The following is a 232,201-nucleotide window of genomic DNA, read 5'->3' on the forward strand; positions in this document are numbered from 1 at the left end:
CCAGGCCCGGCAGCCCCAGGAGAGAGTCCTCAGACCAGCGGAGCCGACCTCCCATATCCCAGGGGCATCTGGCCGTTCTGTGCCATCTCACACCACAGGGAGCCTCCGGATGGCTACGGCAGCATCAGTGAGACAAGGTCTCTCGCTCCCTGCTTCACAGGTGACACGTTCTCAGTCCCCCTCTTCCTAGAGAAGGTTCAGTTTGGCAGAAACCCATGTGCCCCAGACAAGTTGCCCCCCACATACCTCCTCCCTTCTGGGCAGTTTCCTGGGACTCTTCATTTTCCAGGCGTTTCCTCTTTTGTTGCCGTTCCATCGTACCAACTAGAAGTCTCCCTTAGAAGATGCCTCAAGAGACGTCCAACTCCTCCTCTCCCCTACAGGTTGGCCCTTGTTGGCTCTTGGGCAATCCGTTGAAATGATTCAATACAAATAAAAATAGTCAAGTCTCCTAAATGGCTGAAAAACTTGTACCACTTAGTCAACCAGCAGTACTGCCTAGTGCTCACCAGGGCTGTTAAGTTTCCAAGGTTGCCAGGAGCACAGTAGGATTCTGTGACCTCAATGATGACATCAGAGCATTCTGTGGACCTAGGTTCAGCACAGTCTCTGCAATAGCACAGGCCCCGTTTTCAAGAACAATTCCTTTTTCCCAGCCGAACCTTTCCCGTGAAAGGGAAAGGTTCATACCATATCCATCATAAATTGTATCATACCATATCTATTATAAAATGAACATTTTGATTGGAGATCTTTTAATTTCTTTTATATAGAGATTTAATATGAATATTTTAAATGGTCTCCAGTTTCCCTGTGGATTATTGACATTTTAAACTCTGCACTTCAATTTTCCCTCAATCCCTGTAATTTTGTCACGGTTATTTCTGTACTTAAAGAGGAGTAACAATATAATTGATTTCTTCATTTTTTTCCCATCTCTTTCCAAGGTACTGAATTTGATTGTGTCTTACGAATGAGTGAAAAATGCTAGTCCTTGAGTCAGGATATTGGCCCCTTTACCAAGTAACTTAACCTGTCTGGGCTTCAGCTTCTGTATGTGCGATGAAGAGGCTTGGACTAGTTGACTTTTCAAATGCTGTGTTTCTTTGATTCACTCTCACTTACTGATCTGCTACTTAAGAAGAGGGTCTCTTCTCATAAAGCGAGAACAGTCGTTTTCTAATCCTTGGGTTGGGTGGAGTTTAAGTGGTCGTACTCAGTTTGTTAGTTATATTTACTTTTACGTATGCTTAGCTCTAAATAATTTATATGGCTCTTGTGACTATTTTTAGATCTTCTTTTTTTCTTATTTTCCTTTACAGTTTCTAATTTGTTATCGCCAGTGTAGAGGAGCCTGATTGATTTTTAAAATGTATTGATCTTGTATGTGTCTGCCTTGTTGAACCGTCTTATTAGCTCCTGCTAGTTTATCTGTGGGTTCTTTTGGGTTTCCTAGATAAATGAGCATATTAAATGTAAATAATGTGTTCTTTGGGTAAAGTTTATTTTCTTGCATATCTATATATAAAAGCAATATGTTGAATTGATTTAAATATTTAAATACTTACATACCTGTTATCACAATCTAACCTTCTTTATCTTCTCTTATTTTCTTTCAATCAATATTATGTTTTCAGGATTTGTCCACGTGAATCCATATAGATCTAGGTCTTTGATTTTTGACTGTTTGATATTATTTCATCACACGCGTATAGCATCATTTATTTTCCTTTCAAGCATTATTGGACAATTGGATTGTTTCCCTCCCTTCTCTAGAACAAACAACGTTTCCTAGAATATCCCTGAAGATGTCTGACAGTCGAGAAGGGCCAGGCTGCCCGAAGGCTTCCTACTTGCCTTTAGCCACCTTCCAACAGGCCATCTCCAGCCAGCAATTTGAAGCATAGCTGAAATGAAAAGTCCCCCAAATGTGGAGATGTTAGGAGCTTCCTACAAGGTGGGAGGTTCATGATAGGCATCCTGCTGGGATCCCAGGGGAGTCTGAGCTGGCCTGAAGCTCATCTTCCTCCTCCACCTCTCAAGAGAAATGTGGAGGAAAGAAGACTTCAAAAACTGTGAGTAGGCAGAGGGAGAGAGATTGTGGGCCGAAGCTGTAACTGAGGTCTTGGCGTGGGCTGTGAGGACACAGAGCCTCTAGAGAGCCAGGCTCTGCCTTCTGAGCACTTCTCCCCTAAGGCTGCTCATAATTCAGGTGGTACCAGCCATATAGAGCCGACTTGGCCCACACTGTCACAGAAATCCTTATCAGAATCTCTTCCTCTTCCTACACTCTTGTGTCTGTTACTTGGTTATTGCCTTTGGTGCTCCACTGATGTGAACCACAGTCGCTAGGGGATGGAGAACACTAGTGACCCATCTTGCTCTGTGGCCTCAGTCCACAGCTTGAGGGTAAGGGAAGAGGCCAAATGAAGGTCAAGAAGGAAAGATGGCATTTGAAGAGAAGACCTGAGTTAAGGGTGTCTTCTCAAGGCTTGATGAATGAAATGTAGCTCCAGTACCTGAAGTCCTGCTTGTTCTCAAGGCTGACCACGGGGCTGGGTGCACTCAGTGAAGGAACCGTATACACTTAGTATTTCCTTGCTTGCTCACACTTGCCCTCGTCTGATACACACTCTGCAAGACTGATCTTCCCCTGAAACAACTTTCCACCTGCCACTGTCATCTCGTGAACATTTGCTTCCCCTTCCTAGTGTCCCCCTAAAATGCCATTGCAGCCAATTCATAATTTGATAATCATGCTTCTTACCATAGTCTCAGCAACTTCTGATAAATTTTATTCTCTTTATTCCATAGTCTTCACACATCAATAATCTTCCTTAACTTCCTAGCTGCAGGTTAACCCATTCGGAATCATTTCTTTTTCTTTCTCTTCTTTGGCAAATCCTTTCTATCTTTTAAGGTCTTTTTCTTGTCTCTCTACCATCCTGCCTTCCTGAACTTCTTTTTTTTCCATTTAAGTAACCTTTCAATCTCCTTCCCCAATTTCCTCATAAACATTGAGAGCTTATTCCTCACACGTTACACAGCGGTTTATGAATGGCCAGGCATAATGGACTCAGAATGAGTTGGCACCCCCGAGGTACCTGTCTTGCTGGGGAGCCACAGGTGAAGGGCTGGCTGCTGGACACATGTTTGCATGGCGTCAGGCTGAGTGGCCTCAGGGTGTTTGCTCTGCACTTGTGTGTGTTTCTCGCTAGTTCATTTCCTCGCCAGCCACCTGTGACCTCCCTCCATCCAGCCCAGGGAATCCTTCTCATCACAGGGGTAGGATGTTTGTCTCGTTTTCCATCACATCCTTTCCCCAAAGTTTGGTTGTGAGTTGTTCCCATTCCAAAGACCTTTCCTCTTTGAAGAGAAAAGAGAAAATCTTTTCTCTCCTTTTCTCTCACTTTACTTCTGCTCTATTATCTCCTCCGTCCAGAATGGCCCCCTGACTCACATGGGTGTAGATCCGAAGATGGCAAGAAATGCCAGCAATTCTGAAGTAATAATACGGATGTATCAGGAGAACTTGAAAACCTTTATCCCGCCACATTCAAAAAAATTGCACTTCCAGTGTATTCAGAGTCTCAGTGTAGAAACACAAATGATGTAGAAATTGAATGACACTCAAGTTTTTCTTTCCTCCTTTCCTGATTTATACTAATCCTCAAAGTTAACATGATGAACTATTTATTATGTAAACTTTCAGACATTTTCTACACATGCACACTTTTCTTTTTTTCACATAAGGGTGTGAACTAGGTCACTTTCAACATGCTGTGATTCTGTGATTCACTGTCTCCCACCGAGTCATCCACTGATGAAGTAATCTGTTTCATGGAGAAATATGTCCAATAGCTAATAGCCAATGTCTGTGGAGTGCTTACTCTGTGTCGGTTTCTTGTAACTACTTTACAGATCTTTTGTACAACGTATCCTTGGACCAGGTACAATTATAACCCCCAAGTGACAGATAAGTGTAGATAAGTAGAAATAAATACAGTGGCCAAGTGACTTGCCCAAGACACTGGGAAGGGCTTCCAGTGGAGCCTGAACCTCGACATGCATCAGTAGGTCCACACAGGAGAGAAACCATATAAGTGTGGGGAGTGTGGGAAGCACTTCAGTCAGGCCTCAAGTCTTCACCTTCATCAGAGCATCCACACTGGAGAGAAGCCGTACAGATGTGATGTGTGTGGTAAAGTCTTCTGTCGGTCTTCCCAGCTTCAGTATCACAGGCGAGTTCATACAGGGGAGAAACCTTACCAGTGTGAGACGTGTGGTGAAAGCTTCAGTTGGCGCTCCAGTCTTATAAGTCATCACAAAATGCAGCCTGGGGATACATTTTATGAAAGCAGCGAGAGTGGTAAGAACATCAAGGAACTGTCAGAGGAAAGAAGTTCTACAAAATGATGTTTTCAAAAAACTCACGTGCAACGTGAATTCTTGCAAGCGTCAGGTCTCATAGGAGAGAAAGTATTTTAAATTAGTTGGTGTTGAAGCAGTAGCTAAACAGATCCTAGTGTTCAGCAGACCACACAGCAGAGATGCCTTCTGAGTGGTGCAGTAAGGGCTGCATTCAGAACTTTGACATTTATCAGATGTCACTTAGGAGATAGCACTTAGAAAGGAAAAGAGTTTGGTCTGGGCTTTAACAAAAGTGTAAGGATGAGCTAGTCAAAATTGATGTCCATGAGAATGTGCGCTCCATGAGGGCAGGGACTTGGCTGCTGAATCTACACAACCTTATCATTGACTAGTGCTTTTAGGTGTGCTCAGTACTTGTGTTTTAAATAAACCAAAAGGGGGAAATGTATAATATATGAAAGTTGTATCCAGATGGGGAAACCTGCAAAATAAAATTAATTCAGGACACGAACTTTTGTTGAAATACTGAAAACCACTGCAGAAAACCAATCTGCAATATATTTTTTTAAAATTTATTTTTGGCTGCGTTGGGTCTTTATTGCTGCACGCAGGCTTTCTCTAGTTGCAGTGAGTGGGGGCTACTCTTCATTGTAGTGTGTGGGCTTCTCATTGCAGTGGCTTCTCTTTGTGGAGCACGGGCTCTAGGTGTGCAGGCTTCAGTAGTTGTGGCACGTGGCTGAGTTGCTGTGCAGCATGTGGGATCTTCCTGGACCAGGGCTCAAACCCGTGTCCCCTGCATTGGCAGGCAGATTCTTAACCGCTACGCCACCAGGGAAGGGAAGCCCCCCAGTCTTCAATATTAATATGCTATTAGCCTATCGCAACTGGCTCCTTGCCTCCCGCAGCCTCTGTTCTCAAGTTGGGTGGTTATTTGAGACCCCGTCTAGTTTTCCAAGGACTGTGTTCAGTAGAAATTGAACTATCTTGTGATTTTTTTTTTCTGATGGTACAGAGTGAAAAAACATGATTAACTTTGCAACAACAGTAACTGCATAGTATACAATTGATTTTTTGTCTGTCAATATTAAGGCAGGGTTTACTGTAACACTTTGAAAGTGTCACAAAAATTGTTTGTCCCTAGAAAAAAAAATTTTTAGTTGACCTTGAACTTACTGATTTCTAATTCTCTGCATTTTCATCCAGACTTTGAAATGTTTGCCTTCTAATTATTGTAGCATTTCTTCTAAACTTCTCAGGTAGGGGCTATGCCATATTCTTCCCCCACATCCATGAGGCAAATACCCAGAAAACTTGTAGGAATTTGATAAAATTATCCAATGTATTATTGAGACAAGACTGACACTTATGTGCTTTTCCCTATTGGTTGCAGTAAAGCATGGTTTCAGGAAAGGAGTATATATATCAGAATATATTAGATCTCTTTGATTTAGAAATCATATAATTGGAAGTTATTGATTATGAGATTAAAATACCAAAAAGATGAACACCACATCAATGATGTCACTAAATTTTTTAATGGAAATTAGTGTACAGCTGTAAGAATTTGAGTTTTGATAGATTCCTATATTAATCTGAAGCCAGTAAAATGATGACAGGGACTTCCCTGGTGGTACAGTGGCTAAGAATTTGCCTGCCAATGCAGGGGACACGGGTTTGAGCCCTGGTCCAGGAAGATCCCACATGCTGTGGAGCAACTAAGCCCGTGTGCCACAACTACTGAGGCTGTGTGCCACAACTACTGAAGCCTACGTGCTTAGAGCCTGTGCTCCACAACAGGAGAAGCGACTGCAATGAGAAGCCCGTGCACCGCAACGAAGAGTAGCCCACACCCACTGCAACTAGAGAAAGCCGGCACGCAGCAACGAAGACCCAATGCAGCCAAAGATAAATAAATTAAATAAATAAATTTATTTTAAAAATGTATGACATATCATAATCGCAGGAGATACACAATATGGGCTTTGAGAGGTCACAGATTGTAGCCTTCATAGTATAATCAACCATAAATCTTTGTTAGTGTTTGTGTATGTGTGCATGTGCACACATGTATGTGTACATGCATAAGATCATGTGTAAAGGGATACTCTTCCAGAGTGGTTTTCCTAGGCAAGGAGCATTTTGTGATATTTTTCCATTTTATAACTTCATGTTATATTTTTTTCATTGAATAGTGGATATTGCCAAAGCAGGAAATTATTTTAATAGAATTTGAAAAAGTATTAAATAATTACCCCTTGCTGTTAAGACCTCATATGATTGTTCTATATTGTCATAAGGCATATAAGATCAAAATTATGGTATGAACTCTGGAAGCCAATTTCAAAAACAAAACAGTTCTCAGATTATTTTGCGTACACAGAAAAATTCATGAGTTTCAACAATTGAAGCTTTATTATTTATGCTGTGCTTTAACTACAGATCCATAATAGGGAGGGGGAAAATCCTGGAGCTAGAAACAAAAGTGGATATACCTACATTGTGGAGGTTTAAAAAAAAAAAGTTTCTCTTGTTGAAAAGATGCACATGAGGAGAGAACTGAGCATAATAGCAGAGGACCCTCTGGATGTGGAACCAGTAAGGACAAAGCAGGTTTGGATGGCATTCCATATGCAGACCAATGGTGGTATTTTTAATATAGTTGGTTAAAGGGCTTTATTTAGCAAGTTACAGTTGACCCTTGAACAATATGGGTTTGAACTGGGCAGGTCCACTTATATGCAGGGTTTTTTTTAATAGTAATTACTACAGTACTACATGATCTGTGGTTGGTTGAACCCATGGTTGCAGAATTGCAGATACAGAGGAACCACGGATATGGAAGTCTGACCATAAGTTATTTATACAGATCTGTCTATCCATCCATCCATCCGTCCACCCATCTGGAGAGAGAGAGAGGGAGTGAGTGCACGTGCTAGGTATTTACAGAAGTAGATATGGAAGTGTGAGGATATACAAACACACACGTGTATGTGATGTATATAAGCACGTAGATCCACGTTTCTATTTCAGGGCTGGAGCAAGGAAAGCGTAGAATGATCCTGGAGAAAATTTACTGTGCCAGAAAGTAGGAAAGAGTGGTGGGACGTGTAAAAAGATCCAGCTTGAAGAGACTCACACTGGGTAAATCTGAGCAATTTGACCATAAAATAAATAATTATCATACAGAATATGAATAAAAAAAGAGGAAGGGAGGGAAGGAAGGGCTCTCATAATAGAATGCCAAACCATAAGTATATAGAAGGAATGATGTAATGTAAAAATCATTATTTACAACCATCATAGTAATGATAGGTTCTGGCAAGAGTAATCAATGAATTATAAAACTACTGGTTGAAAGTTTACAAGGAGCAGGATGCTACAAAACCCAAAATATCTCTCCACAAAGTATTAATCACAACAAGAAATACAGTAGGTATAAATTTGGTGAACACTACCTTAGCCAAGAGATGAACATTATCAATAACAGAACAAACGAACGTTTTAGATCTCTGGGGTATGATATCCTGAGAAGGACGCAACGGTTGCTTCAGTATTATTACTGACAGAAATAAACAACCAGATCTTATCACAAGGAAGCATCCACGTTGAGAGTCTCCTGTTTCACAGTTATGACCACAGGGAGCATAACTGGCCAAAGGTCCCAGCTGCTGCTCTTAAATCCATCACCACGTTTGCCTGGAGGCCGGCCTTGCCCCTGATTGCTCCTAGTCAGCACAGCAGGGATCCTAAGGCAGGCCATTTCTTGGAGACCAGGATTCCTCTGTCCAGTGACCTTTTTTCAAGGACTCTGACAGCCTTGAAGGATTTTACGTAGATTACAAGGCAGTCTCGGATGATTTACCAAATCTTTCTTCCAAATCTTCACTCAGGGTCAGACTTGCACTATGAGCTGATAGTTCTGCCAGCCTTCCAGAGCTCCCTGCCATTTTCTCTCCGATGTTTTCCCTAATGAAAGATTTGTTCATTAAAGTCTTTCTCAGCACTTTGCCGTCTAGTTCTTGGAGGACCAGGACAAACCCCAAGCCCTAGAAGCATCCCTTTTTGGCTCTTTCTAGTAACCTTCCTTTCCATATGGTAGCCACTAATTTGTAATGGTGTAGATTCACTTAGCCTATTTTGTACTTGATATAAATGGAGTCGTGTAACAGGTGCTATTTTGTGTTGGCTTCATTTGCTCCACAGTATATCCATGACATTTATCCATATTGTTGGGAGTGGATACCTTTGATTCATTTTCATTGGTGGATATTATTGCAGTGTGTAAACATATCAAAATCTACTTATTAACCCCATTATTGGTGGGTATTGGGTACTTCCCCATTCTTGGCTATCACAGTTAGTGGTGATGTGAGCAATCTAGAATGTGCCTTGTGCACTTGTTTGAGGGATATTTCTATGGGTGGAACCAAAGGGTTATAGGGTATATGTTCAACTTTGGTAGATACAGTTGACCCTTGAAGAATGCATGGGCATGAGGGATGCATCTGAGTCTTTTATTCCATAGATGTTTTTAAAATATCTCTCACTTTTGGCCCAAGAGTGCTGCGTTTGGATTTACAGTGTTTCTTAACTTTAAAATAGTCCATGGGGCTTCCCTGGTGGCGCAGTGGTTGAGGGTCCGCCTGCCGATGCAGGGGACACGGGTTCGTGCCCCAGTCCGGGAGGATCCCACATGCCGCGGAGCGGCTGGGCCCGTGAGCCATGGCCGCTGGGCCTGTGCGTCCGGAGCCTGTGCTCCGCAACGGGAGAGGCCACAACAGTGAGAGGCCCACATACCGCAAAAAAAAAAAAAATAAATAAATAGTCCAATTTTTCAATTTTTTCTTTCACAGTTGGTGATTTTTTTTGGTCTTAAGAAATTCTTCCTACTCCAAGGCAAAAAGGCTGTTATCTTACGTTTCTTTCCTAAAGCATCATTGTTTACTTTTCAAATTTAAGTCTGCAGATCTTCTGGAATTTATATTTTTATATCTTATGCAGTAATGATTAATATTTTTCCCATATGGATATCCAGCTGACTGAGAACCAATAGTTGAGCCTTGGACAACATGGGTTTAAACTACACAAGTGCACTTATACGAGGATTTTTTTTAATAGTAAATACTGCACTACTACACGATCCAAGGTTGGTTCAATCCTCAGATGCAGAATTGCCGATTATGGAGAAACCATGTACGTACAGAGGACTGGCTCTAAGTTATACTTGGATTTTCAACTTAGCAGCGGGTTGGCACCCCTAACCCCCTTGAACCCTAGTTCAAGGATCAACTGTATTAACAAGAGTTCTTTCCCCTCTCTGCTGCAGTGTTTTCTTTTCTTTCTTTTTTCTTTTGGCCATGCTGCGTGGCTTGCAGGATCTCAGTTCCCTGACCAGGGATTGAACCAGGGTCACCACAGTGAAAGCGCCAAATCCTTACCACTAGACCACCAGGGAACTCCCTGCAGTGTTTTCTTTTTACACGTTGTTATAATGTCTGTTTCAACATGGATTTTGATGTCTATTATCTTGTCTATCCTTGAGCAAACACCAGACTATCTTATATTGTAGATTTATAGTAAGATTTAATGTGACTAATATCTTTCTTTTCATTCTTCTTTCAGATTGTCCCAGCTCTTCTTTTATTTTTTATTTTTATGTTTTTTTAGATGTTGGGAGTAGGAGTTTATTTATTTATTTTTGCTGTGTTGGGTCTTCGTTTCTGTGCGAGGGCTTTCTTTAGTTGTGGCAAGCGGGGGCCACTCTTCAGCGTGGTGCGTGGGCCTCACTGTCACGGCCTCTTGTTGGGGAGCGCAGGCTCCAGACGCGCAGGCTCAGTATGTGGCTCACGGGCCTAGTTGCTCCGTGGCATGTGGGATCTTCCCAGACCAGGGCTCAATCCCGTGTCCCCTGCATTAGCAGGCAGATTCTCAACCACTGCGCCACCAGGGAAGCCCCCAGCTCTTCTTGTAGCTCTTTGCTTTCCCACATAATATTTGTAAACATCTCATCAATTTCCAAGGGAAAAAATGCTGATGTTTTTATTGGGGTTTGATTGAGCCTATAGATCATTTTGAGGATTACTGATATCTTTGTAATATTGAATCTTCAAGCCATGAATATCACTATTTTTAAGAATTTCTCTTGGAGAAAAATAAAAGTGGATCCCATGTAATAAAATGTACATAAATAGACTCCAAAATATTTAAAGGACCTACATGTGAAAGATAAGTCTAGAAAGTTAATTTTTAAAAGGTAGAAATATATTTTTTCACCTGAGGAGTTTCAGAAGCACAGATATTAAGAAATTATTGGTTTATTATCTTATAATTAAAGATTTCTATTCCATGAAGAACACAATAGAAAAATTTTAGAAACACGTGCCCAATTAGGAAAGGATACTTGTGATTGGTAAAACTGAAAAGGTATTAATAATCAGAATATGTAATAGAAATGAGGAAGAAAAAGATAGCATCCACATTAGAAAATGGGACAAAAGTTTTAAGTAGACATTTATAGATGAAGCTACCAAGCATTTGAAAAAAAGATCAAACTTATTAGAAATCAGAGAAATTTAACTAAAACAAGATACTACTATACATTTAATACACTAGCAAAACGGTGATGAGTCGTCCAAATGAAGGTAAGTGGTTGCACAAAAACCTGACGTGCAACTCTTTGGTAATCTGGACTGGTGTAGCCATTCAGGAAGTCAATCTGGCTATATTATTAAAGTATACCCATTTGCTATGAAATAATTTCACTCGGGTATGTACTCCAAAGAAATTCTCAGATACGTCTATAAACAAATGTAAGAAGATGTTTATTTTATTATCATTGGCATGGCAGTTGGAAGAGTACAGGTAAAATGTGGGTGCAGAAAATGGAACTCTATGAAACAAATTAGATGGATGGGTGAATGTTTTTTTTGTTTGTTTGTTTTTCTGCGGTACGTGGGCCTCTCACTGTTGTGGCCTCTCCCGCTGCGGAGCACAGGCTCTGGACGTGCAGGCTCAGCAGCCATGGCTCACGGGCCCAGCCGCTCCACGGCATGTGGGATTTTCCCAGACTGGGGCATGAACCCGCGTCCCCTGCATCGGCAGGCAGACTCTCAACCACTGTGCCACCAGGGAAGCCCGGATGGGTGAATCTTAAAAATATACTCCTGAATGAAGGAAATAAACACCAGAATGATTTTTTTTTTTTTTTTTAAGAAGATGTTGGGGGTAGGAGTTTTCATCAATTAATCAATTCATTTTTGCTGCGCTGCGCCTTCATCTCTGCGCGAGGGCCCTCTCCAGCCGTGGCAAGCGGGGGCCACTCTTCATCGCGGCGCGCGGGCCTCGCACTATCGCGGCCTCTTGTTGCGGAGCACAGGCTCCAGACGCGCAGGCTCAGTAGTCGTGGCTCACGGGCCCAGCCGCTCCGCGGCACGCGGGATCCTCCCAGACCAGGGCTCGAACCCGTGTCCCCCGCATCAGCAGGCAGACTCCCAACCACTGCGCCACCAGGGAAGCCCCCAGAATGAATTTTATGACACAATATTATTTATATAAATTGAAAATATACACAAGTGCACATTTTGCACAAGAACACACCCAAAAGAAAACACATCAAACAAATTAGAATGGTAGCTTACGGGGTAGAGAAGGGAGTGGAGGGTGCCATAGGGAACAGGAGGTGAATAAATAAAACTTAATCATATTACCGTATTTCATCATGCTATATCCAAGATTTCACTTTACTTGTAGTGGAAAGAAATCCTGTGTGCTATGTTGGCTTAAGTCAGAAATAGTTCTTGGAGGATATTTTCCTGAAAGAATTTGGAACAAATTTTTGAAAAAATCTTTGTTTATACTATGGATGATCTTTTTTTGTTTGTTTTGTTTGTTTCTTTAATTTCTGTTTTGTGGGTGTGTGTGGGATCTACTTTATTTTGTATTTCATTAATCTGATCTTATATTTTTCCATCTGCCTTCTTCAGTTTTATTATTCATTTATTAACTTCCTGAAATGGATGTTTTCTGAATCAATTTTCAACTTCCTCTCTACTTTATTTTTTTTGTTTTGTTTTTGTTTTCCTTGCTGTACGCGGGCCTCTCACTGTTGTGGCCTCTCCCGTTGCGGAGCACAGGCTCCGGACGCGCAGGCTCAGCGGCCATGGCTCACGGGCCCAGCCGCTCCGCGGCATGTGGGATCTTCCCGGACCGGGGCACGAACCCGTGTCCCCTGCATCGGCAGGCGGACTCTCAACCACTAGCGCCACCAGGGAAGCCCCCCTTTCTACTTTAATATATGCTTTTAAGGCTCAACATTTCCCTCTATGTATGTGTTCCAATCTCCAGATCCAATTACGAATTTGAATGTTTTTCTTCATGGTTCTGTCAATTTTTGCTTTATAAAGTATCAGCTGAAGTTATTAGTTTCTGATAATTTGAAACTTTTATGACTGTGAAGTGTCCCTCCGTATGTCAAGTAATGCTTTTTTCTTCCCCTTAAAGTTCACTTGGTCAAATAGTAATGTCACAGATTTTATAATTACAGAAATAACTTGAGACCTAGGATGTTGATGTCTGTCTCTAGAAAGGATTTTCCCTTGCTTTTGCACGGGTTGTAAGATGCTAACAAAACACGTTCACCTTTACACAATTTCAGGGAATGAGGTGTTTTGGCGTTTGGCTTCAGTCCCTGCCAAAGAAAGCCCAGTTTCCTTCTCCCCTTATTCCAATGGTGAAACTCTTTGGGGTTTACCAGGAAGCCTTCGTGGCTGGTAATGCTTTTCTGTGGCTTAGCCTCTTGAAGACGTCCAAGATTCTACTGAGTTTGTACGCCTTTCAATGAACAGAATCTACACTCTTCTGAGGCCTACACAGTAGAACGGCAAGACTGCCTGAGACCTTCTCAGGGATTCCGGAAAGTGAAAACCAGCGTGAAAACATGTAGTCCAGAGCTCGTGCCGGTAGACACCCCCGCACCCACCCTTGCATTCTGGGACATGTAGTCCAGAGCTCGTAAACTCGTGTAGTCCCATATACTGCAGCTACAGTAAGGCCTCGCTGTAAAGGTTTACCCGCGGAATTCTGGGAAATGTGGTGCAGGAGTTCCGGGTTAGTCTCAGGCACTTCCGCCCCAGGAGGACACGTAGCAGCCATGTTTTGCTTGCTGACGGTGTTTCAGGTCCGCTCTTCACGACCCATTCAAGCTTCCCCGACATGCGCCTGGGGCCAACCTTTGCAGACCTTTCATTTGGAGAGAAAGAGGAGGAGCGGCTAAAAGCGGAGGTTTGAGGGCTTGGAGTGGTGATGTATGTCCCGCGGGCGGAGCTTCTTTGCGTTTGGTAACGTACCCGGGATGGGGTGGGCTCAGGTCGTGCCTCCTGGGGTTTGAGGGTCTCCCCGGTTTTCTTCACCCCTAACCTGACCCCGTCCCCCACCTATGAGCTAGCCCTACCGCTTCATACGGCGTCACACTGGGTGAGTTGCTTAACTCCTCTGTGCCTCCGTTGCTGTTCGGTAAAAGGGGGGAAAAAGGAATGCCTTGTTATTATAGTGTTGTGAGAAGAAACGAGATAGCACAAGTAAAAGGTCTACAACTGCCTGATACATTGTTGGTATTAATACTACGCTAATTCGGGAGGCACCCATTTCGCAGCGGGATTCTGTGAGCCCAGGAAGCTGAATTGTCCTGGACTCCTGGCCTGTTTTGGAAGGAGAGGACTTCTAGCTGGTACGGGGGCGGAAGCGGGTGCGGTATGAATTAGTGGGGATGGAAACACAGCCCTGGTATTTCACAGTCTCCTTTCCTTCCCCAGCCCTGGCATCTCAAAAAGCACTGCACGGAGGAAGAGGCAACAGAGCCCCACGTGAGTAGGACTTGGCATTCTTCTACTTAAGGTATTCCTATAAATTGTAGAACGTATGGGACATGGGTAACGATGATAACTGAGCCTTGGTCACTAATTTCCATTCTAAAAGCTTTGTGCAAATGAACACATTTCCATCAGGCAGTGGCTCTGTGAATTGGTACTGCTGTTTTCTCTACTTTAAGGATGAGGAGCTGGGGGCAGGGAACACAACCCTGTTGGCCCATCCTCACCCAGATGGTAGGAGGCAGAGCTGGGGTTGGGACCCAGGCAGTTTGAGTCCAGCACCTGAGTTTGCTAATCCCTTTGGTATATTCTCTTTGAGCATAGGGTACTGGCTAGAATCGTATCATGAAAGTAGGTTGGGACTTAATTGTGGGGACCTTGAGAGCAAGGTTTAGGCTATTTTATGAGTTTTTAAGATAGTTTTCTCAACTGGGTCATTTATTTTATTTCAAATAATATGTATATCATAGAAGTAGCATAATCATGGAAAAATGCAGATATATACATAAAGAAAAATTTTAATTATCTATAACTTTAGGATGTAAAGATAACAGTTGTTAATGTTTTAGTGCCTTTTTGTCTGGTTGCTCTTTGTGTATGTTTCTGTGTAGTGGAGGCTGTTTTTTGTGGGACTGATGTTACACTGCAGTGCTACTCAAATTGTGGTCCACAAACCAGCGGCATTGGCATCACTTGGATAGAAATGCCCAGCCTTGAGCCCCATTCGAGACCTTCTGATTTATAATTTCTGCGTAGGGGGCCCAGGAGGCTGCACTCCAACAAGATCCCGCAGTAATTCACATGCACGTGAAAATTCGAGAAGCTCAAGAGAGGGTCTTTTCTGGAAACTGAGGCTGAGGAAATTGACCCTGCTGGATGTCACAGATAAAACTGAGCTAGATTCACCAAAGCCCTACTTAGTCCAATGATTTTATTCCCCCACTAATTATTGTCAACTGTCAGGGCCCCTTTCAGAATCCTGAATTGAGCAGAAGACAGCTAGCAAGTGTAGAGTCAAAATGGAGGTCGTTAGAAGTTGTGAAGATATATCTCTCCCAAGCTTTGGGGAGTGGAATCATTGCCATCTTTTGTACTAGATCGAACCCGGGCCCCCTGCATTGGGAATGTGGAGTCTTATCCACTGCACCACCAGGGAAGTCTCCCATTTATTTCTTAAACTTTCCTATATTTATAATGATATAGTTACAATTCAGATTCCTGTCTTTTTTCATTTGAATTAGGTATGGACTGTTAAACTATTTTTTATTGTTGTTGCAGAATCCTGGCTTTTATTAGGTCTCTTTACCTCTGTGCATAATTGTCAAAAGGGTACTTCCTGTTTAAAAAGAAAGTTAACGTATTTTTATACCTTTTGTAAAAAGTTGTCCATGTCAATTTAAATATTATTGTTGCAGTCACAAAATCTTTAGGAAGACAAGCAGAGATTTTCAGAAGTCTAAAGACTCTCACGTAACAGGGCAACAACGTATGACCTCCACATGTCTGACAGTCTTCTGTTGGTAGAAATCACATCTCTAAGGATAATTTCTAACCAAAATATCATCTGCTTTACTGCAGTTGCTAAGAAATAAGAAACCCTGACAGTGGTGTTCTCAGAGCCTCCTACCTTAGGACGATCTCACGAGGTGGATGCCCGTGTTCTCCCCCACTGGCAGAGGACAGAACTGAGGCGAAGAGATGTGAATAATTTGCCCAGGGTGACACTGCTAGTGAATGGCGTAGCCTGATCACAGCCCATGCTTATTGACTCCAAGACCTACTCTGACTTACATGGTCTCTGTTTACACCATACCCAGAATAAGAATGACCCCTGTGGAAGCTGCAGGCACACTGTGAGGGGGCCACTGTGTATGGCTGGGCAGGTCATTCCTCACACAGCCACTGAGGGGGTTCACGGGGGCATCTGGTATCTGCGTGGGGCTCTGCTCATCAAGCATAATCAGCTGTAGCCACCCCGAGGACTGGGAGCCTTGGTAATTCACAATGAGCACCACGTGGGTTAGTGACTTCTTTTTCTTTAAACCAGTTTCCATTGACTTCTTCTTTCCCTGTCTGTCTTGCTAGGACTCTGCACTTCCCCAGAAGGAGAGGGAAAATGAGCACATTCCAGGTGAGTAGAGCTTGCCTTTCTTGCTGTTAAAAACGCCATTTTTGTACTCAGATTGGACACAGGTTTTCCTCTTTTTTTTTCTTTTTCTTTTTTTTTTTTGATTGGAGTATAGTTGATTTACAATGTATTAATTTCAGGTGTACAGCAAAGTGATTCAGTTATACATATATATACATATATTTTCAGATTCTTTTCCCTCATAGGTTATTACAAAATATTGGGTATAGTTCCATATGGGTTTTCTCTTTCAAGGAGAGTCTAAGCATATGAGGACCTGAGTGTGCCATGTGTGCTTTTTTAAAAATTCCTGTTAAATTTAATTGGTTTCGGTTTTAATTTTTGTTTTATTTCATCATTTTTTTATTTTACAAGTAAAAGAAAAATTAAGGGAAATGAAGGACATCTTCCAGTCTACTGCTTACCTGCTTACAAATTAGCTGCTTTTATATTTCTGTAATCTCTTCATCATATGTATTCATGGATGTGTATTTGTATTTATAACATAGATACAGTTTTAAATTGTTTTTTTCATTTAATACTAGCTAACATTCACTTTTAATTGCTTTATCATGTTCCTGCAAACTTATGCACCTATTTTTGTTTTCTCCCCCCGGTATGCGGGCCTCTCACTGTTGTGGCCTCTCCCGTTGCGGAGCACAGGCTCCGGACGCGCAGGCTCAGCGGCCATGGCTCACGGGCCCAGCCGCTCCGCGGCATGTGGGATCTTCCCGGACCGGGGCACGAACCCGTGTCCCCTGCATCGGCAGGTGGACTCTCAACCACTGTGCCACCAGGGGAGCCCTGCACCTATTTTTTAAACTGTTCTTTATTCACAGACATTTAGTTTAAAGACTTCTCCTGTTTTAGGAGCACTACAGTGACAGTGTTCCTGATTTAACCTTTTTCTCAAAATATCTGTTCTGAAGAATATTGCCCCTTTTTGCCCTTAACATAGTAGGTTTAGGTATTCAGAATTTAAGAGGTATGTTTTATATGTGGTGCCTTGGATGTTTTTTGGTAGAATATCCAAATACGGCAGAGCACAGCAGGATCAAACGGCTGCTTCACGCAGAAAAAATAATGTATTGTTAGAAGTTTTCTCACGACCAGAGTTAGATTCAGTCTTCCCCATGCTTGAGTCAGACCCTTTGTGTATTTTATTTACTGGTTTGTTTCTTTTTCCGTCTTATATTTTTTTCTAATCAGAGTAATACATGACCTTAGTTTAAAAAGTCCAGTGGTACTTAAAGCACTTGTCACTGCATAGACAGCTCAGAACAATTGTATAAAGAGGTGCTTGGTTTCATTTTTGTTTTAAATATAAAGAATAGGGGTTGTGAAAAAAGGAGGAACCAACTCAGACTCACCCAGAAAACCAAGGGTCTGGAGTCAGAGTATTGCATTCAAGCGAAAGACAGAAACGGGGAAAGAGAGAGTTTTCATTCAGAGACCTGGCATGGCCTTTTGGTTAATTTCCACCTATAACACTCCTTCTCAGCTGGTTCCCACCTCAATGAGAAAGCAAGTGCCATCAAATACTGCCAGGACTAAATTGGTAACTGTTTCTGGGGCACTTGGCAATAATAATTAAACAGTGAAAGCTTTTTAGTTCAGGATCCAGTGGTTAGAATTCTAGGGAGTTTACTTATGAGTTGTCTGAGAGCCCCAGGTAAATACACAAAGCTTTCTCTTTCATAGCTGCACGTCCGGTGAGGCTGAGGAAAGTCAGTGTGTGGCATTGGCAGGATGGAAGGAGGGGGTGCTGGGAAGTCTGCACACCTCACAGGAGCCGGAGCAACTTCCCATCCTCCTCGTCTCCTCGGGGCTGCCCCTCTTCCACTGGCCACTGGGTATAAGATTGAGGTGGTGTTGTTTGTCGTAGGAGGCGGTGACCTTCAAGGACGTGGCCGTGGCCTCCACAGAGGAGGAGCTGGGGCTGCTGGACTCGGCCCAGAGGAAGCTGTGCCAGGATGTGATGGTGGAAAACTTCCGGAACCTGGTCTCAGTGGGTGAGGACAGCCTTTCTCTGCGCGTGTCTTTGTGCCCCGGTGTTTCAAGGCTTTGGGCCTCTTGAGGTGGTTCCCTGAGTTTGGGGACCAGACTTTTGCAATTCCTGTGGGACACGAGAGGATGTCTCTGGTCTTTCTAAACAGTGTGTTTCAGGTCCTTTTAAATTATTTTGTAAAAGAACTGTAAATCGACAGTATCTTGCTGTACCTCGTGTGTTCTTTTTCAGATTTCCCTCCCTGCCATTAGTGGATTATAATGCCAATTTATTGAGCCCTACGTGTGATTTTTTAATGAAATAAAATAGTATAGAAAATATCAGAGTTTCTTAGGAAGAGTACAACACATTGCAGCAGAAACTCTGGGCGATGGCGTGAGTGGTGTGAGAGCCAGTGGGAACAGATTTCATGAAAAGAGACATTGGTTAGATATAGGTCATTCAAGCTTCGTTTTAGTAATGTATACTTTTCTACCTGTGTATCTAGGTTGTGAAATAAATGCTGTTTCTTCAGTGGGTCGTGATACAAAGTTTGAAAAACACAGCTTTCAATACCTTGAATATGCAGTTGGAACTCAAATTTCTAGTAAACTTTCGCTCTAGCCCGTTCATGTTAACTTGTGACTTTGCATGTTCTCATTCTTCAAACGAGATACAAAACATACAGAAAGAGAAGAGAGGCTTTGGTTGATGAATTCAGCAACCCAGATAGAAATTTAGGTGAGAACCAAGCAGTCGTGAGTTCCTGTGGTTGGCTCTCGATCTGTTTTGCTTCTCACCAGCCCTGTGCTGTCCATCACCTGGTCCCAGTTGGAAATCTCTTTCCAGGATTATTGCATAGTCTTTGTACTGGTCACCTGTTGCCACCCTTCTCCTCCCACAGTTTGTTCTTTAGGTGGCAAAGTGATCTTTTGTAACTTTAAGTCAGGTTATGTTCTTGTTTCAAAATTCTCTTGTGGCTTCTTTTACTTAGAATACAAACCACTTAAAGTGGCTTCTAGAGCCTTCTGTGGGCTGCTGTTCGTTCTCCACCACCTCCCTGAATACGTCACCTCTCCTCCCTCTTACCCTATCTTTTCCAGACCTGCAAAGGATGCTTCTGCCACAGAGCCTTTTCCTTGTCCTTCTCTCTGCCTGGAATACTCTTTCACCTGTAATCTTTTAGGCCTCTACTTCTTTCAGTCAGTCACCTTAAAGATGAGGGGGTGGCTGTCCTCTGACCACCCTATGGAAAATACAGTCCTCTCTTTCTTACTCTCTCTGCCCTGCCTTGTTTTGTCTCTAAGCGTTTCACTCGTGTACATTTTGTTCACCTGTTTCTCACCTCTTTCTTCCACTGGAGGGTAATCCAGGAGTGCAGGAGGAATTCGGTCTGTTATATGTTTATTGCTCACTAGCCTCAGTGCTTAGCATAGTCTTGGTACATGACAGGAACTCTTAAATATTTCTTGAATAAACGAATGAGTTAATGGATAGAGAAATTAGCCTTCCATGAAAATAGCTAGTAGGCGGTGAACAAATCCGAGTGAATAAGGGATATTGCTAAATGTTTTTTTGTCTTCAAATGAATTCCTAGCCTAATTCTAACTTCTCAGGTGCCCATGATGTGTGTATGTGTGTGTTTGCCTTTCTGTACAAGTTGGCCCTCGTCAACTTGCACAAAAAATATGTATAGAACCTGTAATTATAACCAAACTGAGTAAAATGCTTTCCCTGTGACTTTCCTTGAGCTCTTAGTAGCAGAGCAAATTCATTTGGGGAGGAAATACTGTTTTGAATGAGGATTCTTATGTCTACTTCTTAGGTAACCCTCCCATAGAAGGAAAGAAATTTCTATTTCCTTATCCCTTATACCAGGGGAGAACAGGTCTCAGAAAACAGCCAGCTGGTGAGTTAGCCTTTCCCTTAAAAGATTTGCCCCGCTGCGTCCGATTTGCCTCCTCCAAAGCCCACCTCACTAATAAGAAATCGATCTTTGTTAGCTCTACAAACATTTTGTGTGTGTGTGTGTGCATTTGTATGTATCTTGTAGAAGGCATTTTAGATAATGTCACCTTGAGTGCTTTGATCATTCTTTAATAGTTTCTAGTCTGTTTCTTCTCAATACTTATCACAGGCTATGGAATTTATTCCCAGCTCACTCATAAACCCCATTCTTCACTTTGGAACTCATTCTTGTTAAAGACCAATGTACCTGTGTCCAAAAATTTTCCATGCTGTTTTTAAAGAGACAGCATTCTTCCCTAGCCTCTAAATTTTGACTCCTGCTTGGCAGGGGGAGAGGAGGAACATATTAGGCAGCACAAATGCCTCAGAAGGATCCAGTGCACAGGTCTTCATGCTTTTTTTTAACCCCACTGATTCTTAGCACCTTTTTTAAAATTAATTAATTTTTGGTTGCGTTGGGTCTTCGTTGCTGCATATGGGCTTTTCTCTAGTTGTGGTGAGTGGGAGCAGCTCTTCGTTGCGGTGCGCAGGCTTCTCATTGCAGTGGCTTCTCTTGTTTCAGAGCACGGTCTCTAGGAACGCGGGCTTCAGTAGTTGTGGCACGTGGGCTCAGTAGTTGTGGCTCACGGGCTTAGTTGCTCTGCGGCATGTGGGATCTTTCCGGACCAGGGCTCGAACCTGTGTCCCCTGCACTGGCAGGCAGATTATTAACCACTGTGAGGCAGCTACACCCTTGTTCACTTGTACCTGCATGTAGTATATTTTCATGCCCCTTTCCTCTTTGTCTGGGTGCAGGTCGTTCTTACAGGGTGAAGAGGGTGAGGAGGAGACACAGTGTGATGGGGGAGCAGTCTCCCCTTTTTCCTGAACCTGGGCTACGGGTGCTGTAGGCTGGGCAGTGTCTCGATGTGATCTCCGGATTCCTGAAAAAGGAAATTAAAACCATAATAACATGCATGGGCCATGCCGGAAGCTGAGGGAGCAGGTGTGGTAGACGAGAGAGGGACATTTGCATGACGTAGCTATGTCGTGAGCTTGGTGTCTGTTGGCCGTAGGACGGAGCGGTGTATCTGGTGTCATCTGTGGGCTTTTCATGTGCGTGTGGGGGGATACTGGAGCGGTGTCTGTATACAGGGTTGTGGAGTATGGTGGTGAGGGCTGTGGTATGTGAGGGATGCGGCTGGATGCGTGTACGACGAGCAGTGTGAGTTTGGGAATATCGGTGGTGCATTACTTGTGGAATGGGGCTGTGGTGCTTGGGGTTTCTGTGTGCACTGAGAAGGGCTGTGCCTGGAGGGCGGATGTATGTGTGAGCTGTGTGGACCTGAGCTGGAGGGTGCTGCTCTCAGGCTGGAGGTCTATGATGCAGAACTCTGTCCTTCTCTGGAAGCAAAGGCAAAGACAAAGCCTACATTTTCCTCTGAAGATGCTTAATCTGGTCCCTCTTCCCTCCACCTCAAGCCCAGACCTTTCCGGCCCCTGCTCCTTGACTTCCCCACCATGGTAGTACCGGTATTCACACCGCCCCCCGCCAGACTCAGCTGGCATCCACTCCCTCGTAACAGCTCAGCCATCCTGCCCAGGCTCCTCCACAGAGCCCTCATCACCTCTGATGATCCTGGATTTCCTCTCAGCCTCCCTGGGATCTGTGTGCCTCCTGCCTCACAGCCAAGCAACCCCTCACCTGAGGAGCCCCACGCCCTTACCAGTGTAGATGAGCTTGCGTGGAGTAGAAGTACAGAAGAAGTATGTAGAGGCAGAGAAGACCTCCCCTGCCCCTGGGCTGCAGCCTTTGGCCACCACAGTGGATCCAAGCTGAGGGGGATCCTCTTGTGACTTGGAGATTCCTGAGGGAGGAATGAAAGGCTCAGGGTGGGTTCATCAGTCCTCTGTCCACAAATATTTACTGAGTGTGTGACACGTGTCAGGTGCAGTGAATACACACAGTTGAGAGTGTGGTTCCCAGTGGATACTCCAGGATTTAATTCCAATCAATACTTATTCTCTCCCTGTCTAGTTGGTAATGTAGGCCTCGGTGGTGACTGTGAGTATGTGGGAAGAGTGAGTGATGTGTATCAGTTAAGTCTGTGGTAAGTGTGGGGTTGGTGTGGGGAGCACAGTGCAGATGTGTCTATCTGTGTCTGTGGCCTTTGTGTGCATGGTTTCTGTTCACAAGTCAGGAATTCTGGGACATGTAACTTTTCCTCATTACATGGTGTGGCTTGTATTTATGGTGTGTGTTCATTCATTGATTCACCAAGATTCAGTAAGCAGCTACTTCTGTGTATCCGGCACTCTTCCATTGTTGTAGTCTCTGGTAACGCTGCGCATTCTAGTAGGGGAAGACACACACTAAACAAAACTACAATAAATAAATAATACATCAGCTGGTGCTAAGTATATAAGGGTTGCGAGACTTAGCGAAGAAAAATACAGGGCACCCAGTTAAATTTCAGTTTCAGATAAACCCAGAATAATTTTCCAGTGTAAGTATTCCCATGCAGTATTTGGTCTTACTTAGTTTTAGTGTAAGTATGGCCCATACAATATTTGGGACATACTGATACTGAAAAATTACTTGTTGTTTATCTGGAATTCAAATTGAACTGGCTAGCCCATATTTTATCTGGCAACCCTGACATGGGTTAGTGAGACTGTGGTTTACTGTGGTTTGTACAGAGCGGGTCTGGCATTACTCAAGAATGTGTTACAAGTGTGGTGTGTATGACACGTGACTGGTTCTTATAGAGGTATTTAGAGATGGCTGAAGATAGCTGTGTTTGTGTGAGAGTTGAGGAGATACATATATATATAGTGTGTGTGTGTGTGTGTGTGTGTGTGTGTGTGTGATATATATATATATAGTGTGTGTGTCTATGTACATATCTCATCTCCAGCGTTTGGTGTTGGAGGAGAGGATTGTGATACAGGTGGGTTGTATGAGAACGTAGTACAGGAGGGATGCGTGTATATACCTCCATGTGCTGTGTGTGGTTTAATAAGGAAGTTATATGTGGGGTGTGTGATATTTTTGCTGTATCAGAGTGTCCATGGGTGTATGAGTTACTGTCTCATAAAACACCCCTACCAAGAGTTCTGTATACACTCTTACGTACGCCGAGTGTCAGCCAGGTCCAGGCAGGGTGACAAGAACTGTACCACGCAGACTTTATATCTGGTAAGCACTCTCCCCCCATTCATCCCGCTCTTCTCTGCACTACCACACACACACACACACACACACACACACTCACACACACACACACTCACACACACACACTCACAAACCACCCCACACACAGGAACATAGCGAAAAATATTCTGAATGGTCAGGGGCAGTCATTGCCTTCCCCAGCCTGTCCCAGCCACTGCCTGAAAATCTGCCTGCTGTCTAGAGCTCCATTCCCAGGGCCCATCCTACAGTCTCCAGGGCCCTGGGCCTGGTAGGAGCTACTGGGCTCTAATCTGGGGCAGAGACCTCTAGCTGGAGCTCTGGGGTGACCACCCCTCTCCCAGGGCAAGCTACTCGCCTACATTTAATGCACGCAGGCACCACGTGGCCCGTGGCTCTCAGAGCTCCCCGCAGGACCCTGAGGACATTTCTCACCCCCGCCCACGCTGTCTCAGTCTCTGGAAAACCCTTCCCTTCCCTCGATCTCCTTTGGGAGATTCTTCCTGTTGAAGGAATAAAACCTCCTTGCTTTCAATATGACACCATCCCTAGACAAACAATCTTCTTTCGAACTGCATTCCACTTGTCAAGATCCTTTTCAACAGGGCCTTCAACTCATGGGGCTTCTCTTTCCAGTTTGGTGAAAGAGACCATGCAACTCATGGGTCTCTCTCAGCATCCTTGCATCCTTCACATCCCCCACCTCATGACCCCAGGGAAAGATCCAAGAGAATAAGAGAGAAATCGGGGACTGAGAAAAGCTGCACCTCTAGGTCTGTGCAAGCAGGATGCAGCCTGCCGTGAGTCCGACAAAGCTCCAGGCCCGGCTGCCCCAGGAGAGAGTCCTCAGACCAGCGGAGCTGACCTCCCATCTCCCAGGGGGCATCTGGCCGTTCTGTGCCGTCTCACACCACAGGGAGCCTCCGGATGGCTACGGCAGCATCAGTGAGACAAGGTCTCTCGCTCCCTGCTTCACAGGTGACACGTTCTCAGTCCCCTGCTTCCTAGAGAAGGTTCAGTTTGGCAGAAACCCATGTGCCCCAGACAAGTTGCCCCCCACATACCTCCTCCCTTCTGGGCAGTTTCCTGGGACTCTTCATTTTCCAGACGTTTCCTCTTTTGTCGCCGTTCCATCGTACCAACTAGAAGTCTCCCTTAGAAGATGCCTCAAGAGACGTCCAACTCCTCCTCTTCCCTACAGGTTGGCCCTTGTTGGCTCTTGGGCAATCCGTTGAAATGATTCAATGCAAATAAAAATAGTCAAGTCTCCTAAATGGCTGAAAAACTTGTACCACTTAGTGAACCAGCAGTACTGCCTAGTGCTCACCAGGGCTGTTACGTTTGCAAGGTTGCCAGGCGCACAGCCCAATTCTGTGACCTCAATGATGACATCAGAGCATTCGGTGGACCTAGGTTGAGCACAGTGTCTGCAATAGCACAGGCCCCATTTTCAAGAACAATTCCTGTTTCCCAGCCGAACCTTTCCCGTGAAAGGGAAAGGTTCATACCATATCTATTATAAATTGTATCATACCATATCTATTATAAAATGAACATTTTGATTGGAGATCTTTTAATGTCTTTTATATAGAGATTTAATATGAATATTTTAAATGGTCTCCAGTTTCCCTGTGGATTATTGACATTTTAAACTCTGCACTTCAGTTTTCCCTCAATACGTGTAACTTTGTCACGGCTATTTCTGTACTTAAAGATGAGGAACTATGTAATTGATTTCTTCATTTTTTTCCCATCTCTTTCCAAGGTACTGAATTTGATTGTATCTTACGAATTAGTGAAAAATGCTAGTCCTTGAGGCAGGACATTGGGCCCTTTACCAAGTAACTCAACCTGTCTGGGCTTCAGCTTCTGTATGTGCGAGCAAGAGGCTTGGCCTAGCTGACTTTTCAAATGCTGTGTTTCTTTGATTCACTCTCACTTACTGATCTGCTCCTTAAGAAGAGGGTCTGTTCTCATAAAGTAACAACAGTCTTTTCCTAACCTTGGGTTGGGCGGAGTTTAACTGTTCGTACTCAGTTTGTTAGTTATATTTACTTCTACGTATGCTTAGCTCTAACTAATTTATATGGCTCTTGTGACTATTTTTAGATCTTCTTTTTTTCTTATTTTCTTTTACAGTTTCTAATTTGTTATCGCCAGTGTAGAGGAGCCTGATTGATTTTTAAAATGCATTGATCTTGTATGTGTCTGCCTTGTTGAACCGTCTTACTAGTTCCTGCTAGTTTATCTGTGGGTGCTTTTGGGTCTCCTAGATAAATGAGCATATTAAATGTAAATAATGTGCTCTTTGGGTAAAGTTTATTTTCTTACATCTCTATATATAGAAGCAATATGTTGAATTGATTTAAATATTTAAATACTTACATACCTGTTATCACAATCTAACGTTCTTGATCTTATTTTCTTTCAATCAATATTATGTTTTCAGGATTTATCCACGTGAATCCATATAGATCTAGGTCTTTGATTTTTGACTGTTCGATATTATTTCATCACATGCGTATAGCATCATTTATTTTCCATTCAAGCATTATTGGACAATTGGATTGTTTCCCTCCCTTCTCTAGAACAAACAACGTTTCCTAGAATATCCCTGAAGATGTCTGACAGTCGAGAAGGGCCAGGCTGCCCGAAGATTCCTACTTGCTTTTAGCGACCTTCCAACTTGCCATCTCCAGCCAGCAATTTGAAGCACAGATGAAATGAAACCTCCCCCAAGTGTGGAGATCTTAGGAGCTTCCTAGAAGGTGGGAGGTTCATGATAGGCATCCTGCTGGGATCCCAGGGGAGTCTGAGCTGGCCTGAACCTCATCTTCCTCCCCCACCTCTCAAGAGAAATGTGGAGGAAAGAAGACTTCAAAACCTGTGAGTAGGCAGAGGGAGAGAGATTGGGGGCCGAAGCTGCAACTGAGGTCTTGGAGTGGGCTGTGAGGACGCAGAGCCTCTAGAGAGCCAGGCTCTGCCTTCTGAGCACTTCTCCCCTAAGGCTGCTCATCATTCAGGTGATAGCAGACATATATAGCCGACTCGGCCCACACTGTCACAGAAAGCCTTATCAGAATCTCTTCTTCTTACACTCTTGTGTCTGTTACTTGGTTATTGCCTTCGGTACTCCACTGATGTTCACAGTTGCTAGGGGATGGAGGACACTAGTGACCCATCTTGCTCTGTGGCCTCAGTCCACAGCTTGAGGGTAAGGGAAGAGGCCAAATGAAGGTCAAGAAGGAAAGATGGCGTTTGAAGAGAAGACCTGAGTTAAGGGTGTCTTCTCAAGGCTTGATGAATGAAATGTAGCTCCAGTACCTGAAGTCCTGCTTGTTCTCAAGGCTGACCACGGGGCTGGGTGCACTCAGTGAAGGAACCGTATACACTTAGTATTTCCTTGCTTGCTCACACTTGCCCTCGTCTGATACACACTCTGCAAGACTGATCTTCCCCTGAAACAACTTTCCACCTGCCACTGTCATCTCGTGAACATTTGCTTCCCCTTCCTAGTGTCCCCCTAGAATGCCATTGCCGCCAATTCATAATTTGATAATCATGCTTCTTACCATAGTCTCAGCAACTTCTGATAAATTTTATTCACTTTATTCCATAGTCTTCACACATCAGTAATCTTCCTTAACTTCCTAGCTGCAGGTTAACCCATTCGGAATCATTTCTTTTTCTTTCTCTTCTTTGGCAAATCCTTTCTATCTTTTAAGGTCTTTTTCTTGTCTCTCTACCATCCTGCCTTCCTGAACTTCTTTTTTTTTTCCGTTTAAGTAACCTTTCAATCTCCTTCCCCAACTTCCTCATAAACATTGAGATTTTATTCCTCACACGTTAGACAGCCGTTTATGAGTGGCCAGGCATAATGGACTCAGAATGAGTTGGCACCCCCGAGGTACCTGTCTTGCTGGGGAGCCACAGGTGAAGGGCTGGCTGCTGGACACATGTTTGCATGGAGTCAGGCTGAGTGGCCTCGGGGTGTTTGCTCTGCACTTGTGTGTGTTTCTCCCTAGTTGGTTTCCTTGTCCAGCCACCTGTGACCTCCCTCCATCCAGCCCAGGGAATCCTTCTCATCACAGGGGTAGGATGTTTGTCTCGTTTTCATCACATCCTTTCCCCAAAGTTTGGTTGTGAGTTGCTCCCATTCCAAAGACCTTTCCTCTTTGAAGAGAAGAGAGAAAATCTTTTCTCTTCTTTTCTCTCACTTCACTTCTGCTCTAGTATCTCCTCCGTCCAGAATGGCCCCCTGACTCAAATGGGTGTCGATCCGAAGATGGCAAGAAATGCCAGCAATTCTGAAATAATAATACGGATGTATCAGGAACACTTGAAAACCTTTATCCCGCCACATTCAAAAAAATTGCACTTCCAGTGTATTCAGAGTCTCAGTGTAGAAACACAAATGATGTAGAAATTGAATGACACTCAAGTTTTCCTTTCCTCCTTTCCTGATGTATTCTAATCCTCCAAGTTAACATGATTAACTATTTGTTATGTAACCTTTCAGACATTTTCTACACATCCACACTTTTCTTTTTCTCACATAAGATTGTGAACTAGGTCACTTTCAACATGCTGTGATTCTGTGTTTCACTGTCTCCCACCGAGTCATCCACAGATGAAGTAATCTGTTTCATGGAGAAATATGTCCAATAGCTAATAGCCAATGTCTGTGGAGCGCTTACTCTGTGTCGGTTTCTTGTAACTACTTTACAGATCTTTTGTACAGCGTACCCATGGACCAGGTACAATTATAACCCCCAAGTGACAGATAAGTGCAGATAAGTACAAATAAATACAGAGGCCAAGTGACTTGCCCAAGACACTGGAGCAAATCAAAATCCATGCCTCTGTAATCATTTTGCTCTATTGCCTCTGTCTGGGAGGCTCGATGATTTGGCAAGTAAAACCTTAAATACCATGTTCCATTTTTATATCTCTGACACAAGCGTGGGGCTGTGATACGGGGTAACTAACGTGACTACTTTTGAAAACCCTTATGCACCTGGATGAAAGTAAGCCAGGGACTGCAAGCTCTAGATTTAAGGTTTCCTAGCAACTTTTAAAAAGAGCTTCTTGAATGCAATTTATGTAATGTCAAGTCTAGGATGTAGTCCAGATAGTAACAGAAAAATGGAGATAGGTAGAAAAATAGTTAAAGTTGACAAGTATTGGGAGTGTAGTATTTTGGGGGCCAGCATGTAGACCACAGGAAAACTTGCTGTTTCCATCCCAAAGGGAAGAGCCCTACGTTGCATCTGCCAAGGTCCCTGGGGCAGCAAGTGTGCTCACTGCTTAGTAAAGAAGCATCTTCAGTTTGATAGAATCATATGGGAGCCTTACATTTGGTTAGCAGTTCTACATTCTTGATGTAATGATATTTTCAGGGTGTGGGAGGATATCAAGCTCTGAAAATACCCTTGGAGAGATTTGCTTATTAAGTTTGGCTTTTTCAATCTCCCTACTACTTCTTTACTAAACACCAGGCGGTTTCCTTAACTTTTCAGAACCATGTTGTTTTTCCCTTGTCTAATGAGCTTTGAAATACTTTTGGATGAGCTATTAAGTTTGGGAAAAAATAAACATCTCTTTAAAACAAGGAAGATAATAACAATGACACGTAGAAAAAGCTCTAAAACAGAGAATATCCTCCATTCTGGCCAATGACTGGGGGTGGAAGGTTCGTGCTCGCTGTCCAGGACGTAGAAGTAAAAGCTGAGGAGGCGCTGAGGCGTCTCCTGGATCTCTATAAGCCTCCATCATTTCTGCTGAGTAGGGCTGACAGATAAAATATAGGCTGTTTAGTTAAATATGAATGTCAGAAAAACAACGCGTACATTTTGAAGATAAGTATGCCCCAAATAGTACATAGGATCTACTTATACTAAAAGTGATGACTTATTATTCATGTGAAGTTCAAGTTTAACTGGGTATCCTGTATTTTTATTTAGTAAATCTGACAGCCCTACTGATGATCCACAATGGAGGCAGTTCAGGAGTGGTACATGCTGGCTCTCGGACAGTCAGGAATTGCTTCAGCAGATCCAGGTACCGTATGAAATTCTTTCTGGATGTAGCTCAGAAGCCATGGCCAGCCCTTGACTGCAAGTACTGCCTCGGGTTTCCCTGAGGTGGGGTAAACCTTCCTCTTAATGGCCTTTTGGTAAGTCTGGAAGACCATATCCAAGGGGAGCCCCAAAGTCAGTTTCATCCTCACAACCATGTTTCCAATTCCTGGAATTGGCTGCATGTGACTCACAAGAGATGAGGAGGTTTGTGAAAATTGGGAGTGTCATAGCTTGAACCCTTTGTAGGTAAAGTTTTGATGTTCTGAGAGTTTTAACAGGAGCAATGTGAAAGACTCCAGGTCCCCGGGTAGATAGAAATAATCCTGTTCTACTTCTGTGTATGGGACAAGTCTCTAATAGTTCAGAGAGCAAGTATCTGGTCTTAGAAAGAGTGATCCAAGCTTGGATGTTTCTGGTGACAAGGCAAGGTCGTGAGTTTGAAGTTCACCTTTTATGGTTGAGGAGACAATGAAGTTGTCAGAAGGGCAATCGTGGAGGAGACGTTGGCTTCATCCATTGTGCAGGCTTGTATATGTGGTTCTATGTAGATTGTGTTTCAGAGGTGGAGCTTGTTTACAATTATGAACATTCTCTGACGTGCTTTTTGGACCTTCATTCCCAGAGCGAGAGTAGTGCCAAGGTTCTAGAAATGCCCTGGATATTCTGAGCTGTCAATGGCCTTTCCCAGGTACTGTTCCCTTGGTGCCGCTCCTTGAAATGTGCAAAGGCATTATCATCTGTTTTGTGGCCGGTCCTAGCATTGTGAAAGGAAGCTGCTGCACTTGGCTCAGAGGATTTAGGATGTGGTTGGAGTAGATGGGCCAAATTTAGGTAACTGGTGTTACTATAGACAAGGAGAACAAATTATTGGAAGTGGAGTTGTCTGGGATGGGAATGATGTTGCAATTTCACAAATGCTCCAGGACCAAGGAAGACAACCAGAAGTACTGGGATTGTTTTAGGTTGCAGGTAAGAGACGGAGGGATGGACTAGAGATTGAGCTCGTACAGCTGGTCAGTGTGTTGTTCATTCGTTCATTCATTCATTCATTCATTCATTCATCCAACACGTATTTACTGAGTTACTATCATGTGTCAGTTAGTCTGTTAGGTTTTGTGATACGATAGTGAAGAAAACAACTTCTCAGTCTTTAAGGAGTGTATAGTTCAGTCAGAGAGACTGGTAAAGAAACAGGTAATTACAACATCGGAAATAAGTCATTTGATAGAGGAAGTAGGTGTTTGTGGGTGTAAACAGGAGGGTAAATTTAACTAAGTCCAGTGGTGGAGGTAGGGAATGGGAGACCCAGAGGGACTTCTTGAACGAAGTGATAGTGGAGATCAGCAGGGTGAGTAGCAATTTTCCAGGACCTTCCCAGGCAAAGATGGAAGGAAGAAAGAAAGTTTCAGGCAGAGGGACCACTCTGTACAGAATCCATAAGATAAAGAGAATATTGTATGTTCTTCAGCATGGCTGGGGCATGAACTCTGAGAAAGGGGGTTGATAGGAGATATGGCTGGAAAGAGAGCCATGGCTCTGTCATTTAGACTTTGTTCTGTAAGCAATGGGGATTCACTGAAGGTGAAGGCAGAGGAGTGACTCCATCAGACTGTGTCCTAGAAAAGTCACTTAGGTGACTGTGTATAGGGTGGGTTTAACTGAGCATGAGCGTGGACAGTAAGCTCAAATTTTTCTGTGTGGGACCAGTGTCACACATGGGACTATGTAGGGCACCAGATTCAGTGGGGCAATGAATGTTTTTTGGTTTTCTCCCCCTTTTTTATATGAGGCTAGGCAGATGATGCCATGCCTTCGTTCCATTAAGAGCAATGTGAAACCAGTGAAATCTCCTAAGATTCTTCAAGGCAGATTTTTCTTTGTATTATTTTAAATTCCCTCAAGACCTGAAAGGGCCATTGCTGTAGAAAAGGGGTCTGGTACATGTAACACCTGGATGGAAATAACAGCTCATGGGAAAACATGGAATTTGAGGAATTCTGGGGCAGGATGCTGGAAGTAGATGACCGCAAAAGGCCTTTCCAAGTCACAGCCTTATAGCTCCTGGTCCTCTTTACCTTCTCCTCTTCCTGACCCCAACCTCATGAGGATGACAGTGTACTCTAGAGACCTTTGATCAAATCCTGCCCACAACAGTCTGTGGTTTGAAAGTTACAAAATTCCCTGAGAATTGGTAAGCTGTCTATCTTCCTCATTAGTCATTTAGTACCATTTATAATTTCCAAACAGCTACTGTTTATAGAGCCCTTGCTTTCCATTTCTGAGTGTGTTTTATCATTATTCTTTTTGATCCTGGAAATGTCATCTTTAACAAACCACCAATTAACCATGAAATGTCACTGCAGCAAAACATCAGTATTCTCCATGGGGTTTGTTGTACTTGGATTTGACCTTCATTGTTCATTCTTGGACTGTCTTCCTAGTTTGCGGCTTATTTGGATTCGCATTTCTTCTTTCTGTTGATTACTTGAAAGCTTTGGTGTAGAAACTAAGCTGGTAAAATAACATAGAAGGCTTTCCCCCTATGATAGTCCCTTTCTTTTGATGCCAGTAATTAAAAGTGTGCTGTGATAGCGTTAGAGGACTTAAAGTTTGAAGGTTTTAAGAATGACTTGGAGACGCAGGAGTGAAAAGGGACTAATACAAGTGAGTATGAATTATTATTTTGCTCAAAATACTATTTAAAAGAGATTAGAATTTAGGTTTATTGAAGAAAATGGTTATATTTGAGCTATTTGAAGCTCTAACAGTCAGATATTCTTTGAAAATCTATTTTAAAGTTCTAACTGGTGATCGTAGAATAAAATTGCCACTTGATGGAATGTGGGATGTGAAGAGGTGAAAGAAAAGTCAGACTGGAATGATGCTACAAAAAAAGAAACTTCCCACCATGACCAGGCAGAGCGAATGGAAATCAGGTGGGAAAGGACATAGAAGCAGAGATGGTTTTGTGATTCCTGGAGCCTGCAGCTCTTTGAAAGTGCTACCCACCATGGGGCAGGTGCAGAGCACCAAATGAGAGCCTCTCGTAAAAGTCCACGCGGCAGAGATGGCAGGGGCACCAGGTGGGAAGTCTCTCCATGTTTGGTACACAGGCTGGAATTTCCAAGATACGAAGACACAGGTCTTTCTCTGAAAGGGGCGGACTGTGGCGTTTTTTAGATAGAATTTCCAGAGCTAATGACATACTCAAGCTAAAGAAAATATATCTGTCCATCTAGGGACACTGAAAACAGTGGGAGGCAGAAAGAGAAAATATTTTGGCAACTGAGAGACCTGGGCTGGTGTCTGTTACTTCAGTAAATTACTTAATGCCTCTGAGTCCAGCTTCCTCCTCTATAAACTGGTGATGTACTAATAAGATTGTTGTGGGCATTAAATGAGATCATGGACGTTGGGCCATTGGTACAGTACCTGGCACATAAGAACTGTTTAATAAATGGAAACCAGCACTCATTATTCAAATGATAAGAATAGTGCATCTCAGGCTCTTGTTGAGAGAGGTTTCTTATTATCTATTCTAATTGCTAAGATGACTTGTGAAGCCCTCTGAATTTGCATTTGCCAGTTGCCTGCTATTGGCAATTTGTTCAATGTCCCTCCTATATTTCTTAGACCCTACCATTTTGTGCATGTGGCAAACTTTCAATTGCCATTATTGGGCACTTTCCAGCCCAGGAACTTCTGAAGCTGTTGAAGTCTGCTCTGCCTGTGTAGATGGCAGGAAGGAAGTGAGGGGAATTAATAGCTTCCCAGCAGCAGTCCTCAACCAAGGACTGATGGGAGTGGGTATCTAAATGCCCCAGCTCCCTGGCCCTTCAAGTTGGAAGCTTGTGTTTCCCAGAGTCTCTCTGTGGATTACCTCCACTTTTCCACACTATTACCTGGCTATAACACAGTATTTAATGCTTGCCTTCTCTTCCCTATCTCACTTTCCTATTGGCGTTTCTTCCATTTCTCATATTAACTATTTGAACTGGAATGTTTATGACTGGGTTTGATTCTGGGAGAACCCATAGGAAGTCATTTTCTTGAGAGAAAACAGTTGTCAAGTTGCCTTCTATGAAAAGATATTAAATAATAGAAAAACTTAAGCTTTCTTCATGGTCGCTTCATTTTCCCCTATGCACATTAATTGGCTACAGTATTGTTTAAATAATGATATAACATAGAAGTGATACAAAAAGCCAGAGGACACTGCTGATTTGAGAATATTTGTTTTCATGTTAAGCATCTAAGACACATCAGTTATGTGAAATGAAAACATGATGACCCAAAACCTATGGGATGCAGCAACTGCAGTTCTAAGAGGGAAGTTTATAGCAATACAATCCTACCTCAAGAAACAGGAAAAATCTCAAATAAACAACCTAACCTTACACCTAAAGCAATTAGAGAAAGAAAAACAAAAAAGACCCAAAGTTAGCAAAAGGAAAGAAATCATTAAGATCACATCAGAAATAAACAAAAAAGAAATGAAGGAAACAGTAGCAAAGATCAATAAAACTAAAAGCTGGTTCTTTGAGAAGAGAAGCCAAATTGATAAACCATTAGTCAGACTCATCAGGAAAAAAAGGGAGAAGATGCAAATCAACAGTTAGAAATGAAGGAGGAGAAGTAACAACTGACACTGCAGAAATACAAAGGATCATGAGAGATGACTACAAGCAACTCTATGCCAATAAAATGGACAACCTGGAAGAAATGGACAAATTATTAGAAAAGCATAACCTTCCGAGACCGAACCAGGAAGGAATAGAAAATATAAACAGACCAATCACAAGTGCTGAAATTGAGACTGTGATTAAAAAGCTTCCAAGAAACAAAAGCCCAGGACCAGATGGCTTCACAGGCAACTTCTATCAAACATTTAGAGAAGAGCTAACACGTCTCCTTCTCAAACTCTTCCAAAATGTAGCAGAAGGAGCAACACTCCCAAACTCATTCTACAAGGCCACCATCACCCTGATACCAAAGCCAGACAAATATGTCACATTGATAGAAAACTACAGGCCAATATCATTGATGAACAGAGATGAAAAAATCCTCAACAAAATACTAGCAAACAGAATCCAGCAGCACATTAAAAGGATCATACACCACGATCAAGTGGGGTTTATCCCAGGATGCAAGGATTCTTGAATATATGCAAATCAATCAATGTGATAAACCATATTAACAAATTGAAGGAGTAAAACAATATGATCATCTCAATAGATGCAGAAAAAGCTTTTGACAAAATTCAACACCCATTTGTGATAAAAAGCATCCAGAAACTAGGCATAGAGGGAACTTACCTCAATATAATAAAGGCCATGTATGACAAACCCATAGCTAACATCGTTCTCAATGGTGAAAAACTGAAACCCTTTCCTCTAAGATCAGGAACAAGACAAGGTTGTCCACTCTCACCACTATTATTCAACATAGTTTTGGAAGTTTTAGCCGCAGCAATCAGAGGAGAAAAAGAAATAAAAGGAATCCAAATTGGAAAAGAAGAAGTAAAGCTGTCACTGTTTGCAGATGGCATGATACTTTACATAGAGAATCCTAAAGATGCTACCAGAAAACTACCAGAGCTAATCAATGAATTTGGTAAAGTAGCAGGATACAAAATGCGCAGAAACCTCTTGCATTCCTGTACACTAATGATGAAAAATCTGAAAGAGAAATGAAGGAAACACTCCCATTTACCATGGCAACAAAAAGAATAAAATACCTAGGAATAAACCTACCTAAGGAGACAAAAGACCTGTATGCAGAAAAGTGTAAGACACTGATGAAAGAAATGAAAGATGATTCAAATAGATGGAGAGGAATACCATGTTCTTGGATTGGAAGAATCAACATTGTGAAAATGACTCTACGACCCAAAGCAATCTACAGATTCAGTGCAATTCCCATCAAACTAGCAATGGCATTTTTCACAGAAGTAGAACAAAAATTTTCACAATTTGTACGGAAACACAAAAGACCCTGAATAGCCAAAGCAATGTTGAGAAAGAAAAACGAGCTGGAGGAATCAGGCTCCCAGACTTCATACTATACTACAAAGCTACAGTAATCAAGACAGTATGGTACTGGCACAAAAACAGAAATACAGATCAGTGGAACAGGACAGAAAGCCCGGAGATAAAGCCACGCACATATGGTCACCTTATTTTTGATAAAGGAGGCAAGAATACACAATGGAAAAAAGAGAGCCTCTTCTATAAGTGGTGCTGAGAAACTGGACAGCTACATGTTAAAGAATGAAATTAGAACACTCCCTAACACCATACGAAAAAGAAAGTCAAAATGGATTAATGACCTAAATATACAGCCAGACACTATAAAACTCTTCAAGGAAAACATAGGCAGAACAGTCTATGACATAAATCACAGCAAGATCCTTTTTGACCCACGTCCTAGAGAAATGGAAATAAAAATAAACAAATGGGACCTAATGAAACGTAAAAGCTTTTGCACATCAAAAGAAAACCTAAACAAGATGAAAAGACCACCCTCAGAATGGGAGAAAATATTTGCAAACGAAGCAACTGACAAAGGCTCAATCTCCAAAATTCACAAACATCTCCTGCAACTCAATATCAAAAAAACAAAGAACCCAATCCAAAAATGGGCAGAAGGCCTAAATAGACATTTCTCCAAAGAAGATACAGAGATTGCCAACAAACAGATGAAAGAATGCGCAACATCACTAATCATTAGAGAAATGCAAATCAAAGCTACAATGAGGTATCACCTCACACCAGTCAGAATGGCCATCATCAAAAAATCTACAAACCGTAAATGCTGCAGAGGCTGTGGAGAAAAGGGAAGCCTCTTGCACTGTTGTTGGGAATGTAACTTGATACAGCCACTATGGAGGTCAGTATGGAGGTTCCTTAAAAAAGTAAAAATAGAGCTACCATACAACTCAGCAATCCCACTACTGGGCATATACCCTGAGAAAACCATAATTCAAAAAGAGTCATGTGCCACAATGTTCATTGCAGCTCTATTTACAACAGCCAGGGTATGGAAGCAACCTATGTGTCCATCGATAGATGAGTGGATAAAGAAATGTGGCACATATATACAATGGAACATTACTCAGCCATAAAAAGGAACAAAATTGAGTTATTTGTAGTGAGGTGAATGGAGCTAGAGACTGCTATACAGAGTGAAGTAAGTCAGAAAGAGAAAAATAAATACCCTATGCTAACACGTATATATGGTATCTAAAAAAAAAAAAAAAGGTTCTGAAGAACCTAGGGGCAGGATAGGAATAAAGACACAGATGTAGAGAATGGACTTGAGGACACGGGGAGGGGGAAGGGTAAGCTGGGATGAAGTGAGAGAGTGGCATGTATATATACACTACCAAATGTGAAATGGATAGCTAGTGGGAAGCAGCCGCATAGCACAGGGAGATCAGCTCGGTGCTTTGTGACCACCTAGAGGGGTGGGATAGGGAGGGTGGGAGGGAGGCGCAAGAGGGAGGGGATATGGTGATATATGTATATATATATATATGATATATATAGCTGATTCACTTTTTAATAAAGCATGAACTAACACACCATTTTAAAGCAAGTATAACCCAATAAAGATGTTAGAAAAGAAAAGAAAAGAACAGAACAGATTGAATCTGACCAGAGCCCATGTGTAATCACAGCTCGGCATTTAACAACTGCTTTAATTCCTTATCATAAATATACAAGCAGGCCAGAGGCATCCAATATTTATAATAAATATCAGTGACATGATAGTATCATCATGAGACCTCTGTGTATTCCTTCTGATTCAGATGAAACCCAAATTTTCTGTCTCCCCACAAAACTTACTTTTTCTATTTTCATGCATTGACTGCATAATTGATTTTGGAGAGCTGTTCCATCTGTGTTTTGAGTTGGGCTGAAGTAAGCAGTCTCCCTCTCAGTGGGTATGCCTACTCATAACTCGGACAAAATACAGCATGGAATACACATTGGATGTTTTGGTTTTATCTATCAGGTTGATTTACAAATGATGCCAGCGGTTGTATCGTCAAAATAGCAGCTTTCAAACTTTTTCCCCCCCAGTGATTGATTCCTTTTACAAATATAATTTTCTCTAGAACTCCAAAGTATAAACTATATTATGAAAATACTGATTTGACAGGCAGGTAGCTGAAAATGGTAATGGACTGCTGTGTGCTCTCAGGACACTCTGCAGTTATTATTTACCCAGAAACCCATGGGAGGTATAGTAAGAAATCCCATTTCAAAATTGCATCACCAACAATGCCTAACTACTGCTTGTACTTTTTTTTTTAATTTTTATATTTTGCGGTACGCGGGCCTCTCACTGCTGTGGCCTCTCCCTTTGCGGAGCACAGGCTCCGGACGCGCAGGCTCAGCGGCCATGGCTCACGGGCCTAGCCGCTCTGCGGCATGTGGGATCTTCCCGGACCGGGGCACAAACGCGCATCCCCTGCATCGGCAGGCGGACTCTCAACCACTGCGCCACCAGGGAAGCCCTTGTATTTCTTATCATAAGCATCAAAGTCAGGGAAGAAGCACACAAAACTTCTAATACGTACTAAAAGATTTATAACTAAGTAATATTAAAACATTATCTGTTAGAAATCAGTTCTTGAGTAATTGACTATTATGTGATAAGACTGGGTTCCAGGCAGATGAGTCTGAATTTTACATGGTATAGAAATTGGAGGGGCATGTTATTGTAGAAGTGGGTTACTGATATGGGAAAACGGAATTCTCTTATTATATAAATCTTAGAGAAGGGACAGTTTACCGTGATAAACTTAAATGATATGTACTTAGCCAATTGTACCAATAGGCCAGTCTGTGCGATGTTCAAGGAACATGGATTTTCCATTCTCTGAGGTCCTATCCAGTTGCATGAAACCCAGAATGGTGTCTCATCTAACCCTTTATGATCCTGAAAACTGTTTGTCACCCTGAAAATCCAGCATGATTCCCCAACATGATTGCAAAATCTGCCATTAATCAAGCAGCCCTTGTAACCTGGCTCTAGCAGTTTCTCACTATACCACTAGCACCATCTTGCCTCATTGCCCAAAGGTTGCATGATAAGACTAGGTACTGCACATGCCCAATATGGACTGGTTTAGCATGTAGGCTTTGACAAAGGCTTTCACAGACATGAGGACTTGATTACACATCTTTAGAAATGAGAGCAAACCAGGTACTGCTGTTTTAAAAAAATGACCAGGGTCAATCTACACACTTACTAATAAATAACATATTTAAAGTAAGGTCATTTATATACACAAATTTGGTAGGAGTCTTACACTGAGATTTGCAGACAAGAATGAGTTAACCAGACATGCCTTGCAAGGGGGTTCACCAAAATGTGTTAAAACCTAATATATATCACTTGTGAGTCAGTGACTCCTAGAATATTCCCACAGTGTTAAAATATACATTAAAAATAAAAAATTTGGACTAAATTATTTGTATGTAACACCTGAAACAACTATGCAGAATTTTAGGGCTTCTAGAAACATAGCTTAAAAATAAATCCTAAAATGAGGTCCCTGGCTTGGAGAATTTGGATTATTGCCATTTTACCAATGGAGAAAAAGCAAACAAATCAAAAAATGACTTAGGCATGATTACATAGTAACTCAATGGCAGGCCTGAAGAGTGGAACTCAGGGTTTCTGTGCTGAAATCCAGGAATCCAATGAGCTAAACTTCCAGTAAGTAGAGTATAGCACTGAAGTTCCAGACGACAGCTATATCATTGAGTTTGGTGTAAAATAAAATTCATTTCATTCAAGTGAGAACTGTTAGTTGCTCAAAAATAATATTGGGATATAACTTCCTATCACTTTGACTTTGCTCCTAATCCATGTCTGATGGCTTGGTAATGATAAAAAATCAAAATGTAAAGTTATGTGCAGGAATACTCATTAGACTTGGAGGACCGAACCAGTAATGGGAAGGAATTGTAGGCTACTGTCTTAGGCTGTGAAGTCATTCATAATAAGTTTCTTATTAGCTTTTGGGCCACCATGTTGTACTGAATATCAAGCGTTAATCAACTCAGCTTGTAGACTGTAAAGTGTCTATAGGAAACAGAGTGTCATTTGATTTTCCCTAAAGTGATGCTGAAGCACATTGGCAATAGATGAACATTTTAAAGGACCATCATTTAAAGAAATGCTTTTCCTCAAAGAGTGAAAATCAGAACAACCTATTCTAGCCTTAAAGTTCGGATGGCTCTTTGTTTGCATCCAACTTCATTCTGATGGGAAATTTTGGACAGTCCCCTTCCCTCATTGTGGAGAGTCAGGGGGAGCTCAGATAAGGTGCTTGCCTTGAAAATGCATGATGAAGTTTGTGTAGTGAAGGAAGATGTAGGGGTGAGTATTCACTAAAGGCATTTAGTTTTCTCACTCAGAAGATAAGTTCAGATTTTCCCAAAAGGTAGGAAAAGATCTAGAAATGGAAGACAAAGCTGAGAGTAGAAGTAGGACAATGTGAGATCAGGTGGGCATGGAGCATGGAAGGATCTCTTTTTCTCTTTGTTGATTTTCAACTGGTTTATTGGCTTTATTGGTGTGTTAGTTTTGGAGAGAAGGTGTGAACGTAGGCTTTGTGTATGTACAATCTTCTCGTTTCCTTTTACTGAGAATCTCTGGTACAGGGTGGGATTAGGATCAGTGAGAGTGGGTATGAGTCAGCAAAGGAACAGATCTCAAGAAATAGTTCAATTGAAGAATTTTAATAGCGAACTAATAATTTCATAAGAAGATAGGGCATGTTTCAGCCCACAAAGGGAATATTTTATTGAAAAATACACTCTCTCCATAGTATGTGCTTGTACCCACTGGGGTAATTCTGGGAGTTAGATAATGCTTTGAAGTTAGTTGGGTGGTTTGAAGGTTTCTACCGCTCTGTTCCTGAAAAGGTGTTTTTCATCTTTCTTTTTGATAATAATGCTTACAGGCTTTGTAGAGTAGATACAATGATGCAGAATAAACTCAATAGATAGAACAAATAGGTAGCTAAAATACCTCTCAATGGAAGGGGACCAAATGCATTGTGAATAACCAAGTGTTCATTTTATTCCAAGGAGGGGGTTGGGTAAATGACCCTGGTTCTATGCCAGATGTTGTTTAACAACTGGAGCTAGTGGCGATGGAGTCTTGCTGTGTCACTTCAGAAAGGACGTGTTGACTACCATTGTCAGTCTATCTGGTGGCAGTCTTTGTCGTCACTCGCCACAGCCGAGAAGGCAGGCGTCTCACACAAAGTTGTTGAGTTGACAGATGTTTCTTGCGTGGAAGCTCCGAGTTAGCTACCTTTGTGGAGTTTCCTATCCAGCTCAAGCTGGGACTACAGGAACCATTCAGCAAATGAACACTGACTCTACCAGCTGTTCCATCTACAGTACACGGAGGCTTTTCAGCTTGTCTGAAGCCTGGTACAATTGGTCTGCACAGGTGCTGCAGGTGGAAAGGTATTAGACTTTCATTAACGCTGGCATTTCACTAGAGGCATTCAAGCCTCCCAGAGCTGGAAAGGGTTGCACTCTTAAACGTTAGGATTCAAAGGACATTCAGATCTTAAGGAGAGAAGCAGGGACATGTAGGCAATGGCCCTCTTTGTTTATAATGTCTCCTTGGTTTCTGAACTCATTCAGTGTTTTGTCCTCCCCTGCCGCTCTGGATGCTGCCGTGCCAGATTCATTAACTGATTAACCCCCCTTTTCATTTTCATGTGAAATGATTCTAACGTTTAAGTAATGAACCCTGGTCTCACTGGTGTGCTGCTGACCTTGGGCTTGTTTTGAATTTGCTAGCTGGCTGCAGTTTACTCTTCAAGCCTTGCCTAAAGTTATCATTCTGTGATGAGATATGAAGAAAATCGGTTAGAAATGGTCCAAAAGACTGAACCAATACAGGAATGGAAGAGAGGGAAGTAGGATAACTGCATCTTGGTGGGACATGGCATGTCTGAAGTGAGTGGGAAAGGGAGACGAATATGGAAATTCTTTAGCCCTTGCAGTAGAGACTGGGGGTAGAGGGATAGCTTTAAGTTCCCTTTAGTTTATTTAAGAAATGATTTTATCCTCACATCTGAATGGTCTGAGTACAAATCCAAGTTAATTACAGTGGAACCCGTTGGACTCCTGATGTTATGGTGGGAGTCCTATACCTGCTTTATGAGTTGGCTGCATAAGATGGGTCTTTGATTCTATTCTGTGTTTCTGTTAGAAAGGATGTTAGGATAGTGACGTATCTTAAGGGTATCAGTGCATTGTGCTGTGATACTCCTTCTTTTCTTTCCTTCTCTCCCCACCTTCTTCCTTCTCCTCAGAACATATAGAAGCCCGAAATTTCCTAACCTCTTTTTACCTTCAATTTTTAAAACATTGACCATGTCCCTGGCTCTGTGCCAGGTAATGTTGATTCATTACCCCATTTAATATCCTCAGCAAGCAGCAGAAGTAAGCATTATCAGCACCATGTTACAGACAGAAAATTGAGGCTCAGAGAGGTAACGACACTAATGTCAGGTCATGTAACTAATAAGTGATAAGGCTGAGATTCAGATCCGTACCTCAGTACAAAAGCCGCCTTTCCCCCACATGACTGATGTGCATTGACTTTCAATCTGTGTTTTCTTTAAAAAACTTTGGAGAGAGACCAAGTCCTTGACTTGGGTTAGAAAGGAGTTTCATAGACCTGAATCTCAAAACGCTTAAATTACTGAAATAACAAACAGTAAGAAGTCCAGACCTTCCCCACATTTGGAATCGTTGTTCTTCCCATAGTCTTGTGTCTGTTTCATCAAATATGAGTTGATTATGTTTCAATAAAAAAGGCCACTGAAACATAAAGCTGGGTGATTTAAAATCATCTTTCGAGGCTTGACAGTCAGTGAATGTTTTATTCTCCTCTGTTGCTATGTCACAAGGACAAACGTAGATCTGATTATAAAATGCAATTGTATTCCTCTCCGTATTCTACACAGAAAGTGTTATTAAGCCGTGGTGACCTTTACTCACAAGAAACGTGGTTGGCGAGTCACAGAAAGTGTGAGCAGTTGCTCCCCCATGAAGCCCTGCTCCTGTGAATGGAGAGATGTCTTTTGGGTAAAATGTAGCCACCTAGGAGGATTTAGGAAGGTTGAATACTGAGAAGTAAAGTGATGTGGGTCTTATGGATGGTTGTTGTGAAGTAGATCATTTGTCTAAATCCCAAACCCTGAAATGGCTATCTCTATGAAATGGAACATAGCTTTTATGATATGAATATTCAGTGACCTGACATCAATAAAAAGAGGAATAAAAAGAAGAAAAGCACATAGGTCAATTACATTTTTTCCACCCGGAGAGGTCTTTGCCGCTGAAGCTTGGCATGCCTCTGGACGCAGAGCATCCTTCTGGTGTGTGCTTCAGGCATTGCGCGCAGGTGTCTGGTTCCCATTGTGCTGCCAGTGGGCTGGGGGGCCACTTGCTGATGGAGCTCATTGGCAGCTCTTTGTGTATCTTCCTGCTGTTCTTACCTCCCACAAAGCATCATGTCTTTATCTTCTTCCTTCACTGCCTACCTCAGGCACAGCAGGGGCTTGGATCCTCTAGCACTTGAGAGCTTTGCCTCTGCTCTTAAATCTTGCCAAAAGCTTAATTGACACGTTTTCTTGAAAATTCTTTTTTACGTTATAACTAAATCTTTTGGAACTTTTTCCAGGTTCCTTTGTTGGAGTTTTCTCTTACTTGCTGTGAATTTGCTCTTAGTTCTCAATTCGTGGAAGTATCAAATTTGGTCTGTTTTTTATTCATGGTTAATTTTACGTTATTCATTATCCATTGATATTTTAACTCCTTTAAGCATATTTAATGGTGGTACACGTCATGCCAAACATGTCCGAGTTTCTCAGATCCATCTGAAGCAGAGAGGATGAAAAAAAAATCAGCATCTTCACTTTTCCAGAGGAAGGGGGGCCAGACCTTCTAATATTGTAAAATGTGTGAAATCATTGCTGTCTCCAACCGCAAGATTGTTTCAGCATCCATGAGGCAATTTTATGTGTTTTTGGAATGAGATCCTTTAGTTTCTCTCTGTATTACATTTAGTGTCTGATAAACAATCCCTACTGTCTACACTTTTGTCCTGTTAGTAGTCTAAAGACTTCATTCTCACAAACTGTACCAGTTGACTTTTATCTCCCCTGTTATAATAAGTAGTTTGATGTCTGTTATAAGTAGCCTTGCCAGTAATGTTCGAGAATCATCAGGTTCACTAAAATCCCTTTGGGCTGAAATGTTTTCAGTATTCCTGCTCACCTCATTGTGTTCAACCAGCCCTTCTAAGCTTTCTTTAATGTTTCCATTGATTTCCTTCCTAAGTCACAGTCCCTATGACCAGTCCTGCCATTGCAGGTGCACTCAGAGTTCACCCTGGTGGATCACAGGTTCTCATGTCTATCAAATGAAGTGGGATGATATTGTAAAGAAGAAATACGTTAAGTCCGTATGGCTGGCATCTCATGAAACTCACTTGGCCTGTGGGCTAACGTGCTTTCATGATTTTATAGTCTTTGTTTTTAAAAAATGTTTGAAAACATTGTGGTAAAATATACATAACATGTAATTTACCATTTTAACCATTTTATAAAAAGGTATACACTTCAGTGGCATTCACACTGTTGTGCAACCATCGCTACTATCCACTTCGAGGACTTTTTTCATCTCGTAAGATGGGAACCCGGTACTCATTAAACAATAACTCCTCTTTCCTCCCTTCCCCCAGCCCCTGGCAACTATCATTCTACTTTCTGTCTCTATGAATTTGACTATTCTAGGTATCGTATATAGGTGAGGTAATATACAGTATTTGTCCTTTTGTGACTGGCTTATTTCACTTCACATACTATCTTCAAGGTTCATCCATGTTGTAGCATGTGTCAGAATTTCTTTCCTTTTTAAGGTTGCATAATATTTCACTCTAGGTGTATACCACATTTTCTTTATCCATGCATGCGTTGATGCACAATTGGGTTGTTTCCTCCGTTTGGCTATTGTGAATACTACTGCTATGAATGTGGGTGGGCAAATATCTTTTCACATCCTTGCTTTCAATTCTTTTGGGTATATATCCAAAAGTGGAATTGTTGGGTCAGATAGTAATCCTATTTTTAATTTTTTGAGGAACTGCCATACTACTTTCCACAGTGTTGCACTGTTTTATATTCCCACCAGCAGCGCACAAGAGTTCCGATTTCTCCGCATCTTCACCAATAGTTATTTTCTGTTTTTTTGATAATAACCATTCTGACGAATGGGAAGTGGTGTCTCACTGTGGTTTTGATTTGTATTTCCCTAATATTAGAGATGTAAAGCCATCTCTTCATGCGCTTATTAGATATTTGTATATTTTCTTTGAAGAAATTCCTATTCAAGTCCTTTGCCCATTTTTAAATTGAGTTGTTTGTTTGTTTTGTTGTTGAGTTGTAGGAGTTCTGTTTGTATTCTTGATATTAACCCTTTGTCAGACATATAATTTGCACATATTTTGTTTCATTCCAAGAGCTGCCTTTTCACTTTGTTGACAGTACAAAAGTTGGATGCATAAAAGTTTTAAATTTTGATATAGTCCAATTTACCCATTTTTTTCTTTGGCTGCTTCTGCAGCCTTTGTCTTTTTAGATTCAATCCTTTATAGTGTTTTTATCTTGAAAGAATAATCTTGGTTATTTTACTCTTTCCTCAAGATTCATGTTATAGACCTTTACTTAACCTCACTGCTAAGCATGCTTTTCACTCTCACAGACACTAAAATCTAGCCTGGAGTGTTGCTCCACGCGGAAGGTGAGTGGGCAGGCTGCAAGGGACCTTACATCCCTATGCTTTTACTTAGGCTTTCTCTAGGTTGAAGTTATGTTATAAACAATAATGTATGATTTGGTTTGCTGGATAGCCTCAGAATTCCACTTTCTTTTCCATCCATGTATTCACTGTTCATTGGTGCTTGTATTTTCTATTTGTGCAGTTACTTTTCTATTAGTGTTATCTGAAAAATTAATGAGTATTCTAGATACCCTCATCTAGGTCAGGGTTTTTTTAACTTCTTTCTTTAAAGCACTTGAACCCCTTTTCTAACAAAAGCTTAAGTAGAAGCTCAGTACAGTGGGTAGGAGCAGTGGTTACTCAGGAGCAGGGAATGAAGATGTTCAGCTCACTGCTTTCCCTCCTCCAGCCCTTGAACCTTTCCCTTTGAACCTGGATGGAGGCTCTGTGGAGCCGAGTTTGCTCAGGACAGAAAAGCCTGTTGATAAGGCAGGAGATGAATTACAGTCATTCACTTCCCACTTCTCCAGTCCTACTTACATCAAAGCAATTCAACTTTTGTATGGTAAATGTATTTAGGAATCCATGTACTATTCAGCTTAAACTACAGGGTTCTCTCAAACTGGAAATCAAATAAACAAACATCCCCCCCCCCCTCAAAAGAACCAGGTTTCTCTGCCTGAAATTGTTGTTCAGAAACCTCCAATCGACTTTACTGACCAAAACGATAACCCACACATGCCAAGGACTTGTAACCATGATACATGATACACTTCTTGGGACACCCCATTGTGCATAGTGACCCATTTTATTGATGAGTACTTCACATAGGAAGATTCAAAAGCCAGAGGAGAGTCCCCTGGTAAGGAGGCCACCTACTGAGACACAGGAAACTTAATTTTGATCCACAGACATTTTAAACTAGAAAGGAACTTGGAGATTGGCAGTCCAAGAGGCAGCAAGAGTGGTGTGTTTGGTTTGCACAGAATTTAAAAAATTAGTTGCCAGCATTAAAGAAAAAACCAGCAGTGTTTATATAAACATTACAAATAAAGATAAAAATCTTGATTTTAGCCTCCCTTGGAAAAATCATAACATGTGACACTAGGCCCATGGTCCTGTATGGCACTGATGAATTACAGGAGGCCTTTAAAAACTCCCAGTGTCGGGCTTCCCTGGTGGCACAGTGGTTGAGAGTCCGCCTGCTGATGCAGGGGACACGGGTTCGTGCCCCGGTCCGGGAAGATCCCACAAGCCGCGGAGCGCCTGGGCCCGTGAGCCATGGCCGCTGAGCCTGCGCCTCCGGAGCCTGTGCTCCGCAACGGGAGAGGCCACAACAGCGAGAGGCCCGCGTACCGCAAAAAGAAATTAAAAAAAATAAAATAAATCCCAGTGTCCAGTCCGCATCCCAGACAAATTAAATGATATTCTCTGTGGTTAGCACTCAGACGTCAGTATATATTTAAAAAGTTGTACTAAAAACACATGACAGTGATTATCATCTAAGTCATTTTAAGCGTACAGTTTAGCGTTTTAAGTGTATTCACATTGTGGTGCCACAGACTTCTAGAACTTTTTCATCTTGCAGAACTGAAACTCGATACCCATTAAACACTAATTCCCCCACCCTCCTTCTTCCAGCCCTTCCTTGGCAACCACTTTTCTACTTTCTGTTTCTATGATTTTGAGTACTTTACATACTTCATATGAGAGGAATCATACAGTATTTGTCCTTTTGTGACTGGCTTATTTTGCTTAGCATCATGTCCTCAAGATTCATCCATGTTGTAGCATTTGACAGGATTCCCTTCTTTTTTTTTTAAGGCTGTATAATATTTCATTGTTTGTATGTCCATTCATCTGTGAAGGAATATTTTGTTTGCTTCCACCTCCTGACTATTGTGAATAATGTTGCAGAGTGTGCAGATTTATTTCTGAGATCCTGCTTTGAATTATTTTGCATATAAACCCAGAAGTGGGATTGCTGGATCATATGGTCATTTTATTTTTAATTTTTTGAGGAACTTCTGTACTATTTTCTATAGTGGCTGCACCATTTCTCATTCCCAGCAAGAGGGCACAGGGTTCTAACCTCTCCATGTCCTCTCCAACACTTGTTATTTCTGTTCTTTTGACAGTGGCCATCCCAATGGGTGTGAGATAATGTCTCATTGTGGCCTTGATTTGCATTTCTCTTAAGTTTAGTGATGTTGAGCATCTTTTCATATGCTTGTTGGCCATTTGTATATCTTCACTGGAGACTTGTCTATTCAAGTTCTTTGCACTTAAAAAATCAGTTATTTGTGGGTTTTTTTTGTTGAGTTGTGGAAGTTCCTCAGATATTTTGGATATTAATCCCCTATTAGATATAAGATTTTCAAATATTTTTCCCATTCCAATGGGTTGCCTTGTCATTCTGTTGATTGTTTCCTTACCTGCATGGAAGTTTTAAAATTTGATGTAGTCCTATTTGTCTACTTTTGCATTGTTGTATGTGCTTTTAGTATCATATCCCAGAAATTATTGCCAAATGTAATGTCCTAAAATTTTTACCCTATGCTTGCTTCTAGGAGTTTTATAGTTTTGGTCCTGTAATTCTTTCTTTCTTTTTTTTGTTTTTTTTTTTGTGGTACGCGGCCCTCTCGTTGTTGTGGCCTGTCCTGTTGCGGAGCACAGGCTCCGCACGTGCGGGCTCAGCGGCCATGGCTCACGGGCCTAGCCGCTCCATGGCATGTGGGATCGTCCCGGACCAGGGGAACGAACCCATGTCCCCTGCATCGGCAGGTGGACTCTCAACCACTGCGCCACCAGGGAACCCCTGTACTTAGTTCTTTAATTTATTCTTTTGCAAGTAGATATCCAGTTTTCCAATATCATTTGTTTAAGAGATTGTGTTTTCCCCATTGTGTATTTTTGGCACCTTTGTCAAAAATCGTTTGGCCATATAAGCAAGGGTTAATTTCTAGGCTCTCTACTCTGTTAAATTGGTCTAAATGTTTTTCTACAAGTACCATACCACTGTGATTGCTGTTGCTTTGTACTGTGTTTTGAAATCAGGAAGTGTGAGGCTTCTAACTTTGTTCTTTTACAAGATTGTTATGGCTACTTGAGGCTCCATGAAAATCATAAGATATTTTTCTGCTACTGGGATTTTGATAGGAATTGCATTCAATTTGTAGATTTCTTTGGGTAGCATGGCCATTTTAACGATATTCCAATCCTTGAGCATGGGATGTCTTTCCATTTATATACAAATACAGTCTTCCTTGATATGTTTAAGCAGTGTTTTGTAGTTTTCAATGTACAAGTCTTTCACCTTCTTGGCTAAGTTTATTCCTAAGCATTTTCTCCTTCTTGATGCTGCTGTAAATGAGATTATTTTCTTAATTCTCTTTCAGATTGATCATTGTTAATGTATAAAAATGCAACTGCATTGTGTTTGTTAATTTTGTATTCTGCAACTTTGCTAAAATTATTTCTTGGGTTCAGCAGGTTTGTGTGTGTGTGTGTGTAATCTTTAGGAATTTTTGTGTCTAATATGTCATCTGTAAACAGAGATCATTTTACTTCTTCCTTTCAAATTTGGATGCCTTTTATTTTATTTTTTTGTGTGTCTGATTTCTCTGGCTAGGACATTTAGTACTATGTTGAATAGTAGTGATGAGAGTGGGTATCTTTTCCGTCTTCCTGGTCTTAGAGGAAAAGCTTTAAGTCTTTCACTGCAGAGTATGATGTTAGCTGTCGGTTTTTCATATATGGCTTTTATTATGTTGAAGTACTTTCCTTCTATTAATAGTTCACTGTGTTTTTATCAGGAAAGGGTATTAAACTTTTGTCAAATGTTTTTTCTACATCAGTTGATATAATCACGTGGTTTTGTCTTTCCTTCTGGTTTTTTTTTTTTTGCCATAATCTTTTTTTTGTTTGTTTGCCATAATCTCTTTGTTATCAACAAGTGACTAGGTCCAGACCACACTCAAAGGGAGTAGATTACAGAAGGGTAATCAATCATTTTTGAAAGCTGGCTACCAGACAATACTAGTATAAATCTAGATACAGATGCTCTTCTTATAAAAGTATTAGATTCCAAGAAACTGCTTCTTCAGCCCATTTGTCTTGAAGATGAAAGGAATAAAAGAGATGTAAGCTTTCAGTCCTGACTTGTACTTACACCAATGAGACCAGGTTATTCCCACATGAAGTCTTTGCTGAAATAAATTCTATCAGGCATTCTCCACCAAAATAGGCTGGTTTCAACTATAGTGAAGATCTGTCAAGGCAAGAAACCTTTTCTGTTCAGTAAATGCTGAAGAGAATTTTTTAGCAGCTGGAGCAACCTCACTTGACCCATTGTCATTCATTTTGATGCCATGATGATTCCATAAGGGCTTGAATCCCTGGGACCATTAGTGGCTCATCACCGAAATTTTATCAGGAACACTTTCCACCATGCTTAGCCTCTAAGCTTTCAAATTGCCAGCCTTCTGTGTGAGTCTTAAAGTAGAAGGTATCTTGCAATGCTGCTCATTTCTTGGCCATACAGTCAGAAGTTTGTCCATGTCAACTTCATCATTAGCCTTTTCTGTTCAGTTCCCTTCACTTAGGCACAGTTTTCCTTGTTTATATGATTCATTCTTTTTTTATCCCTCCCGGCCGCCAGCTCTCTTGAGCTCGCTCTCGCCGGGCACGGTCTCGAGCGCGCACGCCGGGCGGCGACAGCCAGTGACCGCGCGCGCAGCGTGCGCGGTGACATCAGTGCGCTGGCGGCGGCGGCGGCGGCGGCGCCGCCGCTGTTTGTTCTGCTCCCCCGCAACCGAGGAGCCGAAGCGGTGGCTGCGGCAGCGGCGGCTGCCGGCAGTGCCCGCGGGCAAGCGGGGCCTGTGAGCGCGGCGGAGCGGCGGGCGGGCCCCGGCGCCGCGCAGGCAGCCCGAAGAGGAGGGGGCGGCGGCGGCCGGCGGCCGGCGGCCGGCGGGGGCGGCGTGCGGCCTAGCGTCTCAGGTGAGGACCGGTGCCCTTCGGGGCGGCGGACGGCGCGGGGCAGCCGGCGGAGCTCCGCGGCGCGGCCCGCGTAACCTGCATTGCGTAATGGGGGCCGGTGCGCCAGCACCTACGCCATCGGCGCGGCGCGGGGGCGGGGAGGCCGGGGCGACGCGGGCTCGGGCCTGCGAGCCTCCCGCGTCCCCGCGCCGTTCGCGCCGGGCCAGGGCCGCCTGCGCCGTTGGCGGCAGGGCGGCTCGTGGGCGCCCCGCCGTTGGCGCCGCAGCCCCCCGGCTCCGGCAGGGCTGCAGGGCAGGGGCGCGGGCGGGGGGCGCCTTTCCTTCTGTTAATTTGCTGTATTACAATGATTGATTTTCATACGTTTAATCATCACTGCATGTCATTTGGGCATGGTGTATAGTACTTTTAATGTGCTGTAAAATTCAGTTCTCAAACTTTTTGGGGTTGTGAATCCCATTGAGAATCTATGAAAGACATAGACTCTCTCTCGGGTAAATGAATTTCAGCACATAGAATATTTTAGAAATAACTTTGAAGGCTTCGTAGAGTGCCCGGAAGTTCTTCTTGGGGTCCTCTAAGGACAACTAACCTTTGTTGTCTGATTACCGTGCTAAGAACTATGTGATGCATGTTACCTGAGTCATCTCAATTAATTCCAGCAATGACCTGATGAGACAGGTTCTATGTTATCCTCATTCTATAAGATGAGGAAATGGAGGAAGTAAGCAGAGGAGCTGAGATGAAAACCTAGACAGTCTGGTGCCAGAGCTGGAGACCCATGGAGTTCAGTTTGAGACCCCTTGGTTTGGAGAATTTGATTTGATTCTAGGCTGAATTCTAATCTGAAGGAGCATCAAGAGTATTGGACAATTATGGGGGTTCTGAGTCACCAAGGGACTCAACGGTGTGATCCATAGATCAGCAGCTTTTGACATCACCTGAGTGCTTGTTACAAATGCAAGCACTCAGTTAACACCCCAGAACTCTAGAGTTTTAACAAGATCCTTCAGGAGATTTGTGTGCACATTAAAGTTTGAGAAGCATTGGCTTAGGCCCTGTGGCATTAACAATTTTGACACCCTCTGAGACCATTTCGAACTTAAAATTAAATTTTTGTTAGCTTTGGGTGATGTTGCTTATTGGTTCCTGGTGAACTGACTGATAGTGATGGTTGTGGGGAAGGTGATATTGGGAGAGGTGGAGTCAGCCCTAAGTGAGTGTGTGTGACAGCAACATACTTGCACCCAGTATGTCCCCCTTCTCCGAGGTCACTGTAAGATCTCTTTCGAATATTCTTTTAAAATGATAGCATTCTAGAATTGAGAAACAAATGGATGAAAGTGCCATTCTCACTTGTTAGCTGCATGCCTTCCAGCAGCACAGGCTGATTCTGGGTAGTACTAGGCTATGGAGAGCCATCAAAGCTTCAAAAGGAAAAGCTTTCATCTCTCGTGAATATTTCCTGCCAGGCACCATTGCTGTGGTAGGTCTTTAAGGACCAGTGGGGGTGTGTCACTCCTGGGGAGCAGGTGTCCTCTGAGCTGATGGCCTGCGGCCCCCTCCTGATACCCTTACTCTATGACCCGATTTCTGACCTCCAATGTTGGCTATTGTCTTAGAGCCCTGCTCAGCTTTGGCGTCAGTGCCTCCCTTGGAATCAATTGCCTCTTGGATTGTTACCATCTTCAGTTGGATTCTGCAAGTAATCCCTTTCTTGTTTTTGAACTATAATAAGTTGAACTTCCTATGGCTAAGTGATGGCATATCCCTAAGCCAGAGCTTTTACCAAGCAGTAGTTCTTACACTCAGATCTCTCCTCATGTGGGACCTTCTTTGTCATCGAGAGCAGTCATTATGATTAATTCAGAGGATCACAGGAAAGGACTTGTTTTTAACCCTTTCAGGTACATTCTGGAATGTAGGAACATCCTGTAGAATAGTGAGGTTAAATGAGTACAATGTCCTCACAGACAGGCTTTTTTGATGAGAACTCGAGTCCAGCAAAGAGTTTGTAGTTAATTTAATAGGTTCTGGGATAGAGATTGGACTTTTGTGATGATGAGTGAAGAGATGATTATTTGGATACTAGGAGAGCTGTGTGTGCTTTTCTTTCTCTGAGCATGGAGCGTGAAATCTATTTAGAGGTGTAACCATGAGCCCCAAATGAGAAGTCTCTTAAAACAAGAAAAACAAAAGGCACTGCTAATCATCGTGATTCCTGTACCAAGAGTGCTCTGTGAAAGTGGTGCTAAGAATTCCCCTTTACAAGCATCGTATGTCATTAGATTTTAAAGTTCAGTACAACTTCTTCAACTGATACAGCTGGAGGACACACTGTTTCGGAATGTTTAATATGGGGTTCTATATTTGAGTTAACTAGACGGGGAACACAGAGAGAAAATTGAAATTATAGACATTGATGTGATTACCACTGAAGTATATTGATATTTGGCATGGAAATATCCCCTAAAATGCAAGGAAATACACATCCTGGACATTAGACAAACACAGATACCATTGAATATGTGGGTCCTGAGAATTTTGCTTTTCCTTTAATTACTCATTTGAAACAAGTGATGACTGAAAGAGTAAGCAATATGTCGTCAGCTCTTCAGCTGGGGGAATATTTCAGTGTGAGATGCGGATCCGTTAAGGTCTTTTGATGTGTAGATTAATTTTTTTTATTAATTAACCATTGTGCAGAAGTCAGAGCAAATGGCTGTTTTCCACAGGAATAGAGGAACCAGTGCAAACCTTGGAAATGTCAATGTGCCAACCACCTTGAAAAGGTGGTTCAATGGAAGGTCTTTTTTAAAAGAAATTTCGGTATAGTTGATGTACAATATTATATAAGTTATGATGTAGTGTTTCACGATTTTTAAAGGTTATACTCATTTACAGTGATCATAAAATATTGGCTGTATCAATGGGAGATCCTAAATTGCAAGTTTACTTACGGTGCCTGGGAATGTTTCTTCATTGGGAAATACCTAATATAATTAAACTAAATTAAATTAATTCATACTCGGCTTAGTTCCAAAGAAGAGTCACGCTGTTACAGATGTTGCTTTCCTAAAACTTAGGATAATTCAAGGTTGCCTAAGGAGACAAAGTGCATCAGTTGTGGAATCATCTATGTGTCATCTGCTGATGTTTCACTAGTGATCATTGAATCATTCAGAATTCTATAAGCAATATTCTTCCACCAGGGTAAAGAAGTCCGCACTGCAGTTCACTGTTTCTTGGCAGTTGTGCAAAATGCAATCGGAGAAGTTGTCAGGGACCTTAATTAAAGCTCCCTGAGTGAATCTTTTGCATATGCAAATTATCCTCACTGGAGAAGCCTCTGTTTACATACTGAAGGGTCTGACAAATACTGATTGCAACTGTCCGTGTATTTTGGGGTGTTTGTCTCAAGTACCACAAACACGTTTATTCTGGTGATATTCTGAAGGGAATGGTATGAAAATAAACTCTCTAGTGTTTCACAAGCTGATGTGTCAGCAGCCTTGAAATTGAGAAAAATGAGCTTTGAAAGGAAGAAATGGGTGAAGTTGGAGCAGGTGATTGGGGACCAGGAACAAGGGAAAGATAAAACATCAGTGAGTCACAGTGGTGGAAGGGCACTGACATTTTAATGGAAGAGAGTCCAAGAAAAAAGGAAATTAGAGAAACAAAGATAAATGAACAGAGAAGAAGTATTTGTCAATTTTTTCATCAGGATTTAAACTTTTTAAAAAGTATTTTTCTTTCCTTTTTGCGTTAATGTTTATAAGCACTTGTTGATGCAACTGGCACTGTACTAGATGCTTTATTTTCAATTTTATTATTACAACCCTGTGAGGAGGCTAATAGTGTTTAAATGTGTTTAATAATGATGAAATGTGTGAGCCCTAGAGTTTGATCGTCTGGAGTTGGAATACCTGAGGTGTCACCTATTGGCTCTATGATCTTGGGCGTAGTAAGCTTTTTGTACCCCAGTTTCTTCATCTGCAAAATAGTGGCAATAATGATAATATATAATAATAATAATTATTAATAATAGAATACCAACATTATCATATTGTTATGATATACTATATAATTATATATTATTATGAATCTAATCTCTTAATATTACTATATTAGTAATACTATTATTATTATTAATATTATTATTACTAGATCTCGCTTTCCGGGCGGCTGGGACGCAGGTGGGCCTGGCGGGTCCGCGCGGCCTCGGGGCCGGAACCCGGGGTCCCCGCCCACCCCAGCGTCCGCCGCGCGCCCGCCGCGCGCCGAGCCCCACGCCCCACGCTTCCGTCCTGGGTCGCGGTGGCCGGAGGCGCATCCGGGTCCGCGGGACAGGCGGGCGCCGAGGTCGCTTGTGTTGGGGGGTAGTGGTGCGGCGAGGATCCGGCGCCTCCGCGGAGCATGGCGGGTCAGGGGCTGGGGGGCGCCGCGCCTTGCTATGCCCTCCGCACTTTCCCGGCTCTGAAGCCTCGAGAACACGGCCAGGCAGCGGTAGTTTAATGGGGAGTTTGCCTGCTGGGAACTAGGGGCCTGCTGGGGTCTCAGTTCTTGTCTGGCCCCGAACACGAGGTTGCCAAGCGTGTGACGGCAGCAGGTAGGAGTGAGCCGCTGGTGCAGTGATGAGCAGGGAAGGAAGGACACTGGCTGTTGGCCTGTGAACCTAGGCAAGAATGACCAGCCAACACAATCCAGACCAAGGTCCGTGGGCCCAGCTCGGTCCTGTGCGGCTGGTCAGTGGAATAGACCTGCAGGTGTGGCTCTTGTCACTCTAGGGCTGGCTTCAGGACAGATGAGGCCAGGGAACCGTCCTGGATTCTCCAGGAGGGTGCTCTGGAGTGGAGCCGGGGGGGTGTGCCCAGCTCAGCACGGTGGCCACGCACGTCCAGTCTGCCGGCAAGGGCAGTGGGGAGCCGGGGGAAGTCATGGCCTTGGGAGTCTCCTCCTGCTGTAAAAGAACCCGCAGGCGTATAAAATAACTTTTATGTGGAATGTTGGTGGGTTGAAAAGCAGTTCTGTGTGCTTTTCCCCCTTAGTGTGGATCAGCAGTGCTGAGGCAGCAGGCGTCATACAGAAGTGTGAGCAGAGAGCGTCTGGAATCCCCGAGCTCCAGGGAAACTAGAGGTGACAGCCAGCCTAGTGAAGAGGACAGGAGCTGGGGGCGGTGGCGCTGGCAGCAGCCCAGCAGGCACCCCTCGTCTCAGGGCCCTAGTCCTGGATCCAGCCGGGTGGTCAGGGGAGCTGCAAGGTCTTCTGGGTGAGCAGAGCCCACAGTCCTGAGCTGTACTTCGCTGTGTTTGCGTCGTCTCCCCCCATCCAAGGGGAGAAATCTAGATGAGGTTTAAGAATCAGTGCTTTAAGAATGTGGATCTCATAGGTGAAACCTCGGAACACATGTTTTCAGCAGAAGGTGTAAAAGTGAATGGAAGGATTCAATGCCTTTTCCAGGAGAGTGTCTCCATGTGGGCAGAATTAGAGAAAAATGGGTCTTGAATTAAAAAATATATATATATATGTGTGTATATATATATATATATATATATATATATATATATATCTCATAAGGTTACGGTGAGGATTAGAAGCTTAATATATGCAAAGAGTGTACACATGGAAGCACTCAATAATGACTGGCCATTGTTATCATCATTTATATTAATATTCCAGTTAAGTGGATGAGCATCAGAAAAATCAAGTCACATTCTTAAGGTACACCAGTTAGTTTCAATGGTAGTACCGGTATTCACACCGCCCCCCCCCAGACTCAGCTGGCATCCACTCCCGCGTAACAGCTCAGCCATCCTGCCCAGGCTCCTCCACAGAGCCCTCATCACCTCTGATGACCCTGGGTTTCCTCTCAGCCTCCCTGGGATCTGTGTGCCTCCTGCCTCACAGCCAAGCAACCCCTCACCTGAGGAGCCCCGCGCCCTTACCAGCGTAGATGAGCTTGCGCGGAGAAGAAGCACAGGAGAAGTATGTAGAGGCAGAGGAGACCTCCCCTGCCCCTGGGCTGCAGCCTTGGGCCACCACAGTGGATCCAAGCTGAGGGGGATCCTCTTGTGACTTGGAGATTGCTGAGGGAGGAATGAAAGGCTCAGGGTGGGTTCATCAGTCCTCTCTGTCCACAAATATTTACCGAGTGTCTGGCACGTGTCAGGTGCAGTGAATACACACAGTTGAGATGGGGTTCCCAGTGGATACTCCAGTGTTTAATTCAAATCAGTACTTACTCTGTCACTGTCTTGTTGGTAATGTAGGCCTCGGTGGTGACTGTGAGTATGTGGGAAGAGTGAGTGATGTGTATCAGTTAAGTCTGTGGTAAGTGTGGGGTTGGCATGGGGAGCACGGTGGAGATGTGTCTTATCTGTGTCTGTGGCCTTTGTGTGCATGGTTTCTGTTCACAAGTCGGGAATTCTGGGACATGTAACTTTTCCTCATTACATGGTGTGGCTTGTATTTATGGTGTGTGTTCATTCATTGATTGAGCAAGATTCAGTAAGCAGCTACTTCTGTGTATCCGGCACTCTTCCATTGTTGTAGTCTCTGGTAACGCTGCGCATTCTAGTAGGGGAAGACACACACTAAACAAAACTACAATAAATATATGATACCTGAGCTGGTGGCAAGTATATAAGGGTTGCCAGACTTAGCGAAGAAAAATACAGGGCACCCAGTTAAATTTCAGTTTCAGATAAACCCAGAATAATTTTTTAGTGTAAGTATTCCCATGCAGTATTTGGTCTTACTTTTAGTGTAAGTATGGCCCGTACAATATTTGGGACATACTGATACTGAAAAATTACTTGTTGTTTATCTGGAATTCAAATTGAACTGGATAGCCCATATTTTATCTGGCAACCCTGACATGGGTTAGTGAGACTGTGGTTTACTGTGGTTTGTACAAAGCGGGTCTGGCATTACTCAAGAATGTGTTACAAGTGTGGTGTGTATGACACGTGACTGGTTCTTATAGAGGTATTTAGCGATGGCTGAAGTTAGCTGTGTTTGTGCGAGAGTTGAGGAGATACATATATATATAGTGTGTGTGTGTGTGTGTGTGTGTGTCCTATATATATAGTGTGTGTGTCTATATACATATCTCATCTCCAGCGTTTGGTGTTGGAGGAGAGGATTGTGATACAGGTGGGTTGTATGAGAACGTAGTACAGGAGGGATGCGTGTATATACCTCCATGTGCTGTGTGTGGTTTAATACGGAAGTTATATGTGGGGTGTGTGATACTTTTGCTGTATCAGAGTGTCCATGGGTGTATGAGTTACTGTCTCATAAAACACCCCTACCAAGAGTTCTCTATACACTCTTACATACACCGAGTGTCAGCCAGGTCCAGGCAGGGTGTCAAGAACTGTACCACGCAGAGTTTATATCTGATAAGCACTCTACCCCCATTCATCCTGCTCTTCTCAGCACTACCCCCTCCGCCCACCCCACCCCCCCACAGGAACATAGAGAAAAATATTCTGAATGGTCAGGGGCAGTCATTGCCTTCCCTAGCCTGTCCCAGCCACTGCCTGAAAATCTGCCTGCTGTCTAGAGCTCCATTCCCAGGGCCCATCCTACAGTCTCCAGGGCCCTGGGCCTGGTAGGAGCTACTGGGCTCTAATCTGGGGCAGAGACCTCTAGCTGGAGCTCTGGGGTGACCACCCCCTCCCAGGGCAAGGTACTCGCCTACATTTAATGCACGCAGGCACCACGTGGCCCGTGACTCTCAGAGCTCCCCGCAGGACCCTGAGGACATTTCTCACCCTCGCCCACGCGGTCTCAGTCTCTGGAAAGCCCTTCCCTTCCCTCGGTCTCCTTTGGGAGATTCTTCCTGTTGAAGGAATAAAACCTCCTTGCTTTCAATATGACACCATCCCTAGGCAAACAATCGTCTTTCGAAGTGCATTCCACTTGTCAAGATATTTTTCAACAGGGCCTTCAGCTCATGGGGCTTCTCTTTCCAGTTGGTAAAAGAGGCCAAGCAACTCATGGGTCTCTCTCAGCATCCTTGCATCCTTCACATCCCCCACCTCATGACCCCAGGGAAAGATCCAAGAGAATAAGAGAGAAATCGGGGACTGAGAAAAGCTGCACCTCTAGGTCTGTGCAAGCAGGATGCAGCCTGCTGTGAGTCCGACAAAGCTCCAGGCCCGGCAGCCCCAGGAGAGAGTCCTCAGACCAGCGGAGCTGACCTCCCATCTCCCAGGGGGCATCTGGCCGTTCTGTGCCGTCTCACACCACAGGGAGCCTCCGGATGGCTACGGCAGCATCAGTGAGACAAGGTCTCTCGCTCCCTGCTTCACAGGTGACACGTTCTCAGTCCCCCTCTTCCTAGAGAAGGTTCAGTTTGGCAGAAACCCATGTGCCCCAGACAAGTTGCCCCCCACATACCTCCTCCCTTCTGGGCAGTTTCCTGGGACTCTTCATTTTCCAGGCGTTTCCTCTTTTGTTGCCGTTCCATCGTACCAACTAGAAGTCTCCCTTAGAAGATGCCTCAAGAGACGTCCAACTCCTCCTCTCCCCTACAGGTTGGCCCTTGTTGGCTCTTGGGCAATCCGTTGAAATGATTCAATACAAATAAAAATAGTCAAGTCTCCTAAATGGCTGAAAAACTTGTACCACTTAGTGAACCAGCAGTGCTGCCTAGTGCTCACCAGGGCTGTTAAGTTTCCAAGGTTGCCAGGCGCACAGCAGGATTCTGTGACCTCAATGATGACATCAGAGCATTCTGTGGACCTAGGTTCAGCACAGTCTCTGCAATAGCACAGGCCCCGTTTTCAAGAACAATTCCTTTTTCCCAGCCGAACCTTTCCCGTGAAAGGGAAAGGTTCATACCATATCCATTATAAATTGTATCATACCGTATCTATTATAAAATGAACATTTTGATTGGAGATCTTTTAATGTCTTTTATATAGAGATTTAATATGAATATTTTAAATGGTCTCCAGTTTCCCTGTGGATTATTGACATTTTAAACTCTGCACTTCAGTTTTCCCTCAATCCCTGTAATTTTGTCACGGTTATTTCTGTACTTAAAGAGGAGTAACAATATAATTGATTTCTTCATTTTTTTCCCATCTCTTTCCAAGGTACTGGATTTGATTGTGTCTTACGAATGAGTGAAAAATGCTAGTCCTTGAGTCAGGACATTGGGCCCTTTACCAAGTAACTCAACCTGTCTGGGCTTCAGCTTCTGTATGTGCGAGCAAGAGGCTTGGCCTAGCTGACTTTTCAAATGCTGTGTTTCTTTGATTCACTCTCACGTACTGATCTGCTACTTAAGAAGAGGGTCTCTTCTCATAAAGTGAGAACAGTCGTTTTCTAATCCTTGGGTTGGGTGGAGTTTTTAGTGGTCGTACTCAGTTTGTTAGTTATATTTACTTTTACGTATGCTTAGCTCTAAATTTAATTTATATGGCTCTTGTGACTATTTTTAGATCTTCTTTTTTTCTTATTTTCTTTTACAGTTTCTAATTTGTTATCGCCAGTGTAGAGGAGCCTGATTGATTTTTAAAATGTATTGATCTTGTATGTGTGTGCTTTGTTGAACCGTCTTCTTCGTTCCTGCTAGTTTATCTGTGGGTTCTTTTGGGTCTCCTAGATAAATGAGCATATTAAATGTAAATAATGTGTTCTTTAGATAAAGTTTATTTTCTTGCATCTCTCTATATAAAAGCAATATGTTGAATTGATTTAAATATTTAAATACTTACATACCTGTTATCACAATCTAACCTTCTTTATCTTCTCTTATTTTCTTCCAATCAATATTATGTTTTCAAGATTTATCCACGTGAATCCATATAGATCTAGGTCTTTGATTTTTGACCGTTTGGTATTATTTCATCACATGCGTATAGCATCATTTATTTTCCATTCAAGCATTATTGGACAATTGGATTGTTTCCCTCCCTTCTCTAGAACAAACAACGTTTCCTAGAATATCCCTGAAGATGTCTGACAGTCGAGAAGGGCCAGGCTGCCCGAAGGATTGCTACTTGCTTTTAGCCACGTTCCAACAGGCCATCTCCAGCCAGCAATTTGAAGCACAGCTGAAATGAAAACTCCCCCAAATGTGGAGGTCGTAGGAGCTTCCTAGAATGTGGGAGGTTCATGATAGGCATCCTGCTGGGATCCCAGGGGAGTCTGAGCTGGCCTGAACCTCATCTTCCTCCTCCACCTCTCAAGAGAAATGTGGAGGAAAGAAGACTTCAAAACCTGTGAGTAGGCAGAGGGAGAGAGATTGGGGGCCGAAGCTGCAACTGAGGTCTTGGAGTGGGCTGTGAGGACGCAGAGCCTCTAGAGAGCCAGGCTCTGCCTTCTGAGCACTTCTCCCCTAAGGCTGCTCGTCATTCAGGTGATACCAGCCATATAGAGCCGACTCGGCCCACACTGTCACAGAAAGCCTTATCAGAATCTCTTCTTCTTCATACACTCTTGTGTCTGTTACTTGGTTATTGCCTTTGGTGCTCCACTGATGTGAAGCACAGTCGCCAGGGGATGGAGGACACTAGTGACCCATCTTGCTCTGTGGCCTCAGTCCACAGCTTGAGGGTAAGGGAAGAGGCCAAATGAAGGTCAAGAAGGAAAGATGGCGTTTGAAGAGAAGACCTGAGTTAAGGGTGTCTTCTCAAGGCTTGATGAATGAAATGTAGCTCCAGTACCTGAAGTCCTGCTTGTTCTCAAGGCTGACCACGGGGCTGGGTGGGCTGGGTGCACTCAGTGAAGGAACCGTATACACTTAGTATTTCCTTGCTTGCTCACACTTGCCCTCGTCTGATACACACTCTGCAAGACTGATCTTCCCCTGAAACAACTTTCCACCTGCCACTGTCATCTCGTGAACATTTGCTTCCCCTTCCTAGTGTCCCCCTAGAATGCCATTGCCGCCAATTCATAATTTGATAATCATGCTTCTTACCATAGTCTCAGCAACTTCTGATAAATTTTATTCACTTTATTCCATAGTCTTCACACATCAGTAATCTTCCTTAACTTCCTAGCTGCAGGTTAACCCATTCGGAATCATTTCTTTTTCTTTCTCTTCTTTGGCAAATCCCTTCTATCTTTTAAGGTCTTTTTCTTGTCTCTCTACCATCCTGCCTTCCTGAACTTCTTTTTTTTCCGTTTAAGTAACCTTTCAATCTCCTTCCCCAATTTCCTCATAAACATTGAGAGTTTATTCCTCACACGTTAGAGAGCGGTTTATGAATGGCCACGCATAATGGACTCAGAATGAGTTGGCACCCCCGAGGTACCTGTCTTGCTGGGGAGCCACAGGTGGAGGGCTGGCTGCTGGACACATGTTTGCATGGAGTCAGGCTGAGTGGCCTCAGGGTGTTTGCTCTGCACTTGTGTGTGTTTCTCCCTAGTTGGTTTCCTTGTCCAGCCACCTGTGACCTCCCTCCATCCAGCCCAGGGAATCCTTCTCATCACAGGGGTAGGACGTTTGTCTCGTTTTCCATCACATCCTTTCCCCAAAGTTTGGTTGTGAGTTGCTCCCATTCCAAAGACCTTTCCTCTTTGAAGAGAAGAGAGAAAATCTTTTCTCTCCTTTTCTCTCACTTCACTTCTGCTCTAGTATCTCCTCCGTCCAGAATGGCCCCCTGACTCAAATGGGTGTAGATCCGAAGATGGCAAGAAATGCCAGCAATTCTGAAGTAATAATACGGATGTATCAGGAACACTTGAAAACCTTTATCCCGCCACATTCAAAAAAATTGCACTTCCAGTGTATTCAGAGTCTCAGTGTAGAAACACAAATGATGTAGAAATTGAATGACACTCAAGTTTTTCTATCCTCCTTTCCTGATTTATTCTAATCCTCCAAGTTAACATGATTAACTATCTGTTATGTAACCTTTCAGACATTTTCTACACATGCACACTTTTCTTTTTCTCACATAAGAGTGTGAACTAGGTCACTTTCAACATGCTGTGATACTGTGATTCACTGTCTCCCACCGAGTCATCCACTGATAAAGTAATCTGTTTCATGGAGAAATATGTCCAATAGCTAATAGCCAATGTCTGTGGAGTGCTTGCTCTGTGTCGGTTTCTTGTAACTACTTTACAGATCTTTTGTACAAGGTACCCATGGACCAGGTACAATTATAACCCCCAAGTGACAGATAAGTGCAGATAAGTACAAATAAATACAGAGGCCAAGTGACTTGCCCAAGACACTGGAGCAAATCAAAATCCATGCCTCTGTAATCATTTTGCTCTATTGCCTCTGTCTGGGAGGCTTGATGATTTGGCAAGTAAAACCTTAAATATCATGTTCCATTTTTATATCTCTGACACAAGCGTGGGGCTGTGATACGGGGTAACTAACCTGACTACTTTTGAAAACCCTTATGCACCTGGATGAAAGTAAGCCAGGGACTGCAAGCTCTAGATTTAAGGTTTCCTAGCAACTTTTAAAAAGAGCTTCTTGAATGCAATTTATGTAATGTCAAGTCTAGGATGTAGTCCAGATAGTAACAGAAAAATGGAGATATGTAGAAAAATAGTTCAAGTTGACAAGTATTGGGAGTGTAGTAGTTTTGGGGCCAGCATGTAGACCACAGGAGAACTTGCTGTTTCCATCCCAAAGGGAAGAGCCCTACGTTGCAACTGCCAAGGTCCCTGGGGCAGCAAGTGTGTTCACTGCTTAGTAAAGAAGCATCCTCAGTTTGATAGAATCATATGGGAGCCTTACATTTGGTTAGCCGTTCTACATTCTTGATGTAATGATATTTTCAGGGTGTGGGAGGGTATCAAGCTCTGAAAATACCCTTGGAGAGATTTGCTTATTAAGTTTGGCTTTTTCAATCTCCCTACTACTTCTTTACTAAGCACCAGGAGGTTTCCTTCACTTTTCAGAACCATGTTGTTTTTCCCTTGTCTAATGAACTTTGAAATACTTTTGGATGAGCTATTAAATTTGGGAAAAAATAAACATCTCTTTAAAACAAGGAAGATAATAACAATGACACGTAGAAAGAGCTCTAAAACAGAGAATATCCTCCATTATGGCTAATGACTGGGGGTGGAAAGTTCGTGCTCGCTGTCCAGGATGTAGAAATAAAAGCTGAGGAGGCGCTGAGGCATCTCCTGCATCTCTATAAGCCTCCATCATTTCTGATGAGTAGGGTTGACAGATAAAATATAGGCTGTTTAGTTAAATATGAATGTCAGAAAAACAACGAGTACATTTTGAAGATAAGTATGCCCCAAATAGTACATAGGATCTACTTATACTAAAAATAATGACTTATTATTCATGTGAAGTTCAAGTTTAACTGGGTATCCTGCATTTTTATTTAGTAAATCTGACAGCCCTACTGATGATCCACAATGGAGGCAGTTGAGGAGCGGTACATGCTGGCTCTCGGACAGTCAGGAATGGCTTCAGCAGATCCAGGTACAGTATGAAATTCTTTTTGGAGGTAGCTCAGAAGCCATGGCCAGCCCTTGACTGCAAGTACTGCCTCGGGTTTCCCTGAGGTGGGGTAAACCGTCCTCTTAATGGCCTTTTGGTAAGTCTGGAAGACCATATCCAAGGGGAGCCCCAAAGTCAGTTTCATCCTCACAACCATGTTTCCAATTCCTGGAATTGGCTGCATGTGACTCACAAGAGATAAGGAGGTTTGTGAAAATTGGGAGTGTCATAGCTTGAACCCTTTGTAGGTAAAGTTTTGGTGTTCTGAGAGTTTTAACAGGAGCAATGTGAAAGACTCCAGGTCCCCGGGTAGATAGAAATAATCCTGTTCTACTTCTGTGTATGGGACAAGTCTGTAGTAGCTCACAGAGCAAATATCTGGTCTTAGAAAGACTGATCCAAGCTTGGATGTTTCTGGTGACAAGGCAAGGTCGTGAGTTTGAAGTTCACCTTTTATGGTTGAGGAGACAATGAAGTTGTCAGAAGGGCAATCGTGGAGGAGACGTTGGCTTCATCCATTGTGCAGGCTTGTATATGTGGTTCTATGTAGATTGTGTTTCAAAGGTGGAGCTTGTTTACAATTACGAACACTCTCTGACGTGCTTTTTGGACCTTCATTCCCAGAGCAAGAGCAGTGCCGAGGCCCTAGAAATGCCATGGATACTCTGAGCTGTCAGTGGCATTTCCCAGGTACTGTTCCCTTGGTGCTGCTCCTTGAAATGTCCAAAGGGATTATCATCTGTTTTGTGGCCGGTCCTAGCATTGTGAAAGGAAGCTGCTGCACCGGGCTCAGAGGATTTCGGCTGTGGTGGGAGGAGGAGGAGGAGTACTACGACTATAAATTGTATCACACCATATCTATTACATCTTGAGAGTGGGCTTGGGGGGTTATGAAGGGGGACTTTTATTGTACTTTTATACATTGTCCCCTTGAAAATAATTCAATTTTTAAAAATTAGTTAATTTATTTTGGGCTGCATTGGGTCTTTGTTGCTGCTAGCGGGCGTTTTCTAGTTGCAGTGAGCGGGGGCTACTCTTGGCTGTGGTGCACGGGCTTCTCATTGCAGTGGCTTCTCTTGTTTGCGGAGCACGGGCCCTAGGCATGCAGGCTTCCGTAGTTGTGGCACGTGGGCTCAGTAGTTGTGACACACGGGCTCTAGAGCGCAGGCTCAGTAGTTGTGGCGCACGGGCTTAGTTACTCCGTGGCACGTGGGATCTTCCCAGAACAGGGCTCGAACCCATGTCCCCTGCATTCGCAGGCATATTCATAACCACCGCGCCAGCAGGGAAGCCCAATGATTCAGTTTTTTATAAAGAGAATATTCCTAATATTCTTCCAAAAGTTTAAAAATACATAGTTGGATAACACTATGAAAAATTAACTGACACTTTTTTTATTATTTCTCTTTGCTCCCTGGATTTTTTTCCCCCTCCAGTCAGCTAGGCACTCTGAGTTCACTGCATTAGGAAGGTAAAGACTCAGCAGAAATGAGGGAGAAAAAAAGAAAATCCTCAGCTTTGGAATGTTCAAAACAGAGGCCACAGTAGAACAGGTGAGAATTCTGTGCACAAAAAATAAATCTCGTCTCAAATGTAACAAAGTATTCTTTGCACTGGGAGGCAGGAGAGGGAGGGAGGGAAGGACTGAAGGAGAGAGATCAGTGTGGCCAGGGACATGGAGACTGTGCTTGAGGACGATAGGCCCAGGAAGAGAATCAGAATCTGGGGAAGATTCAGCCTGCACGCGATCATTGCCTCCAGCCAGCACCCTCATCTCAGACCTCGGGAAATTCAGAGAGAGAGTGGGAGTAGGTCAGGAGGGCCACGGGCATAGTCTGTGTGGCAGGGGTTGTGGCCATTCCCTATTTGTGAGGAGTCCCCAGCAATTTGCAGGCCTCTTCTAGAAAATGCTGGCGGACGTCTCTAGTGCTTATGTGAAAGCTTGTTCACAAACCTTGAAAGATACAGATGTAGATGACAGATTAGATAGAAAAATGTAATTAACTAAAACCTCCAGGAAAGGTTTGGAAAATGCCCTTTATTGCATAGGATGTTCATATTGTCATATGATGTTAGACTGAGTGCCGGTCCCTTCATCCTCCTTCAGACCACGGCGTTCTGTCTGCTACTATCCCGAGGGTCCTTTCTTCTCCCTGGAAGGGATAAAACAAATGAGGTAGAACAGGAAGAGACAAGAAGCACTCCAAGCTCTGCTGGTCAGGGTTACCCTCCAGCGTTGCCTTAATGCTCAGAGCCACACATACCACAGTGAGCTTGGCTCCAGATCAACTACCACGCAACGAAGGTTCTGGAACACTTCCATATCTCGGGGAACCTCATTTCCACGTGACTCTCTTTCATATTCCCCTTTGTCACAGAAGGCTAGGTACAGTGGTCCAGGTGAGATCTCAGCTCAGGCCCAAGGCTCTCAGACCTCAAAGTTCCGGTCCTGCAAGGGCCCCTGTCCTCTCTTCAGACCACTCCTGGCTCTCTCTGCCGACAAGGAGCTGCTGGTGGTACGTCCTCTAAGAGTTGAGGCCCATCGTGCAGACCCTGAGAAAATTCCTAGGAAAAGGCTCCACCTTCTTGTCGAAGTCAACAGAGCTCAATTCCTTTGGAAGTGCTGGGTGTGTCCCAAGTTGATGCAACTGCAGAGCCATTAGGTAAACCAGCACATGTGTGCGGCCCCTTCCCTTAGACTCCTCTGGGCCCTCGTGACATAGGCTCAGAAGAGTGCCAGCCTCAAGCCTTACCTCTTCCAAGGCCACACCGTCTCCAGGATCTTCTGTCCCATGAATCTCAGTTGCTGTGTGGAACTCAAAAGAGAGAAAAGACCCTGCCTCCGGGGTCTCTTCGGGCTGGGGCCTTCTAGCTTCTCTTCCTCGTCCTCGTCGTCCTGCTCGTCCTGCTCGTCCTGCTCGTCCTCCTCGTCCTCCTCGTCCTCAGAGGTGGTCTCGGATTCCACATTGCCCTCCTCCTCAGGGGTGCTCTCGAATTCCACATTGCCCATCCACTGGGCGATGTTGAGATGAAAGACACGGCAGCTGAAGCCCTCCAGGATGCCGGACTTCACGTGCTGCTGGAGGATCTCCAAGGTGGGCAAGACCCGGCAGCAGGCCATGCACCTGAAGCCGGTCTCCATGGTCACCATCCAGTCCGGTGTCTTGGCCCTGGGTGTCTCCTGGACGGCAGGTGGCCCTGATGGGCTGCCTGGCTCTGCCCTTTCCTCATACTCTTTCTCCTCCCCAGTGGGCTCACTGTCAGACAGGAGGCTTTCGGTGGACACATCAGAGGGGTAAGTGCCTACTGTGCACGCATCCTCAGGAAGGGTCACTTCTTCTATCGTCAGCTGCTTTTCAGGCAACTCCAAGGGTTTCTTTGTCTTCCAGGAGACAGCTACACCCTTGTTCACTTGTACCTGCATGTAGTATATTTTCATGCCCCTTTCCTCTTTGTCTGGGTGCAGATCGTTCTTACAGGGTGAAGAGGGTGAGGAGGAGACACAGTGTGATGGGGGAGCAGTCTCCCCTGTTTCCTGAACCTGGGCTAGGGGTGCTTTAGGCTGGGCAGTTTCTCGATGTGATCTCCGGATTCCTGAAAAAGGAAATTAAAAACATCATAACATGCATGGGCCGTGCCAGAAGCTGAGGGAGCAGGTGTGGTAGATGAGAGAGGGACATTTGCATGACGTAGCTATGTCGTGAGCTTGGTGTCTGTTGGCCGTAGGACGGAGCGGTGTATCTGGTGTCATCTGTGGGCTTTTCATGTGCGTGTGGGGGGTTACTGGAGCGGTGTCTGTATACAGGGGTGTGCAGTATGGTGGTGAGGGCTGTGGTAACTGAGAGATGCGGGTGGATGCGTGTACGACGAGGAGTGTGAGTTTGGGAATATCGGTGGTGCATTACTTGTGGAATGGGGCTGTGGTGCTTGGGGTTTCTGTGTGCACTGAGAAGGTATGTGCCTGGAGGGCGGATGTATGTGTGAGCTGTGTGGACCTGAGCTGGATGGTGCTGCTCTCAGGCTGGAGATCTATGATGTAGAACTCTGTCCTTCTCTGGAAGCAAAGGCAAAGACAAAGCCTACATTTTCCTCTGAAGATGCTTAATCTGGTCCCTCTTCCCTCCACCTCAAGCCCAGACCTTTCCGGCCCCTGCTCCTTGACTTCCCCACCATGGTAGTACCAGGATTCACACACCCCCGCCCCAGACTCAGCTGGGATCCACGCCCTCGTAACAGCTCAGCCATCCTGCCCAGGCTCCTCCACAGAGCCCTCATCACCTCTGATGACCCTGGGTTTCCTCTCAGCCTCCCTGGGATCTGTGTGCCTCCTGCCTCACAGCCAAACACCCCCTCACCTGAGGAGCCCCGCGCCCTTACCAGCGTAGATGAGCTTGCGCGGAGAAGAAGCACAGGAGAAGTATGTAGAGGCAGAGGAGACCTCCCCTGCCCCTGGGCTGCAGCCTTGGGCCACCACAGTGGATCCAAGCTGAGGGGGATCCTCTTGTGACTTGGAGATTGCTGAGGGAGGAATGAAAGGCTCAGGGTGGGTTCATCAGTCCTCTCTGTCCACAAATATTTACCGAGTGTCTGGCACGTGTCAGGTGCAGTGAATACACACAGTTGAGATGGGGTTCCCAGTGGATACTCCAGTATTTAATTCAAATCAGTACTTACTCTGTCACTGTCTTGTTGGTAATGTAGGCCTCGGTGGTGACTGTGAGTATGTGGGAAGAGTGAGTGATGTGTATCAGTTAAGTCTGTGGTAAGTGTGGGGTTGGCATGGGGAGCACGGTGGAGATGTGTCTTATCTGTGTCTGTGGCCTTTGTGTGCATGGTTTCTGTTCACAAGTCGGGAATTCTGGGACATGTAACTTTTCCTCATTACATGGTGTGGCTTGTATTTATGGTGTGTGTTCATTCATTGATTGAGCAAGATTCAGTAAGCAGCTACTTCTGTGTATCCGGCACTCTTCCATTGTTGTAGTCTCTGGTAACGCTGCGCATTCTAGTAGGGGAAGACACACACTAAACAAAACTACAATAAATATATGATACCTGAGCTGGTGGCAAGTATATAAGGGTTGCCAGACTTAGCGAAGAAAAATACAGGGCACCCAGTTAAATTTCAGTTTCAGATAAACCCAGAATAATTTTCCAGTGTAAGTATTCCCATGCAGTATTTGGTCTTACTTTTAGTGTAAGTATGGCCCGTACAATATTTGGGACATACTGATACTGAAAAATTACTTGTTGTTTATCTGGAATTCAAATTGAACTGGATAGCCCATATTTTATCTGGCAACCCTGACATGGGTTAGTGAGACTGTGGTTTACTGTGGTTTGTACAAAGCGGGTCTGGCATTACTCAAGAATGTGTTACAAGTGTGGTGTGTATGACACGTGACTGGTTCTTATAGAGGTATTTAGCGATGGCTGAAGTTAGCTGTGTTTGTGCGAGAGTTGAGGAGATACATATATATATAGTGTGTGTGTGTGTGTGTGTGTGTGTCCTATATATATAGTGTGTGTGTCTATATACATATCTCATCTCCAGCGTTTGGTGTTGGAGGAGAGGATTGTGATACAGGTGGGTTGTATGAGAACGTAGTACAGGAGGGATGCGTGTATATACCTCCATGTGCTGTGTGTGGTTTAATACGGAAGTTATATGTGGGGTGTGTGATACTTTTGCTGTATCAGAGTGTCCATGGGTGTATGAGTTACTGTCTCATAAAACACCCCTACCAAGAGTTCTCTATACACTCTTACATACACCGAGTGTCAGCCAGGTCCAGGCAGGGTGTCAAGAACTGTACCACGCAGAGTTTATATCTGATAAGCACTCTACCCCCATTCATCCTGCTCTTCTCAGCACTACCCCCTCCGCCCACCCCACCCCCCCACAGGAACATAGAGAAAAATGTTCTGAATGGTCAGGGGCAGTCATTGCCTTCCCTAGCCTGTCCCAGCCACTGCCTGAAAATCTGCCTGCTGTCTAGAGCTCCATTCCCAGGGCCCATCCTACAGTCTCCAGGGCCCTGGGCCTGGTAGGAGCTACTGGGCTCTAATCTGGGGCAGAGACCTCTAGCTGGAGCTCTGGGGTGACCACCCCCTCCCAGGGCAAGGTACTCGCCTACATTTAATGCACGCAGGCACCACGTGGCCCGTGACTCTCAGAGCTCCCCGCAGGACCCTGAGGACATTTCTCACCCTCGCCCACGCGGTCTCAGTCTCTGGAAAGCCCTTCCCTTCCCTCGGTCTCCTTTGGGAGATTCTTCCTGTTGAAGGAATAAAACCTCCTTGCTTTCAATATGACACCATCCCTAGGCAAACAATCGTCTTTCGAAGTGCATTCCACTTGTCAAGATATTTTTCAACAGGGCCTTCAGCTCATGGGGCTTCTCTTTCCAGTTGGTAAAAGAGGCCAAGCAACTCATGGGTCTCTCTCAGCATCCTTGCATCCTTCACATCCCCCACCTCATGACCCCAGGGAAAGATCCAAGAGAATAAGAGAGAAATCGGGGACTGAGAAAAGCTGCACCTCTAGGTCTGTGCAAGCAGGATGCAGCCTGCTGTGAGTCCGACAAAGCTCCAGGCCCGGCAGCCCCAGGAGAGAGTCCTCAGACCAGCGGAGCTGACCTCCCATCTCCCAGGGGGCATCTGGCCGTTCTGTGCCGTCTCACACCACAGGGAGCCTCCGGATGGCTACGGCAGCATCAGTGAGACAAGGTCTCTCGCTCCCTGCTTCACAGGTGACACGTTCTCAGTCCCCCTCTTCCTAGAGAAGGTTCAGTTTGGCAGAAACCCATGTGCCCCAGACAAGTTGCCCCCCACATACCTCCTCCCTTCTGGGCAGTTTCCTGGGACTCTTCATTTTCCAGGCGTTTCCTCTTTTGTTGCCGTTCCATCGTACCAACTAGAAGTCTCCCTTAGAAGATGCCTCAAGAGACGTCCAACTCCTCCTCTCCCCTACAGGTTGGCCCTTGTTGGCTCTTGGGCAATCCGTTGAAATGATTCAATACAAATAAAAATAGTCAAGTCTCCTAAATGGCTGAAAAACTTGTACCACTTAGTGAACCAGCAGTGCTGCCTAGTGCTCACCAGGGCTGTTAAGTTTCCAAGGTTGCCAGGCGCACAGCAGGATTCTGTGACCTCAATGATGACATCAGAGCATTCTGTGGACCTAGGTTCAGCACAGTCTCTGCAATAGCACAGGCCCCGTTTTCAAGAACAATTCCTTTTTCCCAGCCGAACCTTTCCCGTGAAAGGGAAAGGTTCATACCATATCCATTATAAATTGTATCATACCGTATCTATTATAAAATGAACATTTTGATTGGAGATCTTTTAATGTCTTTTATATAGAGATTTAATATGAATATTTTAAATGGTCTCCAGTTTCCCTGTGGATTATTGACATTTTAAACTCTGCACTTCAGTTTTCCCTCAATCCCTGTAATTTTGTCACGGTTATTTCTGTACTTAAAGAGGAGTAACAATATAATTGATTTCTTCATTTTTTTCCCATCTCTTTCCAAGGTACTGGATTTGATTGTGTCTTACGAATGAGTGAAAAATGCTAGTCCTTGAGTCAGGACATTGGGCCCTTTACCAAGTAACTCAACCTGTCTGGGCTTCAGCTTCTGTATGTGCGAGCAAGAGGCTTGGCCTAGCTGACTTTTCAAATGCTGTGTTTCTTTGATTCACTCTCACGTACTGATCTGCTACTTAAGAAGAGGGTCTCTTCTCATAAAGTGAGAACAGTCGTTTTCTAATCCTTGGGTTGGGTGGAGTTTTTAGTGGTCGTACTCAGTTTGTTAGTTATATTTACTTTTACGTATGCTTAGCTCTAAATTTAATTTATATGGCTCTTGTGACTATTTTTAGATCTTCTTTTTTTCTTATTTTCTTTTACAGTTTCTAATTTGTTATCGCCAGTGTAGAGGAGCCTGATTGATTTTTAAAATGTATTGATCTTGTATGTGTGTGCTTTGTTGAACCGTCTTCTTCGTTCCTGCTAGTTTATCTGTGGGTTCTTTTGGGTCTCCTAGATAAATGAGCATATTAAATGTAAATAATGTGTTCTTTAGATAAAGTTTATTTTCTTGCATCTCTCTATATAAAAGCAATATGTTGAATTGATTTAAATATTTAAATACTTACATACCTGTTATCACAATCTAACCTTCTTTATCTTCTCTTATTTTCTTCCAATCAATATTATGTTTTCAAGATTTATCCACGTGAATCCATATAGATCTAGGTCTTTGATTTTTGACCGTTTGGTATTATTTCATCACATGCGTATAGCATCATTTATTTTCCATTCAAGCATTATTGGACAATTGGATTGTTTCCCTCCCTTCTCTAGAACAAACAACGTTTCCTAGAATATCCCTGAAGATGTCTGACAGTCGAGAAGGGCCAGGCTGCCCGAAGGATTGCTACTTGCTTTTAGCCACGTTCCAACAGGCCATCTCCAGCCAGCAATTTGAAGCACAGCTGAAATGAAAACTCCCCCAAATGTGGAGGTCGTAGGAGCTTCCTAGAATGTGGGAGGTTCATGATAGGCATCCTGCTGGGATCCCAGGGGAGTCTGAGCTGGCCTGAACCTCATCTTCCTCCTCCACCTCTCAAGAGAAATGTGGAGGAAAGAAGACTTCAAAACCTGTGAGTAGGCAGAGGGAGAGAGATTGGGGGCCGAAGCTGCAACTGAGGTCTTGGAGTGGGCTGTGAGGACGCAGAGCCTCTAGAGAGCCAGGCTCTGCCTTCTGAGCACTTCTCCCCTAAGGCTGCTCGTCATTCAGGTGATACCAGCCATATAGAGCCGACTCGGCCCACACTGTCACAGAAAGCCTTATCAGAATCTCTTCTTCTTCATACACTCTTGTGTCTGTTACTTGGTTATTGCCTTTGGTGCTCCACTGATGTGAAGCACAGTCGCCAGGGGATGGAGGACACTAGTGACCCATCTTGCTCTGTGGCCTCAGTCCACAGCTTGAGGGTAAGGGAAGAGGCCAAATGAAGGTCAAGAAGGAAAGATGGCGTTTGAAGAGAAGACCTGAGTTAAGGGTGTCTTCTCAAGGCTTGATGAATGAAATGTAGCTCCAGTACCTGAAGTCCTGCTTGTTCTCAAGGCTGACCACGGGGCTGGGTGGGCTGGGTGCACTCAGTGAAGGAACCGTATACACTTAGTATTTCCTTGCTTGCTCACACTTGCCCTCGTCTGATACACACTCTGCAAGACTGATCTTCCCCTGAAACAACTTTCCACCTGCCACTGTCATCTCGTGAACATTTGCTTCCCCTTCCTAGTGTCCCCCTAGAATGCCATTGCCGCCAATTCATAATTTGATAATCATGCTTCTTACCATAGTCTCAGCAACTTCTGATAAATTTTATTCACTTTATTCCATAGTCTTCACACATCAGTAATCTTCCTTAACTTCCTAGCTGCAGGTTAACCCATTCGGAATCATTTCTTTTTCTTTCTCTTCTTTGGCAAATCCCTTCTATCTTTTAAGGTCTTTTTCTTGTCTCTCTACCATCCTGCCTTCCTGAACTTCTTTTTTTTCCGTTTAAGTAACCTTTCAATCTCCTTCCCCAATTTCCTCATAAACATTGAGAGTTTATTCCTCACACGTTAGAGAGCGGTTTATGAATGGCCACGCATAATGGACTCAGAATGAGTTGGCACCCCCGAGGTACCTGTCTTGCTGGGGAGCCACAGGTGGAGGGCTGGCTGCTGGACACATGTTTGCATGGAGTCAGGCTGAGTGGCCTCAGGGTGTTTGCTCTGCACTTGTGTGTGTTTCTCCCTAGTTGGTTTCCTTGTCCAGCCACCTGTGACCTCCCTCCATCCAGCCCAGGGAATCCTTCTCATCACAGGGGTAGGACGTTTGTCTCGTTTTCCATCACATCCTTTCCCCAAAGTTTGGTTGTGAGTTGCTCCCATTCCAAAGACCTTTCCTCTTTGAAGAGAAGAGAGAAAATCTTTTCTCTCCTTTTCTCTCACTTCACTTCTGCTCTAGTATCTCCTCCGTCCAGAATGGCCCCCTGACTCAAATGGGTGTAGATCCGAAGATGGCAAGAAATGCCAGCAATTCTGAAGTAATAATACGGATGTATCAGGAACACTTGAAAACCTTTATCCCGCCACATTCAAAAAAATTGCACTTCCAGTGTATTCAGAGTCTCAGTGTAGAAACACAAATGATGTAGAAATTGAATGACACTCAAGTTTTTCTATCCTCCTTTCCTGATTTATTCTAATCCTCCAAGTTAACATGATTAACTATCTGTTATGTAACCTTTCAGACATTTTCTACACATGCACACTTTTCTTTTTCTCACATAAGAGTGTGAACTAGGTCACTTTCAACATGCTGTGATACTGTGATTCACTGTCTCCCACCGAGTCATCCACTGATAAAGTAATCTGTTTCATGGAGAAATATGTCCAATAGCTAATAGCCAATGTCTGTGGAGTGCTTGCTCTGTGTCGGTTTCTTGTAACTACTTTACAGATCTTTTGTACAAGGTACCCATGGACCAGGTACAATTATAACCCCCAAGTGACAGATAAGTGCAGATAAGTACAAATAAATACAGAGGCCAAGTGACTTGCCCAAGACACTGGAGCAAATCAAAATCCATGCCTCTGTAATCATTTTGCTCTATTGCCTCTGTCTGGGAGGCTTGATGATTTGGCAAGTAAAACCTTAAATATCATGTTCCATTTTTATATCTCTGACACAAGCGTGGGGCTGTGATACGGGGTAACTAACCTGACTACTTTTGAAAACCCTTATGCACCTGGATGAAAGTAAGCCAGGGACTGCAAGCTCTAGATTTAAGGTTTCCTAGCAACTTTTAAAAAGAGCTTCTTGAATGCAATTTATGTAATGTCAAGTCTAGGATGTAGTCCAGATAGTAACAGAAAAATGGAGATATGTAGAAAAATAGTTCAAGTTGACAAGTATTGGGAGTGTAGTAGTTTTGGGGCCAGCATGTAGACCACAGGAGAACTTGCTGTTTCCATCCCAAAGGGAAGAGCCCTACGTTGCAACTGCCAAGGTCCCTGGGGCAGCAAGTGTGTTCACTGCTTAGTAAAGAAGCATCCTCAGTTTGATAGAATCATATGGGAGCCTTACATTTGGTTAGCCGTTCTACATTCTTGATGTAATGATATTTTCAGGGTGTGGGAGGGTATCAAGCTCTGAAAATACCCTTGGAGAGATTTGCTTATTAAGTTTGGCTTTTTCAATCTCCCTACTACTTCTTTACTAAGCACCAGGAGGTTTCCTTCACTTTTCAGAACCATGTTGTTTTTCCCTTGTCTAATGAACTTTGAAATACTTTTGGATGAGCTATTAAATTTGGGAAAAAATAAACATCTCTTTAAAACAAGGAAGATAATAACAATGACACGTAGAAAGAGCTCTAAAACAGAGAATATCCTCCATTATGGCTAATGACTGGGGGTGGAAAGTTCGTGCTCGCTGTCCAGGATGTAGAAATAAAAGCTGAGGAGGCGCTGAGGCATCTCCTGCATCTCTATAAGCCTCCATCATTTCTGATGAGTAGGGTTGACAGATAAAATATAGGCTGTTTAGTTAAATATGAATGTCAGAAAAACAACGAGTACATTTTGAAGATAAGTATGCCCCAAATAGTACATAGGATCTACTTATACTAAAAATAATGACTTATTATTCATGTGAAGTTCAAGTTTAACTGGGTATCCTGCATTTTTATTTAGTAAATCTGACAGCCCTACTGATGATCCACAATGGAGGCAGTTGAGGAGCGGTACATGCTGGCTCTCGGACAGTCAGGAATGGCTTCAGCAGATCCAGGTACAGTATGAAATTCTTTTTGGAGGTAGCTCAGAAGCCATGGCCAGCCCTTGACTGCAAGTACTGCCTCGGGTTTCCCTGAGGTGGGGTAAACCGTCCTCTTAATGGCCTTTTGGTAAGTCTGGAAGACCATATCCAAGGGGAGCCCCAAAGTCAGTTTCATCCTCACAACCATGTTTCCAATTCCTGGAATTGGCTGCATGTGACTCACAAGAGATAAGGAGGTTTGTGAAAATTGGGAGTGTCATAGCTTGAACCCTTTGTAGGTAAAGTTTTGGTGTTCTGAGAGTTTTAACAGGAGCAATGTGAAAGACTCCAGGTCCCCGGGTAGATAGAAATAATCCTGTTCTACTTCTGTGTATGGGACAAGTCTGTAGTAGCTCACAGAGCAAATATCTGGTCTTAGAAAGACTGATCCAAGCTTGGATGTTTCTGGTGACAAGGCAAGGTCGTGAGTTTGAAGTTCACCTTTTATGGTTGAGGAGACAATGAAGTTGTCAGAAGGGCAATCGTGGAGGAGACGTTGGCTTCATCCATTGTGCAGGCTTGTATATGTGGTTCTATGTAGATTGTGTTTCAAAGGTGGAGCTTGTTTACAATTACGAACACTCTCTGACGTGCTTTTTGGACCTTCATTCCCAGAGCAAGAGCAGTGCCGAGGCCCTAGAAATGCCATGGATACTCTGAGCTGTCAGTGGCATTTCCCAGGTACTGTTCCCTTGGTGCTGCTCCTTGAAATGTCCAAAGGGATTATCATCTGTTTTGTGGCCGGTCCTAGCATTGTGAAAGGAAGCTGCTGCACCGGGCTCAGAGGATTTCGGCTGTGGTGGGAGGAGGAGGAGGAGTACTACGACTATAAATTGTATCACACCATATCTATTACATCTTGAGAGTGGGCTTGGGGGGTTATGAAGGGGGACTTTTATTGTACTTTTATACATTGTCCCCTTGAAAATAATTCAATTTTTAAAAATTAGTTAATTTATTTTGGGCTGCATTGGGTCTTTGTTGCTGCTAGCGGGCGTTTTCTAGTTGCAGTGAGCGGGGGCTACTCTTGGCTGTGGTGCACGGGCTTCTCATTGCAGTGGCTTCTCTTGTTTGCGGAGCACGGGCCCTAGGCATGCAGGCTTCCGTAGTTGTGGCACGTGGGCTCAGTAGTTGTGACACACGGGCTCTAGAGCGCAGGCTCAGTAGTTGTGGCGCACGGGCTTAGTTACTCCGTGGCACGTGGGATCTTCCCAGAACAGGGCTCGAACCCATGTCCCCTGCATTCGCAGGCATATTCATAACCACCGCGCCAGCAGGGAAGCCCAATGATTCAGTTTTTTATAAAGAGAATATTCCTAATATTCTTCCAAAAGTTTAAAAATACATAGTTGGATAACACTATGAAAAATTAACTGACACTTTTTTTATTATTTCTCTTTGCTCCCTGGATTTTTTTCCCCCTCCAGTCAGCTAGGCACTCTGAGTTCACTGCATTAGGAAGGTAAAGACTCAGCAGAAATGAGGGAGAAAAAAAGAAAATCCTCAGCTTTGGAATGTTCAAAACAGAGGCCACAGTAGAACAGGTGAGAATTCTGTGCACAAAAAATAAATCTCGTCTCAAATGTAACAAAGTATTCTTTGCACTGGGAGGCAGGAGAGGGAGGGAGGGAAGGACTGAAGGAGAGAGATCAGTGTGGCCAGGGACATGGAGACTGTGCTTGAGGACGATAGGCCCAGGAAGAGAATCAGAATCTGGGGAAGATTCAGCCTGCACGCGATCATTGCCTCCAGCCAGCACCCTCATCTCAGACCTCGGGAAATTCAGAGAGAGAGTGGGAGTAGGTCAGGAGGGCCACGGGCATAGTCTGTGTGGCAGGGGTTGTGGCCATTCCCTATTTGTGAGGAGTCCCCAGCAATTTGCAGGCCTCTTCTAGAAAATGCTGGCGGACGTCTCTAGTGCTTATGTGAAAGCTTGTTCACAAACCTTGAAAGATACAGATGTAGATGACAGATTAGATAGAAAAATGTAATTAACTAAAACCTCCAGGAAAGGTTTGGAAAATGCCCTTTATTGCATAGGATGTTCATATTGTCATATGATGTTAGACTGAGTGCCGGTCCCTTCATCCTCCTTCAGACCACGGCGTTCTGTCTGCTACTATCCCGAGGGTCCTTTCTTCTCCCTGGAAGGGATAAAACAAATGAGGTAGAACAGGAAGAGACAAGAAGCACTCCAAGCTCTGCTGGTCAGGGTTACCCTCCAGCGTTGCCTTAATGCTCAGAGCCACACATACCACAGTGAGCTTGGCTCCAGATCAACTACCACGCAACGAAGGTTCTGGAACACTTCCATATCTCGGGGAACCTCATTTCCACGTGACTCTCTTTCATATTCCCCTTTGTCACAGAAGGCTAGGTACAGTGGTCCAGGTGAGATCTCAGCTCAGGCCCAAGGCTCTCAGACCTCAAAGTTCCGGTCCTGCAAGGGCCCCTGTCCTCTCTTCAGACCACTCCTGGCTCTCTCTGCCGACAAGGAGCTGCTGGTGGTACGTCCTCTAAGAGTTGAGGCCCATCGTGCAGACCCTGAGAAAATTCCTAGGAAAAGGCTCCACCTTCTTGTCGAAGTCAACAGAGCTCAATTCCTTTGGAAGTGCTGGGTGTGTCCCAAGTTGATGCAACTGCAGAGCCATTAGGTAAACCAGCACATGTGTGCGGCCCCTTCCCTTAGACTCCTCTGGGCCCTCGTGACATAGGCTCAGAAGAGTGCCAGCCTCAAGCCTTACCTCTTCCAAGGCCACACCGTCTCCAGGATCTTCTGTCCCATGAATCTCAGTTGCTGTGTGGAACTCAAAAGAGAGAAAAGACCCTGCCTCCGGGGTCTCTTCGGGCTGGGGCCTTCTAGCTTCTCTTCCTCGTCCTCGTCGTCCTGCTCGTCCTGCTCGTCCTGCTCGTCCTCCTCGTCCTCCTCGTCCTCCTCGTCCTCAGAGGTGGTCTCGGATTCCACATTGCCCTCCTCCTCAGGGGTGCTCTCGAATTCCACATTGCCCATCCACTGGGCGATGTTGAGATGAAAGACACGGCAGCTGAAGCCCTCCAGGACGCCGAACTTCACGTGCTGCTGGAGGATCTCCAAGGTGGGCAAGACCCGGCAGCAGGCCATGCACCTGAAGCCGGTCTCCATGGTCACCATCCAGTCCGGTGTCTTGGCCCTGGGTGTCTCCTGGACGGCAGGTGGCCCTGATGGGCTGCCTGGCTCTGCCCTTTCCTCATACTCTTTCTCCTCCCCAGTGGGCTCACTGTCAGACAGGAGGCTTTCGGTGGACACATCAGAGGGGTAAGTGCCTACTGTGCACGCATCCTCAGGAAGGGTCACTTCTTCTATCGTCAGCTGCTTTTCAGGCAACTCCAAGGGTTTCTTTGTCTTCCAGGAGACAGCTACACCCTTGTTCACTTGTACCTGCATGTAGTATATTTTCATGCCCCTTTCCTCTTTGTCTGGGTGCAGATCGTTCTTACAGGGTGAAGAGGGTGAGGAGGAGACACAGTGTGATGGGGGAGCAGTCTCCCCTGTTTCCTGAACCTGGGCTAGGGGTGCTTTAGGCTGGGCAGTTTCTCGATGTGATCTCCGGATTCCTGAAAAAGGAAATTAAAAACATCATAACATGCATGGGCCGTGCCAGAAGCTGAGGGAGCAGGTGTGGTAGACGAGAGAGGGACATTTGCATGACGTAGCTATGTCGTGAGCTTGGTGTCTGTTGGCCGTAGGACGGAGCGGTGTATCTGGTGTCATCTGTGGGCTTTTCATGTGCGTGTGGGGGGTTACTGGAGCGGTGTCTGTATACAGGGGTGTGCAGTATGGTGGTGAGGGCTGTGGTAACTGAGAGATGCGGGTGGATGCGTGTACGACGAGGAGTGTGAGTTTGGGAATATCGGTGGTGCATTACTTGTGGAATGGGGCTGTGGTGCTTGGGGTTTCTGTGTGCACTGAGAAGGTATGTGCCTGGAGGGCGGATGTATGTGTGAGCTGTGTGGACCTGAGCTGGATGGTGCTGCTCTCAGGCTGGAGATCTATGATGTAGAACTCTGTCCTTCTCTGGAAGCAAAGGCAAAGACAAAGCCTACATTTTCCTCTGAAGATGCTTAATCTGGTCCCTCTTCCCTCCACCTCAAGCCCAGACCTTTCCGGCCCCTGCTCCTTGACTTCCCCACCATGGTAGTACCAGGATTCACACACCCCCGCCCCAGACTCAGCTGGGATCCACGCCCTCGTAACAGCTCAGCCATCCTGCCCAGGCTCCTCCACAGAGCCCTCATCACCTCTGATGACCCTGGGTTTCCTCTCAGCCTCCCTGGGATCTGTGTGCCTCCTGCCTCACAGCCAAACACCCCCTCACCTGAGGAGCCCCGCGCCCTTACCAGCGTAGATGAGCTTGCGCGGAGAAGAAGCACAGGAGAAGTATGTAGAGGCAGAGGAGACCTCCCCTGCCCCTGGGCTGCAGCCTTGGGCCACCACAGTGGATCCAAGCTGAGGGGGATCCTCTTGTGACTTGGAGATTGCTGAGGGAGGAATGAAAGGCTCAGGGTGGGTTCATCAGTCCTCTCTGTCCACAAATATTTACCGAGTGTCTGGCACGTGTCAGGTGCAGTGAATACACACAGTTGAGATGGGGTTCCCAGTGGATACTCCAGTATTTAATTCAAATCAGTACTTACTCTGTCACTGTCTTGTTGGTAATGTAGGCCTCGGTGGTGACTGTGAGTATGTGGGAAGAGTGAGTGATGTGTATCAGTTAAGTCTGTGGTAAGTGTGGGGTTGGCATGGGGAGCACGGTGGAGATGTGTCTTATCTGTGTCTGTGGCCTTTGTGTGCATGGTTTCTGTTCACAAGTCGGGAATTCTGGGACATGTAACTTTTCCTCATTACATGGTGTGGCTTGTATTTATGGTGTGTGTTCATTCATTGATTGAGCAAGATTCAGTAAGCAGCTACTTCTGTGTATCCGGCACTCTTCCATTGTTGTAGTCTCTGGTAACGCTGCGCATTCTAGTAGGGGAAGACACACACTAAACAAAACTACAATAAATATATGATACCTGAGCTGGTGGCAAGTATATAAGGGTTGCCAGACTTAGCGAAGAAAAATACAGGGCACCCAGTTAAATTTCAGTTTCAGATAAACCCAGAATAATTTTCCAGTGTAAGTATTCCCATGCAGTATTTGGTCTTACTTTTAGTGTAAGTATGGCCCGTACAATATTTGGGACATACTGATACTGAAAAATTACTTGTTGTTTATCTGGAATTCAAATTGAACTGGCTAGCCCATATTTTATCTGGCAACCCTGACATGGGTTAGTGAGACTGTGGTTTACTGTGGTTTGTACAAAGCGGGTCTGGCATTACTCAAGAATGTGTTACAAGTGTGGTGTGTATGACACGTGACTGGTTCTTATAGAGGTATTTAGCGATGGCTGAAGTTAGCTGTGTTTGTGCGAGAGTTGAGGAGATACATATATATATAGTGTGTGTGTGTGTGTGTGTGTGTGTCCTATATATATAGTGTGTGTGTCTATATACATATCTCATCTCCAGCGTTTGGTGTTGGAGGAGAGGATTGTGATACAGGTGGGTTGTATGAGAACGTAGTACAGGAGGGATGCGTGTATATACCTCCATGTGCTGTGTGTGGTTTAATACGGAAGTTATATGTGGGGTGTGTGATACTTTTGCTGTATCAGAGTGTCCATGGGTGTATGAGTTACTGTCTCATAAAACACCCCTACCAAGAGTTCTCTATACACTCTTACATACACCGAGTGTCAGCCAGGTCCAGGCAGGGTGTCAAGAACTGTACCACGCAGAGTTTATATCTGATAAGCACTCTACCCCCATTCATCCTGCTCTTCTCAGCACTACCCCCTCCGCCCACCCCCCCCCCCCACAGGAACATAGAGAAAAATGTTCTGAATGGTCAGGGGCAGTCATTGCCTTCCCTAGCCTGTCCCAGCCACTGCCTGAAAATCTGCCTGCTGTCTAGAGCTCCATTCCCAGGGCCCATCCTACAGTCTCCAGGGCCCTGGGCCTGGTAGGAGCTACTGGGCTCTAATCTGGGGCAGAGACCTCTAGCTGGAGCTCTGGGGTGACCACCCCCTCCCAGGGCAAGGTACTCGCCTACATTTAATGCACGCAGGCACCACGTGGCCCGTGACTCTCAGAGCTCCCCGCAGGACCCTGAGGACATTTCTCACCCTCGCCCACGCGGTCTCAGTCTCTGGAAAGCCCTTCCCTTCCCTCGGTCTCCTTTGGGAGATTCTTCCTGTTGAAGGAATAAAACCTCCTTGCTTTCAATATGACACCATCCCTAGGCAAACAATCGTCTTTCGAAGTGCATTCCACTTGTCAAGATATTTTTCAACAGGGCCTTCAGCTCATGGGGCTTCTCTTTCCAGTTGGTAAAAGAGGCCAAGCAACTCATGGGTCTCTCTCAGCATCCTTGCATCCTTCACATCCCCCACCTCATGACCCCAGGGAAAGATCCAAGAGAATAAGAGAGAAATCGGGGACTGAGAAAAGCTGCACCTCTAGGTCTGTGCAAGCAGGATGCAGCCTGCTGTGAGTCCGACAAAGCTCCAGGCCCGGCAGCCCCAGGAGAGAGTCCTCAGACCAGCGGAGCTGACCTCCCATCTCCCAGGGGGCATCTGGCCGTTCTGTGCCGTCTCACACCACAGGGAGCCTCCGGATGGCTACGGCAGCATCAGTGAGACAAGGTCTCTCGCTCCCTGCTTCACAGGTGACACGTTCTCAGTCCCCCTCTTCCTAGAGAAGGTTCAGTTTGGCAGAAACCCATGTGCCCCAGACAAGTTGCCCCCCACATACCTCCTCCCTTCTGGGCAGTTTCCTGGGACTCTTCATTTTCCAGGCGTTTCCTCTTTTGTTGCCGTTCCATCGTACCAACTAGAAGTCTCCCTTAGAAGATGCCTCAAGAGACGTCCAACTCCTCCTCTCCCCTACAGGTTGGCCCTTGTTGGCTCTTGGGCAATCCGTTGAAATGATTCAATACAAATAAAAATAGTCAAGTCTCCTAAATGGCTGAAAAACTTGTACCACTTAGTGAACCAGCAGTGCTGCCTAGTGCTCACCAGGGCTGTTAAGTTTCCAAGGTTGCCAGGCGCACAGCAGGATTCTGTGACCTCAATGATGACATCAGAGCATTCTGTGGACCTAGGTTCAGCACAGTCTCTGCAATAGCACAGGCCCCGTTTTCAAGAACAATTCCTTTTTCCCAGCCGAACCTTTCCCGTGAAAGGGAAAGGTTCATACCATATCCATTATAAATTGTATCATACCGTATCTATTATAAAATGAACATTTTGATTGGAGATCTTTTAATGTCTTTTATATAGAGATTTAATATGAATATTTTAAATGGTCTCCAGTTTCCCTGTGGATTATTGACATTTTAAACTCTGCACTTCAGTTTTCCCTCAATCCCTGTAATTTTGTCACGGTTATTTCTGTACTTAAAGAGGAGTAACAATATAATTGATTTCTTCATTTTTTTCCCATCTCTTTCCAAGGTACTGGATTTGATTGTGTCTTACGAATGAGTGAAAAATGCTAGTCCTTGAGTCAGGACATTGGGCCCTTTACCAAGTAACTCAACCTGTCTGGGCTTCAGCTTCTGTATGTGCGAGCAAGAGGCTTGGCCTAGCTGACTTTTCAAATGCTGTGTTTCTTTGATTCACTCTCACGTACTGATCTGCTACTTAAGAAGAGGGTCTCTTCTCATAAAGTGAGAACAGTCGTTTTCTAATCCTTGGGTTGGGTGGAGTTTTTAGTGGTCGTACTCAGTTTGTTAGTTATATTTACTTTTACGTATGCTTAGCTCTAAATTTAATTTATATGGCTCTTGTGACTATTTTTAGATCTTCTTTTTTTCTTATTTTCTTTTACAGTTTCTAATTTGTTATCGCCAGTGTAGAGGAGCCTGATTGATTTTTAAAATGTATTGATCTTGTATGTGTGTGCTTTGTTGAACCGTCTTCTTCGTTCCTGCTAGTTTATCTGTGGGTTCTTTTGGGTCTCCTAGATAAATGAGCATATTAAATGTAAATAATGTGTTCTTTAGATAAAGTTTATTTTCTTGCATCTCTCTATATAAAAGCAATATGTTGAATTGATTTAAATATTTAAATACTTACATACCTGTTATCACAATCTAACCTTCTTTATCTTCTCTTATTTTCTTCCAATCAATATTATGTTTTCAAGATTTATCCACGTGAATCCATATAGATCTAGGTCTTTGATTTTTGACCGTTTGGTATTATTTCATCACATGCGTATAGCATCATTTATTTTCCATTCAAGCATTATTGGACAATTGGATTGTTTCCCTCCCTTCTCTAGAACAAACAACGTTTCCTAGAATATCCCTGAAGATGTCTGACAGTCGAGAAGGGCCAGGCTGCCCGAAGGATTGCTACTTGCTTTTAGCCACGTTCCAACAGGCCATCTCCAGCCAGCAATTTGAAGCACAGCTGAAATGAAAACTCCCCCAAATGTGGAGGTCGTAGGAGCTTCCTAGAATGTGGGAGGTTCATGATAGGCATCCTGCTGGGATCCCAGGGGAGTCTGAGCTGGCCTGAACCTCATCTTCCTCCTCCACCTCTCAAGAGAAATGTGGAGGAAAGAAGACTTCAAAACCTGTGAGTAGGCAGAGGGAGAGAGATTGGGGGCCGAAGCTGCAACTGAGGTCTTGGAGTGGGCTGTGAGGACGCAGAGCCTCTAGAGAGCCAGGCTCTGCCTTCTGAGCACTTCTCCCCTAAGGCTGCTCGTCATTCAGGTGATACCAGCCATATAGAGCCGACTCGGCCCACACTGTCACAGAAAGCCTTATCAGAATCTCTTCTTCTTCATACACTCTTGTGTCTGTTACTTGGTTATTGCCTTTGGTGCTCCACTGATGTGAACCACAGTCGCCAGGGGATGGAGGACACTAGTGACCCATCTTGCTCTGTGGCCTCAGTCCACAGCTTGAGGGTAAGGGAAGAGGCCAAATGAAGGTCAAGAAGGAAAGATGGCGTTTGAAGAGAAGACCTGAGTTAAGGGTGTCTTCTCAAGGCTTGATGAATGAAATGTAGCTCCAGTACCTGAAGTCCTGCTTGTTCTCAAGGCTGACCACGGGGCTGGGTGGGCTGGGTGCACTCAGTGAAGGAACCGTATACACTTAGTATTTCCTTGCTTGCTCACACTTGCCCTCGTCTGATACACACTCTGCAAGACTGATCTTCCCCTGAAACAACTTTCCACCTGCCACTGTCATCTCGTGAACATTTGCTTCCCCTTCCTAGTGTCCCCCTAGAATGCCATTGCCGCCAATTCATAATTTGATAATCATGCTTCTTACCATAGTCTCAGCAACTTCTGATAAATTTTATTCACTTTATTCCATAGTCTTCACACATCAGTAATCTTCCTTAACTTCCTAGCTGCAGGTTAACCCATTCGGAATCATTTCTTTTTCTTTCTCTTCTTTGGCAAATCCCTTCTATCTTTTAAGGTCTTTTTCTTGTCTCTCTACCATCCTGCCTTCCTGAACTTCTTTTTTTTCCGTTTAAGTAACCTTTCAATCTCCTTCCCCAATTTCCTCATAAACATTGAGAGTTTATTCCTCACACGTTAGAGAGCGGTTTATGAATGGCCACGCATAATGGACTCAGAATGAGTTGGCACCCCCGAGGTACCTGTCTTGCTGGGGAGCCACAGGTGGAGGGCTGGCTGCTGGACACATGTTTGCATGGAGTCAGGCTGAGTGGCCTCAGGGTGTTTGCTCTGCACTTGTGTGTGTTTCTCCCTAGTTGGTTTCCTTGTCCAGCCACCTGTGACCTCCCTCCATCCAGCCCAGGGAATCCTTCTCATCACAGGGGTAGGACGTTTGTCTCGTTTTCCATCACATCCTTTCCCCAAAGTTTGGTTGTGAGTTGCTCCCATTCCAAAGACCTTTCCTCTTTGAAGAGAAGAGAGAAAATCTTTTCTCTCCTTTTCTCTCACTTCACTTCTGCTCTAGTATCTCCTCCGTCCAGAATGGCCCCCTGACTCAAATGGGTGTAGATCCGAAGATGGCAAGAAATGCCAGCAATTCTGAAGTAATAATACGGATGTATCAGGAACACTTGAAAACCTTTATCCCGCCACATTCAAAAAAATTGCACTTCCAGTGTATTCAGAGTCTCAGTGTAGAAACACAAATGATGTAGAAATTGAATGACACTCAAGTTTTTCTATCCTCCTTTCCTGATTTATTCTAATCCTCCAAGTTAACATGATTAACTATCTGTTATGTAACCTTTCAGACATTTTCTACACATGCACACTTTTCTTTTTCTCACATAAGAGTGTGAACTAGGTCACTTTCAACATGCTGTGATACTGTGATTCACTGTCTCCCACCGAGTCATCCACTGATAAAGTAATCTGTTTCATGGAGAAATATGTCCAATAGCTAATAGCCAATGTCTGTGGAGTGCTTGCTCTGTGTCGGTTTCTTGTAACTACTTTACAGATCTTTTGTACAAGGTACCCATGGACCAGGTACAATTATAACCCCCAAGTGACAGATAAGTGCAGATAAGTACAAATAAATACAGAGGCCAAGTGACTTGCCCAAGACACTGGAGCAAATCAAAATCCATGCCTCTGTAATCATTTTGCTCTATTGCCTCTGTCTGGGAGGCTTGATGATTTGGCAAGTAAAACCTTAAATATCATGTTCCATTTTTATATCTCTGACACAAGCGTGGGGCTGTGATACGGGGTAACTAACCTGACTACTTTTGAAAACCCTTATGCACCTGGATGAAAGTAAGCCAGGGACTGCAAGCTCTAGATTTAAGGTTTCCTAGCAACTTTTAAAAAGAGCTTCTTGAATGCAATTTATGTAATGTCAAGTCTAGGATGTAGTCCAGATAGTAACAGAAAAATGGAGATATGTAGAAAAATAGTTCAAGTTGACAAGTATTGGGAGTGTAGTAGTTTTGGGGCCAGCATGTAGACCACAGGAGAACTTGCTGTTTCCATCCCAAAGGGAAGAGCCCTACGTTGCAACTGCCAAGGTCCCTGGGGCAGCAAGTGTGTTCACTGCTTAGTAAAGAAGCATCCTCAGTTTGATAGAATCATATGGGAGCCTTACATTTGGTTAGCCGTTCTACATTCTTGATGTAATGATATTTTCAGGGTGTGGGAGGGTATCAAGCTCTGAAAATACCCTTGGAGAGATTTGCTTATTAAGTTTGGCTTTTTCAATCTCCCTACTACTTCTTTACTAAGCACCAGGAGGTTTCCTTCACTTTTCAGAACCATGTTGTTTTTCCCTTGTCTAATGAACTTTGAAATACTTTTGGATGAGCTATTAAATTTGGGAAAAAATAAACATCTCTTTAAAACAAGGAAGATAATAACAATGACACGTAGAAAGAGCTCTAAAACAGAGAATATCCTCCATTATGGCTAATGACTGGGGGTGGAAAGTTCGTGCTCGCTGTCCAGGATGTAGAAATAAAAGCTGAGGAGGCGCTGAGGCATCTCCTGCATCTCTATAAGCCTCCATCATTTCTGATGAGTAGGGTTGACAGATAAAATATAGGCTGTTTAGTTAAATATGAATGTCAGAAAAACAACGAGTACATTTTGAAGATAAGTATGCCCCAAATAGTACATAGGATCTACTTATACTAAAAATAATGACTTATTATTCATGTGAAGTTCAAGTTTAACTGGGTATCCTGCATTTTTATTTAGTAAATCTGACAGCCCTACTGATGATCCACAATGGAGGCAGTTGAGGAGCGGTACATGCTGGCTCTCGGACAGTCAGGAATGGCTTCAGCAGATCCAGGTACAGTATGAAATTCTTTTTGGAGGTAGCTCAGAAGCCATGGCCAGCCCTTGACTGCAAGTACTGCCTCGGGTTTCCCTGAGGTGGGGTAAACCGTCCTCTTAATGGCCTTTTGGTAAGTCTGGAAGACCATATCCAAGGGGAGCCCCAAAGTCAGTTTCATCCTCACAACCATGTTTCCAATTCCTGGAATTGGCTGCATGTGACTCACAAGAGATAAGGAGGTTTGTGAAAATTGGGAGTGTCATAGCTTGAACCCTTTGTAGGTAAAGTTTTGGTGTTCTGAGAGTTTTAACAGGAGCAATGTGAAAGACTCCAGGTCCCCGGGTAGATAGAAATAATCCTGTTCTACTTCTGTGTATGGGACAAGTCTGTAGTAGCTCACAGAGCAAATATCTGGTCTTAGAAAGACTGATCCAAGCTTGGATGTTTCTGGTGACAAGGCAAGGTCGTGAGTTTGAAGTTCACCTTTTATGGTTGAGGAGACAATGAAGTTGTCAGAAGGGCAATCGTGGAGGAGACGTTGGCTTCATCCATTGTGCAGGCTTGTATATGTGGTTCTATGTAGATTGTGTTTCAAAGGTGGAGCTTGTTTACAATTACGAACACTCTCTGACGTGCTTTTTGGACCTTCATTCCCAGAGCAAGAGCAGTGCCGAGGCCCTAGAAATGCCATGGATACTCTGAGCTGTCAGTGGCATTTCCCAGGTACTGTTCCCTTGGTGCTGCTCCTTGAAATGTCCAAAGGGATTATCATCTGTTTTGTGGCCGGTCCTAGCATTGTGAAAGGAAGCTGCTGCACCGGGCTCAGAGGATTTCGGCTGTGGTGGGAGGAGGAGGAGGAGTACTACGACTATAAATTGTATCACACCATATCTATTACATCTTGAGAGTGGGCTTGGGGGGTTATGAAGGGGGACTTTTATTGTACTTTTATACATTGTCCCCTTGAAAATAATTCAATTTTTAAAAATTAGTTAATTTATTTTGGGCTGCATTGGGTCTTTGTTGCTGCTAGCGGGCGTTTTCTAGTTGCAGTGAGCGGGGGCTACTCTTGGCTGTGGTGCACGGGCTTCTCATTGCAGTGGCTTCTCTTGTTTGCGGAGCACGGGCCCTAGGCATGCAGGCTTCCGTAGTTGTGGCACGTGGGCTCAGTAGTTGTGACACACGGGCTCTAGAGCGCAGGCTCAGTAGTTGTGGCGCACGGGCTTAGTTACTCCGTGGCACGTGGGATCTTCCCAGAACAGGGCTCGAACCCATGTCCCCTGCATTCGCAGGCATATTCATAACCACCGCGCCAGCAGGGAAGCCCAATGATTCAGTTTTTTATAAAGAGAATATTCCTAATATTCTTCCAAAAGTTTAAAAATACATAGTTGGATAACACTATGAAAAATTAACTGACACTTTTTTTATTATTTCTCTTTGCTCCCTGGATTTTTTTCCCCCTCCAGTCAGCTAGGCACTCTGAGTTCACTGCATTAGGAAGGTAAAGACTCAGCAGAAATGAGGGAGAAAAAAAGAAAATCCTCAGCTTTGGAATGTTCAAAACAGAGGCCACAGTAGAACAGGTGAGAATTCTGTGCACAAAAAATAAATCTCGTCTCAAATGTAACAAAGTATTCTTTGCACTGGGAGGCAGGAGAGGGAGGGAGGGAAGGACTGAAGGAGAGAGATCAGTGTGGCCAGGGACATGGAGACTGTGCTTGAGGACGATAGGCCCAGGAAGAGAATCAGAATCTGGGGAAGATTCAGCCTGCACGCGATCATTGCCTCCAGCCAGCACCCTCATCTCAGACCTCGGGAAATTCAGAGAGAGAGTGGGAGTAGGTCAGGAGGGCCACGGGCATAGTCTGTGTGGCAGGGGTTGTGGCCATTCCCTATTTGTGAGGAGTCCCCAGCAATTTGCAGGCCTCTTCTAGAAAATGCTGGCGGACGTCTCTAGTGCTTATGTGAAAGCTTGTTCACAAACCTTGAAAGATACAGATGTAGATGACAGATTAGATAGAAAAATGTAATTAACTAAAACCTCCAGGAAAGGTTTGGAAAATGCCCTTTATTGCATAGGATGTTCATATTGTCATATGATGTTAGACTGAGTGCCGGTCCCTTCATCCTCCTTCAGACCACGGCGTTCTGTCTGCTACTATCCCGAGGGTCCTTTCTTCTCCCTGGAAGGGATAAAACAAATGAGGTAGAACAGGAAGAGACAAGAAGCACTCCAAGCTCTGCTGGTCAGGGTTACCCTCCAGCGTTGCCTTAATGCTCAGAGCCACACATACCACAGTGAGCTTGGCTCCAGATCAACTACCACGCAACGAAGGTTCTGGAACACTTCCATATCTCGGGGAACCTCATTTCCACGTGACTCTCTTTCATATTCCCCTTTGTCACAGAAGGCTAGGTACAGTGGTCCAGGTGAGATCTCAGCTCAGGCCCAAGGCTCTCAGACCTCAAAGTTCCGGTCCTGCAAGGGCCCCTGTCCTCTCTTCAGACCACTCCTGGCTCTCTCTGCCGACAAGGAGCTGCTGGTGGTACGTCCTCTAAGAGTTGAGGCCCATCGTGCAGACCCTGAGAAAATTCCTAGGAAAAGGCTCCACCTTCTTGTCGAAGTCAACAGAGCTCAATTCCTTTGGAAGTGCTGGGTGTGTCCCAAGTTGATGCAACTGCAGAGCCATTAGGTAAACCAGCACATGTGTGCGGCCCCTTCCCTTAGACTCCTCTGGGCCCTCGTGACATAGGCTCAGAAGAGTGCCAGCCTCAAGCCTTACCTCTTCCAAGGCCACACCGTCTCCAGGATCTTCTGTCCCATGAATCTCAGTTGCTGTGTGGAACTCAAAAGAGAGAAAAGACCCTGCCTCCGGGGTCTCTTCGGGCTGGGGCCTTCTAGCTTCTCTTCCTCGTCCTCGTCGTCCTGCTCGTCCTGCTCGTCCTGCTCGTCCTCCTCGTCCTCCTCGTCCTCCTCGTCCTCAGAGGTGGTCTCGGATTCCACATTGCCCTCCTCCTCAGGGGTGCTCTCGAATTCCACATTGCCCATCCACTGGGCGATGTTGAGATGAAAGACACGGCAGCTGAAGCCCTCCAGGACGCCGAACTTCACGTGCTGCTGGAGGATCTCCAAGGTGGGCAAGACCCGGCAGCAGGCCATGCACCTGAAGCCGGTCTCCATGGTCACCATCCAGTCCGGTGTCTTGGCCCTGGGTGTCTCCTGGACGGCAGGTGGCCCTGATGGGCTGCCTGGCTCTGCCCTTTCCTCATACTCTTTCTCCTCCCCAGTGGGCTCACTGTCAGACAGGAGGCTTTCGGTGGACACATCAGAGGGGTAAGTGCCTACTGTGCACGCATCCTCAGGAAGGGTCACTTCTTCTATCGTCAGCTGCTTTTCAGGCAACTCCAAGGGTTTCTTTGTCTTCCAGGAGACAGCTACACCCTTGTTCACTTGTACCTGCATGTAGTATATTTTCATGCCCCTTTCCTCTTTGTCTGGGTGCAGATCGTTCTTACAGGGTGAAGAGGGTGAGGAGGAGACACAGTGTGATGGGGGAGCAGTCTCCCCTGTTTCCTGAACCTGGGCTAGGGGTGCTTTAGGCTGGGCAGTTTCTCGATGTGATCTCCGGATTCCTGAAAAAGGAAATTAAAAACATCATAACATGCATGGGCCGTGCCAGAAGCTGAGGGAGCAGGTGTGGTAGACGAGAGAGGGACATTTGCATGACGTAGCTATGTCGTGAGCTTGGTGTCTGTTGGCCGTAGGACGGAGCGGTGTATCTGGTGTCATCTGTGGGCTTTTCATGTGCGTGTGGGGGGTTACTGGAGCGGTGTCTGTATACAGGGGTGTGCAGTATGGTGGTGAGGGCTGTGGTAACTGAGAGATGCGGGTGGATGCGTGTACGACGAGGAGTGTGAGTTTGGGAATATCGGTGGTGCATTACTTGTGGAATGGGGCTGTGGTGCTTGGGGTTTCTGTGTGCACTGAGAAGGTATGTGCCTGGAGGGCGGATGTATGTGTGAGCTGTGTGGACCTGAGCTGGATGGTGCTGCTCTCAGGCTGGAGATCTATGATGTAGAACTCTGTCCTTCTCTGGAAGCCAAGGCAAAGACAAAGCCTACATTTTCCTCTGAAGATGCTTAATCTGGTCCCTCTTCCCTCCACCTCAAGCCCAGACCTTTCCGGCCCCTGCTCCTTGACTTCCCCACCATGGTAGTACCAGGATTCACACCCCCCCGCCCCAGACTCAGCTGGGATCCACGCCCTCGTAACAGCTCAGCCATCCTGCCCAGGCTCCTCCACAGAGCCCTCATCACCTCTGATGACCCTGGGTTTCCTCTCAGCCTCCCTGGGATCTGTGTGCCTCCTGCCTCACAGCCAAACACCCCCTCACCTGAGGAGCCCCGCGCCCTTACCAGCGTAGATGAGCTTGCGCGGAGAAGAAGCACAGGAGAAGTATGTAGAGGCAGAGGAGACCTCCCCTGCCCCTGGGCTGCAGCCTTGGGCCACCACAGTGGATCCAAGCTGAGGGGGATCCTCTTGTGACTTGGAGATTGCTGAGGGAGGAATGAAAGGCTCAGGGTGGGTTCATCAGTCCTCTCTGTCCACAAATATTTACCGAGTGTCTGGCACGTGTCAGGTGCAGTGAATACACACAGTTGAGATGGGGTTCCCAGTGGATACTCCAGTATTTAATTCAAATCAGTACTTACTCTGTCACTGTCTTGTTGGTAATGTAGGCCTCGGTGGTGACTGTGAGTATGTGGGAAGAGTGAGTGATGTGTATCAGTTAAGTCTGTGGTAAGTGTGGGGTTGGCATGGGGAGCACGGTGGAGATGTGTCTTATCTGTGTCTGTGGCCTTTGTGTGCATGGTTTCTGTTCACAAGTCGGGAATTCTGGGACATGTAACTTTTCCTCATTACATGGTGTGGCTTGTATTTATGGTGTGTGTTCATTCATTGATTCAGCAAGATTCAGTAAGCAGCTACTTCTGTGTATCCGGCACTCTTCCATTGTTGTAGTCTCTGGTAACGCTGCGCATTCTAGTAGGGGAAGACACACACTAAACAAAACTACAATAAATATATGATACCTGAGCTGGTGGCAAGTATATAAGGGTTGCCAGACTTAGCGAAGAAAAATACAGGGCACCCAGTTAAATTTCAGTTTCAGATAAACCCAGAATAATTTTCCAGTGTAAGTATTCCCATGCAGTATTTGGTCTTACTTTTAGTGTAAGTATGGCCCGTACAATATTTGGGACATACTGATACTGAAAAATTACTTGTTGTTTATCTGGAATTCAAATTGAACTGGATAGCCCATATTTTATCTGGCAACCCTGACATGGGTTAGTGAGACTGTGGTTTACTGTGGTTTGTACAAAGCGGGTCTGGCATTACTCAAGAATGTGTTACAAGTGTGGTGTGTATGACACGTGACTGGTTCTTATAGAGGTATTTAGCGATGGCTGAAGTTAGCTGTGTTTGTGCGAGAGTTGAGGAGATACATATATATATAGTGTGTGTGTGTGTGTGTGTCCTATATATATAGTGTGTGTGTCTATATACATATCTCATCTCCAGCGTTTGGTGTTGGAGGAGAGGATTGTGATACAGGTGGGTTGTATGAGAACGTAGTACAGGAGGGATGCGTGTATATACCTCCATGTGCTGTGTGTGGTTTAATACGGAAGTTATATGTGGGGTGTGTGATACTTTTGCTGTATCAGAGTGTCCATGGGTGTATGAGTTACTGTCTCATAAAACACCCCTACCAAGAGTTCTCTATACACTCTTACATACACCGAGTGTCAGCCAGGTCCAGGCAGGGTGTCAAGAACTGTACCACGCAGAGTTTATATCTGATAAGCACTCTACCCCCATTCATCCTGCTCTTCTCAGCACTACCCCCTCCGCCCACCCCCCCACCCCCCACAGGAACATAGAGAAAAATATTCTGAATGGTCAGGGGCAGTCATTGCCTTCCCTAGCCTGTCCCAGCCACTGCCTGAAAATCTGCCTGCTGTCTAGAGCTCCATTCCCAGGGCCCATCCTACAGTCTCCAGGGCCCTGGGCCTGGTAGGAGCTACTGGGCTCTAATCTGGGGCAGAGACCTCTAGCTGGAGCTCTGGGGTGACCACCCCCTCCCAGGGCAAGGTACTCGCCTACATTTAATGCACGCAGGCACCACGTGGCCCGTGACTCTCAGAGCTCCCCGCAGGACCCTGAGGACATTTCTCACCCTCGCCCACGCGGTCTCAGTCTCTGGAAAGCCCTTCCCTTCCCTCGGTCTCCTTTGGGAGATTCTTCCTGTTGAAGGAATAAAACCTCCTTGCTTTCAATATGACACCATCCCTAGGCAAACAATCGTCTTTCGAAGTGCATTCCACTTGTCAAGATATTTTTCAACAGGGCCTTCAGCTCATGGGGCTTCTCTTTCCAGTTGGTAAAAGAGGCCAAGCAACTCATGGGTCTCTCTCAGCATCCTTGCATCCTTCACATCCCCCACCTCATGACCCCAGGGAAAGATCCAAGAGAATAAGAGAGAAATCGGGGACTGAGAAAAGCTGCACCTCTAGGTCTGTGCAAGCAGGATGCAGCCTGCTGTGAGTCCGACAAAGCTCCAGGCCCGGCAGCCCCAGGAGAGAGTCCTCAGACCAGCGGAGCTGACCTCCCATCTCCCAGGGGGCATCTGGCCGTTCTGTGCCGTCTCACACCACAGGGAGCCTCCGGATGGCTACGGCAGCATCAGTGAGACAAGGTCTCTCGCTCCCTGCTTCACAGGTGACACGTTCTCAGTCCCCCTCTTCCTAGAGAAGGTTCAGTTTGGCAGAAACCCATGTGCCCCAGACAAGTTGCCCCCCACATACCTCCTCCCTTCTGGGCAGTTTCCTGGGACTCTTCATTTTCCAGGCGTTTCCTCTTTTGTTGCCGTTCCATCGTACCAACTAGAAGTCTCCCTTAGAAGATGCCTCAAGAGACGTCCAACTCCTCCTCTCCCCTACAGGTTGGCCCTTGTTGGCTCTTGGGCAATCCGTTGAAATGATTCAATACAAATAAAAATAGTCAAGTCTCCTAAATGGCTGAAAAACTTGTACCACTTAGTGAACCAGCAGTGCTGCCTAGTGCTCACCAGGGCTGTTAAGTTTCCAAGGTTGCCAGGCGCACAGCAGGATTCTGTGACCTCAATGATGACATCAGAGCATTCTGTGGACCTAGGTTCAGCACAGTCTCTGCAATAGCACAGGCCCCGTTTTCAAGAACAATTCCTTTTTCCCAGCCGAACCTTTCCCGTGAAAGGGAAAGGTTCATACCATATCCATTATAAATTGTATCATACCGTATCTATTATAAAATGAACATTTTGATTGGAGATCTTTTAATGTCTTTTATATAGAGATTTAATATGAATATTTTAAATGGTCTCCAGTTTCCCTGTGGATTATTGACATTTTAAACTCTGCACTTCAGTTTTCCCTCAATCCCTGTAATTTTGTCACGGTTATTTCTGTACTTAAAGAGGAGTAACAATATAATTGATTTCTTCATTTTTTTCCCATCTCTTTCCAAGGTACTGGATTTGATTGTGTCTTACGAATGAGTGAAAAATGCTAGTCCTTGAGTCAGGACATTGGGCCCTTTACCAAGTAACTCAACCTGTCTGGGCTTCAGCTTCTGTATGTGCGAGCAAGAGGCTTGGCCTAGCTGACTTTTCAAATGCTGTGTTTCTTTGATTCACTCTCACTTACTGATCTGCTACTTAAGAAGAGGGTCTCTTCTCATAAAGTGAGAACAGTCGTTTTCTAATCCTTGGGTTGGGTGGAGTTTTTAGTGGTCGTACTCAGTTTGTTAGTTATATTTACTTTTACGTATGCTTAGCTCTAAATTTAATTTATATGGCTCTTGTGACTATTTTTAGATCTTCTTTTTTTCTTATTTTCTTTTACAGTTTCTAATTTGTTATCGCCAGTGTAGAGGAGCCTGATTGATTTTTAAAATGTATTGATCTTGTATGTGTGTGCTTTGTTGAACCGTCTTCTTCGTTCCTGCTAGTTTATCTGTGGGTTCTTTTGGGTCTCCTAGATAAATGAGCATATTAAATGTAAATAATGTGTTCTTTAGATAAAGTTTATTTTCTTGCATCTCTCTATATAAAAGCAATATGTTGAATTGATTTAAATATTTAAATACTTACATACCTGTTATCACAATCTAACCTTCTTTATCTTCTCTTATTTTCTTCCAATCAATATTATGTTTTCAAGATTTATCCACGTGAATCCATATAGATCTAGGTCTTTGATTTTTGACCGTTTGGTATTATTTCATCACATGCGTATAGCATCATTTATTTTCCATTCAAGCATTATTGGACAATTGGATTGTTTCCCTCCCTTCTCTAGAACAAACAACGTTTCCTAGAATATCCCTGAAGATGTCTGACAGTCGAGAAGGGCCAGGCTGCCCGAAGGATTGCTACTTGCTTTTAGCCACGTTCCAACAGGCCATCTCCAGCCAGCAATTTGAAGCACAGCTGAAATGAAAACTCCCCCAAATGTGGAGGTCGTAGGAGCTTCCTAGAATGTGGGAGGTTCATGATAGGCATCCTGCTGGGATCCCAGGGGAGTCTGAGCTGGCCTGAACCTCATCTTCCTCCTCCACCTCTCAAGAGAAATGTGGAGGAAAGAAGACTTCAAAACCTGTGAGTAGGCAGAGGGAGAGAGATTGGGGGCCGAAGCTGCAACTGAGGTCTTGGAGTGGGCTGTGAGGACGCAGAGCCTCTAGAGAGCCAGGCTCTGCCTTCTGAGCACTTCTCCCCTAAGGCTGCTCGTCATTCAGGTGATACCAGCCATATAGAGCCGACTCGGCCCACACTGTCACAGAAAGCCTTATCAGAATCTCTTCTTCTTCATACACTCTTGTGTCTGTTACTTGGTTATTGCCTTTGGTGCTCCACTGATGTGAAGCACAGTCGCCAGGGGATGGAGGACACTAGTGACCCATCTTGCTCTGTGGCCTCAGTCCACAGCTTGAGGGTAAGGGAAGAGGCCAAATGAAGGTCAAGAAGGAAAGATGGCGTTTGAAGAGAAGACCTGAGTTAAGGGTGTCTTCTCAAGGCTTGATGAATGAAATGTAGCTCCAGTACCTGAAGTCCTGCTTGTTCTCAAGGCTGACCACGGGGCTGGGTGGGCTGGGTGCACTCAGTGAAGGAACCGTATACACTTAGTATTTCCTTGCTTGCTCACACTTGCCCTCGTCTGATACACACTCTGCAAGACTGATCTTCCCCTGAAACAACTTTCCACCTGCCACTGTCATCTCGTGAACATTTGCTTCCCCTTCCTAGTGTCCCCCTAGAATGCCATTGCCGCCAATTCATAATTTGATAATCATGCTTCTTACCATAGTCTCAGCAACTTCTGATAAATTTTATTCACTTTATTCCATAGTCTTCACACATCAGTAATCTTCCTTAACTTCCTAGCTGCAGGTTAACCCATTCGGAATCATTTCTTTTTCTTTCTCTTCTTTGGCAAATCCCTTCTATCTTTTAAGGTCTTTTTCTTGTCTCTCTACCATCCTGCCTTCCTGAACTTCTTTTTTTTCCGTTTAAGTAACCTTTCAATCTCCTTCCCCAATTTCCTCATAAACATTGAGAGTTTATTCCTCACACGTTAGAGAGCGGTTTATGAATGGCCACGCATAATGGACTCAGAATGAGTTGGCACCCCCGAGGTACCTGTCTTGCTGGGGAGCCACAGGTGGAGGGCTGGCTGCTGGACACATGTTTGCATGGAGTCAGGCTGAGTGGCCTCAGGGTGTTTGCTCTGCACTTGTGTGTGTTTCTCCCTAGTTGGTTTCCTTGTCCAGCCACCTGTGACCTCCCTCCATCCAGCCCAGGGAATCCTTCTCATCACAGGGGTAGGACGTTTGTCTCGTTTTCCATCACATCCTTTCCCCAAAGTTTGGTTGTGAGTTGCTCCCATTCCAAAGACCTTTCCTCTTTGAAGAGAAGAGAGAAAATCTTTTCTCTCCTTTTCTCTCACTTCACTTCTGCTCTAGTATCTCCTCCGTCCAGAATGGCCCCCTGACTCAAATGGGTGTAGATCCGAAGATGGCAAGAAATGCCAGCAATTCTGAAGTAATAATACGGATGTATCAGGAACACTTGAAAACCTTTATCCCGCCACATTCAAAAAAATTGCACTTCCAGTGTATTCAGAGTCTCAGTGTAGAAACACAAATGATGTAGAAATTGAATGACACTCAAGTTTTTCTATCCTCCTTTCCTGATTTATTCTAATCCTCCAAGTTAACATGATTAACTATCTGTTATGTAACCTTTCAGACATTTTCTACACATGCACACTTTTCTTTTTCTCACATAAGAGTGTGAACTAGGTCACTTTCAACATGCTGTGATACTGTGATTCACTGTCTCCCACCGAGTCATCCACTGATAAAGTAATCTGTTTCATGGAGAAATATGTCCAATAGCTAATAGCCAATGTCTGTGGAGTGCTTGCTCTGTGTCGGTTTCTTGTAACTACTTTACAGATCTTTTGTACAAGGTACCCATGGACCAGGTACAATTATAACCCCCAAGTGACAGATAAGTGCAGATAAGTACAAATAAATACAGAGGCCAAGTGACTTGCCCAAGACACTGGAGCAAATCAAAATCCATGCCTCTGTAATCATTTTGCTCTATTGCCTCTGTCTGGGAGGCTTGATGATTTGGCAAGTAAAACCTTAAATATCATGTTCCATTTTTATATCTCTGACACAAGCGTGGGGCTGTGATACGGGGTAACTAACCTGACTACTTTTGAAAACCCTTATGCACCTGGATGAAAGTAAGCCAGGGACTGCAAGCTCTAGATTTAAGGTTTCCTAGCAACTTTTAAAAAGAGCTTCTTGAATGCAATTTATGTAATGTCAAGTCTAGGATGTAGTCCAGATAGTAACAGAAAAATGGAGATATGTAGAAAAATAGTTCAAGTTGACAAGTATTGGGAGTGTAGTAGTTTTGGGGCCAGCATGTAGACCACAGGAGAACTTGCTGTTTCCATCCCAAAGGGAAGAGCCCTACGTTGCAACTGCCAAGGTCCCTGGGGCAGCAAGTGTGTTCACTGCTTAGTAAAGAAGCATCCTCAGTTTGATAGAATCATATGGGAGCCTTACATTTGGTTAGCCGTTCTACATTCTTGATGTAATGATATTTTCAGGGTGTGGGAGGGTATCAAGCTCTGAAAATACCCTTGGAGAGATTTGCTTATTAAGTTTGGCTTTTTCAATCTCCCTACTACTTCTTTACTAAGCACCAGGAGGTTTCCTTCACTTTTCAGAACCATGTTGTTTTTCCCTTGTCTAATGAACTTTGAAATACTTTTGGATGAGCTATTAAATTTGGGAAAAAATAAACATCTCTTTAAAACAAGGAAGATAATAACAATGACACGTAGAAAAAGCTCTAAAACAGAGAATATCCTCCATTATGGCTAATGACTGGGGGTGGAAAGTTCGTGCTCGCTGTCCAGGATGTAGAAATAAAAGCTGAGGAGGCGCTGAGGCATCTCCTGGATCTCTATAAGCCTCCATCATTTCTGATGAGTAGGGTTGACAGATAAAATATAGGCTGTTTAGTTAAATATGAATGTCAGAAAAACAACGAGTACATTTTGAAGATAAGTATGCCCCAAATAGTACATAGGATCTACTTATACTAAAAATAATGACTTATTATTCATGTGAAGTTCAAGTTTAACTGGGTATCCTGCATTTTTATTTAGTAAATCTGACAGCCCTACTGATGATCCACAATGGAGGCAGTTGAGGAGCGGTACATGCTGGCTCTCGGACAGTCAGGAATGGCTTCAGCAGATCCAGGTACAGTATGAAATTCTTTTTGGAGGTAGCTCAGAAGCCATGGCCAGCCCTTGACTGCAAGTACTGCCTCGGGTTTCCCTGAGGTGGGGTAAACCGTCCTCTTAATGGCCTTTTGGTAAGTCTGGAAGACCATATCCAAGGGGAGCCCCAAAGTCAGTTTCATCCTCACAACCATGTTTCCAATTCCTGGAATTGGCTGCATGTGACTCACAAGAGATAAGGAGGTTTGTGAAAATTGGGAGTGTCATAGCTTGAACCCTTTGTAGGTAAAGTTTTGGTGTTCTGAGAGTTTTAACAGGAGCAATGTGAAAGACTCCAGGTCCCCGGGTAGATAGAAATAATCCTGTTCTACTTCTGTGTATGGGACAAGTCTGTAGTAGCTCACAGAGCAAATATCTGGTCTTAGAAAGACTGATCCAAGCTTGGATGTTTCTGGTGACAAGGCAAGGTCGTGAGTTTGAAGTTCACCTTTTATGGTTGAGGAGACAATGAAGTTGTCAGAAGGGCAATCGTGGAGGAGACGTTGGCTTCATCCATTGTGCAGGCTTGTATATGTGGTTCTATGTAGATTGTGTTTCAAAGGTGGAGCTTGTTTACAATTACGAACACTCTCTGACGTGCTTTTTGGACCTTCATTCCCAGAGCAAGAGCAGTGCCGAGGCCCTAGAAATGCCATGGATACTCTGAGCTGTCAGTGGCATTTCCCAGGTACTGTTCCCTTGGTGCTGCTCCTTGAAATGTCCAAAGGGATTATCATCTGTTTTGTGGCCGGTCCTAGCATTGTGAAAGGAAGCTGCTGCACCGGGCTCAGAGGATTTCGGCTGTGGTGGGAGGAGGAGGAGGAGTACTACGACTATAAATTGTATCACACCATATCTATTACATCTTGAGAGTGGGCTTGGGGGGTTATGAAGGGGGACTTTTATTGTACTTTTATACATTGTCCCCTTGAAAATAATTCAATTTTTAAAAATTAGTTAATTTATTTTGGGCTGCATTGGGTCTTTGTTGCTGCTAGCGGGCGTTTTCTAGTTGCAGTGAGCGGGGGCTACTCTTGGCTGTGGTGCACGGGCTTCTCATTGCAGTGGCTTCTCTTGTTTGCGGAGCACGGGCCCTAGGCATGCAGGCTTCCGTAGTTGTGGCACGTGGGCTCAGTAGTTGTGACACACGGGCTCTAGAGCGCAGGCTCAGTAGTTGTGGCGCACGGGCTTAGTTACTCCGTGGCACGTGGGATCTTCCCAGAACAGGGCTCGAACCCATGTCCCCTGCATTCGCAGGCATATTCATAACCACCGCGCCAGCAGGGAAGCCCAATGATTCAGTTTTTTATAAAGAGAATATTCCTAATATTCTTCCAAAAGTTTAAAAATACATAGTTGGATAACACTATGAAAAATTAACTGACACTTTTTTTATTATTTCTCTTTGCTCCCTGGATTTTTTTCCCCCTCCAGTCAGCTAGGCACTCTGAGTTCACTGCATTAGGAAGGTAAAGACTCAGCAGAAATGAGGGAGAAAAAAAGAAAATCCTCAGCTTTGGAATGTTCAAAACAGAGGCCACAGTAGAACAGGTGAGAATTCTGTGCACAAAAAATAAATCTCGTCTCAAATGTAACAAAGTATTCTTTGCACTGGGAGGCAGGAGAGGGAGGGAGGGAAGGACTGAAGGAGAGAGATCAGTGTGGCCAGGGACATGGAGACTGTGCTTGAGGACGATAGGCCCAGGAAGAGAATCAGAATCTGGGGAAGATTCAGCCTGCACGCGATCATTGCCTCCAGCCAGCACCCTCATCTCAGACCTCGGGAAATTCAGAGAGAGAGTGGGAGTAGGTCAGGAGGGCCACGGGCATAGTCTGTGTGGCAGGGGTTGTGGCCATTCCCTATTTGTGAGGAGTCCCCAGCAATTTGCAGGCCTCTTCTAGAAAATGCTGGCGGACGTCTCTAGTGCTTATGTGAAAGCTTGTTCACAAACCTTGAAAGATACAGATGTAGATGACAGATTAGATAGAAAAATGTAATTAACTAAAACCTCCAGGAAAGGTTTGGAAAATGCCCTTTATTGCATAGGATGTTCATATTGTCATATGATGTTAGACTGAGTGCCGGTCCCTTCATCCTCCTTCAGACCACGGCGTTCTGTCTGCTACTATCCCGAGGGTCCTTTCTTCTCCCTGGAAGGGATAAAACAAATGAGGTAGAACAGGAAGAGACAAGGAGCACTCCAAGCTCTGCTGGTCAGGGTTACCCTCCAGCGTTGCCTTAATGCTCAGAGCCACACATACCACAGTGAGCTTGGCTCCAGATCAACTACCACGCAACGAAGGTTCTGGAACACTTCCATATCTCGGGGAACCTCATTTCCACGTGACTCTCTTTCATATTCCCCTTTGTCACAGAAGGCTAGGTACAGTGGTCCAGGTGAGATCTCAGCTCAGGCCCAAGGCTCTCAGACCTCAAAGTTCCGGTCCTGCAAGGGCCCCTGTCCTCTCTTCAGACCACTCCTGGCTCTCTCTGCCGACAAGGAGCTGCTGGTGGTACGTCCTCTAAGAGTTGAGGCCCATCGTGCAGACCCTGAGAAAATTCCTAGGAAAAGGCTCCACCTTCTTGTCGAAGTCAACAGAGCTCAATTCCTTTGGAAGTGCTGGGTGTGTCCCAAGTTGATGCAACTGCAGAGCCATTAGGTAAACCAGCACATGTGTGCGGCCCCTTCCCTTAGACTCCTCTGGGCCCTCGTGACATAGGCTCAGAAGAGTGCCAGCCTCAAGCCTTACCTCTTCCAAGGCCACACCGTCTCCAGGATCTTCTGTCCCATGAATCTCAGTTGCTGTGTGGAACTCAAAAGAGAGAAAAGACCCTGCCTCCGGGGTCTCTTCGGGCTGGGGCCTTCTAGCTTCTCTTCCTCGTCCTCGTCGTCCTGCTCGTCCTGCTCGTCCTGCTCGTCCTCCTCGTCCTCCTCGTCCTCAGAGGTGGTCTCGGATTCCACATTGCCCTCCTCCTCAGGGGTGCTCTCGAATTCCACATTGCCCATCCACTGGGCGATGTTGAGATGAAAGACACGGCAGCTGAAGCCCTCCAGGACGCCGAACTTCACGTGCTGCTGGAGGATCTCCAAGGTGGGCAAGACCCGGCAGCAGGCCATGCACCTGAAGCCGGTCTCCATGGTCACCATCCAGTCCGGTGTCTTGGCCCTGGGTGTCTCCTGGACGGCAGGTGGCCCTGATGGGCTGCCTGGCTCTGCCCTTTCCTCATACTCTTTCTCCTCCCCAGTGGGCTCACTGTCAGACAGGAGGCTTTCGGTGGACACATCAGAGGGGTAAGTGCCTACTGTGCACGCATCCTCAGGAAGGGTCACTTCTTCTATCGTCAGCTGCTTTTCAGGCAACTCCAAGGGTTTCTTTGTCTTCCAGGAGACAGCTACACCCTTGTTCACTTGTACCTGCATGTAGTATATTTTCATGCCCCTTTCCTCTTTGTCTGGGTGCAGATCGTTCTTACAGGGTGAAGAGGGTGAGGAGGAGACACAGTGTGATGGGGGAGCAGTCTCCCCTGTTTCCTGAACCTGGGCTAGGGGTGCTTTAGGCTGGGCAGTTTCTCGATGTGATCTCCGGATTCCTGAAAAAGGAAATTAAAAACATCATAACATGCATGGGCCGTGCCAGAAGCTGAGGGAGCAGGTGTGGTAGACGAGAGAGGGACATTTGCATGACGTAGCTATGTCGTGAGCTTGGTGTCTGTTGGCCGTAGGACGGAGCGGTGTATCTGGTGTCATCTGTGGGCTTTTCATGTGCGTGTGGGGGGTTACTGGAGCGGTGTCTGTATACAGGGGTGTGCAGTATGGTGGTGAGGGCTGTGGTAACTGAGAGATGCGGGTGGATGCGTGTACGACGAGGAGTGTGAGTTTGGGAATATCGGTGGTGCATTACTTGTGGAATGGGGCTGTGGTGCTTGGGGTTTCTGTGTGCACTGAGAAGGTATGTGCCTGGAGGGCGGATGTATGTGTGAGCTGTGTGGACCTGAGCTGGATGGTGCTGCTCTCAGGCTGGAGATCTATGATGTAGAACTCTGTCCTTCTCTGGAAGCAAAGGCAAAGACAAAGCCTACATTTTCCTCTGAAGATGCTTAATCTGGTCCCTCTTCCCTCCACCTCAAGCCCAGACCTTTCCGGCCCCTGCTCCTTGACTTCCCCACCATGGTAGTACCAGGATTCACACACCCCCGCCCCAGACTCAGCTGGGATCCACGCCCTCGTAACAGCTCAGCCATCCTGCCCAGGCTCCTCCACAGAGCCCTCATCACCTCTGATGACCCTGGGTTTCCTCTCAGCCTCCCTGGGATCTGTGTGCCTCCTGCCTCACAGCCAAACACCCCCTCACCTGAGGAGCCCCGCGCCCTTACCAGCGTAGATGAGCTTGCGCGGAGAAGAAGCACAGGAGAAGTATGTAGAGGCAGAGGAGACCTCCCCTGCCCCTGGGCTGCAGCCTTGGGCCACCACAGTGGATCCAAGCTGAGGGGGATCCTCTTGTGACTTGGAGATTGCTGAGGGAGGAATGAAAGGCTCAGGGTGGGTTCATCAGTCCTCTCTGTCCACAAATATTTACCGAGTGTCTGGCACGTGTCAGGTGCAGTGAATACACACAGTTGAGATGGGGTTCCCAGTGGATACTCCAGTATTTAATTCAAATCAGTACTTACTCTGTCACTGTCTTGTTGGTAATGTAGGCCTCGGTGGTGACTGTGAGTATGTGGGAAGAGTGAGTGATGTGTATCAGTTAAGTCTGTGGTAAGTGTGGGGTTGGCATGGGGAGCACGGTGGAGATGTGTCTTATCTGTGTCTGTGGCCTTTGTGTGCATGGTTTCTGTTCACAAGTCGGGAATTCTGGGACATGTAACTTTTCCTCATTACATGGTGTGGCTTGTATTTATGGTGTGTGTTCATTCATTGATTGAGCAAGATTCAGTAAGCAGCTACTTCTGTGTATCCGGCACTCTTCCATTGTTGTAGTCTCTGGTAACGCTGCGCATTCTAGTAGGGGAAGACACACACTAAACAAAACTACAATAAATATATGATACCTGAGCTGGTGGCAAGTATATAAGGGTTGCCAGACTTAGCGAAGAAAAATACAGGGCACCCAGTTAAATTTCAGTTTCAGATAAACCCAGAATAATTTTCCAGTGTAAGTATTCCCATGCAGTATTTGGTCTTACTTTTAGTGTAAGTATGGCCCGTACAATATTTGGGACATACTGATACTGAAAAATTACTTGTTGTTTATCTGGAATTCAAATTGAACTGGCTAGCCCATATTTTATCTGGCAACCCTGACATGGGTTAGTGAGACTGTGGTTTACTGTGGTTTGTACAAAGCGGGTCTGGCATTACTCAAGAATGTGTTACAAGTGTGGTGTGTATGACACGTGACTGGTTCTTATAGAGGTATTTAGCGATGGCTGAAGTTAGCTGTGTTTGTGCGAGAGTTGAGGAGATACATATATATATAGTGTGTGTGTGTGTGTGTGTGTCCTATATATATAGTGTGTGTGTCTATATACATATCTCATCTCCAGCGTTTGGTGTTGGAGGAGAGGATTGTGATACAGGTGGGTTGTATGAGAACGTAGTACAGGAGGGATGCGTGTATATACCTCCATGTGCTGTGTGTGGTTTAATACGGAAGTTATATGTGGGGTGTGTGATACTTTTGCTGTATCAGAGTGTCCATGGGTGTATGAGTTACTGTCTCATAAAACACCCCTACCAAGAGTTCTCTATACACTCTTACATACACCGAGTGTCAGCCAGGTCCAGGCAGGGTGTCAAGAACTGTACCACGCAGAGTTTATATCTGATAAGCACTCTACCCCCATTCATCCTGCTCTTCTCAGCACTACCCCCTCCGCCCACCCCCCCCCCCCACAGGAACATAGAGAAAAATGTTCTGAATGGTCAGGGGCAGTCATTGCCTTCCCTAGCCTGTCCCAGCCACTGCCTGAAAATCTGCCTGCTGTCTAGAGCTCCATTCCCAGGGCCCATCCTACAGTCTCCAGGGCCCTGGGCCTGGTAGGAGCTACTGGGCTCTAATCTGGGGCAGAGACCTCTAGCTGGAGCTCTGGGGTGACCACCCCCTCCCAGGGCAAGGTACTCGCCTACATTTAATGCACGCAGGCACCACGTGGCCCGTGACTCTCAGAGCTCCCCGCAGGACCCTGAGGACATTTCTCACCCTCGCCCACGCGGTCTCAGTCTCTGGAAAGCCCTTCCCTTCCCTCGGTCTCCTTTGGGAGATTCTTCCTGTTGAAGGAATAAAACCTCCTTGCTTTCAATATGACACCATCCCTAGGCAAACAATCGTCTTTCGAAGTGCATTCCACTTGTCAAGATATTTTTCAACAGGGCCTTCAGCTCATGGGGCTTCTCTTTCCAGTTGGTAAAAGAGGCCAAGCAACTCATGGGTCTCTCTCAGCATCCTTGCATCCTTCACATCCCCCACCTCATGACCCCAGGGAAAGATCCAAGAGAATAAGAGAGAAATCGGGGACTGAGAAAAGCTGCACCTCTAGGTCTGTGCAAGCAGGATGCAGCCTGCTGTGAGTCCGACAAAGCTCCAGGCCCGGCAGCCCCAGGAGAGAGTCCTCAGACCAGCGGAGCTGACCTCCCATCTCCCAGGGGGCATCTGGCCGTTCTGTGCCGTCTCACACCACAGGGAGCCTCCGGATGGCTACGGCAGCATCAGTGAGACAAGGTCTCTCGCTCCCTGCTTCACAGGTGACACGTTCTCAGTCCCCCTCTTCCTAGAGAAGGTTCAGTTTGGCAGAAACCCATGTGCCCCAGACAAGTTGCCCCCCACATACCTCCTCCCTTCTGGGCAGTTTCCTGGGACTCTTCATTTTCCAGGCGTTTCCTCTTTTGTTGCCGTTCCATCGTACCAACTAGAAGTCTCCCTTAGAAGATGCCTCAAGAGACGTCCAACTCCTCCTCTCCCCTACAGGTTGGCCCTTGTTGGCTCTTGGGCAATCCGTTGAAATGATTCAATACAAATAAAAATAGTCAAGTCTCCTAAATGGCTGAAAAACTTGTACCACTTAGTGAACCAGCAGTGCTGCCTAGTGCTCACCAGGGCTGTTAAGTTTCCAAGGTTGCCAGGCGCACAGCAGGATTCTGTGACCTCAATGATGACATCAGAGCATTCTGTGGACCTAGGTTCAGCACAGTCTCTGCAATAGCACAGGCCCCGTTTTCAAGAACAATTCCTTTTTCCCAGCCGAACCTTTCCCGTGAAAGGGAAAGGTTCATACCATATCCATTATAAATTGTATCATACCGTATCTATTATAAAATGAACATTTTGATTGGAGATCTTTTAATGTCTTTTATATAGAGATTTAATATGAATATTTTAAATGGTCTCCAGTTTCCCTGTGGATTATTGACATTTTAAACTCTGCACTTCAGTTTTCCCTCAATCCCTGTAATTTTGTCACGGTTATTTCTGTACTTAAAGAGGAGTAACAATATAATTGATTTCTTCATTTTTTTCCCATCTCTTTCCAAGGTACTGGATTTGATTGTGTCTTACGAATGAGTGAAAAATGCTAGTCCTTGAGTCAGGACATTGGGCCCTTTACCAAGTAACTCAACCTGTCTGGGCTTCAGCTTCTGTATGTGCGAGCAAGAGGCTTGGCCTAGCTGACTTTTCAAATGCTGTGTTTCTTTGATTCACTCTCACGTACTGATCTGCTACTTAAGAAGAGGGTCTCTTCTCATAAAGTGAGAACAGTCGTTTTCTAATCCTTGGGTTGGGTGGAGTTTTTAGTGGTCGTACTCAGTTTGTTAGTTATATTTACTTTTACGTATGCTTAGCTCTAAATTTAATTTATATGGCTCTTGTGACTATTTTTAGATCTTCTTTTTTTCTTATTTTCTTTTACAGTTTCTAATTTGTTATCGCCAGTGTAGAGGAGCCTGATTGATTTTTAAAATGTATTGATCTTGTATGTGTGTGCTTTGTTGAACCGTCTTCTTCGTTCCTGCTAGTTTATCTGTGGGTTCTTTTGGGTCTCCTAGATAAATGAGCATATTAAATGTAAATAATGTGTTCTTTAGATAAAGTTTATTTTCTTGCATCTCTCTATATAAAAGCAATATGTTGAATTGATTTAAATATTTAAATACTTACATACCTGTTATCACAATCTAACCTTCTTTATCTTCTCTTATTTTCTTCCAATCAATATTATGTTTTCAAGATTTATCCACGTGAATCCATATAGATCTAGGTCTTTGATTTTTGACCGTTTGGTATTATTTCATCACATGCGTATAGCATCATTTATTTTCCATTCAAGCATTATTGGACAATTGGATTGTTTCCCTCCCTTCTCTAGAACAAACAACGTTTCCTAGAATATCCCTGAAGATGTCTGACAGTCGAGAAGGGCCAGGCTGCCCGAAGGATTGCTACTTGCTTTTAGCCACGTTCCAACAGGCCATCTCCAGCCAGCAATTTGAAGCACAGCTGAAATGAAAACTCCCCCAAATGTGGAGGTCGTAGGAGCTTCCTAGAATGTGGGAGGTTCATGATAGGCATCCTGCTGGGATCCCAGGGGAGTCTGAGCTGGCCTGAACCTCATCTTCCTCCTCCACCTCTCAAGAGAAATGTGGAGGAAAGAAGACTTCAAAACCTGTGAGTAGGCAGAGGGAGAGAGATTGGGGGCCGAAGCTGCAACTGAGGTCTTGGAGTGGGCTGTGAGGACGCAGAGCCTCTAGAGAGCCAGGCTCTGCCTTCTGAGCACTTCTCCCCTAAGGCTGCTCGTCATTCAGGTGATACCAGCCATATAGAGCCGACTCGGCCCACACTGTCACAGAAAGCCTTATCAGAATCTCTTCTTCTTCATACACTCTTGTGTCTGTTACTTGGTTATTGCCTTTGGTGCTCCACTGATGTGAACCACAGTCGCCAGGGGATGGAGGACACTAGTGACCCATCTTGCTCTGTGGCCTCAGTCCACAGCTTGAGGGTAAGGGAAGAGGCCAAATGAAGGTCAAGAAGGAAAGATGGCGTTTGAAGAGAAGACCTGAGTTAAGGGTGTCTTCTCAAGGCTTGATGAATGAAATGTAGCTCCAGTACCTGAAGTCCTGCTTGTTCTCAAGGCTGACCACGGGGCTGGGTGGGCTGGGTGCACTCAGTGAAGGAACCGTATACACTTAGTATTTCCTTGCTTGCTCACACTTGCCCTCGTCTGATACACACTCTGCAAGACTGATCTTCCCCTGAAACAACTTTCCACCTGCCACTGTCATCTCGTGAACATTTGCTTCCCCTTCCTAGTGTCCCCCTAGAATGCCATTGCCGCCAATTCATAATTTGATAATCATGCTTCTTACCATAGTCTCAGCAACTTCTGATAAATTTTATTCACTTTATTCCATAGTCTTCACACATCAGTAATCTTCCTTAACTTCCTAGCTGCAGGTTAACCCATTCGGAATCATTTCTTTTTCTTTCTCTTCTTTGGCAAATCCCTTCTATCTTTTAAGGTCTTTTTCTTGTCTCTCTACCATCCTGCCTTCCTGAACTTCTTTTTTTTCCGTTTAAGTAACCTTTCAATCTCCTTCCCCAATTTCCTCATAAACATTGAGAGTTTATTCCTCACACGTTAGAGAGCGGTTTATGAATGGCCACGCATAATGGACTCAGAATGAGTTGGCACCCCCGAGGTACCTGTCTTGCTGGGGAGCCACAGGTGGAGGGCTGGCTGCTGGACACATGTTTGCATGGAGTCAGGCTGAGTGGCCTCAGGGTGTTTGCTCTGCACTTGTGTGTGTTTCTCCCTAGTTGGTTTCCTTGTCCAGCCACCTGTGACCTCCCTCCATCCAGCCCAGGGAATCCTTCTCATCACAGGGGTAGGACGTTTGTCTCGTTTTCCATCACATCCTTTCCCCAAAGTTTGGTTGTGAGTTGCTCCCATTCCAAAGACCTTTCCTCTTTGAAGAGAAGAGAGAAAATCTTTTCTCTCCTTTCCTCTCACTTCACTTCTGCTCTAGTATCTCCTCCGTCCAGAATGGCCCCCTGACTCAAATGGGTGTAGATCCGAAGATGGCAAGAAATGCCAGCAATTCTGAAGTAATAATACGGATGTATCAGGAACACTTGAAAACCTTTATCCCGCCACATTCAAAAAAATTGCACTTCCAGTGTATTCAGAGTCTCAGTGTAGAAACACAAATGATGTAGAAATTGAATGACACTCAAGTTTTTCTATCCTCCTTTCCTGATTTATTCTAATCCTCCAAGTTAACATGATTAACTATCTGTTATGTAACCTTTCAGACATTTTCTACACATGCACACTTTTCTTTTTCTCACATAAGAGTGTGAACTAGGTCACTTTCAACATGCTGTGATACTGTGATTCACTGTCTCCCACCGAGTCATCCACTGATAAAGTAATCTGTTTCATGGAGAAATATGTCCAATAGCTAATAGCCAATGTCTGTGGAGTGCTTGCTCTGTGTCGGTTTCTTGTAACTACTTTACAGATCTTTTGTACAAGGTACCCATGGACCAGGTACAATTATAACCCCCAAGTGACAGATAAGTGCAGATAAGTACAAATAAATACAGAGGCCAAGTGACTTGCCCAAGACACTGGAGCAAATCAAAATCCATGCCTCTGTAATCATTTTGCTCTATTGCCTCTGTCTGGGAGGCTTGATGATTTGGCAAGTAAAACCTTAAATATCATGTTCCATTTTTATATCTCTGACACAAGCGTGGGGCTGTGATACGGGGTAACTAACCTGACTACTTTTGAAAACCCTTATGCACCTGGATGAAAGTAAGCCAGGGACTGCAAGCTCTAGATTTAAGGTTTCCTAGCAACTTTTAAAAAGAGCTTCTTGAATGCAATTTATGTAATGTCAAGTCTAGGATGTAGTCCAGATAGTAACAGAAAAATGGAGATATGTAGAAAAATAGTTCAAGTTGACAAGTATTGGGAGTGTAGTAGTTTTGGGGCCAGCATGTAGACCACAGGAGAACTTGCTGTTTCCATCCCAAAGGGAAGAGCCCTACGTTGCAACTGCCAAGGTCCCTGGGGCAGCAAGTGTGTTCACTGCTTAGTAAAGAAGCATCCTCAGTTTGATAGAATCATATGGGAGCCTTACATTTGGTTAGCCGTTCTACATTCTTGATGTAATGATATTTTCAGGGTGTGGGAGGGTATCAAGCTCTGAAAATACCCTTGGAGAGATTTGCTTATTAAGTTTGGCTTTTTCAATCTCCCTACTACTTCTTTACTAAGCACCAGGAGGTTTCCTTCACTTTTCAGAACCATGTTGTTTTTCCCTTGTCTAATGAACTTTGAAATACTTTTGGATGAGCTATTAAATTTGGGAAAAAATAAACATCTCTTTAAAACAAGGAAGATAATAACAATGACACGTAGAAAGAGCTCTAAAACAGAGAATATCCTCCATTATGGCTAATGACTGGGGGTGGAAAGTTCGTGCTCGCTGTCCAGGATGTAGAAATAAAAGCTGAGGAGGCGCTGAGGCATCTCCTGCATCTCTATAAGCCTCCATCATTTCTGATGAGTAGGGTTGACAGATAAAATATAGGCTGTTTAGTTAAATATGAATGTCAGAAAAACAACGAGTACATTTTGAAGATAAGTATGCCCCAAATAGTACATAGGATCTACTTATACTAAAAATAATGACTTATTATTCATGTGAAGTTCAAGTTTAACTGGGTATCCTGCATTTTTATTTAGTAAATCTGACAGCCCTACTGATGATCCACAATGGAGGCAGTTGAGGAGCGGTACATGCTGGCTCTCGGACAGTCAGGAATGGCTTCAGCAGATCCAGGTACAGTATGAAATTCTTTTTGGAGGTAGCTCAGAAGCCATGGCCAGCCCTTGACTGCAAGTACTGCCTCGGGTTTCCCTGAGGTGGGGTAAACCGTCCTCTTAATGGCCTTTTGGTAAGTCTGGAAGACCATATCCAAGGGGAGCCCCAAAGTCAGTTTCATCCTCACAACCATGTTTCCAATTCCTGGAATTGGCTGCATGTGACTCACAAGAGATAAGGAGGTTTGTGAAAATTGGGAGTGTCATAGCTTGAACCCTTTGTAGGTAAAGTTTTGGTGTTCTGAGAGTTTTAACAGGAGCAATGTGAAAGACTCCAGGTCCCCGGGTAGATAGAAATAATCCTGTTCTACTTCTGTGTATGGGACAAGTCTGTAGTAGCTCACAGAGCAAATATCTGGTCTTAGAAAGACTGATCCAAGCTTGGATGTTTCTGGTGACAAGGCAAGGTCGTGAGTTTGAAGTTCACCTTTTATGGTTGAGGAGACAATGAAGTTGTCAGAAGGGCAATCGTGGAGGAGACGTTGGCTTCATCCATTGTGCAGGCTTGTATATGTGGTTCTATGTAGATTGTGTTTCAAAGGTGGAGCTTGTTTACAATTACGAACACTCTCTGACGTGCTTTTTGGACCTTCATTCCCAGAGCAAGAGCAGTGCCGAGGCCCTAGAAATGCCATGGATACTCTGAGCTGTCAGTGGCATTTCCCAGGTACTGTTCCCTTGGTGCTGCTCCTTGAAATGTCCAAAGGGATTATCATCTGTTTTGTGGCCGGTCCTAGCATTGTGAAAGGAAGCTGCTGCACCGGGCTCAGAGGATTTCGGCTGTGGTGGGAGGAGGAGGAGGAGTACTACGACTATAAATTGTATCACACCATATCTATTACATCTTGAGAGTGGGCTTGGGGGGTTATGAAGGGGGACTTTTATTGTACTTTTATACATTGTCCCCTTGAAAATAATTCAATTTTTAAAAATTAGTTAATTTATTTTGGGCTGCATTGGGTCTTTGTTGCTGCTAGCGGGCGTTTTCTAGTTGCAGTGAGCGGGGGCTACTCTTGGCTGTGGTGCACGGGCTTCTCATTGCAGTGGCTTCTCTTGTTTGCGGAGCACGGGCCCTAGGCATGCAGGCTTCCGTAGTTGTGGCACGTGGGCTCAGTAGTTGTGACACACGGGCTCTAGAGCGCAGGCTCAGTAGTTGTGGCGCACGGGCTTAGTTACTCCGTGGCACGTGGGATCTTCCCAGAACAGGGCTCGAACCCATGTCCCCTGCATTCGCAGGCATATTCATAACCACCGCGCCAGCAGGGAAGCCCAATGATTCAGTTTTTTATAAAGAGAATATTCCTAATATTCTTCCAAAAGTTTAAAAATACATAGTTGGATAACACTATGAAAAATTAACTGACACTTTTTTTATTATTTCTCTTTGCTCCCTGGATTTTTTTCCCCCTCCAGTCAGCTAGGCACTCTGAGTTCACTGCATTAGGAAGGTAAAGACTCAGCAGAAATGAGGGAGAAAAAAAGAAAATCCTCAGCTTTGGAATGTTCAAAACAGAGGCCACAGTAGAACAGGTGAGAATTCTGTGCACAAAAAATAAATCTCGTCTCAAATGTAACAAAGTATTCTTTGCACTGGGAGGCAGGAGAGGGAGGGAGGGAAGGACTGAAGGAGAGAGATCAGTGTGGCCAGGGACATGGAGACTGTGCTTGAGGACGATAGGCCCAGGAAGAGAATCAGAATCTGGGGAAGATTCAGCCTGCACGCGATCATTGCCTCCAGCCAGCACCCTCATCTCAGACCTCGGGAAATTCAGAGAGAGAGTGGGAGTAGGTCAGGAGGGCCACGGGCATAGTCTGTGTGGCAGGGGTTGTGGCCATTCCCTATTTGTGAGGAGTCCCCAGCAATTTGCAGGCCTCTTCTAGAAAATGCTGGCGGACGTCTCTAGTGCTTATGTGAAAGCTTGTTCACAAACCTTGAAAGATACAGATGTAGATGACAGATTAGATAGAAAAATGTAATTAACTAAAACCTCCAGGAAAGGTTTGGAAAATGCCCTTTATTGCATAGGATGTTCATATTGTCATATGATGTTAGACTGAGTGCCGGTCCCTTCATCCTCCTTCAGACCACGGCGTTCTGTCTGCTACTATCCCGAGGGTCCTTTCTTCTCCCTGGAAGGGATAAAACAAATGAGGTAGAACAGGAAGAGACAAGGAGCACTCCAAGCTCTGCTGGTCAGGGTTACCCTCCAGCGTTGCCTTAATGCTCAGAGCCACACATACCACAGTGAGCTTGGCTCCAGATCAACTACCACGCAACGAAGGTTCTGGAACACTTCCATATCTCGGGGAACCTCATTTCCACGTGACTCTCTTTCATATTCCCCTTTGTCACAGAAGGCTAGGTACAGTGGTCCAGGTGAGATCTCAGCTCAGGCCCAAGGCTCTCAGACCTCAAAGTTCCGGTCCTGCAAGGGCCCCTGTCCTCTCTTCAGACCACTCCTGGCTCTCTCTGCCGACAAGGAGCTGCTGGTGGTACGTCCTCTAAGAGTTGAGGCCCATCGTGCAGACCCTGAGAAAATTCCTAGGAAAAGGCTCCACCTTCTTGTCGAAGTCAACAGAGCTCAATTCCTTTGGAAGTGCTGGGTGTGTCCCAAGTTGATGCAACTGCAGAGCCATTAGGTAAACCAGCACATGTGTGCGGCCCCTTCCCTTAGACTCCTCTGGGCCCTCGTGACATAGGCTCAGAAGAGTGCCAGCCTCAAGCCTTACCTCTTCCAAGGCCACACCGTCTCCAGGATCTTCTGTCCCATGAATCTCAGTTGCTGTGTGGAACTCAAAAGAGAGAAAAGACCCTGCCTCCGGGGTCTCTTCGGGCTGGGGCCTTCTAGCTTCTCTTCCTCGTCCTCGTCGTCCTGCTCGTCCTGCTCGTCCTGCTCGTCCTCCTCGTCCTCCTCGTCCTCCTCGTCCTCAGAGGTGGTCTCGGATTCCACATTGCCCTCCTCCTCAGGGGTGCTCTCGAATTCCACATTGCCCATCCACTGGGCGATGTTGAGATGAAAGACACGGCAGCTGAAGCCCTCCAGGATGCCGAACTTCACGTGCTGCTGGAGGATCTCCAAGGTGGGCAAGACCCGGCAGCAGGCCATGCACCTGAAGCCGGTCTCCATGGTCACCATCCAGTCCGGTGTCTTGGCCCTGGGTGTCTCCTGGACGGCAGGTGGCCCTGATGGGCTGCCTGGCTCTGCCCTTTCCTCATACTCTTTCTCCTCCCCAGTGGGCTCACTGTCAGACAGGAGGCTTTCGGTGGACACATCAGAGGGGTAAGTGCCTACTGTGCACGCATCCTCAGGAAGGGTCACTTCTTCTATCGTCAGCTGCTTTTCAGGCAACTCCAAGGGTTTCTTTGTCTTCCAGGAGACAGCTACACCCTTGTTCACTTGTACCTGCATGTAGTATATTTTCATGCCCCTTTCCTCTTTGTCTGGGTGCAGATCGTTCTTACAGGGTGAAGAGGGTGAGGAGGAGACACAGTGTGATGGGGGAGCAGTCTCCCCTGTTTCCTGAACCTGGGCTAGGGGTGCTTTAGGCTGGGCAGTTTCTCGATGTGATCTCCGGATTCCTGAAAAAGGAAATTAAAAACATCATAACATGCATGGGCCGTGCCAGAAGCTGAGGGAGCAGGTGTGGTAGACGAGAGAGGGACATTTGCATGACGTAGCTATGTCGTGAGCTTGGTGTCTGTTGGCCGTAGGACGGAGCGGTGTATCTGGTGTCATCTGTGGGCTTTTCATGTGCGTGTGGGGGGTTACTGGAGCGGTGTCTGTATACAGGGGTGTGCAGTATGGTGGTGAGGGCTGTGGTAACTGAGAGATGCGGGTGGATGCGTGTACGACGAGGAGTGTGAGTTTGGGAATATCGGTGGTGCATTACTTGTGGAATGGGGCTGTGGTGCTTGGGGTTTCTGTGTGCACTGAGAAGGTATGTGCCTGGAGGGCGGATGTATGTGTGAGCTGTGTGGACCTGAGCTGGATGGTGCTGCTCTCAGGCTGGAGATCTATGATGTAGAACTCTGTCCTTCTCTGGAAGCCAAGGCAAAGACAAAGCCTACATTTTCCTCTGAAGATGCTTAATCTGGTCCCTCTTCCCTCCACCTCAAGCCCAGACCTTTCCGGCCCCTGCTCCTTGACTTCCCCACCATGGTAGTACCAGGATTCACACACCCCCGCCCCAGACTCAGCTGGGATCCACGCCCTCGTAACAGCTCAGCCATCCTGCCCAGGCTCCTCCACAGAGCCCTCATCACCTCTGATGACCCTGGGTTTCCTCTCAGCCTCCCTGGGATCTGTGTGCCTCCTGCCTCACAGCCAAACACCCCCTCACCTGAGGAGCCCCGCGCCCTTACCAGCGTAGATGAGCTTGCGCGGAGAAGAAGCACAGGAGAAGTATGTAGAGGCAGAGGAGACCTCCCCTGCCCCTGGGCTGCGCCTTGGGCCACCACAGTGGATCCAAGCTGAGGGGGATCCTCTTGTGACTTGGAGATTGCTGAGGGAGGAATGAAAGGCTCAGGGTGGGTTCATCAGTCCTCTCTGTCCACAAATATTTACCGAGTGTCTGGCACGTGTCAGGTGCAGTGAATACACACAGTTGAGATGGGGTTCCCAGTGGATACTCCAGTATTTAATTCAAATCAGTACTTACTCTGTCACTGTCTTGTTGGTAATGTAGGCCTCGGTGGTGACTGTGAGTATGTGGGAAGAGTGAGTGATGTGTATCAGTTAAGTCTGTGGTAAGTGTGGGGTTGGCATGGGGAGCACGGTGGAGATGTGTCTTATCTGTGTCTGTGGCCTTTGTGTGCATGGTTTCTGTTCACAAGTCGGGAATTCTGGGACATGTAACTTTTCCTCATTACATGGTGTGGCTTGTATTTATGGTGTGTGTTCATTCATTGATTGAGCAAGATTCAGTAAGCAGCTACTTCTGTGTATCCGGCACTCTTCCATTGTTGTAGTCTCTGGTAACGCTGCGCATTCTAGTAGGGGAAGACACACACTAAACAAAACTACAATAAATATATGATACCTGAGCTGGTGGCAAGTATATAAGGGTTGCCAGACTTAGCGAAGAAAAATACAGGGCACCCAGTTAAATTTCAGTTTCAGATAAACCCAGAATAATTTTCCAGTGTAAGTATTCCCATGCAGTATTTGGTCTTACTTTTAGTGTAAGTATGGCCCGTACAATATTTGGGACATACTGATACTGAAAAATTACTTGTTGTTTATCTGGAATTCAAATTGAACTGGCTAGCCCATATTTTATCTGGCAACCCTGACATGGGTTAGTGAGACTGTGGTTTACTGTGGTTTGTACAAAGCGGGTCTGGCATTACTCAAGAATGTGTTACAAGTGTGGTGTGTATGACACGTGACTGGTTCTTATAGAGGTATTTAGCGATGGCTGAAGTTAGCTGTGTTTGTGCGAGAGTTGAGGAGATACATATATATATAGTGTGTGTGTGTGTGTGTGTGTCCTATATATATAGTGTGTGTGTCTATATACATATCTCATCTCCAGCGTTTGGTGTTGGAGGAGAGGATTGTGATACAGGTGGGTTGTATGAGAACGTAGTACAGGAGGGATGCGTGTATATACCTCCATGTGCTGTGTGTGGTTTAATACGGAAGTTATATGTGGGGTGTGTGATACTTTTGCTGTATCAGAGTGTCCATGGGTGTATGAGTTACTGTCTCATAAAACACCCCTACCAAGAGTTCTCTATACACTCTTACATACACCGAGTGTCAGCCAGGTCCAGGCAGGGTGTCAAGAACTGTACCACGCAGAGTTTATATCTGATAAGCACTCTACCCCCATTCATCCTGCTCTTCTCAGCACTACCCCCTCCGCCCACCCCCCCCCCACAGGAACATAGAGAAAAATATTCTGAATGGTCAGGGACAGTCATTGCCTTCCCTAGCCTGTCCCAGCCACTGCCTGAAAATCTGCCTGCTGTCTAGAGCTCCATTCCCAGGGCCCATCCTACAGTCTCCAGGGCCCTGGGCCTGGTAGGAGCTACTGGGCTCTAATCTGGGGCAGAGACCTCTAGCTGGAGCTCTGGGGTGACCACCCCCTCCCAGGGCAAGGTACTCGCCTACATTTAATGCACGCAGGCACCACGTGGCCCGTGACTCTCAGAGCTCCCCGCAGGACCCTGAGGACATTTCTCACCCTCGCCCACGCGGTCTCAGTCTCTGGAAAGCCCTTCCCTTCCCTCGGTCTCCTTTGGGAGATTCTTCCTGTTGAAGGAATAAAACCTCCTTGCTTTCAATATGACACCATCCCTAGGCAAACAATCGTCTTTCGAAGTGCATTCCACTTGTCAAGATATTTTTCAACAGGGCCTTCAGCTCATGGGGCTTCTCTTTCCAGTTGGTAAAAGAGGCCAAGCAACTCATGGGTCTCTCTCAGCATCCTTGCATCCTTCACATCCCCCACCTCATGACCCCAGGGAAAGATCCAAGAGAATAAGAGAGAAATCGGGGACTGAGAAAAGCTGCACCTCTAGGTCTGTGCAAGCAGGATGCAGCCTGCTGTGAGTCCGACAAAGCTCCAGGCCCGGCAGCCCCAGGAGAGAGTCCTCAGACCAGCGGAGCTGACCTCCCATCTCCCAGGGGGCATCTGGCCGTTCTGTGCCGTCTCACACCACAGGGAGCCTCCGGATGGCTACGGCAGCATCAGTGAGACAAGGTCTCTCGCTCCCTGCTTCACAGGTGACACGTTCTCAGTCCCCCTCTTCCTAGAGAAGGTTCAGTTTGGCAGAAACCCATGTGCCCCAGACAAGTTGCCCCCCACATACCTCCTCCCTTCTGGGCAGTTTCCTGGGACTCTTCATTTTCCAGGCGTTTCCTCTTTTGTTGCCGTTCCATCGTACCAACTAGAAGTCTCCCTTAGAAGATGCCTCAAGAGACGTCCAACTCCTCCTCTCCCCTACAGGTTGGCCCTTGTTGGCTCTTGGGCAATCCGTTGAAATGATTCAATACAAATAAAAATAGTCAAGTCTCCTAAATGGCTGAAAAACTTGTACCACTTAGTGAACCAGCAGTGCTGCCTAGTGCTCACCAGGGCTGTTAAGTTTCCAAGGTTGCCAGGCGCACAGCAGGATTCTGTGACCTCAATGATGACATCAGAGCATTCTGTGGACCTAGGTTCAGCACAGTCTCTGCAATAGCACAGGCCCCGTTTTCAAGAACAATTCCTTTTTCCCAGCCGAACCTTTCCCGTGAAAGGGAAAGGTTCATACCATATCCATTATAAATTGTATCATACCGTATCTATTATAAAATGAACATTTTGATTGGAGATCTTTTAATGTCTTTTATATAGAGATTTAATATGAATATTTTAAATGGTCTCCAGTTTCCCTGTGGATTATTGACATTTTAAACTCTGCACTTCAGTTTTCCCTCAATCCCTGTAATTTTGTCACGGTTATTTCTGTACTTAAAGAGGAGTAACAATATAATTGATTTCTTCATTTTTTTCCCATCTCTTTCCAAGGTACTGGATTTGATTGTGTCTTACGAATGAGTGAAAAATGCTAGTCCTTGAGTCAGGACATTGGGCCCTTTACCAAGTAACTCAACCTGTCTGGGCTTCAGCTTCTGTATGTGCGAGCAAGAGGCTTGGCCTAGCTGACTTTTCAAATGCTGTGTTTCTTTGATTCACTCTCACGTACTGATCTGCTACTTAAGAAGAGGGTCTCTTCTCATAAAGTGAGAACAGTCGTTTTCTAATCCTTGGGTTGGGTGGAGTTTTTAGTGGTCGTACTCAGTTTGTTAGTTATATTTACTTTTACGTATGCTTAGCTCTAAATTTAATTTATATGGCTCTTGTGACTATTTTTAGATCTTCTTTTTTTCTTATTTTCTTTTACAGTTTCTAATTTGTTATCGCCAGTGTAGAGGAGCCTGATTGATTTTTAAAATGTATTGATCTTGTATGTGTGTGCTTTGTTGAACCGTCTTCTTCGTTCCTGCTAGTTTATCTGTGGGTTCTTTTGGGTCTCCTAGATAAATGAGCATATTAAATGTAAATAATGTGTTCTTTAGATAAAGTTTATTTTCTTGCATCTCTCTATATAAAAGCAATATGTTGAATTGATTTAAATATTTAAATACTTACATACCTGTTATCACAATCTAACCTTCTTTATCTTCTCTTATTTTCTTCCAATCAATATTATGTTTTCAAGATTTATCCACGTGAATCCATATAGATCTAGGTCTTTGATTTTTGACCGTTTGGTATTATTTCATCACATGCGTATAGCATCATTTATTTTCCATTCAAGCATTATTGGACAATTGGATTGTTTCCCTCCCTTCTCTAGAACAAACAACGTTTCCTAGAATATCCCTGAAGATGTCTGACAGTCGAGAAGGGCCAGGCTGCCCGAAGGATTGCTACTTGCTTTTAGCCACGTTCCAACAGGCCATCTCCAGCCAGCAATTTGAAGCACAGCTGAAATGAAAACTCCCCCAAATGTGGAGGTCGTAGGAGCTTCCTAGAATGTGGGAGGTTCATGATAGGCATCCTGCTGGGATCCCAGGGGAGTCTGAGCTGGCCTGAACCTCATCTTCCTCCTCCACCTCTCAAGAGAAATGTGGAGGAAAGAAGACTTCAAAACCTGTGAGTAGGCAGAGGGAGAGAGATTGGGGGCCGAAGCTGCAACTGAGGTCTTGGAGTGGGCTGTGAGGACGCAGAGCCTCTAGAGAGCCAGGCTCTGCCTTCTGAGCACTTCTCCCCTAAGGCTGCTCGTCATTCAGGTGATACCAGCCATATAGAGCCGACTCGGCCCACACTGTCACAGAAAGCCTTATCAGAATCTCTTCTTCTTCATACACTCTTGTGTCTGTTACTTGGTTATTGCCTTTGGTGCTCCACTGATGTGAACCACAGTCGCCAGGGGATGGAGGACACTAGTGACCCATCTTGCTCTGTGGCCTCAGTCCACAGCTTGAGGGTAAGGGAAGAGGCCAAATGAAGGTCAAGAAGGAAAGATGGCGTTTGAAGAGAAGACCTGAGTTAAGGGTGTCTTCTCAAGGCTTGATGAATGAAATGTAGCTCCAGTACCTGAAGTCCTGCTTGTTCTCAAGGCTGACCACGGGGCTGGGTGGGCTGGGTGCACTCAGTGAAGGAACCGTATACACTTAGTATTTCCTTGCTTGCTCACACTTGCCCTCGTCTGATACACACTCTGCAAGACTGATCTTCCCCTGAAACAACTTTCCACCTGCCACTGTCATCTCGTGAACATTTGCTTCCCCTTCCTAGTGTCCCCCTAGAATGCCATTGCCGCCAATTCATAATTTGATAATCATGCTTCTTACCATAGTCTCAGCAACTTCTGATAAATTTTATTCACTTTATTCCATAGTCTTCACACATCAGTAATCTTCCTTAACTTCCTAGCTGCAGGTTAACCCATTCGGAATCATTTCTTTTTCTTTCTCTTCTTTGGCAAATCCCTTCTATCTTTTAAGGTCTTTTTCTTGTCTCTCTACCATCCTGCCTTCCTGAACTTCTTTTTTTTCCGTTTAAGTAACCTTTCAATCTCCTTCCCCAATTTCCTCATAAACATTGAGAGTTTATTCCTCACACGTTAGAGAGCGGTTTATGAATGGCCACGCATAATGGACTCAGAATGAGTTGGCACCCCCGAGGTACCTGTCTTGCTGGGGAGCCACAGGTGGAGGGCTGGCTGCTGGACACATGTTTGCATGGAGTCAGGCTGAGTGGCCTCAGGGTGTTTGCTCTGCACTTGTGTGTGTTTCTCCCTAGTTGGTTTCCTTGTCCAGCCACCTGTGACCTCCCTCCATCCAGCCCAGGGAATCCTTCTCATCACAGGGGTAGGACGTTTGTCTCGTTTTCCATCACATCCTTTCCCCAAAGTTTGGTTGTGAGTTGCTCCCATTCCAAAGACCTTTCCTCTTTGAAGAGAAGAGAGAAAATCTTTTCTCTCCTTTTCTCTCACTTCACTTCTGCTCTAGTATCTCCTCCGTCCAGAATGGCCCCCTGACTCAAATGGGTGTAGATCCGAAGATGGCAAGAAATGCCAGCAATTCTGAAGTAATAATACGGATGTATCAGGAACACTTGAAAACCTTTATCCCGCCACATTCAAAAAAATTGCACTTCCAGTGTATTCAGAGTCTCAGTGTAGAAACACAAATGATGTAGAAATTGAATGACACTCAAGTTTTTCTATCCTCCTTTCCTGATTTATTCTAATCCTCCAAGTTAACATGATTAACTATCTGTTATGTAACCTTTCAGACATTTTCTACACATGCACACTTTTCTTTTTCTCACATAAGAGTGTGAACTAGGTCACTTTCAACATGCTGTGATACTGTGATTCACTGTCTCCCACCGAGTCATCCACTGATAAAGTAATCTGTTTCATGGAGAAATATGTCCAATAGCTAATAGCCAATGTCTGTGGAGTGCTTGCTCTGTGTCGGTTTCTTGTAACTACTTTACAGATCTTTTGTACAAGGTACCCATGGACCAGGTACAATTATAACCCCCAAGTGACAGATAAGTGCAGATAAGTACAAATAAATACAGAGGCCAAGTGACTTGCCCAAGACACTGGAGCAAATCAAAATCCATGCCTCTGTAATCATTTTGCTCTATTGCCTCTGTCTGGGAGGCTTGATGATTTGGCAAGTAAAACCTTAAATATCATGTTCCATTTTTATATCTCTGACACAAGCGTGGGGCTGTGATACGGGGTAACTAACCTGACTACTTTTGAAAACCCTTATGCACCTGGATGAAAGTAAGCCAGGGACTGCAAGCTCTAGATTTAAGGTTTCCTAGCAACTTTTAAAAAGAGCTTCTTGAATGCAATTTATGTAATGTCAAGTCTAGGATGTAGTCCAGATAGTAACAGAAAAATGGAGATATGTAGAAAAATAGTTCAAGTTGACAAGTATTGGGAGTGTAGTAGTTTTGGGGCCAGCATGTAGACCACAGGAGAACTTGCTGTTTCCATCCCAAAGGGAAGAGCCCTACGTTGCAACTGCCAAGGTCCCTGGGGCAGCAAGTGTGTTCACTGCTTAGTAAAGAAGCATCCTCAGTTTGATAGAATCATATGGGAGCCTTACATTTGGTTAGCCGTTCTACATTCTTGATGTAATGATATTTTCAGGGTGTGGGAGGGTATCAAGCTCTGAAAATACCCTTGGAGAGATTTGCTTATTAAGTTTGGCTTTTTCAATCTCCCTACTACTTCTTTACTAAGCACCAGGAGGTTTCCTTCACTTTTCAGAACCATGTTGTTTTTCCCTTGTCTAATGAACTTTGAAATACTTTTGGATGAGCTATTAAATTTGGGAAAAAATAAACATCTCTTTAAAACAAGGAAGATAATAACAATGACACGTAGAAAAAGCTCTAAAACAGAGAATATCCTCCATTATGGCTAATGACTGGGGGTGGAAAGTTCGTGCTCGCTGTCCAGGATGTAGAAATAAAAGCTGAGGAGGCGCTGAGGCATCTCCTGGATCTCTATAAGCCTCCATCATTTCTGATGAGTAGGGTTGACAGATAAAATATAGGCTGTTTAGTTAAATATGAATGTCAGAAAAACAACGAGTACATTTTGAAGATAAGTATGCCCCAAATAGTACATAGGATCTACTTATACTAAAAATAATGACTTATTATTCATGTGAAGTTCAAGTTTAACTGGGTATCCTGCATTTTTATTTAGTAAATCTGACAGCCCTACTGATGATCCACAATGGAGGCAGTTGAGGAGCGGTACATGCTGGCTCTCGGACAGTCAGGAATGGCTTCAGCAGATCCAGGTACAGTATGAAATTCTTTTTGGAGGTAGCTCAGAAGCCATGGCCAGCCCTTGACTGCAAGTACTGCCTCGGGTTTCCCTGAGGTGGGGTAAACCGTCCTCTTAATGGCCTTTTGGTAAGTCTGGAAGACCATATCCAAGGGGAGCCCCAAAGTCAGTTTCATCCTCACAACCATGTTTCCAATTCCTGGAATTGGCTGCATGTGACTCACAAGAGATAAGGAGGTTTGTGAAAATTGGGAGTGTCATAGCTTGAACCCTTTGTAGGTAAAGTTTTGGTGTTCTGAGAGTTTTAACAGGAGCAATGTGAAAGACTCCAGGTCCCCGGGTAGATAGAAATAATCCTGTTCTACTTCTGTGTATGGGACAAGTCTGTAGTAGCTCACAGAGCAAATATCTGGTCTTAGAAAGACTGATCCAAGCTTGGATGTTTCTGGTGACAAGGCAAGGTCGTGAGTTTGAAGTTCACCTTTTATGGTTGAGGAGACAATGAAGTTGTCAGAAGGGCAATCGTGGAGGAGACGTTGGCTTCATCCATTGTGCAGGCTTGTATATGTGGTTCTATGTAGATTGTGTTTCAAAGGTGGAGCTTGTTTACAATTACGAACACTCTCTGACGTGCTTTTTGGACCTTCATTCCCAGAGCAAGAGCAGTGCCGAGGCCCTAGAAATGCCATGGATACTCTGAGCTGTCAGTGGCATTTCCCAGGTACTGTTCCCTTGGTGCTGCTCCTTGAAATGTCCAAAGGGATTATCATCTGTTTTGTGGCCGGTCCTAGCATTGTGAAAGGAAGCTGCTGCACCGGGCTCAGAGGATTTCGGCTGTGGTGGGAGGAGGAGGAGGAGTACTACGACTATAAATTGTATCACACCATATCTATTACATCTTGAGAGTGGGCTTGGGGGGTTATGAAGGGGGACTTTTATTGTACTTTTATACATTGTCCCCTTGAAAATAATTCAATTTTTAAAAATTAGTTAATTTATTTTGGGCTGCATTGGGTCTTTGTTGCTGCTAGCGGGCGTTTTCTAGTTGCAGTGAGCGGGGGCTACTCTTGGCTGTGGTGCACGGGCTTCTCATTGCAGTGGCTTCTCTTGTTTGCGGAGCACGGGCCCTAGGCATGCAGGCTTCCGTAGTTGTGGCACGTGGGCTCAGTAGTTGTGACACACGGGCTCTAGAGCGCAGGCTCAGTAGTTGTGGCGCACGGGCTTAGTTACTCCGTGGCACGTGGGATCTTCCCAGAACAGGGCTCGAACCCATGTCCCCTGCATTCGCAGGCATATTCATAACCACCGCGCCAGCAGGGAAGCCCAATGATTCAGTTTTTTATAAAGAGAATATTCCTAATATTCTTCCAAAAGTTTAAAAATACATAGTTGGATAACACTATGAAAAATTAACTGACACTTTTTTTATTATTTCTCTTTGCTCCCTGGATTTTTTTCCCCCTCCAGTCAGCTAGGCACTCTGAGTTCACTGCATTAGGAAGGTAAAGACTCAGCAGAAATGAGGGAGAAAAAAAGAAAATGCTCAGCTTTGGAATGTTCAAAACAGAGGCCACAGTAGAACAGGTGAGAATTCTGTGCACAAAAAATAAATCTCGTCTCAAATGTAACAAAGTATTCTTTGCACTGGGAGGCAGGAGAGGGAGGGAGGGAAGGACTGAAGGAGAGAGATCAGTGTGGCCAGGGACATGGAGACTGTGCTTGAGGACGATAGGCCCAGGAAGAGAATCAGAATCTGGGGAAGATTCAGCCTGCACGCGATCATTGCCTCCAGCCAGCACCCTCATCTCAGACCTCGGGAAATTCAGAGAGAGAGTGGGAGTAGGTCAGGAGGGCCACGGGCATAGTCTGTGTGGCAGGGGTTGTGGCCATTCCCTATTTGTGAGGAGTCCCCAGCAATTTGCAGGCCTCTTCTAGAAAATGCTGGCGGACGTCTCTAGTGCTTATGTGAAAGCTTGTTCACAAACCTTGAAAGATACAGATGTAGATGACAGATTAGATAGAAAAATGTAATTAACTAAAACCTCCAGGAAAGGTTTGGAAAATGCCCTTTATTGCATAGGATGTTCATATTGTCATATGATGTTAGACTGAGTGCCGGTCCCTTCATCCTCCTTCAGACCACGGCGTTCTGTCTGCTACTATCCCGAGGGTCCTTTCTTCTCCCTGGAAGGGATAAAACAAATGAGGTAGAACAGGAAGAGACAAGGAGCACTCCAAGCTCTGCTGGTCAGGGTTACCCTCCAGCGTTGCCTTAATGCTCAGAGCCACACATACCACAGTGAGCTTGGCTCCAGATCAACTACCACGCAACGAAGGTTCTGGAACACTTCCATATCTCGGGGAACCTCATTTCCACGTGACTCTCTTTCATATTCCCCTTTGTCACAGAAGGCTAGGTACAGTGGTCCAGGTGAGATCTCAGCTCAGGCCCAAGGCTCTCAGACCTCAAAGTTCCGGTCCTGCAAGGGCCCCTGTCCTCTCTTCAGACCACTCCTGGCTCTCTCTGCCGACAAGGAGCTGCTGGTGGTACGTCCTCTAAGAGTTGAGGCCCATCGTGCAGACCCTGAGAAAATTCCTAGGAAAAGGCTCCACCTTCTTGTCGAAGTCAACAGAGCTCAATTCCTTTGGAAGTGCTGGGTGTGTCCCAAGTTGATGCAACTGCAGAGCCATTAGGTAAACCAGCACATGTGTGCGGCCCCTTCCCTTAGACTCCTCTGGGCCCTCGTGACATAGGCTCAGAAGAGTGCCAGCCTCAAGCCTTACCTCTTCCAAGGCCACACCGTCTCCAGGATCTTCTGTCCCATGAATCTCAGTTGCTGTGTGGAACTCAAAAGAGAGAAAAGACCCTGCCTCCGGGGTCTCTTCGGGCTGGGGCCTTCTAGCTTCTCTTCCTCGTCCTCGTCGTCCTGCTCGTCCTGCTCGTCCTGCTCGTCCTCCTCGTCCTCCTCGTCCTCAGAGGTGGTCTCGGATTCCACATTGCCCTCCTCCTCAGGGGTGCTCTCGAATTCCACATTGCCCATCCACTGGGCGATGTTGAGATGAAAGACACGGCAGCTGAAGCCCTCCAGGATGCCGAACTTCACGTGCTGCTGGAGGATCTCCAAGGTGGGCAAGACCCGGCAGCAGGCCATGCACCTGAAGCCGGTCTCCATGGTCACCATCCAGTCCGGTGTCTTGGCCCTGGGTGTCTCCTGGACGGCAGGTGGCCCTGATGGGCTGCCTGGCTCTGCCCTTTCCTCATACTCTTTCTCCTCCCCAGTGGGCTCACTGTCAGACAGGAGGCTTTCGGTGGACACATCAGAGGGGTAAGTGCCTACTGTGCACGCATCCTCAGGAAGGGTCACTTCTTCTATCGTCAGCTGCTTTTCAGGCAACTCCAAGGGTTTCTTTGTCTTCCAGGAGACAGCTACACCCTTGTTCACTTGTACCTGCATGTAGTATATTTTCATGCCCCTTTCCTCTTTGTCTGGGTGCAGATCGTTCTTACAGGGTGAAGAGGGTGAGGAGGAGACACAGTGTGATGGGGGAGCAGTCTCCCCTGTTTCCTGAACCTGGGCTAGGGGTGCTTTAGGCTGGGCAGTTTCTCGATGTGATCTCCGGATTCCTGAAAAAGGAAATTAAAAACATCATAACATGCATGGGCCGTGCCAGAAGCTGAGGGAGCAGGTGTGGTAGACGAGAGAGGGACATTTGCATGACGTAGCTATGTCGTGAGCTTGGTGTCTGTTGGCCGTAGGACGGAGCGGTGTATCTGGTGTCATCTGTGGGCTTTTCATGTGCGTGTGGGGGGTTACTGGAGCGGTGTCTGTATACAGGGGTGTGCAGTATGGTGGTGAGGGCTGTGGTAACTGAGAGATGCGGGTGGATGCGTGTACGACGAGGAGTGTGAGTTTGGGAATATCGGTGGTGCATTACTTGTGGAATGGGGCTGTGGTGCTTGGGGTTTCTGTGTGCACTGAGAAGGTATGTGCCTGGAGGGCGGATGTATGTGTGAGCTGTGTGGACCTGAGCTGGATGGTGCTGCTCTCAGGCTGGAGATCTATGATGTAGAACTCTGTCCTTCTCTGGAAGCAAAGGCAAAGACAAAGCCTACATTTTCCTCTGAAGATGCTTAATCTGGTCCCTCTTCCCTCCACCTCAAGCCCAGACCTTTCCGGCCCCTGCTCCTTGACTTCCCCACCATGGTAGTACCAGGATTCACACACCCCCGCCCCAGACTCAGCTGGGATCCACGCCCTCGTAACAGCTCAGCCATCCTGCCCAGGCTCCTCCACAGAGCCCTCATCACCTCTGATGACCCTGGGTTTCCTCTCAGCCTCCCTGGGATCTGTGTGCCTCCTGCCTCACAGCCAAACACCCCCTCACCTGAGGAGCCCCGCGCCCTTACCAGCGTAGATGAGCTTGCGCGGAGAAGAAGCACAGGAGAAGTATGTAGAGGCAGAGGAGACCTCCCCTGCCCCTGGGCTGCAGCCTTGGGCCACCACAGTGGATCCAAGCTGAGGGGGATCCTCTTGTGACTTGGAGATTGCTGAGGGAGGAATGAAAGGCTCAGGGTGGGTTCATCAGTCCTCTCTGTCCACAAATATTTACCGAGTGTCTGGCACGTGTCAGGTGCAGTGAATACACACAGTTGAGATGGGGTTCCCAGTGGATACTCCAGTATTTAATTCAAATCAGTACTTACTCTGTCACTGTCTTGTTGGTAATGTAGGCCTCGGTGGTGACTGTGAGTATGTGGGAAGAGTGAGTGATGTGTATCAGTTAAGTCTGTGGTAAGTGTGGGGTTGGCATGGGGAGCACGGTGGAGATGTGTCTTATCTGTGTCTGTGGCCTTTGTGTGCATGGTTTCTGTTCACAAGTCGGGAATTCTGGGACATGTAACTTTTCCTCATTACATGGTGTGGCTTGTATTTATGGTGTGTGTTCATTCATTGATTGAGCAAGATTCAGTAAGCAGCTACTTCTGTGTATCCGGCACTCTTCCATTGTTGTAGTCTCTGGTAACGCTGCGCATTCTAGTAGGGGAAGACACACACTAAACAAAACTACAATAAATATATGATACCTGAGCTGGTGGCAAGTATATAAGGGTTGCCAGACTTAGCGAAGAAAAATACAGGGCACCCAGTTAAATTTCAGTTTCAGATAAACCCAGAATAATTTTCCAGTGTAAGTATTCCCATGCAGTATTTGGTCTTACTTTTAGTGTAAGTATGGCCCGTACAATATTTGGGACATACTGATACTGAAAAATTACTTGTTGTTTATCTGGAATTCAAATTGAACTGGATAGCCCATATTTTATCTGGCAACCCTGACATGGGTTAGTGAGACTGTGGTTTACTGTGGTTTGTACAAAGCGGGTCTGGCATTACTCAAGAATGTGTTACAAGTGTGGTGTGTATGACACGTGACTGGTTCTTATAGAGGTATTTAGCGATGGCTGAAGTTAGCTGTGTTTGTGCGAGAGTTGAGGAGATACATATATATATAGTGTGTGTGTGTGTGTGTGTGTCCTATATATATAGTGTGTGTGTCTATATACATATCTCATCTCCAGCGTTTGGTGTTGGAGGAGAGGATTGTGATACAGGTGGGTTGTATGAGAACGTAGTACAGGAGGGATGCGTGTATATACCTCCATGTGCTGTGTGTGGTTTAATACGGAAGTTATATGTGGGGTGTGTGATACTTTTGCTGTATCAGAGTGTCCATGGGTGTATGAGTTACTGTCTCATAAAACACCCCTACCAAGAGTTCTCTATACACTCTTACATACACCGAGTGTCAGCCAGGTCCAGGCAGGGTGTCAAGAACTGTACCACGCAGAGTTTATATCTGATAAGCACTCTACCCCCATTCATCCTGCTCTTCTCAGCACTACCCCCTCCGCCCACCCCCCCACCCCCCACAGGAACATAGAGAAAAATATTCTGAATGGTCAGGGGCAGTCATTGCCTTCCCTAGCCTGTCCCAGCCACTGCCTGAAAATCTGCCTGCTGTCTAGAGCTCCATTCCCAGGGCCCATCCTACAGTCTCCAGGGCCCTGGGCCTGGTAGGAGCTACTGGGCTCTAATCTGGGGCAGAGACCTCTAGCTGGAGCTCTGGGGTGACCACCCCCTCCCAGGGCAAGGTACTCGCCTACATTTAATGCACGCAGGCACCACGTGGCCCGTGACTCTCAGAGCTCCCCGCAGGACCCTGAGGACATTTCTCACCCTCGCCCACGCGGTCTCAGTCTCTGGAAAGCCCTTCCCTTCCCTCGGTCTCCTTTGGGAGATTCTTCCTGTTGAAGGAATAAAACCTCCTTGCTTTCAATATGACACCATCCCTAGGCAAACAATCGTCTTTCGAAGTGCATTCCACTTGTCAAGATATTTTTCAACAGGGCCTTCAGCTCATGGGGCTTCTCTTTCCAGTTGGTAAAAGAGGCCAAGCAACTCATGGGTCTCTCTCAGCATCCTTGCATCCTTCACATCCCCCACCTCATGACCCCAGGGAAAGATCCAAGAGAATAAGAGAGAAATCGGGGACTGAGAAAAGCTGCACCTCTAGGTCTGTGCAAGCAGGATGCAGCCTGCTGTGAGTCCGACAAAGCTCCAGGCCCGGCAGCCCCAGGAGAGAGTCCTCAGACCAGCGGAGCTGACCTCCCATCTCCCAGGGGGCATCTGGCCGTTCTGTGCCGTCTCACACCACAGGGAGCCTCCGGATGGCTACGGCAGCATCAGTGAGACAAGGTCTCTCGCTCCCTGCTTCACAGGTGACACGTTCTCAGTCCCCCTCTTCCTAGAGAAGGTTCAGTTTGGCAGAAACCCATGTGCCCCAGACAAGTTGCCCCCCACATACCTCCTCCCTTCTGGGCAGTTTCCTGGGACTCTTCATTTTCCAGGCGTTTCCTCTTTTGTTGCCGTTCCATCGTACCAACTAGAAGTCTCCCTTAGAAGATGCCTCAAGAGACGTCCAACTCCTCCTCTCCCCTACAGGTTGGCCCTTGTTGGCTCTTGGGCAATCCGTTGAAATGATTCAATACAAATAAAAATAGTCAAGTCTCCTAAATGGCTGAAAAACTTGTACCACTTAGTGAACCAGCAGTGCTGCCTAGTGCTCACCAGGGCTGTTAAGTTTCCAAGGTTGCCAGGCGCACAGCAGGATTCTGTGACCTCAATGATGACATCAGAGCATTCTGTGGACCTAGGTTCAGCACAGTCTCTGCAATAGCACAGGCCCCGTTTTCAAGAACAATTCCTTTTTCCCAGCCGAACCTTTCCCGTGAAAGGGAAAGGTTCATACCATATCCATTATAAATTGTATCATACCGTATCTATTATAAAATGAACATTTTGATTGGAGATCTTTTAATGTCTTTTATATAGAGATTTAATATGAATATTTTAAATGGTCTCCAGTTTCCCTGTGGATTATTGACATTTTAAACTCTGCACTTCAGTTTTCCCTCAATCCCTGTAATTTTGTCACGGTTATTTCTGTACTTAAAGAGGAGTAACAATATAATTGATTTCTTCATTTTTTTCCCATCTCTTTCCAAGGTACTGGATTTGATTGTGTCTTACGAATGAGTGAAAAATGCTAGTCCTTGAGTCAGGACATTGGGCCCTTTACCAAGTAACTCAACCTGTCTGGGCTTCAGCTTCTGTATGTGCGAGCAAGAGGCTTGGCCTAGCTGACTTTTCAAATGCTGTGTTTCTTTGATTCACTCTCACGTACTGATCTGCTACTTAAGAAGAGGGTCTCTTCTCATAAAGTGAGAACAGTCGTTTTCTAATCCTTGGGTTGGGTGGAGTTTTTAGTGGTCGTACTCAGTTTGTTAGTTATATTTACTTTTACGTATGCTTAGCTCTAAATTTAATTTATATGGCTCTTGTGACTATTTTTAGATCTTCTTTTTTTCTTATTTTCTTTTACAGTTTCTAATTTGTTATCGCCAGTGTAGAGGAGCCTGATTGATTTTTAAAATGTATTGATCTTGTATGTGTGTGCTTTGTTGAACCGTCTTCTTCGTTCCTGCTAGTTTATCTGTGGGTTCTTTTGGGTCTCCTAGATAAATGAGCATATTAAATGTAAATAATGTGTTCTTTAGATAAAGTTTATTTTCTTGCATCTCTCTATATAAAAGCAATATGTTGAATTGATTTAAATATTTAAATACTTACATACCTGTTATCACAATCTAACCTTCTTTATCTTCTCTTATTTTCTTCCAATCAATATTATGTTTTCAAGATTTATCCACGTGAATCCATATAGATCTAGGTCTTTGATTTTTGACCGTTTGGTATTATTTCATCACATGCGTATAGCATCATTTATTTTCCATTCAAGCATTATTGGACAATTGGATTGTTTCCCTCCCTTCTCTAGAACAAACAACGTTTCCTAGAATATCCCTGAAGATGTCTGACAGTCGAGAAGGGCCAGGCTGCCCGAAGGATTGCTACTTGCTTTTAGCCACGTTCCAACAGGCCATCTCCAGCCAGCAATTTGAAGCACAGCTGAAATGAAAACTCCCCCAAATGTGGAGGTCGTAGGAGCTTCCTAGAATGTGGGAGGTTCATGATAGGCATCCTGCTGGGATCCCAGGGGAGTCTGAGCTGGCCTGAACCTCATCTTCCTCCTCCACCTCTCAAGAGAAATGTGGAGGAAAGAAGACTTCAAAACCTGTGAGTAGGCAGAGGGAGAGAGATTGGGGGCCGAAGCTGCAACTGAGGTCTTGGAGTGGGCTGTGAGGACGCAGAGCCTCTAGAGAGCCAGGCTCTGCCTTCTGAGCACTTCTCCCCTAAGGCTGCTCGTCATTCAGGTGATACCAGCCATATAGAGCCGACTCGGCCCACACTGTCACAGAAAGCCTTATCAGAATCTCTTCTTCTTCATACACTCTTGTGTCTGTTACTTGGTTATTGCCTTTGGTGCTCCACTGATGTGAACCACAGTCGCCAGGGGATGGAGGACACTAGTGACCCATCTTGCTCTGTGGCCTCAGTCCACAGCTTGAGGGTAAGGGAAGAGGCCAAATGAAGGTCAAGAAGGAAAGATGGCGTTTGAAGAGAAGACCTGAGTTAAGGGTGTCTTCTCAAGGCTTGATGAATGAAATGTAGCTCCAGTACCTGAAGTCCTGCTTGTTCTCAAGGCTGACCACGGGGCTGGGTGGGCTGGGTGCACTCAGTGAAGGAACCGTATACACTTAGTATTTCCTTGCTTGCTCACACTTGCCCTCGTCTGATACACACTCTGCAAGACTGATCTTCCCCTGAAACAACTTTCCACCTGCCACTGTCATCTCGTGAACATTTGCTTCCCCTTCCTAGTGTCCCCCTAGAATGCCATTGCCGCCAATTCATAATTTGATAATCATGCTTCTTACCATAGTCTCAGCAACTTCTGATAAATTTTATTCACTTTATTCCATAGTCTTCACACATCAGTAATCTTCCTTAACTTCCTAGCTGCAGGTTAACCCATTCGGAATCATTTCTTTTTCTTTCTCTTCTTTGGCAAATCCCTTCTATCTTTTAAGGTCTTTTTCTTGTCTCTCTACCATCCTGCCTTCCTGAACTTCTTTTTTTTCCGTTTAAGTAACCTTTCAATCTCCTTCCCCAATTTCCTCATAAACATTGAGAGTTTATTCCTCACACGTTAGAGAGCGGTTTATGAATGGCCACGCATAATGGACTCAGAATGAGTTGGCACCCCCGAGGTACCTGTCTTGCTGGGGAGCCACAGGTGGAGGGCTGGCTGCTGGACACATGTTTGCATGGAGTCAGGCTGAGTGGCCTCAGGGTGTTTGCTCTGCACTTGTGTGTGTTTCTCCCTAGTTGGTTTCCTTGTCCAGCCACCTGTGACCTCCCTCCATCCAGCCCAGGGAATCCTTCTCATCACAGGGGTAGGACGTTTGTCTCGTTTTCCATCACATCCTTTCCCCAAAGTTTGGTTGTGAGTTGCTCCCATTCCAAAGACCTTTCCTCTTTGAAGAGAAGAGAGAAAATCTTTTCTCTCCTTTTCTCTCACTTCACTTCTGCTCTAGTATCTCCTCCGTCCAGAATGGCCCCCTGACTCAAATGGGTGTAGATCCGAAGATGGCAAGAAATGCCAGCAATTCTGAAGTAATAATACGGATGTATCAGGAACACTTGAAAACCTTTATCCCGCCACATTCAAAAAAATTGCACTTCCAGTGTATTCAGAGTCTCAGTGTAGAAACACAAATGATGTAGAAATTGAATGACACTCAAGTTTTTCTATCCTCCTTTCCTGATTTATTCTAATCCTCCAAGTTAACATGATTAACTATCTGTTATGTAACCTTTCAGACATTTTCTACACATGCACACTTTTCTTTTTCTCACATAAGAGTGTGAACTAGGTCACTTTCAACATGCTGTGATACTGTGATTCACTGTCTCCCACCGAGTCATCCACTGATAAAGTAATCTGTTTCATGGAGAAATATGTCCAATAGCTAATAGCCAATGTCTGTGGAGTGCTTGCTCTGTGTCGGTTTCTTGTAACTACTTTACAGATCTTTTGTACAAGGTACCCATGGACCAGGTACAATTATAACCCCCAAGTGACAGATAAGTGCAGATAAGTACAAATAAATACAGAGGCCAAGTGACTTGCCCAAGACACTGGAGCAAATCAAAATCCATGCCTCTGTAATCATTTTGCTCTATTGCCTCTGTCTGGGAGGCTTGATGATTTGGCAAGTAAAACCTTAAATATCATGTTCCATTTTTATATCTCTGACACAAGCGTGGGGCTGTGATACGGGGTAACTAACCTGACTACTTTTGAAAACCCTTATGCACCTGGATGAAAGTAAGCCAGGGACTGCAAGCTCTAGATTTAAGGTTTCCTAGCAACTTTTAAAAAGAGCTTCTTGAATGCAATTTATGTAATGTCAAGTCTAGGATGTAGTCCAGATAGTAACAGAAAAATGGAGATATGTAGAAAAATAGTTCAAGTTGACAAGTATTGGGAGTGTAGTAGTTTTGGGGCCAGCATGTAGACCACAGGAGAACTTGCTGTTTCCATCCCAAAGGGAAGAGCCCTACGTTGCAACTGCCAAGGTCCCTGGGGCAGCAAGTGTGTTCACTGCTTAGTAAAGAAGCATCCTCAGTTTGATAGAATCATATGGGAGCCTTACATTTGGTTAGCCGTTCTACATTCTTGATGTAATGATATTTTCAGGGTGTGGGAGGGTATCAAGCTCTGAAAATACCCTTGGAGAGATTTGCTTATTAAGTTTGGCTTTTTCAATCTCCCTACTACTTCTTTACTAAGCACCAGGAGGTTTCCTTCACTTTTCAGAACCATGTTGTTTTTCCCTTGTCTAATGAACTTTGAAATACTTTTGGATGAGCTATTAAATTTGGGAAAAAATAAACATCTCTTTAAAACAAGGAAGATAATAACAATGACACGTAGAAAAAGCTCTAAAACAGAGAATATCCTCCATTATGGCTAATGACTGGGGGTGGAAAGTTCGTGCTCGCTGTCCAGGATGTAGAAATAAAAGCTGAGGAGGCGCTGAGGCATCTCCTGGATCTCTATAAGCCTCCATCATTTCTGATGAGTAGGGTTGACAGATAAAATATAGGCTGTTTAGTTAAATATGAATGTCAGAAAAACAACGAGTACATTTTGAAGATAAGTATGCCCCAAATAGTACATAGGATCTACTTATACTAAAAATAATGACTTATTATTCATGTGAAGTTCAAGTTTAACTGGGTATCCTGCATTTTTATTTAGTAAATCTGACAGCCCTACTGATGATCCACAATGGAGGCAGTTGAGGAGCGGTACATGCTGGCTCTCGGACAGTCAGGAATGGCTTCAGCAGATCCAGGTACAGTATGAAATGCTTTTTGGAGGTAGCTCAGAAGCCATGGCCAGCCCTTGACTGCAAGTACTGCCTCGGGTTTCCCTGAGGTGGGGTAAACCGTCCTCTTAATGGCCTTTTGGTAAGTCTGGAAGACCATATCCAAGGGGAGCCCCAAAGTCAGTTTCATCCTCACAACCATGTTTCCAATTCCTGGAATTGGCTGCATGTGACTCACAAGAGATAAGGAGGTTTGTGAAAATTGGGAGTGTCATAGCTTGAACCCTTTGTAGGTAAAGTTTTGGTGTTCTGAGAGTTTTAACAGGAGCAATGTGAAAGACTCCAGGTCCCCGGGTAGATAGAAATAATCCTGTTCTACTTCTGTGTATGGGACAAGTCTGTAGTAGCTCACAGAGCAAATATCTGGTCTTAGAAAGACTGATCCAAGCTTGGATGTTTCTGGTGACAAGGCAAGGTCGTGAGTTTGAAGTTCACCTTTTATGGTTGAGGAGACAATGAAGTTGTCAGAAGGGCAATCGTGGAGGAGACGTTGGCTTCATCCATTGTGCAGGCTTGTATATGTGGTTCTATGTAGATTGTGTTTCAAAGGTGGAGCTTGTTTACAATTACGAACACTCTCTGACGTGCTTTTTGGACCTTCATTCCCAGAGCAAGAGCAGTGCCGAGGCCCTAGAAATGCCATGGATACTCTGAGCTGTCAGTGGCATTTCCCAGGTACTGTTCCCTTGGTGCTGCTCCTTGAAATGTCCAAAGGGATTATCATCTGTTTTGTGGCCGGTCCTAGCATTGTGAAAGGAAGCTGCTGCACCGGGCTCAGAGGATTTCGGCTGTGGTGGGAGGAGGAGGAGGAGTACTACGACTATAAATTGTATCACACCATATCTATTACATCTTGAGAGTGGGCTTGGGGGGTTATGAAGGGGGACTTTTATTGTACTTTTATACATTGTCCCCTTGAAAATAATTCAATTTTTAAAAATTAGTTAATTTATTTTGGGCTGCATTGGGTCTTTGTTGCTGCTAGCGGGCGTTTTCTAGTTGCAGTGAGCGGGGGCTACTCTTGGCTGTGGTGCACGGGCTTCTCATTGCAGTGGCTTCTCTTGTTTGCGGAGCACGGGCCCTAGGCATGCAGGCTTCCGTAGTTGTGGCACGTGGGCTCAGTAGTTGTGACACACGGGCTCTAGAGCGCAGGCTCAGTAGTTGTGGCGCACGGGCTTAGTTACTCCGTGGCACGTGGGATCTTCCCAGAACAGGGCTCGAACCCATGTCCCCTGCATTCGCAGGCATATTCATAACCACCGCGCCAGCAGGGAAGCCCAATGATTCAGTTTTTTATAAAGAGAATATTCCTAATATTCTTCCAAAAGTTTAAAAATACATAGTTGGATAACACTATGAAAAATTAACTGACACTTTTTTTATTATTTCTCTTTGCTCCCTGGATTTTTTTCCCCCTCCAGTCAGCTAGGCACTCTGAGTTCACTGCATTAGGAAGGTAAAGACTCAGCAGAAATGAGGGAGAAAAAAAGAAAATCCTCAGCTTTGGAATGTTCAAAACAGAGGCCACAGTAGAACAGGTGAGAATTCTGTGCACAAAAAATAAATCTCGTCTCAAATGTAACAAAGTATTCTTTGCACTGGGAGGCAGGAGAGGGAGGGAGGGAAGGACTGAAGGAGAGAGATCAGTGTGGCCAGGGACATGGAGACTGTGCTTGAGGACGATAGGCCCAGGAAGAGAATCAGAATCTGGGGAAGATTCAGCCTGCACGCGATCATTGCCTCCAGCCAGCACCCTCATCTCAGACCTCGGGAAATTCAGAGAGAGAGTGGGAGTAGGTCAGGAGGGCCACGGGCATAGTCTGTGTGGCAGGGGTTGTGGCCATTCCCTATTTGTGAGGAGTCCCCAGCAATTTGCAGGCCTCTTCTAGAAAATGCTGGCGGACGTCTCTAGTGCTTATGTGAAAGCTTGTTCACAAACCTTGAAAGATACAGATGTAGATGACAGATTAGATAGAAAAATGTAATTAACTAAAACCTCCAGGAAAGGTTTGGAAAATGCCCTTTATTGCATAGGATGTTCATATTGTCATATGATGTTAGACTGAGTGCCGGTCCCTTCATCCTCCTTCAGACCACGGCGTTCTGTCTGCTACTATCCCGAGGGTCCTTTCTTCTCCCTGGAAGGGATAAAACAAATGAGGTAGAACAGGAAGAGACAAGGAGCACTCCAAGCTCTGCTGGTCAGGGTTACCCTCCAGCGTTGCCTTAATGCTCAGAGCCACACATACCACAGTGAGCTTGGCTCCAGATCAACTACCACGCAACGAAGGTTCTGGAACACTTCCATATCTCGGGGAACCTCATTTCCACGTGACTCTCTTTCATATTCCCCTTTGTCACAGAAGGCTAGGTACAGTGGTCCAGGTGAGATCTCAGCTCAGGCCCAAGGCTCTCAGACCTCAAAGTTCCGGTCCTGCAAGGGCCCCTGTCCTCTCTTCAGACCACTCCTGGCTCTCTCTGCCGACAAGGAGCTGCTGGTGGTACGTCCTCTAAGAGTTGAGGCCCATCGTGCAGACCCTGAGAAAATTCCTAGGAAAAGGCTCCACCTTCTTGTCGAAGTCAACAGAGCTCAATTCCTTTGGAAGTGCTGGGTGTGTCCCAAGTTGATGCAACTGCAGAGCCATTAGGTAAACCAGCACATGTGTGCGGCCCCTTCCCTTAGACTCCTCTGGGCCCTCGTGACATAGGCTCAGAAGAGTGCCAGCCTCAAGCCTTACCTCTTCCAAGGCCACACCGTCTCCAGGATCTTCTGTCCCATGAATCTCAGTTGCTGTGTGGAACTCAAAAGAGAGAAAAGACCCTGCCTCCGGGGTCTCTTCGGGCTGGGGCCTTCTAGCTTCTCTTCCTCGTCCTCGTCGTCCTGCTCGTCCTGCTCGTCCTGCTCGTCCTCCTCGTCCTCCTCGTCCTCAGAGGTGGTCTCGGATTCCACATTGCCCTCCTCCTCAGGGGTGCTCTCGAATTCCACATTGCCCATCCACTGGGCGATGTTGAGATGAAAGACACGGCAGCTGAAGCCCTCCAGGACGCCGAACTTCACGTGCTGCTGGAGGATCTCCAAGGTGGGCAAGACCCGGCAGCAGGCCATGCACCTGAAGCCGGTCTCCATGGTCACCATCCAGTCCGGTGTCTTGGCCCTGGGTGTCTCCTGGACGGCAGGTGGCCCTGATGGGCTGCCTGGCTCTGCCCTTTCCTCATACTCTTTCTCCTCCCCAGTGGGCTCACTGTCAGACAGGAGGCTTTCGGTGGACACATCAGAGGGGTAAGTGCCTACTGTGCACGCATCCTCAGGAAGGGTCACTTCTTCTATCGTCAGCTGCTTTTCAGGCAACTCCAAGGGTTTCTTTGTCTTCCAGGAGACAGCTACACCCTTGTTCACTTGTACCTGCATGTAGTATATTTTCATGCCCCTTTCCTCTTTGTCTGGGTGCAGATCGTTCTTACAGGGTGAAGAGGGTGAGGAGGAGACACAGTGTGATGGGGGAGCAGTCTCCCCTGTTTCCTGAACCTGGGCTAGGGGTGCTTTAGGCTGGGCAGTTTCTCGATGTGATCTCCGGATTCCTGAAAAAGGAAATTAAAAACATCATAACATGCATGGGCCGTGCCAGAAGCTGAGGGAGCAGGTGTGGTAGACGAGAGAGGGACATTTGCATGACGTAGCTATGTCGTGAGCTTGGTGTCTGTTGGCCGTAGGACGGAGCGGTGTATCTGGTGTCATCTGTGGGCTTTTCATGTGCGTGTGGGGGGTTACTGGAGCGGTGTCTGTATACAGGGGTGTGCAGTATGGTGGTGAGGGCTGTGGTAACTGAGAGATGCGGGTGGATGCGTGTACGACGAGGAGTGTGAGTTTGGGAATATCGGTGGTGCATTACTTGTGGAATGGGGCTGTGGTGCTTGGGGTTTCTGTGTGCACTGAGAAGGTATGTGCCTGGAGGGCGGATGTATGTGTGAGCTGTGTGGACCTGAGCTGGATGGTGCTGCTCTCAGGCTGGAGATCTATGATGTAGAACTCTGTCCTTCTCTGGAAGCAAAGGCAAAGACAAAGCCTACATTTTCCTCTGAAGATGCTTAATCTGGTCCCTCTTCCCTCCACCTCAAGCCCAGACCTTTCCGGCCCCTGCTCCTTGACTTCCCCACCATGGTAGTACCAGGATTCACACACCCCCGCCCCAGACTCAGCTGGGATCCACGCCCTCGTAACAGCTCAGCCATCCTGCCCAGGCTCCTCCACAGAGCCCTCATCACCTCTGATGACCCTGGGTTTCCTCTCAGCCTCCCTGGGATCTGTGTGCCTCCTGCCTCACAGCCAAACACCCCCTCACCTGAGGAGCCCCGCGCCCTTACCAGCGTAGATGAGCTTGCGCGGAGAAGAAGCACAGGAGAAGTATGTAGAGGCAGAGGAGACCTCCCCTGCCCCTGGGCTGCAGCCTTGGGCCACCACAGTGGATCCAAGCTGAGGGGGATCCTCTTGTGACTTGGAGATTGCTGAGGGAGGAATGAAAGGCTCAGGGTGGGTTCATCAGTCCTCTCTGTCCACAAATATTTACCGAGTGTCTGGCACGTGTCAGGTGCAGTGAATACACACAGTTGAGATGGGGTTCCCAGTGGATACTCCAGTATTTAATTCAAATCAGTACTTACTCTGTCACTGTCTTGTTGGTAATGTAGGCCTCGGTGGTGACTGTGAGTATGTGGGAAGAGTGAGTGATGTGTATCAGTTAAGTCTGTGGTAAGTGTGGGGTTGGCATGGGGAGCACGGTGGAGATGTGTCTTATCTGTGTCTGTGGCCTTTGTGTGCATGGTTTCTGTTCACAAGTCGGGAATTCTGGGACATGTAACTTTTCCTCATTACATGGTGTGGCTTGTATTTATGGTGTGTGTTCATTCATTGATTGAGCAAGATTCAGTAAGCAGCTACTTCTGTGTATCCGGCACTCTTCCATTGTTGTAGTCTCTGGTAACGCTGCGCATTCTAGTAGGGGAAGACACACACTAAACAAAACTACAATAAATATATGATACCTGAGCTGGTGGCAAGTATATAAGGGTTGCCAGACTTAGCGAAGAAAAATACAGGGCACCCAGTTAAATTTCAGTTTCAGATAAACCCAGAATAATTTTCCAGTGTAAGTATTCCCATGCAGTATTTGGTCTTACTTTTAGTGTAAGTATGGCCCGTACAATATTTGGGACATACTGATACTGAAAAATTACTTGTTGTTTATCTGGAATTCAAATTGAACTGGCTAGCCCATATTTTATCTGGCAACCCTGACATGGGTTAGTGAGACTGTGGTTTACTGTGGTTTGTACAAAGCGGGTCTGGCATTACTCAAGAATGTGTTACAAGTGTGGTGTGTATGACACGTGACTGGTTCTTATAGAGGTATTTAGCGATGGCTGAAGTTAGCTGTGTTTGTGCGAGAGTTGAGGAGATACATATATATATAGTGTGTGTGTGTGTGTGTGTGTCCTATATATATAGTGTGTGTGTCTATATACATATCTCATCTCCAGCGTTTGGTGTTGGAGGAGAGGATTGTGATACAGGTGGGTTGTATGAGAACGTAGTACAGGAGGGATGCGTGTATATACCTCCATGTGCTGTGTGTGGTTTAATACGGAAGTTATATGTGGGGTGTGTGATACTTTTGCTGTATCAGAGTGTCCATGGGTGTATGAGTTACTGTCTCATAAAACACCCCTACCAAGAGTTCTCTATACACTCTTACATACACCGAGTGTCAGCCAGGTCCAGGCAGGGTGTCAAGAACTGTACCACGCAGAGTTTATATCTGATAAGCACTCTACCCCCATTCATCCTGCTCTTCTCAGCACTACCCCCTCCGCCCACCCCCCCCCCCACAGGAACATAGAGAAAAATATTCTGAATGGTCAGGGACAGTCATTGCCTTCCCTAGCCTGTCCCAGCCACTGCCTGAAAATCTGCCTGCTGTCTAGAGCTCCATTCCCAGGGCCCATCCTACAGTCTCCAGGGCCCTGGGCCTGGTAGGAGCTACTGGGCTCTAATCTGGGGCAGAGACCTCTAGCTGGAGCTCTGGGGTGACCACCCCCTCCCAGGGCAAGGTACTCGCCTACATTTAATGCACGCAGGCACCACGTGGCCCGTGACTCTCAGAGCTCCCCGCAGGACCCTGAGGACATTTCTCACCCTCGCCCACGCGGTCTCAGTCTCTGGAAAGCCCTTCCCTTCCCTCGGTCTCCTTTGGGAGATTCTTCCTGTTGAAGGAATAAAACCTCCTTGCTTTCAATATGACACCATCCCTAGGCAAACAATCGTCTTTCGAAGTGCATTCCACTTGTCAAGATATTTTTCAACAGGGCCTTCAGCTCATGGGGCTTCTCTTTCCAGTTGGTAAAAGAGGCCAAGCAACTCATGGGTCTCTCTCAGCATCCTTGCATCCTTCACATCCCCCACCTCATGACCCCAGGGAAAGATCCAAGAGAATAAGAGAGAAATCGGGGACTGAGAAAAGCTGCACCTCTAGGTCTGTGCAAGCAGGATGCAGCCTGCTGTGAGTCCGACAAAGCTCCAGGCCCGGCAGCCCCAGGAGAGAGTCCTCAGACCAGCGGAGCTGACCTCCCATCTCCCAGGGGGCATCTGGCCGTTCTGTGCCGTCTCACACCACAGGGAGCCTCCGGATGGCTACGGCAGCATCAGTGAGACAAGGTCTCTCGCTCCCTGCTTCACAGGTGACACGTTCTCAGTCCCCCTCTTCCTAGAGAAGGTTCAGTTTGGCAGAAACCCCTGTGCCCCAGACAAGTTGCCCCCCACATACCTCCTCCCTTCTGGGCAGTTTCCTGGGACTCTTCATTTTCCAGGCGTTTCCTCTTTTGTTGCCGTTCCATCGTACCAACTAGAAGTCTCCCTTAGAAGATGCCTCAAGAGACGTCCAACTCCTCCTCTCCCCTACAGGTTGGCCCTTGTTGGCTCTTGGGCAATCCGTTGAAATGATTCAATACAAATAAAAATAGTCAAGTCTCCTAAATGGCTGAAAAACTTGTACCACTTAGTGAACCAGCAGTGCTGCCTAGTGCTCACCAGGGCTGTTAAGTTTCCAAGGTTGCCAGGCGCACAGCAGGATTCTGTGACCTCAATGATGACATCAGAGCATTCTGTGGACCTAGGTTCAGCACAGTCTCTGCAATAGCACAGGCCCCGTTTTCAAGAACAATTCCTTTTTCCCAGCCGAACCTTTCCCGTGAAAGGGAAAGGTTCATACCATATCCATTATAAATTGTATCATACCGTATCTATTATAAAATGAACATTTTGATTGGAGATCTTTTAATGTCTTTTATATAGAGATTTAATATGAATATTTTAAATGGTCTCCAGTTTCCCTGTGGATTATTGACATTTTAAACTCTGCACTTCAGTTTTCCCTCAATCCCTGTAATTTTGTCACGGTTATTTCTGTACTTAAAGAGGAGTAACAATATAATTGATTTCTTCATTTTTTTCCCATCTCTTTCCAAGGTACTGGATTTGATTGTGTCTTACGAATGAGTGAAAAATGCTAGTCCTTGAGTCAGGACATTGGGCCCTTTACCAAGTAACTCAACCTGTCTGGGCTTCAGCTTCTGTATGTGCGAGCAAGAGGCTTGGCCTAGCTGACTTTTCAAATGCTGTGTTTCTTTGATTCACTCTCACGTACTGATCTGCTACTTAAGAAGAGGGTCTCTTCTCATAAAGTGAGAACAGTCGTTTTCTAATCCTTGGGTTGGGTGGAGTTTTTAGTGGTCGTACTCAGTTTGTTAGTTATATTTACTTTTACGTATGCTTAGCTCTAAATTTAATTTATATGGCTCTTGTGACTATTTTTAGATCTTCTTTTTTTCTTATTTTCTTTTACAGTTTCTAATTTGTTATCGCCAGTGTAGAGGAGCCTGATTGATTTTTAAAATGTATTGATCTTGTATGTGTGTGCTTTGTTGAACCGTCTTCTTCGTTCCTGCTAGTTTATCTGTGGGTTCTTTTGGGTCTCCTAGATAAATGAGCATATTAAATGTAAATAATGTGTTCTTTAGATAAAGTTTATTTTCTTGCATCTCTCTATATAAAAGCAATATGTTGAATTGATTTAAATATTTAAATACTTACATACCTGTTATCACAATCTAACCTTCTTTATCTTCTCTTATTTTCTTCCAATCAATATTATGTTTTCAAGATTTATCCACGTGAATCCATATAGATCTAGGTCTTTGATTTTTGACCGTTTGGTATTATTTCATCACATGCGTATAGCATCATTTATTTTCCATTCAAGCATTATTGGACAATTGGATTGTTTCCCTCCCTTCTCTAGAACAAACAACGTTTCCTAGAATATCCCTGAAGATGTCTGACAGTCGAGAAGGGCCAGGCTGCCCGAAGGATTGCTACTTGCTTTTAGCCACGTTCCAACAGGCCATCTCCAGCCAGCAATTTGAAGCACAGCTGAAATGAAAACTCCCCCAAATGTGGAGGTCGTAGGAGCTTCCTAGAATGTGGGAGGTTCATGATAGGCATCCTGCTGGGATCCCAGGGGAGTCTGAGCTGGCCTGAACCTCATCTTCCTCCTCCACCTCTCAAGAGAAATGTGGAGGAAAGAAGACTTCAAAACCTGTGAGTAGGCAGAGGGAGAGAGATTGGGGGCCGAAGCTGCAACTGAGGTCTTGGAGTGGGCTGTGAGGACGCAGAGCCTCTAGAGAGCCAGGCTCTGCCTTCTGAGCACTTCTCCCCTAAGGCTGCTCGTCATTCAGGTGATACCAGCCATATAGAGCCGACTCGGCCCACACTGTCACAGAAAGCCTTATCAGAATCTCTTCTTCTTCATACACTCTTGTGTCTGTTACTTGGTTATTGCCTTTGGTGCTCCACTGATGTGAACCACAGTCGCCAGGGGATGGAGGACACTAGTGACCCATCTTGCTCTGTGGCCTCAGTCCACAGCTTGAGGGTAAGGGAAGAGGCCAAATGAAGGTCAAGAAGGAAAGATGGCGTTTGAAGAGAAGACCTGAGTTAAGGGTGTCTTCTCAAGGCTTGATGAATGAAATGTAGCTCCAGTACCTGAAGTCCTGCTTGTTCTCAAGGCTGACCACGGGGCTGGGTGGGCTGGGTGCACTCAGTGAAGGAACCGTATACACTTAGTATTTCCTTGCTTGCTCACACTTGCCCTCGTCTGATACACACTCTGCAAGACTGATCTTCCCCTGAAACAACTTTCCACCTGCCACTGTCATCTCGTGAACATTTGCTTCCCCTTCCTAGTGTCCCCCTAGAATGCCATTGCCGCCAATTCATAATTTGATAATCATGCTTCTTACCATAGTCTCAGCAACTTCTGATAAATTTTATTCACTTTATTCCATAGTCTTCACACATCAGTAATCTTCCTTAACTTCCTAGCTGCAGGTTAACCCATTCGGAATCATTTCTTTTTCTTTCTCTTCTTTGGCAAATCCCTTCTATCTTTTAAGGTCTTTTTCTTGTCTCTCTACCATCCTGCCTTCCTGAACTTCTTTTTTTTCCGTTTAAGTAACCTTTCAATCTCCTTCCCCAATTTCCTCATAAACATTGAGAGTTTATTCCTCACACGTTAGAGAGCGGTTTATGAATGGCCACGCATAATGGACTCAGAATGAGTTGGCACCCCCGAGGTACCTGTCTTGCTGGGGAGCCACAGGTGGAGGGCTGGCTGCTGGACACATGTTTGCATGGAGTCAGGCTGAGTGGCCTCAGGGTGTTTGCTCTGCACTTGTGTGTGTTTCTCCCTAGTTGGTTTCCTTGTCCAGCCACCTGTGACCTCCCTCCATCCAGCCCAGGGAATCCTTCTCATCACAGGGGTAGGACGTTTGTCTCGTTTTCCATCACATCCTTTCCCCAAAGTTTGGTTGTGAGTTGCTCCCATTCCAAAGACCTTTCCTCTTTGAAGAGAAGAGAGAAAATCTTTTCTCTCCTTTCCTCTCACTTCACTTCTGCTCTAGTATCTCCTCCGTCCAGAATGGCCCCCTGACTCAAATGGGTGTAGATCCGAAGATGGCAAGAAATGCCAGCAATTCTGAAGTAATAATACGGATGTATCAGGAACACTTGAAAACCTTTATCCCGCCACATTCAAAAAAATTGCACTTCCAGTGTATTCAGAGTCTCAGTGTAGAAACACAAATGATGTAGAAATTGAATGACACTCAAGTTTTTCTATCCTCCTTTCCTGATTTATTCTAATCCTCCAAGTTAACATGATTAACTATCTGTTATGTAACCTTTCAGACATTTTCTACACATGCACACTTTTCTTTTTCTCACATAAGAGTGTGAACTAGGTCACTTTCAACATGCTGTGATACTGTGATTCACTGTCTCCCACCGAGTCATCCACTGATAAAGTAATCTGTTTCATGGAGAAATATGTCCAATAGCTAATAGCCAATGTCTGTGGAGTGCTTGCTCTGTGTCGGTTTCTTGTAACTACTTTACAGATCTTTTGTACAAGGTACCCATGGACCAGGTACAATTATAACCCCCAAGTGACAGATAAGTGCAGATAAGTACAAATAAATACAGAGGCCAAGTGACTTGCCCAAGACACTGGAGCAAATCAAAATCCATGCCTCTGTAATCATTTTGCTCTATTGCCTCTGTCTGGGAGGCTTGATGATTTGGCAAGTAAAACCTTAAATATCATGTTCCATTTTTATATCTCTGACACAAGCGTGGGGCTGTGATACGGGGTAACTAACCTGACTACTTTTGAAAACCCTTATGCACCTGGATGAAAGTAAGCCAGGGACTGCAAGCTCTAGATTTAAGGTTTCCTAGCAACTTTTAAAAAGAGCTTCTTGAATGCAATTTATGTAATGTCAAGTCTAGGATGTAGTCCAGATAGTAACAGAAAAATGGAGATATGTAGAAAAATAGTTCAAGTTGACAAGTATTGGGAGTGTAGTAGTTTTGGGGCCAGCATGTAGACCACAGGAGAACTTGCTGTTTCCATCCCAAAGGGAAGAGCCCTACGTTGCAACTGCCAAGGTCCCTGGGGCAGCAAGTGTGTTCACTGCTTAGTAAAGAAGCATCCTCAGTTTGATAGAATCATATGGGAGCCTTACATTTGGTTAGCCGTTCTACATTCTTGATGTAATGATATTTTCAGGGTGTGGGAGGGTATCAAGCTCTGAAAATACCCTTGGAGAGATTTGCTTATTAAGTTTGGCTTTTTCAATCTCCCTACTACTTCTTTACTAAGCACCAGGAGGTTTCCTTCACTTTTCAGAACCATGTTGTTTTTCCCTTGTCTAATGAACTTTGAAATACTTTTGGATGAGCTATTAAATTTGGGAAAAAATAAACATCTCTTTAAAACAAGGAAGATAATAACAATGACACGTAGAAAGAGCTCTAAAACAGAGAATATCCTCCATTATGGCTAATGACTGGGGGTGGAAAGTTCGTGCTCGCTGTCCAGGATGTAGAAATAAAAGCTGAGGAGGCGCTGAGGCATCTCCTGGATCTCTATAAGCCTCCATCATTTCTGATGAGTAGGGTTGACAGATAAAATATAGGCTGTTTAGTTAAATATGAATGTCAGAAAAACAACGAGTACATTTTGAAGATAAGTATGCCCCAAATAGTACATAGGATCTACTTATACTAAAAATAATGACTTATTATTCATGTGAAGTTCAAGTTTAACTGGGTATCCTGCATTTTTATTTAGTAAATCTGACAGCCCTACTGATGATCCACAATGGAGGCAGTTGAGGAGCGGTACATGCTGGCTCTCGGACAGTCAGGAATGGCTTCAGCAGATCCAGGTACAGTATGAAATTCTTTTTGGAGGTAGCTCAGAAGCCATGGCCAGCCCTTGACTGCAAGTACTGCCTCGGGTTTCCCTGAGGTGGGGTAAACCGTCCTCTTAATGGCCTTTTGGTAAGTCTGGAAGACCATATCCAAGGGGAGCCCCAAAGTCAGTTTCATCCTCACAACCATGTTTCCAATTCCTGGAATTGGCTGCATGTGACTCACAAGAGATAAGGAGGTTTGTGAAAATTGGGAGTGTCATAGCTTGAACCCTTTGTAGGTAAAGTTTTGGTGTTCTGAGAGTTTTAACAGGAGCAATGTGAAAGACTCCAGGTCCCCGGGTAGATAGAAATAATCCTGTTCTACTTCTGTGTATGGGACAAGTCTGTAGTAGCTCACAGAGCAAATATCTGGTCTTAGAAAGACTGATCCAAGCTTGGATGTTTCTGGTGACAAGGCAAGGTCGTGAGTTTGAAGTTCACCTTTTATGGTTGAGGAGACAATGAAGTTGTCAGAAGGGCAATCGTGGAGGAGACGTTGGCTTCATCCATTGTGCAGGCTTGTATATGTGGTTCTATGTAGATTGTGTTTCAAAGGTGGAGCTTGTTTACAATTACGAACACTCTCTGACGTGCTTTTTGGACCTTCATTCCCAGAGCAAGAGCAGTGCCGAGGCCCTAGAAATGCCATGGATACTCTGAGCTGTCAGTGGCATTTCCCAGGTACTGTTCCCTTGGTGCTGCTCCTTGAAATGTCCAAAGGGATTATCATCTGTTTTGTGGCCGGTCCTAGCATTGTGAAAGGAAGCTGCTGCACCGGGCTCAGAGGATTTCGGCTGTGGTGGGAGGAGGAGGAGGAGTACTACGACTATAAATTGTATCACACCATATCTATTACATCTTGAGAGTGGGCTTGGGGGGTTATGAAGGGGGACTTTTATTGTACTTTTATACATTGTCCCCTTGAAAATAATTCAATTTTTAAAAATTAGTTAATTTATTTTGGGCTGCATTGGGTCTTTGTTGCTGCTAGCGGGCGTTTTCTAGTTGCAGTGAGCGGGGGCTACTCTTGGCTGTGGTGCACGGGCTTCTCATTGCAGTGGCTTCTCTTGTTTGCGGAGCACGGGCCCTAGGCATGCAGGCTTCCGTAGTTGTGGCACGTGGGCTCAGTAGTTGTGACACACGGGCTCTAGAGCGCAGGCTCAGTAGTTGTGGCGCACGGGCTTAGTTACTCCGTGGCACGTGGGATCTTCCCAGAACAGGGCTCGAACCCATGTCCCCTGCATTCGCAGGCATATTCATAACCACCGCGCCAGCAGGGAAGCCCAATGATTCAGTTTTTTATAAAGAGAATATTCCTAATATTCTTCCAAAAGTTTAAAAATACATAGTTGGATAACACTATGAAAAATTAACTGACACTTTTTTTATTATTTCTCTTTGCTCCCTGGATTTTTTTCCCCCTCCAGTCAGCTAGGCACTCTGAGTTCACTGCATTAGGAAGGTAAAGACTCAGCAGAAATGAGGGAGAAAAAAAGAAAATGCTCAGCTTTGGAATGTTCAAAACAGAGGCCACAGTAGAACAGGTGAGAATTCTGTGCACAAAAAATAAATCTCGTCTCAAATGTAACAAAGTATTCTTTGCACTGGGAGGCAGGAGAGGGAGGGAGGGAAGGACTGAAGGAGAGAGATCAGTGTGGCCAGGGACATGGAGACTGTGCTTGAGGACGATAGGCCCAGGAAGAGAATCAGAATCTGGGGAAGATTCAGCCTGCACGCGATCATTGCCTCCAGCCAGCACCCTCATCTCAGACCTCGGGAAATTCAGAGAGAGAGTGGGAGTAGGTCAGGAGGGCCACGGGCATAGTCTGTGTGGCAGGGGTTGTGGCCATTCCCTATTTGTGAGGAGTCCCCAGCAATTTGCAGGCCTCTTCTAGAAAATGCTGGCGGACGTCTCTAGTGCTTATGTGAAAGCTTGTTCACAAACCTTGAAAGATACAGATGTAGATGACAGATTAGATAGAAAAATGTAATTAACTAAAACCTCCAGGAAAGGTTTGGAAAATGCCCTTTATTGCATAGGATGTTCATATTGTCATATGATGTTAGACTGAGTGCCGGTCCCTTCATCCTCCTTCAGACCACGGCGTTCTGTCTGCTACTATCCCGAGGGTCCTTTCTTCTCCCTGGAAGGGATAAAACAAATGAGGTAGAACAGGAAGAGACAAGGAGCACTCCAAGCTCTGCTGGTCAGGGTTACCCTCCAGCGTTGCCTTAATGCTCAGAGCCACACATACCACAGTGAGCTTGGCTCCAGATCAACTACCACGCAACGAAGGTTCTGGAACACTTCCATATCTCGGGGAACCTCATTTCCACGTGACTCTCTTTCATATTCCCCTTTGTCACAGAAGGCTAGGTACAGTGGTCCAGGTGAGATCTCAGCTCAGGCCCAAGGCTCTCAGACCTCAAAGTTCCGGTCCTGCAAGGGCCCCTGTCCTCTCTTCAGACCACTCCTGGCTCTCTCTGCCGACAAGGAGCTGCTGGTGGTACGTCCTCTAAGAGTTGAGGCCCATCGTGCAGACCCTGAGAAAATTCCTAGGAAAAGGCTCCACCTTCTTGTCGAAGTCAACAGAGCTCAATTCCTTTGGAAGTGCTGGGTGTGTCCCAAGTTGATGCAACTGCAGAGCCATTAGGTAAACCAGCACATGTGTGCGGCCCCTTCCCTTAGACTCCTCTGGGCCCTCGTGACATAGGCTCAGAAGAGTGCCAGCCTCAAGCCTTACCTCTTCCAAGGCCACACCGTCTCCAGGATCTTCTGTCCCATGAATCTCAGTTGCTGTGTGGAACTCAAAAGAGAGAAAAGACCCTGCCTCCGGGGTCTCTTCGGGCTGGGGCCTTCTAGCTTCTCTTCCTCGTCCTCGTCGTCCTGCTCGTCCTGCTCGTCCTGCTCGTCCTCCTCGTCCTCCTCGTCCTCCTCGTCCTCAGAGGTGGTCTCGGATTCCACATTGCCCTCCTCCTCAGGGGTGCTCTCGAATTCCACATTGCCCATCCACTGGGCGATGTTGAGATGAAAGACACGGCAGCTGAAGCCCTCCAGGACGCCGAACTTCACGTGCTGCTGGAGGATCTCCAAGGTGGGCAAGACCCGGCAGCAGGCCATGCACCTGAAGCCGGTCTCCATGGTCACCATCCAGTCCGGTGTCTTGGCCCTGGGTGTCTCCTGGACGGCAGGTGGCCCTGATGGGCTGCCTGGCTCTGCCCTTTCCTCATACTCTTTCTCCTCCCCAGTGGGCTCACTGTCAGACAGGAGGCTTTCGGTGGACACATCAGAGGGGTAAGTGCCTACTGTGCACGCATCCTCAGGAAGGGTCACTTCTTCTATCGTCAGCTGCTTTTCAGGCAACTCCAAGGGTTTCTTTGTCTTCCAGGAGACAGCTACACCCTTGTTCACTTGTACCTGCATGTAGTATATTTTCATGCCCCTTTCCTCTTTGTCTGGGTGCAGATCGTTCTTACAGGGTGAAGAGGGTGAGGAGGAGACACAGTGTGATGGGGGAGCAGTCTCCCCTGTTTCCTGAACCTGGGCTAGGGGTGCTTTAGGCTGGGCAGTTTCTCGATGTGATCTCCGGATTCCTGAAAAAGGAAATTAAAAACATCATAACATGCATGGGCCGTGCCAGAAGCTGAGGGAGCAGGTGTGGTAGACGAGAGAGGGACATTTGCATGACGTAGCTATGTCGTGAGCTTGGTGTCTGTTGGCCGTAGGACGGAGCGGTGTATCTGGTGTCATCTGTGGGCTTTTCATGTGCGTGTGGGGGGTTACTGGAGCGGTGTCTGTATACAGGGGTGTGCAGTATGGTGGTGAGGGCTGTGGTAACTGAGAGATGCGGGTGGATGCGTGTACGACGAGGAGTGTGAGTTTGGGAATATCGGTGGTGCATTACTTGTGGAATGGGGCTGTGGTGCTTGGGGTTTCTGTGTGCACTGAGAAGGTATGTGCCTGGAGGGCGGATGTATGTGTGAGCTGTGTGGACCTGAGCTGGATGGTGCTGCTCTCAGGCTGGAGATCTATGATGTAGAACTCTGTCCTTCTCTGGAAGCCAAGGCAAAGACAAAGCCTACATTTTCCTCTGAAGATGCTTAATCTGGTCCCTCTTCCCTCCACCTCAAGCCCAGACCTTTCCGGCCCCTGCTCCTTGACTTCCCCACCATGGTAGTACCAGGATTCACACCCCCCCGCCCCAGACTCAGCTGGGATCCACGCCCTCGTAACAGCTCAGCCATCCTGCCCAGGCTCCTCCACAGAGCCCTCATCACCTCTGATGACCCTGGGTTTCCTCTCAGCCTCCCTGGGATCTGTGTGCCTCCTGCCTCACAGCCAAACACCCCCTCACCTGAGGAGCCCCGCGCCCTTACCAGCGTAGATGAGCTTGCGCGGAGAAGAAGCACAGGAGAAGTATGTAGAGGCAGAGGAGACCTCCCCTGCCCCTGGGCTGCAGCCTTGGGCCACCACAGTGGATCCAAGCTGAGGGGGATCCTCTTGTGACTTGGAGATTGCTGAGGGAGGAATGAAAGGCTCAGGGTGGGTTCATCAGTCCTCTCTGTCCACAAATATTTACCGAGTGTCTGGCACGTGTCAGGTGCAGTGAATACACACAGTTGAGATGGGGTTCCCAGTGGATACTCCAGTATTTAATTCAAATCAGTACTTACTCTGTCACTGTCTTGTTGGTAATGTAGGCCTCGGTGGTGACTGTGAGTATGTGGGAAGAGTGAGTGATGTGTATCAGTTAAGTCTGTGGTAAGTGTGGGGTTGGCATGGGGAGCACGGTGGAGATGTGTCTTATCTGTGTCTGTGGCCTTTGTGTGCATGGTTTCTGTTCACAAGTCGGGAATTCTGGGACATGTAACTTTTCCTCATTACATGGTGTGGCTTGTATTTATGGTGTGTGTTCATTCATTGATTCAGCAAGATTCAGTAAGCAGCTACTTCTGTGTATCCGGCACTCTTCCATTGTTGTAGTCTCTGGTAACGCTGCGCATTCTAGTAGGGGAAGACACACACTAAACAAAACTACAATAAATATATGATACCTGAGCTGGTGGCAAGTATATAAGGGTTGCCAGACTTAGCGAAGAAAAATACAGGGCACCCAGTTAAATTTCAGTTTCAGATAAACCCAGAATAATTTTCCAGTGTAAGTATTCCCATGCAGTATTTGGTCTTACTTTTAGTGTAAGTATGGCCCGTACAATATTGGGGACATACTGATACTGAAAAATTACTTGTTGTTTATCTGGAATTCAAATTGAACTGGATAGCCCATATTTTATCTGGCAACCCTGACATGGGTTAGTGAGACTGTGGTTTACTGTGGTTTGTACAAAGCGGGTCTGGCATTACTCAAGAATGTGTTACAAGTGTGGTGTGTATGACACGTGACTGGTTCTTATAGAGGTATTTAGCGATGGCTGAAGTTAGCTGTGTTTGTGCGAGAGTTGAGGAGATACATATATATATAGTGTGTGTGTGTGTGTGTGTGTGTGTCCTATATATATAGTGTGTGTGTCTATATACATATCTCATCTCCAGCGTTTGGTGTTGGAGGAGAGGATTGTGATACAGGTGGGTTGTATGAGAACGTAGTACAGGAGGGATGCGTGTATATACCTCCATGTGCTGTGTGTGGTTTAATACGGAAGTTATATGTGGGGTGTGTGATACTTTTGCTGTATCAGAGTGTCCATGGGTGTATGAGTTACTGTCTCATAAAACACCCCTACCAAGAGTTCTCTATACACTCTTACATACACCGAGTGTCAGCCAGGTCCAGGCAGGGTGTCAAGAACTGTACCACGCAGAGTTTATATCTGATAAGCACTCTACCCCCATTCATCCTGCTCTTCTCAGCACTACCCCCTCCGCCCACCCCCCCACCCCCCACAGGAACATAGAGAAAAATATTCTGAATGGTCAGGGGCAGTCATTGCCTTCCCTAGCCTGTCCCAGCCACTGCCTGAAAATCTGCCTGCTGTCTAGAGCTCCATTCCCAGGGCCCATCCTACAGTCTCCAGGGCCCTGGGCCTGGTAGGAGCTACTGGGCTCTAATCTGGGGCAGAGACCTCTAGCTGGAGCTCTGGGGTGACCACCCCCTCCCAGGGCAAGGTACTCGCCTACACCTACATTTAATGCACGCAGGCACCACGTGGCCCGTGGCTCTCAGAGCTCCCCGCAGGACCCTGAGGACATTTCTCACCCTCGCCCACGCGGTCTCAGTCTCTGGAAAGCCCTTCCCTTCCCTCGGTCTCCTTTGGGAGATTCTTCCTGTTGAAGGAATAAAACCTCCTTGCTTTCAATATGACACCATCCCTAGGCAAACAATCGTCTTTCGAAGTGCATTCCACTTGTCAAGATATTTTTCAACAGGGCCTTCAGCTCATGGGGCTTCTCTTTCCAGTTGGTAAAAGAGGCCAAGCAACTCATGGGTCTCTCTCAGCATCCTTGCATCCTTCACATCCCCCACCTCATGACCCCAGGGAAAGATCCAAGAGAATAAGAGAGAAATCGGGGACTGAGAAAAGCTGCACCTCTAGGTCTGTGCAAGCAGGATGCAGCCTGCTGTGAGTCCGACAAAGCTCCAGGCCCGGCAGCCCCAGGAGAGAGTCCTCAGACCAGCGGAGCTGACCTCCCATCTCCCAGGGGGCATCTGGCCGTTCTGTGCCGTCTCACACCACAGGGAGCCTCCGGATGGCTACGGCAGCATCAGTGAGACAAGGTCTCTCGCTCCCTGCTTCACAGGTGACACGTTCTCAGTCCCCCTCTTCCTAGAGAAGGTTCAGTTTGGCAGAAACCCATGTGCCCCAGACAAGTTGCCCCCCACATACCTCCTCCCTTCTGGGCAGTTTCCTGGGACTCTTCATTTTCCAGGCGTTTCCTCTTTTGTTGCCGTTCCATCGTACCAACTAGAAGTCTCCCTTAGAAGATGCCTCAAGAGACGTCCAACTCCTCCTCTCCCCTACAGGTTGGCCCTTGTTGGCTCTTGGGCAATCCGTTGAAATGATTCAATACAAATAAAAATAGTCAAGTCTCCTAAATGGCTGAAAAACTTGTACCACTTAGTGAACCAGCAGTGCTGCCTAGTGCTCACCAGGGCTGTTAAGTTTCCAAGGTTGCCAGGCGCACAGCAGGATTCTGTGACCTCAATGATGACATCAGAGCATTCTGTGGACCTAGGTTCAGCACAGTCTCTGCAATAGCACAGGCCCCGTTTTCAAGAACAATTCCTTTTTCCCAGCCGAACCTTTCCCGTGAAAGGGAAAGGTTCATACCATATCCATTATAAATTGTATCATACCGTATCTATTATAAAATGAACATTTTGATTGGAGATCTTTTAATGTCTTTTATATAGAGATTTAATATGAATATTTTAAATGGTCTCCAGTTTCCCTGTGGATTATTGACATTTTAAACTCTGCACTTCAGTTTTCCCTCAATCCCTGTAATTTTGTCACGGTTATTTCTGTACTTAAAGAGGAGTAACAATATAATTGATTTCTTCATTTTTTTCCCATCTCTTTCCAAGGTACTGGATTTGATTGTGTCTTACGAATGAGTGAAAAATGCTAGTCCTTGAGTCAGGACATTGGGCCCTTTACCAAGTAACTCAACCTGTCTGGGCTTCAGCTTCTGTATGTGCGAGCAAGAGGCTTGGCCTAGCTGACTTTTCAAATGCTGTGTTTCTTTGATTCACTCTCACGTACTGATCTGCTACTTAAGAAGAGGGTCTCTTCTCATAAAGTGAGAACAGTCGTTTTCTAATCCTTGGGTTGGGTGGAGTTTTTAGTGGTCGTACTCAGTTTGTTAGTTATATTTACTTTTACGTATGCTTAGCTCTAAATTTAATTTATATGGCTCTTGTGACTATTTTTAGATCTTCTTTTTTTCTTATTTTCTTTTACAGTTTCTAATTTGTTATCGCCAGTGTAGAGGAGCCTGATTGATTTTTAAAATGTATTGATCTTGTATGTGTGTGCTTTGTTGAACCGTCTTCTTCGTTCCTGCTAGTTTATCTGTGGGTTCTTTTGGGTCTCCTAGATAAATGAGCATATTAAATGTAAATAATGTGTTCTTTAGATAAAGTTTATTTTCTTGCATCTCTCTATATAAAAGCAATATGTTGAATTGATTTAAATATTTAAATACTTACATACCTGTTATCACAATCTAACCTTCTTTATCTTCTCTTATTTTCTTCCAATCAATATTATGTTTTCAAGATTTATCCACGTGAATCCATATAGATCTAGGTCTTTGATTTTTGACCGTTTGGTATTATTTCATCACATGCGTATAGCATCATTTATTTTCCATTCAAGCATTATTGGACAATTGGATTGTTTCCCTCCCTTCTCTAGAACAAACAACGTTTCCTAGAATATCCCTGAAGATGTCTGACAGTCGAGAAGGGCCAGGCTGCCCGAAGGATTGCTACTTGCTTTTAGCCACGTTCCAACAGGCCATCTCCAGCCAGCAATTTGAAGCACAGCTGAAATGAAAACTCCCCCAAATGTGGAGGTCGTAGGAGCTTCCTAGAATGTGGGAGGTTCATGATAGGCATCCTGCTGGGATCCCAGGGGAGTCTGAGCTGGCCTGAACCTCATCTTCCTCCTCCACCTCTCAAGAGAAATGTGGAGGAAAGAAGACTTCAAAACCTGTGAGTAGGCAGAGGGAGAGAGATTGGGGGCCGAAGCTGCAACTGAGGTCTTGGAGTGGGCTGTGAGGACGCAGAGCCTCTAGAGAGCCAGGCTCTGCCTTCTGAGCACTTCTCCCCTAAGGCTGCTCGTCATTCAGGTGATACCAGCCATATAGAGCCGACTCGGCCCACACTGTCACAGAAAGCCTTATCAGAATCTCTTCTTCTTCATACACTCTTGTGTCTGTTACTTGGTTATTGCCTTTGGTGCTCCACTGATGTGAACCACAGTCGCCAGGGGATGGAGGACACTAGTGACCCATCTTGCTCTGTGGCCTCAGTCCACAGCTTGAGGGTAAGGGAAGAGGCCAAATGAAGGTCAAGAAGGAAAGATGGCGTTTGAAGAGAAGACCTGAGTTAAGGGTGTCTTCTCAAGGCTTGATGAATGAAATGTAGCTCCAGTACCTGAAGTCCTGCTTGTTCTCAAGGCTGACCACGGGGCTGGGTGGGCTGGGTGCACTCAGTGAAGGAACCGTATACACTTAGTATTTCCTTGCTTGCTCACACTTGCCCTCGTCTGATACACACTCTGCAAGACTGATCTTCCCCTGAAACAACTTTCCACCTGCCACTGTCATCTCGTGAACATTTGCTTCCCCTTCCTAGTGTCCCCCTAGAATGCCATTGCCGCCAATTCATAATTTGATAATCATGCTTCTTACCATAGTCTCAGCAACTTCTGATAAATTTTATTCACTTTATTCCATAGTCTTCACACATCAGTAATCTTCCTTAACTTCCTAGCTGCAGGTTAACCCATTCGGAATCATTTCTTTTTCTTTCTCTTCTTTGGCAAATCCCTTCTATCTTTTAAGGTCTTTTTCTTGTCTCCCTACCATCCTGCCTTCCTGAACTTCTTTTTTTTCCGTTTAAGTAACCTTTCAATCTCCTTCCCCAATTTCCTCATAAACATTGAGAGTTTATTCCTCACACGTTAGAGAGCGGTTTATGAATGGCCACGCATAATGGACTCAGAATGAGTTGGCACCCCCGAGGTACCTGTCTTGCTGGGGAGCCACAGGTGGAGGGCTGGCTGCTGGACACATGTTTGCATGGAGTCAGGCTGAGTGGCCTCAGGGTGTTTGCTCTGCACTTGTGTGTGTTTCTCCCTAGTTGGTTTCCTTGTCCAGCCACCTGTGACCTCCCTCCATCCAGCCCAGGGAATCCTTCTCATCACAGGGGTAGGACGTTTGTCTCGTTTTCCATCACATCCTTTCCCCAAAGTTTGGTTGTGAGTTGCTCCCATTCCAAAGACCTTTCCTCTTTGAAGAGAAGAGAGAAAATCTTTTCTCTCCTTTCCTCTCACTTCACTTCTGCTCTAGTATCTCCTCCGTCCAGAATGGCCCCCTGACTCAAATGGGTGTAGATCCGAAGATGGCAAGAAATGCCAGCAATTCTGAAGTAATAATACGGATGTATCAGGAACACTTGAAAACCTTTATCCCGCCACATTCAAAAAAATTGCACTTCCAGTGTATTCAGAGTCTCAGTGTAGAAACACAAATGATGTAGAAGTTGAATGACACTCAAGTTTTTCTTTCCTCCTTTCCTGATTTATTCTAATCCTCCAAGTTAACATGATTAACTATTTGTTATGTAACCTTTCAGACATTTTCTACACATGCACACTTTTCTTTTTCTCACATAAGAGTGTGAACTAGGTCACTTTCAACATGCTGTGATACTGTGATTCACTGTCTCCCACCGAGTCATCCACTGATAAAGTAATCTGTTTCATGGAGAAATATGTCCAATAGCTAATAGCCAATGTCTGTGGAGTGCTTACTCTGTGTTGGTTTCTTGTAACTACTTTACAGATCTTTTGTACAAGGTACCCATGGACCAGGTACAATTATAACCCCCAAGTGACAGATAAGTGCAGATAAGTACAAATAAATACAGAGGCCAAGTGACTTGCCCAAGACACTGGAGCAAATCAAAATCCATGCCTCTGTAATCATTTTGCTCTATTGCCTCTGTCTGGGAGGCTTGATGATTTGGCAAGTAAAACCTTAAATATCATGTTCCATTTTTATATCTCTGACACAAGCGTGGGGCTGTGATACGGGGTAACTAACCTGACTACTTTTGAAAACCCTTATGCACCTGGATGAAAGTAAGCCAGGGACTGCAAGCTCTAGATTTAAGGTTTCCTAGCAACTTTTAAAAAGAGCTTCTTGAATGCAATTTATGTAATGTCAAGTCTAGGATGTAGTCCAGATAGTAACAGAAAAATGGAGATATGTAGAAAAATAGTTCAAGTTGACAAGTATTGGGAGTGTAGTAGTTTTGGGGCCAGCATGTAGACCACAGGAGAACTTGCTGTTTCCATCCCAAAGGGAAGAGCCCTACGTTGCAACTGCCAAGGTCCCTGGGGCAGCAAGTGTGTTCACTGCTTAGTAAAGAAGCATCCTCAGTTTGATAGAATCATATGGGAGCCTTACATTTGGTTAGCCGTTCTACATTCTTGATGTAATGATATTTTCAGGGTGTGGGAGGGTATCAAGCTCTGAAAATACCCTTGGAGAGATTTGCTTATTAAGTTTGGCTTTTTCAATCTCCCTACTACTTCTTTACTAAGCACCAGGAGGTTTCCTTCACTTTTCAGAACCATGTTGTTTTTCCCTTGTCTAATGAACTTTGAAATACTTTTGGATGAGCTATTAAATTTGGGAAAAAATAAACATCTCTTTAAAACAAGGAAGATAATAACAATGACACGTAGAAAGAGCTCTAAAACAGAGAATATCCTCCATTATGGCTAATGACTGGGGGTGGAAAGTTCGTGCTCGCTGTCCAGGATGTAGAAATAAAAGCTGAGGAGGCGCTGAGGCATCTCCTGGATCTCTATAAGCCTCCATCATTTCTGATGAGTAGGGTTGACAGATAAAATATAGGCTGTTTAGTTAAATATGAATGTCAGAAAAACAACGAGTACATTTTGAAGATAAGTATGCCCCAAATAGTACATAGGATCTACTTATACTAAAAATAATGACTTATTATTCATGTGAAGTTCAAGTTTAACTGGGTATCCTGCATTTTTATTTAGTAAATCTGACAGCCCTACTGATGATCCACAATGGAGGCAGTTGAGGAGCGGTACATGCTGGCTCTCGGACAGTCAGGAATGGCTTCAGCAGATCCAGGTACCGTATGAAATTCTTTTTGGAGGTAGCTCAGAAGCCATGGCCAGCCCTTGACTGCAAGTACTGCCTCGGGTTTCCCTGAGGTGGGGTAAACCGTCCTCTTAATGGCCTTTTGGTAAGTCTGGAAGACCATATCCAAGGGGAGCCCCAAAGTCAGTTTCATCCTCACAACCATGTTTCCAATTCCTGGAATTGGCTGCATGTGACTCACAAGAGATAAGGAGGTTTGTGAAAATTGGGAGTGTCATAGCTTGAACCCTTTGTAGGTAAAGTTTTGGTGTTCTGAGAGTTTTAACAGGAGCAATGTGAAAGACTCCAGGTCCCCGGGTAGATAGAAATAATCCTGTTCTACTTCTGTGTATGGGACAAGTCTGTAGTAGCTCACAGAGCAAATATCTGGTCTTAGAAAGACTGATCCAAGCTTGGATGTTTCTGGTGACAAGGCAAGGTCGTGAGTTTGAAGTTCACCTTTTATGGTTGAGGAGACAATGAAGTTGTCAGAAGGGCAATCGTGGAGGAGACGTTGGCTTCATCCATTGTGCAGGCTTGTATATGTGGTTCTATGTAGATTGTGTTTCAAAGGTGGAGCTTGTTTACAATTACGAACACTCTCTGACGTGCTTTTTGGACCTTCATTCCCAGAGCAAGAGCAGTGCCGAGGCCCTAGAAATGCCATGGATACTCTGAGCTGTCAGTGGCATTTCCCAGGTACTGTTCCCTTGGTGCTGCTCCTTGAAATGTCCAAAGGGATTATCATCTGTTTTGTGGCCGGTCCTAGCATTGTGAAAGGAAGCTGCTGCACCGGGCTCAGAGGATTTCGGCTGTGGTGGGAGGAGGAGGAGGAGTACTACGACTATAAATTGTATCACACCATATCTATTACATCTTGAGAGTGGGCTTGGGGGGTTATGAAGGGGGACTTTTATTGTACTTTTATACATTGTCCCCTTGAAAATAATTCAATTTTTAAAAATTAGTTAATTTATTTTGGGCTGCATTGGGTCTTTGTTGCTGCTAGCGGGCGTTTTCTAGTTGCAGTGAGCGGGGGCTACTCTTGGCTGTGGTGCACGGGCTTCTCATTGCAGTGGCTTCTCTTGTTTGCGGAGCACGGGCCCTAGGCATGCAGGCTTCCGTAGTTGTGGCACGTGGGCTCAGTAGTTGTGACACACGGGCTCTAGAGCGCAGGCTCAGTAGTTGTGGCGCACGGGCTTAGTTACTCCGTGGCACGTGGGATCTTCCCAGAACAGGGCTCGAACCCATGTCCCCTGCATTCGCAGGCATATTCATAACCACCGCGCCAGCAGGGAAGCCCAATAATTCAGTTTTTTATAAAGAGAATATTCCTAATATTCTTCCAAAAGTTTAAAAATACATAGTTGGATAACACTATGAAAAATTAACTGACACTTTTTTTATTATTTCTCTTTGCTCCCTGGATTTTTTTCCCCCTCCGGTCAGCTAGGCACTCTGAGTTCACTGCATTAGGAAGGTAAAGACTCAGCAGAAATGAGGGAGAAAAAAAGAAAATCCTCAGCTTTGGAATGTTCAAAACAGAGGCCACAGTAGAACAGGTGAGAATTCTGTGCACAAAAAATAAATCTCGTCTCAAATGTAACAAAGTATTCTTTGCACTGGGAGGCAGGAGAAGGGAGGGAGGGAAGGACTGAAGGAGAGAGATCAGTGTGGCCAGGGACATGGAGACTGTGCTTGAGGACGATAGGCCCAGGAAGAGAATCAGAATCTGGGGAAGATTCAGCCTGCACGCGATCATTGCCTCCAGCCAGCACCCTCATCTCAGACCTCGGGAAATTCAGAGAGAGAGTGGGAGTAAGTCAGGAGGGCCACGGGCATAGTCTGTGTGGCAGGGGTTGTGGCCATTCCCTATTTGTGAGGAGTCCCCAGCAATTTGCAGGCCTCTTCTAGAAAATGCTGGCGGACGTCTCTAGTGCTTATGTGAAAGCTTGTTCACAAACCTTGAAAGATACAGATGTAGATGACAGATTAGATAGAAAAATGTAATTAACTAAAACCTCCAGGAAAGGTTTGGAAAATGCCCTTTATTGCATAGGATGTTCATATTGTCATATGATGTTAGACTGAGTGCCGGTCCCTTCATCCTCCTTCAGACCACGGCGTTCTGTCTGCTACTATCCCGAGGGTCCTTTCTTCTCCCTGGAAGGGATAAAACAAATGAGGTAGAACAGGAAGAGACAAGAAGCACTCCAAGCTCTGCTGGTCAGGGTTACCCTCCAGCGTTGCCTTAATGCTCAGAGCCACACATACCACAGTGAGCTTGGCTCCAGATCAACTACCACGCAACGAAGGTTCTGGAACACTTCCATGTCTCGGGGAACCTCATTTCCACGTGACTCTCTTTCGTATTCCCCTTTGTCACAGAAGGCTAGGTACAGTGGTCCAGGTGAGATCTCAGCTCAGGCCCAAGGCTCTCAGACCTCAAAGTTCCGGTCCTGCAAGGGCCCCTGTCCTCTCTTCAGACCACTCCTGGCTCTCTCTGCCGACAAGGAGCTGCTGGTGGTACGTCCTCTAAGAGTTGAGGCCCATCGTGCAGACCCTGAGAAAATTCCTAGGAAAAGGCTCCACCTTCTTGTCGAAGTCAACAGAGCTCAATTCCTTTGGAAGTGCTGGGTGTGTCCCAAGTTGATGCAACTGCAGAGCCATTAGGTAAACCAGCACATGTGTGCGGCCCCTTCCCTTAGACTCCTCTGGGCCCTCGTGACATAGGCTCAGAAGAGTGCCAGCCTCAAGCCTTACCTCTTCCAAGGCCACACCGTCTCCAGGATCTTCTGTCCCATGAATCTCAGTTGCTGTGTGGAACTCAAAAGAGAGAAAAGACCCTGCCTCCGGGGTCTCTTCGGGCTGGGGCCTTCTAGCTTCTCTTCCTCGTCCTCGTCGTCCTCCTCATCCTCAGAGGTGGTCTTGGGTTCCACACTGCCCTCCTCCTCAGGGGTGCTCTCGGATTCCACATAGCCCTCCTCCTCAGCGGTGCTCTCGGATTCCACATTGCCCATCCACTGGGCCATGGTGAGATGAAAGACACGGCAGCTGAAGCCCTCCAGGACGCCGAACTTCACGTGCTGCTGGAGGATCTCCAAGGTGGGGAAGACCCGGCAGCAGGCCATGCACCTGAAGCCGGTCTCCATGGTCACCATCCAGTCCGGTGTCTTGGCCCTGGGTGTCTCCTGGACTGCAGGTGACCCTGATGGGCTGCCTGGCTCTGCCCTTTCCTCATACTCTTTCTCCTCCCCAGTGGGCTCACTGTCAGACAGGAGGCTTTCCGTGCACACATCAGAAGAGGGGTCAGTGGCTACTGTGCACACATCCTCAGGAAGGATCACTTCTTCTATCGACAGCTGCTTTTCAGGCAACTCCAAGGGTTTCTTTGTCTTCCAGGAGACAGCTACACCCTTGTTCAATTGTACCTGCATGTAGTGTATTTTCATGCCCCTTTCCTCTTTGTCTGGGTGCAGATTGTTCTTACAGGGTGAAGAGGGTGAGGAGGAGACACAGTGTGATGGGGGAGCGGTCTCTCCTTCTTCCTGATCCTGGGCTAGGGGTGCTGTAGGCTGGGCAGTATCTCGATGTGATCTCCGGATTCCTGAAAAAGGAAATTAAAGCCATAATAACATGCATGGGCCATGCCGGAAGCTGAGGGAGCAGGTGTGGTAGACGAGAGAGGGACATTTGCATGACGTAGCTATGTCGTGAGCTTGGTGTCTGTTGGCCGTAGGACGGAGCGGTGTATCTGGTGTCATCTGTGGGCTTTTCATGTGCGTGTGGGGGGATACTGGAGCGGTGTCTGTATACAGGAGTGTGGAGTATGGTGGTGAGGGCTGTGGTATGTGAGGGATGCGGCTGGATGCGTGTACGACGAGCAGTGTGAGTTTGGGAATATCGGTGGTGCATTACTTGTGGAATGGGGCTGTGGTGCTTGGGGTTTCTGTGTGCTCTGAGAAGGGCTGTGCCTGGAGGGCGGATGTATGTGTGACAAAGCGAAAGAGAGGCATGGACATATATACACTACCAAACGTAAGGTAGATAGATAGTGGGAAGCAGCCGCAGAGCACAGGGAGATCAGCTCGGTGCTTTGTGACCACCTGGAGGGGTGGGATGGGGAGGGTGGGAGGGAGGGAGATGCATGAGGGAAGGGATGTGGGAACAGATGTATATGTATGACTGATTCACTTTGTTATAAAGCAGAAACTAATAAAAAAAAATGCAAAACAAACAAACAAACAAAAAAAGAGCATCTAAACACCCAAGAAATCCACTACATAACCTCAATATTTATAAAGTTTTAACCAACTTTCAGGAACTATTTCTGAATATAGTTTCTTTATTAAAAAAAAACATTCACTGACCCGCTAACAATTATTACATGATATAGTAAGTGCAAGAAAGTAAGTTCAGGGGGTAGGTTAAGACTTTGCAATTAAAACATGTCACTTTAAGAACAAAATATATAAAGCAGAAAAACTACATAAAAGTAGATCACAGAAACAAAGAACAAGTGCCACATATGACTGGACAATGATGTTTGCCACTAGCAATAAAGTAACTGACAAGTTTCAAGTTGTTAACTCTTCAAATACTTAATAAAAGAAAAAAATGATAGATGGAAAAAAGGAAAAGCATTTCAAGATAATTCATAAGCACAATTTAGTTTCATTCTACTTCAATGAAACATACATCTTTAATAAGGAAGTGGCATTTAACATGTCTTTAATTACAGTGTATAATTTATACTGATTTATGTGATCACTCTAATTTTATACTCTTAAAAATGCTCTCTTTTAATACACAACACATTTTCATTTCTAAAAGAAAAAGATGAATTACTGACCAAATTTTTCTTTTGCTTCGGTAGGCTAACTGGTTCAAAAACAGATATAACATTTCCATAGGATGCTGCAATCTTTTAAAAAAGAAAAAAAGAAAGAAAACTTACGGATATGTTAACTTACTTATGAATCAAAAGAACAAAAGAAATTAATAGTATAACTTAAAAAATACCCAACACAAAATTTCTTTCACCAATACTTGAGAATGTCAATTTTGGGGACTACCATATCTGGATCACAATCCCAGTGCTGTCACTGTGTACCAGCAAGTTAAGCTCTCTGAACCTTAGTTTCTATCTATATTTACAGTATGTATAATATGATCTTCCTAATAGGATTATTTTGAGGGTTGAAATAACATTTGTAAAGCATCTGGTAAAGAATTATCTATATAAGATGCATAGTAAATGTTAATTCCCTTCCTCACAGAAGAAAATGTATTGATGTATTCCTTGTCAAGTACAGAATATGACATGACTTAAAAATCAAGTTTTTAGGTTATCTGTCTTCAAAGTTCAGAATTCTGTCAGTGTATATTTAACTTTTTAGAAGTAAAACTTAGATCTATTCCTTTGTAAACCCTCTAAGGAGTATATTTTTTCAATATTCTATTTTATTTGAGTACCTTTCAAATATTTACTCTTATATCAATGAAGCATACCCTTGCTGGCTCTGTTTTATAAGGTAGCTACTACTATAGCTTGAGTGAGTCATAAATGAAGAATATTAAAACATCAGAAATCAGATAGATATATAGATAGAATGAATGATCGGGGATAAAAATAAGAACACATAATCTAGTGAAGACAGAGTAAGAAATGAGGATGTAACACACATATGGAAAAAAAAAACTTTCAATGGATATTTTAAGGTGTTCTGAGGAGATCTTAGAAGGTAGAAATCATCTGCAGTGACTTCACCTGGGAGTATTTAGTTTGCGCCTTTAAATGTGAATAGGATTTCAAACTGCAGTGAGTGTTCAATTTTAGAAATAGGGCATAGTATGAACACAAGTGTAAATTTTTTTTTTTTAATATTTATTTATTTGGCTGCTCCGGGTCATAGTTGCGGCACGTGAAATCTTCGTTGCCACGTGCAGGATCTAGTTCCCTGACCAGGGATTGCACCTGGGGCCCCTGCATTGGGTGTGTGGAATCTTAACCACTGGACTACCAGGGAAGTCCCCACAAGTGTAAATATTATAAGAGGTAAAGTATGTTGGGAGGTGACTGACCATCAGCCCAGGTAGAAGAGAGAAATAATGGACATGAGGCCAAAAAGGCAAATGTGAGTGGGCTAAATAAGGTCTCAAACCAAGGTGAACAATTTGAACTTTTCTAAGTTCATGGGAAACAAAGAATGGTTTTAAGCAAATGAATAACAAGTCAAATGCAGATGAATTTTCTTAGGAAAATTAATCTGGCAGTACTACAAATAAAAAAACAGTAATGATACAATATTGATGCCTATGGTATCAAGAAGCATTTCCTTCTAAAAGGTAAACAGAAATCCCAAGTACCAAAATCTACAAATTTTCGTCTCGATACCTTAAGGAATCATTTGAGTATACTGTTATCTGTGAAACAAAGGAAATTTACCCTTTATTAGAATAATTATAAAACCAAATGACCTCTTCATTCTAACCTGGATTTCATGTAATATAGCTTATTAAAAGATAACTCATATTGAAAATTACTAAAATTAGATTTCCAACATTAACAAGCCCTATGTGAATCTAAATGGTATAAGTAAGTTTTTATATACAATCAAGATTACAGAACTACAGAGCTAGGAGGTCAAACATGAAGAGAAAGGGAAAAAACTCTAAAGGATTTTTAGCATTCCATAATAAAAATCACTTTTGTAGTACAGTGAGAATGAAAGGCATGAACAAAAGAGAGACAGATGAAATACCTGTAACTCTACTGAAAGGAAGGAACATAGGAATAACAAAAAGAACAGTAGTCCAAAAAGTAGGCAAAGACTACAAGAGCTGAAACTCCTTTGTTACGAGTATCTTTAAACTAGGTCCCAAGAAGTAACTTTTCAGAATGGCAGGCTTATTAGGAATGATTACATTAAAAAAAATAAGGTTGGGCCCATTTTGATTTCTCACACAAAATGTTCTGGTAGAATCATAGCATCAAACAATATACATTAATTAAGTATCTAGCAGAAAAATTAAATTTGCATAGTTCAGCCTAGTCTAGCTGCAACTGTACCTAGGCCTGGTCATCCATGCCTACCTATATGGTGCTATATTAAGCTATATGCTATACTGCCTATAAGTTATAACTCTCCCAACTCTGGTACTATATAGAACCGTATTTAACCTGATGTTAAATCATATGCCCTGTTTCTTTTGTTTTTGTTGCTTTTTTACTTTCAAGGTAACTTTATACTTTCCATGTGTAAACAGAAGTTCAAATTAAATTTTTCATTTTTCTTATAGACTTGGGAGTAAATTATTTAAAAAATTATACAATTTATGTTCATTTTTGTACAAAGTTTATCTAGAAGTTACAAGGAGATAACTTACCTGTTTACAGACAAAAAAGGACTCTAACAAGAATTTCTTTTCAGGGTTTATTTCTAAATAGACTGAAGTTTATTGTCAGTCCTTTCCCTCAATCCAATCAATTTTTAAATAAGTAAGCTTTACACCTATTCTACAGGTAATAAATATTATATTTGTTTGTCAATTCATGGAGAAAACTATGCTATATTTCAAGATTATATGAGAACAGAATTCCTGACAATCTCTAAGATACATCTGAGTCAGGAATTTTGTTCTCTAGAGTGCATCTTAGAGAGCCAAAGAAATCTGTAGCTTCATTGTCTTGGAAACACAGCAAGTCTCTAATTCAATAGGAAATAGATACTTCAGAGACTATATTTACAAAAACCATATTCAAAACAAATCTCATATCACCACAAGATTACAAACCTTGCCTTGTTGCATTGAACAATCTACACATCCTACTTGAATATTTCCATGTTTAGCTCCTGGGATTATTTGCAGTCTTTCAAAATCACTTCCCAGTATAACAATGTCACATCCAGATGCATAAGCCTAAAAACAAACAAAAAAAAGAACAAAGTAAAATAAAAATGATAAAATTGTCAAGAAAATATTTATCATGTAGAACACTGGCGTTAAATATTATGTTTTAACAGACTCATTTTAAATATTTTTTAAGATCTTTATTATTTGAGAATATTCCCCTTTCCTCCCATATATAGTCCCATCAGTCAGTCCTTTCTGCAAAATATATACCAATTCCTTTCACTTTTTCCATCTCCACTGAATGCTACTGCCCTTATCTAAACTACCATAATCTCTCTCCTGCATTATTGTTTATACTCTGACTGCTTCCATTCTTGCTTCCCTCTAATTCCTTTCCACACACAGACAAGAATGATCTTGCAAAAATGTTTATTACACCAAGTAATTTTCCCTTCAATAGTTTCCTCATTGCACTTGGAATAAAATCTCAACTTCTTACCAATGTCAATGCCCTAAATGATTGTCCTAATTCCCCAAATCCATCTCAAGCTACTCTTTCATTCCCTCAATTGGCTCCTGCCCCTACATTGCCCTTCTTTCTGTTTCTTGGGCATAACAATCTTTTTCCACCTCAAAGTGGTTTACCTTCCTTCTATCTGCCTGGTCTTTGTCTAACTAGCTTCTTTTCAACATTCATGTCTCAGTTCCTGAATATACTCATATTGATCAATATTCTTCCCCCCTCCCCTAATTACTTTCCATCACACTACTTTTTCTTCTTCATAGCATATACCACGATTTGTAAATATCTTGCTTGTTATCCATTTCCATTACTACAAGTTAAGGTCCAAGATGAAAAGGTAGGGTTCAAGTTTATCTTGTTCTCTGCCCTTAGATCACAGGAGTTTCTTCCATTTAAGAGTACGTGGCTGTCGTCCTAGAAATTACATGCAGCATAATTCTGAAAATAAAATAGCTATCACAAACTGTTTTCCATCCTAAGTTCTTAAAATTTTAGTAATTCTTTACTTTCTCATCACTTTTGCACATATACATACACCTTACTTAATGTAAAAAATATTATACTTTATACTTCATGACCGTAATTCCTACCAAAGCCAAAATGGTTCTGTACAAGCTACCAAAAAATATTAGAAAAGGGACTTGAAAGAACATACAAATAAATCTGCTCACATTACCAACAAGAAAATGAGGCCCAAATCGGCTGACAACTTCTTAGTGGCAGAGTGGGCTTGAGAACTCTGATCTCTTGATTTTTGATCTAGTGCTATTTTGATGGCAGAACAGAACTTCCCTAATTAAGCATGCTTGTCTGGAATTTTCCTAAAAGGAATTAGGGGAAATCAAGTCTGTTTCTACTAGTGTCACACAGTGGAAAAAACTGGCTCAGTAAACAAACAAAAAACCTCATGATGGTCTGCTCACCTAGGTGTAAATATCCACAATAGGATCATAAGGCTTGTCACGAGACTAACAGCCAGAATAAATTCCAAAAACTAATTTATGAAAGATGTCATTAACAATACTCTAAAATACCTTAATATTTTAGAAACTGATTTTCTCCTGAATATTAAATGTTGATAAAATACTGATTGCCGCTGTTTACCAAAATACTGTATTAAATTTGGAATGTTTACAATGTGGATTTCCTCATCACTAAACAAAATTTTTTCAGTTTCCATTAACTAGAATATATATATATATATTTTTAAAAATGTGTTCATAACTTTGCCTTCTTTTTGTTTACCTGCAATTATCTATCTACTTACAGATATTGTGTTGCACCTATTTTTGTCAATCAGGACTCTAAGTTTTCCTGAATTGAGTCTACATGAATCCTGAAGTACCTCACAAAATTACTGTTTAATTCAACAAGTATTAAACATTTATAAACTTGATAAATGCAAAGTTACCTCAGAAATAAACATCTATCCCTATAGAAAGATGCCAACTTATAATACAAATAAACCTTGATCATTCAAAGACTTATCCAGTTCTGGATTACCCTTGTTCTTTTGCTGCTGCTATTATACTATCACTGCCTGTCAGTTAATTTTTCCTTAGTGACGGTACTAGAAGGTGCAAAGCTATCTATCCCTAGTTTTGGTAAACTTTAAATTGAATAAAAATTATTGATCTTCATCTGGAATATTTCTGTCATTCAGTCCTCACTTTCTTCTTTCAGTTATAACTAATGGATGGCAATAAACTGGTAAATGGGGAAAAAAAAAAAAAAGAATATAACCAGCTGCAGTTCACACTTCATCAGTTGACTGTTATCCTTGGGGCTTATAATAAAAAAACCTCCTGGTTTTCTTGACTACAGAATTTTAACTTTTATAGTTTATTTGACTGTATAATTAATTAAATATAAAATGCATTAAAGACTCAAACTATATTTGTGTTTTGTTCCATTTCTTAATCATTTTCAAGAGTGTATAAACATCTCCTTAAAAATCCTGCTGTGCACAGAATACTGGTTGAATAAACTGTGGTACATAGCCACGATGGAGTATTAAACAGCTATAAAAAGAATGAGGAAGAAATCTATGAACTGACTTGGAGTGATTTCTAGGGGATATTATAAAGTGAAAAAAAAAAAGAAAAGAGCACATATGGCAATTTTTTGTGTGTAAGGAAAAAGGAAAATAAAATACATGTACCTGGCTTGCTACAAAAAGGAACAAAGGGAGAATAAAACTAGGGAAAAGTGAAGTTGGATACCTACAAAGGGGGAGAAGATGGAGTGGAAGCAAAGAATAACACTTCTGGGTATAACTTTTTATATACTTATGACTTCTTTTTAAAATTGAAGTATAACTGACCTACAGCACTCTGTTAGTTCCAGGTGCACAACACCGTGATTCTACATTTCCATACATTATGAAGTGATCATCATTAAGTCTAGTTAGCATGTGTCACCATACAAAGGTATTACAGTATTATTGACTATATTCCCCATGCTCTACATTTAATCCCCATGACTCATTTATTTTGTAAATGGAAGTTTCTATTTCTTAATCTCCCTTACCTATTTCACTTATCCCTCCCACCTCCCCCTTCCCTCCCCTCTGGCAACCAAGTTTGTCCTCTGTGTCTATGAGTCTGTTACTGTTCTGCTGTTTGTTCATTTGTTTTGTTTTCTTAGATTCCACATATAAGTGAAATCATACGGTATTTGTCTTTGTCTGACTTACTTCACTTAGCATAATACCCTCCAGGTCCACACATATTATCACAAATGGCAAGATTTCACTCTTTTTTTATGGCTGAGTAATATTCTACTGTGTGTGTGTGTGTATACATGTATACACACACACACACACCCCTTTATCCATTCATCTACCAGTGGACACTAGTTATGACTTTTGAAACATGTTAACGTCATACATATTCAAAAAATTGATTTAAATCAATCAGAATGGGGGGGAGGTGAAACAAAGGAACTAAGTACATTTCAAACAAATACTATATCTACACTGAAAGAAAGAAGGCAGAAAGGAACTAAGTAACTTATGAACACAGAATTTGACTATATGTTTGCAGCCTTGGAGAGTGAGAAGGAAAAAACTAGTCTTCCTCCCGTGTTTCTCCTTTGCTCTCACATTATTACCACATTCACAACACTTCTGACACCAGATGTGTGGGGGTTTTAATCACACCAAGCAAGCAATTCTGTGACACCAACTGAGTATCCTACAATTTAACTCAGTCCTGACACTATCTACCTGGAGATAGCATCAGATCCCACAAGTTAAGGGCTCAGCCTTAACTGAGACTGCCCTCCACTTCAGATGCTAATCACAAGCAGTAGGTCCTCAGATTACCCACAACTTCTGTCCCAGTCAAAGGTTCCCATGACCTCTTCCCCCTTGGATTTATTTGCTAAAACAGTGCAGAGAACTCAGGGAAACACTTATGTTTACCAGTGTGATAAAGGATACAGATAAACAGCCAGAAAAAGAGATGGGGCGGGGAGGGGGGCACTTTTTTGTGCTTTCCTCTATCGTTCATTCACTGTAGTCATCTGAGCCTAGTTTTTCTTTTTGGCAGGGCCAAATGCGAAGTGCTTTTCACTGGTATCCCATTTAATCCTCACAACAAATCCTGTGAGATATTTACTCTCATCAATCCATTTTACTGATAAGGAAACTCAACTTAGATTGAGTAATTGGCTCAAGTCTCAGAGCTAGTATCAGACACAAATGAGACTGAAAGCAAGTTATAACTAATGGGAAAGAACATACTCTTACTCCTTCTGCTATGCTGCCATACAATGCCTTATAAATAAACATGATGTGAATTTAATAACTGTTCCCTAATTTCTTCCTATAATTAAAAATGACTTCTTTGGATGTAAAGCAACCAGAATTCCCATAACTGCTGATACAAATGTAAAATAAAATGGTGCCACTACTTTGGAAAGCTAAACACAGGCACACTCAATGATCCAGCAATTCTACCTCTATGTTTATACCCAACAGAAATGTGTCTATATGTACACTAAGAGACATGTACAAGAACATTCATAGCTATTCATAAAAGCTCCGAAGCAGAACAAACTCAAACATATAATAGAATGCATAAATAAACTGTAGTATATATATTTTAAATGGATAGCCATCAAGGACCTACTGTATAGTACAGGGAACTCTGCTCAATATTCTGTAACAACCTAATTGGGAGAACAATGTGAAAAAGAATAGATACTTATAACTGAATCACTTTGTTGTACACCTGAAACTAACACAACATTGTTAATCAACTGTACTCCAATGTAAAATAAAAAGTTAAAAAAAATACTGCAGTATAATCATACAATGGAATACTATAAAGCAATGGTTCTCAAACTCTCTGGTTTCAGTAATCCTTTGTACACTTAAGGAAATACTGAGGACAACCACCCTAGCTTCCCCCTCCCCAAGAGCTTTAGTTTGTGTGGGTTATCACTATCAATATTTACTCTTTCACAAAACTGAGAAAATATAATACACTAATTGATAAGGTAATCAAAACTTCCCAACAAATAAAAGCCCAGGACCAGTTGGCTTTACCAGTGAATTCTACCAAACATTTAAAGAATAATTAACACCAATCCTTCTCAAACCCTTCCAAAAAACTGAAGAGGCCATTTAACAAGGCCAACATTACCGTTATACCAAAGCTACACGAGGCACTATAAGAAAAGAAAATTATAGGCCAATTTACCTGATGAATATAGATGCAAAAATCTTCAACAAAATACTAGCAAACTGATTTCAAGAGCACATTAAAAAGATCTGATACCGTAATCAAGTGGGATTTACCCCTGGGATGCAAGGATGGTTCCATAAAGGCCATATATGACAAGCTTATAGCTAATATACTCAATGATAAAAAGCTAAAAGCTCTCCTCTAAGATCAGGAAAAAGACAAGGATGCACACACTCCCACCGATTCTATTCAACATAATATTGTAAGTCCTACCAGAGCAATTAGGCAAGAAAAAGAAATAAAAGGCATTCGAATCAGAAAGGAAGATGTAAAATTGTCTGTTTGCAGAAGACAAGATATTACATATAGAAACCCTAAAGACTCCACCAAAAAACTGTTAGCACTAATAAATGAACTCAGCAAAATTGCAGAATACAAAATCAACATACAAAAATCAACTGCATTTCTATATGCTAACAATAAACTATTCGAAAAAGAAATTAAGAAAATCCAATGTATAATAGCATCAAAAAGAATAAAATACTTAAGAATAAATGTAACCAAGGTGAAAAGTCTTATACACAGAAAACTATAAGACATTGATTAAAGAAACTGACAACACAAATAAATGAAAAGACATCTTCTGTTCTTGGACTGGAAGAATTAATATTGTTGAAATGTCCATACTACACAAAAACATCTATAGATTCCATGTAATCTCTATCAAAATTCCAGTGGCATTTTTCACATAGGGAAAAAAAAATTCTAAAATTCACATGGAACCACAGAAGACCCCAAATAGCCAAAGCAATCTTAAAGAAAAACTAAGCTGGAAACATCACATTTCCTTATTTCAAACTATGTTGCAAAGCTATAAAAATCAAAACAGTATGGTATTGGCATAAAAAACAGACACATAGGCCAAAGGAACAGAATCATGAGCCCAGACATAACCCACACATATATGGTCAACTAATCTTTGACAAAGGTGCCAAGAATATACAACAGAGAAATGATAGTTTCTTCAATAAAGTGATGCTGGGAAAACTGTATATCCACATACAAAAGAATAAAATTGGACCCTTGTCTTACATCACACACAGAAATCAACTCAAAAATGGATTAAAAACTTAAACCTAAAACCTGAAACCGCAAAACTCCTAGAAGAAAACATAGGGAAAAAGGCCCTTGACAATTAGTGATGACTTTTTGGACACCAAAAGCACAAGCAACAAAAGCAGTAATAAATAAGTAAGACTACATTAAAATGAAAAGCTTCTGCACAGCAAAAGAAACCACCAACAAAATGAAAAGGCAACCTAAAAATGGGAGAAAATATTTGCAAACCTTATCTGACAAAAAGTTAATATCTAGGGCTTCCCTGGTGGCGCAGTGGTTGAGAGTCTGCCTGCTGATGCAGGGGACACGGATTCGTGCCTGGGTCCGGGAAGATCCCACATGCTGTGGAGCGGCTAGGCCCGTGAGCCATGGCCGCTGAGCCTGCACGTCTGGAGCCTGTGCTCTGCAACGGGAGAGGCCACAACAGTGAGAGGCCCGCATACCGCAAAAAAAAAAAAAAAAAAAAGTTAATATCTAAAATATATAAGGAACTCATATAACTCAATACCAGAAATGAACAATCCAATTAAAAATGGACAGAAGACTCAGATATTTTTTCAAAGAAGACGTACAAATGGCCAACAGGTACATGAAAAGATGTTCAACATCACTGCTCATCAAGGAAATGCCAATCAAAACTGGATGAGATATCACTTCATACCCATTAGGATGCTATCAACAAAAAGATAATAGATAAGTGTTGGTGAAGATGTGAAGAAAGGGAATCTTTGTGCACCCTTGGTGTGAATGTAGATTGGCACAGCCACTGTAAAAAACAGTATGGAAGAGTCCTGAAAAAATTAAAAGCAGAACTACCATATATTCCACCAATCCAACTTCTAGGATTATATCCAAAGATGATGAAATCACTGTAAGAGATAGCTGCACTCCCATATTCATTTCAGCATTGTTCACAACAGCCAAGATATGGAAACAACCTAAGTGTCCATCAGTGAATGAATGGATAAAGAAAATATGTTTTACACACACCCACACACACAAACACAAAAGAATACTATTCAGTCATAAAAAAGAAGAAAATTCTGCCACTTGTGACAACCTTGCGGGCATTAGGCTAAGTCAGACAGAGAAAGACAAATAATGTACATATGTATCCCACTTATATGTGGAATATAAAAACACTGTACTAATAGAAACATTGTACTAACAGAATAGAATGGTGGTTGCCAGGGGCTATGGATGGGGGAAATGGGAGATGTTGGTCAAAGGATACAAACTTTCAGTTATAAGATGAATAAGTTCCAGGGATCTAATGTACGGCATGGTGACTATAGTTAACAATATTGTATTGTACAGTTGCAAGTTGCTATTAGAATAAAGCTTTAATGTTCTCATCATAACAACAACAAAATGGTAATTATGTGAGTTAAAGGATATGTTAACTAACCTTATTGTGGTAAAGATTTCACACAATATATGTGTATCAAATCATCACATTGCACACCTTAAACTTATACAATGTTCATGTAAACTGTATGTCAATAAAGCTTGGGGGGAAAAAATAGAGAGATGAATCTGTACAGAAAATTCAAACTGGATATCATGCAAAAATCACTTGAAATAAACATATCTTCTTATGGATATTTTTAATAGATTATTAAAATTAATTCAATCTCTAGAGTTTATACAACATGATGAGTTAATAAGCATGGAAATACACCAAATGAAACCAGGAAAACAAACTTTAATTCAAAATGGGCTCTGCACCCAAAGGTCATAGCAGCACTATTTACAACAGCCAAGACATGGAAGCAACCTAAGTGTCCATCAACAGATGAATGGATAAAGATGTGGTATATATATACAGTGGAATATTACTCAGACATAAAAAAGAATGAAATATTGCCATTTGCAGTGACATGAATGGACCTAGAGAATATCATACTAAGTGAAGTCATAGAGAGAAAGACAAATATTGTATGATATTACTTATATGTGTAATCTAAAAAATAATACAAATGAATCCATATATAAAACAGAAACAGACTCACAGACATAGAAAACAAGCTTATGGTTACCAAAGGGAAAAGGGAGGGGGGCAAGTGATAAATTAGGAGTATGGAATTAACAGATACAAACTACTATACATAAAACAGATAAGCAAAAGGATTTACTATAATACAGGGAACAATATTCTTGTAATAACCTATAATAGAACATAATCATATATATGTGTGTGTGTGTATACACACACACACGCGCACACACATATCTCCAAATCACTTTGCTGGACACCTGAAACCAACACAGTATTATGAATCAACTGTACTTCAATTTTAAAAGTCAATCAATGTAAGTCACACATAAACAAAATAAAGAAGAAAAATAAACAAAATGGGCTGTGTGTGATTTTAAAATAATCCATCTTTACTAAATTCGTAAATAAAAATAACCCATCTACCTGGTTTTAAATAAAAACCTAAGATGTAATACTATACATAACTTTCTAAACCAAAATCTAAAACTAGTTTTATAGATTTTTTCCAAAATAAATTGTTCTGAAAAATTCATTTCAAGGTGCCCTATTACTATCAAAACAATAAGAACAGCACTGGTTTATCAAATAAATTGCCACACTACCTAAGCTTCAAAATTAATATGTATATATTGTAATTGGTACACTAGCTGCTTCTCTCAAAAGATCTGTAATCAGAATAACCTATTACTAAGCAACGAAAATTAAATTGAGAAATGAAAATCCTTTTACTAGGCATATATAATATTGGGTTTACTAACTTTGAGACCAAACAAGGTGCAAAGAAAGAACTGAGTTCATATGTGTGCTTTCAAGCATACAACTGAAACATGATTTTTAACTTTAAATTTGGCAGACAACCTTCTCCAATATTCAAAAATTACCCAAGGCTGCAACAGTCAGCATTCTAATTTGGAAATCCTGTGATTTCTGTACAACACTTAGATTTCCTGTTTTCACTGTTTTGTTTTAACCAACCACACCAGGTAAATATCCCAAAGAATTTCTTCCTGGTATACTTCCTGGTTAAATGAGTTATGTTTGGCATGTTGTAATTAACGTTATTCTCATTTTTTTAAACACAACATTAAGAATTCGTATTACTTCAATAATTTTAAAGGTACGTTAATACTATTTAAAACATAAAATTTTAAAATAGGCTAAATATTTAAAAAGAAGTCCAATTTGTACTCGTAATAGCATATGAGCACCACAAAAATCATTCTCTTTCTCCAGATACAAACAGTATCAAACTTTCCCCTCCTGTATCTCTCCATCCACAAACATTAACGTGCTTCTCCAAAAAAAGAACCTCCTATAAAGGTTTCCCTACAGTGAACAAAACAAAAAGTTAAACTAAAGGATGCTTACTATTACAGAAAGAAGGAGAATGCTAATTCAGCCTCCATTTCTCTACCAACACCCAGATAGCTGCAGTCAGTCTTTTGACTTCTAATCTGGGTCCCCTTGGCTGGGAACACAGAGTTGTCTAATACAAAAGGGAGTCCGGAGTTATTACATGTTTGTTATCCCTCGTATAACAAAGGCATTTGAATTCCAAACTAGAGACAACAAGTCCTAAATATTAACACAATCTGTCTCTTGGAAATTATCTCCCTTTCCATTTCAGTAAAAACACAATTTCAACACCAAGTATGGATAATCTATTGTATATTAAAGCACATGTCACTAGCATGCACAGAAACATTAGAAAATCCAGATTCTAACTAACTATGCCTGTTTTTAACTTATTATTTGTCTTTTACAAATAAAATTTTTATTCTAAAAACAAAAGTTGTCAACAGATCAGGACCAGGTTGCTCATATACTTTCGCTCTAAAGACAGTATGAGATTAACAAGGGAAAAGGAGTGAGAGAAAAATTCATGTAAATAAAGAAAAATTAAAGAATTTTTGCTTTAGATATCTGACATCTCTCCTGGTTACTCACCTGATATTTATGGCAAAATGCGTAATAAATGACTTTGGAAAAAAAATTTTAAACTTTAATTGAAGTATTTTATTTGGACTCAAATCTAAATTATTAAAAACATTTTTTAAAAAACACAATTTTTAATTATATAGCAATAAGGCTTCTTTATCTATTAGTCATCAATTCAACCAGTATTTATCAAGCACTTTTTATGTGCTATGCATTATAATGAGTTTAGCCTTTATAATAACTGACATTTTTAAGGGTTTTACAGGTACTAAGCAATGAACTTAGCACTTTCTCATGTAACAACCCTATGAATAAGTTCTTTAGCCCCACTTTACGGATAAGAAAAAAAGAAATTCAAAGAATGTAAAAGAACTTGCCCACGGATACATAACTAACTATAAGGACTAAGTTGGACATCAAATTCAGGTAATGACTCTACTATTAGGTGACACCAGTACTTCAATCACTGTTCCAGGCACTCACAATGAAACTGTGGAAGACATACACAAGGCAAGACAGGTCACTAATGTAATGAAAGTGCAAATAAAGTGCTTTGAAAGTATAAGAGGAAAGGTCACTGCCTACTAGAAGCTTTCTTATTAAGAGAAAAGTCAAAATTGTTTGATGCCAGTTTAAGTAGTAAAAAAGTATCTAATACTTACATATACTAACTATATTAGTAATTTCATATTTTAAAATCAAGAATCCATGAGAAATGGCACTCAACTTCATTTCAATTTAAAACCTATCAGACTGTATTCAGAAAACAGGATCTCATCTCTTGTAATCTTTCAAAACAAGAACAAATAAGTTATCTGCAAACATGCAAAGAGATGAATTACGAATGTAAAGTCTGTCTTTAGAGAAGGCATAATGTAACAGGACAAACAAAGTAATTCTTCAAGTGGGCCTGCAAGAGGAAGATTTCACGTCCCTAGCTCAAGTAAAACTGGAATTTGGAGAGAGTTTTTTAGTCTGCACATACCATCTACCATTAATGTGTGCTCTCTTTCTATGAAAAGAAAAAGAAGCCAAAATCAAAAGAGGTTAAAAACAAAATTCAAGGAGTAAACAACAGATTCTACATTTTAGCAAAGACAGTAATTTCAAGAGAGATAAATTTAAGATGTATATAGTGTCCAGTAGACTGAGGGCAAGAAACTTGGTTTATAACGGAATATCAATTTAATGTTAGAGAGTCAGGGATGGATTAGCTGCAAAGGAAAAAAGGTGATCGTTAATAAACTATCACCAAAATTATAGAGACCTGGGATCTCTTTATACTAAATAACAACAAAATGTTTATTTTTACCTTATTTCCTGAGATCTGGAAGAAATCTACAGTAGGCTTGGTGGGAGATGATTAAAGCCTGGTCTATCGAAACAGACTCTAAAATTCAGTAGAACTGTGCAACAAGCTACATGATGGTGTAGGGTAGCCTTATCTTTGGTACATTAACTCATCTCTCCTTTAAAATAACAGAAGCATTCACCAAGATTTTATATACACTTAGAAGGATCATCTAGATGTATCAATAGGCCATCATATTGTATATGCTTTGAAGTTCATACCACTGCTTACACAGATTCTGAATGCCTTCTCAGAAAAAGCTGTTAGAACTTACATTTGAGGAAGCACTCATATAATTTTAGGAGATGGCAGAGAATGTAATGTTACCATCCTATAATCTCCCACTAGCAAAATCTTCTTAGGATGATCTTTATTTTCTAAATAAAGAAAGAGCAGTGAGCAATGTTCAACTGCAGGGAGACTATGGTTGCCCACTGAGACCCTCAGAGTTCACTCTCCTCTTGAGCATTGAGGCGAGGTCAACATTTAGAATTAGAATCTCTAAAACTGCTAGTGTCAAGTGCAAGTTAAGGTGTGTATGAGTCACTCTACAGTGGAGGTACAGACTCTATTCGAAAGCAAAGTACTTGGTTGGCACAGATCTAAAAGCACAATTCAGGTATTAAATGCCTACGCCATGTTAAATAATGACTACTATTTTTTTCCTATTATTTATTCCGACTGATAAAGATGACCAAAAAAAGTCAAAATCGTTTGAGAAGAAAACCTGGGGCATCCATTAAGGTGTTTATTTTGTTTCACTTTTTTATGCAAAATTAAGTTTTAATCACAACTAAGAGATAGCTGTTCAAGTTGTAGCAAAAATCATGAGCGCTATACATATATTCAGATATAGGCTATCATGTGCAATACTGACTTATAGCTTGAAATTATTATAAAAACTATACTTAATTCTTTTAAAAAAACGCTATAGTTAAGGCAGAAAATGTCAATATGCTGGTAAGTAGCAAAAGTTTGGGGCCCTCTTCCTTTCACTATCTGGGGAAAACAAATGAAAAACAAGACACTTTCATTTAAACTTTAACCTGGAATTACCACTACACACCAAAGAGGAATTTTACTGAGAAACAGTAATGCAACTTTTAGTAATTAATGTGAACAATCTAAAATAAATATAAGCCTCCCAGGACTACTGAACTGTTACATATGGAATTCAAAGGATGGCAGGAGTGAACCATTTACGAAAAACAGTTTTTTCTTTCCAAAGTTATTCCCAGTGAATTTAAAGAAAAATAAGTGAAAAGCACTGTTTTCACTCAGCGCTAGTTGTTGACAGCTACCTGTTTTTAAGACACCCACTCTTTTAAACTACAAAGACACTTGACCTAAACTTAGAGGAAGAAATGAATCCAATCCCAACTATTCCTCAACTTGACAATTAGAGCCTATGGAGTGGGGCAATAAAAAGCCCCCCCACACATTACACACCAACGATTCTCGGATAAACGATTTTAGTAAACCTCCCCAGCCCAACGACGTCAGATTAAAAACTTTAAAAATCCTACAAAACATTTTAACTTCCGAGTTTAGCCTCTGTACATTAAGTAACTCAATGACCGAAGCGTTATTGCCTCCTTCGTTCTCAAAGGCCAGTTCCGCCGGCCCTAAGGAGCTGGGACCTCCGTAGGGGACACCCCGCGAGGGCGACGAGGCTTTCTCGGCCTCTGCCCGTCACTCTGGGCCGAGCCCGGCTGACTCAGGGGCGCGGACTCGCAACGGGCGACGCGGGAGCCTCCCTCACTCACCGTGAAGCGCTGGTCGCCGACGCTGCCCACGGAGAAGCAGTGGTCGCCGGGGTTCACAGCCCCGGTCAGCACCTGGTGCAGGTTCATGTCGGCGCCTTAATCCAGCAACGGATGTCGCGTCCGGCTCATGCCCGGGGTCAGCGGCCGCTTCCCTCCCTCTTTCCCTCACGGGCGGCGGCCGCTCTTGGGAGGAGACGACGGCAGCGCCAGGCGCCAGGAGCGGGAGCCGCTCAGCTGCGGCCCGCAGCTCATCCCGAGCCCCCGCGGGCGAGGCCCGGAGGGGGCGGACCGGCGAGCGGGCGGAGCGCCGCGCTCGTCCGCGCACCTGTCACAACCCGCGCGGGCCCAGGTGAAACTCGGGGTCGACCCAGCGGCCGCGACCCCGGGCCGACTCACCGGCCAGGAGGGACACGCCGTCCACAACACTTCCTCTGGGTTCTGGGTGGCTGGCCCGGACCGAACCCAAGCGGCGCAAGCAGCACCCGCTCGTCCTCGCCCCCCTGACCTGACTCTTCCCTGCTCCGGAGCCGGCCACCCCCACTGGCCTCGGCGCCTCTCTACGCGTCGCTAGGTCCCTTTGGCGGAAATATCGCGAGATTCTCGCGGCGAAAAGGAACACTGCGGGAAAGGGTTGACTTTTTTACCACAGTCTACAGAACGGCAAGTGGAAAACGCCTCTTCGAGTGAGATGTTGGCCAATCCAGAGATCCAGTCCACCTAAGGCTCCGCCCACTGCTGAGGACAGACCAATCTCTTTGAGGCTTGTGAGAGACGGTGTGCGTTTGAATGTTGAACGTAAGGAACCTAGTAAAAACCTAGAGAGCCTTGGAAGTGGTAAGTGTTGTCAAATTATGCTTTAGGTTAGGGCTTAATCTGACTGTTGGGCCAGAAAGCTTAAAAGGGAGAAGTGCATTATAAATGCAGTTGCGGTGTCTTCGGTCCTGGTAAAGACTACAAGCCTCAACAAGCACCGCTCCCCTAGGAGTCGCGCGAATACTCCAAGTGAATGTGAACCCTGCAGTGTCTCTGTCCCCGCGCAATGGTTACCCCGGCCGGACGCGCCTTTCCAGTTCGCTAAAAAGGAAAATTTTGAAAGGTTTAAACATTTGACAGGTACTAAAATGAAGGGTTTTCACCAATGTTTAACTTAACATTCGTTTTGAAGTAGTGCTGTTAACAGTACTGCACCAGCCCTGCGTTGAGCTGTTTTGGAAAAACCTAACAATTCCAGAATGTTTAGTGTCACAGTCTCAACTGTGAGATTCAACTCTAGTTGTATTTTAACACAAGATTTGTATTATTATTGATAAACGTCTGTTTATGTCTCCTCCCAGGTACCCTCTTAGGGACAAACTGTCCTGTATCCCAAGTGTCTAGCGCAGTGCCCTTTCCAACCTAGGTGTTCAGAAAATGTTAAATGAGTGAATGTAAATAGGAACCACCCACCAAAAATAAAAGTAGTTTTTTTAAAAAAAATTGCTGAACTGATTTTGATTTTTATACACTTTTCTTGTGGTAAAAAAACAAAAAACAGAAAGCAAAACAAACACCCCCCCAAAAAGTTCACACTATTACTTGGATAGGAGGAGTACTGGTAATTTTATTTCCTTTTGCTTTCCCTAAGTTTTTTGCAGTGTACATATACTTCGTTTAGCAATAAAAAAAGTTACTTAAAAAATAAGTTTAAGAAAAGAATCTAAAAATTAGTGGATATATGTATAACAGATATACCTTGCTGTACAGCAGAAACTAATGCAATATTGTAAATCAACTCTAATAAAAACTTTTTAAAAAATAAATTTAAGAGCCATCTCCCTTTTTTTAATTTGAAAGATGTAAATGAATTGCATTATTTATCCCAGCCTCCTCATAAAAATGAGGGATTTAAAACTTAACTTGTCTTAAAAAAAAAAAAACCTATTTTATTGACGTCTAACATACTTACAGTTTAATTTGTGTTTTAATTATTAATTCAGATTTTATTTTAAATGACTTTAACTTAATTTTATATTTTAGATCTTAAATCAAGCTTTTTCTATATTCCACATAAATTCTGTGTATAGCCCAAAGTTTAACATGTTTACTCATTCTATTCTGCCTATCTTTTGGTTTTGAAGGGCATACTGTTTAGCAGAATAAAAGAAACTAAGGGACCTAGTAGTTAGAAAATCTGAGATCTACTCCTGATCTGTCGTTTGCTGTGTGACCGTGGAAAATGTCTCGTAAACTTTGTTTTCTTCGTCTGTAAAATTAACAAGTTTAACCTGATTATCAACACATTTTGCTTGGCATTTTTATTCCTGATAAACATCTGTTCGTTTTTTTTTTTTATTCAAACAGAAAGTCACAAAAATTATAATCATCCTCATCAGTTCACTCAGTCCCATGTAATTAATTTTTTTTCATCTTGATCTTTTGTTAGCACTTTTATGAATTCATCAGTTTTCCATTAGAGTTCTGAAAATGCTTATTCATTCAGTGCAGCAGTATAGTCAGTTACCAGAAACCTGTACTTGTCGGAGTCTTTTCCATGAATTCCTTGAAGATGAAACCCTTTTATAGGAACATTTTTGCAAAAGCGTCAGAGTACACCCAGAACTGTCTGTAAATGACAAAAGACTTTAAAATGACCATGGTTAAAGATTTGATGAAAGTTCATAATAATGCAATTTACAAGGAAATTTAGTTATCTGAGATATACATTTTAAGGTAATAACTAGAATTATGACTTATACCAGAACATATAAGATTTTTAGAAATTTCATGTAATGTCTGAAACATTTATATTAACATATTTCCATACAAACATCTGTTAGTGTTTATTAAATTCCTTCATCCTTGAAATAAACAAGAGTTTGACTCCTGGCCTAATCAGTCATTTAGACAAGTTGCTTAATCTCTTCGTGCTTTACTTTCCTTATCTATAAAGTGGGGATAGTAATAGACTTTCTTCATACAATTATCATGAAGATTAAATGAGCACAGTGTTTAGCACATAGTCAGAATTCAATAGATGTTAGCTACTCATTATTATTATTATTAAATTGAATCTAACCTTTTGACATATACTTATTCCTTCTAAAGTTTTCCATATAGTGTCAAACCTCAGTCCAAATCAAATTTTCCAGTGATGTTTGAGATGCCACAAACGTTCTGAGGCCATCCCAGTCTGTATCCAAAACTATGGGACTACAGTACAACAACTAATGAAAAGTGAGGACATTCCTTTTACTCTTATTCAGAAAAAAATGCCCATTCAACAACCTATCTTTGATGTTTAGCAGATGAACTGTTTCAATGAAACAACTAAATCCTTTTACTATATCTATTTATTCCACTACAACTACGGCCTGCTGTCTGGTTTTATATAGTCCTTTAGCTGAGAATGTTTTTTACATTTTTAAATGGTTGAAAAAAATCAATAGAAGAAAAATATCTCATGATACATGAAAATTATATGAAATTCCCATGTCCATTAGTAAAACTTATTGGAACATAACAATGCATAGGCATTTAGATATTGTCTATGGCTGCTTTCACACTACAACTGCAGAGCTGAGTAGTTTCAACAGAGACTATATATCCTGCAAAGCAAAATATTTACTGTTTTGCCCATTAGAGAAAAAGTTTGCCGACCCCTGATGTATAGGAAGGATCCTCTACTGCCCTATGATCTATGAAATAGTTTTTGCTGTGCAGACTGCTTGTTGTACTGCATGACCACTCAGCTTAATTAGTAAAACATTTCATGTTGATGATTACACAAGCATCTTTAAATACATGTATTATATCCCTGATTGCCCAATATTTATCATAGCACAGAGTAGATCCTCACTAATAGTTGAACTCTGAATATAGACAGGACCTGACTTACATATATATAAAAAGAGTCCCTGAAGAACTACCTTGGAGAAGTGGCCATAGACAATCCCTTTACTTTCAAACTGCTGCTCTTCATAGATCAGCCTGTAATGTCACTCACCTCCCGCTTAACAAGGTTCTATTCAATCCTAAATCCAGTCCTGACTTCTTATGCAACTTGAGCATAACTCTGATCTTGTAGCAAAATTAGTAAGATAAGGAAATGGAAGAGATGGAGGTAAATTATGTCTTTCATCCTCCCTTCCCTGTCCCCTCTGCCCAAAGGCCACAAGTCCACCTCCTAACACAAAAAGTCCAGGGGAATTCTTGAATCTAACTATTCCCTGAACTGTAATTGAATTTTGTTATTCTGTTCTTTGGATGCTCAAAGGCTATGTGCCTTTGTGGTTTTTCCCTTTAGTTTCTTTCATTCTTTTTTTCCCTGTAGTTTCTTTAGTTTTATTCTTCAGCTTTATTTCTAAGAAATAAAAGAGGAAGGATGGGTCTGAAAAAGGAAGTCTTTTTTAAAATAAAATTTTGCCTTATTTTGCCTTATTGCTAGCAACAAAATCTCTTAGAAAACCAAAGTACTGTGGTTTTGGGGACTGGCAGGACAAAGGGATATGCTCTCTTCAGTGCTGGTCTTAAAGGGAAAGGGGACTTTTATCAGACTTGAGGGGTGGTTACAGTGTAAGGAAAAGCAAACAGGCTAAACTCTGAGATTTTTTGGGGTGGGGGAGGAGCATATAGGAAGTCAGCTCAGATGGAGAAGTAATCATGCCTCTTTCTCACTAGCTTATTTACTGACATCCCTGTCATTACCCTCCTCCCTGCCATCCTAAACTCATTAATATAAATCCCTTTCCTCCTAGGACCTGTGCCAAGGGACCCACCAAGAGGGGCTTCCATCCCCACAGCCAACACCCAACAGATGAGGGAGGTCAGAAGAAAAGAGTTCCTAATCCTATAACAAAGGCTGAATCAGGGGGACTGTGTTGCTGGAATTTCATGTAAGTATTCTGAACTCGTTATCTCACAAAAATAATGAGGATCTCTGAGCATCTAAGATATTGACTGCCCCAGAAGCCTGCCTGTATTGCCAACAGCAACCTTACTATAGCAAACTCCATCAAGAATGTTACAGGTTCGGGGCTTCCCTGGTGGCGCAGTGGTTGAGAGTCCGCCTGCCGATGCGGGGGACACGGGTTCGTGCCCCGGTCTGGGAGGATCCCACGTGCCGCGGAGCGGCTGGGCCCGTGAGCCATGACCGCTGAGCCTGCGTGTCCGGAGCCTGTGCTCTGCAACGGGAGAGGCCACAACAGTGAGAGGCCCGCGTACCGCAAAAAAAAAAAAAAAAAAAAGAATGTTACAGGTTAAATAGATATTTGAGCAATGGTATAGGACCCTAGCCATTATTTATAATACTGTTACTATAGAAAAATTAATTCCAATACCTCTAATATTTGAAGATTAAATACTATTGGCCATTAAATACTATTGGCTCACCCTCACTTGCTCAACTGGAGGGTTTTCCACCCATAAACAATTAAAGGGCAATTTTTTATAAAAGCTAGTGTTTATTAAACACCCGCTCTGCACTGTAATAGGTATTTTATTTATCTCATTTAAATCTCAACAACACTCTAAGGGTAATATCTCTGTTTTACAAGTGAAGAAACCTAAACTCAAAGAAATTAAATAACTTGCCCAAGGTCATATTGCCACCCAAAGATTTGAACTCAGATCTCTTGGGCTGCAAAGGCCCTTTAAGTGTTCCCCAAAGCCCCCTGAATCCCAAAGCGAATTCAGTCAGGGCCTACTATTTACTCCCTAGCTGGCAAGATAAGAAGAGACAGGACTTCTTTAAGTTGAGTCTTCAGTGATCAGCTGGTAAAAAGAACCATCTTCCCAAAACAATTTTCTCCTCCTTCCTCAAGATGGAAGGAAAGCTCACCTCCTTACCTTGACCCACGCCCAGACTATAAAGGGCAGGTTTTATCAAATGGTAAAATAAACATCTCCAACCAGAAAACTCCCTGATACACAGACAATTATAGGTGTTCACTTGGTTAAAGGCAAATACTTCATGGAATGTTTTGGAACTACCAATAAGTCACATGCATCAGATTATGGGTCTTCTAACACCTACTGGAGTTTTCATTAAGGGGGAAGCAGAAGTCAAGAGATGTAATTTTGAAAGGCAAAGGAGAGGCCATGTGGAAGACAGCAGCAGGCAGTTTTGTTTAGCCGGGAGCAACTTGAGAGCATTGGGCTCTGGGACAGTAATGAAGTGGAGGGATTATTCTAATCAAAATCCCGGCAAGTTATCTGTGGACATTGACAAATTGACTCTAAATTTTTATGGGAGGCAAAATACCCAGAATAGCCAAAACAATATTGAAGGAGAAAAACAAAGCTGAAGGACTGATGCTATCTGATTTCAAGACTTACTGTACAGCTACAGTAATAAAGACAGTGTGGTTTGGGGGAAAGAAAAGACAAATAGATCACTGGAACAGAACAGAGAATGCAGAAATAGACCGTGATCTATAGTCCACTGATCTTTGACAAAGGAGCAAAGGCAATACAATGGACCAAAGATGGTGCTGGAAAAACTGGACAACTATGTGCAAAAAAATTAGTCTAGACACAGACCTTACACCTTTCACAAAATCTAACTCAAAATGGATCACAGGGCTTCCCTGGTGGCGCAGTGGTTGAGGGTCCGCCTGCCGATGCAGGGGACACGGGTTCGTGCCCCGGTCCGGGAAGATCCCACATGCCGCGGAGCGGCTGCGCCTGTGAGCCATGGCCGCTGAGCCTGCGCGTCCGGAGCCTGTGCTCTGCAATGGGAGAGGCCACAACAGTGAGAGGCCCGCGTACAGCAAAGAAAAAAAAAAAAGGATCACAGACCCAAAATTAAAATACAAAACTATAAAACTCGTAACAGATAACATAGGAGAAACCTAGATGACCTTTGGATTGATGACGACTTCTTAGATACAATACCAAAGGCATGATCCATGAAAGAAACGATGGATAAGCTGAATTTCAGTAAAATAAAAAACTTCTGGTCTGTGAAAGACAATGTCAGAAGAATGAGAAGACAAATCACAGACTGGGAAAAAAATATTTGCAAAAGATACTTCTAATAAACGATTGTTATCACAAATAAAGAACTCTTAAAACTCAACAATAAGAAAACAAACAGCCTGATTGAAAAATGGGCCAAAGCCCTTAAAAGACACCTCACCAAAGAAGATATATAGATGTCAAATAAGCATATGAAAAATGCTTCACATCATATGTCATGAGGGAATGCAGAATAAAACAACAATGAGATACTACTACATGTCTATTAGAATGGCCAAAATCTGGAACACTGGCAACACCAAATGCTGTAGAGGATGTGGAGCAACAGGAACTCTCATGCATTGCTGCCGAGAACGCAAAATTGTACGGTCACATTGGAAGATAGTTTGGCAGTTTCTTACAAAACTAAATGTACTCTTACCATGCGATCCAGCAATCATGCCCCTCAGAATTTACCCAAAATAGTTAAAAACTATTTCCATACAAAAACATGCACACAAATGTTTATAACAGCTTTGTTTACACTTGCCAAAACTTAGAGGTAAACACTCTGTCTTTCAGTAGGTTAACAGGTAAATAAACTGTGGTACATCAGGAATGTGGAATATCATTCAGTGCTGAAAAGAAGTGAGCTGTTAAACCATGATGAGTCATGGAGGAACCTTAAATGCATATTATTAAGTGAAAGAAGTCAGCCTGAAAAGGCTACACACTGTATGATTTCCAACTATACGACGTTCTGAAAGAAACAAAACTATGCAGGCAGTAAAGAGGTCAGTCATTGCCAGGGGTTGGCGGTAAGGGATGACTAGATGGAACACGGAGGCTTTTTAAAAGCGTGTTGAAAATACTCTGTACTGTCAAAATGGGTACATGTCATTCTACATTTGTCCAAACCATGGATTTTGGTGATTATGCTGTGTCAGTGTAGGTTCATCAGTTGTAACAAATGTAGCGCTCTGGTTAGGGATGTTGATAATGAGGAGGCTGTGCATGTGTGAGGGCAGGGCTATTTGGGAAATCTCTGCTTCTGCCTCTTAATTTTGTTGTGAAGCTAAAACTTCTCTAAAGAAACTGTCTTTAAAAAAAAAGAGGGGGTACTATGATTCGGTAAATGATCAGAACCTACCACTTCCTCCTAGCTGAAACAGTAAGACAAGATAGGGAGGTAAATGAATGAACAGACATTTGGGGAATGTTTCTCAAACATAGGAAGGAATAATTACAAAAGACATATATTCTGAAAGCAAAGGAAACAGAAGATGTGTGCACGGGGAAAAAGGTTTTTTACCCAATTAGATTATAAAAAAAGCTTATCAGATCTATGCTTGCACTCACTCATGTATGTATTATAGAATAACTGATGAGGCAGGACACAAAATTTTCCCATAAAAGAAACTGCCAGCCTCTTTTCTGCCTAGGACAACATAGCAAGTACCCTTGAAGCAATCTATGTCTAGGTGAGAGTCACTTGAGTGGCTCCTTTAATTGTGCAATATAAGCTGAGGCTAATTCTGCATGAAGATGGGGGAGTGAATTTGAGTCATACACTCTGTCCACCAATATCTAATTAAGTAACACTCTCTATATAAATCATACATATTTATCTATATATATAAATAAGTATATATAAATAAAAGTATATATATATATATATATATATATAATTTATTTATTTATTTTTGGCTGCGTTGGGTCTTCATTGCTGCACATGGGCTTTCTCTAGTTGCGGCGAGCGGGGGCTACTCTTCGTTGCAATGCATGGGCTTCTCATTGCGGTGGCTTCTCCCGTTGCAGAGCGTGGGCTCTAGGAGCACGGGCTTCAGTACTTGTGGCACGTGGGCTCAATAGTTGTGGCTCTCAGGCTCTAGAGCGCAGGCTCAGCAGTTGTGGCTCACAGTCTTAGTTGCTCCAGGGCATGTGGGATCTCCTGGATCAGGGCTTGAACCCATGTCCCCTTCATTGGCAGGCGGATTCCTAACCACTGCACCGCCAGGGAAGTCCCAATATAAATTATTATTATTATCTTTTACCAGCAAAATTTTTTTAGTAACAGCTACGTTAGGAAAGGAACAGAGATAAACCAGAAAAAGTTACAACCAATATACAAGTGGAAGATTTTGCTGAAGCTTAGTGTGGCTCTACTTGTATTTACCAGAAGCAATCCTTGAAAGTTAAAATCAAATCATTAGAATTCTCACAAATAATCCCAAATTTAGAGAGAAGTGGACTGAGAGTATATCCTTCTTTTTTTCCTCTTCTACCTAGGGAAGTGGAAATAGCTGTTATATAGGGTTGGATGAAAAGAGCAATGAACAGCCAGAACCTGGGCTGCCTCTCACTGGTCAACGCTTAGGCTCCAGGGCCCTACACTGAACTGGGGAAATGGCAGTGGGACTTCCCATGAAAATGGGATTATGAGCCTGGCAAGTATCAGAGAGTACACTAAAAGGAGATTACATAAATCTACAAAATTCCATCAGAGTACATGCTATTAACCTCTAGGCTATACTGCTCATTTTAGGTTCCCTGGCCACAGTGATTGACTCAGGGATGGACCCCTGGGTCAATCAGAACCCTTCTCTGGGATTTCTCTGCTGTAGCTGGCAGGGAACGGTTACATTTTTGAAAGAAAGGACCACCATCTCTGAACATAGAATGATGTCTGAGTGTTTTAGGGAAGAACAAAGACCGAAAAGTAAAGTTCATTTTTGATTGGGAATAAGAGGATGTCATGACAATCTCACTTGCACCCTTGGTCCAGTCCTGTGTAGTGCCCATCTTACCCAATTATGTAAGACCAAAATCTTCCCCACCTGCTTCCCCCAACCCTTAAATTAGTTTGAGTTTTAATTCTGTTTCTGTCACTTTGGATCACAAGGCTAATACATGGTAACGTATAGTCCAACCAGCACGAGAGTTCCAATTTTCCTGAATCTTTGGGAAATATTAACATGTGAAGTAGCAGAGGGAACAGCATTAACTATGGGAGAAAGGTAAGAATACCATTCCTGAAAAGTGCTTTTTACATAATTCAACATAACTTGGTTCAATTCTTGCCTGTAGGATTTTAAAAAATAAAAGTATAGACACCAGGTAGAAAATTAATTCCACAGAAAATGTATAATAGAGCTCTGAGCAAGTAAAAGAAAACAGAGTTGAAAAATGAATAAATTACTTATTCTGACTTTACCTGCTGATTTTTCCTTTCCATACAACAGAGGAAAGAAAAAGAGAACCTTTTTAAGAGGGAAATTCAGTAAGCAGCTTTCTTAAAAAAAGCACTTTTCTGTAGCTGAAATTGCCAGGAATTCAGATGGCCACAATTTTCCTGTGTTCTAGAAGTACATTGCCATATGCTCAGTGCAGAGGCTTTGATTATAGTTTCTGGATCAAAAGCATCCACAGAGAGAGTTCCAGGTTGTAAACAGTGCTTCAGTTAAAGCACATCTGTCTGAACCAATAATGGATTTTTAGTAAACAGGACTTTTTTCTTTCTAAATCTTAAGAGCCAGAGGTAGATAAAAGAAATGCCCTTTTGCTCTACATGAAAAGGTCACTTTAACAGTATTTATTTCTGAAAAAAAAAAATCCTCAAGTTTGTGATTTTCAAAAAAATTTAAAAATATATAGGATGTTATTTTTTACCTGTTTCTAAATTTCTCTCGTTGATAATGACGTATGGTGTCGAACATGGTACATTTGTTTGCTTACTATTCTTCCTAGAAAGTTGTTATCTTGGAAAAGAAGGGAGATAAGATTTTGAACTTTTCTCATAGAAGAGTAGGAATGGAGACAGGCTGCTCATTGACAGCATTAGATGACTGGTGTTTTACTAATGTGTGAAACATAAGGAGACTATAGCAGGACAAGCCATTTTGGGTAGGCAAGACTAAGACTAATTTCAGTGTTAGAAGTAATCGTGGGACACCCATAGTGGAAGATAGTTGGAGAAATGGGATTGGAGCTAAGGAATGATTACAGAGCTAGTAATATAAAACCAAGAAAGAGACATTAAAAGTATCAGGAGTTGACCCTCAGGAAGAAAGGTGGTTTCTAAGGAGAGAGGGTGAAGAAAGCAAGGAATGAAGAACCAAAAACTAAAGCTTAGTGACTACCCAATAGTAGTAATCAGGGGTCAGCTCCTCTAATGTAGTCAGGCGGATGGGAGAGGCATCAAGGAAACATAGCAGGGACTTTAAGAAGCATGTTGCTTGAAAAACAGTATGCTTCTCAGATTGTGAAAATAATTAGTCTAAGAAGAGAGCATTGGTATTGGATTTAGGATTTTAGATCATTGGTGACCTTCTAAATGCATAAAAAGGACATAAGGAGGCATCAACTGGCAGCAATATCTATAAATTGTCTTTGCCTTTGTACTTATTGTCCTTTTCTCAAGGCAGAAACTGAAAGGAAAACTATGAAGAAAATTACAAGGCTTGGAAGAATTAGCCCACCATGAGGGACTCAGTCCTTCAGCCAAGCCTTGAATCTGACTTGGACACTGAGAGCTCTTGAATAGATGAAGACAGTATCTTCTTTTTTTTCCTTGCCTTCCTTCCTTTTTCTTTTTTCTTTCCTTCCTTCTTTCCTTTCCCCCATACTTCTTTTTAAAATCTTTTTGTTTTAATTTTTGTTTTAGTTTTCCCCAATATCTAGAAAGCTCTGACAGGGAAAGATGCTGACTGGAGAATACTTAGACTACAACTGACAAAAGGGCAATGGTTTCCTAGGCTTCAGTCAGAGAACAAGTTCTTTGTAGCACTGGCTCTGGAGCACTGTCCTGAAGGGTCTAATTAGTTTGCTTCTCTGACCTTGATTGCTACCTTTTGAAGAAGCCTTAAAGCCTGTTGAGTCTCCTAAACTTGCCAAGCCCTGCTGCGGTCAGTCTAGTCAGCAATCTTGCCCTGCCCAGGCCTCTTGCTGTCTGACCACACTGCTTAGCTAACCCCATTTGGGTCACGCCCTATTGCTTATGGCTCCTTTGGAAAGGCCCATCTAAGAGCTACCTCCTTACATAAATGTAAAGATATTAAACGTTCTTGATGGAGTTTAAAAACCAAGGATATAAGGAATCCAGGGTGGAGGGGTTGGAATGGTCAATGGTAAGTGTAGAAATAGAGACCTTTGGTTAGAGAGGATAGAGGCGGGGCAAGAAATGTTCAACCTGATAGTTTTCACCTTTTCTGCAAAGTGGGATGCTAATCCTTTCCAAAGAGGCAGTATGAATTTTATAATATATGAATTGTGTCTCAATAAAGCTATTTAAAAAAGGAGTACATGTAAGAGATGGGATAGGATTAGAAACTTATTGAGTTTTAGAAGTCATATTCATATTAATATGGCAGTTCCTAGTTAGGGATCCCTTTAATGATGTTTCTATATAGAGCGACTGCAATTGTCTATATGTTCCCCTCTTCCTTTCTTATTGAAATATTAGATTGCTCCAAAGGTTTCCACAGAACCTTTTCAACTTTCTGGCAGTCATTCCAGGGGAGGAACAAATGGAACATAACCATATGTTTCCTTATCAACAAATGTAAACATGACAGATATAGTAAATACTCTAATACATAAATAATATTTATATAGTCTGTTTTAGGCTGTACTTAACAGACTAGGCAGCCAGTGGTGGCTTAAATAATAAAGACATATAAGTGTGTCATACAATAAAAATAGTTCCAGGATGGTACAGCAACAAAATGTGGGATTTCTCCTGATGGGCACACGTTGACTATAGCAGCTCCAGATTTTTCCTCACCAGAAAACAAAGCAGGAAGGATGGGGAAGGAAAGAGGCATTGTCCTCACTTTCTACTTTTCTTTTACCAGTGAGGAAAATCTTTCTGGGAAGTTACCAAGCAAACTTCCTATTGTATTTCCATGGCCAAAATTGGGTCACATTGCTAACACCTAGCTTCAAGGGAGGCTGGGAAGTGAATGAATAACTGGCTTTTTAGCCTTAGATAGAGAAGTACAAGAAAGGAGGGGACTGGAAATGGCTTTTAGGTAGGCTACCAAACGGTCTGCTACATTATTCACTGGGAAAAAGTATAATACAACCAGAAAATATTTGCTTGAGGAACTTCCAATATGAGCAGATTTCATTTAAACTGAGATAAAACTCAAAAACTGAGGACTAAGACAAGAAAAATCTCAGACTTGAATAGCAAACAGAACTTCAAAAACGAAAACATGAGCATATGAAAATATTTTATGAAAATAAAACTGTTTAAGGTAGCTTTGTGTTTTGGATTCCAGTCAGTTTGGGAGAACTACAGATTTCTTGTAGTAGCAGCTAACTTTTCCTGGAATTCTCCTGTATGACCCCCAGATATATACCTAAGGGAACGAAAGGCATGGATGTTTCTATCCCAAATAAGTTAGCTGAAAGTGTTTCTAACAACTACTCCTAATTATGATATTTGTTTTTCTTTTCATTCAGTTTTGAATTGGGTCACACTAAGCATCTCTATACTTCTCAATGAGGTTTTAAGTAAAACACTAAAAAAGTGCTGATATTTGGGAAAGTGTAACCTAATTTTTCAGACCTTGGATCCCTGCAAAACTCAAAAACTTAGAAAAACAGAACAACTGTTTTTCGTTCAGACTGTGACCATGTCATATGTTGTGAAGGAGTACTACTAATTAGTAACTTCCCAACTCAAAGAATATTCATTGTACTGTGGCTGAGGGCCTGCCATATCAGTAAACAAAGATGTTGAGGCCATCTAGCCATCAGCCACTGCAGCTGTCCCCGACTGTGCACCCTGAGGGGATTCAGGATGGAGAAAAGCAGGATACTGGCCCTAGATAGTTAAGGTGCATATCAAAGGAACAATTTCAATAAGCCCAGACTCTTGCATCTTCCCATATATAGAAAAGTGCTAAATTCATTAATTTGACATGTCTGATTTTCTTTAATTAGCAGTAATCTCTTCGTGTTCCAACTACCTTTTTTTGGGGGGGGGGGCAAAAACTTTTAGGTTGTGCAATATTTTTCAGTTGACAGTACCTTTTTATTATATAAATTGAGAAAAAGAACCACACTGGTTTTTCAATGTTATTAATGAATGAAGAAATTGTTCATAATTCTAACTTTGAGTACATTGACCCTTGGATTTTTACTTTTAAAAAAGGAAATACAGGACTGATTAAAAAGAGTACCCTATGCACTATTATGAGAGTCTATAGTATAGAAAAGAAGTTATTTAGACACATTCAAACCGTAGGCTTCAATTTCTGTCTTTTCCAGTGTATCACAGCTGACTTCCTCTAAAGATAAGTAGGAAAAGTTATTACCAGATTCTGCTTATAATTAAGAATATTCTTTCCAAAGATTGTACACAAAAGACATTAAAGAAGAAAGAAAATTCACAAATAAGAGCCTATGGAAGGGACTTTCCTTGCGGTCCAGTGGTTGGGCCTCCAAGCTTCTACTGCAGGGGGCGGGTTCCATCCCTGGTCAGGGAACTGAGCCCCACATGCCTCACGGCACGGCCCAAACAAAAGAGTCTATGGGGATCCACTCAGAACCCCAGAGGTGGTATAAAGATTATTTGAAACTAAAGACATTTGAGATTCAACAGATAAAGAAAGAAGCTGCCTTGGAGCTTCTTTTATTAAAAGCAGAAACTTTTGGGTAATGAGGTTGCCATAAATTCCCTCTTCTGGCAGCTTTTACTCCCAGGAAGGAAGCCAAGAGTAAATCTATTATAAATCCCCTCTCTGGTGAGATTTATAACCTTTAAGAGGAAAGACCATGGGTACCTGCTTAGAAAAACATTATCACAAACTTCTATCTCTCCTTTGTTCTCCTAAAACCCATTTGTCTCTCTTAAATAAACTTATAATTCTTCCCAAAGAAGTCTTTTCTCCTCTCTCCTTTTCTCTTACTGAGTCAGGTATATAAGCCTCTAACTTCAACGACTTAATGAGCTAGCTACTTCTTTTGTTAGTTCCATTATGCATACAAATATACTGTTTTTCTCCTGTTAATCTGTCTTTTGTCACTTTAATTTGCATGCCCCCAATTAGTATACGGAAGAGGGTAGAGGAAAAGTTTTTTTCCTACCCAGCAAGTCTGCCAGTTTTCACAAATGGTGCTATTGGCATTTTTGGTGGGACAGTTTTTTGTTGCATGGAACTGTCCCATAATTTCAGGACATTAAGTGTTCCTGGCCTCTGCCAACAGGGCTCACACACCCCACTGCCCCCCATCTCACAACATGTCAACCAAGTATACCCTGTACATATCCTAAATAGGATTGTCAGATAACATTTGGATTTCATATCATTTCAGAATAATTTTTATGTAAGTATGTTCCAAATATTATATGGGATACACGTATACTAAAAATACTTTATTGTTTGTCTGAAATGGAAACTTAACTGGGCTTCCTGTATTTTTTTAATAGATTTTTTTCTTGTAGAGCAATTTTAGGTACACAGCAAAATTAAGAGGACAGTACAGAGATTTCCCATATACACCTGTCCCCTGCACATACATAGCCTCCCCCATTATCAACGTCTCCTACTAGAAAGTTACATTTCCTACAACTGATGCACCTCCACTGACACATCATTATCACCTCAAGACCATAGTTTACATTACCATTCACTCTTGGTGTTGTACATTTTATGGGTTTGGACAAATGTATGATGACATGTATTGAGTAGTACGTACATCTTACAGAGTAGTTTCATTGCCATAAGAATCCTCTGTGCTCCAGCTCCCTGTATTTTTATTTTTTAAATTTTTATTTATTTATTTATTTTTAAGAATTTATTTACTTTATTTTTGGCTGTGTTGGGTCTTCGTTGCTGCTTGCAGGCTTTCTCTTGTTTCTGTGAGCGGGGGCTACTCTTCATTGCAGTGCTCGGGCTTCTCATTGACGTGGCTTCTCTTTGCTGTGGAGCATGGGCTCTAGGTGCGCGGGCTTCAGTAGTTGTGGCTCGTGGGCTCAGTAGTTGTGGCTCTTGGGCTCTAGAGCACAGGCTCAGTAGCTGTGGCGCTTGGGCTTAGCTGTTCCACGGCATGGGGGATCATCCCGGACCAGGGCTCAAACCCTGCATTGGCAGGCGGATTCTTAATCACTGTGCCACCAGGGAACCCCTCCCTGTATTTTTAAATGCTTAATCTGGCAATCCTAATCCAAAGTCTCCCTAGAGGGGTGGTACCACCATTCATGAGAACTACCTCCTCTTAGAAAGAGCCTTGCCAACTTGTCTAACATTCAAGAATTCAAAAATATTGCAGGGCCTCCCTGGTGGCGCAGTGGTTGAGAGTCCGCCTGCCGATGCAGGGGATACGGGTTCGTGCCCCGGTCTGGGAGGATCCCATATGCCGCGGAGCGGCTGGGCCCGTGAGCCATGGCCTCTGGGCCTGCGCGTCCGGAGCCTGTGCTCCGCAACGGGAGAGGCCACAACAGTGAGAGGCCCGCATACCGCAAAAAGAAAAAAAATATATATATATATTGCAATCATTCATTTATTCAGCAAATATTAAGTTGCAACATTTTAAAGTGTTTACTGGGTATCTTAAGTTTCATTAGGTATTGTAAAAAACAAAAATAAATAAGACATAATCCTTAATCTCCAGGGACAGTCAAATGCTCGTTCCCCCACATCAGCTAAACAGTCTGTGGATACGACAAAGCTGAGTTTATTGTTTACTGCAGTAAGAAAGAACACTACCACAAAAGTGTCTTAATGGTGTCTCAGAGAGAGGACAAAGTTGGGATATTTATTGAGATTTTGAAGTTTGGTTCAAGGCAGGTCTTTTAACTTTAGGCGGAGAGGAGAGTTGATTAGGATTGCACATGGATCATTATATGAATTACATGGATGTTATAGTTTAGAATTAGTGGACACAGCAAGGTGAGGCTTTGGGGGCAAGTCTTGGGATGTAAACTGTTGTTCGATACCTTCTATTGATGAGTTGATGATTCTCCCAGGAAATTCCACCATTTGACATTTTCCTCTAGATCAAATAGTTAATGCTTGTTTACCTTTTCCTGGGAAAATCAGTAATTATCCTGGACAGTTATGCTTAGAATTTCAGAGGTACACTCTTGCTTTTCACAATTCCACAACCACGACCTCATAGACTATAAATTTCTGTGATTCTACATGTAACCAAAATGTGGATGACCTTTTGTTGTCTTCTAAAGATGATCTAAGTCCCAAGACTGATTCTCTCTACTTACTGTTTTAGCTCAGAAACGCTGTAAGTTTCCCAAAGAGAATTTATAATGTTATCAAAGTTCTTTAGCTAGGACATAATATATCCGGAGGAGATAAACCCTTTCTTCCTGGCAGACTATAGGCTGTTCAAAGCTTTGCCAGGCCAGTAACAAAGACAATTACGAAGAATCCTAGATGGCACTGACTTTTTCAGAAAGTGGATTCCCAGCTCTTCTGAAATAATGACGTCTTTGAATAGCGTCTGTTAAAAGCAGCTTTATGAACTAAGTCTTTGGTAAGGAAACCTCTTCTTTTGAAACCTAAACATGAACGGGCCTTTTGTGATTTATAATCAGCTTCCCACTGTGCTTTGTCTAACGACAGTAGTCACAGCAGCTAATCTAGTAGAAACATCGACACGTTATTAGGGGGACCCCCTTTAAATCCGATGTTCCTCCATACTGTAAAATCTTTGATTCTCACTGAAAACACACCACAGTTCTTCGTAAATAAACTTACCTCCTGTGAAATCCTGTTACATTTTTTGTTACATATTTCTGATGATTGTTATAATATATACTTTAAATCCTGCTACATTCCTTCTGTTACCGAGTCCAAGCTCGCTCTGCTCGCCGCATGACAGGCCAGTAAATCGGAGACGAGGTGTTGAGGCAAGGAGTGCCACTTTATTCGGAAAGCTGGCAGACCGAGAAGATGGTAGACTAGTGTCTCCGAAAAACCATCTTATCGGGGTTTGGATGCCAGTTTCTTTTATAAAACAGAGAAGGGGAGGAGATGAGGAAGTAAAGTAAAAAGGCCATAAGATTTGCAAATATCCCCTGGAATGGCCGGCCTAGGGGAGGGAATGTGTTAATTTCTTCTTTCTTGCAGCCATCCACAGGTGGACAGGGTCAGGATGTTCCCTGAACAAAGGCACTCTGGTTTAACATTCAGGCAGAGGGGCAGGGTTCCCTGAGGCAGACCATGGTGTATAGACAGTATCCTTGTAGTGATCAAAAGTAACAGGAAGCGAAAGTTAAAGTAAGAGAAACAGATCCAACATGTAGTCAGATTTGGCTCTTCCCTGTTACACAAGGACTTGCATTTTGGGTGGCTAGAAAAATTGGCTGACCGAAATAAGAGATGAGTTTATCGTGGGAAATGTGGGTACCCTGATCCCTGCCTCGAATAAAGCAATTTAAAGGAAAGGAAGCAATTTGGTAAAAGCATAGTTCTTGATTAATAAATTGGGTGTTTTACCTGAAAGTTTCTGTTTTTACTATTACAAATATATCTTGACCCTGATAAATAGTCTTACTTATATTTTTAACTGCCCTAAGACTTAGCTTTAAGAAAAGAATTACGCCACATGTTCAAAATATACCTTCTCCTACCACAATCTAGTTGCTGCAGATTTTTGAAACCTCATTCTGGACAAGCATAAATTTGTGCAAATGTACCTACTTTTAACCAGATGTTATTCAATTTGAAAAGCAGTCATATTCTGATATTCAAGTGCACAAAGCGACTTTTAGACTTGGCCAATATTCTTATACCTGAATAACAAATTTACCTTTGTGTGTCTGTGTATGTGCATATATCTGTATACGTGTACCCACAAGTATCATTTCCCATTTTTGTAGTATCCTTTTACAACCTAAAACCAACATTACATGCTGTCACTTAATGGTTTCCTAATTATTATTGCTATGTAGCGTTGTTAGTAAACATTGTACATGGAGAGAAGTATTACAGTTAAATCAGCTGAACTACAGTTCAATGCTCTGAACCCAGTAGGTTTTTGTTTAGAACATAAGCAGAGTAAAATCTAATGATAGACACAGGAACATGTCATACCTTTGTTCTGTTTTCTTTTTTTTGAACCTTAGGTTTCGAGGGTTAAGCTAATAGCCATACTTCCTTGTTCATGGCACAGATGTGCAACCCTTCCTCCCATCCTCTCACTTTTTAAAAAATTTTAGGTAAGGGAAATATTTTACACATGTACTCTTATTCTGCAGGGTTTAGAGGGAAGTCTTAGGAGTCAGAGAGACTAGAGTTTGGATCCTGATTCTTTGCCACTTAATGAGCGTGCAATCTTGGGTAAATGATTTGACCTCTCTGAGACTCCATTTTCTCATCTGTAAAATAGGAATAATAATAACCTCGTCGTGGGGTTGTTGTAAGAATTGGATTATGTGCTTAGAGTGCTCAGCACAGCATCTGGTACATGTTAAGTGCTCGTTACATTTTTGCTACTGTTATTATATCACCAATGGCATAAGAACTTTTGGTCAAAGAGCTATCCAGGCTAGGAATATCCACTATCAGTATGCTGCATAACTTTAAGCAAGTCACTTTGCCAAAGTGTTACTTTGTTTCTGCAACTAAGACATGGAAATGACATTACAAATTGTGCCTTCTAAATAAGATTGTGAAAAGTTAAAGCCCTAAATAAATGTTAATAATTTATGCCACCTCATTAAAATCTGTAGTTATGTTTATAATCCTGAAGATAAGTATAATTAATATTTGGTATTAGTAGTGTGCCTTCCACTCAGGCATTAATAAGACATTGCAAAGATGAGCAAGCATAGAGCATTGAACCTACCTAAGGTTATGGACTCAGTAAGACAGGAGGAGCAGATATTCTGTAAATGACCGGCAATCAGAAATTTATCTTTTCTGAAGATTTTCATGTTTATTCCCAAACTGTAAATAACAAGCCCTCAGTGAACCTTACCAGCTGCTCTTTTAGGAAGTGTGTGGCACTAAGTGGGAGCTGATACTGTGGGCCCCTAGGCCACTTGAATAGCTATGGCCATTCCTCTCCTCTCCGATGCCTAATTCTGACATAATATTTAGCTCCAAAGGAGGAAATGTTATGCTGTAAAATGATGGAACTCCTGGGCCCCCAAGGCACTCTGCTCTGACCCTCAGATCTCAAGGCCCAAGATTATCATTATTGGCTCATTAGCCTGTTTTTTTGTTTGTTTGGTTTTTGTTTTTTTGCGGTACGCGGGCCTCTCACTGTTGTGGCCTCTCCCGTTGCAGAGCACAGGCTCCAGACCCACAGGTTCAGCGGCCATGGCTCACGGGCCCAGCTGCTCCGCAGCACGTGGGATCTTTCCGGACCGGGACACGAACCCGTGTCCCCTGCATCAGCAGGCGGACTCTCAACCACTGCGCCACCAGGGAAGCCCCTCATTAGCCTGTTTTAATTGTAGGGCTGTATAGAGCAGTAACATGGAGCCTTTGAGTCAGACTGCCTGTGTTTGAATCCCAGCTCTCATGCTCACTAGCAGTATAAACTATACCCCTTAGGGGTTTAGTAGGGTTGACAAAACTAACACCTACCTCAGACCAGCACCTGGACCATACTAAAGGCTCTATTAACATTGGCAAATTAGTTTTACAGCCAAAACTGTATGCCTAACTGGAATGTTGTTCACCTAAAAGGTAAAATTAGAGGATGAAGTTGGCTTAAATTGAAATAATTTATATGAGCAGTTGCCATCAAGATACCGATGTGAATCACTTCGTAGTGACATAAATAACACCAGTTCTTTTCTCCTCATTGCTAAAATTCCAAGTTAATATAGCACAGAGGATGTGTGTGGGCTTTTAAGTCAGTCATGACACTTACTGGGTGTCAGTTACCTTGATTTTCCCATCTGTAAAATGGTTAAAAATAGTACCTTCTTCACAGAGCTGTTGTGAGGTTTAGATGAGAAAATGAAAGTAAAGTGATTAGCATAGTTTTGACAAACAGTAAATACTTAATATGTGATTTATAATGTTCGTGGTGGTTATTGCTGTTTTAAGTAAAATAATAATGCATATAAGCCCCTTCTGATATTCCTAGTTTTTTTTTTTTTTTTTTTTTTTTTTTCTTTTTGTGGTATGCGGGCCTCTCACTGTTGTGGCCTCTCCCGTTGCGGAGCACAGGCTCCGGACGCGCAGGCCCAGCGGCCACGGCTCACGGGCCCAGCCGCTCCGCGGCATATGGGATCCTCCCAGACCGGGGCACGAACCCGTATCCCCTGCATCGGCAGGCGGACTCTCAACCACTGCGCCACCAGGGAGGCCCTGATATTCCTAGTTTTAAGCATGATTATCACAAATTTAAATGTGTTCAGAAGTGGGACTTCTCATTGTAGATTTAGACATATAGAAACAATTTGAGGGCTTCCCTGGTGGCCCGGTGGTTGAGCGTCCGCCTGCCGATGCAGGGGACGCGGGTTCGTGCCCCGGTCTGGGAGGATCCCGCATACCGTGGAGCGGCCGGGCCCGTGAGCCGTGGCCGCTGAGCCTGCGCGTCCGGAGCCTGTGCTCCGCAATGGGAGAGGCCACAAGAGTGAGAGGCCTGTGTACCGCAAAAAAAAAAAAAAAAAAAAAGTGAGGTGCTTTTGGGAAGGAAGCCCAGATCTTGGAATGCTCACTTACACCTTCTTATCCATACTGATGTGCAAAATATTAATGAAATAAAAAAGAAGCAGAAAGAGAAACATTGTAGACTTCTTCAGCTGTTTCGGGAGCTGAAATCAGAACATTGTAGCAAGGTCATCCTGTTGAGTAAAATCAGTAACACTATCTATTGTTTATTATAAAATAAAAATTTTTTATTGAGGTATAGTTGATGTACAATATTGTATAAATTTCAGGTGTACCACATAGTGATTCACAATTTTTAAAGGTTATATTTCATTTATAGTTATTATAAAATATATTTCCTGTGTTGTACAATGTATACAATAGATATATAGCTTATCTGTTTATCTATTTATTTATTTATTTAATACATGACATCCCTAGGTTAGTTTGTTTACTGGATCTATACTTTTTTTTTTAATTGACATACAGTTAATTTACAATGTTGTGTTAGTTTCTGGTGTACAGCAAAGTGATTCAGTTATATATATATATATTTACACATATACATATGTATATACACATATATATATTCTTTTCATATTCTTTTTCATTCTAGCTTATTACAAGATACATAATACAGTTCCCTGTGCAAAAGAGTAGGACTTGTTGTTTACCTATTTTATATATATTAGTTTGTATCTGGTAATCCCAAGCTCCTAATTTATCCCCTCTCCTCTTCCCCCTTTGGTAACTGTAAGTTTGTTTTCTGTCTGTGAGTCTGTTTCTGTTTTGTAAATAAGTTCATATTTTGGATTCCACATATAAATGATATCATATAATATTTGTCTTTCTCTGTTTGACTTAATTCAATTAGTATGACATTCTCTAGGTCCATCTATGTTGCTGCAAATGTCATTATTTCACTCTTTTATTTTTTTTAATATTTATTTATTTATTTTGGCTGCACAGGGTCTTAGCTGCAGTATGAGGGATCTTTAGTTGTGACACGCGGGATCTAGCTCCCTGACCAGGGATCGAACCCAGCCCCCATGCATTGGGAGCACAGAGTCTTAACCATTGGACCACCAGGGAAGTCCCCATTATTTCATTCTTATGGCTGAGTAGTAGTCTGTTGTGTGTGTGTGTGTGTGTGTATGTGTGTATATACACACACCACATCTTCTTTATCCATTCATCTGTTGATGGACATTTAGATTGCTTCCATGTCTTGGCTATTGTAAATAGTGCTGCTATGAATATTGGGGTGCATGTATCTTTTCCAGTTAGAATTTTCTCCAGAATTATGCCCAGGAGTGGGATTGCTGGATCATATGGTAACTCTATTTTTGTTTTTTTGTTTTGTTTTGTTTGTTTTTTTTGCAGTAAGCGGGCCTCTCACTGTTGTGGCCTCTCCCGTTGTGGAGCACAGGCTCCGGACGTGCAGGCTCAGCGGCCACGGCTCACAGGCCTAGCTGCTCTGCGGCATGTGGGATCTTCCCGGACCGGGGCACGAACCCACGTCCCCTGCATGAGCAGGTGGACTCTCAACCACTGCGCCACCAGGGAAGCCCTATTTTTGTTTTTTTAAGGAGCCTCCATACTGTGCTCCATAGTGGCTGCACCATTTTACATTCCCACCAACAATATAGAAGGGTTCCTTTTCCTCCACACCCTCTCCAGCATTTATTATTTGTAGACTTTTTGATGATTGCCATTCTGACTGGTGTGAGGTGATACCTCACTGTAGTTTTAATTTGTATTTCTCTAATAATTAGCAGTGTTGAGCAACTTTTCATGTGCTTATTGGCCATCTGTATGTCTTCTTTGGAGAAATGTCTATTTAGGTCTTATGCCCATTAAAAAAAATTTTTTTTTGATATTGAATTATATGAGCTGTTTGTATATTTTGGAAATTAAGCCCTGTCTGTCGCATTGTTTGCAAATATTTTCTCCCAGTGTGGAGGTTATCTTTTCATTTTGTTTATGGTTTTCTTTGCTGTGCAAAAGCTTGTAAGTTTGATTAGGTTCCATTTATTTATTTTTCCTTTTATTTCTTTTGCCTTGGGAAACTGACCTAAGAAAACATTGGTACAATTTATGTTAGAGAATGTTTTGCCTATGCTCTCTTCTCAGTTTTCTGGTGTCATGTCTTATACGTAAGTCTTTAAACTATTTTGAGTTGATTTTTGTGTATGGTGTGAGGGTGTGTTCTAACTTCATTAATTTACATGCAGCTGTCCAGCTTTCCCAGCACCACTTGCTGAAGAGACTGTCTTTTCTCCATTGTATATTTTTGCCTCCTTTGTCAAAGATTAATTGACCGTAGATGTGTGGGTTTATTTCTGGGCTCTCTTCTGTTCCACTGATCCAATATCTGTTTTTGTACCAGTACCATGCCATTTTGATTACTGTAGCTTTATAGTATTGTCTGAAGTCTGGGAGGGTTATGCCTCCTGCTTTGTTCTTTTTCCTCAGGATTGCTTTGGCAATTCTCGGTCTTTTATGGTTCCATATAAATTTTAGAATTATATGTTCTAGTTCTGTGAAAAATGTCATGGGTAATTTGATAGGGATTGTATTAAATCTGTAAATTGCTTTGGGTAGTATGGCCATTTTAACAATATTAATTCTTCCAATCCAAGAGCATGGGATATCTTTCCATTTCTTTAAATCATCTTCCATTTCCTTTATCAGTGTTTTACAGTTCTCAGCATATGAACCTTTCACCTCCTTGGTCAGGTTTATTCCTAAGTTTTTTATTTTTTTGATATGATTTTAAAAAGGATTTTTTTTTTTTTACTTTGCCTTTCTGATATTTCATTGTTAGTGTAAAGAAATGCAACTGTATGTTAATCTTGTATTCTGCTACCTTGCTGCATTTATCAGTTCTAGTAGTCTTTGTGTGGAATTTTTAGGGTTTTCTGTATTTAGTATCATGTCATCTGCATATAATGCCAATTTTACCTCTTTCCTTCTAATGTGGATACCTTTTATTTCTTTTTCTTGTCTGAATGCCGAATAGACTTCCAGTACTATGTTGAATAGGAGTGGTCATCCTTGTCTTGTTCCAGATTTTAGCAGGAAGGCTTTCAGCTTTTCACCATTGAATATTATGTTGGCTGTGGGTTTGTCATAAATAGCTTTTATTAAGTTGAGGTATGTTCCTTGTATACCCACTTTGGTAAGAGTGTTGTAATTTGTAAGGTATATATTCTAAAACCTTCACATATCTCTAAGTCCAAATATATGTTCTCATCTAACACCTTTCCCTCCCCCATTAAATTCTGTAAAGTATAACTGAAATGTTTTGGACTTTTTCAGTGCATTAATGATTATATAAATACTGAGCTAAAATAATTCATAAAGCTTTAAAAATACATTCTGCCACAAAAAGAAAATACATATAGCTTGTTTCTTCATTTCATTTAGATTACCCATGACCTAACAGGTGTCTGTAAACCTAAAGTGATGGTGGTGGATGACGATCCTCCTGCAGGAGCCATTTGTAGACCATGACTTGAGCCACTGTGGAATGGGGAGTTTCACTCCTTTACCCCAAATTTCAGTATTCTTGCTAAGAACTTCCCCCTTCTTAGCCTTCTTTTCTTTTACCAGCACTAGTTATTAGCTTTCCACAGAAAAAATGTTTTATTGGGCTTCCCTGGTGGTGCGGTGGTTGAGAGTCCGCCTGCCGATGCAGGGGACACGGGTTCGTGCCCCGGTCCGGGAAGATCCCACATGCCGCGGAGCGGCTGTGCCCGTGAGCCGTGGCCGCTGAGCCTGCGCGTCCGGAGCCTGTGCTCCGCAATGGGAGAGGCCACAACAGTGAGAGGCCCGTGTACCGCAAAAAAAAAATAATAATAATAATGTTTTATTGTTTCATAAACGTCATGGCTGTGAAGCAGCATGTAAAACCAAGTGAGTGAGAGGGCAGGTAGACAGCCCTTCATTAGAAGGGCCTTCATTAGCTAACAGACTTATTCCACACTGAAGTATTAAGACGCGTGAGTCCAGTTTTATTCCTGAGCAAGACTAGTACATACAGTGGTCCTTACGCTTACTTGTGAAGAATTAAAATCATGTCTGTTGAATACCAGAGGTTTGCTTTTCTTTAGTCTTTCCTTTCTGCCCTCTGACCCCCGCCCCTTATTCTCTCCCTGCTCCCTCCCTGCCTGCCTTCGTCCCTCTCTTTTTCTACCTTTCTTTTTAGCTATACAAATAATACATAAAACACATTTGTAATATGTGTGTACCAATAAGAACAGAGCCTTTGTTCTTCATGCCTTACTTTTAGTACCTTGTACATTGTCTGACACCCACAGAAGAAACTTAACAATGAAATGAGTGAATGAAGCATAAAAAGCAAAAAGGTCTCCTTGTCACTCTTACTCCTTCCCAGGTAACCGTCATAGTCATGTTATTATTTTTTAGTTTAGTTGGCAAGATTCTCTTCTGTGGACAGTGGGAGTGACTTAGTTTTCTCTTTGGAGTAGGGCTTGGCTAAGCAGAATGCATGGTTTTGCTTACGTGTGTGTAGCTTTTCCTTGATCCTAAATTGGGAGTTTCCTGACACTCTTAGGGAGAGTGATGCAATCATCGCTCCTTCGCAGTAGCAGAGAAAGCACATTCAAGAGGCTGAAGCTGGATGAGGGGAATTACCTTCCTGGATGACTGGTCTCAGTCATATATGAGACAATTAAAACTTTCTAAAATGTAACTTTCACATAAAGCTCTGTAAGTGTTGTATAGAGAGCAATGAAGGCAAATTTTTAATAGTTTTTCCAGTTACCCAGCCTGTTTCTGGGAGACTTAATCCTTCTGTCAAAAACATTTAAGGGAAAAGATTTTAATTTTAACGTTTCTTCACAACAATTAGGGCAATAAACATTTTATAAATAAATTATAGCAAACTAATTAGAATACTTTTTAAAATTTAATTTGACTGGCGTTTAATTCATATGACAGAACCTTTGATGAATTCAGGTTTTTGAAAGGTAGTTAGAGTGTGCATTCCCTTCCCCCACGCCAACCAATATGCAGTTGTTTTAAAATTCAGTTTTCTTCCTTTGTTGACTACAGAGTCTTTATTTGAATCTAAAGGCCTTAACCCTATAACTTCCAACCACTTAACTTCCTTATATTACTCTACATTGATTGACATTTCAAATATCTCTGTTGTGTAAACTTCTTCAATGAAGAAAAACTATTATGGATTTGACTATTTTGAAGATCATATTCTTTATAAAGAGGACATCTCAAAAAATCAAGGGTTTAGAATTTTTTTCTAAGTGATAGGTAATATATAATGTACTGGGTTGGCCAAGAAGTTTGTTCGGGTCTTCCATCTCTTACAGAAAAACCCAAACAAGTTTTTGGCCAGCCCAACAGAATAAGTACCACAGTAACTTGGAAACTATAAAAATCTCTGCATTTATTTGGTTTATTTTATTCTCATATTGTGAGGAAAAAAATGACAGACATTTGTTTCTTCCTATTTTTCCCAGCTATTGACCTAAAAAATGGTTCTGGAAAAGTGTATCAAGGCCCTGCAAAAGATTCTGCTGATGTAACCATCTCGCTTTCAGATGAAGATTTCATGGAAGTAGTCTTGGGCAAGCTTGATCCTCAGAAGGTAAAGTTCTTAAAATGTTCATTTATTTGTCATTTATTGCTTCCTATTTGACAATTGCAGTTTTTTGGCTGACTCCAAAATTCTGATTTATAAGACAGATATCTTGCAACTCTGAGGAAAGACAGAGTTGATAGCAGTATTCAAATTGATAGATCATATATTTTTCGAATGGAGTTTTTCAACTGATACTTTTTAAAACTAAATTTTGGGGTGGAATTCTTTAGCAGATAAACAATGTAAAACCCACATCTAGGCCTTTTAATATATTGTCAGTTCAGAATTGAAAAACCATATGATATTTCATAAAATTAGACATTCTTTCCTGATATATAAAATTAAGAACTTGTCTTAATCATCACTGAAAACTGGAAATAGAAGGATGGAACATAATAGCCAGTGTCTTACTGAAGGTAAAACATTTAGAGACATTTCAGTGGAAAATCATGATTGAAACAAGAGTGCCTTTGCTGGCCATTATGAGGTAATATTGTTCTGAAACCTATGGCCAGTCCACAAACACACAAAATTAGATGTAGCAATTAGAATGGAGTAGAAAATTTGAATGATTATGTAGCTAGAAATCCCACGAGGATCAACTGATTGATTCTTAGACCAGAAGAGTTCAAACAAGTGATTGAATGCACAATAATTATTTAAAAATAGCTTTCACATAGCAGCAAAACCAACTAGAGGATATAATTTTAAAAATTTGTTTGTAATCACTACCCAAACTACAAAGTACCAGCGACTACCCTAACAAGAAAAAGCACAGGGCTTATTTGCAGAAAACTATACAACTTTACAAGGAACGGAGCAATTTGACTACGGGAGAAAATGTTCAATTTTCCTGGATAAAAAGACTAATTTTAAAGAATTGTAAAGTAGTATAGTGGTTAAAAATACGTTCTTTGGCATCAGATAAATCTAAGTTTGAATCTTAGCTCTGCCACCTACTCTCTAAGCCTTAATTTTCTCATTGTAAAATGAATTGTGATAATCCCAAAGGATTGTTATGATAACTAAATCCAATAATATACATGAGGAGCTTAGAATAATGCGTGGTACTGAGTGAGCCCTCAGTTAATTCCTTCCCAGGAATTTATTTAGTACCTCCTTTTATTCAGGTGCTAGGTGTGGCTGAACAAGACAGTGCCCCTTCTGGGTAGAGCTTAATTCTAGAGGGAAATGGAAAAGAAGTATAATTTCAGGTGTGAAGAAAAATAAGAGTAATGGGTTATAGCAGTGGTTGGCAAACTTTTTCTGTACAGGGTCCCCTAGTAAATATATTCTAAGCCTTGCAGGTCACATGGTCTCTGTTGCACCTACTCAGTTCTGCCATTGTAGAGTTAAAGTAGCCATGGATACTATGTAAACAAATGGACGTGGCCGAGTTCCAGTAAAGCTTTGTTTACAAAAACAGGCAGCAGACTGGTTTTGGCCCGTAGGCTGTAGTTTGCCAGCCCCTGGATTAGAGTGTGACAGGATAGAAGAACTATTTGAGACCGATTGTCCAAAAAGGCTTGATAGAGACCTGAACAAAGTGAGGGAAGGAGCCATAAGGCTAAAGAAACAACTAGCACCAAGGTGGGAGGCACTGGTAGCTCAGCTTGATACTATAACTGTGAGGAGGCCAGTGGGGAGAGAGGCAGGAGGCGAACAGGGAGAGGTAGGCATGGCGTAGATCACACAGGACCTTGTAGATGTTGGCAAGACAGTTTAGATCTTGTGTGATAGGAAGCTATTGAGCTGTGGAGTGACATCTGATTTTTAAAGGTCATTGTGGCTGCTGAGTGGCTAATTAAGAGTTCTTTTTTGAGATATATTTGAGGTGCTTATACATAAAGATTAAATGTAGGATTTACAGAAACATTTATATAATTGCTAGGAATATCAGACCTTTGGGGGAGAATGGATTATTCAGTGAATGGTACTGGGCAGTTGCATAGGAAATGGTAGTGCTTTATGTCATTCCATATACCTTAATCAGTACCATACAGGATGGAATTAAATGTAAAAAAATTAAAGCAGAAGCAAAACTTGATGAAAACCTAGGTGTTTATTATTCTTAGTGACAGTCCTTAGAGAAGTTCTAATTTAATATTAGGGGTTTTCTAAACTCATTTGGCTCAATTACGTTCTGCCTCACCTCAGTGCTTTCTGTCATCACTATTCTTCAGTTATCAAAGACCTTATATCCCAGTGTACAGTCTCTCTCTCTCTCTGTCTCTCTCTGTCTCTCTGTCTCTCTGTCTGCATCAACTCTTGTCAACCTTGATGGCTTCCTTCAGGATTTGTAAAAGTGACTTCTCTAACAGATGGCTCTTAGTTTATTGATATTATTTCTAATTATCTTTTACTCTATTCTACATCAGCTTTTGTCTTTATTGGGAGCATAATATGTACAACTTCTAGTATCTGTTACAAAACATCACCATTTTCCAACACCATCACCTACAGTTTCATTAACTTGTTTTGTTATTCCTGCTACTGCTGTTGAGCTTCCCAGAGACCTCCGGTTTGTTGACAACACCACTTTCTATCCATCAGCTCCCTTCTGTCTTCTCTTCTTGTTCAGCTTAGAGTCCATGGTCCATCGGAGTATCTCCTTTGAAAATACCCTCATCTCCCTTGTACCTCTCTCATCTTATTTGCCTGGAAAACTCCACTCTATTTTAACCCTACTCTCTGCCATCTTTGCATCTGTACCTGAATAGATGAAGACGCCAGGAGAAAAGCCATACAACTAGACAAATAGGCTTCCCTTTAAAATTTTGATTACAGGTCTCAAATAGTCTCTACACACTGTCTAGCAATCTTACTGTGATTTTCCACTAAGCCTCCATTCCTGTTGTCTGAGATGAGTATTTCATACCTGTCTTCTCAAAACTCCCCCATGCCTACCTCTCTTTCATTTTCAGCTGATGATCTTTCTCATGTTCTTTGGGAGAAAAAAAAGACTTTCAAATGAAAATATTCACTTTCCCATCACCAGATCTATTTTGTCAGCATCTGCACCTGTCTTCTTTTCTTCCTATACATTACATTGAAGGAAGTCTCCCTCTTCCTGTCAAAGACTTCTTCACTTCTCATCCAGGTATCTATCTACTCAAAGTCATTGCTTCTTCTCCTTTCCACTTTTTTCTGCACCATTCTCTCCCATTCTACTACATAATTGTCCCACAGCATAGAGGCAAGCTAACATCTTGATTTTAAAGCAAACACTCTGTTGATACCAGATCCCCATCCAGCATGCCATATCATTTCTCTGTTCCTTTTCACAAAAGAATTGTCTAAACCAGCACTGTTGAATAGACATATAATGTGAGTCACATAAGTAATTAAAAACTTTCTAGTTGCCACATTAAAAAAAGGTTAAGAATAAACTCAAAATGGCTTAAAGACTTGAACATAAGCCGTGACACCATAAAACTCCTAGGAGAGATCATGGGCAAAACATTCTCGGACATAAATTGTTCCAATGTTTTCTTAGGTCAGTCTCCCAAGACAATAGAAATAAAACCAAAAATAAACAAATGGGACCTAATCAAACTTACAAGCTTTTGCACAGCAAAGGAAACCATAAACAAAACAAAAAGACAACCTACAGAATGGGAGAAAATATTTGCAAATGATGCAAAAGACAAGGACTTAATTTCCAAAATATGCAAACAGCTCATACAACTCAACAACAAAAAACAAACAACCCAATGGAAAAATGGGCAGAGACCTAAATAGACAGTTCTTCAAAGAAGAAATACAGATGTCCAACAGGCACATGAAAAGGTGCTCCACATATTGCGAACTATTAGGGAAATGTAAATCAAAGCTACAGTGAGATATCACCTCACACCAGTCAGAATGGCCGTCATTAAAAAGTCTATAAATAACAAATGCTGGAGAGGGTGTGGAGAAAATAGAACCCTCCTACACTGTTGGTGGGAATGTTAGTTGGTGCAGCCACTGTGGAAAACAGTATGGAAGTTCCTTATAAAACTGAAAATAGAATTACCATATGATCCAGCAATCGTGCTCCTGGGCATACATTCTGACAAAACTATAATTCAAAAAGATTCATGGGCTTCCCTGGTGGCGCAGTGGTTGAGAGTCCGCCTGCCGATGCAGGGGACACGAGTTCGTGCCCCTATCCCGGAAGATCCCACATGCCGCGGAGCGGCTGGGCCCGCGAGCCATGGCCGCGGAGCCTGTGTGTCCGGAGCCTGTGCTCCACAACGGGAGAGGCCACAGCAGTGAGAGGCCCGCGTACAGCAAAAAAAAAAAAAAAAAAAAAAAAAAAAAAAAAAAATTCATGCACCCTTATGTTCATAGCAGCACTATTTACAATAGCCAAGACATGGAAGCAACCTAAATGTCCATTGACAAATGAATGGGTAAAGAAGATGTGGTGTATACAATGCAATACTACTCAGCCATAAAAAAGAATGAAATAATGCATTTGCAGCAACATGGATGCAACTAGAGATTATCATACTAAGTGAAGTAAGTCAGAAAGAGAAAGAAAAATACCATATGATGTCACTTATATGTGGAATCTAAAATATGACACAAATGAACCTACCTATGAAATAGAAACAGAATCACGGACATAGAGAACAGACTGGTGGTTGCCAAGGGGGAGGGGGTTGGGGGAGGGATGGAGTGGGAGGTTGGGGTGAGCAGATGTAAGCTATTATATATAGAATGTATAAATAACAAGGTCCTACTATATAGCATAGAGAACTGTATTCAATATCCTATGATAAACCATAATGGAAAAGAATAGATAAAAAAAAGAATGTATATATATGTATAACTGAATCACTTTGCTGTACAGCAGAAATTAACACAACACTGTAAATCAACTATACTTTAATTAAAAAATCAAAATAAATTTAAAAAGCTTAAAAAGAAACAGGTAAAATTAATTTTAATATATTTTATTTAACCCAATACATTCAAATATTTTAACATGTAATCAATATTAAATATTAATGGGATATTTTATATCCTACTTTTAAAAAATCTTTAAAATCCAGTGTGTATCTTATACTTATAATGCATCTCAGCCAGGGCTAATCATATTTCAAGTACTCAGTAGCCGCATGGGCTAGTGGCTACTTTAGTGGGCAGCAAAGGTTTAAACGTTCTGTCTTGACTGCTCATCTGCCTTCTCTTATCTGACTTCCACATCTGTTACTCCACTGATAATGTTTTTGTGAAGTTCTTGTGATGACCTATATTGCTAAATCCAGTAAATATTTCTCTATCTACATCTTTCTCAGTCTTTCAGTAGCATTCAACTCAGTTAACCACCAACTTCTTGAAATAATCTTATCCCTTGGCTTTCATGATACCTTATTCTCCTGTTTTGCTTTCTCCACCTTTGGCTCTTCCTAATCTCCTTTGGTGTCTTCCTCTTTTACCCCCAACTGTTGAGTTTTGGTGTTTCTCAGGGCTCATTTCAGGGCTCTTCTCTAACTAACACTCTTCTTAAATGAGTCCATCCATCCTGTGGTATTTAGAGCCGTCTACATGTTGACAACTTGCAGATTCAAATGTCTCACTCAGCATCTTCTCTGAGTTCCATAGTGGTATAACCAGCTCTTCACTTGTGTCTCTGATGGCACATCGTACTATGTCCAACTTACAACTTGTGATTTAGTTTTTTTCCCCCATTCTTTTTGTTTCCAGGAAATGGCACCATGGTCTATCTACCCAAATTAGTATGCTGAGTAATGTAAGAATTGTCTTGGCTTCTTTCTTCACCTCTGTATCCTTTCTATCCTTAATCCTGCTTGTTCTTTCTCCAGAACGTATCTTGAGTTCATTTTCTTCTCTTCGTCACTAGGGTTATCATCCTGATCCAAGCCTCCATCATCTCTCACCTGGCTTCCTGACTGGTCTTAGTGCTTTTAGTCTTGCTTTTCCACCAATCTGTTCTCCATACAGGAGCTGGGGTAATCTTTTAAAAATGTGAATCAGATTATAGGTCATTCCACCTGATAAAAACCTCCAAGATTTACTTTTACACTTGGGTAAAATCCAAACTACATATTATTATATTGTATGTGAAGTTTCCCTTGCTTATCTTCCCAGCTTCATCCTGCACTGCTTGCCTCATCACTTACAATGCTAATTCAATTTATGTTGCCTCTCCTCTTAGTCCCTTCCCATCAATTTTTACCACTTCAATGTCTATTTATTTGCCTTTTCTGGAATTTCTATTCCCATCTTTTTGCATGGCTGGCTTTGTTTCATCCAAAGTAGTTCCCTCCTATTATATTATCTAAGTAGCCTCCTTCATAGCATTTATAACAGGCTTTAATTACTTGTTTACATTTTACTTTTTGACTCCCCTACTGTAATGTTAGCTCCATGAGAACAGGGAGGGATGTCTCTTTCCTAGCATAGAATATTGCCTAGTGTACTGTAGATGCTCAATTAATACCTGAGTAGATTAAAGCAAGGATAGAAATAAGGAACATAAGCTCAATAGCAGTAGTTTAGGCTATGTAGAAATTAAAAACTTCTGCATGTCAGACTCCATAAGATATTCCATAAACCTGGGGAAAAATAAAATAATGATACATAGTATATTGGTGTTAATAACCTATAAAAATTCTGGACAACACGAAGACCTCAATATAAAAAATGGGCAAACAACATGAACCAGTAATTAATGAAAGAAATAGGTATGACTAACATACATGAGAAAAACTATTAATTTTTCCCAGTATCTAAAACATGCAAGTTAAAGCATGTCATTTTTGCCTCAGATTTTCAAAGATTAAGAAAACAGTATTATTAAGGTTGGGATAAGAGGATTCACACGTAGCTAGAAGGAATATTAATTTAACAGTCTTTCTGGAAAGTACTATGGCAGAGTTTCACTGACTTTCTTCCTTTATGGCCACTTACTGTCTCAGCACTTTTTGAGTGGCACTCCTAGGCCAAAAGAAATACCTAATGGTTCCGTTTATTAAGTAGTTATATCCAAACAAGAGTAGTTTTCATGTTGTGTTTGACCAATGTCACTGTGTTTCCTTCAAAAGTTTTAAATATTCTGTCGTGTCTGTTGGAGTTTGGTGTGGTGCCCCAGTGCACTGAGGTGCACAGTTTGAAAACTGTGGTGATATGGAAGCATGGTCAAGAAACTTATTTAAGCAATGCCATGATTTAGTAATTCTTCTTCTAGGAATCTATCCTAAGAAAACAGTTAGATAGGAACAAAGATTTATGTACACAATTCTTCCACTCAAATAACAACCATCAAATATTGGTATATTTACTTCAAGGAAGTTGGTGTTTTTATTTTAGGTTGTAAGTCCCTCTCAGACTGCAGCACCTGGCAAGCCCGTCTAAGAACTGACTCTGCAGGAGTCGCAGACCATCATGTCTGTAACTGCACAGTGAAAACTGTCTTAGTTTTAAAATTCCAGTCTCTAGTTTGAATGCTTAGCACTTGAACCTGATTGAATGAAATTCTCCTGCATTATTTTTGGGATAAAAAGTTTAAGCAAAAAAAAAAAAAAAAAAAAAAAAAAAGTTTAAGCAGTTTTTGCTTTTCCTCCAGTTGGTAAGGATTCGCTTCTGAAATTAAGTTGCTGCTAGTTAATAAGCAGGAGACATTATTAAGCAGAGAACACCCGTGTTTAGTCCTGGCCCACTTTTTGTTGGCTCTGTGGCCTTGAGTAAGTTTTTAAGCTTTTGAATTTCTTTTTTGCTGATATGCCCACTTCAGGTTGATGTCTGTGCTTCTCAAGTGATATTTTATTTGTGAGGCTGCTTTGTAATGTTACGTGTACATGGATATTACTATTTTTTCAATCTAGCTAACAATCTAGAGACTTCTTTTTCACTTCATATTCCGTATGTTATTTTCTCAGTAAGCTATATTGTGTTTTATCACTTTTATTTTACTGATAGGGAACTTGACACGGGGGGAGAACTTGCACAAGTTTCTATTGTCAGGTCAGAAAAAAAGTGGTACAGGAGCTCTTAGTGTTTTGACATTATAGTCTTTTGCTTGGTAGTAATGAGCTTAATAGCTCCTTCCACATGTTAAATGCTAAGCTAAGCACTTTTCACACTGTTTCATTTAACTCATACAACAAAGCTGCTATTTAGGTGCTGTTGTCATGCCCTTTATAGATAAGGAGGCCAGAGCTCAGAGAGGTTAAGTAGTTTGTCCAAGCTCACTTTGCATTTAGTGGCAGAGCCTAGATTTTAACCCAGGCATTCTGATGCTACAGCCCAGGATCTATTCACTACTTTGTTACACTATCTTATTTTGCCATTATATGGCCTTCTGTTTCATGAAGATATAATAAATATTTTAAATCTACTTTTGAAAGTTCTGAACTCAGTGTTTTTATTGTTAGTAATACAGTAAAGCCTTGTATTCATAGGGTCTCAAATTCACATTTAAGAATATAGGCTGGGAGGGTGGGAGGGAGGGAGATGCATGAGGGAAGGGGTGTGGGAACAGATGTATATGTATGACTGATTCACTTTGTTATAAAGCAGAAACTAATTAAAAAAATAAATAAATAAACTTTAAAAAAAAAAAAAAAAAAAAAAAGAATATAGGCTAAAGCCAGAAGCATAGGTTGAAGCAGAATTCCCAGATCTGTCAATTCAGATAAATTATTCTATGGTTTTCTAAAATACACAAGGAGTCTTTATTTTTTCTTAGATATCTAAAAATATGGGTGTTATCTATAATCATTAAACTGTCATTGCTAGATAAAAGTTGCCTTTGTTGTCCAGAGTTATTAACTCAATTGTGTTCAGTCTAAGCAATGATCTTTTTAAAAAAGAAATACAATGTGACATGGTAAAGGTTGGTTCTGTCTTTCCCTTTCTCCTTTCCAGGCATTCTTTAGTGGCAGACTGAAGGCCAGAGGGAACATCATGTTGAGCCAGAAGCTTCAGATGATTCTTAAAGAATATGCCAAGCTCTGAAGGATATACTACGTTATTAATTACAATAGAAAAATTAAATACTCTCTTCAACTAAATATGCAGAAGTGATTCAGCAAAAATGGTCAAAATTAAGATACAGGGGAAATTGCTTAACATTTTCAGATTACAGATAACTTTTTAGATGTTCATTTTCTACTAATTTTTCATGTTATTACTTTTACAAGGAACTGTAAGCTGGCACATGATTATCCTTCTGTTCTTAGACCTATGTCTTCATAATAAAAAAGTTTCACTCAAGTCCAATCTCTTTAGAATTGTGATGGCATTTATAAATTGTAAGGAAAATGAAATGAGTAGAGGCCACTTTGATGCCTTTTACAGTTTGTTTTGTTATTTTCTCTTCTCTTTATTGATATCCCAATTTTAACATGAATTTTCATCTATTTATTCATTTTCATACTTTGCTATGAGAGATAGTGTTCTGCTTTAAGGCAAGATAAAGGTCTTTGTGTTTTCAAATAGTTTTCTTTCTTCTCCCTGCCCTTTTGCTGGAAATTCTTTACTTTCATATAATGCTTGGAAATCTACCAAATATATAACTTTCTTTTTTTCTTTTTTTAAAAATTTAACTGTAGTTGACTTACAATATTATGTTAGTTTCAGGCATACAGCTTCAGATTCCTTTCCCTTACAGGTTATTACAAGATATTGAATATAGTTCCCTGTGCTATACAGTAAATCCTTGTTGATTATCTGTTTCATATATAGTGATATGTATATGTTAACCCTGTGCTCCTAATTTATCCCTCTCTCTCCCCTTTCCCCTTTGGTAACCATAAGTTTATTTTCTATGTCTGTGAGTCTGTTTCTGTTTTATAAATAAGTTGATTTGTATTATTTTTTTAGATTCTGCGTATAAGTGATATTGTATAATATTGTCTTTCTCTGTCTGACTTACTTCTCTTGGTATGATAATTGCTAGGTCCATCCATGTTGCTTCAAAGGGCAATATTTCATTCCTTTTTATGGCTGAGTAGTATTTCATTGTATATATATTCACATCTTCTTTGTCCGTTGATCTGTCGACGGACATTTAGGATGTTTCCATGTCTTGGCTATTGTGAATAGTGCTGCTGTGAACATTAGGGTGCATGTATCTTTTCCAGTTAGAGTTTTCATCTTTTCTGGATATATGCCCAGGAATGGGATTGGTGGATCATATGGTAACTCTAGTTTTGGTTTTATAAGGAACCTCCATACTGTTTTCCATAGTGGCTGCACCAATTTACATTCTAACCATCCGTTTACAAGGGTTCCCTTTTCTCCACACCCTCTCCAGCATTTATTGTTTGTAGACTTTTTGATGATGGCCATTCTGACTGGTGTGAAGTGATACCTCATAGTAGTTTTAACTTGCATTTCTCTAACAACTAGTGATGTTGAGCATCTTTTCGTGTGCTTATTAGCCATCTGTATTTCTTCTTTGGAGAGCTGTCTCTTTAGGTCTTCTGCCCATTTTTCGATTGGGTTGTTTGTTTTTGCGTTGTTGAGTCGTAAGAGCTGTTTGTATATTTCGGAAATTAAGCCCTTGTCCGTCACATCATTTGCAAATATTTTCTCACAGTCTGTAGGTTGTCTTTTCATTTTGTTCATGGTTTCCTTTGCTGTGCAAAAGCATGTAAGTTTGATTAGGTCCCATTTTTTTATTTTTGCTTTTATCATAAATGGAGTTTTTATCATAAATGGATGTTGAATTTTGTCGAATGCTTTTCTGCATCTATTGAAATGATCATATGATTTTTATCCATACATTCTGTTAATGTTTGGTGTGTCACATTGACTGATTTGCAGATGTTGAACCATCCTTGAATCCCTGGGATAAATGCCACTCAATCATGGTTATAATCCTTTTATGTATCGTTACATTTGGTTTGCTAATGTTTTGTTGAGAATTTTTACATCTATGTTCATCAGTGATATTGGCCTGTAATTTTCCTGTGCCATTCTTGTCTGGTTTTGGTATCAGGGTAATATCGGCCTTGTAAAATGAGTTTGGAAAAGTTTCCTCCTCTTCTGATTTTGGAAGAGTTTGAGAAGGATTGGTATTAATTCTTCTTTGAATGTTTGGTAGAATTCACCTGTGAAGCTGTCTGGTCCTGGACTTTTGTTTGTTGGGATATTACTAATTCAGTCTCCTTACCAGTAATTGGTCTCTTCAGGTTTTCTATTTCTTCATTATTCCGTCTTGGGACATTGTGCATTTCTAGGAATGTATTCATTTCTTCTAGGTTATCCTATTTATTGGTGGTATTCATAGTAGTCTCTTGTGATCCTTTTAATTTCTGTGATATCAATTGTAACAATTCCTCTTTCATTTCAGATTTTATTTGTTTGTGTTTTCTCTCTTTTTTTCTTGGTCAATCTAGGTAAAGGTTTTTTTAAAGAACCAGCTCTTAGTTTCATTGATCTTTTCTGTAGATTTTTTAGTCTCTGTTTCCTTTATCTCTGCTCTAACATTTGCTATTTTCTCTCTTCTACTAACTTTGGACTTCATTTGTTCTTCTTTTTCTAGTTCCTCGAGGTGTGAAATTACATTTGCTCTAACACTTGCTATTTTCTCTCTTCTACTAACTTTGGACTTCATTTGTTCTTCCTTTTCTAGTTCCTCAAGGTGTGAAATTATGTTGTTTGAGACTTTTCTTGTTTCTTAAGATGGGCATTTATTTCTATGAATGTCCCTTTAAGAACTACTTTTACTGCATCGCATAAATTTAATTTAGGGTGATTCATTGTTATGCCAGTTGAATTTAAAAAAAAAACAAATGGCAGTCTTTTAATGTTTGTCTTTTATAATTGTGCTTGGAACAGCTTAGTGTCCTTCCAAATAGAAATAGCATAGTAAAGTTAATCAAATGCCACTACATATTAATGAATGAAGTTGTTGAATATATACCCTAGATGCTTAAAGCATATTAAGAAAGTGACCTTTTAATTACCTTACTAACCCATCTTTGTCAATCTTAATGGTCAGAGAGCTACTGGTGTCCAGATTTAATAGCTTCCTGTTAGTCCTCATGCTCCTTAACCTTTCTGTAATATTTAATATTACACCATGTTGTGTACCATCATGTTGAGTACACCATCTTTTTTTTGTGTGTGTGGTACGCGGGCCTCTCACTGTTGTGGCCTCTCCCGTTGTGGAGCACAGGCTCCGGACGTGCAGGCTCAGCGGCCATGGCTCACGGGCCCAGCCACTCCGTGACATGTGGGATCTTCCCGGACCGGGGCACGAACCCGTGTCCCCTGCATCAGCAGGTGGACCCTCAACCACTCTGCCACCAGGGAAGCCTGCTCCATCCTTTTTAATTCTTTATTTCCCTTTTCTTCTCCGGTGAGAAATATTTTACCTTCTTAAATGAACCTATGAGTTAATCTCCCTGACTTCTGCTTGTCTCTTTGGTAATTTCCTCTGTCTACCTGTCTTTACAGAATTTTTGATTGAGGTTTCAGCCCTCTCCACTTTTTGGTAGGTGTTTTCTTACTGGGTGATTTCATTTACTGCCTTATCTTCAACCATCACCTGAGTGTTCATAACTGTGAGTCTATTATCTTCAACTCTGATCTTGCCATAATTCCATAGTTCCATGCACAGTGCCAAACGATTACTAGACTGTTGTCATATATAGTTGACCCTTGAACAATGTGGGTTTGAACTGCATGGCTCCACCCATACTTGGGTTTTTTTTTCAATAAATGCATACTACAGTACTATACCATTTGTATAGTTAGTTGAATCCACAGATATGGAACCACAGATATGGAGGGCTGAGGGCCCACTGTAAAGTTATATGCGAATTTTTGAATGCATGGAGGGTTGGTGCCCTTAACTCCCTTATTCCCATTGTTCAAGGGTCAAGTGTAGTTACTGCAGATACATGTTTAAAATAAACATGTGATCTTCCTCTCCACTCCTAAATGTGCATCTTTTCTTATTTTGTCTTAGTTAAGAACATCACCTTTTGCTGAGTTAAACTAAGAAACCAGAGTTATCCTTGACTTTTCTCTTCCTCACACCCCATATCCAGTCCTTCACCAACTCTTATCACTTCTATTTCCTGAATATTTAAGGATTTTACTCTATGCCACTCCTACCCAAGTACTTGTACCCTAGTACCTCATACCTGATAGCTCATTTTAATGGCTTTCCAACTGCTTTCCAGTCTTTCATTACCACCCTCCTGCCACCCACTTCCCTGCAGCCTCCAGAGGTTAACACATCTGAACATGTGACTTCCCAACTTAGAAACCTGCGATGATTCCTACTTGGTCATCTTACTGTCAGACTGTTTAGCATGGTTCAAGTTTGCATCATTTGGGATTCTTTCAGTGGCAAGTAATAAAACCAATTTGGCATAAAACTTTTTCATATAACGGAAAAAAATCTAGATGGGTAGGACTGGCTTTGAAGGGGAATCATTGAATGAGTCAGTGTTATCCAGGCCATCTCTCTGCCTGCTTTATCCACAGGCTCCGTGTGGTAACAACCCTGGCAGCTCCAAGTTATTCTCATTGTGGTCACAAGATGGCAGCCAAGAGGTACAGCCGCATAGTCGCATCTCAAATCAACCAGCAGAAGAGAGACCACTGGGTTCTCCCAAAAGCCCCAGTGAAGACCTTATCTGGTCTCACTAGCTGTTATTGATTATAAGCCAATCCCTGAACTCATCACTGTAGCTAGAGATTGTGGGTGTGCTGATTGGCCTGCATCTCTCAGGGTCTGTACATGTAGCAAAGGATAGTGTGTTGGGGACCCCCAAGGCTTTCCCCGGATTTGGTGATTTGTCAGGAGGACCACAGAACTCACCATATAGTCATACTTACGACTTATGACTTTGATTTATTATATCAAAATATACAAAGCAAAATCAGAAAAGGCAAAAGCGTGCATGAATAAGTCCAGAGGAAATCAGGTAAAAGCTTCCAAGAGTTCTTTCCCTGTGGAGTCATCCAGGACATGCCTAATTTTCCCAGCATCAAATCATGACGGCATGTGAAATGTCTACCAAGACTCAGTGTCTGAGCTTTTCATCAGGAGGCTGGTCACATAGGTGTCTTCCTGCCAGAGTGCATACCAAAATTCCAGACTTCTAAAAGGAAAGAGGGTATTTAGCACCAACCACATTGTTTGTGCAGTTTGTGCACCGGGAACCACTCTTCTCAGTGAGGGAACATTGGGAAACTTCTCAAAATTTTAAGTTCCCACATGTCAGCGAAGGGCCAGCCTTGCAGGCGAACCTTTCTAAGGACAGCAGTCTCAGGCCTGACATGGTAACTCTTCTGCACTGATAGGATCAGCCCCAGCCAGACCACAAGGCCTGAGGGTGAATCAGGTATGATACCAGAGGAAATTTAGAGTATGGAGAGCCAAATCTCAACAGTCTACCCTAAGGTTTCTTTGCCTTTTCACCGCATCACCTGGCAAAGTCCTCCGTATCCTTAAGCCTCCCCAGTGTGTTCCCTGTGCGAAGCTCTTCGTAACCCACACTAGTAGAACAGCCTCTGTTTGCTCCTCACAGGGCTGTGTGTGTGTATTTTAAAGCAAACCAACTGAGAAAGCTGAATTCTATGTTGGAGAGAAATAGATTTGAGTAATAATCTATTTAATAAGAATACTACCCCAACATTAACTTTATCCTTTAAGTCAACAACTATTGCAGCAAAACTAAACGATAATCCAATGCCATGAAGAAATTCTGCTCAAAGTTAAGGAAAGTGATTTTCTGAAGAGCAGAAGGTTTTAGGTCAGTGTGGACTAAGCTGTTTAAGAGGGGAGAGGAAAGACAATAACCCATTTAAAACCCCATAAATAGGCAAAATAGAAAAACTGCAAGTGTCGACTAAAAACCTAGATGTATATTACATGTGTCTGCAGTATATTGGCTGAAGTTGCCTAGTAAGTGACATCCAGCTATCAGGGTTATCTTAGCTTAAAAAAATAAATAGATATCTGAGGAGGTAAAATGTTGAGGCACTAAATTCAAAATTTGCTCATGGGAGAGCTGTTGATGGCCTCATCCAGAATCCCCGTCTTTTAGACCGTTTGGTTGCGTAACTTTTGAGTCCACAGCTGATTAAGAGTCAGAAAACAGAGAAGTAGAAAGCACCGCGAGTTGGGGCAGTGTTGGCCAGGGAAAGTGTTTTTTGTTTGTTTGTTTGTTTTTGTTTTTGTTTTTGTGGTACGCGGGCCTCTCACTGTTGTGGCCTCTCCGTTGCGGAGCACACCAGACGCGCAGGCTCAGCGGCCATGGCTCACGGGCCCAGCTGCTCTGCAGCATGTGGGATCCTCCCAGACTGGGGCACAAACCCGCGTCCCCTGCATCGGCAGGCGGACTCTCAACCACTGCGCCACCAGGGAAGCCCCAGGGGAAGTTTTTTTTTTTTTTTTTCTTTTTGCGGTATGCGGGCCTCTCACTCTTGTGGCCTCTCCCGTTGCGGAGCACAGGCTCCGGATGCGCAGGCCCAGCGGCCATGGCTCACGGGCCCAGCCGCTCCGCGGCATATGGGATCCTCCCAGACCGGGGCACGAACCCGTATCCCCTGCATAGGCAGGCGGACTCTCAACCACTGCGCCACCAGGGAGGCCCGCCAGGGGAAGTTTTTGAAGGCAGCATGAAAGAAGACATAATCACTTCAAGTGAGTTTTATGTGAAGGGAGATTGAACAGCTCTGTCTTCCTTAGTCTCTTTTGAAGTTACAAGCATGTCAGTAAAGAACAATGATGGGTTAAAGCAGCTGTCAGCAAACATTTGCTGTAAAGGGCTAGAGAGTAGTATTCTAGGCTTTGTAGGCCACATATGGTCTCTGTAGCATCTTCTTTTTCTTAAAACAGCTTTGTAAAAAAATGTAAAAACCTGTCCAAAAACAGGCCAGGGTTGCAGGGGGCGGGGGCGGTGGATATGGCCTTCAGGCATAGGTGCTGAGAGTGCCAGTTTAGAAAACAAAATATTGAACTGTCACCTTTATTTGCTTTGAACAGTTATGAAAATAGGAATTCATATGAATTATGAAAGTGTGAAAGGCCCTCTCCCACTCCCACACCCAGGCAGGTAGAACCACACAGCACATGCACTGGCTGTGCCCCTACCAGCCACATGATGCATTCCCTGTGTTGGTGAGTGGCACCAACATCCACTCAGTTTTCCAAACCAGAAACTCCAGTATCCCCTTGATCTTCCCTTTTCACCTCCATCAACATTCACGAACCGCTACCCTCTATTTAAACATTACTGTTTTAGACATTTCAATTCTTCTGAACTGTTTTCTTAGACAAAGCTTTTAGGGGTAGGATTATTGGGTCAGAGGGTGAGAGCAGCTTGTGACAGTCCTCTATACAGCCAAGAAGTTTCATTTGTGCTTATCCCACTTTGGGAGGTGAGGAGAGGAGAGCAAACACGTCAGCACATTTATGAATGGCGAGTTCTGTCATAAAAAACCAAAGTCTTATACAAAAAGCCTTATACAAGTCAATGCCTGCGGACTGCAACAGTCCCTCAGTTCCCAATGTGACTAAATCTTGTATCGCCTAGCAAGAGAAAGCAATGGAAGCAATATGACTTAGACCTCTGATTCAAATGAGGTGTCTGTGGAAGTAAAGTAGGCAGGAAGTGCGTACTGCTGTGTGCAGGTGCTGGACCAGGAGAAGCAGGCCCCTGCGTCTGATTGGGAGCCCGTCATCATCCGAAGATACAGTCCTGTTCACAGACTGTATCACGAGAAGGTGGGTAGTACTGTGTGTTTCAACGATGTGACTCTTTTGCCTTTCTGAATAATCAACTGAAATTGGGGTTCCGTGGCAACCAAGCCTCAGTCCAGAGTGAGCCATCACTTTGGCCCATGTCCCAAGGGAGGACACCTGGGCAGTAATAGTATTTCACCTTAGATTTCAGATTGGGAGATTAGAGAGAGGGGCTTTTGGTAACACTACCTTCTGGCCCACTGTCCCCTGCAAAAATAGACCTGTCTTCTTTTTCCTCTGCCTGGTAAAGAGTACTGAAGTTTATTGGCCTGTGGAGGTGAGTTAAGACAGATTGGAATAAACCATTTCCCCTCACTCTTCACCTTTCAGCCTAATGTGTGAGCTATTCCAGATACATGGTTTTTGCTACATGTAACCGTACTGATTCCCAAATAACAATTTTCAAGCCCACCAATGGATAGTCAGTTAATGACTGTTTATTGAACTCCTAGTGTGCACCGGGCATTAAAGATTTAGATGGGAATAAGGAAGAGAGAATATCTGATCTTAAGCAGCTCATTGCATGAGTGAATCCAATTTTATCATTACTTCTTAAGGATTATTATTAAAAGGAATTCTTACTCTTTAGCAGATGTTCAGTGGATTCTCTGGTTTGATTTAAATTGTGTTTTTTTGTTTTTTTGTTTTTTTTTTTGCGGTACGCGGGCCTCCCACTGCCGCGGCCTCTCCCGTTGCGGAGCACAGGCTCCAGACGCGCAGGCCCAGCGGCCATGGCCCACAGGCCCAGCCGCCCCGCGGCATGCGGGACCCCCCCGGACCGGGGCACGAACCCGCGTCCCCTGCATCGGCAGGCGGACGCCCAACCACAGCGCCACCAGGGAAGCCCTAGATTGTGTTTTAAAATTAATTAGAGAATGAACATTTTCCCATCAGTTGTTTAAGGAGTGTGTATTTCTCCACGTGTGAATTGTCAGTTTCTATTATTTAGAGTTGACAATCGAAAAAAAAAAAATACATTTGACAGATGGCAGTGAAACTCCGAGAAGTTGATGAGTTGTCCCAGGTCATACTGGGACAGATGTAAGAGTCAGACCAAGAAACAAACTCACCATCTCCTAGTTTGTGTTTGTTCTACTATGCGTTCCAAGCAGTATCTCTAAACATATCTTTCCATCCTATCTTTTAAGGTAATATGATTTGTCTTAAAATAGACTCCTTAATTAAGGAGATTGGGGCTCTGAGAAGTGCTGTGTCTATAAAGCTAGCAGTACTTTGCTCTGTAACTTTGGAATTATAGAAAATTCTCTAACTAAGGGTGACATAAGAGAAGGCTGGGTATTGTATAATTAACTGGACCAGAGAGGCCAATCTTTGGCATTTTTTATTTCTAATTCTTGCAGAGTTGAAAATATGCTTCTCACTTATACCTTATACCTCCTTTCTTTGTGTGTTAAAGTTTCATTCCCTAAGTGCCTTTTTACAGAACCTTAGAGACTCATCTCTTCTGGACCTCCACCCCTCCTCCAATATCCAAACCAATATTCTTTGTATTTTTCTGATAAAATCTTGTAGTTGACAAAATCAAGTTCTTTCTTGAATTAATTAGGCTTACATCTATAACTATTATAAAAGAATAATACTTAGAGGCCTAAGACATGGTCTGTTAACTCCAATTTCTATACAGTAGCTCATCTTTATCTTCTTTGTATATCTTAAAAGTAAAATTATTACTATTGTAAACATACTGAATTGCTGTAGAACTATGACTTTATCACACAGCCATTTAAAAAAAATCCCAAGTTACAAATCTCCAAAATTAAGTTAATTAAAGTGTTTAGTTGATTTTCATTTCATAAATTCAGTGAAAATTAGCTTAATTGCTTATTCAATAATTAGACTACAACAGAAAATATTGAAATTTCATATTCTTTGTAAAGGCATTGAATTTTGTAAATTGTGTTCACTTTAACTCACCTGAAAATCAGTTTGGGACATAGGAAAGCAAATGAAAACTTCAGAAGTTTTTTAAAATTTACTTTATTGAAGTATAGTTGATTTACAATGTTGTGTTAATTTCTGCTGTATAGCAAAGTGATTCAGTTATTCATATATATACGTTCTTTTTCATATTCTTTCCCATTATGGTTTATCACAGGGTACTGAATTTCCTTCCCTGTGCTATACAGTAGGACCTTGTTGTTTATCCATCCCATATATACTAGCTTGCATCTACTAATCCCAAACTCCCAATCCATCCCTCCCCGCCCCACCTTCCCCTTGGCTACCACAAGTCTGTTCTCTATGAAAAACTTCAGAAATTATGATAATCAAATGGGTCTGCTTTCATACTCAATTTCACTTTTATATGTCAAAGATTGAGTTTCATCATGATATTTTATTCTAAGGAGAACGTTAGAAAGTTATCTGATGTAATAATGCATTGATTGGTGTAGTTGAAATAAAGAGATTATCTGTTGCTAAAATGGGTTAACTAACATCACAACTCAGGAATATATGCAGGCAACTAGTAATAGCTCCCTAGTTTTATGAGCCCCCTTACATACCTAGGCTTAATTTTATTCCCTTTCTGACTTGAAACAGCCAATGACAAGAAAGGGAATAGTTGCCCTTGGCTGAAAACTCAAGTTCATTTGCTGCTGGTAACTTGCATGAAAACCGGGCAAGCATTCTCTAGGCTGGTTTCCTAGTTGTTAAGAGCTTGAACTAGGTCGTCACCAGAAGGTCTTCTGGTTTCAAGATTTTAGGAGTCTATAAACATTAAAGTTCCAGTCTTCCTTTGAAACCAGTTATTTCACTATATCAAGTAGGAATAATACTGTATATAGATGTCCAATGAAAACCAGTGATGAAAAAAGAGAATTGGCATAGTCAAAATGTCAGCAGCCTTGGTGGAAAAAAAGTGGTGGGGGCCCAGGTTTTTCAGCCTCTTTGGTCACCTTTCATTTAATATTTAATTCCAAGAGTCTCCATCCTGCTTACAATGCGAACTCCCATGCCCCTACCAACATGTCCAAGTATTCTTGGGGAGGGGAGCAGTGGTTAACAGTTTTTCTAGTCATCTTTTGATATAATTTTCTGACTCCATTGAATTAGCAGTCTCTCATCTCTCCTTATTCAGTTATTCCCTTCTTTTATCATTGCATTGAATCTAAATGCGGAACAGCATTCATTTTTGCTCATATTTTATCCCAAACCATTTACACAAGGTAGTTATGTGTACTAGACCAGGACTGAAGCATTAGAATTAACACAGAGGGTTTACCTCACAGCTTAGCCCAGTAGGCTACTTGTGGAATATACTAGATGCTCTGGTTCTTAGTAGTGCCTTTGCCACTCCCACTGTTGAAAAGCCCCAAATAGGCTGACTCCTCTCACATCTGCCTTCCTTACCTCCCACATCTCCATGCTTAATAAAGCAAATATACCTAGCAGTTTAGCTCTGTTTCTCAACCAGGCCATTGGAGCTCTTTTCACAGCTAGGGAGGATTTCAGCGTATATGCCTAAACAAAGATAATTCTTTCTCTAAAAGGAATTCTGCCTCTCCCTTACAAGTATTTTTTCCTTTGGGGCAAAGTAGGATGGCAAGTTAGGGAGAAGTGAGTAGGGAAACTTGGAGGCAGCTTGGGAAGAGGATGCTGGGAAAGGGAACTAACACCTCTGAGTTGCCCACCAGCTGCAGGACCCAGTGCCAAGGGTTTTACAAGTATTATCCCAGCCAATCATCATGACAAGCCTACGAAGTAGATAATATCATCATCCCTATTATAAAGACAAGGAGACAGGTTTGGGGAGGTTCAATAACTTGCTCAACAGTATATAGCTAAGTGGCAGATCTGGGATTTGGATACAGGCAACCTTTGTAAATCACTATGAAACGCTGCTGCCTTATCCATTTTGCTGGCGCCCCACGTACATGATTGCATTCTAGTCCTGTGAGTTATGTGCAATTTTCATCATTTTTCCCAAAGAGTAAACTTTCCCAAAGTCACAGAGTTAGGATTTAGTGGCGCCAGGAATCAAACCCAGCTCACGTCACTAATCTCCTAAGTCTGTGTGGCATGTTGCCTTGATGGGCTTTCCATTTAAAATATTGATATACCTATACTTTTCCTTGGGTTTGACAAGGAGAATTTATAATGATCCCATTAAAATTTTGCCAGGTTGTATAGTAAACATCACAGAGTTGATGCCTAAGGACATTTATTTTCAAGGTTTACAGTGTGAGCAATAGAAAGAATAGGAGAAAGTGCATCAAAGAAGATTAAAGAAAACACTTTCAGATAGTAAAAATACCATTGGGCAAGAAATACACACACTTAGGATTGTCAGGTATGGGTATTGTTCTAATTTTGGAATTCCAAACCCATGGATTCTGGTAAGAAACATTTTACCGGGTACTTCAACTTGTCAAAAATAAGCGAACTGGCAAGTATGAAGATATGCAGTCATTTATGTTAAACATTGCAGTGAAAATACTGAATTTTCATTGTCTTTTAAAATTACTGTGCCCACAGAAACATTTTACACATAAAAATTATGGACATGGTAATAGGGATGTTGAGTCTGTTTTTAAAAACGAGCTTAATAGAGAAATTAAGAGAATTTAAAATCAATAAAACGAAACATCAGTCAATATCCATCCCACTGGATGCTTGAATTCCTTCTTTGATGTACCTGGCGGGTGTTTGTGCGGCCTTTTCTAGGTTACCTCTAGTGATAGAGAACTCTGTTTTTCCTAAGGCAGGGAGGGACTTCCTTAGGAAAACAGGCTGTGCTAAGTGTCACATAATTGAGTGTAATGATGAAATATGTTTTCTGGTATAATCTGTTGATTTTTGTTTTTGCTTAATGAAGCAGGAGAGATTAAATTTCTCCTGTAGAGCTGGTTCAAATTGTTTTCAACAAACTTATGGTTACTGAACGGGAAAGGGGTGTGGGGGAGAGGGATAAATTAGGAGGTTGGGATGAACATATACACCCCACTATATATAAAATAGATAACCAACAAGGACCTACTGTATAGCACAGGGAACTATACTCAATATTTTGTAATAACTTATAAGGGAAAAAGAATCTGAAAAAAAATAGATATATATGTACGTATAACTGAATCACTGTGCTGTACACCTGAAACCAATACAACATTATAAATTAACTATATTTCAATTGAAAAAAAAAGATACATTGTACAACACAGAGAATATAACCAGTATTTTGTAGTAACTGTAAATAGAAAGTAACCTTTAAAAATTGTATAAAAATTTAAAAATTAAAAAAAAATTTTCACAAGAACTAATAAAAATACATACATAAATACATAAAATCAAGCCACCTCCCCCCAAAAAAACCCCACAAACAAATCCTTTCAAAAGGGAGGGAACATGAACTAAGGGGAACAATGTTAGCCTTGGGGTCAGGAGGCCAATCCCAATTTCACACAATGGTGGGTCTGAGAGCCAGTCCTGTGATTCCTGAGCATCCCTCCTCTTGACTGTTTTCTTGGTGCATCTCTTGGGGTTGTTTTAAGAGTTAGATGAAAATGAATATGAAATATGTTTTTTAAAATAGATCTTTATTGGAGTATAATTGCTTCACAATACTGTGTTAGTTTCTGTTGTACACCAAAATGAATCAGCCATATGCATACATATGTCCCCATATCCCCTTCCTCTTGAGCCTCCCTCCCACCCTCCCTATCCCACCCCTCTAGGTCATGGCAATGTACCGAGCTGATCTCCCTATGCTATGCTGCTGCTTCCTACTAGCTAACTGTGACATATGTTTTAATAAGACCATTTTATAGCTCTGTGCTTTATGAGTCATTAAATTGGGAGAGACAATGCTCTAAATGTAGTCAGATGAGTGTAGAGTTCAGTGATGCAGGCGCTTTGCTTACTTATACAGGGGTTGTCAGGGCCTGGAGCACTTGCAGGCAAGAGTTTGTCTGTGTGGGGTGTGGGGTGGGTCCTGGTTATCAAAGATCTGATGCCAGGAAAGGGAGCATGTGTTCCAGTCTACCTGCAGACGGGTCAGATCTTTCTTTCGAGTAGGAGATGCTCCCAGCTTCCCTTCCCTGAAGCTCTCTGTCCCAGATTCATTCCATCAGCCCCTGGGGACCTCCTACAACATATTGGCTGGTTCCCTTGAGGGCTGAGGTCCTGATCTGATTTCAGCAGGTTTATCATGGCTATGGGACCCTACCCGGCTCTGTTCACTTTTCCTAGGGTGAGACTTTACTCCTCATCTGATGGTGAAGGGCCTGCCCTTATGGGGCAGATTTCTGGGACTCACCCATTACCCATCCGCTTTCTATCATTGCTAGCTTAGTTGTCTCAACTGTATCTTCTATGTTTCGGATTGGATTCACCTAATACCAACCATTTCCCAAACATGCCTCTGTTTTCTAAACTTCTGAGACAGTATGTCTTAGACCTGTGTTTTTCAAAATATGGTCTCTGCAGGCCCTTCAATAAGTGGTGCTGGGAAAACTGGACAGCTACATGTAAAAGAATGAAATTAGAACACTCCCTAACACCGTACACAAAAATAAACTCAAAATGGATTAAAGACCTAAATGTAAAACCGGATACTATAAAACTCTTAGAGGAAAACAGGAAGAACACTCTTTGACATAAATCACAGCAAGATGTTTTTGACCCACCTCCTAGAGTAATGGAAATAAAAACAAAAATAAACAAATGCGACTTAATGAAATGTAAAAGCTTTTGCACAGCAAAGGAAACCATAAACAAGACAGCCGTCAGAATGGGAGAAAATATTTGCTAACTAAGCAACCGACAAGGGATTAATCTCCAAAATATACAAACAGCTCATGCAGCTCAATATCAAAAAAACAAACAACCCAATCCAAAAATGGGCAGAAGACCTAAATAGACATTTCTCCAAAGAAGACATACAGATGGCCAACAAATGCATGAAAAGATGCTCAACATCACTAATCATTAGAGAAATGCAAATCAAAACTACAATGAGGTATCACCTCACACCAGTTAGAATGAGCATCATCAGAAAATCTAGAAACAACAAATCCTGGAGAGGGTGTGGAGAAAAGGGAACCCTTTTGCACTGTTGGTGGGAATGTAAATTGATACATCCACTATGGAGAACAGTATGGAGCTTCCTCAAAAAACTAAAAATAGAATTACCATGTGACCCAGCAACCCCATTACTGGGCATATACCCTGAGAAAACCATAATTCAAAAAGAGTCATGTACCACAATGTTCATTGCAGCTCTATTTACAATAGCCAGGTCATGGAAGCAACCTAAATGCCCATTGACAGACAAATGGATAAAGATGTGGTACATATATACAATGGAATATTACTCAGCCATAAAAAGGAACAAAATTGGGTCATTTGTAGAGATGTAGATGGACCTAGAGACTGTCATACAGAGTGAAGTAAGTCAGAAAGAGAAAAACAAATATCGTATATTGACGTATATATGTGGGATCTAGAAAACTGGTACAGATGAACTGGTTTGCAAGGCAGAAATAAAGACACAGATGTAGAGAACAAATGTATGGACACCAAGGGGGAAATGGGGGTGGTGGGATGAATTGGGAGATTGGGATTGACATATATACACAAATATGTATGAAATAGGTAACTAATGAGAACCTGCTGTATAGCACAGGGAACTCCACTTCGCTGTACAGTAGAAACTAACACAACATTGTAAAACAACTATACCCCAATTAAAAACAAACAAAAAACAAACAAAAAAACTAAAAGTAAAAAAAATAAAAACAAAATATGGTCTCTGGACCAGCAGTATTAGTGTCTCCTGGGAATTTGTTAGAGAGGCAAGTTTTGGGGCCCAGCTTCAGACCTACTGTATCGGAAACTCTTAGGATAGGGTCTCGCAATCTCCCTCCAGGGGATTCTGATGCACATTACTGTTTGCGCACCCCGTCCTGGACTGTCTGGTTGGCCTCCGTGAAGGCAGATTAGGCCACTTCATCTCCCCCTCCTCCCTGTACTAGTCCGAGAGTAGAATTTCTGCCTGGGGTCAGGTTTCACTCTATCTCTACCATCCTGTTGCTCAAATCCATCAAAAGCATCATGATTATTTCTACATATAAATAGTCCAGGTTAAGTAAGATTACCATGGGAGCATAACGAGCCACATATTCTGGTGCTGTGATTTACAGATATCCATCCTGACCTGAACTAACTGGGTACTAATTCTGCAATGGCAGACAACATACAATTTTTTAAAAAACAAA

At 43.2% G+C, this 232,201-nt stretch overlaps 10 protein-coding genes and 2 long non-coding RNA genes across 47 annotated transcripts; 3 read left to right on the top strand and 9 right to left on the bottom strand.

Annotated features, from left to right (window-relative positions):
* The first annotated feature begins 14,184 nt into the window (after positions 1-14,184).
* LOC308615720 (zinc finger protein 230-like) lies at positions 14,185-55,792 on the top strand. The gene is made up of 5 exons (XM_081231371.1): positions 14,185-14,231; positions 16,323-16,368; positions 18,251-18,377; positions 29,456-29,552; positions 55,446-55,792. Exons 2-5 carry the CDS (start codon positions 16,354-16,356, stop codon positions 55,462-55,464), a joined length of 258 nt encoding a protein of 85 aa, XP_081087497.1. The 5' UTR covers positions 14,185-14,231; positions 16,323-16,353; the 3' UTR covers positions 55,465-55,792.
* Positions 55,793-57,874: 2,082 nt separating this feature from the next.
* On the top strand, positions 57,875-161,065 carry LOC308615721. Of its 35 annotated transcripts, none has more exons than XR_014015594.1 (17): positions 57,875-64,531; positions 65,278-65,394; positions 72,213-76,407; positions 77,154-77,270; positions 84,098-89,155; positions 95,979-100,173; positions 100,920-101,036; positions 107,851-112,908; positions 119,729-123,215; positions 131,603-135,089; positions 135,732-136,660; positions 143,474-146,960; positions 155,367-155,665; positions 158,757-158,853; positions 159,496-159,561; positions 160,312-160,424; positions 160,980-161,065. It is a non-coding gene; the product is annotated as an uncharacterized lncRNA (long non-coding RNA). The 35 variants fall into 35 exon arrangements; XR_014015596.1 differs by having other exon boundaries at positions 143,474-143,772; positions 146,864-146,960; positions 155,367-158,853; XR_014015597.1 differs by having other exon boundaries at positions 135,732-135,797; positions 136,544-136,660; positions 155,367-158,853.
* Positions 65,403-69,699, bottom strand: LOC308615633 (protein FAM170A-like; the record flags this gene model as incomplete). The annotated part of the gene is made up of 2 exons (XM_081231225.1): positions 65,403-67,435; positions 69,690-69,699. The coding sequence occupies 2 exons, from the start codon at positions 69,697-69,699 to the stop codon at positions 66,591-66,593; spliced, it is 855 nt and encodes a 284-aa protein (XP_081087351.1). The 3' UTR covers positions 65,403-66,590.
* Positions 77,279-81,584, bottom strand: LOC308615635 (protein FAM170A-like; the record flags this gene model as incomplete). Its single annotated transcript, XM_081231228.1, has 2 exons — positions 77,279-79,320; positions 81,575-81,584. The coding sequence occupies 2 exons, from the start codon at positions 81,582-81,584 to the stop codon at positions 78,467-78,469; spliced, it is 864 nt and encodes a 287-aa protein (XP_081087354.1). The 3' UTR covers positions 77,279-78,466.
* LOC308615636 (protein FAM170A-like) lies at positions 89,164-93,463 on the bottom strand (the record flags this gene model as incomplete). Its single annotated transcript, XM_081231229.1, has 2 exons — positions 89,164-91,205; positions 93,454-93,463. The coding sequence occupies 2 exons, from the start codon at positions 93,461-93,463 to the stop codon at positions 90,352-90,354; spliced, it is 864 nt and encodes a 287-aa protein (XP_081087355.1). The 3' UTR covers positions 89,164-90,351.
* LOC308615637 (protein FAM170A-like) lies at positions 101,045-105,337 on the bottom strand (the record flags this gene model as incomplete). Its single annotated transcript, XM_081231230.1, has 2 exons — positions 101,045-103,077; positions 105,328-105,337. 2 exons carry the CDS (start codon positions 105,335-105,337, stop codon positions 102,233-102,235), a joined length of 855 nt encoding a protein of 284 aa, XP_081087356.1. The 3' UTR covers positions 101,045-102,232.
* Positions 112,917-115,813, bottom strand: LOC308615702 (protein FAM170A-like). The gene has a single exon (XM_081231338.1). The coding sequence runs from the start codon at positions 114,801-114,803 to the stop codon at positions 114,105-114,107; it is 699 nt and encodes a 232-aa protein (XP_081087464.1). The 5' UTR covers positions 114,804-115,813; the 3' UTR covers positions 112,917-114,104.
* LOC308615708 (protein FAM170A-like) lies at positions 124,842-128,415 on the bottom strand. The gene has a single exon (XM_081231344.1). It carries the CDS (start codon positions 126,670-126,672, stop codon positions 125,983-125,985), a length of 690 nt encoding a protein of 229 aa, XP_081087470.1. The 5' UTR covers positions 126,673-128,415; the 3' UTR covers positions 124,842-125,982.
* LOC308615638 (protein FAM170A-like) lies at positions 136,669-140,961 on the bottom strand (the record flags this gene model as incomplete). The annotated part of the gene is made up of 2 exons (XM_081231231.1): positions 136,669-138,701; positions 140,952-140,961. The coding sequence occupies 2 exons, from the start codon at positions 140,959-140,961 to the stop codon at positions 137,857-137,859; spliced, it is 855 nt and encodes a 284-aa protein (XP_081087357.1). The 3' UTR covers positions 136,669-137,856.
* Positions 148,540-152,845, bottom strand: LOC308615639 (protein FAM170A-like; the record flags this gene model as incomplete). Its single annotated transcript, XM_081231232.1, has 2 exons — positions 148,540-150,581; positions 152,836-152,845. 2 exons carry the CDS (start codon positions 152,843-152,845, stop codon positions 149,728-149,730), a joined length of 864 nt encoding a protein of 287 aa, XP_081087358.1. The 3' UTR covers positions 148,540-149,727.
* Positions 161,066-161,621: 556 nt separating the features above from the next.
* LOC308615703 (protein FAM170A-like) lies at positions 161,622-180,675 on the bottom strand (the record flags this gene model as incomplete). The annotated part of the gene is made up of 4 exons (XM_081231339.1): positions 180,107-180,675; positions 166,660-166,785; positions 163,715-163,786; positions 161,622-162,469 (listed from the first exon to the last, which is right to left on the bottom strand). Exon 4 carries the CDS (start codon positions 162,312-162,314, stop codon positions 161,622-161,624), a length of 693 nt encoding a protein of 230 aa, XP_081087465.1. The 5' UTR covers positions 162,315-162,469; positions 163,715-163,786; positions 166,660-166,785; positions 180,107-180,675.
* A 211-nt stretch (positions 180,676-180,886) lies between these two features.
* LOC308615724 lies at positions 180,887-216,479 on the top strand. 2 transcript variants are annotated; one of them, XR_014015619.1, is made up of 4 exons: positions 180,887-180,940; positions 184,840-184,977; positions 207,123-207,250; positions 216,122-216,479. It is a non-coding gene; the product is annotated as an uncharacterized lncRNA (long non-coding RNA). The 2 variants fall into 2 exon arrangements; XR_014015620.1 differs by lacking the exon at positions 180,887-180,940 and adding an exon at positions 181,179-181,219.
* The last annotated feature ends 15,722 nt before the right edge of the window (positions 216,480-232,201 follow it).

The sequence above is a fragment of the Mesoplodon bidens genome (assembly GCF_964165515.1).
Source record: "Mesoplodon bidens genome assembly, chromosome: 4".
Taxonomy (NCBI): Eukaryota; Metazoa; Chordata; class Mammalia; order Artiodactyla; family Ziphiidae; genus Mesoplodon; species Mesoplodon bidens.

Coding starts and splice junctions, on each gene's coding strand:
- LOC308615720 (XM_081231371.1), top strand. Junction 18,378..29,455: donor CCGGAACCTGGTCTCAGTGG/GTGAGGACAGCC, acceptor ATTTTTATTTAG/TAAATCTGACAGCCCTACTG.
- LOC308615702 (XM_081231338.1), bottom strand. CDS start 114,803: ATGAAAATATACTACATGCAGGTACAAGTGAACAAGGGTGTAGCTGTC.
- LOC308615708 (XM_081231344.1), bottom strand. CDS start 126,672: ATGAAAATATACTACATGCAGGTACAAGTGAACAAGGGTGTAGCTGTC.